General features: G+C 43.8%; 5 protein-coding genes, 2 long non-coding RNA genes and 1 other non-coding gene across 56 annotated transcripts in view; 1 reads left to right on the top strand and 7 right to left on the bottom strand.

The window, feature by feature from the left end:
* DNAJC21 (DnaJ heat shock protein family (Hsp40) member C21) overlaps positions 1-17,355 on the bottom strand; it is a 28,531-nt gene extending 11,176 nt beyond the window's left edge. The window contains exons 1-7 of the mRNA XM_003133880.5: positions 16,885-17,355; positions 8,518-8,611; positions 5,851-5,974; positions 5,131-5,253; positions 3,757-4,061; positions 2,735-2,886; positions 1-83 (exon numbers count right to left, since the gene is read on the bottom strand). The exon at positions 1-83 is cut by the window's left edge and continues 5 nt beyond it. Of these exons, the coding sequence (XP_003133928.3) occupies positions 1-83; positions 2,735-2,886; positions 3,757-4,061; positions 5,131-5,253; positions 5,851-5,974; positions 8,518-8,611; positions 16,885-17,224 (1,221 nt within the window). The 5' untranslated portion in view covers positions 17,225-17,355. The remainder of the gene's footprint in view (positions 84-2,734; positions 2,887-3,756; positions 4,062-5,130; positions 5,254-5,850; positions 5,975-8,517; positions 8,612-16,884) is intronic.
* A 3,009-nt stretch (positions 17,356-20,364) lies between these two features.
* On the bottom strand, positions 20,365-28,711 carry BRIX1 (biogenesis of ribosomes BRX1). The gene is given in 10 exon segments (NM_001244824.1): positions 20,365-20,820; positions 21,065-21,193; positions 22,547-22,648; positions 22,776-22,826; positions 22,990-23,063; positions 23,163-23,212; positions 23,351-23,421; positions 24,707-24,750; positions 26,386-26,497; positions 28,518-28,711. Coding segments are annotated over 10 exon segments (1,077 nt in total). The 5' UTR covers positions 28,692-28,711; the 3' UTR covers positions 20,365-20,550.
* Positions 22,201-22,273, bottom strand: TRNAK-UUU (transfer RNA lysine (anticodon UUU)). The gene has a single exon. It is a non-coding gene; the product is annotated as a tRNA-Lys (tRNA).
* Positions 28,712-28,857: 146 nt separating the features above from the next.
* On the top strand, positions 28,858-46,922 carry RAD1 (RAD1 checkpoint DNA exonuclease). Of its 5 annotated transcripts, none has more exons than XR_308376.4 (8): positions 28,858-28,956; positions 29,413-29,677; positions 30,633-30,741; positions 33,105-33,363; positions 35,456-35,554; positions 35,935-36,161; positions 39,370-39,469; positions 43,590-46,922. XR_308376.4 is itself a non-coding variant. In XM_003133878.5 (7 exons), exons 2-6 carry the CDS (start codon positions 29,483-29,485, stop codon positions 36,116-36,118), a joined length of 846 nt encoding a protein of 281 aa, XP_003133926.1. In that variant the 5' UTR covers positions 28,858-28,956; positions 29,413-29,482; the 3' UTR covers positions 36,119-36,161; positions 39,370-41,150. The 5 variants fall into 5 exon arrangements, 2 of the variants coding, with proteins under 2 accessions (XP_003133926.1, XP_013840189.1); XR_014831158.1 differs by having other exon boundaries at positions 39,370-39,492; XR_002339523.2 differs by lacking the exon at positions 43,590-46,922 and adding an exon at positions 40,738-41,150.
* On the bottom strand, positions 39,951-98,704 carry TTC23L (tetratricopeptide repeat domain 23 like). 16 transcript variants are annotated; one of them, XR_014831151.1, is made up of 15 exons: positions 98,518-98,704; positions 97,435-97,509; positions 92,583-92,769; positions 88,810-88,933; positions 80,944-81,100; positions 79,481-79,606; positions 76,132-76,309; positions 73,480-73,588; positions 63,473-63,574; positions 62,150-62,277; positions 56,373-56,522; positions 55,126-55,264; positions 51,264-51,345; positions 41,330-41,510; positions 39,951-41,158 (listed from the first exon to the last, which is right to left on the bottom strand). XR_014831151.1 is itself a non-coding variant. In XM_085002069.1 (12 exons), the coding sequence occupies exons 2-11, from the start codon at positions 97,500-97,502 to the stop codon at positions 51,271-51,273; spliced, it is 1,302 nt and encodes a 433-aa protein (XP_084858195.1). In that variant the 5' UTR covers positions 97,503-97,509; positions 98,518-98,704; the 3' UTR covers positions 39,951-41,510; positions 51,264-51,270. The 16 variants fall into 16 exon arrangements, 3 of the variants coding, with proteins under 3 accessions (XP_084858195.1, XP_084858196.1, XP_084858197.1); XR_014831150.1 differs by having other exon boundaries at positions 39,951-41,510; positions 55,089-55,264; XR_014831148.1 differs by having other exon boundaries at positions 39,951-41,510.
* Positions 98,705-105,328: 6,624 nt separating this feature from the next.
* On the bottom strand, positions 105,329-274,779 carry RAI14 (retinoic acid induced 14). Of its 30 annotated transcripts, none has more exons than XM_085001481.1 (20): positions 273,566-273,713; positions 272,107-272,346; positions 269,753-269,881; positions 244,917-245,008; positions 167,535-167,665; positions 141,256-141,344; positions 129,387-129,451; positions 124,963-125,020; positions 124,171-124,241; positions 122,158-122,264; positions 121,345-121,523; positions 121,046-121,074; positions 119,676-119,762; positions 118,647-118,733; positions 115,457-115,511; positions 112,749-112,867; positions 110,343-111,878; positions 108,713-108,862; positions 108,083-108,148; positions 105,329-107,133 (listed from the first exon to the last, which is right to left on the bottom strand). In XM_085001481.1, exons 4-20 carry the CDS (start codon positions 244,950-244,952, stop codon positions 107,056-107,058), a joined length of 2,943 nt encoding a protein of 980 aa, XP_084857607.1. In that variant the 5' UTR covers positions 244,953-245,008; positions 269,753-269,881; positions 272,107-272,346; positions 273,566-273,713; the 3' UTR covers positions 105,329-107,055.
* On the bottom strand, positions 211,818-216,363 carry LOC146395497 (uncharacterized). The gene is made up of 2 exons (XR_014831181.1): positions 216,234-216,363; positions 211,818-215,985 (listed from the first exon to the last, which is right to left on the bottom strand). It is a non-coding gene; the product is annotated as an uncharacterized LOC146395497 (long non-coding RNA).
* Positions 218,996-225,126, bottom strand: LOC146395496 (uncharacterized). The gene is made up of 2 exons (XR_014831179.1): positions 222,699-225,126; positions 218,996-221,726 (listed from the first exon to the last, which is right to left on the bottom strand). It is a non-coding gene; the product is annotated as an uncharacterized LOC146395496 (long non-coding RNA).
* Positions 274,780-288,358: the final 13,579 nt, after the last annotated feature.

Raw genomic sequence — 288,358 nt, 5'->3', positions numbered from 1 at the left:
TTCCGCCTTGAAAGACTTATCGCACGCTGGACAGTAAAGGCCATCATAAAGTTCTGCGTCCTCAGCCTCATCGCTATCTTTCCCTATGAGAGAGGAAAGCCTACAGTAAGAATCCTGTTCCATCAGAACATACATCTAACACATGTGAACAAGTTACAGCTCTTGAGCGAGGATGGAAAGTCACACACATATCAGAAACTAAAATTTGTGTATTTCCTCACCAAGAAAAAACAATGTTATCAGGATCTGGCCTTTTAAAAGCAGCACTGAACTATAAGGCAAGCCTTCCAAACAGATCACTTTTCCTTTCAAATTCTTTTCATAGGTCTACTTAGAAGGCAGCTCAAAAAATTCTTAGTCCTGGGTGTGAGCTAAGTTCAGAAGAAAATGGCTCTTTCATAGTTCTACCAGGAAGCAGTTTTTTCAACAAAGGTTTTTTAGTTTACCTCTTGAGCAAGATTTGATGTAACACATTTACAACCGTAAACGACTCATAAACGCTTAAATAAGCTTAGCTTATGACATTCCATCACTATTAGCAAGACAGGTCAGAGTTCCCACTGTGGTGTAGCAGGTTAAGAATCAGAGCAGCAGCATGGGTCCCTGCGAAGGCAAGGGTCTGATCCCCGGCCCGGTGCAGTGCTTTGAAGGATCTGGCATTGCTGCAGCTGTGGCGTACATTGCAAATGTGGCTCAGGTTCGAGCCCTGGCCCAGGAACTTCTATATGCTGCAGGTATAGCCATTAAAAAAAAAGAAAAGAAAAGGCCATAAAAGAGTATATTACATGTAAAGTTTAACATTGTCTTTACAGACTTTTATAAGCTTGAAGCTTTATTACAATGGAGTAATTACTATCAATAAGACTCCAAAATCAAAGTTCAACTGAAAGTCTTTGCACAATCCCATATTCTATCTTTATAAGAAATAAACAGAGTTCCCATCATGGCGCAGCAGAAACGAATCCAATTAGGAACTATGAGGTTGTAGGTTCAATCCCTGGCCTTGCACAGTGGGTTAAGAGTCCAGCGTTACCGTCAGCTGTGGTGTAGCTCATGGACATAGCTTGGATCCCGTGTTGCTGTGGCTGTGGTGTAGGCTGGCAGCTGTAGCTCCATTTGACCCCTAGCCTGGGATCCTCCATATGCCACCAGTGAGGCGCTAAAAAGACAAAAAAAAAAAAAAAAAGAAATAAACAAGTAAAGGAATTGTCATTTCGGATTTACTATGGTATCAAAAAGATCTCAAGGTATTTCTTCTATATTCTACAGTTTGTTTTTTTGTAGGTAATGGTAATGTGATTCTGAAGGACATTCTCACTGAAATCATAAGTGATCAAAACACCTCCAATGTTTAGTATATTTTCCAATTATGTGTACGCTTTCAAAGAATTAATTAAAGCTGGATTTGAAGTAAAAATTTGGATCAAAAAATGTTCCCAGGCATATGCCAAAGCTTCTCAGTCTTAGTTTCTTCATCAGCAAAATGGAGATAATTATATGAGCAAAACCTGTATTTAAGAGATAGTGGGTGAGGATCGAGCAAGATCTTGTAATGGAAGTAGATTATAAATTGTGAAACTACCTACTTATGCCACCTCACATTTATATAGTGCTTTATAACTCTCAAAGCACTTTCACACATAGTACTTCTACTTCATTAAGAAAACCTTTCATTTCCTAATCACTGGGACTAAAGAAAAGCCTGGCATTTTATCATTTGAGCTCTTGGTCTGAAAAACCGCAGCTGTAGACCGGTAAAACTGATTAAACTATGTTTAGATCATTTCATTTCTCCTGGGATAGACAGAGACAGGGACAATCGGGTATGCTGATGGCTACTCTCAACAACGCCCAGTCCTCTCCTTTTCAGGTAGTCACATGCCTGTGCTCGAATAGGGGCAGGGAAAAAAGACCCACCTCAGACACCAAGAAGAGCCCCTCTACAAGTCAGAAATGAGACTATTTATATAGACCAGATAGATTCCTGTGCATCAGCTTCTCTGGAAAGAGTTGCTATTAAAACTTAACCTACTTGCTTAACTGCATTTTTAACAAAATAATCAGTTGCACCTGACAATATGTCCACTGCTCAATATATTTATGCAGCCAAATAGTGTAAAACATGGTCTGAAAAGAGTCTGTTGATAAAACTGCGGCAATTATACTACTTTCACAGACTATCCTTGCTTGGCCAGGCCAAACTGTTTTTCATTTCAATCATCCACCATATTAAAAAACTGGGAGATGACAGACAAAAATCCAGATTTCCAGCCTCTTTTTTTCTTTTTTTTTTTGCCATTTCTTGGGCTCCTCCCATGGCATATGGAGGTTCCCAGGTTAGGGGTCTAATCGGAGCTGTAGCCACCAGCCTACGTCAGAGCCACAGCAACGCGGGATCTGAACCGTGTCTGCAACCTACACCACAGGTCACGGCAACGCTGGATCCTTAACCCACTGAGCAAGGCCAGGGATCGAACCTGCAACCTCATGGTTCCTACTCAGATTCGTTAACCACTGAGCCACGACGGGAACTCCCCAACCTCACTTTAAAAACAAACCAAACAAACATGAAATGGACCACAATTGGCTGGAACAGAGGTATTCTTGAGGTTCCCCCATTCCTTGCTGTCTCACACCTGAGCCCTCTGTGGTACCTGTAAACACCCTGAGTGCACAACCCCTGTGCCCAAGACCATTTACTTCCCAGGGTTTCTTAATGAATGGAAGAAGTTACCGTCCTGTCCATCTCTGAGCTCCCGTTCTTCTGTTTCATCTTCACCTGATCCATCTCCAAACTCCTTTTCATACTGCGCCTCCATCTCCCTGAGTTCCTTCTCCAAATCGGCCACCGTCATCCAGCTCTGCTCTTTGTATTGCTCTGCCAGTCTAGACATACACAGCACAGTCTTTGCATTGGTTTTATTTACTTTGGAGGCTTAAAATCCATCCCTAGAGAGCTTCTTCCTCCCAAATTACCAGTGCTTACAAACTTGAAACCTGTGCTTGTTGTAATGCGCAAAATCTCTTAAATCTGTTTTCTGTTAATCGGTTGATTTTAATTGCTCCACTAGATAATGGGTTTCGAAATACATAACTCTTAGCAACTTATTAAAAGTCCTCAGGCAGTTTTAATTCATTAGTGTTAAGCAAAGTGCTAACTTTCCAAAGATGAGGTAGGGAGAATTTTCAAAAAGTGAATAGTTTTTTAATGAAATGTTATAGTGCTCTGGGCACAATGCTTTCACAGTGACTCAAAACAACAAAACTTTAAAGGCATTAAGACGAACTAAATATTGAGGAGTAAAGTGACAAAGCAGAGTATTGCATGGTGCTTGAAAGCAGGGCCCTGGACTGACTTTTGGGGTCCAATTCCCGCCTCTGGAATTTACTGATCATGTGATCTTGGGCCTCTCTGCCTCATTTCCTCAAAAGAGGGTGAAAACCAGAACTTGCATCATAAAGCTGTTGTGATGAAAGCACTTAGAACAGGGCCTTGTACAGAATAAGAATTCAATTAGCATTAGTTATCACTAAACATTACTAGAGTCTGTAAAGGGTCTCGAGAACCAAGGGATCCTGAAGGAAAACATCCAACTCAAAGGAAACATTTTTTCACAGTAGATGAAAAGACACGGTCCAACGCCAGGATGTAGAGAAGGACGAAGCCAGGATGAGGAAAGCACCACGCCAGGCATCCACTGACGCTTCCTGTGACCCGCACCTACATCTAGACAGGGTCCAGCCAGCACCACATACTTGGCCTGCTTGAGCTTCTGCTGCCGTCTCATGGCCTCGGCCTTCCTCGCCTTCTCTGCGTTCTGTTCTTCCACCAGTTTCCGATGGGCCTGCACTCTTCTATCTCTTTTGCGGATGAAAGCTACCAGCTGACGGACAAGCTCATTCTTCTCTTTCCTCGCTTTGTCTCGAATCTTTTTGTTCTCTTTCTCCATGGCTCGTTTCTCCCAGCGGTTTGAAGCTTGTCGGGTATCATATTCTTCTTTCCAAGCAAAGTTCTTCTGCGTGCAGAAACTCTGCCAGTAAGCGTAGAAAGGATGGACTACCTAGTGACAAAGAAAAGAGGTATAATGCTAGTTTTTTTATTAGGAGTTTTTAAAGCAAGGCCGCCAATATTGCTGATGCAAAGTACCTAACTTCCTTTCTTCATATATATAGCATTACTACTAATCAACAGAAAAGGCAGTCCTTTGAAGCCTTTGCAAAATAAATCATTCTTCAGAATAAATTTGATGAGGAAATTAACAAAGTGGGACCATGATCAATAAACAGGGAAAACTAAAAGGAGGGGATGTGATCCGGAAGAAAAAGAGAGGAAGAGAGAAACAGGATAGGACCAAGGACTAGAACTCATTTTTTCTAAATAAAGAAGTGGGAGTTCCCATTGCGGCTCAGTGGTAACAAACCTAACTAGTATCCGTGAGGATACATGTTCAATCCCTGGCCTCGCTCAGTGGGTTAAGGATCCAGCACTGCCATGCGCTGTGGTGTAGGTCACAGACATGACTCGGATTCTGCGTTGCTGTGGCTGTGGTGTAGGCCGGGGACTACAGCTCTGATTCAACCCCTAGCCTGGGAACCACTATATGTCACAGGTATGGCCCTAAAAAAAAACAATAAAGAAAGAAAGAGGAGTTCCAACTAGGAACCATGAGGTTGTAGGTTCGATCCCTGGCCTTGCTCGGTGGGTTGAGGACCCGGCGTTGCCGTGAGCTGTGGTGAAGGTTGCAGACATGGCTCGGATCTGGCGTTGCTGTGGCTGTGGCATAGGCCAGCAGCAACAGCTCTGATTCGACCCCTGGCCTGGGAACTTCCATGTGCCTCGGAAGCAACCCTAGAAAAGGCAAAAAAAAAAAAAAAAAAAAAGAAAGAAAGAAGTGGGTACAAGGAACTATAGCCAATCTCCTGAGACAGACTGATAAAATATAGAAAAAAGAATTACGTATATGTATGACTGAATCACTTTACTGTACAGGTGAAACTGGTACGACAGTGTAAATCAACTATATTTCAATAACAAAATAATTAAAAAACAAAAAAATTAAAGAAGTGGGGGAATGACACACTGATAAACACTAATTACAAAATGGTGACCAATTTCAAATTTTTCTTTACCGTATCATAGTCACTCTGGGAGTCTCCAAAAGTTGGGAAATCCTCAACATCCTCTTCTAGAGCAGATTCTAGTTCTTCCTTTGCAATCATTTCAAAAACATTACGATACACTGCATAAAAGCCCTAAAAAACAGTAACAGAAACACAAATTCTTCACCTTTTTGTAGTCTAATCACAGAATAAGTTTTTAAAATGTAACATGAACAACTTTAATGTTAAAGAACTAGAATCCCATGGAGTTCCCACTGTGGCTTGGCAGAAACAAATCTGACTAGCATCCGTGAGGACACAGGTTCGATCCCTGGCCTTACTCAGTGGTTTAAGGATCTGGCATTGTCATGAGCTGTGGTGTAGGTCACAGACGAGGCTTGGATCCTGCCTGTGTTGCTGAGGCTGTGGTGCAGGCCAGCAGCTATAGCTCTGATTTGACCCCTAGCCTGGGAACCTCTGTACGCTACGGATGCAGCCCTAAAAAGACCAAAAAAAAAAAAAAAAAAAAAATTAGAATTAGAGACCCAAGCTCTGTCACTGCAAGTACATTTAGATTTCCAATGAAGTCTTCTATGTGCTGGCAGTTTAAATGTGATGGCAATGTTTTTCAGTTTTTCAAAATGAACATTGTTGTATTTTTTACTATAGAATAATTTTAAGAATCCTCTTTGTACCTAAGAGTCTTATTTAAGTGCCTGATAAGAAATTATCAGTGAGTTCATGTCATACCTTTTCATCATCTCCATAACCAGAGTAACAGGTCACAGTGAAGTAGTGAAGCAAATCTAAGCTGTCATCTTGATATTCTCCATCAAGCCCACCTTTAAGCAGAGCCTCTCTATGATTATCATACCTAAACAGAAACGTTAGAAACATCAGTGAAGGCTGGATAAATAAAAATTCAAAAGGAGTCCTGACTCTGAAACAGTCAAAATGTAATTATTGTACATTTTCATGTAGCCAACCCCACAACCAAAATATTTGAATATCAACATAAAAAGACCTAATAATCTTGCACAGAACTGTTTATTAAAACTATGTTGGCAACTCCCAGTAACTTATAGGTGTGATATGGTACCAGCCCATACGAAGAGGGGGATTTAAAATTCAGCCCAGGAATTTCCCTGACTCTCCCAGAAAGGTAGCTGCACTTTCACAGGGAAGAAACTGTGCTAAGTAAGACATAGTGAATATAATCTGGTCCACAGACTAATTACACATTTGGGATCTGGGAACTCACCCACATGTACCAGAATCGCACTCTTCCAATGTCTATGTAAGCAATAGCAGCTTCACACACATACAATTACCCCTCAAGATAACTCCATAAAGTTAGTTATCATCCTCGTTCGATATAACAGGAAACTGAAGCTCGGAAATATTAAATAACTTGTTGTTGACAATCATAAAGCCAATAAGCAGCAGAGCTAGAATTCAAAACAAGTCCTGCACTGGAAGGCCCACGAGTGCAGTACTGCCTCCAGGAGAGTTAAGAGGCAGGAGCTTTAAACAAAAAGATAAGGGAATCCTCAGGACAGGAAAATAACCTCAAATCTAGAGAACAGGCTAGGCCAGAAGGAAGGCAGGAGAAAATTTCAAAATTTCCAGAAGCAGGCAAAAAGCATTTCTAAGGCCAGATTTCCAAATTCCTCAGAAAGAGAAAAATTTAGGATTCTCTGATTTTTATATACAAGACTATTTATTTATTTATTTGTCTTTTTAGGGCTGCACCTGTGGCATATGGAGGTTCCCAGGCTAGGGGTCTAATCAGAGCTGTTGCTGCTGGCCTATGCCAGAGCCACAGCAATACCAGTTCCGAGCTGCATCTGCGACCTACACCACAGCTCATAGCAACATCAGATCCTTAACCCACTAAGCGAGGCCAGGGATTGAACCTGCAAGCTCATGTTTCCTAGTTGGATTTGTTTCCTCTGTGCCACGACTGGGACTCCAATATATACAAGACAACTTAATAAGAGTTTTCTTTACAGCCTCTCTTGATAGCCAGCCGTGCTGTACACTAACGCGGGTGAACTGAACACCCACCTGCTCTTTGGAACAGTAAGATCTTGTACAGCTGTCAGGACTTAATACCGATTCCTTTGTAGGAAAAAGTTCATCGAGAACCTAGAAACGCAGAACTTCAAGTGTCGAAATTTTTGTTTGGAAATGGCATTAAATTATCAGGTCATCATTAGTTAAAGTATCGATCATGGATGTAGAGGTGTCACTCAATTTCTTCACATAAAATAAGCAGTTCTCGGGAAAAGATTATAATTCTTGATGAAACCACTCAATCTGTCTTTTAAGGATAAGACAACATTCTTTTCTAATATCAGTAAATCTGTCAGACATTAAAGAGAACTTATTCAGTGAGTCACTTCAGAAGTATCAAAATTAAAACTAATACTGCCAAACTTTGTTTCGTCCATAAAATCAGAGTTGGAATAATCATCTCGAAGGTTCCTTCCTACCCAAACCCTGCATTTTATATAATAGGTGACTGGCACTTCAGAACACACCCCAAACTGCTTAACATATTAAATTTTTTAAAAAATCTCTCCACTGGAGTTCCCGTCGTGGCACAGTGGTTAACGAATCCGACTAAGAACCATGAGGTTGTGGGTTCGATCCCTGGCCTTGCTCAGTGGATTAAGAATCCGGCATTGCCATGAGCTGTGGTGTAGGTTGCAGACGCGGTCCGGATCTGGCATTGCTGTGGGCTTAGGCCAGCAGCAACAGCTCCGATTCGACCCCTAGCCTGGGAACCTCCATACGCTGTGAGTGCGGCCCTAAAAGGACAAAAGACCAAAAAAAAAAAAAAAAAAAAAAAAAAAAGTCACTGCAAGATTTCTGGTCCCGTATGCTCTTCCAGAACCTTGCCACCTTCATCAACAGGCAGAATCTTATTTCTCTCCCCCTTGAATCTGGGCAGGACACGTGATGTTTCAACTGCTGGAATGTGGCAGAAGTGTCACCACGTGATTTTCGGGGCTGGGCCATAAAGGGTGATGTGCCTCCTGTCTGGCTTTCTCTCAGGATGCTTCTCTTAGAACCCAGCTACCATACTGTGAGGAAGCCCAGTCCACGTGGAGGGGACAGAAATATTTTGGCCAAAAGGTTCCACAAAGGTCTTCTGTAGGAGGCCGCCCCAGCCTCCAGCCAATGAGTGGATGAGCCACCGGGTAATCCCCAACCCGTGCTGCTGTGGCTGTGGTAAGGGCCAGTGGCTACAGCTCCGATGAGACCCATAGCCTGGGAAGTTCCATATGCTGAGGGAGCGGCCCTAGAAATGGCAAAAAGACCAAAAAAAAAAAAAAAAAAAGCAAACAAAAAAAACTCTCCACTGACCACCATTCCCCACAAGATAGATCAGGAGGCCAGCGCCATGCTCACCATGCTCTCTCCTGAGGGTCACTCAACACGTCATACGCTGCCTGGATTAGTTTGAATTGTTCAGCTGCTTCTGCGGCATTATCCAGATTTTTATCTGTTAAAATAAAGGCACAGAAATTCAGTCATCAGAAAGTAGAGGACAGGGAGTTCCCGTTGTGGCCCAGCAGAAAAGAACTGGACTAGTATTCATGAGAATGTGGGTTCGATCCCTGGCCTCGCTCAGTGGGTTAAGGATCCCGCGTTGCTCTAGCTGCGGTGTAGGCCAGCAGCTGCAGCTCTGATTTGACCCCTAGCCTGGGAACATCCATATGCCGTGGGTTCGGCCCTAAAAAGCCAAAAAAAAAAAAAAGTAGAGGACAGAATCTACAAGGGACCTCTTCCATCACAAATGCCATAAATAGATGAGTGTACAAAATGAAGAAAAACAACTAGGGAAAAGTAGAGAAAACAGATGGTAGCAGATAATCAGGACCTGTTACAAGTGTCAACCTGAGTGGACATTTCATGCTTTTCTCTAAATCTCAGTGCTCCACTGAACACTCAATCTGGATATCCACAAACAGAAACCCCGAGTAGTACACATTTTCATTTTAGAAGGAACAAAATATATACATCAAATCAGTTATAGAGAGGCTGTTACTACTTAGTGCTAGATTATGTTTAATCTGTCCTTACTACTGTCCTTAAGGTTATCAACATATAGCAAAATAAAGCTCATAAAGTTTAAAAAATATATCCTGACCACTTACTTTTCCCTCAGCTGTGCCTTCTTAACCAAGGAGTTCAGAAAGCATCTCTGCCTCAGGGCAGCGGCCAGCTTCCAAGATGGCCCCGAAGGACCCGCACCTCCTGGCATTCACACCCTTGTGTTGTCCCCTCCCACGTCACCGGGGTGGGTCTGTGTGACCGAAAGCAGGTGGCAGAAGTAATGATGGGAAAGGACCCTGCTTCCAAGATTAGATTATGAAAGACTGCAGTTTCCATCTTGGGCGTTCACTCTCTTGGATCACCCTGGGAGAAGCTAGCTGCCACAGCATGAGGACACTCTGGTGGCCTATGAGAAGCCCATATGAGGAAGATGGAGCCCTCCAGCCCACAGAAAGTGGGTTTTCCCAGACAGCGATGATTCAAGCTCGTGAGAAACCTTGAGCCAAACCACCCAGCTCCACCATTCTGATTCCAATCCCCAGAGACTGTGAATCCACAGCATGAATTTACTGACTCTTTGTTTTAAGCCCTCAGTTTTGGTAATTTGTTATACAGCCACAGATGACTAATTCACTCAGAAAGCGGGGCTTTTTGATTCTACCATGGAGTACATCAATGTTCTTTAAACTAAAACTCAATACCTGCCTTCTAGGAAAAAAAATATAACAGAAGTCTCAAAACAAGGCCCTCAAGGGCTCCTACCTCTGCTTATCAGTTATTACACAGCCCCAAGCTCTTCAAGCAGACTTCTGCTCAACAAGTGACAGTGACAACACTTTATCAAGTAATTTGCCGTAGCTCTTTTTTGCTAAGATGCTTCACCACAAAAAGCTTTAGATATTATTTTAGAATCATGGTCCCTTGTAATTGAAAAAAGTAAAAAACAAAAACTCCATCACAGGAGCCTAGCGGTCGGAGAAGTAATAGATGCCAGGTCTAGTTCCCCCTCGTCGGAGCAGTCCATCTGAAGAAAACTAAAGGTCATCTCCCAGCCTGCCTCTCCTCTGGACGAATCTCTCATTTCTTACAGCACACCGTAATATCTCTACTGCAAACACTGCAAACGCAGGCAAAGACAGACAGGGACGATCAAGGAGCCATCCATTAATTCCTTAACATTCTACCTTTATCACTCTAATTACATTAGCTTTTAGCAACAATAGCACATTGTCATACTGAATTTATGGCTGACAAAGGTTCAAATATTTTTCACATTGATTACTGACAAGCCAACTGATAACTGTATAACATTTTTTTTAACTCAAATGTAGCACTTACTCCATTCTGTGGCAGACACTAAAGATCATCCAACACCTCTCCCTCCTTTTTCTCTTGCAGCCTTTACTGTGGAGGATGCGTAAGCTAAAATACTTGCTTATTTTTTAGCAGCCTCCCTTGCTACTAGGAATGTGACAAAGTTCTGACCAATGAGATGAAAACAGAAGTCTATCAGTGTATTTCTTTCCTCTCTCTTCTTGTCTTATACGTGCACATTACAGCCATTGGAGACCATCAAGAGATTCACAGTGACATGACTTAGCCACTGAATAATGCCAGCAGGCACCTCCCTCCAAGCCTTCTGTGGTAAGAAAAATAAATTCTTTTTTTTTTTTTTTTCTTTTCTTTTCATGGCTGCATCTGCGGCATGTGGAAGTCTCCAGGCTGGGGGCTGAATTGGAGCCACAGTTGCCGGCCTATGCCACAGCCACAGCAACGCCAGATCTGAGCTGCATCTGCGACCTATGCTGCAGCTTGTGGCAATGCCAGACACTTAACCTACTAAGCAAGCTAGGGATCGAACCTGCATCCTCACGGAGGCTACGTTGGGTTCTTAACTTGCTGAGCCGCAACGGAAACTCCTTTGAGAAAAATAAATTTTTAACTTACTTAAGCTAGGTTTGTGGCCAGGTTTTCTGTTATTTCCAATGAGCATTATCAAATTCCATCTTATTGTGGCCCTGTTGTGAGTGGGTTCTAAATACAGGACACTGAGTATCCTGTTGTAATTACGTATTTTAGATTTTTATTACTGCTCTGTGACAAATATTACTAGCTGCCTGATATCCATTCTCCTCTTCTTAACAAAACCCTGATTTTGTTCACAGTGGTAACCTACCCCATTAAAAAATTCACCTCCCCAGACTTTGCTGATGTTGGAGTCATCAGGTGACCCAGATATAAACACAAGTCTAACTGAGGCCTCCCAAGAGAGGTATTGTTTTTCCTGATGAAAGGGATGGGCCTGGGTGGAACTCACCTTGTGCCCCTAACTCACCCCATGTCCTGCCCAAAGCCAGATTATACTGCCTGCAGGTGGATTATGAGGATTGAGGCAGAGACCGCCAGTTCATCCCCTTCTTCCAGTAACAACCGAATCTTGATTTTATGGGGGCACCTCATTCCTACATAAAGACTCAGTTACCAGTCTCCCTTGAAGCTTGACATGAACATGTGACTAAGTGCTGGTCGATAAAATCTATAGAAGTATTCTTTTAAGACTGTTCCTTGAAAGGCAACCAGCACACACTGCTTTATCCTTTCCTACTCTGCACTCTGCCTGGGATTCCCCAGCTGCCACTTCAGATGATGAGCGAGGCCCCACGTGACAGTTGCTAAGCAGACTTCAAGGACCTCATGGAGGAGACCTGCTACACTGGGGCTCGCCTGCCTCTCTCTGCACCTCCACATGAGAGCAATGAGCTTCTCTGAGGCCTAACTGCTCACAATGGATGCAAAGACTCAAGCCTTACGGTCAGGATGGTGGAGCAGGTCTTTGATGGCTTCATCAAGCAGCTGGAGCTACCAACATGGGCCACCTCTGGATTTCTTGTTACATGAGAAAAATGAAATGACTGCTTGGTTTGACAATGACTGCCAGCCTCCTGTCACACGCAGGCGAACACAATCCTGATACCTGTCGCCTTCAAGGTGATAGTCCAGCTCACGATTTCTACGTCTTCATCCAATTATTTATAACATTTTTGTCAGATAAACAAAAAAGGCACAGTTCAAATCAGAGCAGAATGGCAGAAAAAGCCAGCCACTAAATCTTCTGACATGAGACAAAAAGGTGACTGGGGAAGAAGGTGGGTGGTTCTTCTTCACCTTTTAATCTGTTCTGTACTTTGTTGTCCTGTTTCTTCCCACCCCCTTCTTTCCTCCCTCAAAGAAGTCTGGTGAGAGCTAAAGCTTTTAAACACAAAACCCCTCAATGTACCATCTGAAAGTAAGATCTAACTGCTTACTGAAGCTTCCTTCTTAAATAATATTTTCACTCTGTCATATAGCTTTATATTTCACTTAAATACACCTATAGCTGGTTGACTAGGAGGTTGAACTGAGATCTAAAAGCATGACTGTGCTAAGTTAAAAAGCATCATAAAAATGGAAAGTTCACCTTAATTATTAGCCAAATACAAATGCCACAGGTATTGCAAATCCAGTCATTGAGGTTTAAAAGGTATTCTCACACTATCCTTCGTGATTTTCTTTTGATCCACTCATGCCCTCTTCCACCTTCTCCCCAATGTTTTTACAGTACCTTCAAGAACTCCTGGACCGCCTTTTAAGCACGGCCTTGACTGAGGCCAGGCTCCCTGAGAACACCACTTTCCTGCAGCCCAGCTCTGACACGGCAGGTCTGCTGGTGGAGCTGGCATCCTCCTGGTCCCTGGTCCCCTCCTCACCCCTGAGTACAAACCAGCATTCCTTCGAGATTCAGACCATTTGGCCATCCCTCATTCTTCCCTTCCTTCTCACTGTCTTTTCACCTCCCAACCACTCCCCCTACTGAGAATTTCGGCACATGATTCAGTCTCCACCAGGAGGACTTAGCATCATCCTGGTCACGTCAGTGTCTAGACCTTCTGGTCTCCCTACGTCCAGCCTGGCCTCTCCAATTCATTCTCCCTACTATAGCCAGAAAGACACCTGAAAAACACAAACCAATCTTTTCCCCTGCTTTCAACTCTCCAATGGCTTCCCAATGCACCTGGGTTAAAATCCAATCTACATGATCCAGTTTACCACAGCCTTCAGGACCTGGCCTCTAAAACTATCACATGATCTAGCAATCCCACTCCAGGGCATGTATCAGGACAAAACTTTCATTCAAAAAGATACATGCAAGTCTATGTTCACTGCAGCACTAGTCCCAATAGCCAAGACACAGAAACAACCAAGATGTCCATTAATGGATGAACAGGTTAAGAAGATGTGGTACATATACACATGGAATACCACTCGGCCATAAAAAAAAGAACAAAATGATGCCATCTGCAGCAACATATATTCAACTAGAGAGTCTCATTCTGAGTGAAGAAAGTCAGAAAGAGAAAGACAGGGAGTTCCCATTGTGGCTCAGCAGGTTACGAACCTAACTAGTATCCATGAGGTCCCTGAGGATGTGAGTTCGATCCCTGGCTCTGCTCAGTGGGTTGCAGATCGATCCAGCATTGCCAAGAGCTGTGGTGTAGGTCACAGACATGGCTCAGATTCCGTGTGGCTGTGGCTGTGGTGTAGGTCAGTAGCTGCAGCTCCGATTCATCCCCTAGCTTGGGAACCTCCATATGCTGTGGGTACAGTCCCAAAAAAGCAAAAAAAAAAAAAAAAAAAAAAAAAGTAAGAAAGAGAAAGACAGATACCATATGATATAACTCATATGTGGAATCTAAAATATGGCACAAATGATCCTATCTACAGAAACAAATCATGGACAGGGAGGGCGGACTTGTGGTTGCCAAGGGGGAGGGGGCGAGTGGGGTGGATGGGGAGAGTTTGAGGTTAGTAGATGCAAACTATTACATTTGGAATAGATAAGCAATGGGGTCCTACTGTAGAGCACAGGGAACTATGTCCAATCTCTTGGGCTAGAACATGATGGAAGATGGTATGAGAAAAAGAATGCAAAACACACACACACACACACACACACACACACACATATATATGACCGGGTCACAATGCTGTACAGCAGAAATTGACACAACACTGTAAATCAACAATACTTTAAAAAAAAAAAAGACCTGGCCCCTGCTCACCTAGCTAGGCTCACCTCTTTCCCTTCCTGGACTCTGCCATGATCTCCTTTGCCTCCCACCTCCTATATTCCCTAACTTCCCGCTTTAGGTCTCGACCTAGATGTTACTTCTGCAGGGACACACGTCTATCGCACCCACACAAAAACCCAGTCCAGGATGCTACATGTGCTCATAAGCACCTTGTATTTGCCCTCATACCACCCGTACCTCACTGGATTGAAACTGCCTGTTTTCTTGTATCTCCCAGAGGACAGCAGGGCCAGGGCAGGGACCACTCCCATCTCACTCCACAGCAAGGTGTTCAGGGACCAGTCATCAGGTGAATTACTGAAAGCCTGGTTTTCACAAGGAGGGACCCCACCAGGCAGGAGTGTTGACCCCACTGGAAATTATTTTCAGGTCCTCGATAAAGGAAATAAAGGTAACCTCTTATATAACAGAGAAAACAGGCAGCCTCTCTATCTGAAAGTCTTTGAAGCACAGCCCAGATGTCAACCTTGGAAACATCTAACAACACAGTACCTTGCACAGAGAATGAATTAAACATTTGCTGAGTGACAGACTTAAATTAATGAACCAGCAAGGCAAAGTGTGTCAAAATCATGTGTCTCCTGAGAGAATATTTATCCTTTATATGTATAGCCATCTTCAAACCAAGATATTTAGGATGCTATGAATTCTGATAACATCAAAAAAAAGATACTCACATTTAGTTCCTAACTCGTTTATTTCAAAGTTGTTAACTGATACTTTAGTAACATTTGCATGCTTCCTTTCTACCTTGTATAATTTCCAACTAATCCCCAAATCTGATAATTTTTCTTTCACAACATTTCTTCAACCTGGGTCTTACCCCTCCCACTGACCCCAGGGCCCAGACTGTGCCCAGGGTGGACTCTACCTCTCTGTCTCTGCCCTTCTTAAATCTACTAAGCTGCCTGGAGAGTACCTTCCCAAGGCATCTCAATAAAACCAGTCTCAACTCTCCATTACTGGAAAAGCAAATTTCAGTCCTTAGCCTAAACGTTCAAAGCCCTTTATAATCTAATCTCCAACAACTCCTCAAAACACATTTTAATACTGTCATCAAAATTATATATGCATTTGGCCACAAGCATTAATCCTCTTTCTCACCCAGAGAGTCAAGGAATTCCTAACTTGATTTCTAAAGATAGCCCTTATTACTCTAACAATATGCTCCTACACTATTTTTGGACTTATTAATTTTGGATATAGCTAATGACTTCCTCCTGTAATGAACATTAACTTCTTTACCTCTTCGCTTCCAATATATATCAGATTTTTTTTAGTTCTTCTGCTGGTAATCATTACAACTGTAAGCAACACATCCACACCTTTATTCCCTAACCCATCAACCATACCCACGACCTTCTGACTCTGGGTCCTGAGCCCTTCAGCTCTTCTCTCAACTATATTTTCAGTCTTCCAATAAACACGGCCTCAGTCCCCTGGACCATCTCTTGTCCACCAAAGCGCTCTTTCCCACACTGTTATATTCATTTCTCTCAATCCCATTCCTCTAGGATCTGCTAAAGTCCATGCTCATCTGCCAAGGTAAAGCCTCCCTGCTTCTCAGTACACAGTGAAAATTCCCTCCCCTGAACTCCTGGGGCATTTATTAGTTGTTCTTTTAACTCAACTACCAATTATATAGATGGCACTATTTTGTTTGCACCCATATTTAACTTTTCCTGTGCATAAGGCAAATTTTCCAAGCAAGGCTCTGAGGTCTCCGTTTTAGCATTTCAAGAGACTAAACATGCTTACAGATCAGTGCTAATATGAAAGCCTCCTATGAACCTCAAAAAGCTGAGATAACAAATACTGTCTTAGTCACCCTGTCTAGAAGATAGGATTATTTCACAAAAGTCACAGAAGCCTGGACTACAACCAAATAAAACATCCAAAGAAAGCACACTTCTAAATCAACATGTAAACTTCAACTCTTAAACTTTAGCTCTTAAACTTAAACTTAAAACTCTTAATCTGCAGAACACCCGAAGTGAAGTACAGGCTCACTCGGCCTACCGAGAGGAAGGAAAAAAAAAAAAAAAAAAGTATAGCTATTTAAAGACATTTTACTAGCTGCTTTGTCTTAATTACACTGAAGTAGTTGGGATTCCTTGATGAAGTTAAGGGCAGCCGAGGAGAAGCCTAGGGAAACTCAGGGGACTCCAGCAAGGGTCAAGCCTGAAGCAGGACTGGGTTAACAGCTTGTGACTCCTCGCTCGGAGCCAGCTGCGAAGCGAGGATGCGAGGAGCAGGTGAAGTCGTTAGGATGTTATCTTTCCCCACCAATGGCCAGGCGGGATCCGGGGGCGTCTGGGAGGGATGGGGTGCTCAGGGCTCCAGTGAAGCCTGGGGAAACCGGGGGAGAAGGGCTGCGCAGGCCGAGGGGCAGAGGACGCTCATCACCAGGACTGCGCAGGGGCTACCTGGCCGGGTGCCGGGCGAGGCAAGGATTTCCAGGGCGAGGGGAGTTACAGGGAGGATAGGTCGGGCACAGCCAAGTTCCCCGAGTTACGCCGGGGAGAGGGGTGCGAAAGGTCGCTAAGGTCGAGGCTTTTGCGAGGGGCCGCAGCGGTTGCGGAGTAGTTACCCGGGTGCCATTTCAGGGCCAGCTTCCGATAGGCCTTCTTGAGCTCCTCCTCGCTGGCGTCGCGCCGCACCCCCAGTGCCTCGTAGTGACACTTCATCGCCGGTCCCGGCGCGGGGCTCGGGCCGGGGCCCGGGGCTGGGCCAGGACCCGGGCCGAAGTGGTGGTGTCGGCGCTGGTGGTCTTCTTCGGCGGGAGCCCGGCGCCCGCACCGGGCCAGCCAGCGAGCGCGGCGGCGGCGACGGCGGCGCGGGGCGACGGCGGCGCGCGGCGGCGAAAGGCGGCGCGGGTTGCGGCACGCGGGAGCGCGGAGGGGGCGGCGCCGGCGACCGCGACTCCGCATGGGCGGGGGGCGGGCTCTGCGCCGGAAATAGCCGCGCGGGGAGGGAGGCGGGGCCGTGGGAGAGGAGGAGGGGCCGGGGCGAGGGCCGCGGGAGGAGGGAGGTGGGAGGCGGGGTCGCGGCGGAAGGAGGTGGGGCCATGGGTGGTGTCATTGTGAGGGGAACAGACGTCAGCCAGGGTGAGTGACACTAACTTGGCAGCCGACCTGAGAGCTGAGAGGGGTGGGATAAGATTCTGGAAAACATCTTGTAGTTTCTGAAGATAAAGTCTCTACTTGAGCCCTGCTTTTACAAACGAGGAAACTCAGGCTCGAAGTAGCCAAGTGGTTTGCCGAAGCCTCCCCAGCTAATCAGACAGCATTCGGTTGGATGGAAACCAGGTTTTTTAACTATCTTCGGTTTGAGATCTGTAATATTGTTTATCGTGACCAATATGCATAAGAAGTAACAGTAAATAAGATGACTTAAACTGAAACAATTTAGTTTAATTGTTTTAAAATAACAGTACTGTTTTACCACCAATTTGAATGAAATTGTGTTGGCCCATCCGTCACTCTTTAATCCTAACTTTCTGGCCTCAACATACATTTCCAAGGTTAGTTCGGGTTAAGAATGCAGTTAAGGGATAGTACTTATCCAGTAGGTTTTGGTTGATCTGATACACTGTATTATGTAAGATCTGTATAACTGTTCCAATTTGATATGGTGCCAAAATAGTATCCTGTCATTAAGATGCCTCCATACACCAATATATTTCACTGTACTGTAGAATGTTTACACATATCAGTTGTTAGGTGTAGGTTATATTTGTCAACCTCATGATTAGAGACAAGGGTTGGCTCTGTTGCTGACAAGTATCTATTGTTTAGGGTGGAGGTACCCAGAGTTTAGGAAGGTTGTCCCTTTCTTCCCTAACACCCTGCCTCCTGCACAAAGCACACCAACTCTGAACCTCATTAAGTTTCTAGGCACACCACTGTCCAACCAACTCACTACTCAAAATTCATACACTGGCCTCTTATGTATACTATATGGACTTGGCTTGTAAACTGGTAATAGGTGGGGATTGAGAAATTTGAGGGCAAGAAAAAACAAGATCTTTCGTCATCTGAGAACAGAATTGGACAAAAAGTGAAAAAAGAAAGGATTTCTTCTTCCTCCAACTACATCTGGATTTGCTATCTGAGTCACTGGCCTTTTTCCTCCTGAGTTAAGAGGGATCTATTTTTGCCTATAACTTTTTATCAATTTTTTTTTTTTTTTTTTTTTTACTGCCACACCTAAAGCATATGTAAGTCCCCAGGAGCTGCAGCTGTCAGCCTAGCCACAGCCACAGCAACACGGGATCTGAGCCGTGGCTGCAACCTACACCACAGCTTGTGGCAATGCCAGATCCTTAACCCACTGATTGAGGCCAGGGATCGAATCCACATCCTCGTGGATACTAGCCAGTTTCCTTACTGCTAAGCCACAACATGAACTCCATACTGCATGAAATTTTAAAGACAATTAGACTGGACATAAATACCAGTCTAAAGGAAGATCTTTATTAAACAGGTTGAATTCCACATGAACATGGACCTGAACATGGGATGAGTAATTCACATTCAAATGAGGCATTCATATAAATAACTATTAAAGAGAAATAACTGGGCACAGGAAAATCTCTCTACACGGAAACTAATAAAATCAAGTTGGAGGTTCCACTAAAACTCCTCACATTCAAAAAACATTAACTTTGTGTTTTCAAACTCACAACTTGATACAATTCATGTTTATAACCTATAATTAAGATGTGTTTAAAAATGAATCCTGAATACAACTGTCTTTTCATCCTATATCCCATTGCTTAAATAAATCTTTTTTTCCTCTGCACTTAACCTGCTTTGCTCTGTCACATATAAGTATTTCAAGTCAATCTGACTTGAATTACCTAATTTAAACTTCAAGACAAGTAACCTTACAATTTCAATATAAAGTAGCCTAATTGTATATTCAAGGTCTTTCTTAACAGAAAACTAAGAAAAAATAAAATGGAAAAACTAATCAATCTGCCTACAGATAGATCTAAATAAAGACCAAATTAAACGCAAGTGACAAACTAGAAAAGCTGTCTAGAAAAATCTTACTACATAAAAGAGCTCTTACAAATTCATGACTACCAACAAAAACAAGATTAGTTACAAAAGAAAAGCAATTACCAGGCCCCAAAAACAGTATTCCTTCTTTTTCTTTCAAATTGACAAAGATTATCTCACCATTAGCAAGGGCAGCATTAGGGAACAATCAAAATGTCTTAATGTCCTAACTTTTCACCTGAGTTCTATTTGTAGGAAACCACAAGTACTGCACAGAATAGTATATATAGAAATGTTTGTTGTAAGCACTGGAGAAAGTAAGATAAAACTGAAATATTCAAACATCCAACAATAAGGGACTAATTGGATAGCTGTCAGAGTGTAATACTGTGTAATTACTAATCATGTTGCAAAGACTTGGGAAAATGATTAACATGAAGTAAAAATAAGTGGGGTAAAAAAATACCACATGCATGACCCAACCCCGTCCCTGGCCATTTGCACCTACAATCTTTTTCCCTGATACTAAACTACCTCCAGGGTGGTAAACCCGGTACTCTCTTTGCTTCAAATAAAGTTCTTTCATAAGGGGAGAAATTCAAATGTTCCGGTGCTTTCTAACATGTTTCATTTTTTTTTCCTTTTGCTAATTTGATAAGTAATTTACACCTACTGCTTCTAAATTAAATTTATAATCTACAAAAAACTCAAACACATGTATTAACTCATTTGATTTGCAAAACCTAAGTATTTTTATCATACTCTCTTTGTAGATAAGAAAACAGAACAAGAGGCTGGCTTTTCTGGTGTCTATTGATTTGTGACTCGGGGACTCAAACCAGTAAGATGCTTTCCTTTCTTCCAGTCCACCCCACCAACTCTATCAGCTGAAAAGATGTCCTCAAAGCGCCAAATACTGTTTTACATGTAATAATGACCCAATAAATCTGTTAGAATTTCAAATTTGCTATACTCAAAATTTTAATCCAAGAAAGCAGGGTTAAACTTTAAGAGTGCTAATTTATAACAACACAAAAAAGGTTTTGAAAAGAAAAACAATTAAGTGATGAGTTCTGGTGATATTTTATTTAGAAAAACATAGGACACCCCCCCAGCCACAAAAATCTTAATTTTAACTTTTCTCTTCTAAATGCCACACTAATTAGACATAAGATAACTGGGTAATAAAAATATGTACACATTGAATACAAAATAAATATAAGACTGAAAACAATCAGTTATTCATGGATTCATTTTGCATTCCCACTGCTCATCTTCTGTTTCATTTTTCTTTGCCTTTTGTAAATCCTTTTCTTTCTTGCTTTCAAATCAACTTTTGGCTCTGGTTTTACCCACTGTATTTCTACTGGTTTCTCCTCAGCTGGCGTAACAAAAACATCTGCAGTGGGATCATGAGGAAGAATAGTCTTTGGTTCTTTCTTTCTCAGCTTCTGAACATCTTTCACTTGCTGTTTCTCTTTGTATTTTGCAGCTGTGATGGATCTTATGACACGCCGATGCTAGAAACAAAAAAATATTGAAGGTGCTTTCGAAGTAAAAATAAACGTTTGATATGAGGCAAGAACATTTGCTTAGGAAGAACCCTGTTTCCCTTCACCCTGCCATCATTTTAAAGAGCAGTATTGTGCAAGACAGTATGTTGCAAAAACCAAATTCAGTTTCACAGTTCACAGAACAATAATTACTCGAAAATTATTTGGCCCAAGAGTTCTGAGACACTAATGAACAACAAAAACAGCTTACCATGTTTGGTGACTGGTAATGAGGATTCTCATACAAAGTTGGTCCTCCAAAACTTCCCTGGAAAATCTTTATTAGATTTAAGACAAAACGGGGTCCGATTTCTACAAGAGCAGCATCTTCTTCTATGATCTTCAATAAAAAAGAAACATTTCATTTTGGGTTTGGATACATTACTCCTCAAAAGTATGCTGGCTACATCCTCATTAAAAATGTGCCTAAAAGACTGAAGCGAAACTTGGCAAGTGCCAACTCATCAATATTTCTGACATATATTATTGGTGACAGATAACTGTCATGGGAAAATATGTTTTTTCAGTAGGTTCTTTTAAAATTGAGTCATTTCAATGTAGTGTGTATCTTGCTTCTCACAATGCACGTCTTCTTGAAAAACTGGTTAAATGAATATTTAAAACTGCAACCTCAATAACAAAATGTATTAAAGCACTCTGTGGGGTACTCTTAAAATTCAAATCAACCCCTACATTATTTTTATAAATCTAATTCAAATTATATGTAAAGGTATATAAAAGGACACATGTCAAAATTTATTTTTGAGTGGCTACTGACTGTGGAATTAATTAAGAGGCAGTTCCTGAACTACAAATGTTAATATTGTTGGCTCAGGTATGCCTGTCCTTAAAGGTTAAGGAAGGGATAAGTTTAACTCACACTGCAAGGTACCCAGTACAACAACACATGCAGAAGAAGAGCCCAGTTTACTTCATATGCTGTCTGAAATTGTCCTGCTCTTCTCTTCCACCTCTCTGTGTTTCTGCAGACTTACTATCTTTCCAAACTCCTGCTTTGAAATTTCCAGAATCACCTCTCCTGAATGATTATGATTCACTGTTATGATTCATCTGATAGTTCTCATCAAATGCTTTCTACAGGGGTCATGTTTTTCTAAGTTTTTTTTTTTTTTTTTGTCTTTTTGCCATTTCTTGGGCCACTGCTGTGGCATATGGAGGTTCCCAGGCTGGGAGTCTAATCCGAGCCATAGCCACCAGCCTATACCAGAGCCACAGCAACTTGGAATCCTTAACCCACTGAGCAAGGCCAGGGACCGAACCGGAAACCTTATGGTTCCTAGTAGGATTTGTTAACCACTGAGCCACGATGGGAACTCCAGAAGGAAGCGCCTGAACAGGGACTTGAACCCTGGACCCTCAGATTAAAAGTCTGATGCTCTACCGACTGAGCTATCCAGGCCTCTCTAAGTCTTAACTCCATGCTACCACTGGTAAATTCTAACCTCTTGGGAGAGAAACTTAGTTTACTCAATACATTATAAAACCATATGCCTTATGGGCTGACAGACATGTACTTAAGTTATAAGAGAGTAGGTATTTGCTACGAGTGTGTGGGGAAAAGAAAGCTATTTAAAAGAAAAGAATTTATCATTTGTATTTCCTGTCTATAAAACACTGTATGTATAGATCCTTGTTTATTTCAAAGTATAATTAAAAGTTAGTTAGAGCTAACCTGAAAGTTCCGAAACCATATCCTATTATCCAAAATGGTGAACGTAAACACATGGTCCACAAATGGCTGGCTTTTAGGATGATACCGTGGGGTACTAAAGATCTAGTGGAAAAAAGGACATGTTAGCTCTGCATTGTCCAATGTACCAGGTGTGTTTTAGATAGCTAAGTTAAAAGGAAGACGCTCATTAACAATATTTTACTAAAAAGCTTATAGGAAAGATACTTACCTGAATTAGGAGTTCTTTTAACAAAGCATAATGCGGTAATTCATCAAAAGCCTATAAAAACAAAGTGAACATATTTTTTGATAACAGCAAATCTTGTTTTGTTTAAAATTCGGTTGTGTTTTTAATGTTAACTAAGGTGACTTACACAACTACGTCCACTAAAAAACCATTCAGAGTAAGAAAATTAGACTCATACACTAAATGAGAAACTTACAGGGTCAAAAGACAAGAGAGGCCGAGAACCTTTCAAACAGTTTCCAGTCATCTTTAGTTCAGCTAAGGTATGAACTAGAAAAACAACAACAAAAATTATTATAACTTTGGCACATTCTCCCCAAAGATTATTTTCAATTTTCTCATGCATTTTTTTAAATTGAGTCAACTTACTATTTTGAACAAGGAATTTAGCAGATGGTCCATGGGGTGAATTTGAAAGCCTAAGAAATATAAAAGAAGCCTTTTCAACTAATTAGAATTTAGAATGTAGTAAAAGCTTACTACTGATTCAGTTTAAAAGACACCATGTGCTTTTACTGTTCACACATTCCCAAACCTTATTTAATACATTCTCTTACCACATATAGAGATCTTGTTTTTTCTTAGCTTCAAAATAGATACATTTATTGCAGTTCTTCATTTCACAAACCTAAATGGAACAAAGTATAGAAAAATGAAGTAGATAATAAAAATAATTAAAGCTATTAATGCAATTAATATTTAGATGCCTCCAAAAATACTTTAGCCGGTTAACAGGCTATGAAGGTCTAAATCTAGGTAAATTTATCCACAGGAAGGTACACCAGGTGCTCTGCCCACCTCTTTGGTGAAAGCAGCTACTTCGTTTGGCCTGCATTTTAACTGGTCTCACTTCTGATCACTGGGAACCTCTTCTGACTGCAGTACAGAACTATGTGTACAAACTACGAACACTAAAACAGATGCCCCAGAAGGAAAATACAGTTGTTATAGAACCAAAAACATCCTTTTTATTAGTTACTTTGATTTTTAACTCTTCAGCTTTGTAGTTTTAAGTTCAAGAAATTTAAGGTTTTTTTCTTCCTCATCTGTACTACCATTTCTGTGATTTGGTTCTGTAAAATCACTTAAGGGACTGGTGAAAGGCAGGAGTATACAAAATCTATTTCTCGAATTAGTCTTCAACATCTTGAAGGCTTACAAAGTCACAACTAAGAAGTACACAAAAGCAATAAAGGAATGAAGGCCTGAATTATTTTAATATTCATAAACTAATAATATAGTAATTTTAAATTCCAAACTACTTGAGACTAAAAAAAATTCTTCAGTCCAATGCTTTTGTTTTTTACTGGTCTGCAAATAAACACAACTACACTAAGTTGCTTGTTTTCCAATTGAGCTTCTAATGCTGGCAACCCATAACCTGTTGATTTCTCTGATCTTCACTCAAAATTATACTACTTGTTTAGGGCCTATCTCCCCCATTAGAATCTAAGCTCCATGACAACAGAGGTGTTTTTTTTTTTACACAGTGTTTCCAAAGAATAATGCCAGGATAGAGCAGAGCTTCAAAAACTTGTGCTAAATGAATAACAGAAGCCTTTCAAATAGCTAAAGAGCTAAATATTTTTGAGTTTTTAAAAATCTGATTTAAAATGAAAGTTTAGTCTTCAGCAATACTTTGCCTTCAGGAAATTTCAATATGCTTACTAAGAGAAGACAAATGTTAAGAACGATCAAAAAATAATATATACTGAAGCACTAAACTGTAAGAAACAGACGTAAGTACTATAAAAATTTAGAAGGCAGATCATTAAAGTTAATAAAATTTGAGGTTCTTATACAAAACAACTTAAAAGTCACAATATTTTTTAATGAACTATTTTTAGCATTCCAAAATATTCTGTTCCTAAATACAGTGCTGTTAGAATATTTTAATTATGTTCTAAAATTACCTCGTTAATCACAAATAACTTATCTTTACGGTCCATTTTAGTATCTATAAAAAGAAAAAAGACAAATAAAAGATTTCAAAGCTACTTCAATCAAATCACACATACTTTCTAGGAAATTATATTAAGTATTTTCTTAATCTTCAGTTTAAATGAGTTTATTAATATTCAAAATGATTAGACCTGAAAACACACGACGGATTTAAAAATCTTTTTTTTGGGTGGGCCACACCCATGGCATATGGAAGTTCCCAGGCTAAAACTCTTATTCTTTTTAAGTGTAAAAATAAGTGATTAAAAATAGTCTTCAAGAATTATAAAGCTCTAAGCAGTGTTTCTTGGACTTGTGAACAGGCATACCTCAGAGACACTGCTGGTTCAATTCCAGACTGCTGTAACAAAGAGACTATCCCAATAAAGCAAGTCATGCAAATATTTTGGTTTCCCAGTGCATATAAGTTATGTTTATACTATATTGTAGTCTTTAAGTGTACAATAGCATTACTTCTAAAAATACAATGTATATACCTTAATCTTACACTATTTTATTGCTAAAAAAATGCCAATCATCTCGTGAGCCTCCAGTGAGTTGCAGTAGTAACTTCAAAGATCATTAATCACAGATCGCAATAACAAATATAACAGCAATGAAAGAGTTTGAAATATTGTAAGAATTACTAAAATGTGACAGATAGAAAGTGAGCAAATGCCATTGGAAAAATGGTGCCAACAGACTTGCTCAATGAAGCGCTGCCAAAAACCAATTTGCCAGGAAAAAAAAAAAAAAAAAAAAGAAGAAAGCAAGCAATAAAGCAAAGCACAACAAAAGGTATGCCTGAATTGTATTAATTCCTTTCAAAGACTGGAAAATTCTCACAAACCACAAACTGTGTTTTACAACTTCAGTTTAATTAACACTCATTTAGGAAATAGTATAAATAAAAATTCCCTTATTAGTTTCAGAGATCTGAAGATATAACAACACACCTCACTTTGAAAAACACTAGTCTAAAGAACTACGTTATTACCTAGAATTAAAACCAAAAGCACCTCCCCACAAAGACACAAAAAATTGCTGCATGAGGGCACTGTCACAGTTCTAAACCCCAACCTAGATGCTCTTCAAGTGCCTGTAAGATACCCCATTGCTAAAAAGAATAGCTTGCCATTTAGGAGTAGGCTGAGTCCCAATTTAAATGTGCCTGAAATCCTACTCCAAGCCCATTAAGATTTTAATAACAACCGTTTTTTTAAACACAGAAAGCAGTACATGGCAGTCCTGAATCATTCAGGGCAAACCAGCTCAGGACCTCTGAGAACATTACAATGACGGCATTCCTGGACCTTTAAGAAATGTTTAGCTAGTTAGGATATCTGTTTAAGCAAGTCAAGAGAGTATTTAATGAATTTTTCAAAGAATTTCTAACAAAATAATAATTGGAAAAATTTTGGCACTGAACAGATAAACTTCTGAAAAGTCTTGTTTCTTTATCTGACAAGGCTGAACAAAGTGCGACTTGAAGTGAAAATATATATAAATAGGTGAGTTTATAAATACAACGTTTTCAGGTTTTAGGGGATTGAACTTGGGCCACAGTAGTGAAAGCACTGAGTCCTAACCACTACATCACCATGGAACTCCCCATAAATACAAAATTTTAAAGTCTATGCTATAAAGATACCTGCTTTAGAATGTGGCATCAACATTCTCAAGTCTTGCATTAAATGTCTTGTTCTGAAATTTATTCCTCTGGAAGAAAAGATGAGAATCCGCTCCTTATTTTTCCACTTGCCCTAAAGGAAAAAAAAATTTGAAAAAATTTAAAATTTCACAGTGAATCTATCTCATTTGTTCGTTTAAAGATAAAAGCTTGCAAGTAGCAAGCCAAATAATTCTGACCTTAACCTTTAATTCATTCTCTCAGTGGCATTCACTGACACCAGCTTTTACCCAGATATACTCTTGGCCTTCTTTCTTTTTGTTTTTTTCTTCTTCAATCTCCAATTTGTCCTCCTGCCTCTAAAGATTCTTTCTTAGCCCTCTTTTTAAATTCCTGATCTCTCCAGGACAGAGTTCTCAAAATCATTCCCAGTTTCAACTGTCAACTCTACATAAAGGTAAGGAACTCTTTCTGGCCCTAATACCCAAGAATCTGACTTACCTCAAATTCAACTTCAGAATACCAAACTTTAAAATCTGGTAAATTACCTTGCTATTTATTTTTCTGATGATGTCACCATCACTTCAATCCCCCACACTTTGAATCTTCCACTTTCCTTTATTCTCTCATATCATAAGCACTAGTAAATGCTGTCAACTTCTGTTAGCAACAACTCTTAATCATCTTCTACTGATACTGCCTTCACTCAGATTCTTAAAATCTCACATCATTTCCTCATCTCCTTAATGCTAGTCTTCCCATCCAGGAGCTCCTCCAGTAGATATGGCAGACTAGCACCTGCTTAACTTTTTCTACCTGACTATTGTCCCAAATCAACCTTACACCCTAGCCAACTTGGCTGTATTTTTCAAACTTTCAGCACTTTGTATACTTCAACGTCTTTGATCAGTTTCTCCCTCTCTCTTCCCCTTTCCGCCTCTCCCTTGCATTGCTCCTTCCCCTTTCTGAAAATCAGAATTTTGCTCTTACCTTAGGATCTAGCTCAAAGGCTAAATCAAATCCTTCATAATCCCTAACCTGTTTATTCTAGAGCAATATTTATCTTCTTCATTTAAATAGAATTTTTCATTTATAACGCAACTCATAGATCCTTATCGTATTTTTTTCTAGCTCCTAAAAGAGAACGCTTAACATTTACTGAAAATCTAACAGAAGTCCTGCTTATTTTTCATAAAAAGCAAATCATATTTTCTTCCTTTCAATTTGCAGGTGAGAAAAGAGCTCAAAACGTCCCTGTTAAGAGCAGGGCTACAATTCAAGCTCATCTTTCATTCCTCAAAGCTCACTCCTTTCCCAATGCTTGCCACCCCACCAAACCATTAAGGGTCATTTATCACTCGCTAGCGTGTCAAACAGAGATCTGGCAAAGCTGAAGGTCGACAGAGAAGTTTATGAAACAAATGTTAACTCTAGTCTCCACAATATTTGACCTGGCTTAAGGAGCTCTCAGTCGAATTAAAGTTAGCAGCAACTTGTGCTCACCTTCTTTTGAACAAAAACACATAAGTTCCTAGTTTCCTTCTAAACTGAAGTGGTCACATTCTAGTTTTGCAATCCCAAGGCAGGGGAAACCTAACTTCTCACCGTGCCCGGCACGTTAAAACTTCGTCGAATGCAAGAAAAGCTCACGTTATCTTGTCTAGCTTTCATTACCCCGAGATCAAGCAAGTCAAATTCACAATCCCAAGAAAAGGAACTTTTTAAAGGGCCACATAACAAGCTTTAGGATTCCTAACTAACCATACCTAACTATGTCGGTATATGGAAATATTACTCTAAGGGATACACTCAATAGCGAGGAACAACTTTAAAAGGCAAAACTATTACTCTCCAACAACAACAACAACAATAAGGGGAGTAAATGGAAGACTAAACGCTGGAATTAAGACCCTCAAAGTCGCTTCTCTGTGACCCTCTAAGAGCTCTGAAGCCCACCCAGGTGCTCAGCTCGGCGCCTCCAGGAGGGCAGCCATGTGCCCAAGCTTTAGCTATAAACCTGGTAGCCAGTCCAACCGGAAGGGCTGAAAACGACCTCCAGGAACACCTCAGAAACTCCGAAACCCGCAGAGCCATAATCAAATAGGTAGCCTCAGAGAAGGCGTGTGGAGCCGCGGCCGCAGAGCCCACTCTACCTTGCAAACCGGGCCCGGGATACGATTTCTATCTTCCTCCTCCGCTTCCTCTGCCACCTCGCTTGACTTAGCAGGCGGCTTGGCGTCTTTTTCGCTTCTTTTCAGCTTTTTCGCCGGACCAGCCGGGCCTCCACGCCGTTTCCTCTTGGTTGCCGCCATCTTGCTTCCCGCCATCTTGCTCCCCAGCTTCTCTCTGGGCCTTCCTTCCGGCTGGGCCGCTCGCTCCGCTTTCCCATCTCTATGGTCCCGGGGCTGGGCTCGGCCGTCCTCCAGCTCTATGGTGCCTCTTTCCGGTCTCTGTGGTACCGGACGCCAGACTCTCTAGGCTTTGTCTATCTCTGTGGTGACGGTGCTGACGGGGCTGGCGGGTCTGAAAAAAGTGGCGGGAGCCGCTCCGCTTCCTCCCCGGCTGCCAGGGAGCTGCGTCCCAACCCCAGAGGTGGGTTTGGGCGCTTGGCATATCGAGACTAGTAAACGGGTGCAGTCCCGCGGCGGGTTGGTGCGCCGCGTTGTCTGGGGCTTTTGGAGGATCCGAGGACCACCCCCACCCCTTGTCTGTTAGGGACGAGGTTGGCTGCGTGAGACAGCTCAAAACCGACTCTTTGGTGATACGCAGCCTCATCTTGGCGTGGCGAAGCTGGCCCGAGTAGAATGATGTTGTTGTTGTTGGGTGTTTTCATCGTTCAGTTTTTCATGGTTACTGTCGTCTTACTGAAGACGAAGAAACCGTAGCTTAAAGAGATAATTTCCCCCAAAGTTAGACAGTTAAGCGGCAGAAGTGGGGTTCAATCCCTGGTCGGTTGAGTTCACCGTCCAGGCCTCTTCCACTTGGCTCAGCGCAGGTTGAGATCGCGGGCTTAGCCAGCTTTGACGGGAGTTTGTCTGATCTCATCAGGTGTTCCGCGACCAGCGGGAGCAGGTGTTGGCACCAGGAGCCGCTCTCCGGGCGGAATGCGCAGTGAACCATGCCCCTCCTAACGCAACAGATCCCAGATGAGAGTGATTACAGTTTAGTGGCCAGCCTCGACAACGTGAGGAATCTCTCCACTATCTTGAAGGCTATTCATTTCCGAGAACATGCCACCTGTTTCGCTACTAAAAATGGAATCAAGGTCACAGTGGAAAATGCAAAGTGTGTGCAAGCAAATGCTTTTATTCAGGTATGAAAGTAGTCACCTTTAAGCCTGGGACTTAGTGATATTCTTCACCCCAGACAATGAAGGTCTTAATTGATATCATTTAAGTTAAAGAGCAAAATATCATTACTTGAATTCTTTTTCTCTCCTGGTAACAAATTCTTCTGCAATCTTGTTTAACAGAGATAATGGTTAATAGTAATAATAATGTCTAGAATATATTAAGCTAAACTATAGGCCGGGCACTCTTCTGAGCGTTTTATATGTTTAACTCATTTAATCCTCAGAGAATAGACTTTTGAGGTAGGTTCTGTTATTATTCTCATTTTTACGTATGTGGAAACTGAGACACTGTTAAGTGATTTGTCAGCAGTCCTACAGCTGGCAAGTGGCTGAATTGGGATAAGAACCCAGGACATTTGTTTCCATAGCATATTCCCTTTACCACTACCTCCCTATGATTAAAAAAAAAAAAAAATCCCTTTTATTGGTTATAGTATAATCTACTCTTAAAAGTAATATTTGAATAGTTCAGATAGGATTTCAGATTTAGTTCAGAATTTTTTTGGAACACCTAAGTGCATGGTATGACCTTGGGTATAGAGGGATAAATAAGACATGGTTTCTGTCCTCAAAAGAAGCTGAAGACCAGTATCACTCGTGCATTGTCTGATTGACTAGTGTCTGACAAGTTTATGGGCACACAGAGAAGACAAGGGAGAGTCAGATGGGGGATAGTTTAGCTCCTCGAAGCTAGATGAAGGACCTTTCATAAAGTTTTGCATGGGACCAGAATCATTCTTACACCTAATGAATCACAGTTGAAAAAGTTTAAGAGGTTTTTCTTGGTAATCAAAAATTATTTTCATGGTATTAGCACAATATTGTTATTTTAAAAACATATAAAGTGAAATTCAGAACCTTATATGAGTTATCATTCTTTAATATACATATACATTTTCACTTTTTTTTTCCATAGGCTGGAATATTTCAAGAGTTTACAGTTCAAGAAGAGTCTGTTACTTTTCGAATTAATTTAACCGTCCTTTTAGACTGTTTATCTATTTTTGGATCAAGTCCTGTGCCAGGTGAACTATTTTATTATCATTATAACAACATAAAAACATTATACATAATGGTCAGAAAAATACAGGAGAAGTTATTAGAATATAAGTAATATAAACTTTACTTTAGAAAATTAATAACCAATTCATTTTTCATTTGTTACAATCATGGATTCTGATTTTTCACAATATTAATAGAAAGTATGCTTACAGTTCATTTCATACTTGGAAAAGCATTTACATTCATCTTTTTTTAAATTTTTTTAAATCTTTTTAGGGCCACACCCAAGGCATATGGAGGTTCCCAGGCTAGGGGTCGAATCAGAGCTGTAGCCGCCAGCCTACACCAGAGCCCCAGCAACTTGGGATCTGAGCCACTTCTGCAACCTACACCACAGCTCACAGCAACGCTGGATCCTTAACCCACTGAGCAAGGCTAGGGATCGAATCTGTGTTCTCATGGATACTAGTCAGATTTGTTTCTGCTGAGCCACGACAGGAACTCCACATTCATCTTTTTTTAATTTACAAAGCTTTTAGGATGTTAAATTGGAACTAATCAAAAGAAGATTTTGAACATATCTTAAATGTCTTTTTTTTTCGTTGAAGTATAGTTGACTTAAAATGTTGTGTTAATTTCTGCTATACAGCAAAGTGATTCAGTTACACATACATATACATTCTTTTTTATGTTCTTTTCTGTTATGGTTTATCACAGTTAAATATCTTCAACATTGTGAAATATGTTTTAATTGCTTATTTTTCCTAACTTGTTCAGAATTACGTTAGTGGTAGAAAAAAAGAGAAACCATTTCTCCTGACTCCCAGTTAACTGTGTTTGAAATGTTCTTTTTTTTCTTTAAACCCTGTTTATAAATTGTGTTTCTTTCCTTAAATGCTGCTTTCCTTTAAAATATTTATATATATTTTAGGAATAGTGAATTTGGTTGCTATAGATATAAAAACTACAAGGAATCCCCAGAAGAATGATTTTATTTTGCAGGAAAGGGAAAATTCAGTAATGGTTCTCTAGGAAATATATTTTAATTGTACTGTCCCATTATTATTGGAATTGATTAAAAGTACACATTTTCTAATGCAGTGTTCCCCAACTGGTCTTCCATAAAAGCACCTGCCTTCTCCCATTCCTCACTCTGATTGTCCATCCAGTGAGGGAGAGGAGCTAGCGTGTCCTGTCATGTTCCCGTTCCTCTCTTGTGGTTTGCAGAGGTAAAGCCCTAACCAACTTTAACCCAATTAGATCTTAACATGTAAGGAAATGTAAAGATTATCTCCTAATAAAAAAGGTTGGAAGGATCCTTATCACAGTAAATACTCTGTGTATTATCTGTCATATCAAAGAAATGCATCATTGCGCAAAATGAAACTTTAAGAAAGCCATAGTCTACAGCGTGGACCTGCTGTATAGCACAAGGAACTCTACCCAATATTCTGTGATAATTTATGTGGGAAAAGAATCTGAAAGACAGTGGATATATGTATACATGTATTAACTGAAACATTGCGTTGTAAAGCATAAATTATCACTTTAATTGTAAGTCAATTATACTTCAAAAAAACTTAAAAAAAAAAAAAAGGAAAAAAAAAACACAATAGCATATCCTAGGAGTTCCCATTGTGGCTCAGTGGGTTAAGAATCCGACTGCAGTGGCTTGAGTTGCTGTGGAGGTATAGGTTCGATCCCTGGCCCAGCACCGTAGGTTAAAGGATATGGCTAAGGTCCCTGACCTGGGAACTTCCATATGCTGCAGGAGCAGCCATTAAAAAAAAAAAAAAAAAGAGTAGCATACCCTATTCTACAACAGTTATTACATGAAATACTGGGCCATATAGATCATAGAGATTCTCTTTCCTGAAGTTGTCTATATAATCAACTAGCTATTTCTAAGGTGGTTTTTGGGCAGTGAATCAAAGAGTTACATTTTAGTGTGATTCCCAGTTTTCTTTTTTTTTTTTTTTTTTTTTTTGTCTTTTTGCCTTTTCTAGGACTGCTCCTGTGGCATATGGAGGTTCCCAGGCTAGGGGTCGAATTGGAGCCGTAGCCACCAGCCTACACCAGAGCCACAGCAGTGCGGGATCCGAGCTGCATCTCTGACCTTCGCCACAGGTCACGGCAACACCAGATCGTTTACCCACTGAGCAAGGCCAGGGATCGAACCCGCAACCTCATGGTTCCTAGTCAGATTCGTTAACCACTGCAACCACGACAGGAACTCCAAGATGTGATTCCTTCTTATAAAGAGATGCATACATATGTGCTAGAAACTGGGCAGGATAAAATATTTTTGCGTTTTATGTATCATTTGGGGAGAAGCTGAACCCAGAGCTATAAAACTAAGCCCAAAGTATGATTTATCTCATTGCAGGAACTTTAACTGCACTTCGGATGTGTTACCAAGGTTATGGCTACCCTTTGATGCTATTTCTGGAAGAAGGAGGAGTGGTGACAGTCTGTAAAATCAATACTCAAGAGCCTGAGGAGACTCTGGATTTTGACTTCTGCAGCACCAATGTTATTAATAAAATCATTCTGCAGTCAGAGGGGCTCCGTGAAGCATTTTCTGAATTGGATATGACGAGTGAGGTCCTACAGATCACCATGTCTCCCGATAAGCCTTATTTCAGGTACTTGATTAAGCAGTGTGGTTAATCTCCTTTACACCATCTCCCTACTTACACATTTGCTTAGGTGCAGAACATTTATTATCCAGGATATTGGAATCTTCAGAACTTTAGAGAGCTTTTACTTTTTTTTTTTTTCTCTTTTTCCATCTTTTTAGGGCTGCACCCGCGGCATATGGAAGTTCCCAGGCTAGAGGCCAAATCGTAGCTGCGGGCCTATGCCACAGCCGCCACAACATGGGATCCAAGCCGTGTCTGCAGCCTATACCACAGCTCATAGCAAGGCGGGATCCTTAACCCCTGGAGCAAGGCCAGGGATTGAACATGCGTTCTCATGGGTTCATTACTGCTGAGCCACGACAGGAACTCTGAACCCGCTATTTACAACTTCATAGGTAGTGTTGGTTTCTAAAAGAGTAGCCCAGTCTCCTAGTTCATAAACCACTGGTCTTTCCATTGTTGTACTAGTAACTTGTAGGTAGGTTGCATCATGAGGAAAATTGGACTTAAACTTTTGGAAAAGGTGTTTGTGTTATATAGTATCTCTCTTTCAAGTTAGTATAGGATGAGAAAGGAAGTAGGTTTTTACTCTATTCATTCAGTAAGGATCCATTGATCACTAACTGTGTGCATATTTGCCTTATTAAGCACCACAGGAAGGAACAGCTTAAAGTCAAGATGAAGAGGATATGTGTGAAACAGCTTAGAGAGAAGAACATTACATGCCATTAAGTTCCAAAGTAATGTACATAGATCCTTAGGGAACCATTTCCTGAGTACTTAGGGAGGAATGGTCATGGTGAGCTTCCTCAGAGAGGGCAATTTTCAGCAGCAACACAGTGTCCACAACTATCAAGATGCTTCTCATATTTTTACCCAACAAATTATGAAATGGCAAAACTCTCTGCAGGATTAGAATCAATTTAGAGAGAGAATTTTAGTATTTCTTCCCTTTTGAAATATTTCAGAACATTAAAGAGAAAGGCGTTAAGTACATACAGTAGGAGAGATGTAATTTTTTTTTTTTTTTGTATCTACTTTAGAAAAACTGCAGGCCCTTCTTGTGGGTTAGACAGTTAAAAATTTGACGCAAGATTGGTTAAAATGTTAACCAGAATAGAAATTGATGCAACCCTACTTAAGCAGTGATGTGAATGAAAGTTCCAGGCACTTAAGCAGAGTATTTCAGAAGCTCCCCATCTAAATGATCTCACTCAGCCTGGGCAACTAGATGGATCATGCTATCTTTCATCTCCCATGTGGGAAATTGTTTAGTGGTGGGGAAATGGAAGTTGAAATATTTTTTTCTAGCTATGTTAAACTTAAGGAGCCTATGACACTAGGGAGTAGTTGGACACACACATCCAAGCTCAGGAGATGCATCTCGACAGGAAATTTACATTTGGGAACCATCATCGTGGCTGGGCATGGATGACATAGCTCAAGGAAGGAAGTTGTGTTAGCAGAGAGAAAAGAGGCTCCTGGGGGACCCCAGCCCCTAGGTCTTCTCTTGCTGTGCTCATAGAGAGCTCACTCATGTGTCAGCCCCACAGCAAATGAGCGGTGAGTTTCTGCAGACTAAACATACAAACATTCATTCACAAATTGTCTACACTGCTGATATTATCAAGCATAGAAAACCACAAGACAACCTGAGGGGCAGTCTGAGATACAGAAAAGCCCTAATTGCTTGGTGTGGCCGTCAAAGTAACAGAACCCCAGGCTTGCAGCTGATGTGGATCAGGGCTGTCTGTTGCTCCTCAGCTCACCCCTGGATGTTATTTTTAAGCTAAGGATGAAGAAAAGACAGTATCAGAGTAGACTTAAGGCCATGAAACTGGGACAAACTTGCTGGATACCTTTTGTGACTTTTTCCAAACCCATTTATTAGTTGCCAGCTCTTCCCTACTCCTCTACTCTCCCCTACAGCATCCTACAGGCATCTTGTGTAATTGTTAAGTGTCTTGTCGGCAGGTCTTTACATACCTGTTTCACTCCCAGAGTGAGCTTCTTGAGGAAGTGTTTTCTTATTTGGATCCTAATGTGGCTTTTTGTTGCACCAAGGAATAAATGAGTTTCTCCTTTTCCACTCTAGGTTATCTACTTTTGGGAATGCGGGAAGCTCCCACCTTGACTATCCCAAAGATTCTGATTTGATGGAATCATTTCACTGTAATCAGACTCAGGTCAACAGGTCAGTTTTCGTTTTTTTGTTTTTCTGTTTTTTTTTGTTTTCCTCTTTGTCGGTTCTTAATACAGAGGTTGCCATCGGTGATGAAAGTCGGGTTAAATACCACATTTCTATTAAATAAATTTTTAAAAACTTTCAACGTGTTACTAAAAATGTAGCATTTTAAAAAATAAACAGATTGCTGGGTTTACTTGGGGATTTGGGGTTGTAATAATAGTGGGTGAAATTTTTAAAATGAAGAGAAAGTATTAGCAAATTGGACAAGTATTTGATTTTATTATTTGCTACTTGGTAGTTCTTGGCTAATTTTTGTCTTTTACTTTGGATTATGAACACTGCTTTAAGTGTGTCCAAATAACAGCATTTTATTTGCTCTCCTACAGATACAAAATATCTTTATTGAAACCCTCTACAAAGGCGCTAGTCCTGTCTTGTAAGGTATCTATTCGGACAGATAACCGAGGATTCCTCTCATTGCAGTATATGATTAGAAATGAAGATGGACAGATATGTTTTGTGGAATATTACTGCTGTCCCGACGAAGAAGTTCCTGAATCTGAGTCTTAAGTATGGCAGTTCACTGTGCCATTTATTTATGTACACATTCAGGGTAGGTCATGTTCTTGTTCTGAGTGTAATACTCATGATTTCTTACTGGATCGTCTACGGGGAAGAAGCATGGAAAAGACAGGAGTAAAGTCCCTGTCCCTTAATAACTGCTGTGTATTTGGTGATGTGTTCACGTAATCACAGAATATCCAGTACCAGACTAGCTTGTGGTTCTGCCTTTTGAATTTTGGGGAATCATTATGAGTCAAGATGAACACATTTTATGTTTTACTTTTTAAAGTAGGATAGTCCAAGAGTCTAAAACTTTAAAGTTTGATAAAGCCATATCTGAAATGTTCTAGTGGCATATGGGCATCGCTTACTAATTGGAATTCTGAAGAACCCGTTTTAAAGCAGTGGTTCTCAAAGTGCCACACCTAGGTCACCTGGAAACTTGTCAGCAACTCTGTGGGTGAGCCAGAAAAAAATCTGTAGTTTAAAAAGCTCCCCCACCCCCCAGGAGATTCTGATGCATGCTGAAGTTTTAGAACCACTGTTTTAAAAGATAATTTTTTTTTAAAATAGCAATTTAATTGCATTAAAGTGACTGCCTTATGATTTCTTCACAAATGTTCTGAAACTTAGGCATCACCGAACAAGTCTGAATATATGATTTGTTTTTAAAGTGTACATTTTTGAGGACAACTATGAACAAGATATAAAAGTCTTCAGAGTTACAGATTTTCATCTTGTTCTGAAAGCTGTTTGGTATAGTAAGTACTTATTAGCTACCCTATATTTGCCTATAAGAGTTTCTCAACCAAACCAGGGTGTACAAAACCAGTTATTAAGTGATTTTACACTTTGAGCAGTTGTCAATGAAATAATTTTTGTCATATGTAGATATTATTTAATAAAGTATATTTACTGAAATTATCAAACTTGTTTTCTAGTAGAAAAAACATATAACTAAAATGACGTTTTTGGGAGTTCCTGTTGTGACTTAGTGGAAATGAATCTGATTAGTATCCACGAGGATGCAGGTTCGATCCCTGGCCTTGCTCAGTGGGTTAAGGATCCAGCGTTGCCATGAGCTGTGGTGTAGGTCGCAGATGCGGCTCAGATCCCGCATTGCAGCTACAACTCTGATTCAACCCCAAGCCTGGGAACCTCCGTATGCCTTGGGTGCAGCCCTAAAAAAAATTAATTAATTTAATTCAATTTTAATGAGGTTTCTGAACCACATGACAACAGCGCAGTGTCTCTCAGTGAGCACGTACTTCTGGCCTTTGGAGAGTTATTTCAGCAAAGAACTTCAGGGAAAAGCTCCTGTAGGACATTGTTGGGCACTGTTCCCAGGCCCGAGTATAGTTTGTACAGTCCCAGGTATCTAGCCTGGGATTAAGTACCCGAAAACTAATCATTCTCAAAGCAGTCTCAGGATGCCCAGCGGTTACTAAAGAAGTTGGAATTTTGTGAATAAAGTATAGTATATGTTGAAGAGGGACATGATTGAGTCTGATAAACTTCCAGATATTTTTTTGTCTAGATAAATGCCAAGAACAGAACAAATCTAAAGCATAATTATGAGAATATTTAATCAGTAAACATTTCAAGGACTGCAGTTTTCCTTTAAATTTAAAATAAGGCAGTTGGGAGTTCCCGTCGTGGCGCAGTGGTTAACGAATCCGACTAGGAACCATGAGGTTGCGGGTTCGATCCCTGCCCTTGCTCAGTGGGTTAACGATCTGGCATTGCCGTGAGCTGTGGTGTAGGTTGCAGACGCGGCTTGGATCCAGTGTTGCTGTGGCTCTGGCGTAGGCCGGTGGCTACAGCTCCGATTCAACCCCTAGCCTGGGAACCTCCATATGCCGAGGGAGTGGCCCAAGAAATAGCAACAACAACAACAACAAAGACAAAAAGACAAAAAAAAAAAAAAAGGCAGTTGTTTTTGGTTTTTGTTCATTGGTATGTCTAATGCTTAGAATAGTGCCTAGAATAAATACTGGTTAGATGGAAGAACCTCCATTTTGGGGTTATTGATCACTATGTAATTCCAGTTCTTTAATTCTGAATTTCTTTTGATCAAATGTATTTTTCAAAAGTTGAACCTATGAAGAATTTAAAATATCTATCAATTTAATAAGACGACATTTTTGCACATTTAAGACTGTTATTTTAACTGCACATAACTTTAGTTATTTAGAATTCAGAATGTAACAAATTTAATTCTTTCTAAGTCACCCTAACATTAAGGTGTGATTTAATAAAGAATTTTCTACACATGCGTGTTCTAGTTGATCTAGAAATTTACTAGTTTAACTTTGCTCAAGTTCCTAGGACAGACCACTAGGGGGAGCGCTTTCTCAGGCAGAGCAGGATGCTTTGGTGACTGACAAGTTCAGTTCATGTCGCATTTAGAAGACTATAATCTTATTTTTAAGGTTTACCTTTGCCTTTTTGAAGTTTACCTCATATTCTTTCCAGTAAAAAGTTGTGCTTACTATGAATAGGTAGGTTTTTAATTAGTTTATTCCCTGCTTGATATTGATGTGCTTCCACCTAAAACTGATGAAATGATTCAAAATAATACAAATAAAATGATTTGTTAAGTTCTCTGTTCTAATAAAAATAAGTCTGGTCACACAATCATTTTTATAAGAAGCCACACAATTTTTGGTGCTATCAAGTAGTTACAATTGCTGAAAGGGCAGCATGGGGCCTTTCCTACAGTTTAAGGTGAGGGAGTTTTCAGGACAGTGCAAACTCCCTTCTCCCCTTCCCTGTTTTCACACTGCTGGCCTTGTCCCATCTGAAACAAAGTCTGTGGGGTCCTGTGGAATTGGGGATATTGTATGGCATTTTCTTTTTTCCCAGTTACGTATGAGTAGTGTTTTTATACATGTGTCATGTTACATGCACCTCTGAAGCAGCTGGCAGCTCTAACATGGACTTCCTGCCCCAGCAGTCGACAGCTAGTTCTCTAAACAGAGATGCCACAGGCAGCTGTTAGAAGTGTTTTCTGGCTTCCATATCTCAGTCACCGCCAGAGATTTCGATAATCAGAATAAATGTTTGAAGTAAGTTTTCTTTTTGAAAAAATAGCTCGTTGATCAGTATAATGGTTAATAGTAGTGGCTCTCATTGGTAAAACTGGAAGTACTCAGGGTATATGAATTCAGGTATTCCTCACATGGAAAGGATATAAGATCTAGTAAGGCCTGTGGCTTGACCCTCTAAATGGTCTTACTTCCTGCCATTTTGTCTAGGGACTTCTGGTTGCTCGTTGCTCGTTGCTGACTGGATTAGGAAAATCCCATCTCTGGACTATTGTCAAGTTTGCCTTAAGTGGATCTTCCATGGAATGTGGTGGGTAAACTGCCAAAACAGAAGTAAGGCTTCCCTGAGCTTACAGAACAGTTTGCATAAATTTTTGCATGCTTGCTAATGAACGTTTTGTTAACATTTGTTATGTGGGAGAGTTTGAGCTGAGCTTGATTTTTTTTTTTTCCCCCCAACTCAGTATAGAGATTGGAAGAAAATAGCTAACCCTCATCTACCTCAAAAATTTCAGTGCCCAATAGCTAACTTAAAAGAATGTAGGCGTTCCCACTGTGGCACAGTGGGTTGAGGATACAGCATTGTCTCTGCAGCAGCACAGTTTCAACATAGGTGATAACTTTCTAGTCTGTCAGATATGAGGATATTAAAACCATAACTACTGTTCCTTATTACAACCACTTCATAAAACATTTTAAAATCAAAATCTCAGACAGTGGACAGTTAGCAGCTTTATACTGTCAATAAAGAAAAACTGGAAATGTTAAAAATAATTTCAAAGGAAACAAGGTTATACCATAATATTTTATTTTACAATGCTATGGTTTTGCTGATAGAAGTTTTTTTATAGATGTTAAGACTTTAGGGTCTTACAAAAAGTAAGTAAAATTAAGATTTTAGTGCCACCCAAAATGGAGTCTGAACGGCTACTTCTTTCTGATACTTTGTTTTTATCACAGTGGTTGTGAAAATCCACTTTCTACTGGATATGTGAAAATGGCAGCAACTCTTCTAAGGCTACTTTAATTGATACAGAATATTCTGGGCAAGAACAGCAGTCCCATCTCCGGACAGGGCTAAAATCTGCAGTGACAGATAGGTGACCAGAGCAAGTCAGTGGAACAAAGGTGCCTTCAGCCAGGGCTGCAGCCTGAGACCTGGGTGCTGGGTGCCGAGCTTAGAGCATCCTGGGCATAAGCTGAGGGACAGCGGCAGCTGCCACGAGGAAGCCTGCCAGGCTGTGGACAAGCTGGTGGGTTACCTGGTATATATGTGTTTCTGCCATAGCAGAACACTGCTTACTACTAGACCTTGAGTACTGGCTGATTACTGGGTTTTACAGACTGAGCAAATGACTGAAATGAAAAAATACTTGCTTGAGCAAAGAGCCAAAATGTGTTCTCTAAGCACTGAGTGAGAGAGTGCTGTCAGAGGCACACTTGGATCCGTACAGGCACAGGAGTTTGAGCTCCATTAAACCAGCTCAGGTAACTAAGGAGCTATCCAAGGGGAAAAATGAAAGTCTTTCATGGTATAGACTCGAATCTGATTTCTCCTCTGTCTCTGGATACACACAGGAACATGATTCGAAATTGCCAATTTCCTAGATATACACTTGTTCCGGGCCTCAGGATTTATTTCACAATCTCCGTGAGCTTCCTTTCCTAAAACAAGCCTTTTTCACCCAGTGTGGCAGCGGCAGCGCAGTGGGATGGAAAGAGTAATCATCTGCAGCTCAGGAAGCCTGCTGTGTAATCACCAGGCCGACTCTAATCCGTTTCTCTTGCCCCGGTTTCTTCATGTATAAGAATCAAAATGGCCTTTCTGTCTTGAACATTTTATGACTTCAGTAAACCGAATCAGGCCAGAGTTTCACAAGAGCAAACATTTCCTCGCAAAGCAGTTTCAGTGACTTCAAATGGGTTTTGACTAAAGATACGTACAAATAGTGTACTTAAAATGGTCACCAATAAATTACTTAGGCATTGCAGAGTTTTCCTTTTTTTTTTTTTTTTTTTAAGTCAGAACAGAAAAGAATGAAATTAGAGTTAGAAAAAGGGAAATGAAAGATACAATGGGAATCCCAGTGAAGTGAGAAACAAAGCATGCGTCTGATTTTTCCCCCCAAGTTACAGGATCCTGGTTTCTTAGGGCTCTTGGGTATTTTACCTGTAATGCTGCTGCTAAGTGGACCTTTTTTCCCCCAGAGTCCTTGGTTCTGTTTTTGATCTGCCACTGCTATCAGTGTTGATAAATATATTTTGTGGTCCAGGATTTTTGTTATCAACAAGGGAGGCTTTATTGTTGGTTATCTTGTACAGAGGTTTTCTCTTTACTAATAACAGAAGACCTAGAAGAAAGGAGAAAACCATTTGTGTATTTTTCTTGGTTCTTGCCTTCTCTTCCTCCTTCCAGCACCAATCACTGCCTTATTGAGCTGAACTCAGTCTGAGGCAACTATTTCATCATGTGACCACCCCCACAAAAGACCGACTCTTCTAATAGACTTCAAAAATGTACTGGAGTCTTGGGCTTTCTCCCTAAAGAGCAGGGGACAGTTCCCTTGATTCAGATGGCAAGCCAAGGATATCTAAGATACCTGGATTGCTTTTAATCGCAGATAAAAAAAAATTATCTAGTTTAGGGCCTTTTATATTGTTCATGATTTTCGGGTGATTTCTTCTCCTGAGCAGAGAGATTCTACCCCAGCACTATAAGTGCTAAAAAGAGGATCTGTCATCCCTGTTTCCAGCCAGTATGTTTCCATACTGGGCAGTAGTTAGAAGTAATCCGTTCCAAAAGACTGTGATCCAGAAACCCGATTTCTATTAAGTGTTCTTTAGTTGCCTTCTGTTTAGACCTCAAGCATACAACGTGTGGTTTTCATAGCCCCTGTTTGTCTTAAAAAGCATTTATTCCACAGAAATATGAGATGCAAATTTTTATGAGCAACTTAAGGTTTTTTTATATGCAAGTCCCACTAAAGACTGATTTATTCTGTCTACTACTGGACCATATAAAATATAGAAAGCTAAATGACACTCTAACTTCCTTGTCAGTAAACCAAAAGATAATGTGACTCCAAATGTGAAGAAGAAATAGGCACAAATTGAGTGAATTTCCCAGGGGCCTCATAAAATTAGGGGTGAACAAAGATCTGAGAGGGATCCCTGCTAAGGACACCAACTAGAAATCAGCCTTGGGCCTACCGCTCTCCCACCACAAGGTGGCAGGATTCCCCTTGCCTGAAATCATCAGGTCACTGAAATGACACTGACTTCCATCATGTAGAGATCATCTTTGCATTTAAGTAATTGTATCAGACTGTCTTGTCTATGACTTTATCTGTTTCCAGGAGCTAAACTCTAGTTCACTTTAGGGAATGTTAACCAGCGAAATGTTTTCCACACCAGCTTGGTGGCAGTTTTTCATAGTTTCTAACCCTATCTCATTTTCCTTCATTGCCAGTCGAGTAGCTAGAAGGTAATAAAGTCAAAGCCCAGTTTCATTAAATAGAAAAATAGCTACTATTTATTATAATAATCACTTTACGTACATTATCTCATGTTCACAGCAACACTAACAGATAGGTACTATTCTTATCTCCATCCTACTGATAAGAAAACCAGGATTACATGTAGCCAGAGAGTGGTGGTTCTGGGGTTTGAATCCAGGCTTGTCTGTCCCCAGACTTAGAACTCTTTTCTTCTCTTGTTTGTCTTTTTTAGAGCCACACCTGTGGCATATGGAAGTTCCCAGGCTAGGGGCTGAATCGAAGCTGCAGCTACTGGCCTACACCACAGCCACAGCAATGTGGGATCTGAGCCACATGTGCAGCCTACATCACAGCTCACGGCAATGCTGAATCCTTAATATACTGAGCAAAGCCAGGAATCAAACCCACATCCTCATGGATACTAGTCAGGTTCCTAACCTACTGAGCCAAATAGGAACACCCATACTTGGAGCTCTTAGCCACCATGAATCATAAAGAAAAATTAGTTCATAGGAATGTGTTAAAATTATGTTTCTATGATCAGATAAAATAGTTCATTGGTGAGATAGGCATTGTTCATAAAGAATTTATTATATCCTAAAGTGGGGCCCAAATTCTTTACCAAACTACAAAAATATTTTTGTGCCCTCAGTTCAAGCATGTGCTTTAAAACCAAACCAAACCTAAGATGTTTCCTTTTTGGTTCTAAATAAGGTTTTGTTTGCCAAAATTTAAATCAGCATTTCAAAAAGAATTCAGGTGTATTCAGGTGTATATAAATATGGGGGGGCTTTAAAAAATTAATTTATTCCCAACATGCCAATAGGGAAGTTTAGTATGTAAAAAATTCTGAGAAGTCTTTTGGGAAATGAACCCATGTCACTTTGTTTAATCCAGTTTGGTTTTTTCCCTACACTGATTTCTGCCATGAAGCCTTTCTCCTCCTTCCACCCCTTGGAATCAGCATTCCCGGCAACACCCTTTAGGCACTTCTGCCCTGTACAGCAGCCATGAAGAACCTGCCATTCCTTCCAAGTGCCGCCCTCCATCATGCCTCTGTGCTTCTGCAGAGAGAGTATCTTCTCCACCTGGATGACCTGTTGCTCGCCTTAGAAGAAACAACTCAAATGCAACCCTCTCTGTGAAGCCTTCCCCAGCGTCCCTAGACTGCCTCTCCTTGCTGCTCTTAGCGCCCCGAGATTCCACTACAGAATCTATGTGGCACATTTTCACTATTTTCCATGTTTGTCTCTCACTCTAGATCGTTACCTCCTCAACAGTAATGGCCATGTTTTTTTGATACTATTTTCTTACCACCCGCACCTAGTGAGTTAGAGCTCACTAGATAAATGCGTCGAAGGAATGCTGATGAGGAAGGCGAGGCTCAGCATGTTTAAGGAATTTAAGGGCACAGGGCTCTCTCACCACAGAGTTGGAACTCAGTCACACGGGAGGTGCCTTGACTAAAGTATACTACTCTTTTTTTACTGTACTTAGCAAACTCATGGCGGAAGTTTAGCTGTTCCCCAGCTATAGTGCATGGCAAACAATACTAATAAATCAAGCTCCATCAGACCCAGCCTTTTGCTCTGGAACTTCAAGCATCTCTCCAGGAAACCATTCCCAATGGGCCCGTGAGGTGAAACGCACTTGCTCTCCATGCTGTAACTCCTAATCAGTCCGTTTTTGTGGGCATGGCAGAGTGGCTGTTAGTTGTCCATCTCCCCCACTGCTCTGCTAAAGCCAGGGTACCCTGAGCTGGCTCTCTGTGACTTAGTAGCCTCTGTCCCCCTTCAGGGAGACCTAGGGGTGGGGTGCTCACACTCCTCAATTTTCACTTCCCCATCTGTCCCAATGCCACTAGCTATTCCTAAAATCTTAACTTGGAAAAGCTGCTGCCCCTTGACACCTGGATGTTAGAACAGATTTTGCTCCCTACCCATTCATACACCAAGGTTTGGCCAAATGTTTTCTCCTTTAATTTTTTAGAGGCAGTGTTAGAATATGTACGAATGATAGGAAAAGAATAAGAATGCAGCAGCCTGGAAACAATCTAGCTTACAGAGCATAAATTACATCATTAAGGTCTTGCCTGACTGGTTCGTCTGACACAAAATTTACCGAGCGTATCACCTGTTCTCCCACTTAATGCAGTTCTCTCTGGAAATAATCACCCCAGATCCTCCTTTTTCACCTTACTTTTCTTTGGTGTTTTCTCCCTAGTTCTTCAGCCAAGAAAGGGCCATATTGGTTCACATGACCAAGAAGACAGATCCCTAATAGGTTAATGGGCATTAAGGCACCTTCCCTCTCCCCCCACCCCCATAAAGAGAAAAAGACGGTTTTCCCCGCTCCTCTTGTCTTCTACAGCTTAAGAGACATCAAAAGTTACACCAAAATAACTTCAGCATGCAGCTGTCCTAGAGCTGTCTACAAAGGACAAAGATGAAGTTAATGCTCTGTGCCTCTGTACTTCCTAGTTGAGTCTGAATGACTAGCTAGAACTACAAAAATAGTTAATATTTATTATTTCCCATATACCAGATGGCCATGCTAAGTCCTTCACTCTATCTCTCCATATTACAGGTCCTATTCTAATCCTCATTAGAGAAAACTGAGGCTTAGGATAACTTGTCTTAATGGCACATAGGAAGTAGAGGAGCCTGGGTTCAAACCTGAATCTGTCTGACTCTAAAGTCCATGACCTTGACTACTGTACTCTAACATTTAGGACTGTCCAGTCATGGAAGGGGCCACCCTGACAGGTAACGAGTGAGTTCCTGTTTTGGGGAGGTGTTTCATCAGGCACAGACAAACAGTAATCTTAAAAATCTGCTCTAGCAGTACAGCCTGCTTGGATGTCGGTGATGATTTTCTGCTTGTCTGTATTGGCTTACTCATCATTCCCATCATCATCTCTAATTAGCCCACACTCTGTGTCAGGCATCCTTCTGAGCTTTCTTTACATTCATTTACTCACAACAACCTGATGAAGTAGGTATGTGAGGAAATTGAGAACATGACTCATGACAAGTTAAAGCAGCTAATGAACAGATTATAACTCGGGCATCTGGCTCTAATCCATTCTCTTAGCACCACACTAGACTGTCTCAACATTTGACATGTATTCAATAACCTTTAATTTTTTTTTGTTATTAGATATGTAATACATATTTGTTGTTTTAAAAAGTCATATAACAAATTGAAAGCCCCAGCATTCCATGTCCCAGAGATTACCATTACCCTCATTAATTACATATTTGCATCTATTTATGGGTTATACTATAATACTAAAATCTATTTTTGTGTGTGTTTTTACCTCTAACAGTATATTTGGGCTACTTTTCCATGACTCTTCAAAGCTCTATTTCATGCTTTTGAATGACCATATCATATGGTTATAAACATGGACCTGATTATATGGCCCATTAACATGTACTAGTTTTTCCACTGGTGGACACTGAGTGTTTCCTACTCAAAAAAAGAAAAACCGACATGGAATACATACATATGTGTGTACATATATATGTACATGTGTATAGATATTAAAAAAGAGCTGGGCATATGTGGATATATGTATCAACCACCAGTTCCATCAGCGGGATACTGAGAGCGCTGATCTCCCCATACCTCCCCTGACAGCTGGGTTTATATGACCTGTATTTTTCGTTTCCACAAATACAGTAGGGTGAAAATGGTATTTCATTTTGTGAATGTGTTACTACTGTATGAGAATGGAAATCATCCTGTTTGGTGTTAACTGGACATTTGCATTCCCTCCTCTTTGCACTGTCCCTTCATGTCTTTTGTGACAATGGCAACGACCACTCCCTTGTCTGAAACGTTCTCCTCCTATGAGTTCCTTTCTGGTTTTTTTCCTTACTCTCCTCATTCTCTAAAACCCCTTCCTGAGTCTCCTTCCCAGTTCCTCCTTCTGCATGACCCCTATGTAATACAGTCATCGTAATTACGATAGGGAATGTCATCCTGAGGAGGATGGGGCAGCGGGGACGCGAAAGAGCAGGTCCCCAACTTCTTCATCAGGAGGACAGGAGAGAAGGTCAAAAGGGATGAATCGAGAAACGTGTACATGTGTACGTGGGGAAGACCAGAAACAATGGCTAAAAGTGATGCCTTCTGGGGGGGGGGGAGAAGGAGGTGGGCAGGGACTGTCATTTTGCATTATAATAAGTTTCTATGACTATCTGGTTTCTAAAGTTATATTTTCCTTTGGTAAAATAAAAAATTAACTAGAAGAAGAAAAAACATTTCACAGAAGCTTACTATGTACCATACATTAAGTAAAGCCCTTAAAATAGAGTGCTCTTATCATTTGCATTTCTCTAGATGAAGAAAGGAAGTCTCACTGTAAGTGGGAAAGCTCACATTTGAGCACTCTCTGTTTTGATTCAAAAACACCACACATGTTCTCTCCAAAATAAGTGTAAATGTCCTCCAAAGTTCCTTCCTAAGTTTTCTCACTTCACATACACATAATCCATGAGTTTCTTACCCATTCCTTTAACTTCTGATGTACCTTGAATCTCTGGTCCACACAGCCTATTAGACATTGCCAAGCAGATGTATTGTGGGTACCTCAAATATAAGACATCCAAAACAGAAATTTTCTTCCTCAAACCCCTCAGCCATGCTTCCAGATGACCTCCTCTTGCCAATACTTTGTCATTCAGTGGCACTGCCATTTATCCAATTGCACAAGCTAGAAACTCCAAAGCCACCTTTGACCCCTGCCTCCATTACGGCTCACATCTATTGGTTCAAGGTCTTACCTCCAAATTGTTCTCAACCCATCATCTCCATGCTCCTTCTACCATGGTTTTAGATACTTAAGGTTCTCAACACCTCTCTGTTGGACTATTGTATCTGCCTCATAACTGGTCTCCTGACTTCTGCGATCTCCCAAGGTCTCATCCATCCTTCCCATGGCTGACAGTTAATGTCCTAAAGCCAGGAACTGATCATGTCACATCCTGCTCAAAACTCTTTTTTACCTTCTGTCTACAGAATAAATTCTAAGCTCATTAGCACAGCACATAAAATATTCCACAATCCGACCCCAGTTTATCTTTCCAAGCTCATCTCCAGCATATTCTTACTCATAGACCTTCAACTACAACAACTCAAAGCCACTTGTTTTTCCTCGGAACTCTCAAGTCTCTCTGTGCCATCATGCTGCTGTTTGTGCTCCTTGAAATGCCCTCCTCTGGCTTTTCTACCTGTTGAGATGTTACTTTTCTTTGAAGACTCAGGCCCCTGCCCACAATGCACACACAGTCACTATCCACATTCCAGCCTCACAGTGTATTACTTGTCCTCTCTGTTTACATTTCTGTGAAAGCTTTGCTACAGACTGACTTGGAATCTGGTCATGGGTGTCTATTTTCCTAAAGGAAAACATCTTCGTATTTCTAGAGCTTTGAGGGAGTTTATATGTAAATGATTAAAACTGAAGGCCATTTGTGATTTAGGTAAAAAGTCAGACCAATCTCAGAGTTTACTTCCAAATCTGAGATTTTCCATGCCTTTTCTTTACACTAAATTCTTATTTGAGGCCCTTGCAACAACATCCAACCTTGGAATTAACTCCTATTTCAAGGGGCCAGTTCTGCTTTCACTTCTTTGCAGAGGCTTCAGAAGCCAAGAAATTGGGCTCCTGGCAATGAAAGTCCAGTGAGAGTTGTCACTGCGTTTCCGGAGGGGGGTGGAAAGCACAAGAGCACATCGGAAAACTAGCAGAGTCCAGGACATCTGGGAGTGATTATTCCAGTGAGATGCTCAATCAAAGACAATAATTCCTGCACTGGGGGTTTGGGGGTTTTTTGGGGAAGGGTTGTTTTTTGTTTGTTTGGTGGGTTTTTTTGCGGAGAGGGGGGACATCCAGGCTTTGGCAGCCACTCCTATGGCTTTGCTCAGCAGTTCTTAAGGAATGAGACATGGGCTTGTTTCAGGGAAAGGAAACTAACTCAACTTCTCACTGACTCAACTTCTGCTACAGCAGAGTCCTTCCAAAGACTCTTTTTTTCCCCAACCATATAGTTTGGTAGGTCTAGGTCTCACTGTCATTTACAGAAAGTAGAGTTAGTCTCTAAGAACCAAAAGAAATTCATACTACCTGGGGTCTGAATTGGGTTACACAAGGCCTCTTAATTTAGGAATGAGGAACAGTAAGAGACCTGAGGGAAAAGCAACCTCAAGCTACCGAGGAAATGCATTCACTCCAGCTATTCTGAAGTTTCTCTTTTTAAACACAAGCTGAGTAGACCTTTTGTCCCAGTTTTGAGGAAACATGCATTTCTGGTCTGAAATTAAATCTTTTAGTTTATTATTACCTTCAGAGTACAAAATGTACTTTAGATATGTTCAAAGACTCAAATTCTTAGTCTCAAATGTACAAACATAATGTCATACTGCCTAACAATTACCCCGATTTCCAAATATTCTGACCCATTGCCCTGGAAACAGAAGGCCATGTACTACAGAAGAATGGAGAGAGAAGTGTGTTTTTCTAACATTTACTGAGCACATACTCTGTCAGGCGCTGCCCTATACATGTTATATATGTTATTTTATTTAAAATGTACAACTCTTTAGGAGATATATATATATATATATATTCTGTATTTTAGTGATGGACAAACCGAGGCTCAGAGGTTCAGTGATTTTCCCAAGGTCACATACTTAGTAAGTGTCAGAAGCAGGTTAAGTTGACAGGGCTGACTCCAGTAATATATATTCTTTGCCTATCACTCAGTGTGAAATAGTAATAGGGTGATAGAAGCTTCTTATCAAAACATTCTGACCTATTCTCTACAGCATCTCAGAAAGATAATTCTTATTATTTTACTCTTATGCCAACATTCATTGACTACTTAAGACCTGTCAGGCCCTGATTTAAGTGCTGTATTATTATTTGATCTCATGAGTTTTCAGAAAATCCACTTTTTGATGAATAAATAGAGGCTGAGAGAGGTTAAGTCACTTCGCCTGGGTCAGAGAGTTGAGGATAACAGCCAGATATAAAATCCAGACAGTCTGCCTTCAGAGAGCAAGCTCCATTGCCTACAGAGAGCAGATTCAAATTCCAGCTCTACCTCCCCCTGGGTAATTTAACTTGAACATATTCGTTCTCAGTTTCCCTTGTGTAAAATGAGGCTCTGGAGGTGGACCTGCTGATCAGGTGTCCCCAAATGTATTCTCAAACTCCTTAAAGTCAGAATCCCTATTATATAGTGAAAGGCAGTGCATATTTTGAAATAAGACAGATCTCGGTTCGAGTCTAATCACACTTATCAGCTAGATGATTTTAAATAAGATATTCAAACTTTCTGAGCCTCATTTTCATCACCTGCCCAGGAAAGATAAAAACACCTACACAACAGGGTTATTTATAAATCAGAAATAAATAGTATATGTATTTTACAATGCCAGGGAATTGGAAGGAGTTCTACATTATAGTTGCTATTAATTTTGCCATGGCTACTGACTAAGGAAATATACTTTTAAATACACCAGCAGGCAGGAGGCAAAGCTCCCCATAGACCCTCCTGCTGTGGGCATCACTGAGAGACGCTAGAGAAGTGCTCTCCTGGATAAGGTGAAACAGGAGACAGTCTTCCACTCGGCCTCTTTTAGGTGTGGCTCTGACTGAGGTAGGTGGGGACAAGGACGGGCTAAATGTATTCTCTATGCCCATCTTGTACCCCACCTGCCCAGCCCGGTGAGAAAGTTTCACTTGTGAGCCACCTCCAGTGAAATGCAATCAGGGTCCTAACTCTCACGCCATAATGATGCCTGCCATCTTTGTTAGAGGGCTCTAGGAGGAGGCACGTGGCCTTTAGATCACACATGCTTGAGTCCAAACCTCTAAGACTTAAGTGAATTCAGGCATGTTCCTTTACAGAATAGTAGGCTCCCTTCTGTCAAATGAAAACTAGCATGTAGGGTATTTGTGAGGATTAAAAACTTTATGAATAGGACCCAGCTCAGTTTTACGAGGTCAGTATATATTCAACAAAAGAACACTGTAGCATAAACATTATTCTGAGATGAGCAAACAGCAATGATATGCCAAGAATAAAGAAAGGAGCAGGTCTGTACCAAACACTCTCTTGGCTGAAATACAAAACATTTTTAAAAACAAATCTGCAGAGATTCTTTATTATTAACTTTGGAGACAACAATTTCCCTCTCAAACTTTCCTTATGTTTAGGGACTTTGATTTTACATTCAGCAAGAAAAATAAGTTTAATATATTCACTTACATTGTTATCAGCCATATTGTATCTATTATAAGCTGTTAGCTGAGACACTGTCTTGCAGATTTTGGTTATAAATGCTCAGCATTGAAAGAGATATCAGTACTAAATATTGTTGCAGCAAACCCCTATCACACTGGGTTCTGAGAGAGTACTTGAAATTAACTAGATACAGTAAAGGATTTGGCCAAATCCACAGTATAGGTTGGCATTCTGCCTTACTAGCAAGAATAAGAGAGGTGAATCACCACTAAATGAATAAACCAGGGAGTGACCATCTATCTCTATGTCCACACTGAAGACCTGGTTGATGGCCAGGGTCAGAACTCACCTCTGCCTTAGGGAAAGGAGAGTTTTGTATTTCGGCTTTCACTGTGCTCATTTCCATATATAAGGATTCGAATCATCAGGCACTGTAGCAGAGGTGAGAAACATAAGAGATTAAAAAGAATCAGATCTCAAGCATCTTAATTATAAACCAGACTCAGGAGATCACCCGTGGAACTGAGATGTCACAAGTTTACATTTTAATTCTCTACCAAGGAGGAAGGAGTCTGAATTGAAGGCCCTGTCTCCTTCCGGCTGTATGTGAATCATTCAATCTTGCTGAAGTTTCCACTACCATATGTGGCTGTGGATGACCAAAGTAACAGGGCTGAGAATTGACAGAATGCTTATCTAAAACCGGGCTACAACAGTGGTCTCCATCAGGATTTTCCAAACAGCTTTAACCAAATAGATGGCTATAAATGAAACTAGTGTCCCAAATTTGCATTACATTCTCATGCTGATCACTTCTCACAGTGAAAACTCTTAGGCAGTTTTCTATTTTAAATTTTACCTATCTATCTATCATCTATCTATCTATCTATCTATCTATCTATCTATCTATCTATCTAATGGCCCCACTCACAGCATATGGAAGTTCCCAGGCCAGAGACTGAATCTGAGCAGCAGCCTTGTTGGATCCTTTAACCCACCATGCTGGGCTGGGGATTGAACCCTCAACTCAAGCTGCCGCAGTCAGATTTTTAACCCACTGCACCACAGCAGGAATGCCTCCACTTTAAATTTTATTGCTGATCTCTCTATCTAATCAAAATGGAATTATAGACATGATTTACCCTCTCACCTGAAACAACCCCCCAAAAAGAAAAGGTAGACAAAATATATCTGAAATGATCTTCACGACACTGAACATTAGGCAACGAAGGACAGTGTTCTCTGAGAAAGGGAAAACAAGTGAAATAAACCCCATGATCATCCCAGATTACTGCTTTGAGAGCATCTCCAGGCTGTGATGCAGGGAAGGGGAGCTTCCTGATTTGAGGATATGGAGCTGAGAGTCTCAGAAGACTCTCAAGGCAGAGTAGCAGAGAGGATACGGCTGCACAGAAAAAGAACAAGAATATATATATTTGTGCACCCGCTTCAAGTACAGTTGGCCCTTAGTATGGGAACCTTCAGATACAGAGGGCCAACTATATTATAACATTTATACTAGGGACTGGAGCATCTACAGATTTTGGTTTTGGCAGAGGGCAGGGGAAGGGCGGGGATCCTAGAACCAATCCCCTGGCAGGTACCAAAGGATGACTGTATTCACCGGAGTCCTGACTAACATAAACATGTGCAAAAACTGTCCAAGGCTTGAGAATAAAATCATCTGAAGGTACTGAAGGAAACTGTCCAATACTTATACAGGGCCAGGTAAAGTGTCCAATACTTATACAGGGCCAGGTAAAGTTCCCACCAGCCAAACTGGAAAGCCTCATTGTTGTGGAGCTTTGGGTGGAGGACTCACAGGTACTGAGGCTTTTGCTTCAGTAAGGGAGGATAATTAGCCCTCAACTTAATGTAGCCCTAGTCCCATCTAACATATCTTAAAAGCAAGACCTAAGAGGACCAAACTCTAATTTAACTGAGTTCCAGAACAAAGTTCAAGAATACTGGGAGTTCTCGTCATAGCGCAGCAGAAATGAATCCAGCTAGGAACCATGAGGTTGCAGGTTCGATCCCTGGCCTTGTTCAGTGGGTTAAGGATCCTGCATTGCTGTGAGCTGTGGTATAGGTCGCAGACACGGCTCAGATCTGGGGTTGCTGTAACTCTGGCGTAGGCCAGCAGCTGTAGCTCTGATTAGACCCCTAGCCTGGGAACCTCCATGTGCTGTGGGTGTGGCCCTAAAAAAAAAAAGACAAAAAAGGCAAAAAAAAAAAAAAGTACTTACAGGAATGCAAAAATATCCAATGCCAAATAAGGTAAAATACACAATGTCTGGCATCCAAACAAAGATTACAGAGCATACAAAGAGAAACATGTGATCCATAATCAGAAAAACCTATCAATAAAAAACAATCCAGAACTAACACATGTTAGAATTAACAGAGAAGTATATTAAAATGGTTAATGGAACTTTATTTCATGTATTTAAAGAAGTTAAGTAGGGACATGGAAAATAGTATTTTTTAAGAACTCAAACTTCTGGAAATTGAAAATTACAGTGTCTGATAGGGAAAATACCCTGGATGGGATTAATAACATATTCAACACTGGAAAAGAAAAAATGAGTATACTAACAGCAACAGGAACTAACCATGAAGAAAAATCACAGATTATCTCAATAGGTTCAGAAAAAGAATTTTATAATATCCAACCTCCAATTTTATAAAATCCAACATCCTTTTGTGGTTTCAAAGTAAAACAAAATAAAGCAAAACAAAAAAACAACCTCTCAGCAAACCAGGAGTAGAAGGGAACTTCCTCAACCTGATAAGGGATATCTGTGAAAAAATCTATAGCTAATATCAAACCAAATTATGAAAGACTAAATTCTTTCCCCCTAAAATCAGAAATTAGACAAGGATACCTGTTCTCACCACTTCTATCCAACACTGTACTAGATGTTATAGCCAGTGCCATAAAGCAAGAAAATGAAATAAAATGTATCTGAATTGGAATGGAAGAAGTAAAACTTTATTCACAGATGTCATAATAATGTAGAAAATATGATGGAATTTACAAAACAGCTACTAGAACTAACAAGTGAGTTTAACAAAGTCATGGGATACCAGATTATTATATTTAAAAATCAGCTGGGTTTCTATATACTAGCAACAATCAAACTGAAATTCAAAAATGATACATTTACAATAGTATGAAAAATATTAAATACTTACAGATAAATCTAAGAAAAGATATCCAAGACCTGCACATTGAAAATTACAAAATATTACTGGAAAAAACTAAAGAACTACACAAAGGGCGTGACACAATGTGTTTATGAGTGAGAAGATTCAATATTGTTAAGATGTCATTTCTCCCCAAACTGATCTGTACCATTCAATGCAATTTCAATAAAAATTCCAGTAGGGTTTTTTTTTGTAGAAGTTGATATGGTGATTCTACAATTTCTATGGAAATGTTAAGAACCTAAAATACTCAGAACAATTTTGAAAAACAAAGGACAAATGAGTTCAAGGCTTGTTTTAAAGCCACAATAATCAATACGTTGTGCTACTGGCATAAAGATAAACAAATAGATCAACAGAAGAGAATGGAGTTCAGAAATAATCCCACATACACACACATACACAAACTGATTTTGACAAAGGTGCAAAAATAATTCAGTAGAGGAAGGATTTTTTCCTAATAAAAGTAGTGCTGGAGCAATTGGATAAAAAAACTAGGATCCATTCCTCGTATCATATAGGAAAATTGACCCTAATGAATCATAGACTTAAATGTGAAAATTATCAAAAAAATTAGAAGAAACATAGAAGAAAACTCTGTGTGATTTGGGTTACACAAAGACCTCTAAGATAAAACTCCAAAAGTACACTCCATAAAAGAACAACTGATAAGTTGGGCTTCATTAAATTTTAAAACATCTGCTCTTCAAAAGACATTATTAAGAAAATGAAAAGACAAATTAGAGACTGGCAGGAAATATTTGCAAATCATATATCTTGTAAAAAATTTGTATCTAGAATATATTAAAGAGTTTTAAAAGTCAATGAGAACAAAAAACTAATTTAAAAATGGGCCAAAGATTGAACAGACACTTCTCCAGAGAAGATATACAGATGAAAAATAAGTACGTGAAAAGATGCTCAAGAAAAACACAAATTAAAACCACAGTGAGATTCTACTACGTACCTATTAGGATGGCTAAAATCAAAAGCAGTAACTATACCAAATATCAGTGAAGTGGAGGAACTGTAGTTCTCATACTCTGCTGGTGGGAATATTTTTCTCTGAATCTTCAAAATAAAGTTTTCTTTCTCCTGTTATTTAATATTTTCGTACTTATTTTCTGATTATATTTAGTTAACCTGAAATCAGAAAAAAATATCTTCAGACTTGATGTTTACCAATGTACATGTGTAGATTGTTTTTGACTCTTCCCTCTTGAATATTAGTTGACCTTTACCAACTTTTCCTCTGACATTGAACATATCTGGGTTCTGTGTAGCGATATCATTACCAATCTTACCAAGTCGTTAGCTTGGTCTGTTAGTATATTGACTGGTTGAACAACTGTGGTCACATTTCTTGCTACCTCTTACTACCAGGGAATGACTTCTAGGGTTGTCTCAGCATCCTGGAAGGGGAACCAGTACTTGGGTAAGGATGGCTACACAAAGTGTTCCTTATTTCAACACAATCTTGGGTGCTTCCACAAGATTCTGCTACCGCCATATCAAGATTCCAGGATTAGGGTGTTACTCTCTCAAGACTCTGGTCCAGGCATGGACACAACAAAAGCTTCTCTAGTCCTATTCTCCCTCAGCACATTTAAGAATGAAGAATTTTCAAAAGAGAACACTTCGAAGGAAGGAAGGGAGGGAGAGGGAGAGAGAGAGGAAGGAAGGAACAAAGAGAAAGAGAAAGAAAGAGGAGGGGGGGAGAAAGAAAGAAAGGGAAAGAAAGGAAAAGGAAAGGAAAAGGAAAAGGAACGGAAAGGAAAGGAAAGGAAAGAAAGAAAGAAAGAAAGAGTTCCCGACGTGGCGCAGTGGTTAACGAATCCAACTAGGAACCATGAGGTTTCGGTTTGATCCCTGCCCTTGCTCAGTGGGTTAAGGATTCGGCATTGCCGTGAGCTGTGGTGTAGGTTGCAGACGTGGCTTGGATCCCGCGTTGCTGTGGCTGTGGTGTAGGTCGGCAGCTACAGCTCCAATTGGACCCCTAACCTGGGAACCTCCATATGCCACTGGAGCGGCCCAAGAAATGGCAAAAAGACAAAAAAAAAAAAAAAAAAAAAAAGAAAGAAAGAAAGAAAAAAAGAAAAAAAAAAAAGGAGAGAGGGAGGGAGGAAAGGAAGAAAGGAAGGAGAGAGAGGGAAGGGAAGGAAAAACACACAGACACACATAATTCTCTCTCTCTCCTCATATTGTGCTTATAGACCTAGGAGCAAATGTAACAAAACCAGCCAGTATTCACCTTCCTTAGCAGCTGAATTGCTTTTTTGAGCTCTCCTTTGGCAAAGCGGATGCTGCTCATGTTATAAAACGTTTCAGCCACTTTTTCACGATAGTCCCCATAGTGGATGACTTGAGACTTCAGTGAAGCCTTTAGCAATCTGTAAGCCTCCTAGGGAATAAAAAATACACATATTTTTTAATTAGCCTGGTAGTTCTGAAGGAGCATGCCAGCTGAATTCCATGAACTTTCTGTAGGAGGCCTTCTACTCCACAGTGGTATAACCCACCAGGATCAGTCAGCTGTGACGTGTCACCTAAGTAATATTTCCATAAAGAGTTAAATTCCAAGCTTATAATTAATAATAATAATTAATGCATATGTATAATATTATTTAATCGTTATGACTATCCTATGAGAGAAATTTACTCTTTTTATAGATGAAGGAATGGAAATTAATAAAAGCTAAGGTTTTTGCCTAAGATCACACAGGCTAGAGTTACCAGTATCAAGATTCAAACCAGACAGTGTGAATTCCATAGCCCTTGCTCTTTTTTTTAAACTGCTTTTTAAAAAAAATTTCAAACCTTTAGAAAAACTGAAAGAATAGTAGAATGAATAAACATAATATTTTTGCCTGTATTCACTAATGGCTATCATTTTGCTACATTTGCTTTATTGCATTCTCTCTTTAAAAATTTTATGTATAGGGAGTTCCCATTGTGGCTCAGCAGGTCACAAACCTGACCAGTATCCATGAGGATGAGGGTTCGATTCCTGACTTTGTTCAGTGGGTTAAGGATCCTGCACTGCTGTGGCTGTAGTGTAGGCTGGCAGCTACAGTTCCAATTCCACCCCAAGCGTGGGAATTTCCATATGCAGTAGGTACAGCCCTAAAAGGAAAAAAAAAAAGAGAGAGAGAGAGAGAGAAAGAGAAATTAACAGAACATTGTAAATCAACTATAATAAAAAATTATATGTATATGTATTAGATAACATTATATATATATGAATATATACACATTTTTTGTTGAAAATAAGTTGTACTTCAGATACTTCACCCCAAATACTTTAGCTTGTATCTTCTTAGAACAAGAACATTTCCCCACATAACTACAATAATAATACTATCACTCAAAAATTTTTACATTGATATATTAATATATGCTCCATATTCAAATTTTCCCATTTTCTAATAACATTCTTTATAACTTTAAATAATCTAATGTCCAATCAAGAATCACATATTACAGGAGTTCCTGTCATGGCTCAGTGGTTAACAAATCTGACTAGGAACCATGAGGTTGTGGGTTCAATCCCTGGCCTCACTCAGTGGGTTAAGGATCCAGCATTGCCATGACCTGTGGTGTAGGTCGCAGACACAGCTCGGATCCCATGTTGCTGTGGCTGTGGCGTAGGCCCGCAGCTACAGCTCTAATTAGACCCATAGCCTGGGAAGCTCCATATGCCATGGGTGTGGCCCTAGAAAATACAAAAAGACAAAAAAAAAAAAAAAAAAAAGAATCACATTATTACATTTAGTTTTCGAAATTCTTTAGTCTTCTTTCTTTCTTTTCCTTTGGCCTCACCTACAGTATATGGAAGTTCCCAGGCCAAGGATAGAACCCAAGCCACAGCAGTGATAACACTGAATCCTTAACTACTGGGCTACCAGGGAACTTCTCTTTAGTCTTCTTTATTTTTACTTTTTATTTTTTTGGCTGCACCTGTGGCATGTGGAAGTTCCTAGGTCAGGGATCAAATTCCTGCCAAAGCAGTGACCCAAGCCACTGCAGTGACAATGCCAGAAACTTAACCCACTGAACCACATGAGAACTCCCTCTTTAGTCTTCTTTAGTCTGGAGCAGTTCTCCTTCCCTTTCTTTCGGAATATTAGCACTTTTTTGTTTTCGGCCTCTGCTTGCAGTGGCCTGCTGTGGGATCTCAGTTTCCAGACCAGGTATTGAGTCTGGACCACAGTGGTGAAAGTGCTGAGTCCTAACCACTAGACCACCAGGGAACTCCCCTATATTGGATTTTTTTTTTAGGGCCACACTCGCAGCATGCGGAGGTTCCCAGGCTAGGGGTCAAATCGGGAGCTGTTGCTGCTGGCCTACGCCAGAGCCACAGCAACATGGGATCTGAGCTATGTCTGCGACCTACACCACAGCTCATGGCAATGCTGGATCCTTAACCCATTGAGCAAGGCCAGGGATTGAACCCGAGACCTCATGGGTCCTAGTTGGGTTCATTTCCGCTGCACCACAACAGGAACTCCTGGATTTTTTTTTTTTTTTTTTTTTTTTTAAGTCCAAGCTGGTTGTCTTTCAGCTCAGCTCTCACTCTTAACTACTTACTCTCCAGCATATATGATTTAGAGAAAAATTAAGTATATCTTGGAAGTTATTCATAGAACAACATTGCTTATACTCATTGGATTTCCCAATGTGATTTCTTTAGAGAGAGTGAAGAGGTATAGTTATTGCTGGCATCCTCAAGAATGGCACATCACCCTTCACCTGTATTAACTATGTTGACATTTATAAACAGAACATTTCTTTGGAACTGAGTTTGAACATGTAATCAAAATCCTTCATACGTAGCCTGTCAGAATAAACATAAAAAGGATGTCAATTGTTGCTTTCTAGGAAACACTGCCAATAATTTAGGAATTTCAAGGCTCTATATTATATTTGCATTTTTCAGAATAGGAAAACATGCATGTAAATAGATTATTTTCCTATTTTTTCAGTGTACAAGTTTTTCACCTCCTTGGTTAGGTTTATTGCTAAATATTTCATTCTTTCTGATGCTGTTATACACGGGAGTGTTTTCTTTTTCTTTTCTTTTTTTTGGCTTTTTAGGTCTGCACCCATGGCATATGGAAGTTCCTGGGCTGGGGGCAGGGGGGAGTCAAATCAGAACTGCAACTGTAGGCCTACACCAGAGCCACAGCAATGCCAGATCTGAACTTCATCCGCAACCTACACTGTAGCTTTCAGCAATGGCGGATCCTTAACCCACTGAACAAGGCCCACATCCTCATAGATACTAGTTAGGTTCTTAACCTGATGAGCCACAATGGGAAATTCAATGGGAGTGTTTTCTTAATTTCCTTTTCAGATTGTTCATTGTTAGTATATAGAAATGCAGCTGACGGGAGTTCCTGTTGTAGCGCAGTGGTTAACGAATCCAACTAGGAACCATGAGGTTATAGGTTTGGTCCCTGGCCTTGCTCAGTGGGTTAAGGATCCGGCGTTGCCATGAGCTGTGGTGTAGGTGGCAGATGTGGCTCAGACCCTGCACTGCTGTGGCTCTGGTGTAGGCCGGTGGCTACAGCTCAGATTAGGCCCCTAGCCTGGGAACCTCCATATGCCCGGGAGTGGCTCTGGAAAAGGCAAAAAGACAAAAAAAAAAAATAATAATAATAATAAAATAGGGAGTTCCCGTCGTGGCGCAGTGGTTAACGAATCCGACTAGGAACCATGAGGTTGCGGGTTCGGTCCCTGCCCTTGCTCAGTGGGTTAACGATCCGGCGTTGCCGTGAGCTGTGGTGTAGGTCGCAGACGCGGCTCGGATCCCGCGTTGCTGTGGCTCTGGCGTAGGCCAGTGGCTACAGCTCCGATTCGACCCCTAGCCTGGGAACCTCCATATGCCGCGGGAGCGGCCCAAGAAATAGCAACAATAACAACAACAACAAAAAAGACAAAAGACAAAAAAAAATAAAATAAAAAAAAATAAAATAAAATAAAATAGGAGTTCCCGTCGTGGCGCAGTGGTTAACGAATCCGACTAGGAACCATGAGGTTGTGGGTTCGGTCCCTGGCCTTGCTCAGTGGGTTAACGATCCGGCATTGCCGTGAGCTGTGATGTAGGTTGCAGACGTGGCTTGGATCCCGCGTTGCTGTGGCTGTGGTGTAGGTCGGCAGCTACAGCTCCAATTGGACCCCTAACCTGGGAACCTCCATATGCCACTGGAGCGGCCCAAGAAATGGCAAAAAGACAAAAAATAATAATAATAATAAAAATAAAATAAAATAAAATTCAGCAAAGTAATTCAGCAGTTACTAAGCACCTACTATGTACCAGTTACTGCTTTAGGCACTAGGGACACTGCTGTGAATAAAACAGGCAGAAACCCTTGCCCTCATGGAGCTTGTTTTCTAGGAGCAAAGGTGACCTGTCCACAGTCCTGCCTGTGGTTGAGATGCAGAGCCACCTGGCACTCAGGTGCCTTTGCATCTCTGCTTAGGAGCTTGGTTCACTTGGTTAGAAGCAGAGAGCTCTTAGGCATTGCTACTGGTGTCTTATCACAAAGTCATGATGTTCATTGTATCAGAGCATAACAAGGATAAGCCATGAGATGCTGGCCAAGAACTTTTACATCTTGGAAATTAAAATATTAGATCAATCTTTGGCTTTGCTATCTCAACTTAATCTTCTGAACCAACAGAAAATATCACAACCACTATAAAAAATGTTGCAGGGAGTTCCCGTTGTGGCGCAGTGGTTAACGAATCCGACTAGGAACCATGAGGTTTCGGTTCGATCCCTGCCCTTGCTCAGTGGGTTAACGATCCGGCGTTGCCGTGAGCTGTGGTGTAGGTTGCAGACGCGGCTCAGATCCAGCGTTGTTGTGGCTCTGGCGTAGGCTGGTGGCTGCAGCTCCAATTCGACCCCTATCCTGGGAACCTCCATATGCCACAGGAGTGGCCCAAGAAATAGCAAAAAGACCAAAAAAAAAAAAAAAAAAAAGAAAAAAAAATGTTGCAAACCACTATAAGGTTTTTCTGCCTTTACAAGTGGCAATTAAAATAGGATGAAAGAAAATATCATCATTTATAAAAATGTTCAAATGTAGAAAAGTTTTTTCTTCATTCCTCGAAAAAAAAATTCTTACTTATTATGTGTCTAGAGCCCTACTCTTAAATGGCTTTCACATGACCAATGAGACCATGCTAGGTTCCTGTCTGTTTCTCACAAGCCTGAGGAAGAATAAAGTTGGTCAGATCAGAGTCATGTGGGATCTCATGATGAATAAAGGTCTTCATTGCCTTCATGCTGACTCAACACATAAAGTTCAGGTCCAAAGTTTTTGAGTAAGAGCTTAGACTCAAAAGACTTCCAAGTAAAAAAGCCAGCAATCGAAAGCATGTTCTATGACTTTTGTGTGAAAGCAAAAGTTTAGCTAATAAAGAGCTGAAGACCAGAAACTGAGAAGGAAACAAGGAATCAAGAGAAAAAAGAAACTATCAGTTATATCCAAAGGTGAAAGCCAATTTTGACTTGAAATATTAAATGTACAGGACCAGAGGTCATACATGACCTGGATTTGAAGAACGTCATGTTTCTAGATACAAAAAAAATAATAATTTTTTTTTTTTACTTTTGTCTTTTTAGGGCTATACCTGCAGCATATGGAGATTCCCAGACTAAGGGTCAAATCAGAAATATAGCTGCTGGCCTATACCACAGCCACAGCAAGGAGGGATCCGAACTGTATCTGCAACCTACACCACAGCTCACGACAATGCCGGATCCTTAACCCACTGAGCGAGGCAAAGGATTGAACCCGTGTCCTCAAGGATACTAGTCGGGTTTGTTTATCACTGAGCCATGGCAGGAACTCCAGCAAAATAATTTTTACAACTAATATTGAAAGCTGCACCAGCCCTATTTTTATTTCTGGCTTAACCTGAGCCTTCTCTGCACTCCAGTTTCAGAATTATAAGATGAAAAAGGCTGTTCCTATTCAATAAAAAATCTAGCAATTACATTTATGAGCTGATGATATTTACCAGTTTTTCCCCATTTTGGATAAGCCATTTGCAAAATTCTTCAATGGTGTTCAGTGTTTCATAATCCTCTGGGCCCAATGGTGTTTGATATGCAGTGATACTTTTTAAAAAATATATTTCAACAGCATCTGCAAAAAAAGAAAAACAATTATCTAAGGCAAGCTGCTAGCCTTTACAAGTATCTAATTTCAGCTTTGGCTCAATTAATCAGACATTTTCATGCTTAAAGCCTATGCCCGTCCTCTTTCAAGGACTCATAAAAACCTCAAAAAGTCTGAGATATAATTTGATGGCATCAGATGATGACCTGATTTTTATTCTCTTCATGAAATGCATGGATTTTCTGTAGGAAAAGAAAGCTTATGTCTGAAGAGTCTTATCCTAAGTCCCCAAATAACCACCACATTACACTCCCAAGTACAATGCAAGACCATGTTTTTAGCTAAATTAAAGTCTGATGGAGATTGCTGTTTACTGGGGTTTCTATTCAGTGTACACGTGTGTGGAGAGAGAGAGAGAGAGAGGATGAGTTTTGGTTTTAAAAGAACTTTAAATACACAGTTGTTATTGTTTAAAACTTTACTCTTAATGTTATCTTTTATTCCAAACATAATAGATGTTTATGTAATCAGTCTAGAAAATGCAGAGAAACAAGAAGAAAATAAAAATTATCTCCATACACATCACTTAGGAAAAGCAATGTTAACATCTTTTTTTACCACTGTATTATGGTACAATTTGTGTACCATACACTCTCAAATTGTAATTATACCATCTGATAAAGTTATAGTCAGTTTATAAAGTTTTGTAATCGTGATCAAAATCCAGTTTTAAAGCACGTCCATCACTCCCCAAAATAGCTCTTTAGGGCTGGCTGCAGTCAATTCTGGCTCTCAGCCCCAGTCTCAAGCAATCACTGACCTACTTTCCATCTCCATGCATTTGCATTTTCTAGAAATGTCACATAAATGGATCCATACAATATGTAGTCTTTTCAGGCTAGAATCTTTCACTTAGCATGCTGTTTTTTAGGTTCACCCATGTTATTGCATGAATTAGTACTTCACTCCTTTTTATTGATGAGTAGCATATATAATGTTTTGTTTACACATTCACAAGTTGATGAAAATTTGTGTTTGTGTATATAACCTATAATAATTATCTACATACTTATCAGTTCCAAGTCTCTTCATTCCTTTCTGTGAATTTGAGTTACCATCAGCTGTCATTTTCTTTCAGCCAAAGGGCTTCCTTTAGCATTTTAGGGCGAGACCGCTACCAACAAATCCTGTGTTTATTTATCAGGAAATGTTTTTATCTTACCTTAATTTTTGAAGGACAGTTTTCTTGAATGTACAATTCTTGGCTGAATTTTACTACAGTATTTTGAACATGTTATTCCACTGCCTTCTGGCCTCCATTTATCTAATGAAAAATCAACCATTAATCAAATTGTTCCCCTGTACAGAGTTGTTTTTCCACTGCTGCTTTTAAGATTTTCTCCGCCATTCAGCAATTTGACTATGTGTCTAGTTGTGGTTTTCTTTGTGCTTACCCTACTTGGCATTGAGACTTTTGGATCTGCGGATAACATTTTTACCAAATTTGGGAACTCTTGGAGTTCCCATCATGGCTCAGAAGCTAACAAATCCAACCAGGAACCATGAGGTTGCGGGTTCAATCCCTGGCCTTGTTCAGTGGGTTAAGGATCCGGTGTTGCTATGAGCTGTGGTGTAGGTTGAAGACACGGCTCGGATCCTGTGTTGCCATGGCTCTGGCGTAGGCCGGCAACTACAGCTCTGATTCGACCCCTAGCCTGGGAACCTCCATATGCCGAGGGTGCCGCCCTAGAAAAGGCAACAAGACAAAAAAACAAAACAAAACAAATTTGGGAACTCTGGGGCCATTATTTCTTTAGATGATTTTTTGGCTCATTCTTTCACCTCTCCTTATGGAGCTCCCATTACATGAGTGTTGAGACATCTGCTGTGTTCCCAGAGACATCTTATACTCTGTTCATTTCTTTTCAGTATCTCCTATCTCTGTTCTTTGGATTGGACCTTCTCTAGTGACCTACCTTTGAGCGATCTCTACCTTTTTCTGCCATCTCAGATCTGATGGTGAGACCATTAACACATTTTTCATTCAGTTACCATATCTTAAAACTCCAGAATTTCCATTTTAGCTGGTTTTTTAAAAGTAGTTTTATATTTCTCTATTGAGATTTCCTATTTACTAAGTAATTTTCATAGCAATTTCTTTTAATTCTTCAAACACCTTCCTTTAATTCTCTGAACATATTTATGACAGGTGCTTTGACATCTTTGCTAAATCCAACATCTGGCCCACTCAGAGTCCATTTTTATTGATGATCTTTTTTTGTTTGAGTCACAGATTCCTATATCTTTGTACTCTTGTTTCTTTTTTGTTGACAACTGTACATTTTAGATAATATATAGGAGCAATAACAGATTCTGATACATCTTTGTGGGGTTTTGTTTTTTTTTTTTAAGTAAACTACAAAATCTGTCTTCCGCATGGAGTTTGGAGGCTAATGTCTTTGCTCTGGTGTTATTTGTATGTTTGGTTTTTCATTTTTGCTTTTGATTAATAACTTTTTAGAGCAGTTTTACAGTCACAGCAAAATTGAATGAAAGATAACAGAGATTTCCAATATAACCCTGCCACCAAAATACATACTTTTGATGGTTAATTTTATGTGTCAACTTTACTGGGCTAAGGGATACCAGATAAGCTGGTAGAGCATAATTTCTGGGAGTTCCTGCTGCGATGCAAGGGGATCAGTGGCTTCTTGGGAGCACTGGGATGCAGGTTCAATTCCCAGCCAGCACAGTGGGTTAAGGATCCAGCGTTGCCGCAGCTGCAGCTTAGGTCATGACTGCGGCTCAGATCTGACACCTCTGGCCTGAGAATGCTATATGCTACCAGGCAGCCAAAAAGGGAAAATAAAAGAGAAAAGTAGAATTTATGGTGTGTCTGTGGTGGTACTTCTGGAAGATATTAGCATTTAAATTTATACTGAGTAAAGAAGATTTACTCTTACCAAAAGAGGTAGGAATCATCCAATCCATTGGGGGCCTGAACAGAATCAGAAAAGGGCAAAGGAAGAGTGAATTTTCTCCTCTTGAGCTGAGAAATCCATCTACTCTTGCCCTTTGAGCCTTTGGACCCCAAGACTTATGCCAGTTCCCCCACCACCACCACATGCCCCAGTTCTCAGGCCTTTGGCCTAATACTGGGATTTACACTATCTGCTCCCCCTGGTTCTCAACCTTCAGACTCAGACTAAATTTTGCCACCAGTGCTCCTGGTTCTTTAGCTTGCAGTTGGCAGATTATGGTATTTTTCATCTTCCATAACCACAATTGAGCCAATTTAGCTCCTTTTACGTATCTCTATCTACATACACTGTTATATTTCTCTCAAGAACACTGACTAATACAGACTTTGGTACCAACATGGACTTTCACTGACCAAGGCCAACCTGGTTATGGCCACCACTGAATGCCCAATCTGCCAGCAGAGAGACCAACACTGAGCTCCCACTATGGCACCTTTCCCCAGATTATCAGCCATCTACCTGGTAACAGATTGGTTATTAAACTACTTCCATCATGGAAGGGGCAGATAGCTGCAATAATAGCCACTCTGGATGCAGACTTGCATTTCCTGCATGCAATGCTTCTGCCAAAACTACCATCTGTGAACTTACAGAACTGCCTTTTCCCCATCATGGTATTCTACACAATATTTCTTCGGATCAAGGAATTCACTTCACGGCACAGGAAGGGTGGCAATGCACCCATGCTCAAGGAATTCACCACTTTAGGATGGATACCACCACCCTCAAGCCGCTGGCTTGATAGAACAGTGGAATGCCTTTTGAAGACTCAGTTACAGTGTCAGCTAGGTGGCAATAATTTGCAAGGCTGGGTCGAGCCTCTCCAGAAAGCTGTATATTCTCTGAATCAGATCCAGCATATGGTGTTATTTCTCTAATAGGGAGTTTTCACAGGTCTAGGAATCAAGGGTAGAAATGTGAGTAGCATCTCTCACTAGTACTTCATGACCCACTAGCAAAAGTCTTTCTGTTCCCATAACTTTATGCTCTGCTGGCCTAGAGGGCTTAGTTCCAGAGGAGAAAATGCTTCCACCAGGAAAAACAGCAATGATTCCACTGAACTGGAAGTTAAGACCAACACCCGACCACTTTGGGTTCCTCATGCCTTTGAATCAATAGACAAGGATATCAGACACAACTTAGAGTAGATTTACAAGGAGATCCTGCTGAATAGCATTGAGAACTCATGTTGCAACAGAAGAAAGGGTGGGGGAAAAACTGTAATTGCAATGTATACATGTAAGGATAACCTGACCCCCTTGCTGTACAGTGGGAAAATTAAAAAAAAAAAAAAAGAAAAAAATAGACAAGGAAAGGAGTTATTGTGCTCACTGGGGTGACTGATCCGGACCACTAAGGGGAAATCAAAGTACCTCTCCACAATGGAGACTGGAATACAGGAGATCCCTTAGGGCTTCTTATAGTATCGCTATGCCTTGTGATTAAGGTCAATGGGAAACTACAACATCCCAATCCCGGCCAGATTAGTAAAGACCCAGAACCTTCAGGAATGAAGGTTTGAGTCACCTCACCAGGTAAAGAACTATTACCAGCTGAGGTGCTTGCTAAAGACAAAAGGAATATACAATGAATGGTAGAAAAAGGTAGTTATAAATACCACATATGACCACATAACAGTTACAGAAATGAGGACTGTAATTGTAATGGGTATTTCCTCCTTATTTTGCTGTGGATACATTTGTGTGTGTATATATATATATACACATATTAAGCAAATATCCTTTGTTTTCTTCCCTCTTTTATTCTCTTACGTTATATAAGATGTATTATCTTTATACCAGTATTTAAGTATCATTGATTTTACATCATACTTTCAAGTTATGGGATACCAGAAGACAAGTAAACATCCTAAAAGAACTTTACCTCTTCTTCTGAGGAAGGGGTTAGGGTGTTTGCAATTGTATCTCAGATAGCTGTATCATGTCAGCTGGAATTATGACTCTGTCATTGTCTTTATTTGGGGGTTATGTTTACTATGCACACATATCAAGTTGAAAAAGAGTGGTTACTTTTGTGTCAACTTGACTGGGCTAAGGGATGCCCAAATAGCTAGGAAAACATTATTTCTGGGGTTCCTGTCGTGGTGCAGCGGAAACGAATCCGACTAGGAACCATGAGGTTGCGGGTTCGATCTCTGGCCTCGATCAGTGGGTTAAGGATCCAGCGTTGCCATGAGCTGTGGTGTAGGTCGCAGACACGGCTCAGATCTGGCATTGCTGTGGGTCTGGCGTAGGCCGGCAGCAACAGCTCCAATTAGACCCCTAGGCTGGGAACCTCCATACGCCATGGGTGCAGGCCTAAAAAGACAAAAGACCAAAAAAAAAAAAATTATTTCTGAGTGTGTCTGTGAGGGTGTCTTCAAGAGAGCTTAGCAGCCAGATCAGTCGACTCTGTAAAGGTCTACCCTCACCAATGTGGGAGGGTGTCATCCAGTCTTTTGAGGACCAAATAAAACAGGAACAACCACCAAGGCAGAGGAAGAGTGAATTCTCTGTCTTCTTGAGCTAGGAAATCCACCTTCTGCCCTTGGACATCACATAGTTGTTTTAAATTCCCAGTCTGATAATGCCAGCATACCTGCCATATCTGTGTATGGTTCTAATGCTTGCTCTGTCTCTTCAAATTGGGTTTTAGCCTTTCAGTATGCCTTGTAATTTTTTCTTGCTAGCTGGTCATGATGTATTAGATAAAAGGCTCTAAAAAGGCCTTTAGTAATGTAGTAGTAAGGGGTTGCGGGAAGGGAAACTCTTTAGAGTCCTCTCATGGGGTCCCAGTCTTTTGGTGAGCCCACGCCTCTGGACTGTGAACTTCACAGTCTCCCCATCCCGCAGGTACATAGGATGGAGGAGACTGGAGCTGGGCAATTCCATGTCCCCAGACTGGTTAGGCTCCAAAAGAAAAAAACAAACAAACAACAACAACAAAAAACCCAATAGTTAGGATCTGGTAAAAGTAGTTTCTCTTGAAGACAAACCTTGTTAAGCAGAACGCTCTGGTATATTTTCAAATGGTTACTCCTCCTCACTCCCTTCTGGAAGCAACGGGGGATTTTTCTGCAATATTCACTTTGAGAATGTGGTCAAACTCCTGGAGATAAAACACAAAAGTGTGGGGGCTCCCCTATGACTGAATACCCTTGGAATTTTTAACTCTCAGACTTGCCCACACTGAGCTTCCAGAAGTTTATCAGTTGCAGTTCCGGTTTTCCTACCCCAGTCCTCATCCCTATGAAGATATGTATCTGTTCTGGTAAATTGGGATCCTCTGCATTTGCCTGTCTAATTTCAGGGGCATCAGCTTGCTCTGTGATCTCCCTTCTCCGAAAGATCTAAGAAGAGTTGTTGATTTTTCAGTTTGTCCAAGCTCCTACATACTGGACGAGAAATTGAAAGTCTTTGCTCAGGTTTTAATGTGTATTTTTCTTTCTAGTCTGGAGTCCCAGGGGTGACCCTGTGTCTGCATAGCTTAGTGTTGACCCACTGACTTGGGAAGAGGTTGTGCTCAAGTAGCTCCAGACTCTGGCTTTGTGAGTTATCTGTGTGTTGACTGGGGGGTGCATTTAAAGCTCTACCACATTTCAAGTCTCCTTTGGTTCTTAATTTCCCCTGGACTTTCCAGAGTCCCCTGCATGTATATGTAGTTTTCAGTGGGTCAGGGACATTGGGGAGCTTATCTAGCCCTTCTATGGATCTCTCATTCCCAGGTTCTTCTGGTTAAAATTTCTGACTGGCCTGCAACTGACACCAACCAGTACAGCAACTTCAAGCTAACAAATATCAGGCTTTCCCCAATTCGTTTCCCACTAAGTTAACCACTTTTACCTGATATATCCATAGGTGTTTCCCCCTTGCACTAAAGTGAATCAGCAGTCTCTTCGGCCAGCAAAGCTGCTGGATCTCTTGGCGAGCCCCATGCTGATAAAATTGCTCTTCTCATGGACTGAGCTGGGGCCGTGGATGGATGAGAGCACCCCAGGCAAGAGGGACAGGAAGACACTCTTATCGCCTAAAGCTCAAACAGTTTTTGCAATGTGTTGTTTGCTTTTCTAGTTCCAGTGCCCTGAAATAGTGGTGGTGGTGGTGGTTGTTTTTAATCATGTTATACAGTGTGTGTGTGTGTGTGTGTGTGTGTGTGTGTGTGTGTGTGTGTGTTCGCGCGTGTGTGCGCTGTGGGTGTTAAGAGAATACACAGACCTCTTCACAAAACCATAGCCAGAAGTCTCTGCTTCTGTTTACATTTCGATGCACATTCTGAGGCAGTTTTACTTATTTTGCAGTTCACTTTTCATGTTTACATATATCTAACCATAAAACAATAGTATTTTCTGTGCCCTAAAAATGCAAGTTATTTTTTTCCTTAATGCTGTTTTTAAAAATTAACCTTCTCTCAGAGTTTCCTGGTGCCCTAGTAGCTAAGATTCTGGCATTGTCACTGCTGTGGCTTGGGTTACTGCTGTGGTGCAGGTTCGATCCCTGGCCCAAGAACTTCTGCATGCTGGGAGTGCAACCAAAAAAAATTCACCTTCTCTTTTGTTTATAAAATCTAGCCCGTTTAAACACTACAGAATTCTATCTAGTTAATATACCAAATTTTCCTTCTATTTATTGATAAGAGTTGTTTCCTAATTTTTCATGATTACAAATAATGCCAGTGAACTTCCTTATACATGTTTCCTTTTCAATTTTACTAGATATTGTCAAATTGGCCCCAGAATTTCATATTGATTTACACTATCACTCCCACCAGCTATGAATGAGCAATCTGTTTACCCACCATCTGACAAATACTAGATATTTTCCAATTTTTAAAATTTTCACATAGGATGAATGAAAACTTGATCTCATTGTAGGTCTAAAATACACATAGTTTTAAGATGTGTGACATCCTGCCAAACTGCCCTTCAGGGAGTTTGTAATCAAACTGCTCTCATCAATCCTAAATGTTCTCTTTTTAAAAAATATTGAAAATTTGATAGAATATTGGTATCTCTGTTGTTGTATATTATTTCTTGACTATTGTAGAGTAAATTTTAGCTCTTACATTTAGGATACTGATTTTTTTCTGTCTTTTTTTAGGGCCACACATGCAGCACATGGCAGTTCCCAAACTAGGGGTCGAATTGGAGCTACAGCTGCTGACCTACACCACAGCCACAGCAATGCAGGATCCCAGCCACAACTGCAACCTACACCACAGCTCACAGCAATGCTGGATCCTTAACCCACTGAGCAGAACCAGGGACAGAACCTATGTCCTCATGGATACTAGTTGGTTTGTTACTGCTAAGCCACAATGGGAACTCCTAGGACACCAAATCATTTTGAGTTAATGTTTATATACAATATAAGAGTGTTTTAGGGGTTTTCAAGCATATGGATACCAATTATTCTGATACTATTTGTTGAGAAGACTATCATTTACACACTGAATTGCTTTTGTACCCGTGTCAAAAATTAATTGGCCATTAATTAGATCTATTTCTGAACTCCCCTTGTGATCCAATGATTCTGATCTTTGTCTGTCCCTTCACCAGTAATACTCACTCGATAACTGTTGCCTTATAGGAAATCTTAAAATCAAGAAGTATGATTCTTCCAAGTTTTTAAAAATTGTCTTGGCTTCTTAGTTTCTTTGCTTTTCCACATAAATTTCAGAGTCAGCTTGTCTCTATTTATAAAATTCCTGCTGGGATTCTGACTGTAATTGAGTTAAACCCATAGAGGAATTTGGGAAGAACTGACATATTTACTATACTGAATCCCCCAATCCACGAGCACAGTCTATCTCCACCTATTTAGGTCATCTCTGACATCTTTGATCAGGATTTTGTAGGTTTCAGCACACAGACCCTGTGCATCTCTTGTTAGAGTTATACCTAAGTATTTCCTTTGGGAGAAGAGGGCTATTATAAGTGATATTAAAAAAAACAAAAACAAAAAAACAAAACCTTCGTTTCCAGTTGTACAGTGCTAATATAGAACCATTGACTGGCTTTTGTGTGTTGATCTTGATAAGCTTAAACTCACTTACTAGTTCTAGGAGTTTTATAGATTCCTTGGAATGGTATGTTCCTTGGCCAGTTGTATTATGTACCAAGAGATACATATAGCTTTCTTCTAAGCTATGTGTCTTTTTCTTGCCCATTGCACTAAGGCTTCTGGTACTATGCTGACTAAGAGGAGTAAGTGACAGCTTTCCCTTGTTGTTGATCTTCAGAGGAAAGTATTCAGTCTTTTGTCATTAAACATGATGTTAGCTGTAGGATGTTGTACATGCCTCTTATCAGACTGAGAAAGTTCTCCTTCCATCATAAAAGGATGGTGAATTTTATCACATGCTTCTTCTGCATCAACTGATAAGATTATGGTGCTTTTTTGTCTTTGGGTTGTTAATAGGGTAAAACACACAAATTCAGGTTTGAACCAGCCTGACATTCTCAAGGGAAAAAAACCTCACTTGATCATGGCGTGTTATTCTTTTTTTATATATTGCTATGTATTTTGTTGAAGACTTTTTATATCCATGTGCCGGAAAGGTATTGACTTATAGTTTTTTGTTTTGGTTTTATTTTTTCTTCTAACACCCTTGCCTGATTTTGGTATCAGGGTGATGCTAGCCTCAAAAGATGGGTTGTGAAGTAATCTCTCCTCTTCAATTTTCTGGAAAAGATTATGTAGGATGGGTGTTATTCCTTCTTTAAATGTTAAGCAGAATTACCCAGTGAAATCATCTGGGCTTAGAGATTTCTTTCTCAGAAAGTTAATTATAATTTTTTTTAAATAATTAGGGCCTATTCAGGTTATCTTCTCACATTGGTTGAGTTTGTTTTTTATTTTATTTCTAGCATTTCATGACATGAATAAATTTTAGATTTTTATAATTAAACCTATCAGTCTCTTCTGGTATATCCTTGTGTGCTCAGAGTTCTTCTTTCTTCCAATTTTTAATTTTAGTACATTTTATTCCAATACTGTATTTTATTCTGGTTAATTTATATTTTTTATTTTTAATGTCAAAAACATTAATCCATCTGGAATTTAGTGGGTGCTATGAGGTAAAGATCCAGAGTTTCTTTCTTCCTTTCTTTTTTTTTTTTTTTGGCCTTTTAGGACTGCACTCACAGCATATGGGGGCTCCCAGGCTAGGGGTTGAATCAGAGCTGTAGCCACTGGCCTACACCACAGCCATAGCAACTCCAGATCCTTAACCCACTGAGTGAGGTCAGGGATTGAACCTGTATCCTCATGGATGCTAGTCAGATTTGTTTCTGCTGAGCCACAACAGGAACTCTTTTTTTTTTTTTTTTTTAATTTTATGGCCATATTTGCAACACATGGAAGTTCCCAGGCCAGGGATTAAAACTGAGCCACAGCTGCAACCTAGGCCGCAGTTGCAGCAACACCAGATCCTTTAACCCCCTGTGCTGAGCCAGGGATTAAACCTGAGCTGCCACAGCTGCCCAAGCTGCTGAAGTCAGGTTCTTAAACTACTATGCCATAGCATGAACTCCCAGATTTTCTTAAAAGCTAAAAATGAGTATGCAAGAAAATAATAAAGTGACCTTGAAATCTCCCAACTCTATAATCATAAACTTTTTCTCACTAAAAACAACTTTTACACATTCACAAATAGATTAAATTCCTTAATAACCATGAAGACTGTTTTTAAAAACTCATATAGATGGAGTACAAATGCAGTGAGTGTACACAAGGAACTTTTTTTAAAGGAGCGATATAATTAGAAAACACAGGATAAGAATCTTCAGTGAACATTCATGCTAAAGAAAATAATATTCAAAATATCCAAATAACTTCTAAAAACTAAACAAAAAGTTTATTTACTAACATGGGAAAATACAAAAGTGCCTATATAATCCCTACTCTTTGGGCAGGTGAGTTTTGCTCAGATGCTAAAGGAATAAAGACAATAAACATCAGATGATATTACTGGTTTTGATGTTCCAACTAATTTGGGGAGCTATTACTGTGTCTAAATTCTTGGGTAAATGATTTTGTGCAAAATGGTGTCCAGCCTTATCTTTTCATCACAGGCAGAAAGAGCCAGTTGAAATCTATCCACATTGTTAAATAGACCCTTCGCCAATGTGCTTCCCTCCTGCGACCAGGAGGGAAATCGTGGCATCTGCAAGGCCACCTCTTCTACCTACCCCTGTGTTGGGCTTCTCCAGACATGGCGTAAGCCTTGGCTAGTAAGGTGCTTGCCCGCGCAGCTTGGGGGCTGACTTCAGTAAACAAAGAAACGCAGATAGAATGGGCCTGGAACAGAGAAAATCACGACAAGGTAAGTACCCAAATGACAATGTTTGTGGATTGTATAGTAGCTCCCACAGAATTGCTGGTTGATTGAGAGCTGATATATATCTAAACATGGAGATGGATGAGAGACAACTCTGAGTCTCAACTTTACTACTTCCCAAGCTATGAGTCTTGAGCAAGTCATTTCACCTTCACATGTAGAAGGAATACATAGCTTCCATTGATTAGGGTTTGGCAAAGATTGAGATGGCACATGCAAAGCACTAGACATAGCGCCCATCACATGGTAAGTGCTCAGTAAATGTTAGCTATTATTTTTTTTCTTCTTAGGGCTACACCTGCAGCATATGGAATTTCCCAGACTAGGGGTTAAATCAGAGCAGCTGCCATTCTATACCACAGCTGCAGCAATACAGGATCCGAGCCTCATCTGTGACCTACACCGCAGCTCACAGCAACGCCAGATTCTTAACACACTGAGAAAGGCCAGGGATTGAACCCTCACACTCACAGATACTAGTTGGGTTCTTAACCCACTGAGCTACAGTGGGACCTCCAAATGTTAGCTATTATTATTTTTGTTGGGTTTCATAGCAAAAATAAAATCCTAACTTTAGTTCAGCCTCTCAAAGTTTCAGTATCAAAAAGAGTCTAGTAAGGAAGTTCCCTGGTGGCCTAGCGGTTAAGGAATCTGGAGTTGTCACTGCTGTGGCTCGAGTCACTGCTGTGGTGCAAGTTCCGTCCCTGGCTCTGGAGACCTCCGCATGCTGTGGGTGCAGTCAAAAACAAAAACAGAAAGTCTGGTAAAGCGTGTATCCTAGAACCATACTGCCTGGGTTCCCATCCTAGCTCAGCCATTTACTGTGATGTAAGGGAAGCCACTATTTTCTTTGCATGTAAAACAGGGGTGACGAAAATAGTATTTGTTACAAAGAGTTGTTGTAAAGATTAAATGTATATATGTAAAGTGTTTAGAACATCACTTGGCATTTAGCAAGCACTAAAGAGGTATAGATTTTATTACTATTATTATTGCTCTTTGGGAAGAGAAAGGAGAAAGCATCCAGCCCATACCCACCACCAAGAAAAGAGCCACCTGTACTTCCTATTTCACAGGCCAAACACCATGAGGTGTTTCAAGGAGCTCCCAAGATTATCAGATGCTTTGGAGCTAAGACACAGTGCAGAGTTGTTATGAGTCAAGCTCTGGGGGTCAAATTTTCTGAGTTCAAGTTCCATGAAGTTCCCGTCGTGGCTCAGCAGAAATGAATCTGACTAGCACCCATGAGGTCGCAGGTTCAATCCTTGGCCTCATTCAATGGGTTAAGGATCCGGCATTACCTTGAGCTGTGGTGCAGGTCACAGATGCGGTTCAGATCTGGCATTGCTGTGACTGTGGTGTAGGCCAGCAGCTGTAGCTCAGATTGGATCCCTAGCCTGGGAACTTCCCGTATGCCGTGGGTGTGGCCCTAAAAGGACAGGGAAAAAAAAAATCCTGCCCCCCCACCTGTTTGCTATACCACTTGAGCTATAATTCGTTCTGCTTCAGTTTCTTCATCCTTAAAATAATATTTAAAAAAATAATGGTGCCTACTTCATAGGATTTTTGCATGGATTAAATGAATTAATATATCCTCAAGGGCACATAATGAAAGCATTCTATAAATCTGAACCATTATTTCTGTTGTTGGGAAACACTATTTATTGTTTTATCCATGCTGGTATGACCGCTGCTTTAAGAGAATCCTGGACACAAAAACCAGACTGGCTTTCCCTGCAGGCAGTGGACTCTGCCTTCAGGGCAGCCTTTCCTAACATCGCTCTACTGGGAACTTCCAGATTCTTCTTCAGTATCAGACTGTCTACATACACAGCTACTGTTGGATGGCACTGTGCCTTTTCGGTGACAGAGGAAATCCAGTATTCTGATCTGGTTTTCGCCGTGGGAGACACCTGAATCTTAAGAACGGTTCTCATGTGAGGACGGAAAAGGTGAATTTAATCAGCAGTTTCTAACAGTTTCAAGGAAGTACAGGATACACAAAGCGCTCTACACTGTTTTCATTAGATAGACTCAGCATTCCTTTATATGTTTTATTTTGTTTTCCCCTTGGAATTTGTCAAATTAGCTCCAAGTAAAACACCCTTTTGTTAGTTTAACCTTAGAACTGGAGATACAACCAGCTAGACTAGTTTAAAGGACAAATGACAGCATTTTACATCAAAATATCATAGATTTTCATTGAAAAAGCCCTTTGTGTTTGCTGGGACTTCAGTTCACTTGCCCCCAGGACTCTGTTCCCTGAGGGAGACCCCCTGGCTACCTCTTCTGGCACAGAGGTGAGAGGGAGGGATGGGGAGGGAAAAGCTGCCTTAAATCAGGCCCTGCAGCAGAGGGGCCCACAGAGGAGGTGTTCTCTGTCCAGGTCATTTAGGTTGAGGAAGGTCTCTTGTGCAAATCTGGAGGAAAATCCATCCCATCCCCTGTTCTGAGAAGCCCAAGCCTGGGAACCGGGCCAGGCTCCATCCAACCAACCACCTACCCGCTGCAAGTACTGGATGGCCTGGTCATGGTTCCGCCTCAGCTGCTCGATCTGGGCAATTTCCTCATAAAGACTGACCAGATCTGACGTCCTATCCCCCTTAGCAGCAATAACGTTGCCAATTGCCTTTTCAAAGTATGTCAGAGCTAGGTTTAACCAGCCGTTGGCCAAGGAGGCTCTATAAGAAAAGGGAAACAGATGGAAAGTCACAGAGAGGCCACTTGCTTTGTAGACACAAAAGGAACTGATTCTAAGAACTAAACAATTTGGCCCTCATAGGCCAATCATCTGAGTGGTTGATTCAAAGCCCAGCCCTGCTGTAAACAAAGTCCTATGAGCCTGTATTTTACCCCCCAGATTCCACTGACAAAAACGTACTGTTTTAAAAAGTTCTAAAACTGTACTTAAAACATTTTTATGATCCTGCCATATACATATGTGTGTGTGTGTATATGTACTATGTATATACATATACACACACACACACATACACACACACACATATATATAAAGAACTAAAATGTTCATAGCAGTTATGTTTGGGCAGTTATATTACAATTGACTTTTTCTCTTCATATATTTTCAAATTTTCAAAACAAAATGGATAATGTAATTTTTAATGATAATCAGATAGAATTTAAGATTTATCTTTCCAGAAATAGCAAGACACAAGGAGAAGAACATGGGTAGTTCAAAGCTGGTTCTCACAGTTGTGAGCTTTATGGGCAAACTCCGGGAGCCCACATTTCCTTCCAAATAAAATGAGATTAAAAATACCTAAATTTGGAGCTCCTGTTGTGGCTCAGCAGAAACGAACCTGACTATATGTATGAGGATGCAGGTTGGATCCTTGGGCTCACTCACTGAGTTAAGGATCTGGTGTAGCCATGAGCTGTGGTGTAGGTCACAGAAGTGACTCAGATCCTATGTTGCTGTGGCTGTGGCGTAGGCCAGCAGCTGCAGCTCCAATTTGACCCCTAGCCTGGGAACTTCCATATGCTGCAGGTTCAGCACTAAAAAGACCGAAAAGAAAAAAGGATGCCCCCCCCAAATAATACCTAAATTTCAAGACTGATGTGAATATTGAAAATTATATGTAAAATCACCTAACATATAGTGGATACACAATCAATATTTCTTCCCCCTCACCCCTTGCCCCCATCTTTATATTCCCAAATTGAATTAAAAATATGCACATGTATAAAATTACTTTAGATCAGGCATTCTGCAATAGTTACAATTTATTTTAACCTGGAAGTTTTATCCGTCCTCTAAAGATTAGGGTTTTCAGTCCAAAGAATATATGAGGCCAGTTATCTGATAATTCTTTACACAAAAGTATTTTTTTGATCAATCAGACCATTATATCCCTTGACCATAAGAGCAAAAGTTATAGAATGAAATTGCCTTTCATCAGGAACTCGTAGGGAGATATTAGCCAAGACGTCTGGCCTGAACAATCTGGCCTCGCTTTCCCCACCTTTCCAGTCGGAAGAAGGATTTTCCCTACGGCTATTGGGTCAGTATCAGATGGAGCCCAGTGTTGCAGAGAAGGTGAGCTCTGGACTCAGATGACCCAGTGCTGGCTCTCCCACCCCTTAGTTTTGTCACCTTGAGTTACTTAATTTTTCCCTGGCTTAATTTTCTTACCTGTCAAAAATAAAAATATCTGGGAGTTCCCGTCATGGCACAGGGGAAGCGAATCCGACTAGGAACCATGAGGTTTCAGGTTCCATCCCTGGCCTCGCTCAGTGGCTTAAGGATCCTACATTGCTGTGAGCTGTGGTGTAGGTCGCAGACATGGCTCGGATCTGGCGTTTGCTATGGCTGTGGTATAGGCCAGCGGCAACACTTCTATTAGATTACACCCCTAGCCTGGGAACCCCCATATGCCCTGGGTGCAGCCCTAAAAAGAAAAAAGAAAAAACAAAAAAACAAAAAACCCTGGAGTTCCCATCGTGGCTCAGCATTGCTGAAAGCTGTGACGTAGGTTGCATATGAGGCTCAGATCTGGCATTGCTGGGGCTGTGGTATAGGCCGGCGACTACAGCTCTGATTTGACCCTTAGGCTGGGAACCTCTATATGCTGCAGGCGTGGCCCTAAAAAGACAAGAGAGCAAGAGAGAGGGCGGGAGGGCAGAAGGAAGGAAGGAAGGAAAAGAAAAGAAGGAAGGAAAAGAAAAAAAGAAAAAATACATATGCCTCATAGGCTTGTGATAGAAGACTGAGGAAAATAAATTGTGTAGAGCCCTTAGAACAATGTCTAGGATATAGTTATGCTTGTAAACATTCCAACACTTAGAACAGTGCATGCGCAAAAAAGATACTTAACAGGGTCCAATGGATGATGAAATGTGCACGTTCAACTTTATTCTGAAAGAGGAACAAGGCCATCTTTCACATAAGCACAAAAACCTTAGTCATTGCCCCATGCGACAGCAGTAGATATTCACTGAACACTCATTTACGACCCTGTGGACTTAAGTTGAAAGTCTGATTTAGCTCTGGACATTTGGACATCTCCCCGCTGTTTCCCATTTGACTTCTAGATTCATGGTTGTTTAGAAGAGGCAGGCATGACTCATGTATTTCATTTACTTACCGCTCCATCATCTGCCCTACCATGCCAAGGGCTTACAGTTTTGGAAACAGATTGCTTTCAAGAACGTGAGCCTATCTGAAAAAAATCTAGGGAACAGTCAACTTTTTATTATTCTTTTTTTCTTCTGATAATCTGATGGGCCCACATTCATATTTACATATTCTGATTCTCAGGGGATCCCTAACTCAGCTGTAAAAGAGTTAAGTCTCTTTTTGGCTTGAACAAATTCCATGCAGTTTGTTTCCATATGGAACATAACTTTCCTTAAAAATGCACATGCCATGCATAACTCCAAGAAATCCTCTTCATTAAGTGTTCCTTCCTCATCTTTTAAGTTGTCCTACTTAATGACAAAAGTAGGTGGCAAGTCAGGTGAAAAAAAATGGAATTTTCAAATAAGTATGAGAGGTAGCACAAGGAAGGGCTGAGAGTCCGTAAATTCAGATCAAGTTCAGATCTAGCACTTAAAGCTTGTCACCTTGGATGGTTGATTTAACCTCAGCTCAGTTTCCTTGTCCTCGTTCTAATGAGGTAATAATTGTACCAGCTACTTCAGCGGTGGCCGAGAGGATAAAGTTTAGACCACATTGTCTGCCTTTGGTAACTATGAAATTCTTTTACTATGATTTGAGTCTCTGATTCTTTTGCTCTGAACATTTATCTCTTCTTATATCGAGAATACAGAACAATCACGTAATTCAAGGCCTTATTCATCAAAGCTCAAGCTTCTCTAAGCCCAGATCTTACCTGCCCAAAGCAACTGTTAGGTCTTTCTCTGAGACCTGTAACCCACCGACACCTCCCTTATACGATTCTTTCAGCTCCTTCATGTTTCTCTCTGACTGCTGCAGGTTGAAATAAGCCTCTCTGCCAGTGAAACAGTCAAGGAAAATGCCAGGTACACAAATTCCCCCAGTGGCCAGGAGCAGCAGTTGGTAAGCAAACAAAAGGACCCCTGAGGAAAATGAAACAGTATTTGAAAATAGGCATTCTCCTATGTCCTCTGTTTTCCAGCTGTACACACTATCGAGAAGGGAGCATTCTTTAGAAAAGGAGTGGGGCCCTGGGTGTCCTCTGGTGTTACCCGAATCCAGGGCTAGGATGGGTGGTGTGCGTTTGGAGTGAACGGAAACTGTAAATGACACTAGATTTCCTTGGAGGCATCTACTGCGTGACAACAGTCATTCATTCTTCCCAATGAATTCTATGAGTGGTAAAAGAGAGGAACTAATTCTCTTGAAAGGGACTTTCTGGGTCATTTAGAAAGTCCAAGCAAAGCAGGTTTTTGGCGCGAGGCAAATAGCAGGAAAGAAAATCCCCTTAATTCCCAAATATCCTTCTATTTCCACATTTTCACGAGCCTTCTGCTAAGGGCACAAGAGGATAAGGAAGCGTATCAGATTTTGCAAGGTAAGCATCAGGACCAAAAACGTGGAGAGGGAAGACTGGGGACACAGGGGCTCAAAGAGGGTTTAAGATTATTCATAAAGATGAAATACCCTGAACAACTTTCAAATGGAGATAGTACCAAAAGGCTGTCAGAATGACAAGCTTTCTGAGGACAGGCCCCCCTGGAAATATGGAGAACCATTTATTTTGTCTATTTTGCTTGGCCTCCAGCTTCACAGGCAGTGTTCTCAAGAGCATTTCCGAAAAACTGCAATGATCAAGAGTACATTAAATCAGAAGGTTTAGACTCTATGTTACAATCACCTGGAACTTCTAAAAGTCACCATGAACAGATGCACTCCAGACCTACTAAATCAGATTCTCTAGGGTGCGACCCAAATAGCAGTAATTCTTAAAGCTCCCCAGGGAGTTGCAACGTGCAGCCTCGTCTGACAAACAGTGCTTTAAGTTGCCATCCATTCTCTGTCTTTCTACACCACCACCAACACTACCACCCAGGTCCCCATTGCTCATACTGTCTGGGGGGGGCCCAGTGAAGAGCAGGACAGACTCCAAAACCCTTCAGCTGGCCAGGGGACATATCCCTTGTGAGAAGCTTCCCGTGGCTCCACTCAGAGCTCATATGAACAGAGAGAAACATTTGTACCTTTCTAGATGGAGAGCAGAGGCTCACAGAGGGCCCGGATGTTGGAATGGAGCTCCCAGCCCTGGTTTCATCTCCCACCCTGGGTGAGGTGACCCACCTGGCATGAGTGGCCCCTGGTCCCGATCACCAGACCCCTCTGGGAAGGAAAGGATATTGGCGCTGCAGGAGCCAGGCCACCCCCAGAGTGTAGTAGAGCATGACCAGCGCTTCCAGAATTTCCTCCTTTTCCTTGTCCAAGGCCGTGTTTCCCTTCCAGGTCAGCAGTGTGTTCTTGGCGGACTCAGCATGTTTCTTGGCCTGAGCTGGGAGGCCTGGGGATGTTTGAGGGTGGATGGCAAGAAGAAAAACATTAAAAAGGCATGTTTCAGTCAAAGACAGTCCTGAGGGGCTAGGTGGGCAGGGTGGGGTTCACATGGTCTTTAGTGTGGGTTCCCCACATTGGCAGTGCATTAGAGTGATCTGAAATGCTTGTAAAGAACATAGGTTTCTGAGCCCTACCCCAGACCTACTGACTTGGAACCTCTAGAGGAATGGGGTCCAGGCCTCTGTATTTTGTCCTTTTTTTTTTTGGTCTTTTCTAGGGCCACACCCGCGGCATATGGAGGTTCCCAGGCTAGGAGTCCAATCTGAGCTGTAGCCACCAGCCTACACCAGAGCCACAGCAACACCAGATCCGAGCCACATCTGCAACCTACACCACAGCTCATGGCAATGCTGGATCCTTAACCCACTGAGCGAGGCCAGGGATTGAACCTGCAACCTCATGGTTCCTAGTCAGATTCATTAACCACTGTGCCATGACGGGAACTCCTGGTCCTCTATCTTGAATTGTGCTTCTTATGCAGCCATCCTGGTATCCGGCTACGGGCTGCATTTGGAAATCACTGATGGAGACAGGAGTGGAAGCTGTGTGTCCCATCCGCAGTTCTGCTCGTGCCCGCGACCTTTTCAACCCACAAAGCTCCATCCTCCAGATGTAGAAGGACAACAAAATTACGGAAGCTGCCCCTTTAACAAGCACATGGAGGTAGTCCAGGAAGAACTAGTGTATGCCACAGAGTGCTATGCTTCGAGCTTCCTGGAAAAGGCAGTCTATAAAGGAAAGGACTTATGAATACAGTTACTTCCATGTGGGGATTTTTTCAATCCAAGATGAAGCTGGCCATGCTAACTGGTCACATGCATGCGCACACACATACAGACGCAGGATCTAATTTCTAATTGCAGTGAGGTCCCTAAGAAGACAAAGGGAATGCGAACCCCCTCTAGACAGAACATGGGGCATGTTTCCCCCCATTTTCTAACTAAAGGCTGGGCACTTACTTGAACTGCTATTTGTCCAGTTAACAGAGGGAAACTTGGGCGCATTCCGTTCACTCTCCTCTTTCCGCCTGGCTCATGTCTAGCGATCCCTGATGGGGACGGGGAAAGCCCTGGAGAAGAGGCCAGCCGAGAAGACAGGGTCCTCGGAGTGCCCCTCACCACACGGACGACCACCACGGCTGCGTTCACAGGCAGCTCTCCGCTCTGCAGCCTCTAGGGTCTGGGAAACACTGTCACCCCTGCAAGTGGGCCCCAGCTGCCCTCACGCCCCAGCCCTCAGGTGGCTCTCCCCTGGCCCTCGGGACCCGCTTTCACAGTATGCGGGCAGTCAGCGGCCACAGAAGCGACTGGAAAGGGCTGCATTCGAGGCCTGTAGCCCTCATGTGCTCCAGATGGGCAGGTCCTTCTTGGGGAGTAGCAAAAATGAGAACACAGTTTCTCTGGGAGAGTCCTTAGGTGACCCAGAAGCCAAGAAGTCTCTGTGGGACTCTCAGAGATGCCTGTTCTGTGGATCTCAACTGAAGGGAAGCATGCACTCTCACGTTACCAGAGGACAGTGCTCCTCAAACTGCACGGTGCATCATAAGTGCCCTGCTAAAATGCAGATTCCTGGGCCTCCAGCAGTTATGGGTCACAGGTCACTAAGGTGAGAGCCAAGGATTCAGATTTATAACAACTATCCTAGGTGATACGGATGTAGGCCATCCGAGGACCACACCTGGAGAGACACCGAGTCTTTATACAGGAAGTGGGACTCATCTCCTTCCTGAAGAGCAGAATCTCCATCTCCATCTCTGACGGATGGAGAAGAATGAGAACTGGAGTGAACAGCCTGAGGCCCTAAAGACGGAACAAGCATGTGTGCACACACCCAAGTACATGGTAGGGCGAGGCTGGGAGGTACTGGAGGGTTAGGGAAGGTTGTAAAAAGACCAGTGTGACTGAAGGGAGGTTTAAATGGAAAGACACCTAAGGTATGAATCGAATATGGAAAATGGAGTCTCGGATGCCAAGATGAGGAAGCTAGACTTGATCTGTGAGGTAATAAGGAGTCTTTATAGGTCTTGAGACAGTAGCACCAACAGAAAACTCTGCAGGGACATCAGACCAAGACAGTAAGTAACAAAACTGAGAGTCTTTTTATCAAATAGGCTGTTTTCCACAACCAGCTGGGCCCTTGGGTGTGTGTCAATGAGGAGTGAAGGAACCACACTGAGATGCTTCCCTGGGTTTATAGGAAGGAAAAAGATGAAAGTGGATAAGCTACTGAAAACCACCTCCATATCAGCAAAACACTGCTTCTGGGCTCCTGAATGAGAAACAAATCTGAACGTTGTTCTGAAGCTTTGCCAGTCTGCCCCCTCACCCCACACTCAGCGCAGGGGCCCAGTGCAGGTTGTGATATCCTCAAGAGGAACAGTTTTCCTCTAAAGGCAGCAGCTAATTAATCATACAGTTCCCTCTCTCACTCCTCCATGCTCCCCCTCCCTGCCCACATTGTGATCCTTCTGATGACAAAGCAGACCGGTGACCAATGGGGCCTAAGAAAATGGAACTAGGATCTTGATTTTAAATAGCCCATTCAGGAGTTCCCTCATGGCTCAGCAGGTTAAGGATCTGGCATTGTCACTGCTGTGGCACAGGTCTGATCCCAGCCCAGGAACTTTTGTATGTCATGGGCACAGCCCAAAACACAAATAAATAAATAAGTAAGTAAAGTCAGCCCTAAAGAAAAATAACTTCTGTACCCTTCCCAGAATCCACTCTGGTCTCCAAAGTAACTCTATGATGCCATAGAGTGTGTGTGTGGGGGGGGAATCAAAACCTCCCTTCTTTTTTTTTTTAAAGTTTTTTTCCTACTTTTTTTCTTTTTCTTAGGGCCGCACCTGCTGCATATGGAAGTTTCCAGGCTAGGGGTTGAATTGGAGCTGCAGCTGCTGGCCTACAACATAGCCGCAATGCCAAGATCTGAGCCACATCTGTGACCTATGCTGCAGCTTGTGGCAATGCTGGATCCTTAACCTTCTGAGCAAGGCCAGGGATCAAACCCACATTCTCATGGATACTAGTCAGGTTCTTAACCCGCTGAGCCACAAGAGGAACTCCATTTTTTCTATTTCTGTGAATACGTATAATACTTTCAAGTTCTACCTCCCCGATCCCAACATCTGCTGGAGACCCAGTCATTTTTCTTTACATGCCCTCCCCAGCCAAGGACTTCTCCTGGCAAGCCTTCTCCTGGCATCAACAATGCAGCAACCATAAAAGTAAAGATCAGGGAGTTCTCTTGTGGCTCAGCGGGTTAAGGATCCAGAGTTGTCACTACAGTGATTTGGTTTGCTGTTGTGGCATGGGGTTTGATCCCTGGTCCAGGAACTTCCATATGCCACAGGTGAAGCCAAAAAAAAAAAAAAAAAAAAAAAAGTTAAATCAGGGTGGCAGCACTTTTGGAGCTTGAGATTCAGAAACCACAAGGACATACTGAGAACTAGAAAAGGGGTCCAGAGATTGTCCACCAAATTTGTCAATCACTTTACTTTACTTTGGGATAAGATTCCACCACTGATATTTGTTACTCTGACTCAGAGACTCTGCTCAGAGCTACTCAGTTTTTGGAGGCTACTGATGTCACCTCTGATCGTCACCTAGATTTAAGAAGTTCTCATGGCACAGTGTTTAAGAGAACAGGTCTAGAGCCAGACTTCCAGGTACGGAAGTTGGCTTAGACACTTACTACTTGAGTTATTTAATTTCTCTAGGCTTTGGTATATTTACCTATAAAATGGCAATGAAAATACCTTCCACCTTGTAGGGTTGTTGGAAGGATTAATTAATTAATTTTGTCTTTTTTAGAGCAGTGCCCACAGCACATGGTGGTTCCCAGGCTAGGGGTCTAACAAGAGCTGTTGCTGCCAGCCTAAACCACAGCCACAGCAACGCCAGATCCACGCTGCATCTGCTGACCTACACCACAGCTCGTGGCAACACCGGATCCTTAACCTACTGAGCAAGGCCAGGGATCGAACCCACAACCTCATGGTTCCTAGTCGGATTCGTTTCTGCTGCAACAAGACAGGAACTCCTTGGAAGGATTAATTTAATTAATTGTGAAAAAAGGATTAAATAGTTCCTGGCACATAGGAATGAGTTGAAATAAATATTAGCATTATTGTTATCATCACTACCAGGGTCCATTCCTCTTAAACAGTTTATTATGCTTCTCCTTAGGTACTTTGGACATTTTTCAAAACCCTGTTCAAAGAATCTCTATGAGAGGCTGCATTTTCGATTGCCCACTCACTTCAGAAAGGTACCAGGCTTCCTGCAGATCAGATCACCTGGTTTTTATCATTCCCTGTTGTTCCTCTACCAACTTTTTAATCAACTAGACAGAGAAGGCGTCTAGAGACAGAGAAGGAGGACTTAGGCCTCTTGTTCTTTTTTTAGTAAGAGTTGCAACATTTATTTCAGGTTCTCGCTTTTTTGTTTTTGTTTGTTTGTTTCTTTTTTGCCACACAGGCAGTATGTGGGAATTCCTGGGCCAGGGATTGAACTTAGGCCGCACAGCAGCAACCAGAGCCACAGCAGTACAATGCAAGAGGCTCAACTCACTAGGCCATCAGAGAACTCCCTTACGCTTCTTTTTCTATATTTTGCAACACTTATAGTAGAGTCCCAGGTACTTGGAAGGTTCCCAGTAATAACAAGCTAACAGACTAACTCGCTGCTTCATTAATAACAGGCAAAAGATCAGGAAACTGCTTGTCCACGTTACCGTCTTCTCCTTCCTGAACCCTTGGAAAGAGCGGTCACAAGGTGAATAACCACCCTGTTCTTAGCCTGCCCTTTTCTCAACCACTGAAGCCCTAGGCTCAGGAGGGTTCTCGCCAGGTCAGCTGGTGACAGAGCTCCTCTTCCTGTGTCCCTTACTCTGTTTCAGCAACCAACAGCCTGTTACAGTCTCCTCTTCACGAAGGCCTCGCATCCTCTCTTACGGACTCCTGAACCCCACTGCCTCAACTGCTCCATGTTTTAGAGCCTTCAAAACTCCCTACGTGGCTCCTTCCTCACTGCCTAAAATCTTCCCAGGTTCGCTCCTCTTATAAAGTTATCCTCATGTGGCTTTTCTGCCTTCCCCAGCTACCCTCATCCCTGCCCCATCCCCGTCACTATGCGGCATGAAGTGCATGTAGTGTAGTCCACTGGCCTGGGTCCTCCTCTCACCCCTGGGATCTGGCTTCTGCTCCAACCTTTCTGCAGAAAACACTTCTTTTGAGGTCCTCAGAGACCTCCTGAGGCTGGATAAAGGCCATCTCAGTTTCTTGCAGCCCCATCCCAGGGCAGCGTCAGACACCCTTACCTGCTTGGCCTTCTCTTGGCTTCCAAGGCACTGCACTGAGTCGGTTCTCCTTGATAGATCTTCTCTGAGTCTTTTTTTTTTTTTTCCTTCTTTTTATGGCTATACCTGCAGCATATGGAAGTTCCTAGGCTAGGAGTCAAATCAGAGCTGCAGCTGCAGTTGCAGCCTACACCACAGCCACAGCAATGCCAGATCTGAGCCACGCCTGTGACCTACACCACAGCTTGTGGCAATGCCAGATTCTTAACCCACTGAGTGAGGCCAGGGATGAAACCTGCATGCTCACAGAGACAATGCTGGGTTCTTAACCCCTTGAGACACAAGAACACCTCTGATTGAGTCTTTGATCACTCTACCAAGGTCCTTGATTCCCTTCCATCAATGTGTCCATTCTTTAAGGGTCTGCCTTTCTGTTTCTCCCTCTCCTCTCCTTCCTCTCAGCAGTTTTTGTTTTGTTTTGTTTGTTTGTTTTCTATTTTTGTCTTTTTGCCATTTCTTGGGCTGCTCTCTTTATCTTTTAAGCTAGAAATCCCACCTCTGGGACTCTTCATCAAAAACATCCACCACATCTTCTGCCTACCCACTCTGCTTTTATTTTTATTATATTATATTTTATTTTATTTTTGGTCTCTTGGGGGCTGACTTGTGGCATATCGAAGTTCCCAAGCTAGGGGTCAAAAACCCCACATCCTCAGGGATACCAGTCAGGGTCTTAACCTGCTGAACCACAAAGGGAACTCCCCCTGCTCACTTTTAAGGGATCATCCTGCATGGCACCTCTTCCTGAATCTTACTACCTTCAGCCAGGAACCGAACTTCCTGTATTAAAATCAGTTCCATGGCATCTGCCTTCTGGTGCTTTGGGTCTTAGGTGTCCATGTGTGTAGCTCACCTGCCACACGAGTTCTCTGCAGGCAAAAACTGCCTTCTGCACCTCACAGCTCCCAGAGTCCTCTTCATGGCATTTCATGTATACAAGTGTCTCATTAAATAGGTTTATTGAGGGAAGTCAGCCTTCAGGCTTGACCTCCCACACCCAGTCCCGGAAAAAGCTCCCAGGGAAATGAGGCAGGCAGGTCTGATGGCCGTAAAACATGCATGTGTGTGGCGGGGCGGGAACACTCACAGATGCCTACGTCCTGTCTGCACGGAAGCCTGGCTCATAAATTCCATCCACTTTAAAACAGCTTCAGGATTAATGACAACAAAACTAAGTGGAGTTCAGCAAGCACTTCATCCCTCTTGAAGGTTTGCGATTTTTCAAAGCTTTCGTTGTTTTATTCTAAGGACCACAGACTTTAAGAGACTGGGTAAAGCTTGAAATGAGAGGCCCTGGGCCCTTCTCAAGGAAAGGTCATGATCATAACCCATTCTAAAACAACTCTAGGTTAGGCTTCAGAAAGTCTGGGTTCAAATCTGGGCACTGTTCTACTATGGGAGCACTTCATCAGGAAGTTGTTTTTCTCATCTAGGAAAAACAAAAACAAACGCACAAAAAACCTTCCTTTACAGGAAAACTTTCTTCCCCTCCAACCTACTACCCAACTGGGGTTCTCCAGTCACGTGGCAGGGAGAACTGGGAATTCGGGGAAAGGGGTGGTGTTTCCACCATCTTTTGTGACGGGACCTGTGTATCTATCTTGAGTTAGCCTGGAATCTCCCTGGAAAAGCAAGACTCAAAGTCTACTTGTGTCTGTTCACAGAAAGGGTTGATTTCAGATGAGGGCCCGCCTCCTCTCACAGACCTCCCAGAGTGATCTCTCCAGAGAGAGGGAGGCAGTGTCTGGACTGCCCCAGGTTCAGACAAATGTTCCCCTCAAGCTCTTCTGGTACCTTCCTCTCAGGTTCAGGTTGCCATCACCTCAAGTCTGAACTTTAGAAAACGTTTCCAAAATTGCCTCCCCGAATCTGGGCTCTCTCAGGGGCCAAGGAGTATACTCCTTAGTGCAAAACCAAGTGTCAGAGACGGGTTGGCTGCCAATCCGTGGGTCCGGTGACTCTTCAGCCTTCACCCCATTTGACTTTCATCTGCCATCTGAAACCTCTGATGAAACCACACTGCACTTCCCTTTGAAATCCTTTGTCCTCTCTTGGCTTCCCTGACTTGGCTCCTTCTGCTTCCACTACCCACTCCCAAAGCTCTTGTTCTCCAGTCTTCCGTCCTCTGCCTTCTCTCCCCCCATTACCTTTATGTCTAAGACGCCTGCCACATGGCCTGCCCCATCCGCAGACTCTCGCTCCTCTTGACAAGTTGTGAGGTGGGGACAGGACGGACCTTCCCCCGGTCATCCCCACCCCCACTGTGGTTGTGTGCAGGCTCAGCTGGGGACCAAGTACCTCTCAGTGTCAGGTAGCCATAAGCCAGGCTGGCCAACGCCTGTGCGCATTTCCAGTGTTCTTCCCCAAAAATGATCCGAGAAAGGATGACGCAGCGAATCAGCTCCTTGTTCGCTTGGATGTTCTGCAGACAGCAAACAAGTCATTAGGCTTTTGGGAAAGGAAGACGATTGATCTCCAGCTCACGTCTTGTCCACTGTCGTCGTCATCTCTCCTCCCCTGCTTCCTATCCCTCAGCCAGTCCATCAGGTCCTGTTGGCTCCACATTATTCCGAAGTCCTAAAACTAAGCCCTTCTGACCTGGGTCACCACAACAACCCCTCCTAACTGCCTCCCCTCTTGCCACCCCCACAACAGTCTAGTTGCTGCTTCAGAGCCAGAGTGACTTCTTTCAACCTTTTATTGTCAAAAGCTTTAACAATACACCGAAACGGCGTGGAGCATAGTGACCCAGCCTCAGCAGTCGCTACTCACGGTCATTCGTGTTTCGTGTCTATGGCTCCTCACACGCCCACCCTCTTCCTCTATGATTTGAAGCAAATCAAATATACTAAATCATTTCATATATCCTTAAGTACCTCCAAAAGCTATGGACTTGGAAATCTAACCACAAAATCACGATCACACAAAAATATTAACAAGGATTCCCTACTATCAAATACCTGGTCTCATAAATCTAATAATTAACCTCATAAATCTAACATGTCTTTTGCAGTTTGATTTTCCACACACTGAGATCCGTCTCCAGAGTCTCTTTTTATCCCTGGGTTCCATCTCCATTTCTAATTCTTTTTTATTGCAATTGCTTATTGAAGAAACTAAGTTATGTGGTTTATAGCATTTCCCAAAGATGTAAATGTTGTTGATTGTATCCTTATGGTGTCACTTGCTCCATTCTCCATCCTGCATTTATTTATACTGGTTGTTGGATTTAAGAGCTGGGTTACCTTTAGCTTTTTTTTTTTTTTTTTTTAAGCAAAACTACTTCATGTGTTCTACCATCAGAAGACACCCTAAACTCTGATTGTCTCTTTCTGATAAAGGCTCGACTCTATGAATTAATTAATAAAAGATTATAAAATGCTAATATCCTAATTCTATCATTCATTCCTCCTATGTTAGCTGGAATAACTTTATAAAAAGAAATCACTCATTTACTTCTCGGTTACCCAATAGTACAGTTCATATTAGAAGGACAGCATATAGGATTTACTTTTTCCCTTTATTTCCCAGGTTTCGAAATAATGAGTTCATTCACTAACATCCCCCAGTAGTGACCAAATAGTAGTTGTTTATTATAATCATTACTCTCCTCTAGACATATGAATTTTTAAACATATCCAATGTTCCTGAACACAGTAAATTAATTTCAAACTCCAGGCTTTTATGCCTGCTATTCTCCCAGCTTAGGACACGCTCACACACCGTTCTCCTCTCGTGTCATTTTCATTTGGTTCACCTCAGGCCTTTCTCCCACCTTATCTAAAAGAGCCTCTCACCTCATCACTTGCTATCCTATTACCAATTTACTTTTTTCTTCAGGGCATTTGCCTCTCTGCTATTGCATTAACTATTATTTTTTTGTTTGTCTATTATCTGTCTTCTCAAAGAGAAAATAAGTTCCTCAAGAACAGCTTATTCCTCTGTGCACAGAAGAGGTCCTCGTTCAGTGTTTGCTGAATGAATCATCTCCCTATTGGCAAGGATGAGGATGGGGGGAAAGAGCCCCTGGCCCTGTAGAACTCAGAAGCAGAGCTCACTAAGAAATCACAGAAGTGCATCTTCAAGTCATGAATGTCAGTACCTTTACAAACACAGTTGTCAATTGGCTGCACTGATTGACAGAGTCAGACACTCGTTTCCTGGCAAGGTACAAACAGCACTTCAGGGACGCAAATGCCTGGAGGTTCAGCCCTGGTTCCAATGTTTACTGACTGTGATGTTTGGGGCAAGATCACCCTGAGGTCCAGCTTCCTTCCTCTTTGGAATCTATACCACTTACCTCATGGAGTTACTGTAAGAAAAGTGAGTCAGCATCAAAGCTGTGTGTTACCTGAACGTAACCCTCCCACAGAATAATAACACACAGACCCAGTGGTCCGAGGGCCGCTCCCTCCTGATCCTCGACTCCTTCCTAACCTCACGCGTCACTGCTCCCAGCTTAAAGACACAGAAGCGAACGATGCTGGAGGACCATTTTCCCTCATGCTTTAAAACAATCCACTCAGCCCGAATTTTTGAGAGTTCTCCATGGGCTGACTACACAGGAAATATGAAGTTCTATTCTGAGGAAGAGGCATAATACCATGAAAAATCACTGGAATGGGAGTGCCAAGTCTCGAGTTCCACCCTGGCTCTGGACATTTTGTATTCATCCACCCCCACATTTCCTGCCCTGGGGAAACTGAGACAACCAACAGGGCTCAGCCCAGCTCTTCTGCTGCTGCCGCCACCAATCCCCCCGCCCTTCCGGGCTGAGAGCACTGGGCGGGGCTAGACTTAACTCCTAAATCTAAACCTCTGTCATTATCCCAAGTGGTCAAGGAGGTGCCAAGCCTTAAAAGCCCACACTTGCACTCCAGGGCAGCCGGTACTTGTCTTCCTAGGAGTGACCATTCTAGCCTGGGTGTATGACAGACTAATGGATCCAGCCCAGGATGATTGGCCTTTGCAAGTTTCTGGGTGATTTACAGATATATCCACCCAGGGAGGTACCAGCCTCTACCATATCCCTCTGAGGTGCCTCTCAGCCTTTCCCAAGCCACCTGCAGACTTTTTGTGTCAGGTCAGTTTTTTTTTTTTTTTTTGTCTTTTTAGGGCATATGGAGGTTCCCAGGCTAGGGGTGGAATCGGAGCTACAACTGCCAGCCTACACCACAGCAATGTGGGTTCCGAGCCACCTCTGTGACCTACACCACAGCTCACAGCAACGCTGGATCCTTAACCCACTGAGCGAGGTCAGGGATCGAACCCGTGTCCTCATGGATACTAGTCAGATTCATTTCTGCTGAGCCACAACGGGAACTCCAACTTTTTGTTTCACACATGTACTTTAAGATCATTTTTTCCCTTGGCCAGGAATGGCCAGGAAGTCAGGAGGTCAGTGTATGAGCTCCTCTGGTGATAAGTGCTGCTCTGGGAGCAGGCTGGTGCCTGTGTGTTAATAATGAGGATCACTGTCATGCTCTCTTCAGTTCCTGGATTTTGAACACTTGCTAAACACTTGCTCGGAGCTCCTGGTTCCCAAGTCCTTGCTTTGCCCTTAGAAATGGATACCTGGATTCTCTGACTTCCGCTGTGACCACCCACTTCCAGTTCTTTGGTTTGTTTATGATTCCACTGTAACCACAGGCATCTTCCGGTACCCTTGCCAGGCCTGAGCCTAGACTCTGCCTGGCAACCCTTGTTCTCAGCCTTCTGCCTCACTATTCCTGGCCTTCCTTGTTACCCCAAAGACGATATCCTGAAACCTTTCAGGAGAAATCAAAAAATGTTTTTTAATTAAAGGTAATCACGCAGCAGCAAGAAGAACCAAATGTTAATTTTTAGTTGAAAGCCAGGAGCACAAATGCTCCAAGGAAGCTTGCACAGTGACCCATGTGCAGTCAGAACGGCAGCTGGCTACCTAACTATGCTCTGCTCTGTTTTCTCTCACTTATAAAGAAATAGAACAACTTTTTTCTACTTCACAGGCTTGAATCTGCAATTAGGGAACAGCTTCTCCAGTCATAGACATATTTTTAAATAGGAAACGTAGTGAGTTTTTGTTTTACCATTTTTCCCTTGATCAGCTGAGCTATTTTCTTCTGGGATTGGGCCAGTTTCTCTTTGGGAAGAGACATAGGGCCTATGTCCTTCTCCTTCTTGGCTCTAGCGTTGTCTTCTTCGCTCTCTCCAGACCCACTGGTGGAATACAGCTCATCTGTTCGCTCATGTGCTGGGGTCTTGGTTTGCCGTGACCTGTGGATACCAGAGAGGGACATGGAATCAGGTCTGACCTTTGCATTTCTCAAACCAGGCAGAACTGAAGGGCAGAGCCCTCCCAGCTGGGGGCTAGGGATATGATCCCTAAAGTAAACCTGAAGAGGAGTTCCCATCATGGCTCGGTGGTAACAAACCCAGCTAGAATCCATGAGGACTTGGGGTTGATCCCTGGCCTTGCTCAGTGGGTTAAGGATCTGGCATTGCCATGAGCTTTGGTGTAGATCAAAGACACAGCTCAGATCCTGCATTGCTGTGGTGTAGGCTGGCAGCTATAGCTCCGATTCGACCGCTAGCATGGGAACTTCTATATGCCACAGGTGTGACTCTAAACAAGCAAAAAATAGAATAGAATAGACCTGAAGAATAGAGCTAGATAGTAAGCACATATAACTCACAAAGCCCATAATTAGAATAGCAATGTGGTGGTTCAAATGAAACAGGTTTAGTGGGCCATCCAGCTACGGCAGAGTCACAGCTCTGCTGCTTACCAACCATATGACCCTAAGTGCATGTTAATTTGCTTCTCTGTAAATGAAGTCAGTGTGAATACTAACCTGATGAGGTTATGGGATTAAATCAGATAACACTCATAAACCGCTTAGCGCAGTGCCTGCTTATTAGTAAATGCTATTTTAACATTAGCTATTCTTATTTTATTAGCTCCATGACCTGAGTGTATAAAACTGGAAGCTCTCCAAGATTCTCGATATTCTAAAAGTCTGATCCAAATCAGGGAAAACTACATGTAGTGAAATTAGGAGGGAACTAACATTTTGAGGTCAGAACTTCGCAGGTTCTCTTTTGCATTTCTTAAAAGCTTCAACATAAATAATAACTAATGAGGATGTGGTCCCATCAAGGAGAAGGGAGGGAACCCACATTGAGTCAAGTCTAGATTCATAAGAGAAATGGCCTTCTCAGTTATATTAGCGGGAAGAAAGGGGGTTGAGAAAGGGCTGAGTGGGTTAAAAATCTTCTCCCTCTTCCCCAGCACCCTCTGCCCACCTCTACACCCCAATACGGAACACAATCGGTATGATAAAGATAAGAGTCAAAAGAGATAACCATAGCCTAACTCTACCAGAAAATCAATAAAGTGATCCAGAAGATATAGAATTCTAAGATCTTAAGAGCAACAACAGAAATTGTAATGAATTCTAAGTCCCCCAAAGGAATTCTCTTTGTATTCATACAGCTTTTAAAAGTTCAACGATTACCTAGTTTTTAGAATAAAATTTATTTTCCTTTTCCACTATCGAATTAAGCAATAAATGTTTGCTCTCAAAAAACAATAAAAAGGAAAATTCAGAAGGAAAATAAATGTCAAACTAGGTTTGAAAAAAATGACATGTTAATATCCACCCAGAGTCTTGCTCTAAATAACCTCTATTTATCTAGGCATGTGGGCAAACCAGGTTATGTGGACAGAAGAGCAACATTTCTTCAGGTCCAGGCCAAGGCTCAAGCATGATTGCCTTCTGCCCACAAACAGAAATGTGCTTTCAGAAGACATGCAGACTCGATGGAAAAGCTGGGGAAGGCTGGCAAGGCAATGTGATCGGAAGATAGGTGCTAAACTTGCCTTTTCTTTGCCCGGTGAATTCCATACTCTTCCTTCAAGACTCAGCTTGAATGTCACTTCTGTTGGAAGTCTTACACTGGAGTAGCAGGACAAACACCCTCTACAGGGCTTGCAAAAATTTCCTCCAACTCCTACAAGAGTGTGAATTACTCTATTGTCTCATGGTCTAAATTTGTTTTGCTTCTGAGTCTTCTTTGCGTCTAGCAGGTAAACTCCACCAGGGCTGGGGCTGAGTCTCATTTGTTTCTGGGACCCTGATACTTGGCTCACAGTAAAAACAAATGATGGCTTGTTAAATGATGAACAAATGAATGGGAAAACAAAGTGTAAGATCGTTAGGATGCCTAAAAAAGAGGGAAACTGTGTCAAGAAATCACAACTCAAGAAAATGCACAGGAGGACTTCCCGTCATGGTGCAGAGGAAACAAAACTGACTAGGAACCGTGAGGTTGCAGGTTCGATCCTTGGCCTTGCTCAGTGGGTTAAGGATCTGAGCTTGCTGTGAGCTGTGGTGCCTGGATCCCACGTAGCTGTGGCTGTGGTGTAGGCCGGCAGCTATAGCTCTGCTTAGACCCCTGGCCTGGGAAGCTCCATGTGCCACAGGTGTGGCCCTAAAAAGAAAAGAAAACTCACAGAAAGAGAACTTAATTCCTTGGCAGAAGGTTTTCTTAGGCTGCATATTTCATAGACCTGGGGCAATCTATTGAGGTCACTGAGGACATTGCTGATTTTGGATATTAAAAATCATAAGCCCTAAATGCTTTACTTATTTATTTTTGCTTTTTATGGCCACACCTGTGGCATAAGGAAGTTCCTGGTCTAGGGGTTGTATCAGAGCTGCAGCTAGCAACCTATGCCATAGCCACAGCAACACCAGATCCGAGCTGCGTCTGTGACCTGCACCACACCTTGTGACAACATGGGATCCTTAATCTACTGAGCAAGGCCAAGGATCATACCCACATCCTCTCATGGATACTAATAGGGTTCTTAATCTATTGAGCCACAATGGGAACTCCAAGCCCTAAATATTTAAAATTCAGCCTTGGATGAAAATAATCTAAGAACAAAGGCAATGGTCTTCAATAGTAGGGCCTCAAAGGAAGAAGAAACATTGAAGTCTTGACAAATGACTTGCGACTGTGAAGCCCTGAACTAGCTTTGAACATCTTGCTATGAAAGGTAAGAAAGATGCCTGGAGGAGTTCCCTTGTGGCACAGTGGGTTAAGGATCTGGCATTGTCACTGTAGCAGCTCAGGTTGTGGCTATGGCATGGGTTTGGTCCTTGGCCTGGGAAGTTCCACATGCTGTGGGTGCAGCCAAAAAATAATAATAATAATAACAAGATGCCTGGAGAATACTGCCCGATTGGATAGCTAGAATAGTCAGAATAAGATTAGGCTGGTTAAATCTGCCAGGATTTAATTGGCTCTATATGTTGCCACCATAAATATGAATTCTGACTAGTAAAATGAAATATGGATTATCTGATTATTTCTAAGATATTCTACTGAGCACTCTACATCTTTAACTTCAATTTTTAAATGTATATAACCCTTAACCTTAAGATATTTTATGAGATGGTATAGCATTATGTTAATAGGTTAACAACTGGCCACATGTGGGGCCATTTTGCACATGAAATGTCACTGATCTGAGTTGAGCTGTGCTGCAGGTATAAAATACACACTGAATTTCAAAGACTTAATGGGAAGAAAAAATATAAAATACTTCATTAATTATTTTATATAATATTTTAGATATACTGAGATAAATACAGTATTAAAGTTAAATTTATCTGTTTTTATTTTTTTAATATAGCTACTAGTAAAATTTTTAATATGACATGTGCGACTCATTTGTGGCTTTCATTGTATTTCTACTCATAGCATGAATACAGAGCAACAGTTCTTTTTTTTAATGACTTTTATTTTTTTCCGTTATAGCTGGTTTACAGTGTTCTGTCAATTTTCTACTGTACAGCCAAGTGACCCAGTCACACATACATGTATACATTCTTTTTCTCACATTATCCTCCACCATACTCCATCAAAAGTGACTAGACACAGTTCCCAGTACTACCCAGCAGGATCTCATTGCTTATCCCTTCCAAATGCAATAGTTTGCATCTATTAGAGAGCAAGAGTTCTCAACCAAGGGTGATATTGTCCCCAGGGGACATCTGGCAATGTCTGGAGATTTTTTTTTTTTTTCTTTTTAGGGCCGCACCCACAGCATATGGAAGCTCTCAGGCTAGGGGTCAAATTGGAGCTGCAACTGCCTGCCTACGCCACAGCCACAGCAAAGCTGGATCCTAGCCACATCTGCTACCTATGCTACAGCCTGCGGTAATACTGGATCCTTAACTCACTGAGCAAGGCCAGGGATAGAACCAAATGCTAGCATGTCAGATTTTTAACCCGCTGAGCCACAACAGGAACTCCCTTTATTGTCTCTTTATTTTGTGAAACAATTTTTTTTTTTTTTTGTCTTTTGTCTTTTGTCTTTTTAAGGCCACAACCACAGCATATGGAGGTTCCCAGGTTAGGGTCTAAGAGGAGCTAGCTGCCAGTCTACACCACAGCCACAGCAACGTCAGATCCGAGACACATCTGCGATCTATACCACAGTTCATGGCAATGCCAGAGCCTTAACCCACTGAGCAAGGCTAGGGATCGAACCCGCATTCTCATGGATACTAGTCGGGTTCATTAACCACTGAACCATGATGGGAACTCCTTGTGAAACAATTTTAATTTGCTTATTAGCTTTGTTATATCTCATTCTCCATGACTTTACCCATCTTGTTATAATTAACTGATCTTTATATAAAAATTGAAATTTCCCTTATGTTAGGAAAAAACATTTGTTTTTCATCTTGCATAGGTCACAAAAGTACAAATGGCTATTATGGCATAACCATTATTAGAACACAGAAGCTCAATCTTCTCTTCCATATACTATGCATACAAAGCTTCTCACTAAGGTTTGCCATAAGTGGAGGGCTCAGCATTTCAGGACAGTGAGTGACTGTGACGCTAAGGTCCTGTGGTACTTACAGATGGAAGCAGAAATCCCAGTCGGTGTCACTGCTGACAGTTGGGATGCGGATGGGACTGGCTCGCATCTTATTCCTAACAAGAATCACATGTGAGGTCAGCGTTGGATGAAAACATTTAAAAGTCTGCTCTATTTTCCCTTTCTTGGATGCTGTTAGCCTTAAACTGAAACTTCCCATGTATATCCCATCCTAAGTCCACAAATAGATTATACCCACAACACTCACGTATGGAAACCTTGGAAAGCAGAAATTAAAGACATCTGCCAAATTAAATCCCTAATTAAATTTCTTCCATCTAATTTTCACTCCACCTTACCTCCAAAATCCCTGGCCCTTTATACCCCAGGACATTTACAGCTCCTGAATCATCAGAACTATGATCTTCTAAAGTCAGGTATTATTTTTGCTGATAACCAGCTCTCACTACTAACAGTGTGCTTATTAATCCTTCTCTGTATCCTTAGGGCATTCTATTTAGTAGATGATCCTAATTAAGGAACTAAAACACATGTGTCTATTTTGGTTGCTCTCATTAGCTAATGGGGGAAATGGTGGAAACCCATAGCAAAAAATTTCATTTATAATTATTTGCTAAATTCACTCCTCATGGCTATCCCTGCCGCTTAAATCAAATCCAAATTGAGTTATATACCAAACTTCAATACCCACCAAGTCGCTCCTCACCTCACCTTGCACAATGTCACTCACTCTCACCTGAGCCCAGAGTAGCTCTCTGACTCCGGCTTCACAACACCCACAATCTAAAGACCAGAAGGGAGGATTAACTTGTTTTTCTAATCTCTACTTTCAAAACTGTGGCCAGGGCGAGGGGTTTGGACTTCTCAACCTCCTAAATTCTGTTCCTATGAAGTTTCACATGGCCCTGAATTCTAACACCAAACCATGACCCCTCTCTCAAGTGCAAACCGCTTCTTTTCGGCAGTAGCCTCGCCTTAACTTCGTAAACCTCTACGCCACATTCTGAGCACCGTCCGAGCTTCCCCTGGCTTTTTCTTGTGAGCGGTGCCATGACAGCAGAGACTCTGGCCTGAAAAGCCAGCGAGGGGGTCGCACGGCGTACCTGGCCGAGGGCAGAGGAGCCACGGCCCGGAGCTAGCCTTCCCGGCTCCCTCAGCCCGGCAGGTCGGCTTCCTCGGGCGGCTTCAGCGTCCTGACCTCGGCGGGCCTCGTTAAAGGCACCGCAGGGTCGCCTTGCGGAAGCCAGACGCTCAGATTCCTCGGCCCCTGGAGCCTGCCGCCCTGGTTCTGGCTCCCGAGATAATGGGGTTGCTATGGGAACGGAACGCTCCCGGCGGCGCCTAGAGCATCGGCGCCTGTAGCCATAGCGACGCGGGGCACTTCCGGTCAGGCGGAATCCCAGGCGGCTGCAGCCAACCGCAGCTGCCACGGCACCCTCCGCTTTCCGGTCCCAGCAGGCGAGACTAGGGTGACCTTAGGCTCAACCCACCCTTCCCTCGGCTGAGGCTGAACCGTCCACTATTGTTTTTCTCTAAGGGACTTTACCTCTTGGAGATAAGACGCGGAAGAGGAGATAAATCCCACGGAAGGATGGAAAGGGTGTCGGGCTCTATGATTTATTTAAGGCTGCTACATGACATGCCGGACTGTATTCGGCGACACCCTGTGACCCCCGCGGGCCTCTCCACGGGCCCTGCACCCTCGCAGTTCCCCTAGGTGTTGGGGCTTTCCGGGCCCTGGAGGAAAGGCTCAGATTGAACTATTGACAGTGCTGGCACTGTGTTGCTTTTGCATGGATAGGGAAGTGGCCTGCAGGAAGTGAGTAGCTTAAGAAATGGATCACTAGCTCTGCTAATGATCAGCAGTTCAGAGAATATTTTTGAGGGTAGAAAACACATTTGGCAAACACCACATAGCCCGAAGATATGCACCATGTATTCTTATCCCACCCATCTTCAGTGGCATGAAATACATACAGTGGTAACAACTCAGATCTGACAGGTGCAGGGCATTTGTGGTCAATACCCAAAGGACCCGCACTGGCTCCAACAACCTTGTAAAACACAAGAATACTGTCATGAACCCCACAATGAATTAGGAGCCTGTGACAAGTCAAGTTGGAACTGGTATGTCCTCATTTTCAAAAAAACAAAAAAGCTGGGTAGAGAGAGAAGGAAAATATTTACCAAGAACTTGACCCGTGGTGTTTACATTTAGTGTTTGTTCTTTCCAGTTCTGAGGTTGAATTTTAATTGCTATTGATCCAAAATTGCCAAGATAACCTTTCTGGAGTTGGGTTGGAGGAGCTACTTTAAGGAGTTTGCTTTAATGTTTCTTAAGTAAAACCTGGATGGCATATTAAGGTTTGAATCTACCCTTAAGTCCTGAGCTAAAATTTTGGAAGAAGCTCACCTCCTTTACTCTGTTTCCTAAAGAACCCTTAGCACAAACAATGATGAGAGCATTGAGCCTGGCTTCAAAGATGTCAGGGTTCTGGTTTGGACTGTGTGCCCTGGGGCAAGTCACAGCCGGGGGAACTCAGTTTTGTTGCCTGTACATTGAGAGTACTTATACCACTGGCTTTCTAAAACCCCTTCCAGAATTCTGTGAGGGTAAACAACAGATTTTTGTGATTCTGTGAACAATTTAACATGTATGGGGATGAAAAGGTTTCCTTTTCTCTTATTTCCCTTACACTTGTTACAAGTTGGTCTTCATTGAATTGAAAACTTTAAATGTTCTGTCAGCTAGGAAACGGCTATGGTTGTTTCTAAGTGTGTTCCATGTAACTTCTCTTTCCTGATCACTTGCTTTGCAATCCTTGTGACGTGAAGTGGTACCAGAGCAGGCACTAAATTCCCATTGCTACAGCTGACACTCTGGTTCCACCTTCATTTAATTAGCTCTGACCAGAAGCAAGTTGCCCTCATTTGTAAAATTAGAAATCAAGTGAAAAGACTTAGACTGCTAAACCTCTGTGCCATTTTTTTCCCCTCTCCTTGCCTTTTAACCTTGGCTGCAAATGTAAACTTAGAGTGTTGCAGGAGCGGTTGTGTCCTGGGACTTGCAGGAGTCCCTAGGATGGGCCACCAAGTGAGGCTTCCAGGCTTCACTCAGCAAAGAATTCTAGAGAGCCACAGTAAAGAGCAAGCAAGTTTCTTTAGAGGAATACATACTCCTTAGGCAGAATGCGGACCATCTCAGAAAGGGAGAGCGACCCCACAGCATGGAGTCCTGGAGTCCTAGGTTTTTATGGGTTAATTTCCTTTTTTTTTTTTTTTTTTTTTTTTTTTTGCTTTTTTAGGGCCACACCCATGACATATGGACGTTCCCAGGCTAGGGGTCGAACTGGAGCTGTAGCTACTGGCCTACGCCACAGTCACAGCAACACAGGATTCGAGCTGCAACCTACACCACAGCTCACAGCAACACTGGATCCTTAATCTGTTACGGCAGCTGCCCAGCAGCCCTGCGCCGCAGCGTATCAGCTCTGGTGACAGCCCTGTGGCTGTAGTGTACCAGCTCTAGCGACAGCCCTTTGGCTTTAGTGTACCAGCTCCGGCACCCCTGTGGCTGCAGTGTATCAGCTCTTTCACCTGGCGAGAACCCAAGCGAGCACTCGGAGAGTTGGAGAACTCAGACTTATTACACCTTATTACACCGGCAAACTCAGAGGAGATCGCTCTCCGGCGTCTGAGCCCCGAAGAAGGGCTTCACAAGGCTTTTATGGGCTACCTCTGCCGGGTCCATGCTTGGCTGGTTGGACCAGAGCGACGTCAGGCAAGGCAGTAGATGCAGAAACAAGTTTACAGAAGCAGATGTGTGGGGGAGGGGTGGTTGGGACAGTTGGCTCGACTTTCCTTAGTCATCATGGCCGGGCTCTCCTTTCTACATTTTTATTGGGACATTTTCTCCTACAAATCCACTGAGTGAGGCCAGGGAGCGAGCTCGAATCCTCATGGATACTAGTCAGATTTGTAACCTACTGAGCCACAGCGGGAACTCCCTGGATTAAATTATTTCATAGGCTAACCAGTGGGAGGAATAGTCTTGCTATTTCAGCGTAGGGTGGGGATATTCCAGGAATCGGGCCACTGCCCACTTTTTGGCCTTTTATGGTTCTTCTTGAACTGCCATGGCCTAAGGTGGAGTGATTTTTAGTATTCCAATGAAGGTATAAGGAGCTAAAGGTCAATGAACAGACTATTCTCAAAGCCACCTTGGTTTCAGCCGGTTCCAGCCCCTGGTCATCACATCCCAACAACTGCTCCCCTTCTTCATTGTACAGTGTTTGCGTCCCGCCCCTTTCCCTCCAGTCTTAGTAGAAGGTGTGCTTTTGTTCTGTTCAGGAACTCTGGAATGGAATGCTAGTAATCTGGGGACGGTGCGTTCACAGCGTGTTCACACACACTCCCTCCATCGATCCTGTGGTGAGCATTGCTGTTGCAGAAATGCCACAGAGGAAGCAGGTCTAGAGGGTGTTTCTAGACTCCTCTGACCCCCCAGTCGAGTGTGATTATCCTCAAATTATTCCAAACCCAGGAACTGCGAAACCCAACAAGGAAATCCAAATAAACACACTCTTGAACTGTGTAATTTCTTAAAACACATCTTCCAGCCTCTCAAGGCTGGGCGAGATGCCTTCCTTCTGAATTCCCGCAGCATCCTTGGCTAGGATTCGACCCCTAGCCTGGGAACTTCTTATTGTGACACAGACTCTTGGCACTCCATTTACTTGTGAGTTTCTCCATGCACCTGTCCATCCACCCAAGGCCAAATACCTATTGAACACCTACTACGTGCCCGATGCTCTTCATTCTAAGCATTAGGGAAGCAATGGCAAAGTGACAAATATTTTACTCTCCTGGAGTTTCTATCCTACCAGGTGAAGAAAAAGATAGGGCTGCTAGTAAATGATACGACAGCTCTGTAAATTAGAAAAAGGCAGGTGGCTTAGAGAATAAGTAGCGACTCCTGTGTGAATTAGATAAAAAGCCTCTTCCTCCAGCCAGACTCAGGCCAGTGCTAAGGGGTCTGGTGGTTCAGTAAGGATCCAGTGCTGTGGCTGCTGTGGTGTGGGTTTGATCCCTGGGCTAGGAACTTTTGAATGCCATGGGCTCAGCCAAAAACACCAATAAAAGAAAGAAAACATCTGGAGGTGACACATAAGTAATATTTACTACCCACCTCCTTTGCTAAAAGTGTGCATTATTTGGCTGTGTCCTGCTCCTCTCTCTCCCCTTCACATCCTCTGTTATCAATCTGATACACAAGTCAAAGTTCTTAAAATACTGTTTCTTCCCTTTCTGGGGACTTGGTTTATAGCGACCATGCAGAAATGTCTCTTTTCTCCCCTTCCACCCATCTCCATCTCTTGGGGATTTACTCAAGGGAGCCTTTCCATTTGCTGCAACCCATGTCAATTGCTCCCACAACCAGCACCTAGAGCCCACTTCCAGCGATCCTCAGAGTTGAGCTCTTGTCCTTTGATTCACAAATATGCCACACGCTCCCCGAATGTTTAACAGTTCTCTGCCCTGAGCAGGTGAACAGAGATTGCTCCTGGGACTGCCTTAGTCTGTTGCTTTTTTCCAGCTCACTCTTTCCTGGAAGTCTCTCTTAACCTTGCTCAGAAAGCATCACCCCCATCTTTGCTGGATGGTGTTTCTACTGCCATCAGCACCCAGCATCCTGCAGTTAGGCCACATTGTGAATGGCTGTGTGTCAGCATGTTCTGAGTGCATCTTCCCCATAGGGCATATGATGTGTTTATCTTAAGAAGGGGTGGGTTTAATTATTAAAGTCTTTGGAGTCTGTCTGAAAGTTTATGTAAGAAAAACAAATTGATGACTCTTATGAAACCAATGTGAAGAAAAAGCCCGTTCTTTCTCACTTACTGTAATGATCCGTGCACTATTCTACTTTTTTCCTCTGCATTCCTGTATCACGTGATGGAAGCTAATGTGAAAATGGGCAATTTGAAAATTATCCAAACAATCCTCACACATATGCATAAACACATTCGTACATAGGATAGTCATCATTTTCAGGGATGTAAAATACTGGGGGCAGATTAAATGTCCATCAACAAGGAGCTAGTTTAATAAAATGTAGCACAACCAAACTGTGGAATACAATGCAGCAGTTAAAAAGGATGAGATGTGTGTGCTGACAAGAAACAATTTCCTAGATATTTTAACTGGAAAGAGTATGGTCAAGAAGAGTGTATACAGTTTCTGTATTTAGGAGGAAAGTAAAGAGTTCCTGCTGTGGTGCAGCAGAAACGAATCTGACTAGTAACCATGAGGTTGCAGGTTCGATCCTTGGCCTTGCTCAGAGGGTTAAGGATCTGGCATTTCCATGAGGTGGGGTGTAGGTTGCAGATGCAGCTTGGATCCTGCATTGCTGTGGCTATGCTTTGGGATGGCAGCTGTAGCTCGGTTTCGACCTCTAGTCTGGGAACCTCCATATGCCATGGGTGAGGCCCTTAAAAGCACACACACACGAAGAGAGTAAAAGATATGCCTACATGTACTTACAGGCATCAAATGTCTTAGGTCACTCAAGAAACAGCTGTTGCTTCTGGGGAGGTAAACTAAGAATCAGGAATAGGAGAGATTTATTTTCAGTTTATCCTTTACCCTACAATTATACTCTGTAATATCTAATCATCACAGTATGAGGTTTTTTTTTTTTTTTTTTTGGCTGCACATGCAGCATGTGGAAGTTCTCAGAGAAGAGATCAAACCAGCACAACAGCAATCCAGGCTGCTGCTGTCACAAACCAGATCCTTAACCCACTGAGCCACAAGGGAACTCTGAAAGTTTTTTTTATATCCTGACATTGGCATATGAGGCAGTTCTTTCCATCTAAGAAGACTGCTTTGGATTTATCCAGGTTAAGTGCTCATTTGAGTGTCACCAAGAAATCATCTGATCTGAATGGCTGGAGTTTTCCTTTTGGGGTGCATGCACTCGATAATTTAAAACAGTAATCACCTCATGCACCATTTGCATTATTTTCATTGATTTCTTTTGTCCTTTTTCCCCTGGGGTTGTGATGACTAAAGCTTCAAATAAGTGTATATGGTATGTAGTGGCCACGGGAGCTGAAGCAGAGGCAGTAGAATGGTGTTGTGAGTGAAGGGAAATGGCTTTAATGAAGGGAGATGGTTGTTACGTTGTTATGAAGAATAATGTGAGCTGCTGAAAGAGCTGTACCCATTTCACTGTCAATCTGCTGTTTTAATTATGATTTCCCTGCAAGAATTCACCCTACTGGAGTTTTTTCAGGAACAAATTATCCTTGTAATGTGATGGAGAATGGGTTTGATTTTTTAAAAACCATGTGTACGTATTTCCCAAAAAAGGAAAAAAAAATTTAATGTAAGCTTTTAAATCTTTTTTTTTTTTTTAAAGACTATCAATTGAGAGGCAATTTTTGTTTGTTTGGGCCACACCTGCGGCAAATGAAAGCAAGTTCCCAGGCTAGGAGGTGAATCAGAGCTGCAGCTGCTGGCCTAGCCACAGCCACAGCCACTCGGGATCCAAGCCGCATCTGTGACCTACACCGTAGCTTGCGGCAATACTGGACCCTTAACCCATTGAGTGAGGCCAGCAATCAAACCCACATCCTCACAAACACTATGTTGGGTGTTTAACCCACTGAACCACAATGGGAACTCCTGAGAGGCAATTTTGAATCAGCCCGGAAGTGGTTGATGCTTGGGACAAAGTTCAAGGTGACCCCAGGAGCTAGAGAACGGAAATGACATCACACAGTGTGTGAGGGACTGTGAACACCGGCTGAGGATAATGCAGGTTATAAAAACCACTGCCCTGAAATGCTACCGAGCTGATCTTCAGAAGCCACACAGGCATGCATGCAGAGGCGCCCACATCAACAACAGAGATGCAAAACGAAACAGATGTTTATTTTCTGCAATACTTTCTGTAAATTACAAAGGCAAAATGCTAAACTACAGCATATAACTTTTCAATATTTAACCAGAGTACTTGTAATAAATATGCAATCCTGAAACAAGATCAAAGGCTACACTTTGTCAGGGGTCCTACGAAACGTCTCAAGTTTTACACTCTGCAGCATTTCTGTGTTGGGGCAGGAGGGGGGGGTGGTTGTGTGTTTTCTTAAGTGCTGTGACAGAAAGCCCTTTCACATTCTTCTTTGGAGCATTTTCGAAATTGCCGAACTATAAACAGCTTCAGAGAAAGTAACACCAAGCTCAAAAGCCATTTCTGCTTCCCTGTTGTTGGTCCTCGTCCAATACAGATGACCACGTCACCCGATGCTGCCAGGTGGCCTGGGAGCCCAGGCAGCCCCGTCAGAGCCAGCCTACACTTGCCGTTCCCGACTTTAGGGATTTCTGTATTCCGCGGACGTCCCTCCATAAGACAGAGGCCGTAAAGGAAGCTCCGAGCAAGTGAGAAACATTTTTAACCAGAAATGTTGTCTCCCCAGACCTCACCTGGGCACCATAATGTTTGCCAGGATTTTTTTTTTCCTTTCAAAGTTGAAAAACGGGTACTAAGTGTCCTTCCAGAGATAACCTACACATGCTGGTAGAGTGGGGGCACTCAAAAATCATCAGCTGGTAAAAGCGCTGTGCTACCGTTCTGAGAACACGATCGCAGAAAGTCTAGGGGCAGCTCATAATGAGTTTGGAGCAGAAAACCACCTTTTGTTATGGCTGAAACCGCTGAGGAAAAGGTTATATTTTTTTTAAAAAGTCTTAAGCATGATTACCTAAAAAGTATTTTGTTAATACAGTCTAATGTAAGTTTCACTTATTTAGGGACTTAGATAGGAAAACATCTGGAAGAGCCGATAAAAATATTGTAGAGAAAAAAAAAAAAAAACAAAACACTTAAAAAAATTGAGGTTAAAAACTAGGAGGCATTTCTTTTGGCTGTAAACATGCAGTTTACTGTCCCTTGTTGAAACACAAATGTTTGGATTTCCTGAGCTTCTTGGATAACGAACAGCAGGAGGCCAGTTTGCATAGAAAATTTGCAGTAGGTCAGCGATTTACTTAAAAAGAACTTTTAAGGACAATTTGCTTTTGTTTTTCAGCTTCATATTTAAGTTCGTAGCGCTCAGCAGACTCCAAGATGGAGGTGCAGGGTGATGAGAAATACAAGGCAGATGAGGGGAAAAAAGGTGGAACCAGAGTTTTTAAATCCACAGGCTCAAAGCACGCACGGCATCGCTAGTGCCTTACGAATTTGGTTAAAAACTGAGTCATGTTTGGGGATGGGACCCAAAAGCAGCAAGAGCCCTGCTGTGCTGCACGGCACAGCCCCTCGGTCATGGGAGGGACCCAGGAGGATGCCGGCCCCCAGCACAGGGACAGGGCTCCTGGGCGTGGCTGATCCCCGCTCTGGAATCTGAAGGGCTTGACAGTGCCTTTCACCTCTGCTGCTCTGGAGTCTCTAAGCTGTTGGGAGTACAGGCTTCTCCTGGGACCCGTCCTCAGAAAGAAGCCTTTGGGGAAGGGAAGAAGCTCTATCATGTGGGTCACAGTGACCCCACCAAGGAGAACAAGGGCAGTGGTTGCCAACAACTCCAGGTCTAACACAAGGGTGGACCACAAGGGCCCAGCGTCCTGCCAAGGAATCGGCTTTACTTCTTCTGGGACTGGTTCTTACACATGGTAAGGATTTGCTTCAGTACTTTTTGGACATCTTCATCCATCTGGCCCTAGGAAATCCCAACGAGAGACACACATTAGAATGACGTATGACATCATGGCTTGGATGTAAATTCCACAGGATACCAGGGAAGGGGGGAAGGAGGTGAACAAAGGGGCTTCGGCCCCACAGGTGCTTCATGATGCAAAAATAGGGGGTTCCCTGGTGGCCTAGAGGTTTGGATGCCGCGCTTGCACCACTACAACCTGGGTTCAATCCCTGGTATGGGAACTGAGACCTCACATCAAGTGGCTGTTGCCAAAACAAACAAACAAACAATAACAAAAAACAGAACATGCAGAAAAATGATAGATGGTAGAGGGGAGGCTGAAAGCTGAAAAACTAAACCACTTGTTAGAAAAATAAATGTCAAAAAGGTTTCAAACAAAACCACACTCATTAGAACCTAACTCCTGACTCTGTGTCACCCAGGGAATGAGACAGTGGTTGGGTCATCGGCTTTCACCCCCTGATCTTCCAAGGAAATGTTAGCCCTGCCCCGTTCCCACATCTCTAGGAGGAAGAGAGTCAAAGAGAGAGCCCCAGTCTTTTTCTTCCAGAGGAGGATGAGGCTGGGTCTCCCACCAGAATCCTTGGCAAAGAGCTCCTGGGGTCTTGGGTTGCAAAGGTGAGCCCAGCCAGCCAGGGCACCAACAGTCATGGGAGTGACATGGTGCCCGCAGCTCTGAGAATATCATCCTGCCTGGAACAAAACACCTAGGCTCCCTCTCCCGATGCGGGGTGGGGTGGGGGGGGACAGCCATACCCTCCCCTCAGTTCTCAACAAAGGTTAACAGGCACAGGGCTCCGGACACAAAAGCCAGAGCAAAGCACAAGGCATTTTAAAGCTTTCCAGTGAAAAGCTGTCTCCTCGAATTCTCATTTGTTCTCCTGGTTTCGTGATGGACATTTGGGCAACACTTGCTGTGGTACCTCGTTAGGATCCCCAGACACCGTACCTGCACGGCATACAGAAGATGCATCCTGTAAACTGATATCACTTCCTGGTGCTGCTTCTTGCATTCCTAGAAAGAGACAATTTGGCAATGTTCAAGAGCTCAGGAGACTTTTAAAAAACCTCAAAAAGGAGTTCCTGTTGTGGTGCAGTGGAAATGAATCCGACTGGGAACCATGGGGTGGCAGGTTCGATCCCTGGCCTTGCTCAGTGGGTTAAGGATCTGGCGTTGCCGTGAGCTGTGGTGTAGGTTGCAGACTCGGCTCGGATCTGGGATCTGGCATTGCTGTGGCTGATGTGACCCCTAGCCTGGGAACAACCATATGCCTTGGGTGCAGCCCTAAAGCCAAAAAAAGAAAAGAAAAAAGAAAAAACAGGGAGAAGGTAAAGAGCAAACAGGAGAGAAGCCTCCTTCTTTCCCACCAACACATCGATACCTCGTACCCATCTCCCTGCACGTCAGGCCTGGGAAAACCACCAGCTCCCACCCTGGTCTTCACCAAAGCAGCCTTTAGTCAATGACCCTCCGAAGCACAGCGCTCCTCCAGGCTGGGCATCTCTGGGCTCACTCCCACCTGCCCAAGTGCATCTGCCAGCCACCCCCGACACCCCTAGCCCCACTGGGCCCACTCACAGCCAGCTGGTTCTGCAGTTGTTTGACCTGCTGCTGCAGCACCTCCAGCTGCTGGCTCTGCCGCTTGGACGAGCTGGCGGAGTAGGAGAGCTGCGAGAGGCTGTTCAGGGCCTCTTTCAGCTTGATGACTTCCTTCGACATCTCGTTTATCTAGCGAGAAAGGAAAGTTCGATCAGTAGCGAGAACATGTCCGCGGAGGCCACCCGCCAGCTATTTCTCAGTGGGGAACCCTGCCTGTACTGGTCTCTGGAAGTGGAGCGATCCCTTTTTATTTTTTACAAGTCAACCCATCAAAGGAAACAGAGAAAACCAGATAAAAATCAGGCAAACCAACAAAGCCCCCTAAGGCCATCCCCTGCAGACAAGAGCCCCGGGGATTATAGACTGTATTTGGGGGCATGAAGGTAACAAAAGCCGTGACCTTGATTTTCTTCTTTTCACCTTTAAAAGGAGTACGGTTGGAAAAGCAAGCCAGGAACAGGACTTCAGGCGGTCTTCATGTGGAGACAGCTGTGCCTGATTCGCTATTGCTGATGTGGGCAAGCAGGAGTAAGTCTGGGGAACCCTGATATTGCCAACAGGTCGCCTTGTCGTGAAGACAACCCCCTACCTCCTCTCAGGCCCCTGCCCCTTCAGCTTTGGAAGTTCTTTTTGAAACATGCATTACGGCAAAGGAATAAGAGATAAATAATTCTGTAATGAGTATCATTCAGAACATGTGACCCAGGAGCCTGGGGGTGCAGAGCAGATCCAGGCACACAACCGTCCTACCCTCCCCCTTTGCTCTCCTCCTTCCCCCAGGCCTGGCCCACTGCCAATCGCCTGATCCCCACATTCCTTCCTTCCTCTCCTGTACACTCTGGAAAACGAGGGCCAGGGAGGGTTTTTATACTGACTCGGGCAAAAGCTCATGCCGTTTAGGGAAGCCCTAGCCAGCCTGGGAGTATTTGGGTTTCCATATGACAGAGGAATCTGTCTGGATTCTAAGAGTGGAAGTTCAAAACGTTGCAGGTGCTTTGCAATCAGTGGGTTCACTTCTGATCCCTGACACTTGGCGGTGCTTCTGTAAAATCATTTTTCAAGGGAAAAGGTGTACCACACATATAAAAATGCTTCAGTATAATGGGAGTAGTAGAAGAGAGTGGCTTTTTTTTTTTTTTTTTAAAGAAATGTCAGAGTTCCCGTCGTGGCGCAGAGGTTTAACGAATCCGACTAGGAACCACGAGGTTTCGGGTTCAGTCCCTGGCCTTGCTCAGTGGGTTAAGGATCCGGCGTTGCCGTGAGCTGTGGTGTAGGTTGCAGACGCGGCTCGGATCCCGCGTTGCTGTGGCTCTGGCGTAGGCCGGTGGCTACAGCCCTGATTCAACCCCTAGCCTGGGAACCTCCATATGCCGCAGGAGCGGCCCTAGAAAAGGCAAAAAGACAAAAAAAAAAAAAAAAAAAAAAAAGAAACGCCCAACCTGCTATTCCTAATGTGGTTTTGGGAACAGACGGACTCATATGTGGAGCCTCTGAGCATTCTCGACAGGTCAGTGCCAACAAATAGTAAACATGTTAACAATAGCAAACGAAGGCTGAAGGTCCCAGGGTTTATCAGCTAGAAATTCAACAGCGCTAGGGTCTCACCAACCTTCTTGTCTTTATCCTCGTCCATTTTTGAAGAGCTCTCGGAATGCCTCTTCATTTCCGCAAGCTCCTCCTGAGCGTGCTGGAATTTTTGCCCAAGTTCACTGACTTCTTGCTCTTTGGATTTCAAAAGAGCCTGCACGTTTTCCTTGTCCTTCTTCATCTGCGAGACCTCACTTTTCAGCTGGGCCACCTCCGAATGGGCCTTCTCTTTCTCTTTCACCGAGTCCTTTAACTTTGAGGTCAACACGCTCACTTCACTCTCCCAAGACGACTGGAGCTTCTCGTAGGCGGACCGGGGTACCATGGCGTCAATCACAGCGGCCTTCTCTTCCAGGAGCTGCTTCTCCAGCTTCGCCACGTCACCTTCCTTGCTGGCCAGGTGCTCTTGGAGGCTGCTTATTTTCCCCTCCATCTCTTTGGCGGCAGTGCGAAGCGCGGTCACCACTTGCAAGTGCTCTGTGATGGAGACAGAGTTCTCTTTCTGGGCGTCCACCAGCTGTTTGAGCTGGGTCAGCTCGGTGAGCACTTTGGCATACTGCGACTTCATCTCGGACAGGGCCTCCTCCGCCTTGGCTCCGGACAGGCGGGTCTCGTGCATCAGCTTCTCGTGCTCTGCTTTATGGATGTATTCAGCTGTGACCTCTTCCAGCGACTTCCTCTTCCGATAGTCCTCCAGCTCGGCCTGGGCTTCTTTGTACAGCTGGGACAGCTCGCTCACCTGCTTGTTGAGCTCGTCGATCATCCTGTTCATGGCTTCTCTCATGTCCCCAGCTTCGTCGCCTGCCTCTGGGCTCGTCTGGCTTTTCAGCGTATCTTTCAACTTGGCGATCTCTTCTTGGGCCTCTTGGTACTTCTCAAACAAAAAAGCCTTCTCCTTGTTCATGTTCTCAATAACCGAGCAATATGAACTTTTCATTTCCTCCACCTCTTCCGCAGGCGGCTTCATCGCCACCCCCTTCTCCCTCTCGACAAGCTTCTCCTCTAACTCTCGCACTTTCTCCTGGTGGCGCTCGCTTTCCTCCAGCGCACACCGGAGATCCCGCTTTAGGACTTCGATTTCTTTCTCCGGGATCCTTCGCTCCCGGAGATGGGAGTAGGAGTCCACGCTTTCCAGCGAGACCAGACCCAGCTTCATCTGCTTCTGCACACTCAGGACTTCTTTCATGGCTTCCTCGTACTTGCTCTGGGTTTCTTTCAGTTTCTGGCTGAGGTCGGAGCCATTCTCTGAGATCTCCGCGTTGTTTACGCACACCGGTTCTGTCCTTCGGGCCTGGAGCTCGGCCTCCAGCTGCCTCCTCTCTGCCTCCGAGTTCTCCAGTCTCTTCTGCAGGTCTTGTAAAACCTCCTGCAGCTGCTGGATCCTGACATCGCCATCGAGAGAGGACTGACTCGAGGGATGTGGTAAGACGGATGGAGATGATTTGGAGTCTGGGGGAGAGGTTTCCCTCGGTTTGCCCAGGGATGGGGTCAAGTCAGTGTGGGTGGAGTGGTAGGAGTCGAAGCTCAGGTCTGCTTCCGCCTCCCTGGGTGCTTTGGCCTGGGGAAAAGGCAAGAGGGAAAGGGCACCCAAAGGTGTGGTTAGGTGAGCAAGCGGCTGGAAGGAGAGGGCAAATTTGAACCTTATGTACACAAGGGCAGCGGGATGATTTTACACACGTCCTCTTGCCCCATGAAAAAAATATGGTCCCGGACATGAGAGCCGGATGAATGACACTAAGCTGGTTCTGGGTTCTATCAGGATAGATTATGTGTGCCACTTTAGAAACATGAGATTTGTTTCGGGGGTAAAGACTCTGGCTCAAGTTTTTCCTTTGTTTCTTATATTATTGTAGTTGTCAAGAGAGACGATGGGCTCAGGACAGCTACATCTTACCAAGTTCTTAAATCTGCTAAATGATCAACTTTACCAAATGAATGGCTAATCATATATATGTGTGAACATATATATATGTGTTGTCATATTATATATAAATCATTACGTATATAATTATATATACAATTTACCAATTTAGCCATTGACCAGAAGAGAGGCGATGAATTCCTCTCTCAAGTAACAAATGATTTGAAACTATATAAAATGCTTAAGGCTAATTATGTTGTAAAAAGAAGAGGGAGTTCCCATTGGGGCTGGTATCCATGAGGATGCGGGTTCAATCCCTGGCCTCTCTCACAGCCTGTGGCTGTGGCTGGCAGCTGCAGTTCCGATTCGACCCCAGCCTGGGAACCTCCACATGTCGCAAGTGAGGACCTAAAAAGCAAAAATAAATAAATAAATAAAAATAAAAACAAAACAAATAAAAAAGAAGAAACTAATGTAGATGTATAAAACAAAATACTACCTGACTCACCCTGAAAAACCCAATAGTTCGACCCTATAGAGTAGACTGGGAGCAATCTATTTTCCTACCTGTAATTTATCTTGTAATTCCTTATTGTGTAGAGTAAGAGAAGCCACTTTTGCTTGCAACAGGACAAGAAGTTCTTGTTGGTCAGCCTCAGAACTTATATCCAATAAGCTATCCGCACCTTGGAAAAGAGAAAGACAATTTAAAATAATACGTAAAAAAAAAAAACCTGAACTGTTATTTCTCTGACCTCTAACACCCACACATTCTACCCAATCTGGTTCTTCCTTGTCCAGACAATGAAGGAAAGTCCCTTCCAGCTGGACAGATGAATTCTCAAGTACCAGGGTAACCTTACTCAGGTATCCCCAGTGTAATAGTAGATGCCAGGATGCAAATAAACTCATCGGAGACCTGATGGACTTGGCCACGCACTTTCGGTTCACTTGGATTAAGTGTCTGCAACCTGGTTGTTTTCTTTTCCTCCATGCCTAAAACAGTCCATTCTATGAATCCTCATAGAAAGATCTCTGGAACCTGGGTCACTTCTTATTACTACCTCCATCACTCTAGTTCCAACTTGATCACCATACCTGGTAACTCTGCAAACAGCTTCTGAACAAATCTCTCCTCTGTCTCTCCCTTTTCCAGCGCAAATGTAGCCTCTACCAACAACCCTATCAGACTAATCTTCCTAAAACACACTTTGATAGGGTCAACCCTTTGGTTCAAGAGCTTTAATTACTCTCCCTCTAAAAATAATCTCCAAATTCCTTTATCTGGATTAAGGCCTCCAGGATCTGGCTCCTATCTATTTTTTTTTTTTTTTTTCAGGGTTATGACTCATGATGTCTTTCTCCACTATCCCACTTTCAAAGTTTCCATCACGCACTCTGTGTGCTCAACACAAGGCTGCTTCTTTAATCTTCTTTATCCATATGACTACCCTTATAGCATCTCTTTGACTAGATACCTCTGAAGCATCCTTTAAGACCCATGTCAAACTCTGCCTCTTCCTTAAAGCATTTGCTGAGCACCCCAGCATGAAGCAGCTGTCTCTGAATCCCACAGTAAACACTGTTGGTAAACCACAACTGTTAGACATTCTCCTGCTCATCATGCTGAAATAACATCTAAAGCTGTGCAACTCAAAGTTCTCACTGAGACAAGACAAGAAACGTGCTTCAGAATGTATTTCACAGCACTGCTTCCCATCCAGAAAGTCTTTTCCTATGGAAAAAAAAATTCCAGGTGGATGAACGAAACAGTGTGCTTGGCTCTATGACTTTCTGGTACAAAATCCTCATTTATTTTATTTTTATTATTTTTAGATATTTATTTTTTTGTTTTTTATTTTATTTATTTACTTTTTTTGGCTGCACTTGTGGCATGTGGAAATTCCAGGGCCAGGGATCGAACCCGCACCACAGTTGCAGCCTGTGCCACAGCTGTAGCAATGCCAGATCCTTAATCCACTGCACCACAAGGGAACTTCCTCCTCATTTATTTTAGACTGGCCACAGTTTAGAGACCACACTATGAATAGCACTGTTGTGATTTTTACTGCTATTCAAAAATTTTCACAGCCATTTAATGCAAGGATGAAAACTCTGACCTTAATTTAGAAGGATACACAAGTGATATTTCTTCATAGAATGTCTTACTTATGATGTCTGGTGCCTAAACCACAGATTTATGAGTGTTCTTGACAAAGAATCTGGCCAGCTTGGAAGGAAACAGAAGACTGGGAGCATGAGGGTAATTCTAAGCAACAAAAATTACTTCTAAGACTGGATGGATGGCTTTTAAAGTATCCAATATAATAGCTGCTCTGTTACAGTAACATTGTTCTCTGCCGGGACTATTTCTCAATATTTCTAAATTCTGAAAGTTAAGGGATCCAAACACATATGAAATGCATAGTAGACTAAGGAACTACATGCAGGGGGAAAAAGGGGGCCTTTGAAATAATCTCCTCTACATTTAAAATTGATTCTGAAGGTAGCATACTACATTCTTAGAGGGTAAAGTCACTGGATAGACTCAATACAACAACTCAAACCCTATCTTGGTGAAGACAATATGATCATGTGGGATTTCATCAACACTCTTTGCACGTATCTTTTTAAAATCCAAAGTAGAAAAGTTAGATTGTGGCAGCCATGCCCCGGCTCAGTTGATTCTCCCACCAGAAAATAACCTGCTGCTCAGTTGCAGGAAGGGCCACTGGCTGACACCTGAAGCCTATGGACCTCAGCTCAGAGCAATGTTTTAAATAAAATGCATGAAATAGAATGTGCAGGCGAGAGTGACTGGAGAGCCTCTTTTGTAACACACCAAATAACAAGATCTGGAAGTAGGCCTAGTAACTGTCAAGATTTCCAGTAGAGATACTGTAAATGATGTTTCAAGATATTTGTCCTAAGAGTAAGGGGATATGATATCATCTGTGAACTTTCTTGGTGTCAAAGTCACAGGTCTGCTAATACCACCAGGGCTCGTTGTTTGTATTCATCACTGAAGGGAGTGCCAATGTTTAGCTGGGGACAGATGTTATTTTTTTTTCCACACCCAAGCCCAGGGACTCCTTAAATCCAGGTGAAAACCTCCCAAGTAGGGAATCAGCCCAGGCTGTACTGGGGTCATTACTGTGGCACCCCAGATTCTCCAACCTGCCTACACGGGTACCTCTGCTTGGCCCTTGCTCTCTTAAAGGGACATGAAACAGAAACTAGTCAAAGGAATAAATACAGACGCCCCTTCATCTTACCCGTGGTACTGTCACTTAGTCTGTCTTTGTTTTCCCGTATAGAGCTGATCTCAGCCTGTTGGAACACAAACATGACTGAAAACATTCCTGAATGTATATTCAGAAAAAGAATACACTCCACAAAAGAATCAAGCAAATTTTCCTCCGTGAGTTTACACAAGTTGGTGTTACCCTACTAGAAAAACAGAAAATCTCAAGGAAAGATATTTTAAAATGTAAGTGAATGAAAGGTGACTTCAGTATTTCCTGAAGTATAATTTTTAAAACACTCAGAAGTTTCCAGAGGATACATTCTCAAAATATTTTTTAGAAATTGCATTCAGAAAGTATAGTACAAATATTTTTTAAGATTATAATAATTGTATGCAATAGCTAATTGAATGGGCTATGTGCTGAAACTTTATCTTTTTAATTTTTTTTTTTTTTTGCCTTTTCTAGGGCCGCGCCCGTGGCATACGGAGGTTCCCAGGCTAGGGGTCTAGGTGGAGCTGTAGCCACCGGCCTACACCAAAGCCACAGCAACGTGGGATCCGAGCCATGTCTGCGACCTACAACACAGCTCATGGCCATGCCGGATCCTTAACCCACTGAGCAAGGCCAGGGATCGAACCGACAACCTCATGGTCCCTCGTCAGATTCGTTAACCACTGAGCCATGACGGACACTCCTGTGCTGAAATTTTAGATGGTAAATACTACTTTCATAACAAAGTCAAATAGAAATTTGAATTATCTGAGTAATACATTGGTTAAAATACATTAGAAGTACTTTTTAGCAATACCATTTTTTTTATTTTATTACTCAAATGAATTTATCACATCTGTAGTTGTATAATGATCGTAACAATCTGATTTCACAGGATTTCCATCCCACAGCCCAAGCCCATATCATTTTATAAGTTAACTACAAACATATTATTAATATTTCTAAGAGAAATGGCAGTAAATAAGACTGGTCAAGAAAAATAAAGGTAATTTTATAAGGAATAAAATGCTTATGGCTGTGGATTGACAGTCCTCTAAAGACTTCCTCTAAACCTAGGTCTCAATACCTGTCTGTTCATATACTGGAAACACTCTTTTAACTTCAAAGCCAGAGAGAGTCTCATTCCAAAACAAAATACAGCCACCTGCCAGAATTACTATGGTTCATCTCAATGAGCCATAAACTATGTTAAGAGAGAGAGTTTTCCAGGCAAGGAGCCTTTTGTAATGGCTCCAGTGCTAAATATAAAATGGCTCACTTTAGGCAAGTGCTTATCATTCCAAAAGCTGTATTTTCACTTAAAAATATATGCTTATTTGAATTTTTCAACTCTATGAAGGTACAACAAAGAACAGCCTTTGAAAGCTTATAATTTGAGGAGTTTTGACAGATACACATCCACGGAACTACCACTGTCATCAAGAGGCAGAATATTCCCGTTACCTTTCAAAGTTTCCTCAGGCCTCATCATAGCCAATCTGTGCCCAGCCCATTCCCAGACCACCTCTACTCTCCTTTTTATGTTTTCTAGAATTCCTATCAACGGGAAGTCACGGGGAATGAATTTCCGTGAACCTGGCTTCTTTCGTTCACCATGATGGTTTTCAGATTCATCTATGATGCTCCTGGGCCAACACCATATTCTCTTTTATGGCTGAGTAATATTCCATTATATGGCTGTAACTCCATTATATGCATATATCTCATTATCTTTATCCATTCACTTCTTAGAGGATATTTGGATTGTTTCTAGTTTGAGGCTATTTAAATACATTTGCCATAAAAATTTGTATGTAAGATTTTTTGAGATTATACATTTTAATTTCTCTTGGGTAGATGTCTCTGAGTGAATGACTAGATCATGTTAGGTGTATGTTCAATTTTTAAAGAAACTGTCAAACAGTTTTCCAAAGTAGCTGTATCATTTTACACTCTACCAACAGAGTATGAGAGTTCTAATTCCTCCACATCATCAACAATTGATATATTTAATCATTTTATACTTTAGCCATTCTAAATGGTGTCCTTTTAAAAATCTTTTTGTGATTTTTTTTTTAAAGAAGTAAAAGTCTTTTTATAATCTATTTCTGAAAAACACAATTTGTAATATTACTCTTTGGCATACACTGCCTCCTTTGAGCCATAATCATATTAGAAGTATTACGGTGGTAATTATAAACATAAGTTCCTCTCCTTGCCTTGCATATTAATCAAATCTAGTTAAAGCAAGGCAAATTATAGGTTGAAAGAATCTTTTTTCAAATAAATGTGCATCTAAGTTGAAAGAAAATTTATTTTTAGTATGTTTTAGATGGGGAAATAAATATACAATTATGCCATTGCAATTTCACTTTAACAATGATAAATTTTAGTTTTTTTCCAAGTATAATTTCCTAGTGATTATCAAGTAAATAGATATTAAACTGAAATATTCTCCCATTCCTTAAAACACCAAAACCACAAATTTGGAGATTCGGGTGGAATATGACTTAATGACTTTTCCAAAAAATTTCTAAAATAAATTCAAATTACTTTTTTTTTTTTTTTTTTTTGTCTTTTGTCTTTTTGTCTTTTTTGTTGTTGTTGTTGTTGCTATTTCTTGGGCTGCTCCCGTGGCATATGGAGTTTCCCAGGCTAGGGGTCTAATCGGAGCTGTAGCCACCGGCCTACGCCAGAGCCACAGCAACGCGGGATCCGAGCCGTGTCTGCAACCTACACCACAGCTCACGGCAACGCCGGATCGTTAACCCACTGAGCAAGGGCAGGGACCGAACCCGCAACCTCATGGTTCCTAGTCGGATTCGTTAACCACTGCGCCACGACGGGAACTCCTCAAATTACTTTTATAGTCAGGAAAAATTTGATTAAAAATATAATTACTTCTGAGTAAAACATCAGAGAATAACCAACATTTCCTTCTTTTTGATTGGTATTATATCCTCTCGCAATTTGGTAAGGTGACTGGCTATTAGGTAAGTTCTTATCTTTGTCCCTTTTTTAATGAAGAAAATTACATATTAGTTAATGAATATAATTTAGGAATTCTATTCTTTTTGTACAGAATCCCTGCCAGGGAAAATAATCAAGGGGTGCTTCATGATGAAAACTGAGAAGTGTATTCTGTTTTGCCAGGGGTTGTATAACTTAGTCAAGTCTATTATGTATCTTAAAATTCAACAATAAGTCGGACACAGAAGAGAAATACCTTGAAGGGTGGTTCAGCAAAAAATACTGATTCCTTTCCTGAAAGTGGTGTTGAAGTTATTGATCTTGGGGAAGACACATCACTCAACTAAAAACAAAAAATGAAAACCGTCATTAAAGAATCCTTCTCTAGAGTCTTTTCTTCTTCACTGCCAAAGAATTAGCCTATTTACCCAAAGCAAATAAATCTAACAGTCATTATCCTTAGTTTCAATTAATTCACGGGTAACATATTTTCAGTGTAATTCAGCTACCTCAAATACTTTTTGAAAGTTTGCAGAGTAGTACTAACTAAGGAACTTTGCACCTATATTCACCAAAATTAACTTTAAAATTCTCTACAATTTCTATTGCGGATTGAGATTATTATTAATGATATGCTAACATATGTAAAATTACTTACTGAACAAGATTATTCTCTCAAATATCTGATGTGGATTATTCTTTTTATGGCCTATGATTCTTTTAATAACAAACTCTGGCCTTTTATTTTATTTCTTTTACCATTTCATAGATAGCCAAGCTTCTTCTATTCAGTAATCACTATAAGCTCAGAAATGAAAGCTGCCTTTACTATTAGTCAACCTTGAATGTAATTAGAAAGGCAGACGTTTATTAACACTGTTTAATAAACCAATTAAACTTCATTTGCAATTAATGTCTCAGCAGCAATGCATTCTCCTGCACTTTACTAGAGCTGTTAATGTGAGCTCTAAAAACAGACTGAGCTTATGACCTTAAGGTAAAAGTTTGTCATAGATTTTGAGCATTTTGAGGCTTTTAAAAAAATACTGTTCAATTCTTCAGTTTTGAAATAAGTAAGAATCAACATTATTTCCATACTCATAATCAAAATTCTTCATACCCCCATTTGTAATTTAAAAGCACTAAAAAAATTTTTAAAAAAACACTTTAAATGTGCATTTAAAGGTCAATTTTAAAACCGTTCTTTTGGGCCTAAACACAAAAGGACAAAATTATAGCTTTGTTTTTATATGTTTTCTCATTGTCAGTTGGCTTTTATTTTTACCTGGGTAGGACTGATAGGAGGTGGTGGAGCTTTGCGTTTTTTTGGAGTTCCACTTCTCTCTGAGCTTATTTTAGAGACTTGATCATGCTGAAAGTTATCATAGTCCAATGAATGGAGGGGGGTTAGTTAGGTTAGTAAAGTCTGAGCAAATAGTTTCATCAAACAAATGAGAAAAACCTCAACAGTTCATGCATTTCTTACTTTATCAAGATCTGAAATCTGCTATCAACATAAAAACAAGTAATATGCATGCTCCAAGTTTTCTTCTAGCAGCCCATGCTTTGATAGCAAGAAAATAATAATAATAATAAAAAAAAAAAACAACACAAGACAAAACCAGATTAAGTTGGTGGGGAGAACTGGAAAAGTAGAGGGTGAGGAGTTGTTTCCCATGATTCAGACCCAGAATACATTCATAGTCTAGCTCCCGTCTTAATGCAAACCAGTGGTATTTTCCTGACATTTTCATTACTCCCATTCTTTTTCTTAAAGAATGTATAGTGAGCCCCTCATATCCATAGGTTTCACATCCACAGATTCGACCATCTGCATATCCCAGAACCGAGTTGACAGACAGTCAACTTTACCACATTATTTGAAATAAGGGACTTGATCATATGCAGATTCTGGTATCCCCTGCAGATACCAAGGAATGATTGTAAATATGGGAGAAAAAGGAAATCTCAGCTCTGAAGGTTATAGAGAAATGATTAACACAATTAGTAAAAATAAACTCAGTATCGAGTATTTGCTATTTATGATAATTTTTTCAAGAATCTTGGTGTAAAAATTAATAAAACAGCCAAATACACATCTCATTAATAAACAATAGTGACTATGGTTTTAGGAAAAATCCAAAATAACAGGGCAAATTTCTCAATTTCTATCTGCATAACGCCAATGACATTTCAGAAAAGCTCTAATTAAAAGGAAAATGCTAAATCTCTTTATTTTCATTAAATATCTAACATGGCTAAGGACAGAGTCCAATAGTTCATGTGCTATTTATTACAAGCAGATAAACTACTGCCATTTCTTCTCAGAGTTAAAAATCACATCAAACATTTTCATACCAGTAGGAAATATTAGTACATTCCAGAAAAAGAAATATACAAGTAGCAACTTTACAGTTACATGCTTTGGAAACAGGGTAAATCATCAAGAAAACATTTTCCACCTTGCAAGTCATTGATTCCAAAAACAGTTTACTCCTTAAGTAGTTTTAACACACTCTTTATCCCTTTTCTAATGGACCACTGAGTAGTTTAATCAGAACATTTTCAAATTCCCACAATAACAACCAAACAAAAACAAAAGCAAAAAAACAAACAAACAACAAAAAAAACTTCTCCCCCCCCAAAGATAAATACCTGCTTTGGCTTTGTTGGTGTCTTTAAATCTAGAGAGGAAAAAGTGGGGGGAAAAAAAAAACTCTAAGAACCATAATGACTCATATCCACTTTGGATGGGAAGATCTGAACACGCACACGCGCACACACACACACACACACACACACACACACACAACATACACAATACTCAACACTTTGTTTTTCTTCTAGAATATATTTAAAAGAATAATAATATACATTACATAAATTCCTTTACCCCCTTGGGGAAAACAGAGTGGATACATTTCAAACAACACTGGCTATTTTCTTTCACATACCAGCATCCTGAGAGATTTTTGATAATAGAAGGCTTTGAATTCCTGCGTTTTCTGAGAGTTTGGAATAATGTAAGGCATTGTGTCCAAGAGAATCTACAAGGCTTAGGTCTGCACCCTTTGTAATTAAGGCTTCCACGATGTTAGAGCTGCCAATCTCACAGGCCAGCATGAGAGCAGTTCTAAAGAAGAAGGAGACGACACAGTAATACTAACAAAATGTGAAAACTTTGTGCCAGGGAATCATTTCATTTGCCTTAAAAATAAAGAAAAGACGATTAAGTGCAGCTAAACCTGAACCATACTTAATCTTCTAGGAAATTCAAAATGCAATGCTAGCAAAATAAAATTGGGTAGTTATTTTATAAAACTTCAGACTAAGTCAAAACACAAAACAATACCAGTCAAATGATATAGACATAGTCTTCTGAACATGATGGAATTTAATACGATGGGCACATCTTGTCTTCCTTTCAAATCAAATATTTTAAAGAACTTCAAACATTTTTTAAGACTGTTTTTAAAATGCAACTAATATGTTTCCTTTTATCTTGCATGAAAAGTCAAAGGCAATGGTCTATTCATTTTTGCATTGAATAACCTCATCACAGACACAGTCAGCAGTGATGCTCCCAGAGGTCTGGGGAGAATATTTTTTAAGTCAAAACAGATTCATAATTATCCCAAAAGGCAGAAAACAGTAAAGAAGTGAAAGCTGCTTGAAAACAAATGATCCAAAAATACAGCTGTGATATTTTGGAAGCATCTCAGAACATGGCTATCATTGAAATCACATCATTTCTCACTCTAGGGTACCTTCCGTTTTTGTCCCTGGAATTTACATCTGCTCCATGATCCAGGAGAAAGCGACAGACCTCACTGTGGCCGTTCTGTACTGCAAGAAGCAGTGGTATGTTCCCATCCTAGGAGACAAATTCGGATTAAGGAGTTAACTAAGACATCAAAAGCCAGAACTGCAAAGGTCCCTACTCCTTTTACACTTTATTCCTGACTTGCCCTGCTGCTCTGATATTTCACTGCCCAAGATAGTCTGTGCCCCCCCGGAGCCCGGCATCACATGTCGATAGAGCAGCCCTTCTCATGGAATTTCAGCCTCTTGGTGCTTGATCCCTCGACTCTCACTCAGTCTGGTGGTGACGCGAGAGGCAGTGGGACACACGCATAGGCTCAAGGCAAGGACATCGTGTTTACTGAGAAGTGGTTCTCCATGGTCCTGGAGAAAGGAAGAATTGTCTCCACATGCCATGAACAAGCCCACTGCTCTCTAAGCAGTTTCTTCCGAGTGAACTACATGCAACCTAGTATTCTGCCACTCCATCGCTGTCTTCTCAGAAAGCATCCCCTCTCATAATCTTACTATGTATCAGAGCATGACATGAATTAAGAGTTCATTTGTCTATTATTGACACATGACGAAATAAAGAGATCGACGCAAAGAATGCCTTGGTTACGACATTATAACAATGAGCAATTCCTTTAGGAAAAAAACCTAGATCCTGGACTCATATAAACTATGTAAGATGGTCTAGGAATCTCAATATTGCAGGATAAAATGAATGAAGACAAGACAAGAATTTGTAGGAGACAATTTCCATAACCTTAGGATGAAGGGGAGCCTGACTCAAATCGTGCAAACCATAAAGAGAACCTTTTGTTCTGCTCTTTCCTTGAACATACTCCACAAATGGGGTCGACAGTGATCTTAAGGTCAAGTAGGCAAAGTAAGAATATATCCAATTACTTCATGTTTCTTTACTTTCTTTCTTTTTGTTTTGGCCGCCCCACAGTCTATGGCATCCTTAACCCACTGTGCCTGGCCAGGGATCGAACCTGCATCCCAGCTCTCCAGAGATGCTGCCCATCCTGTTGGGAACGTCTATCCAATTATTTTAAAATGGGGAGTTTTAAGAATACAGTTGCTGCTTAAAAATTAAGTGTGCACTCAAAGTAGAACTTCAGAATTTCTAAAAAATCATCTGTGAGGTCATAGTACCTTCTGGTTATAAAGTACAGAGATTCAGGGAGTGTGGATTTACTTACAGATCCTAAATGCTCACTTCACAATACCCCACCAGATATAATATATACATAGCCAAGTCCCATGCTACAGCATGTAATTTAACCCTGTAATTGGGAGCCACAGGCATGTCAATTTATACTTAAAACAGCAAGGTCGAAATAGGCTAGAAGTGGTCTTTAAAACTGGGAAACTCTTTGCAGGAGTACCCAAGGTGATACACAGGGTACAGAAAGAAAATAACAGAACTTCTACTGAGACTTATTTTTTATTCATAAAAATCAAGAAATTTGGAGTTCCTACAGTGGTGCAGTGGGTTAAGAATACGACTGCAGTGGCTCTGGTCACTGCACAGGAGCGAGTTCGATCCTAGGGCCCAGTGCATGGGGCTAAAAGGAGGGGCATTGCCACAGATGCGGTGCAGGTTGCCGTTGTGGCTCAGATTCAATCCCTGGCCTGGGAACTTCCATGCCATATGCTGTGGGTGTGGCATACATTTTGTTTTTTTAAAATCAAGAAATAGTTAGTAATATTTAATATTGATGGCAGACCACATGTCTATCCTTAGAAACAAATATAAGAAGTGCACACTGCAAGATGTTCTACTGACAGTTTAGGGACCAATGGGGATAATTCTTAAATCTGTTCTGCATAAGAGGACCTAAGTCAGAAAGCAATAGATTTTTGCCAAACACATGGGTCTCGAAGGTCTTCATGACTCCGGCAAGGAGCCCATGGTGCTCTAGAAACCAGTGTCCATCTCCACCTCTAGTGGGTCACCCAGTACTCACCAAATCCTTGAGGTTTATGGGGCTTTTGTGCTCACAAAGAACCTGCACAGCTTGAAGGCAGCCCTGCGCCGCTGAGGGAAGAAAGACACAGAAAGCAGAGCCGATCACAAAGCTACTCTCACACCCAGGGGCATCAAACACTTCCAGGAAGGAAAGGTCACCTTCTCTCCAGTTTGCACGGGTTACTTGGTTGCATTGAAGAGAAATGACGTCAGGATGGTTAAGGAAGCGGTGTTTGAAATCTGTTTAATTTCAGTGCCCTCCAGACCTACAGCCAGTGCCTGCCAGTTGCCTTTAGGCAAACATTTGGTTTAGCTTTTCCTAGGACTTGGCTTTTCTACAACCAGCACTAGAAGAATTTGTAAATCGAATCCTCCCACAGTTCAATATCCATGTTTTGTCACTTTAAGCTGTGTGGCAGGCGGTAAAATCCAATGGTGATAAATAAAATGGATGAATGTTCCTTTGGATCCCCCAAGTAAAAAAATCTGTATCACACATCACCTGAAACCTTCAGAGGCTCATGAATCTCTCTTAAACAAGAACTTCACATCAATTAAAATACAATAACCATGACAATTTCTACTCATTATTTGATAGGTGACTGATGAATTCTAGATGTATGCCTCAGGTCAACTCTGCACATTTCGCAAACTAAGGAAAACAGGAATCATGTCTGGGAATAACAGGAAACCACATCAGGAATAATATGGTAGCAGTAATGGCTTAAATAAGGAAAATGAAAACTTAGTGTTTCTTAGGGCAGAAGACAAATAAGAGAGTGAGAATTACCTGCATAATGTAAAGCTGTTTTCCCAGAGCTGTCGACACTTTCGGCTGGGCATTTAGACTATAAGACAAAAGTCAATAAATACACATAATATACACTTCTATTCAGTCCATTCTTTTCCTGCAAGGTGAGATGTGACTCATTAGGAAGAGCATAACCATGAAGAAGTCCCAGTTGCTGTGCTCTAGGGTCTTGTGGAGGCAGAGGCATCACCAAGGAAACATGACACGGGGGACCCATCACCTCTTTGCTGCTTTGACTGGCCCCCTCTCTTACATCGACTCTGTCACCAAGAGACCATCCCCTCCAGCTGACAAACATGCTTGAGGAGCTCTCCATCTGGATCCCACCTTTCCCCCTGTCCTGCCCCAATTCTCTACCCCCTTCTCCAAACCAACATTCTGCCCCCCACAAGCTGCTATGCATTCCTGGACTCACTGTAGTTGGGTGTCTGCCCTCAAAACTCCATGGAGATGGCCTGATCCTTGTCACCTTCAATGTTGCCAATGACAGACATTTTTGTCCTCCTCTTACCAACCTCTCACCTGCAATCCACTCCCTCTTCTCCAAAAGCTCCCTCCCATCACTGCTGGAATCCTGCCTGGCACATCCCATCCTGGGTGTTCTTCATGCTGCTCTGGCCACCCCTTTCCCTTTAGGCAAACACGCACCCTAGGGCTCCCTCGTGTGCATTCTCTAAGCTCTCTTCCTCAGTAATCTCATCCACACCCACAGCTCAAAATCCCATCTAGAATCCAGCGACTCCCAAATATATATCTTTTTTTTTTTTCTTTTCCTGTCTTTTTGGGCCACACCCGTGGCACATGAGGTTCCCAGGCTAAGGGTCAAATCAGAGCTACAGCTGCCAGCCTACGCCACAGCCACAGCAATGCGGGATCCGAGCCACGGCTGTGATCTACATCACAGCTCACAGCAACATCGGATCCCTGACCCACTGAGTGAGATCAGGGATTGAACCCACAACCTCATGGATACTCGTCGGGTTCGTTAACTACTGAGCCACACTGGGAACTCCTGAAATGTATATCTTGACGAAACAACAATACTACTGTGTAAGTATTAGCTTTATGTGCCAGGCACTGTTCAAAGAATTGTTTTTAAAGCTCCTAACAACCCTAGGTAGATACTAGTATTACCTCCATTTACAGACGAGGAAACTGAGGCACCAAAAAGCTGGTAATTTGCCCAGGTCACAGTAAGAGGCAGAGCCAGGATTCAAAGCCAGACAGCCTGGGCTGTCCATATCTCTACACAGCATTTGTACGCCCATGGCTGGGTGCCCCTGAAACTCTAACCAGGAATATTGTGCCTCAATGGAGTGGAATAAAATAAATACTTAATTTTAACTTACAAAAAGAACAAACAAACAAACAAACAAACAGAGATGCAGATGGCATCTCTGAGCCCCAGGCTTGACAACCCTCTGCCTGTTCCACATTTTCCCCTGGCGTCTCACGAGCACCTCAAATGCAGCACGACCAAAAGTTCTGGCTTCCCCTCCCCGAGGCTTCCCCGCCTCTGTCAACAGCACCATCATCGGTCCAGCCTCGGAGCCAGTGCGTCACCTGTGATTTCTTCTCCTCTTCCTCCTCCCACATCTAATCCACCACCACATCCTGTTCATTCTTTCTCCAGAACACACCCTCACGTATGGTCTGCTCTTTCTCTATTAGCACTTTGTGGTCTGAGGCGGCACCTGCTCACCTAGTGGAGCTCCAGTTTGCTTTCTCCTTCTAAACTGTGAATGTCGCTCTTACTGCAAAGCCCTCCAGGGTTCTACGCTGTACTTGGATGAAGCACTGTCTGCCCATCATGACACACAAAAGGCCACACCCTGGGCCCCTCTTTCTCCTCATTCCCTTCGCCTCAGGCCTGCTCACTGCCTTTCGTTTCTCCCTGGCTCATTTAGGGCCGCACTCCGGCATATGGAGGTTCCCAGGCTAGGAGTCGAATCAGAGCTGTAGCCGCCAGTCACAGCCACACCAGATCTGAGCTGCCTCTGCGACCTACACCACAGCTCATGGCAACACTGGATCCTTAACCCACTAAGCAAGGCCAGGGATCGAACCTGTGTCACCTCAGTTCTGTACTTGCTGTCCTATGTGCCTGGAATGTTCCCCCTTTGGCTCTCTGCACCAGTGAGATTTCAGCTTAAAAATTGCCTCTTCAGAGTTCCTGTTGTGGCTCAGCAGTGATGAACCCTAGGAGTATCCATGAGGACACAGGTTCGATCCTTGGCCTCGCTAAATGGGTTAAGAATCTGGGGTTGCTACAGGGCGCAGATGCAGCTTGGACCTGGTGTTGCTGTGGCTGTGGTGTAGGCTGGCAGCTGTAGCTCTGATGTGACCCCTAGCCTAGGAACTTCCATATGCCATGGGTGCAGCCCTAAAAAGCAAAAAAAAAAAAAAAAAAAAAAAAAAAGCAAAAAATCACCTCCCCCCCACACCTCCCCTTCCCTGAACAACCCCCCACTCCCACCTCCCAGTACTCTGTTAGTTTTCTTTTTGGTGTTGTGCAATTTGTCATGTATATGTGTGCCTTTGTTTATTAGATGGCAAGCTCGGGCAGGATAGGGGCTACTCTGTCTGTAAGTAAATACTCACTGCTTAACACAGTGCATGGCGCCCAGGGAACACTCGTCGGGGAAGCAGTGGGCTACTGGGGAGGGAGAGAGCCCATCTGAATGTGAAGAGTCTCACAAGGCTCTCTCTGCATTCACAGCCTCAAGGAGGGAGACCTTTGAGATGGTGGCCACTGGAGAAGGGAAGCCTCTCCAGCAGACAGAGAGTCAGAGCAAAGGGCCAGAGGGAAGAGTCAGTGCAGAAGATGCAGGGGTGAAGGGCGGTCCCATCAGAGGGCATGGAGCAGCCAAACGAGAAGTGAAGAAGTGACCAGAGGGGTATGGGACCCAAGGAGAGCAGCCCATTACGAGAACATCAAAGCCTCAGGTTTTAACAACTCTCCAGAAAGAACGGCATTCAGACAGTTTGCAGAGAACAGGCAACGTGAGAGGGAAATGTCTGTCTACCCTTCAGTGGTGAGCAGAATGGAGATTGGGTTACGACTTGCCATGCTTTGGCCTAATTTTAGAACAGCACAAGGAACTGTTTAAAGGCTTCAAAGATTCCAGAGCAAAACCAATCCATTTGCATAACCAGATATAAAATTACATTAGAGGCTAGAATATCTGGTCCTTGTGGATTTCCAGCTTGTCAAGTTCATTCTTCCTTCAAATCAGAGCCAGATGCAAAGTCTGGATAGCTACACCAGGTTGGGAATGGCGATTTAAAATACAAGTAAGTTTTTTTAAAAAATGAAGGTAAGACCAAAGGTGTGGCGGCAGGGCCCTCAGGAAAGTCCATGATGTTCATTTATCCAGAGAGTGCCCAGACCCAGAGGAGGCAGAAAAGAAAAGTTCTATTGCAATTGTCTTTAGAGAGAAGCCTCATAATAAAAATCATCATCACAGATGTTGATCTCTGTTTCTTGAATTTCACTTCAAAGACCTGCTAAGGTTAAGCATTCCTAGCACAGGCGGTAGCTTGCATCATGTAATGCAAGACAAGAAGCTGTGTGATCAACGGAGCAGGACAAGCTGAAGAATGTGCCCACATTTCTGCATCAGAATTGCAAAGGCAAATTAAAGCAAGATGCTGGGTCCCAAAGAGGGCTTGGGAAGGCCAGGACAGCAGCTTAAGGGAACAGACAGTACTCCAAACACATCTTGTTGCACTGTGCTGTTCCTGAAAACGGGCAGCTTGCATTTTGACTGGCAACAGCTGGAAGTTACTGTACACGCTGCTCTTGGGATTTCGGGAAACACTCATCTCTGAAGGTAGATGGAAGGTGTCACCCTAAGTGATGGGTGTAAGCTTCCTGGCAGGATTATCAAACCAGGGAGATGACCTAAAATTATAAAGAAGAATAAAACCAAGAACTTGAACAAAAGCTGAGAACCCAAAGCTCCTCAAGTTACATACAAGGAAATGGTGGTTGAAACTTTGCCTCTCAAGAGGAGCTGCATTCTACTAGTAAGTGAGAGAGAAAATAATTACTAGGATATGCGAGATCCTGTGTTGGAAGGATTTCCAACAGCATGGAAATAATTTTCTTAAATTGACTATTTAAATGGTACAAATCCTTCGGGTAGGGGGGAAAAAAAAAGGTGGATAAAGGGGTGAAGGGGCTGGATCCCAGGAAGATACTCCAAATTTTTATTAGGATCCTTTTCTCTCTGAGTACAGTTGCTACAGAAGTGATCTTCTTGGCTACCTGATTTTAATAATGAAGCTTCTTAGGAAACCGAGGTTCAGGGATAACCTGTCTGTGTTTGTCCTTTCACACCTAAGATTACTTTCCAATTTGAAAAATGACACATTCATAATTTTCAGTTGTCCCATTTTACCTGAAGGAGCTTCTTGACGCATTCATGGTGGCTGTTCTTGGCTGCGAGGTGCAGAGCACTGTGTCCTAAATGGATTAAAGAAAAAAAAAATTGGAAGAAAACGACCGCACATTTAAAATCTCTTATCTCCATAATGAAGACAACTATGAGGAAATAAATTGTGCTCCAACAAAGACGGAATTGTTGCTCTTGGGAGTTAAGGCCTCCACTTCTTATCTGCAAAGTTCAGTGACAAAACTGGGGAGGACACAGACCCTCCTGCCCCCTGGGTAGCATTCAGGGTCCACACCAGCTGCCATTCTCCTGGGTACAATTGAGCTCTGGGCTAGCACCTTGCGGAGACTCAGGATGCAGCTGGAAAGTTCTGCTTTCAGGTGTCAGCAGGGGTGGTGAATGCCCCACGTCCACAATGTCACAGCAGGACACAACTGCCACAACTGCCTTGGGCCTCAGAAGCCAGCAGAGGCAGCCAGCAAGCCAGCCGACAGCACACCCCACACCCACGTGAAACCCCACTTTGATTCCGTGTTTCTCTCTCCTCCACATGTGCTCCAGCTCTGTATGCAAATTACATGGAGTTCTCAGATACTCAAAGTCCTTAGGCAGAAGAAGGATAAAGGTTATAAAAACAACCCACTAGCAAAGCAGCATCTTTTCACATTCCTTTCACAGAACGTGACACCTTCTGACTTTTCTGCGGTCAGATGACATTAAGAAATTCTAATGCTGGAGTTCCCGTCATGGCACAGTGGTTAACGAATCTGACTAGGAACCATGAGGTTGCGGGTTCGATCCCTGACCTTGCTCAGTGAGTTAAGGATCCGGCGTTGCCGTGAGCTGTGGTGTAGGTCGCAGACAAGGCTCGGATCCTGCGTTGCTGTGGCCCTGGCATAGGCTGGCAGCTACAGCTCCAGTTAGACCCCTAGCCTGGGAACCTCCATACGCCGCGGGAGCGGCCCAAGAAATGGCAAAAAGACAAAAAAAAAAAAAAAAAAAGAAAGAAAGAAAGAAAGAAAGAAATTCTAATGCTACACCCAGCTCCCCCCAACCCCTGCCCTGACCTAATGGGCTGTGGAATTTCTATGGAAGATGGGCTTAGGGGCAGCCTGGGTGTGGCTACTAGACCAGCAGGCTCCCACCCTAGGGCTCTGACAATTGCTCTTTGCTTGGCTTGGCTCCCCTTCCTCTGGGATCTGCCCTCTCACCTCCCTCAGATGCCACTGAAATGCCACCTTCTGGATGAGCCCTTTCCTGACCTCGGCGCTCAAAATTCCAACTCCTCCCCCACCCTCTTTCTTCCTACTCCCTGCTCCATTTCTTTGTCCTTCGTAGCACCCAGAACCTTCCAACACTCCTTTCCTGCCTCGATCTTCTCCCACTCCCCCGACTCTTAGGGAGTTAACTGTTCTTTCCCCCTCAGAATATAAGCTCTGCAACCCAAGTGCCTCTAGCACTGCTGGTACACAGTAGGCTCTCGATACAGAAGTGTTAATTTGAATTAGATGTATGTTCATTACAAATGTCTGGGAGAGGGGTTTGGAGGGAAGGAACCAAAGTTACCACTGTGAGCCAACCCAGTGATACCTAGGAAACTCTTAAACCCTGCAGTTTGCAAACTGTTTGACCCAAGATACCTACGATATAACACCTGTAAGCAACCCACGCTCTTTTTTTATTTTTAATGACTTTTATTTTTACCATTATAGTTGGTTTACAGTGTTCTGTTTCTACTGTACAGCAAAGTGATCCAGTCACACACACACACACATATATATACATTCTTTTTCTCACATTATCCTCTATCACGTTCCATCGCAAGTGACTAGATAGAGTTCCCTGTGCTACAGAGCAGGATCTCATTGCTTATCCACTCCAAGTGCTAGAGTTTGCGTCTACTAACCCCAGACTCCCAGTCCATCCTACTGCCTCCCTCTCTCCCTTGGCAACCACAAGTCTGTTCTTCAAGTCCACAAGTTTCTGTTCTGTGGAAAGGTTCATTTGCCGTATATTAAGATTCCAGATATGTGATATCATGTGGTATTTGCCTTTCTTTTTCTGACTTACTTAACTTAGTATGAATCTCTAGTTCCATCCATGTTGCTGCAAATGGCGTTATTTTGTTCTTTTTATGGCCGAGTAGTATTCCATGTGTATATATACCACATCTTCTTAATCCATTCATCTGTCAAGGGACATTTGGGTTGTTTCCATGTCTTGGGTATTGTGAATAGTGCTGCAATGAACATAGGGGTGCATGTGTCTTTTTTAGGGAAAGTTTTGTCCGGATATATGCCTAAAAGTGGGATTGCTGGGTCACATGGAAGTTCTATATTTAGTCTTCTGAGGTACCTCCATACTGTTTTCCATAGTGGTTGTAACCCATACTTTCAAACAGGCTTGAAGCATGTTTCTCAGCCTCAGTGCTACTGACACTTGAAAGTATGGTAGGTGGGTCATCCTGTGCACTGCAAGATACTGGGACAACCAGAAGTGTCTCCAGACATTGCTAAATATTCCCTGGGTGGGTGGGAATCACCCCAGTTGAGAAGTACTGGCTTAGAGGAACATATTTCTTTTATATGTGGTTCAGTCTCCAAATACCATTTCTCTTTTCTGAATTAGTCTTTGTGATATAACACTGACTGGAAATCCACTAATTATTTGAGAATCATATGGCTAGGAAAGAGTATATTTAAAATTGGAGGGTTTTCCCCCTATGTTGTTGGTGGGAATAAAAGCTGGTGCTTTGGAGAACAGTATGGAGGTTCCTTAAAAAGCTAAATATAGAACTATCATCCCACTCCCAGGCACATATCCAGAGAAAATCATAATTTGAAAAGATACATGCACCTCAATGTTTGCAGCACTATTTACAATAGCCAAGACTTGGAAGCAACCTAAATGTCCATCAATAGAGAATTGGATAAAGAAGACATAGTATATACAGGCAATGTAATATCACTCAGCCATAAAAAAGGATGAAATAATGCCATTTTCAGCAACATGGATGGACCTAGAAATTATCATCCTAAGTGAAGTCATGCAGAGAAGGACAAATATGAAATCACTAATATATGGAACCTAATAAAAAAATGATACAAAAGAACTTACAGAAATAGACTCAAAGACTTTGAAACCAAAGAGGAAATGGGGCAGGGGTAAATTAGGAAGTTGGGATTAACATACTTGCATTACCATATATAAAATAGATAAGTAATGAGGACACTGTATAGTACAGGGAAATCTATTCAGTAGTGTGATATATTCTACATGGGAAAAGAATCTGAAAAGGAATGGATATATGTATAACTGATTTACTTTGTTGTTCACCTGAAACTAATAAACTTTGTAAGTCAACTATACGCCAATTAAGTTTTTTTTTTAAAAAGAAAGAACCAAGTTATATGAGAAAAAGTAAAGTAAAAGGGTTTTAGGACCACAGTGAGCTGCACAAAATCATGGGTGAGGTCAAAAGCTCAGATTCCTTCTTTTCTGAGACCAGCTGCCCAGAGATTTTAAGGGTCTGTGTGAAGGCAGCTCTTTGATGGGGGTAGAACACTGAGAGGAGGGAATCCCGTGACCCCCTCCCCAAATGGAGGAGGATGAGGAAGATCAGGAAAGGAGGGAAAGAGACCCTTGGGAGGAGGAAGACAAAGCCCTTCTCTTCCCCTTGCTCCCCTGCTTTCAGGAGGTCTAACACACAATCAGTGAGCTCACTCGCAGGATGCATTAAAGAGGCTTTGGTGGGTTAGCCTGCCCTCAGCCATCATTTTTTACCAGTGCTTTAAGGACAAGCACATTCTGTGTTTTAAATAAATGCCTTACAGCTGAACTTTTGGAAGCCATCCTGATTGTAAGTAGACTGTTTATGCCGTGCATGCGATGCATTAACTTTTGTCTGTCCTGTGGACAAAAGCTATTCTACACAAACAGCACCCATTGGAAAAAGGCACGGTTCTCCAAAGACAAGAGGGGAGGGAGATTTATACAACTCGTCACAGAATAAATAAATAGCAGGCTTTCATTTTCACTCCGAGTGTTCTAGTCATATCTGGAAATAAGTGCTGTGTTTCTAGAGAAACAAAATTCTTTTATTCCTTGGCCCTATGATGTGTCTTCCTAACCAGGAGCACAAAAGCATTTTTCACTTAAAACTGTCTCAAAATTCAAATGATGCAAAATCCCCTGGAGTGAGATGTCTCTCACGGCTACTATTAAAATAAAATTCTCTCTCCAAAGGCAGAATGTTCTGGAGAGAATATATTATAGCAGGGACAGAACCTCAAGGTAACAAACCAGTGCATAAGTCTGGCCCCCTTCAGCTGTGGATCTGTCTGAAATGTCAGGAAGCAATTTCCCTACAGGAAAATAGCAGGGCGACCCTAATTCAAGTGCATTTCAGCAGAATTTTGCCTGTAAGTAAAAAGAGCACTGCTATTTATAAGTCAAACGTTGTGGGCTATTCCAGGTGGTTTAAGAATCCTGTTACTGAGTCTAAGAAGAATGGCCCAGCCACTGTGGCCATGGAACACCTTCCCCCAAACTCCCTCTGATAGTCACCATCTATGCAGTGGTGTGAGATCTCTACAGAAACGGAGAATTAACTTAGACAGTGGAGGGGTTACTGAGGGGCATGTGGGCATACTCTTTAAGTGCAGGGTACTTGGTTTTAAATCAATGAAGTCCTAAGACACAACAAAGCTAACAGACACCAAAAAGCTGAAGTTTGAGAAATCATAGTTTCAGATGATTAAGAGGCATTTAGAAAAATAAAGGGGAAGTTCCCGTCGTGGCGCAGTGGTTAATGAATCTGACTAGGAGCCATGAGGTTGCGGGTTCAGTCCCTGCCCTTGCTCAGTGGGTTAACGATCCAGCGTTGCCGTGAGCTGTGGTGTAGGTTGCAGACGCGGCTCGAATCCCGCGTTGCTGTGGCTCTGGCGTAGGCCGGTGGCTACAGCTCCGATTCAACCCCTAGCCTGGGAACCTCCATATGCAGCGGGAGTGGCCCAAAGAAATAGCAAAAAAGACAAAAAAAATAAAAATAAAAATAAAGGGAATTAAATGATAATCAACTAGATAAAGTTTAAAATAGCCACTTAAAAACCAGAGTTTCAGAATGATGAATAGAAACATAAAAGCATCAATTCATTTGGTTTTTATTCACAATTTTAAATATGTTTAAACAACACTGTTCTTAGAAATCCTTACCTTTATAGCAAGTTTTTAATCACTGGAGCACAACTCTATTCACCTAGTTATAGTCCCAGGGGAGAGAAGACCAGAGAATAAAGGTTTTTTTTTTTTCGGTCTTTTCTAGGGTCGCATATGGAGGTTCCCAGGCTAGGGGTCTAATTGGAGCTGTAGCCACCGGCCTACACCACAGCCACAGCAACGCGGGATCCAAGCCACATCTGCGACCTACACCATAGCTCACGTAACCCACTGAGCGAGGCCAGGGATGGAACCCGAAACCTCAGGGTTCCTAGTTGGATTCGTTAACCACTGAGCTACAACGGGAACTCCATAAAACAGGTATCTGTAAAAATTTTTATTTATTCGTCTTTTTCCAACTGAAGCATAGTTCATTTACAATATTGTGTTAGTTTCTGGTGTACAGCAAAACGGTTCAGATTATATTTGAGGTCGAAAAAGGTATTTCTAATAACCATTCATACTATTCAATGGAGTTTTGAAATCATCCTGTAATGTACAAAAATAAATTTGCATAGTATTTTATATACAAGCAAAAGTTTTTTTTTTTTTTTCGTGTGTGTGTGTCATTTGAAATATTTTCATGGCCAGTGATGCCAGTCACTGTATACGGCTGGCCCCTCTGACATCCCAAACACACATGTGAACAATAAGAACTAAAAATCATACGATCATTTTTTGGTTTTACTTCAAATGAAAATACAAAATACACTCAATGGGCTATCTTTGCAATTTACATTTTAAGTGTCCCACCCACTAAAGGACCTGAGTTTTAAGATGACTATGACCTTCCAGGTCCTCAGGTGGTGTCCTATTTGAGCGGGATTAGGGGCATAATGAAATGGAGGGCCACCCAGAAATGCAAACACAAGCTAAACCCATACCTGAAACCCTACAAAAGAGTAAGGTTCTCAAGTTTCCCTTCCTGAGACCTCTGTGCATTATGATATTTCCATACCCCAGGCCTCACTCTGGGCAAAGAGATCAGAGAAAATTTAAGGTATGGAGTGTGACTGAAATTGCACATCATCCTTCAATCTCTGTTCCCACTCCTTCTACAGCAAAAGCTTCTATAGTTTTGGTGTTTTTTTTTTTTTTTTTTTTCATTTAAAATCTTCTATAGTTTGTTTGTTCGTCTTTTGTATTTTTAGGGCCACACCCACGACATATGGAGGTTCCCAGGCTAGGGGTCGAATTGGAGCTGTAGCCGCCAGCCTACGCCAGAGCCACAGCAACGAGGGATCCGAGCTGCGTCTGCAACCTACACCACAGCTCACGGCAACGCCAGATCCTTAAGGCACTGAGCGAGGCCAGGGATCAAACCCGAAACCTCATGGGCAACCTCATGGTTCCTAGCTGGATTCGTTTCCACTGCACCAAGATGGGAACTCCCTAAAACCTTTTACAGTTTTAACTAGACAAACTGCTGCCCAGAATTCCTAGCTTCCCTTAAGCCAGGTATGGCTCCAGATGATTCTGCATCCAGTGGGATCTGAATGTGTCCTCTGGTCCTGGGCTTCTTGCCCTTCCACCCACTGCTGGGATGCAGCCTCAGGCAGAGCCATCCTGGGCCATCAGAACCAAGGTAACATCCTGGATGGTGGAGCAACCAAGTCTGCGTCCCTCTGTGTGGAGCTGAGCTGCCGCACCAATCTGGGACTTTCGAAGAAGAGAGAGAAAAAGCCTATCTTAATTAGCCACTGGGTCACATTGTTTCAAATGAATATACTTGCCAATAATGGGAGCCTGGAAGCTAAGGCTTCAAAAAAGCACAGATAGGAGTTCCACCGAGGCACAGCAGGGTAAGGATCCGGCATTGTCACCACAGCCTCTTGGGTTCCTGGCTGTGGTGTGGGTTTGATCCCTGGCCTGGGAACTTCCACATGTCACAGGCATGGCTAAATACAAACAAACAAAAAACAAAAAAGCACTGATAACAGACGAATCAGAAGTTCCTTTGTGGTGCAGCCAGTTAAGGATCCTGCACTGCTGCAGCTGTGGCAGATGCAGGTTCGATCCCTGGCCTGGGAATTTCTACATGCCTCAAGAGTGGCCAAAAACAAATGAAAAAATAGAAGATTTTTTAAAAATTTTTTCCAATGTTCTGTCTATGCTTCTGTTTAAGAATGTATCTCATTCTTCTGGGTGTTAACTACAGGCATCGAAAGACAAAAACATACCTTGGAAAACCTCGGAATCTGGGAGAAGTGATTTTAAAGAAGCAGAGAGAAATACCACTTCTTACGTATGAGAAGAATAAGCACAAACAAAGCAATGAAAGGAGCTGGATAAATAACCTAGGTCCTGTTCAAAGACAGCGCTATGAGCTTAGGTGCAGACTCCCAGCTGAAGGCTACATATACGCCTATGGCTTACTGGGCAAACGGGCAATAAGGAATAAGGACACCCCCCCCAAACCAAAAACATGAGTCATGAGCTTCCCCCAATGTGAGGAGTTTTCAGATTTGTACCGTGAGAACAGGTGGCTTGGTGATATTCAAAGCTTCTGTTGTTTGTTTTTTAAATATGTGAAACCTTTCAAAGCCTCATGTCTGAAAGAGAATGAAGGTGGTGTGGGCGATGAAGCAATAATCTAACACAGAAGCCTAAGGCAGCGAGCCTTCCCCGTGGGTTGGGCGCTACTAAGAGGGTCACACATGTCATCTCACCTAAGCCTCAGAAGCCACCTCACATGATGACTGAAATGCTGTATTGTTCCTATAGCCACGGCCTTACCCTTTTGTTCCTAAGATTGTAAAGCATTTATGAAAATTCTCTCATCAGACTTCCAAGCATCTGGTGTAGAAGGATAGCGGTTAAAGAAGGAAGAGATGGAGTTCCCGCCATGGTGCATGGGGTTAAGAATTCAGCTGCAGTGGCTTGGGTTGCTACGGAGGTGTGGGTTCAGTCCCTGGCCCCACACAGTGGGTTAAAGGATCTGGTGTTGCTGTGGCTGCAGCTCGGGATTCAATCTCTGGCCTGGGAACTTCCATATCTTGCAGGTGCAGCCATAAAACAAAACAAAAAAAAGAAAGAAAGAAAAGAAAAGAAATAGATGCCAAGAATGCTTTGCTTCAAATCCAATAACCAGTTTAAAAACTATCCTAGGCTTTATGGATAAAAGGGATTAAAAAAAGGTCAGTGTAATAATATATTTTGAAAGCAGTTTTTTGTTCCCTTCAGCCACTCTTCAGGGCAGTTAGTAAGTTTATGGTAACAGATTTTTGTGCAAGTTCTTGGTGCGTGTTGGGATTGAGGAGGACTCTATCTCAGAAGTAATGTGGCAATTCTTAAGGCAAGTTTACTGAAAAGACAATCCCTGTAACAGCCGAGCCATTTAATTCACCCATTCCTCCAGTGTTTGGGGCTACAAAAGACCACTAACGCATGGTGACAAATGCCCTTGTCCGTCCTGTGGATTGCGACACACACTCTTCAGAGGGAGAGATGGGAGGAGGTGAGATAACCAACAGGAAGGACGTGAGCCGTAAAGGCCATCACGTGTATCTTGTTTTGTGGTGACAGAGAAAAGGCTGAGAAGTGCTGCTCTAGATAACACAACAGACCTGCCATGCACACTTACCCCTGCAGCTTTTCCTGCATTCTCTTTGCAGGCTTTCAAGAAATCGCGAGAAGTCAGTGTCTCACTCAGACCAAAGCCAAGCAATAAGCCCGGGACCAGAGTGCTGACGTCCTTGCTAAAGATGTCAGGTGAGAGAGAAGTGACTGGCAGATGTGGGATATTTGCAACTCATGGAATGTTTGGACCGTGGTCCGGGGCGACAAAGTGCTGTGGATTCCACCAATTTTGATTAGAGGTGGAAAAAAAAAAAAAGGAGTGTTTCCACTGACCAGCCCAGAAGGAGTCCAGAATGGGTCTGCAGCATCCCCTCCAGTGTGGCCTATTGGAGGGCACCATCATTTCAGTCCACAAAGAAGCAGGCACTGCGTGGGGGTGTCTAGGACTCGGTGCCTGACTCGCCAGGTTCTCAGAAACTGAATTGGGGCTGGGGTAGCAAATCCCACATGATGTTAGATGGCCACTGAAAACAATATATATTTTTTTAGCCACACCCACGGCACATGGAAGTTCCTGGGCAAGGGACTGAACCCACGCCACAGCAGCAATCTGAGCTTCTGCAGTAACAAGTGCCAGATTCTTAACCTGCCATGCCACAAGGGAACTCTTAAAACTCTCTTAAGAGCTTTCAGTGCAGGAATTTTTTTAAAGGCAGAATGTAGAGTTCATTATGTACTGTGATCTCAGCTATGTACAAATGTGCCAGAAAAATCTGGTAAGAAAAATAGCACAACAGTACAATTGTTTTCTTCTTGATAGGAGCAGAAGCACTGGTTATCTTCATGACAGCTGTCTGCATTTCCCAAATTTTCTACAATGAGCGTGTATTAAAGAAACCTTTTCCCCTTTAATCAAAACATGGGGGAGAGACATTTGGTTACGATGTTACGAAATACATTATGAAATAACTAGACTCCTGTCTAATCTTTCTTAACATCAAATACAGCGAAACAAGACTGTGTAACAGCTCCAATTGAGTCACTCTAACAAATTCTTTGAGATTATGATTTTCTTAGAGAGAAAGTCTATCTACTTAGGAGGACGTATATTCTCATCACGGGGACTTTACCAATCATACTCTGTGTAGGTAGTATGACTTCAGAAGCAGTAACAATAAACTTTAAAAACAAAATAACTGGGTCCTGGGATTAAAGGCGACTGTAATTAGCAACATAAATTAGTATTTCCCTCAAGGGAGTCACTTAAGGAAACCATTCAATCTTCCACTGGCATTGCCATTTCTCAAAATATTTTTTTGGAGCTTTCTGTGACTTGGGAAAATCATTCTGTTACGTCAATCACTCCCTATTTTTGACCAAAAATGGTTTTTCCAGTTTGACACCTCATTTACCTGACTTGACTTCAAGTGGCTCTTGGCCTGTCCTAAAAAAAAAAACAAATCTATTCTCAAAAATAAAGAGTCCCAAATGCTGCGATTTTTTTTTATTTCGAGAGCCATAGACTTTTTGAAAATAATGTGGAAACGCAAGTTTTCCAACCATATTTTGAGTAATAATTGTATCTTCGCAATTACCTACCTGATTGACCAAACTGCCTCCAAGATGATGAGGTGTCAGTGGTAGTTTTTGGGGGGGGCGGGGGCACATGGAAAGGGATCCATTATGGATTAGTGAAAAGCCTAAATAAAGACTACAGAATAGACTGATTTCCTATTTCAGCAAAAACTAACAAAACCCTATTACAAGACAAAGGTTTTCAAGTACAAAAAAGAACTGAAAAGCTAGCAGTAGCTGCTTCGGTCTTTTGGTGTGGTCAACAGGGACAGAATCCCAGACTGGGGACCCCAGGGGCTCCCTTCTGTAGAACAACGTTCAAAGGTAAGACTATGCTTCCTTTTCTCACTATGTGCCTTGATCATCATTTAGCAACACCGGCTTCACGTTAGAATCACTTGGGAGCTTTACAAAAATTGCCATTTGGCTGGAAATGTTCAGATGATGGAGTCTGAATTTCAGAGGATAGAGCTGGAGTGTGTGTGTGTGTGTGCGCGCGCGCGCGCTATTTTTTTTCTTTCTTCCCCTTTTCCCTGATGGAGTCTGAATTTCAGAGGATAGAGCTGGAGTGTGTGTGTGTGTGTGTGTGTGTGTGTGTGCTATTTTTTTCTTTCTTCCCCTTTCCCCTGATGGAGTCTGAATTTCAGAGGATAGAGCTGGAGTGTGTGTGTGTGTGTGTGTGTGTGTGCGCGCTATTTTTTTCTTTCTTCCCCTTTCCCCCTGTCCCCTTTTGCTCCCCTCCTGGCAGCTGGTCCATATGAAGATCATGGCTTCTGTCCAGACAGCTCATCTCAGCTAGTTGATGAAAAGAGTGCCTACAGGATTCACTCTATTCATTACTTCATATCATGATTCATGGAACAAAAATTAGGAAGGGCTGTATGGACCATACACACACACACACACACACACACACATATATATATATATATATATTTTTTTTTTTTTCCAGCCATGGCATGAGTGGCTTCATGTGGGATCTCAGCTCCCAGACCAGGGATTGGATTGAACCCAGGTAGTGAAAGGACTGAGTCCTACCACCAGACACCAAGGAACTCTCATACATATAAGTTTAGAAAATGATTTTTTTTTTTAATCTTTTTAGGGCCACACCCACGGCATATGGAAATCCCTGGGCTAGGGGTCAAATCAGAGCGGTAGCTGCCAGCCTACACCACAGCAACGCGGGATCCGAGCCACGTCTGCAACCCACACCACAGCTCATGGTAACGCCAGATCCTTAACCCACTGAGCAAGGCCAGGGATGGAACCCATGTCCCTCATGGATACTAGCCAGGTTCGTTACCATTGAGCCACACCAGAACTCCAAAAATAAAGTTTTTTAATGACGGATCAGAAGCACAAAGTTTCTAGTTGATAAACCACATATAAGATGAAAACCCCTATAAAGGCACAAATAATGAAACCATGTCAGAACCTAGCCATTGGAGGAGACTTTCAGCTTATCTGTAGACCATAAAATTCCCACCATGAACATGTAATTAACCTTTAAGATACCCACCCTCCTGCTGGCCTGCCAACTTTAAAGATAAAAACTACATACCGGCAGTGTCTTGGGCTGTCACATCCACGCCATGTGTAACCATGACCCTGAGACATTCCACGTGTCCTTTCGTAGCAGCAAGATGAAAGCTGGAAAAGAGGCAACACAATCGCCTTAAGATTTCCATTCTTCAGAGCTCCTCTCCAATGATGGTTTTTTGTTGGATTTTTTTTTTTTTTTTAACCTCTTGGTATATGCCTTCTCTCATTTGAGCTCCACAACCACCTAGTGAGTAGGTATCGTTATCAAGCTCATTTCAAAGATGAGGAAATGGACGCTCAAAGCCATCTGATAATTTACCCACTGACACTTTTTACTAAGTAAGAGACTAGAAGCTAGATCTTGGGTCTTTCACCTTAAAGACCAGGCTTGAAAAAAAGTAAGATTCAACTATACTCCTTGTCTCTTTAGGGAACAACAGCCAAAGAGTCCCAACTGGATTCAATTCCTAAAATAGGTAATTCATCACTTTTTCCTGTGTTGTCTAGGGCTTCACCAAAGCCATACTTTTTAAGTAATCCATTCTATAAAGAAAAACTTGTCTAAGTCAAACGATGTTCAAGGTTCTTGGATAGCAGCAAGGTCAAGTTCATTGTTGTGTTCTAGATAAATAACAATCGGTGTACAAAACTTTTGTTAAGTAGCTAATGTGTGCCAACTACGCACTTTCATACATTATCTTACCATCTACTTTAATACAGTATCTCTCTTCATTCTCATGAAAGCCTTTTGAGGGGAGTCCTAACACAGCCTCCATTAGATGGCAGGTGTCTACACTTAGTCAGGTGCAAACAGCATTGACGAAAGCCCACAACTGGGCTCCACTACTCAATGCCACTTGGGAGTACGACCTGCACTCAGCATGTTTAGACTTGCCATTAGAAAAGGATAACATCCTAATGCCACACCCATCATCCTCAAAGATGCCAAGGGTCCAGGGCACTTCTGCAGGCGGAAGAAAAGCACAGTTCCCCTGGGCATTCAGGCCCAGAGGCTGAGAAGGCAAAAACCATGGGAAGATCTCCACCCTGGAGGTCTTCCCTCTTCTCAGCCTCCTTTCTAGAGAAGGGGGTTAATGAGCCTCATAGTCTCCTCCTGCCTCAGTTCTGTTTTAGGGAGTTACCTTCTCAGGATACTTGCTGTGCAGCACCTTAGTATCTGTACCTCTGAATTAATAACTAGGCATATTTTTTCACAGGACAGGACTTGTCACAGGGGCCCAGGGTCATACCCAACTAGCAAATCCAAGGGCTTGACCAATGTGAACCCAAGTCAGCTTGACCCCACACCTCTGCTCCAGAGAACAAGGCTGAGTGAAGGTGGGCAGGTCAGCAAATGCAGATACATCAGGTCTGGTGGCTAATCGGCCATTCATCGGCTGTGTACGTGGGGAAGTCAGTCTAACCTCTCTGAGCTTACATCTCCTCCACTGTAAAGTGTGGGGATTGAATCAGATGATATCTGCTGTTCCCTCTAGCACTAACACTCTCTCATTTTAATCTACCCGGCTCTGGTCACAGCAACTATTTCTGCATTTGAGCAGCAATTTCTGCGTAATGCTTCTTTACAGTCAAAACCCACATTGTAGGTGATTACACATTACAGTGAAACTTTGATCATATGGAATGACTTGGGAATGTGCTGGTGACCTGTGTAAATGGAATTCCTGATTAAATCCAGCTTCTCCAAAAGACCCTCCCTAAAAGGCAGTACAATGTTATCTCTGTTTTCAGCATGGCTGGGGTAACTTAACTTGACAGTAAGTAAAGTTCATCTTTAAGCAGTGAACCCTTTGATCGTAGTGGAAGGTTTCTAAACTCAGGTTTCCCCAGCCTTATGAACAGGATATGTTAACGTAATTTAATTGCTCTTGGGGACAGGAAATCACCACCTCAATTACTGAACTCTGCTCTCCAATCTATTAATCTGCATGTCCCAGATTATTAAACCCTAATATTTATTGACATTCATTTTCTTTTCTTTTTTTTTTTTCTTTCTCTTTAGGGCCAGCACATGGAAGCTCCCAGGCTAGGAGTCAAATCGGAGCACAGCTACCAGCCTAGACCACAGCCACAGCGGATCCGAGTCACGAGTCACATCTGCAACCTACACTGCAGCTTGGGGCAACACTGGATTCTTCACCCATTGAGCAAGGCCAGGGATCAAACCCGCATCCTCACAAACACTATGTCAACTCTGTAACCCACTGAGCCACAACGGGAACTCCCTATCTTCTTGTCTTAGTGTCTATGCATTTGCTTCTAAGCTGTTCACTCAGCATTTCCTATGACTAGGGGAGCACTCAATCAAAATGATCTGGACAAGGGGGCAGCCATAGCCCAGGCTAAAGATAAAAGTACCAGGATTAGTAATTAGCACATGAACACACATTATGCACACACACAAACCCACCACACAACATACAAGTGTGTACAGATATAGAACTTTTGACTGAAGTTTAACATAAGAGAGTTACACCTATTATAGTTGGAGCACCTGCTAAAATTTAACGGGTGGAGCAGGCCCCTCTTATGTTCATACTGAAGAAACAGAACATGGCTGGAGACCCCAAATCCCTCCTCGTACCTCCTGCTGGCACCCCAGAAACTCTCCGTGTGCCTCTTCTAGTTACTAACCTCTCTTTATGAGGTTAGTTCTGTTTTTTCTACTCTGAGTCTTCTCGGATTACCTCTGGATTGCATACTGTAATCACAGGGGATCAATGCTGCAGACACAGGTGACAATATAACATCACTGTAGGCCACTACTGCACCTGATAAATGTGGCCTAATGAACTCGACGAGCTGGTCTATGGATATGGGAGTTGTGGGGTTTCAGGATCATTATTTGGAAAGTCAGTGATCATGACAAGGCCAGAGAAGTGAGGCGTTAGGGAGTCAGACTCAATATCCAATCCAATCTGATGAAAGAAACTTTCTTACATGTTGCTTTTTAAAACGAAGTCTCCCTGGTGTATTGCACAGGGAACTCTACCCGATATTCCGTGATCATCTAGGTGGGAAAAGAACATAAAAGAGAACGGATGTGTGTACATGTTTAACCGAATCTCTCTGTTGTACAGAAATGATCACAATCGTGTAAACCAACAGCACTTCAATACCACTTTAAAAAATGAAAAAATAAAATAAAATGAATCCCCGGGCTCAGCGTATAGCAACCCATCTTTCATGTCTACTTTATTGAGGGATCCAGTTCATTAAGGTTTCAATGCATATGTTTTAAATAAATTGTGTGTGTGTTTTCATGAATGAGACATTGTTTTGCCCTCTCTCTTTACTTTAGATCAGGAAGTGACTTTTTCTTTTATTCTGGGAAATCTCCAACTACGCTCTTGCCAAACATTGTGTCCTAGGAAAAGACAGTGAGAGTCTTTTCCCAATTCACAATTTTATCCTCATATATTTTACCTAAAATTTCAGCACTCACTACTCTTATAGATAAAATGAACAAGTACAAATATAAATAATTAGAAACAGCCAACTCTATAAGGAGAGCTGGTCCTTTTATATTACAAAATCTAATATCAATATTTTAGCTAGTAAAATCATTCTTAGTTGATGTGACTCAACCAAACATACCATATTTTGCAGTGTTTCGGAAAGAAGAGTCAGTTCCAGGGGTTTGTTGCAGTCTGATGTCACTTATAACTGCTGTTCTACCTTCTAAAACACACTGGGCATTGGGATAAGCATAAAAAAGCAGGACATTGAGAAGAGTTGATCATTTTATCCAGAAGTTTCTGGTTCATCTTTCCAGACAGACAAAGAACTCCACTATGTATCATCGCTCCTTCTCTCCAAGCACACATTTCCAGGAAACAGGAAGGAGCAAAGCCAAGAAACAGGATATATAGGTCTGCTCTCAGGGAATACCACTCCCTAATGCTGTGCATCATCTGTCTGCCCCTCCAGGTTTGCCCTTCATCTTGACCCTTTGGGTCTATTATCCTGGAGGCAGGCTTCTCTAGTGCACTGCATCCAATGGGCTGCCTCGTCCTTTGGCTTCTGGTTGGGATCGACCAATAGGAGGCACTTACAAGAGACGGGAGATGAGAAGGAAGAGTTCAGGGCCCCTCTACCCCCTCCCTGCAGGGCCGCACACTGGCAGCAGCTGCCTTCCTCTCCTTCCTCTGTGGAGTTCACAGCCCTGGGGCCCAGGTCTTCCAAAGTGACAGCTGCAGCTCTTTCTGAATGTTCTTCTCGCCTCTTCAGGTGTGGGTGGTGACGGTGGTGGTGAAATACATTTCCACTCTTACCAGCCAGGGCTGCTTTCCCAGCCTTGCTGGTTTCATCTGACCACAGGTTTGTAAACAGTTCTCTTCTTAAACGTGCATCAATTTTCCTATTTGAGGGTGCTACCCATTTCCTGCCGGGACCTTGAATGACCCGAGTGTTGGGTATTTTGTGTGCGGTGAGCATCCACAGGATGGACGATTAGGCTTTAGGCTCCTGTGGATATTATGTGATTAAATATTTATAAGGGCAAAGTCAGCCTTAAAAATGGTTTTTTTTTTTTTTTTTGGTGGGTTTTTTTTGTTTGTTTGGTTGGGTTTTTTTTGGCTTTTTAGGGCCACATATGCGGCATACAGAGAAGTTCCCAGGCTACAGGTGGAATCGGAGTTGCAGCTGCCGGCCTACGCCACAGCCACAGCAACAAGGGATCCAAGCCGCATCTGCGACCTACACCACAGCTCACGGCAACGCCGGATCGTTAACCCACTGAGCAAGGCCAGGGATCGAACCCGCAACCTCATGGTTTCTAGTCGAATTCGTTCACCACTGCGCCACGATGGGAAAGACGAGAACACAAGTAGAAAAGATCATCGACAACCGGAGCTGTAAAGGAGGAACCACAAGGAGTCAGGTAGGAGGCGCGGAGACGTGGTAGAGTGAAGACCCAGACTCCAGGTAGGCAGCCCACAAACAGGAGGACAATTACAACTGCAAAGATAGTCTCCAAGAAGGGAGGGGTCCAAGCCCAGAGGTCCTGCACCAGGAAGATGGGGCCCCAAAATATCTGGCTTTGAAGGCCAGCAGGCTTACTGTCAGAAGGAGCAGAGGGCTGTGGATGTGCACAAAATCTCACATGCTCTGGGATCCAGGGCAGAAGAAGTAATTTGAAAGAAGCCTGGGTCAGGCCCACCTGCTGATCTTGGAGAGTCTCCCAGAGAGGCAGGAGACGACTGGAGCTCACCCTGGGGACATAGACAATGATGACAGCCATTTATGCCCACATGTATGTGGGCATTTCATCTATGACAAAAGAGGCAAGAATACATGATGGAGAAAGGACAGCCTCTTTAACAAATGGTGTTGGGAAAACTGGATGGCTACCTGCAAAAGAAGCCCTCTAGGCTACTTTGTCACATCATATACAAAAATAAACTCAAAGTGGATTCAAGATTTAAAGGTAAGACCTGAAAATAGAAAACTTCTAGAAGAAAATTTAGGCAATATGCTCTTTGATGACAATCTTAGTAATATTTTTTTGATTACGTCTCTTAAGGCAAGAGAAACAAAAAGCAAAAATAATCATATGGGACCTAATCAAACTAAAAAACTTTTGTACAGGAAAGAGAACTATAAGCAAAACAGAACAAAACAAAAAGGCCAGCTACTGAATGAAAGAAGATATTTGCAAAAAACAAATCTGAGAAGGGGTTAATACCCCAAATATACAAAGAACTCATACAATTCAATGTTTAAAAAAAAAAAAAAAAGACTAAAAAATAGGCAGAGGATCTAGACAGGCATTTTTCCAAAGGAAGACATAGAGATAGCTAACAGACACATGAAAAGATGCTCAATATCACTCGTCGAGGAAATGGAAATCAAAACCACAGTAAGATACAATTGTCAGAACAGCTATTAGCAAAAAGACAACCAATCTCAAGTGCTGACAAAGGTATGGGGCAAAGGGAACTCTAGTACAGTATTGGTGGGACTACAGTTGGTGCAGCCTCTATGGAAAACAGTACAGAGAGTCATCAAAAAATGAAAAATACAGGCCTTCCCAACGTGGCACAGCGGAAACGAATCCAACTAGGAATCATGAGGTTTCAGGTTTGATCCCTGGTCTTGCTCAGTGGGTCAAGGATCCGGCATTGCTGTGTGTGGTATGGGTCGCAGACGTGGCTTGGATCTGGTGTTGCTGTGGCTGTGGCACAGGCCAGCAGCTGTAGCTCTGATTAGACGTCTAGCCTGGGAATCTCCATATGCCTCAAGTATGGCCCTAAAAAGCACACAAAAAATAGAACTACTATACGATCTAGCAATTCCACTCCTGGGTACTCATCTGAAGAAAATGAAAACACTCCTTTAAAGATAAATATACTTCTATGTTCATTACAGTATCTTTTTTAAGCTAAAAACAAAACCAAAACAAAAAGCAACCAAGGACAACATCTCAAGGTCACAGATCTTATTAATCTATAAATTCACCCTCTCTAACCCTTCCCCCACACAACTGGATTATCATTTATATTTTTCATCTCGAAATTTTTCTATACATGTATTTAAAAGATAAGCACTTTACAAAGTAGAAATAATGCAGTGAAATCCTTTGTATCCTATACCAAGTCTAACTTCAATGTGAATCTTATTTCATCTATATTCTTATGAGCCATTTTTGTTTTGAAGCAAATCTCATTTCATTCATAAATATTTCTATATTTCTCAAATACAATAGCTCTTTACAAAAATATAATACTATTATCACACCTGAAACATTTATTTATTTTTGTCTTTTTAGGGCCACACCTGAGGCATATGGAGGTTCCCAGGCTAGGGGTCCAATCGGAGCTGTAGCTGCCGGCCTACACCACAGCCACAGCAATGCCAGATATGAGCCACGTCTGAGACCTACACCACAGCTCACGGCAATGCCGGATCCTTAACCCACTGAGCGAGGCCAGGGATCAAACCCGCATCCTCATGGATGCTAGCTGGATTGTTTCCACTTCACCAGGACAGGAACTCCGCACCTGATGGTTAACGATAATTCTTGAGTAATGCCAAACTTTTAAGCACTGGTGTTCACATTTCCAACGGCTTCATAAAGGTAATCATTTTAAAATTATTTGTGTAAATCAAAATCCAAAAAAAAAAAAAAAAAAAAAAGTCAACATACTGTAACTAGGTCTAGAGGCTTGGTTTCATACAGGTTCAGTTTTTGGGAAGGCTACTTCCAAAGTGATGTCGTGTATAGTTACTGGAGACATACAGTATCAGTTGGCTCATTTTCTGTGACCTGAGCAAGCGCTGACAGTCGCCGTTTGGATTATCCTTTGATTTGGGGTTTGTAAAATGGTGGCAGCCTAATCTATTATTTCCTTTTTATTTATTTGTTGGAATTCTTCCGGAGGGGGAAAAAAAATCCCCTCAATGACAATTTAGTTTTCTTGAAATACAGGACATACTGGAAAAAGAAATATTTGACCTTTTACTTCAATGAAAGTTTTCAGATGAACCAGTTGGTGCCCAGACATCCTAAGGAGACCAATGTGGGGGCAGGATTAATGCAGGTAAGTTATATATATGTACATTGAGTATGTGATACTCAACCTGTTCTCTAGGGTTTTGTTTTCGGTTTTTATAACTTAAGTATTTTCACCATGGTACATCCCAGTGTTTAATACAATAAATGCACGTCATACCCACTGCCATAAAAAAGCATCTCAACTCTGCATGAAATTGAATTGACTATTTAAGATAGTTGGGCATTTTTGGCTAACATGCTTTGAAGAAGAATGTGTCAAATCACTTTAATTATACAGAATATGATGTGTGACTTCAAAAGAGTTTTCAGATATAGTGTGAGGCCAAAGGAGGAGCCAGTTTAAAAGGTTTAAGATACACTGTCCCAAGGATAAGAAAAACAACTGACAAGCGCCAGTACTCAGTCTAGAATGCCCCATGATGCAAAAAAGAAAGGCTATGATTCAGAGTTTTTGTTTGTTTTTGGCCGTGCCCATGGCACGTAGAAGTTCCCAGGCCAGCGATGGAACCCGTGCCACAGCAGTGACCAAAGCCATAGCAGGGACGGTGCTGGATCCTTAACCAGCTAAGGTACCAGGGAACTCTTGTCATTCAGATTTTAAACTTCAGATCTGATCTTGAAAAAAGAACCAATACTCCATCCACAACACATATGGGCACACACAAATATCATACGACTGTTCTAAAACTGGGAAAACTTTTCTTTCCTTTTTGCTTTTGAGGGCCACACGCCAGGCATATGGAGGTTCCCAGACTATGAGTCAAATTGGAGCCGTAGCCGCTGGCCTACGCCACAGCCACAGCCACGCCACAGCCACAGCCACAGCAATGCGGGATCTGAGCCATGTCTGCAACCTACACCACAGCTCGCGGCTTAACCCACTGAGAGAGGCCAGGGATCCAACCTGCGTCCTCATGGATACTGTCAAGTTCGTTTCCACTGAGCCACATCAGGAACCCCTAAAACTGGGAAAACTTAAAAGTTCTATGGGCATATCCAGAGAAATAACAAGGGTTCTTCAGCAATGAATTAGAAAGAAAAGAAGGTCTAGTAAAATCCTCAATGCCTTATACTATATTCTATACTTTCTCTTACTGTATTTAAAATGTATTTTACAATATACATTACATATACTATTGTATACCATGTTCTATCATAAAAAAAAATCTGTGGGCTAGATTTAGAAAAGCAAAATATAAAATAAGAAAGAATAACTATCAAGACATAGTTATTTTGGTATCTATTGAACATTTTGATTAAATACTCTGATACCCTTGAAGTATTCTTTTATTTAATCATATATCCTTGCTATAGAATTTTAGTCAGAAAATCATTATCGGAGTTCCCGTCGTGGCTCAGTGGTTAACGAATCCGACTAGGAACCATGGTTCCGACCATGAGGTTGCGGGTTCGATCCCTGGCCTTGCTCAGTGGGTTAAGGATCCGGCATTGCCGTGAGCTGTGGTGTAGGTTGCAGACTCGGCTGGGATCTTGCGTTGCTGTGGCTCTGGCGTAGGCCAGTGTCTACAGCTCCGATTTGACCCCTTGCCTGGGAATCTCCATGTGCTGCGGGAGCGGCCCAAGAAATGGCAAAAAGACAAAAAAAAAAAAAAAAAAGAAAGAAAATCATTATCTATTCTGGGACAAAATATATATAGTCTGAGTTTGCTAAATCAATCATCACATTAAGGAAAACCCACATGGTCAGTGTACTGATTTAGGTCTGTTTTGTTTTTAAGAAAGCTGTACAGGAGTTCCCATTGTGATTCAGCAGTAACAAACCCAAATAGTATCCATGAGGATGCAGGTTTGATCCCTGGCCTCACTCAGTAGCTTAACAATCGGCATTACTGTGAGCTGTAGGTATAGGTTGCAGATGTTGCTAGGATCTGGCATGGCTATGGCTGTGGCCGTGGCCATGGCTGGCAGCTGTAGCTCTGGTTCAACCCCTAGCCTGGGAACCTCCAAATGCTGCAGGTTAGGCCCTAAAAAGAAAGAAAAAAAAAAAAAAAAAAGCAATCAAGCTGTACAAATGCGGAAGAAATAAAGCACAAATATTACAATGAGACGACTCTGTCAGCAGGTTCCTAACAGCCCAGCTCCATCTGAGCTCCATACCACGTATGCATTCAATCTAGTTACCTTACACGTGAACCCAACCAACAACCAGCAAAAAGAACAGCATCATTTTGTCAATTCTCCTTTAGCTGCTGGAGAAGAAAGCCTTGTCATCCCTCTCTCATATCCCCAGCCCTGTGCCTAGAAGAAGCTCTTAATCATGAGTGGAGTAAACGCCCTTGCACAGAAAGGCAAGGTGGGAACATTACACGATCGTGTGTTGCATCTGGATATCCAGTCATTTTACAGCTTTAACATCAGAAAATCTGGTCCTTATTCCAAATGGCCACGATTTTTAACAATTAAACAAAACTTCCAAGCTTACAGCTTTACTAAAGCGTAGAGGAGGGACAGGCATGGGCAGTCCAATGATAAAGTGTAACACAAAGCAGGATACTGGAGAGGCGAGACACAATCTTTAAGGGCTCAGACTAACTGGGTGTGAATCTGCACTTTGCTGCTTATCAGTAATGCGTGATCCTGGGCAAGAGCTCTCTGTATCTCAGTTTCCGCATCTATAAAATGGGCTGTGAGGAATAAATGGGGTATACGTTAAAGTACGTAGCAAAACATCAAGCATGAAGTAAACACCCAAGAAAATGTCACCAGTCACTACAGCCGCATCCACACAAGGCAAGGCAGAGTCTGGGACACGCTGCTTAATAAAAGGATTTGTCTCAATGTTCAGAAAAGACAGGCTAGCAGAGATTAGGTGGGAACCACCACTGTGGAAGCAATGAAAGAAAGAGAGAGAGAGGAGGGAGAGGGGAAGGAGTGGGATGGACAGGGAGTTTGGGGTTGGTGGACGCAACTATTACATTTAGACTAGAAAAGCAATGAGGGCCTACTGAACAGCACAGGGAATTACATCCAATCTCTTGGGACAGAGCATGATGGGAGATGGTATGAGGAAAGGAATGTATACATAGGGATGATTGGGTCACTCTGCTGTACAGTAGAAATGAGCACAACACTGTAAATCAACTACACTTTATTAAAAAAAGAAAAAAGAGTAGAAATGAGCACAACACTGTAAATCAACTACACTTTAATTTAAAAAAAGAAAAAAGAGGAAGAACGCCAGAAAAAGAGAGTTGTAGACAGTTGCAGACAGAAAAAAAAAAAAAAAAAAAAAAAATCCAAGACCAGCCTTGTCTAATGCTCACACTTGAGCTGCTAACATTTTGGCACCTTCCACAGAAGTGATAATCCCCAAAGCAGAGTTTGGCAGCAACAAGTCATTAGCATTTAGGCTCTGAATGTGAACGAGCAGCAGAGCCAACTTTTAATAAAATACTCAAGTGGAAAGTTGGGTAAGGTTGGGTGGGAAACTGCAATGAGTCACTGACAGAACCTGGATTTGGAAATGACAGTGAGTAGGTTTCCTTTCTCGTGCAGTGACTGGTAAACGCGGGCATCCTCAGCGTGGCAGTCCAGGTGCCTGGTGGGAGCTGGTCTGGACTGCAGGTGGGCATCTAGGTCTATGCTTATATATTTTCATAAACTACTCCAGCTATAGATACACATATTAATTCACTCCTATATGTACTATGATATGAGGGTGTTTATGTGCCAGACACTGTTCTAAGTATTGAGAAACACATGGTGAATAAAAGAAAATCCTCATGGATCTCGGCTTTTGGTAGGAAGACTCAAGATAAACCAGCAGTTCTCAACTAGGGGTGATTCTGCCCCCACCCAGGGGACATTTGGCAACATCTGGAGACACTTTTGATTATTCACAGAGGAGGGGTAGATAGATTCTCCTGGGATCTAAAGTGTAAAGACCAGAGATGCTGCTAAACATCCCAGGATGCACAGAACATCTCCCCACAACACACGGTTCCCTGACTAGTCTAATCCGTCAATAACTCAACATGACAAAATGTCAACAGTTCCCAGGTTGAGAAATTTTGTGATGACCATTTAAACAAATGCATGCTGAGCTATAATTCTTTTTTCTTTCTTTCTTTCTTTTTTTTTTTTTCTTTTTGGTTTTAAGGCCACACTCAAGGCATATGGAGGTTCCCAGGCTAGGGGTCGAATCGGAGCTGTAGCCACCAGCCTACGCCAGAGCCACAGCAACGCGGGATCCGAGCTGCATCTGCAACCTACACCACAGCTCACGGCAATGCCGGATCCTTAACCCACTGAGCGAGGCCAGGGATCGAACCCACAGCCTCGTGGTCCCTAGTCGGATTCATTAACCACTGAGCCACGACGCGAACTCCAGAGCTATAATTCAATTAAAACAAATTAAAGACTGAAGAAACATGAGCAGATTCCAATCTTTTCATTGAAATATATTTTACGGCATGTGACTTCATTTTAAAATGTACAATGTAGTTGTTTTGAGTATAAAACAAAGCAGTGCCACCAACATCACTATCTAATTCCAGAACATTTTCATCAACCTAAAAAAAAAAAAAATCCTCATACCCATTAGCGTTCACTCCTCAAGCCCATGCTCCAACCCCTTACCCCCACCTCTGGCAATCGCTAATCTGCTTTCTGTGTCTATGGATTTGCCTATTCTGGACATGTCATCAGGATGGAATCATATAATACGCAGTCTTTTGCACTTGGCTTCTTTTCTTTGGCATGTTTTCAGGATTCATCCATGTTGTAGCACAAAGCAGTACTTCATTCCTTCCACTGGATGCATAAAGCACATTTTATTTATCCATTCATCGGTTATGGACATTTGGATCGTTTCTACTTTTTGGTTATGATGAATAATGCTGCTAAAACATTTTGGGTTCAAGTGTTTGTGTGAACATCTGTTTTCAGTTTAATGGGTATGGACCCAGGAATGGAATTGCTGAGCCACATGGTAACCGTGTTAAAGTCTTCAAGGAAATGCTAGACTATGTCTTAAAGCTGCTGCACCAAGGGACACCCCCAGCAACAACATGAAGGATCGAATTTGTCCACATCCTAGCCAAGCCTTGTTCTCGCCTGGCAAATTTTAACTTCAGAGATGAGAATTTTAATTACACCTAAATGGCCCACAGAAGAAACATTTAAGGCTTTCTTAATGAACCCTTGGGGGGAGCTACTTCAGCTTAATTATCAGCTGAAATTTCCCCTTAGAGGAATATGAGTGAATGCAAACCAAAGTCTGAACATCCTTCAGCTTTGTCTCTGCAGGTTTTTACTCCTCATTAAAAAGGGTGGCCTCTCCTTTTAAAGACAAGAAGTGTCACTCCAGAGGCTACGGGCCATGTATTTTATGAGGGACTCTCTGGCTTATCTCTTCATTTAAACAGGTCAAGAATTCAGTGGAGAAGGGAGGGGTATAAAAGCCTTTATCTACCCTTTTGCCCTAGGGACAGGGACACTGGGCACGGCTCAGGGAGACAGCAGGGTGGCCGTCCTGATTCTCGTGCAGCCAAAGTGACAGCACTTCAATAGCCTATGTCCTGGATACTCAGAATGGTCCATGGACCAGGAGTTCATGAGAGATGCAGCTCTCAGCCCCCAGCTCACACCACTGACTCAAAAGCTGAGGTTTACATTCAGTTTCCCAGCTGACTCATGAGCACATGGCTTTGGGGAAGCACTGCTCTAGAGGGAGGACGAGGTAGGACCCTCACACCTTCATCTTTACCAAGGCACCTACAGTTTCAAAGTTCTTTTGAAAGCATGATCCCCTTGGCCTTGAAAGCAAGCTTGTGCATGTGTTCCACCCAGAGGGAATCTGTGCTATTTTAAGTTTCATTATAATAGGAAATGTCTAGCTTTGCTTACAAAACTCAGCTGGGTCCTTCCACAGAGGGGTAACTAAGAGGCACAAAGGGAGCGGCCTGAAGATTTACATCCTGTTCCTTTGATCCCTTTGCTGCCTACTGATATATGGAATTTCTCTGCTTTTGTCACTTGGAAAGTTCCCAAGGTTTCTGGGCTTAAGAGTTTTGTGGCTCCCGATTGATCTCTCGCTCCCAACCCCGCCCTTCTTCTTCTTCCTCCCTCCCTCCCCTCCACACCCCCCTCCCTCCTTCTCTTCCGCTGACCCCCACCCCCAAGAGAAGACCAAGAAGACCCTGAGGACCCCAGGACAGCAGTTGGGTGGTAGCCTGAAGGCGCAGAGGGAAGAACCAGCAGAAAGAGACAGGACAGCCCAGCCGGGCCTGCTGTTTTGTTGCTGTGTCACCGTAGCTGAGGTACTTCCTTCAGTTCCCTCACCTCTTAAGCCATGTTGGGCCGTCGAAAAAAACATCAGCATCAATAGTAAGAGCATCTGATCTATGGAAACACAAGGCCCTAGTGCCGACTTATCTCATTACATCCCCCGACCAGCCTCTGGGAGGGGTAATTACCATCATCCCCATTTTACAGAGGAGGAAACTGAGGCACAGAGAAGCCGAGGAAGCTTGCCCAAAGTCAGGACTAATAAGGACAAGGGCTTGGATCCTGACCTAGGCATTCTGCCTGCAAAAGGCTCTTCATCATCAAGCTGAGAAGCCGCACTAGTTGTTCAATCACTGCAAACTGGGAAACATCACATAATAAAGCTTAGTGGATGCGCCGCTCTTTAAGAAACAAAGTTTATTCTGTTTTTTTTTTTTTTTTTTTAACATTTTTGTTATTTTGTTTTGTTTTGTTTTTTGGTCTTTTTAGGGCTGCACCCACGGCATATGGAGGTTCCCAGGCTAGGAGTTGAGGAATCAGAGCTGCATTTGCCAGCCTACACCACAGCCACAGCCAGATCCGAGCCACATCTGTAACCTACATCATAGCTCATGGCAAATGCCTGATCCTTAACCCACTGAGTGAGACCAGAGATTGAACCCACATCCTCATGGATACTAGTTGGGTTCATTACCGCAGAGCCACAAAGGGAACTCCTAAGAAACAAAGTTTAAACTTAAAAAAAAGGGAAGTATTGGCCCAAAAGTAAATACACGCTTCTCACTGGGGCAGATCAGGGTTGCCAGTGGTCTCAAATGGAGAATGCAGTTCAAGCACCCCTTCAACAGGGGTTTCATTTCCACAAAACCACTCAGCAAGCTGTGCAAGGACAAGGCAGAGATATTTCTCAAGGGTCTTACCCCGAAGGGGATTTGAACTGTTGCTATTCAAGCCCATGATGGCTGGCCAGGCAAGTTCTATCAGAGTAATAACAAGCACAGCTCTTCTGGTTTCTGACTGCTAGGTGAAATATACATTTGGAGAAAATACAAACTCACGAGGCTCTTTTTAGAAGACTTGGGATGTTCTTTAGGCATATTCGTTCATAGGTGATTTCACTCCAACCAAACTTTTCCTGGCGCCCTTCACGAGCACCCCAACTCCTGATCCCAAAAGAGCTGGTCAGCCCTGCGAAGTTGGGAACACAGCAGGTGGGCCACCGCCATCAACCTCCAATCCCTTCCACTGCTTCTGCAACCAATCTTCACTCTTCAAATGAGGCAAACCTCAAATAAATAACCACACACCAAACCCTACCAGCATGAGACACACCCAGAATTCCAGAGTATTAGAAGGTTCCAGAAGGATTAAACTGGCCCTACAACTTCATTTCACAGATGAAGACACTGAGGCTGAGAGAAGTTAGGAAATGTGTAAAAAATGAGGACGTGGAGTTCCTGCCGTGGCGCAGCGGAAACATCTGACTAACATCTGTGAGGATGCAGGTTCGATGCCTGGCCTCACTAAGTGGGTTAAGGATCCGGCGTTGCCATGGGCTGTGGTGTAGGTCACAGACGCAGCAGCTCGGATCTGATATTGCTGTGGCCGTGGGGTAGGGCGGTGGCTACAGCTCTGACTTGACCCTGAGCCTGGGAACCTCCATATATCACGAGTGTGGCCCTAAAAAGAAAAAAAAAAAAAAAAAAAAGATGAGGACTTGACTGCTCTGCCCTGATTCTAAGAGCCGTTCCCCCCTGCTAAAACCATATCTCCCTTTTTTCCTTTTCAAGCCCTTTATTTCCAAGAGAGGGGTCACCACGGTCCAGGAGATTCAAATACCTCTTGATAACAACCAGCTCTTCCTAATCCTTTGAGAGCTTCAGCATTTCCCAAACACCTAAAATCGCCTACGCTTCAACTGCATTCCTTTCGTAAGACATCTTTCTGGAGGGGGAAGAACACTATTAAATCATAATAAAACAAATCAGGGAACTTAAGTATCTTAGAATTAGGATTTAATCTGAAATCCTTCCTTTGGCACTGCAGGCTCTACATGAGGAGGTCCTGGCTCCCCCCAATGACCCCACCTTCTGGCTCTCTCCCCATCACTGGGGCCCATCAAGCACCTCTGGGCACTTGCCTTGCTGTTCCCTCCACTAGGAGAGCCGTTCCAGAAAAGTGTGTGGCCTGGCACCTCATTCCATCCAGGAATCTGCTAAATGAAAGGCTCTGCTCAAAGAGGCCTTTCTTTCCCAGGTTTATTCAAAGGGGCCCCTGGCTGCCGCTTTTTCCTCAGCCCTCCTGATGCATTACCGAGGTACCTGGTGACTGTCTGTCCGCCCCGTAAGCCTGTATCGTCCATGCCTTCCATGAGGGCAGGGACTTTGTCTTGCCTACTGCAACTGTCCTAGCACAGAGAAGTGACTGGTTTTTTTTGGTGGGGGGGGAATAATATAAATCTTTAGTTTTGATTTTGTTATTTTCATCTGAAGTGTCTGAGTCTACTGTAACTAAGGCACATCTGTAAACTGGCACGACCATGTTTTTCTCAGGCTGTGATATAGGTACTTGAGAGAGAAGCTGGGTCCTCCATGGTGTCATCATAAGCTGGATTTTGCTTCCCAACATCATGTCATCTAGTGGTTTTCAAAGTGTGGGCCCCCCCCCCAGACATGCAGCATCCCTGGGAGCTTGTGAGAAATGCAGATTCTTAGGATCCTGCCCAGATTCAGGGGAAGAGCCCAGCAATCTGTGTTTTAACAAGTTCCCCCCTCCCCCCGCCCCACCGAGGTAATTCTGATGCATGTTCAATTTTTAGGACCACTGGCAAAGTAGGAAGAAGCAGGAACCAAAAGTCAGGACTCTTGGGGTTTGGTCTCAATCCTGCCATCCCTAAGAATGGGACAATCAAGTCACCCACAGTCACCAGGCACAGTTTATTCAGCTGGTCGCTGAAGTCTTTTTCAGCTCTACAAGTCTGATTCCAACTGCACCTATGAGTGGTCTTATGGCCTTTATTTGTTCCAACATCTACATTCTAATGAGGTCACTGAGCTCAAATGAGGCTTCGCCACACAAGGAATATTTCTGTGGGACAATCCTTAATACTAATAGTCTCGGATGCCCTTTGCAGATTATAATCTGAGGGTAGGGAATGCATCCCTGTCTCACAGCTTCTCGTCAAAAAAGCCTTGAAAAATGAAATTCTCCTCTACCAGTAGGGATCAGCTACGGGCCCAATCGCCTCAGGCAGGGAAGTGCCGGACCTGCCAGGCTGTCAATTATTTCAAAGGCAGCTGCAGCAGGGACACTGATCCCTGCCTGATTAGGAACTGAGAAATGGAAACATGTAGCCTTCTCCTACTCAGTGTTTCAGAGAGCTGTCATAAAAGGTGACTGACATAAAAGAAAGGCTGTAAAAACAGCATTACTGTCCTTCAAGTGCCCACGATGTGTGAATGGAATCAGCCGTGCTGTTTCTGGGGACAAAGATCTCCTGGGGACAGGCGAGAGGAGGTGCTGAGATGAAAGATCACAGAGTCAGAACTAAGAACCCCATGACTCTTAAGCGGGAGCTCTTTTTCTTCGCTATGATTCAGTTTCACAAATGCAGTCTGCAAACAGCATTTGGGCAGTACGAAAGCTCCTTTTGGGCAAAAGATTTGTCCTTATATTTACAACAGACACCCCCATCCCCCAGACTCTGGTACGTAGAGCCTCAAACGAATGATGTGTACCAATCCCCAAATCTTCCTGACCCACACTTTTCTCGAACTACTCCAGGATGACGGAGAGCATCCGATGAGAAATAGCTGAGGGAAATGGACGTGGTCTTTAAAAGGGGTGACACGGGAGTTCCCGTAGTGGCGCAGTGGTTGGAGAATCGACTAGGAACCATGAGGTTGAGGGTTTGGTCCCTGCCCTTGCTCAGTGGGTTAAGGGTCTGGCGTTGCCGTGAGCTGTGGTGTAGGTTGCAGACGCGGCTCGGATCCCGTGTTGCTGTGGCTCTGGCATAGGCCCGCGGGTACAGCTCCGATTGGACCCCTAGCCTGGGAACCTCCATATGCCACGGAAGTGGCCCAAGAAATGGCAAAAAGACCAAAAAAAAGGGGGGGGGTGAGAGAACAAATTATCTGTTGAATGAAGGACACAATGAAAGCCCTTAGCCCAGAGGTGGGCACTCAATATTAACACGATTAATAACAATCTTTGTCTTATTTACTGGGTAAGATTGAGCTCTACGCCTGACAGTCTAAAAACAGGGAGAAGATAAATACACAGGTAAGTAACCAAGACCCATCACATCTGAGATGGTTTAAGAGAGGCAGTGGTTAACAGCAAGCTCAGCTACTTTGGAAAGTAGTTAAAGAGCTTCATGAAAGAGACAGCAAACATTTAAGACAGGCCTTGAATGACACCTAAGACTCAGTAGCATGGGCAGTTGGGGGGGGTGGCCTTTTTTTTTTTTTTTTTTTAAGGGCTGTACCCAAGACATATGGATATTCCCAGGCTAGGAGGGTTCAATTCGGAGTTGCAGTTGCAGCCTACACGACAGCCACAGAAACACTGGATCCAAGCCACATCTGTAACCTATGCTACAGCTGAAGGAGGCCAGGGATCAAACCTGCATTCTCATGGATATTAGTTTTGGGTTCCTAACCTGCTGAGCCACAACAGGAACAAATGGGGGGGGGGGCACATTTTGGAAGGTGTGAATTTCAGGGACACAGGTGAAGAAGCAGGAGTGTTTCCAAAGGGCCCACACAAGTTGAGCGACCTCATGGGCCTCACCCCTGGAACCGTCCGGTGGTGGCCAGCATGAGAACCTCCCGCCCTAGGTGCTCTCTGCCCTCCTGGACTGAGAGGAGGTCACTGTGCAAGTGAGCTGACAGCCACACCATCTGCCCCTGTTCCGCCCTTGCTCACAGCCAACTCCATTTCCCAGGCTCTCCTGACCTCTGCAAACAGGGCAGGTCAGGAGGCCCGGGAGGAGCGGCAAAGCCAGACCGCTGCAACCCTGGGCAACAATGAGCCATGCGAGTGTCTAAAATCCTTCCTTCTCAATCTACTTAATCCAGCTTTGCAAACAGGTTTTAAATGAAAAGCCTGTGATCCCACCAATATTTTAATCAGTGTCGTTCTTAATCCCTAAATCCATTCTCATCAATTTGTATGACGTCCCTGGTTACAAATATTCCTTCTAAAGAACAGTTAATTTTATTTCCATGCACAAGCTCATGTGTACGTGTGTGTGTGCATGTGCATGCGTATGCTGGAAAAAAATCCCCCCGGGCTTCCTGGTGGGAGCCCACCTGGACCCATCACGGGGCAAAAACGTGTTGGGCAGCTTTGGCCTCAGAACCTGGGGTTTCAGTGCGGAGTGCCTAGCGCTGTGGTTCTCAGTTTGGGCTGATCATTCGAGCCACCCTGGAACAACCCCATGCCCAGACTGCAGCTCACACCAACTACACAGGTATCTCTGAGGGGGACGCCCTGCACTTTTCAAAGCTGTCCAGGTGATTCTAGTAGGAGTCAGGTGGAGAGCCACTGATGTAGTGTCAAGTGGGCCCGTGACCTTGAACTGCCAGGATAAGCTCAGAAGGAAGGGGAGGAAACCATGACCACGGTGGATAACCTCCATCCACGCCGTTACCAGCACCTCCTCGGTCCTCCGCTTCCCCTGCCCCCACCCACATCCTCTAACCCATTCTCTCGTGCCTTCCAGCACAGCTCAGGCAGGAAGCCGTCCTTCGCTATCATGGTGCTCCGCCACCTCATCCCATCTTGAACCCCTTCCAGTTAGTATTTTATGATTTAGCACGTGGTGATGCCCCGGCACGTCCACTGGTCTTGTCCTCTCGGTCAGATGCTCTGCATCTTACAGACAGGACCACAGTTTCTCCTCCTTTTATATGTGCTTATGGCAGATTTGGGGACATTTTAAGCAAAAAAGTTTGGAACATTGCAGTACCTCCCAACTAAAAGCAAACGCTTGGGGGGACATTTGCACGGTTGGGACAGATGTTCCGTCACCTTCAAAAATTGGCTTGACCAAAAGCAGAGTAGAGATGCTATGCAGCCATCACAGCCTCTGTTCATCCTGCTGCCAAATATTAACAGGATTTAATATTAGACAGGACACAGGGTGACTCTGCCTGGAAGGCGATTTTGCTGGGAAGGAGGCTACAGTGACACATAAAGTACACAGTAGTTTCAGGAGAATGAATTTGGCAGCCGTGTGTGAGAGGAGCTGGAGGAAGGTGACCAGGTGGTAAGGTCTTGATTTCCAAGGCTGAAGTGCTCTGTCCCTATTCTGAGAAAACAGGAAGAGGCAAAGCGTAGTAAGTAAGTCACTGGCCAGAGAAGCCCTTTCTCATCCTGAGCTGCAGAATTCATGGATGGCCCCCCTCCCCTATTTTATAGGGACGTTCCACCGAGTCATCTAAAAACACTCGTGCAAGTTCTTGTTTCCGAAGCCAAAAAAAGATCAGGTTTCTGAAACGTGGGCTCTGGATGCAGACAACATACGTATCTATCTCTCTACACACATGCCTGGGTGGTATTTCTTTAAAACGACAGTCCCAGCAGTGATTTTATTTAGTCTGGTTGTTCCTAAAGCAAACACACATAGCTTTAATTGAGTGCACATCCAAATGTGGGGCAAACCATCTTGAAACAATTAGACTGTGCTATGGGGAGAGGTCTTAAGGCAACAGCACCCTCCCACTGCCTCACCTCCACCGTGGAAAGAGAACAGATGGGCCAAGGGAAGCCACGCCGGACTCCATAAACACAGCCCGCAGCTGCAACTCGTGGCCCTGCTCTATTTTCTTCTCTTCTGACCTGACGCACCGCTCTTCTTGCACTCTTTCCGAAATGAATTCCAGCCATCCACTTGCTTTTGCTTTTCGAAAACCTCTCTTTGATCAGTGTTTTAGAGGAAGGGCATTTTCAGACAAGGTTTCTTATCTCTCCCTAAAGGAAATGTTCCAGGAAGAAACTGAAAAGTCTGAGGAATTGACCACACCACCCATCTGGTTATTGACCTTGGGTTATGGGGCTTCTGGAGAATGTCTGCCAAGAGGGCGCCCTCATTCTTGGGACCTTCGGGGTCGTCTGGCTCTCTGGGTAGCGAAGGCTGAGTGTTTCTCTACTGCAAGGGCACTGGAAGCTGGGAGAGGCAAGCGCCAGGTTGTGATGTTCACCAGGACAGCTTTTTTCCTCCTGGACATCTAGTGAATTCACCCCAACAGCTCTCTGTGAGCTATCACCAAAGACAGTGGGTTTCTCCGTAAGCGCCATGCTGCAAGGTCACTTCCACCAGTACCAGCCAAATGCCTCTTCTGTGCCTGAACAGTGGGAGAGACCAAGCCAGCCACCCAAATCACACAATATCCGTCCTCAGGGAGCTTCTGTGTGTTGCAAGAGATTCAAGTCATGCAGAAAACAAAGATCTTCTTAAAGCTTGGTGTCTGCTGTTGTAACAACATCAAGCTCTAAATCAAGATTCTAGTATTTCAAAGAGAAGAAAAATCCAAAGACTGAGCACATCAGGGAGGAAGGCATTCTGAACCAGAGAACCTGGGGCAAACATATGGATGGGCTTCCGTGCAGGGAGGGCAGGGGGCAGACAGCGCCACCTCCTCTGGAAGGAAGTACGAGAGAACAGGGAGCTGAGGTCGGGCAGGGCCACCAGGAGGTCCTGGAAAGCCAAGATCAGGATGCTAGGCTGTCGGACAGTAAGAACACTTTGTGCATTATCAGGCAAAATGACGAAATGGGTTATCCCAAACACTCTTAGAAAAGCGCTTCCAAACCAATTCTGATATGGAGGTGTATATACATCAAATGGTAAAGTTCCTGTTGTGGCTCAGTGGGTTACGAACCCAACTAGTATTCATGAGCATGTGGTTTTTATTTTTTTGGGAGGGGAGGCCCACACCCGCGGCATGTGGAGGTTCCCAGGCTAGGGCTGCATCGGAGCTGTAGCTGCTGGCCTACACCACAGCCACAGCAACACCAAATCTGAGCTGTGTCTGTGACCCACACACTTCAGCTCATGGCAGCACTGGATCCTTAACCCACTGAGTAAGGCCAGGGCTCAAACCTGCATTCTCATGGATGCTAGTCAGATTCGTTTCTGCTGAACCACAACGGGAACTCCAGGATGCAAGTTTGATCCCTAGCCTCACTCAGTGGGTTAAGGAACCGGTATTGCTGTGAGCTGGGTGAAGGTCGCAGACGTGGCTTGGATCCCATGTTGCTGTGGCTGTGGCATAGGCCTGCAGCTGCAGCTGCAGTTCTGATTCGACCCCTGGCCTGGAATGCATATGCCACAGATGCAGCCATAGAAATAAAAATAAATAAAAAGATAAATAAATCAAAGGGTAAACCTTCACGAGCAGACAGAGAATGAGGCAAGTCCTGTCAAGGATCTAACTTTCAGTTGTGTGATCTAGTCATACCCTTTGGAAACACGTGCAAAACATTCGATAACCCATCCACCATTAAACACTGGCCTTGCAAGCCCCACGGGGCTGGGTGAAGCCCAGAGCTCCAGCAGGACGGATGCACCGCATTGGTCTGTCATCAATTCAGGATGGCTGCTAGGACAGTTCTCAGTTCACCTGCTACCACACCAATGCATTTGGGAAGAACAGAACCAAGAACACTGGAGTCTCCGGAGCTTGAAGGAGACACAGGTACACTCAGGCAGGAAGGCACAGATTAGACTAACCCGAACCCAGGAGTGCAGGCTTCCAGCAGCGGGAAGCCTGAAGCCAAGGGAAGAGCCCTGCTTGGGGCTCCCTGTGACAGCAGAACGCCTGGCCCCCCAGAATCACATGGTACCAGAGGGAAGGAGAGATGGTTTCCCACCCCACCGCCCCCGCCTTGTTCTCAATACCAAGACTATTAGATGTGAATGAAAATGTGAAGCCAGATAGACTTAATTCCACGGTGCCTTTGAAAACTACATTCTTATGGTTATCAGTTAATAGTTTTAATCATCAAAAGGAATAGCTCGAGCAGAGAAGTGAAATGTTGGCAGATGATGACTTGAAAAAATAATGACCTCTTCTCTTCTTTTTCTGTAGAGTTCCTCAAGCTTTCTCCTTAAGTGTCACTGAAGGCAAAGGTGGGTTGTAAGTGCAAAGATACAGATGATAGAATTGGTTCTAGAGTTAATTCAGGGAGAGCTGTATCATGTGGGCCTTAGTTTTAGCATCTTCCAAATGGAGGTGTTGTTTTTGTGGTTTTTTTTTTTTTTTTTTTAATAACCGCTGTGGGCACTTCTATAGCTGAACGTGAATAGAATGAATACTGACTCATGCTACAATGAGGACCAACCTTGAAAACATTATGCTAAGTGAAAGAAGTCAGAGACAAAGGGCTCTGTATGCATGATTCTATTTATAGGAAATAGCCAGAACAGGCAAATTCATAGAGACAGAAAGCAGATCAGTGGTTGCCAGGGCGAGAGGAAGGGGAGGTTGAGGAATGTCACTCTTTAATGGGTATGGGTTTCTTTTGGGGTGAGGGAAAAAAATTGGGGGACGAGATGATGACAGTGGTTGCACGGACGTAATGCCACTGAAATGTATATTTTAAAATAGTTAAAGTGGTCAATGTTATGATATGTATTTTTATACTGAAAAAGAGAGAGAGAGAAGACAAAAGAGTCTGGCCAGCTACTCTATAATAATAAATGTCTTAAAAGAAATGGCACAAGTTGATTAAGGTGGTCACGATTGTGGTGAAGCTGCTAATCCAAACTTTTCCATCTTTTTAAAGTGAGCCTTGTCTTGGATGAAACTATCCCAAACAGTTCTGTCCCCTTCCTCCGGAGTAGCTATAAAAGGTTGTCTTGTACAGACACCTTGCAAAGCCAGAATGAGAGGGGGAAGAGCCAGGAAAGCTGTATCATTGTACAAATAATACCAAAGCACCATGCCTGCCACCAAACACCTCAAGACAGGCCTGGGGTGTGACCTCTGCCACAGTGGCTCAGGCAGCACTGGCATCATGGGAAGAGGTTAACTGACACATCCAACAAACATTTATTGACTATCCACTACAAAGAGAGCCGATGGCTAGATGATATAATTACAGCAGCAAACTACAAGGTCAGAGGACCGTCTATCAAGGAAATTACAATCTAGAGTCCAAGAGAGATAAGAACAAAAAGTCACCTAACTGTTGAGCTGGCAAGTGACACAACAAAATATCAGCCAACACCCAAAGCCCCCTACTCTTGGGCGTCCTGAGAACTGAGTCAGAGCTCGCAGGGATATGGCCCTGTGCCTACACCTGAGAGACAGGCCTCTGCCAAGGAGGAGGTCAAACCCAGACTGTGGGGTGGTGCTCAGCCTGGGGTGACTGGCAGAGAGGACAAGCCCAGCTCCCAGAGGACAAGGTTCTGCCGTGAACAAGAATGCTCTCCTCTTCCCTTTGTCTACCAACTAGCCTGGTCCCTACAGAAAGCTCAGCCTCATAAGCCATCCTGAAGCTCCCAAAACAGCAGGGTGGGTGCCTATGCTATGGGATCCAATAGGTGCTGAGAAGAGGGGTTAAATGGACAATACCTGCTAAAATGTAACAATCTTCAGACAGTGTGCCTTGTATGCTTGATACCTATCCTTCAATCTAGAGTCAATCTAGGTGTTTTGTTTTTTTTTTGTCTTTAGAGCCACACCCGCGGCCCATGGAGGTTCCCAGGCTAGGGGTCGAATTAGAGCCGTACCTGCTGGCCTACACCACAGCCATTCCAACAAGGGATCCAAGCCGTGTCTGCAACCTACACCACAGCTCACGGCAACGCCAGATCCTTAACCCACTGAGCAAGGCCAGGGATCAAACCTGCAACCTCATGGTTCCTAGTCAGATTCATTTATGCTGAGCCATGATGGGAACTCCAAGAATCAACCTAGTTTCCAGATAATGGTTCTCTCTGGTTGAACCCCCATGGGATACATTAAAAAATACTGATTCCTGGGCCTCTCCCTAAACCAAAAGATTCAAAATATCTGAGGTGGGCACCAATTTTTTTAAAAAAGCACCCCAGGAGATTCTAGGGCTGGAACTGCCAGGATTGAGCTGCCAGGACTGAGCACTACTAACCTAGGTCAAGAAGGGAAGAGACTTGGCTCTATCAAGGGCCTACTGTGGGCTTGATGCTGTGCAGTGATGTAGGAACAGTACCTATAGCTATGGGTGCCCTGCCCTCACCCTCTCAGACATTCTGGCCATGAGTGTCATGGCCCATAGGAGCAACACTCAACCTTGGAGGGACAGGGGATCAGGAGTAGATACCCCAGTTTCCTTACCCCTTCAGCGGGATTAACTCTGAGGCATAGTCTAAACCTGGGGTAAGCAAGCTAGTTCTGTAAGCAAACTAGTTAGGATGTTTAGGCTTTGTGGGCCCTATTGTCCTTGCTTTACTATTCAAATCTGCCTTTGCAGCACAGAAGCAGCCACGGACAAGGCTGAAGGAATGCCTATGGCTGCATTCCAATAAAACTTTATTTACAAAGACAGACAGTGGGCCGTAGCTGGCCACCCCCTGCCCTAAGTCTGGGCAGATTCCCAGACGTTCTCAGTGGGAATGAGTCTCAATTGCCCAGAGCAGTAACCTGTCGATAACATGCTTTTTAGGCTAAGGTCCCTACACGCTCATTGTCCCAGACACTCCTACTGTGTGTGCTCCAGGGGAGCATGGGCTGTAAATATTATCTTGCATTCAAATCCCCACCTCACGGCCTGCTTCTGAGGGCAGCCAACCAATGTCAGTTTCTTGTTCTGTTCTCCTAACTACCCTAGTGGATGAATGCTATCATCTCCACTGTATAGTGAAGAAATTGGGGTTCAAGGACTGCACAGCTCCTAAGTGATGGAGTCCAGATGAAAAGTCTATAAAGTCAATAATCTATAATATGACCAGAGAAAGGATGGATGCATACAAATAAACAAGCAAATACACACCCCACACACAGACAGACAGACAGACATAGAAATACTTAGATATACAGTTTTAATTATGGTGGGCAAGAGCACAGCTTATGGCAAGTCATAAGCAAAACTCATTATTTATGTATTTACAGATCCATGTGAAGGAAGGGGTTTTAAAAGGAATAATATACATAATAAGGTTTAAAGGTTATGAAAAAAATCATTTTCTCTTTTATGCTGTTTCTAATCGGGGAAAGAATTCGTTTCCCACCTATCAATTAAGTGGTTGCAAGCTGGGTGAGATCTTTGGTTCCACCTGGGAACAAGTGCAGCCATTCAAGGTAAAGCCCAAATGAGTAATCTGGAACTTGAAGAGAAAGGAACTAGACTAAAATATCCTCCTACATACTCCAAGGTAGGGGGTTGGGGTGCGGGGGGGGGGGGCATCAATTGCCCAAAAGTCCCCCATAGATGCACTTGCAAAGCTCCCCTAGGGATCCTGAGAATTCCAGGGAACATGGTGAGAACCCAGAAGGGGCAGTTAAAAGACAATTGCTTTAGCTTACGCGGTCTTGCCCTCGCTGTCATGCTTGGTGGCGCTGGCCCCCTTCTTGCCCAGCAGTGAGGCCACCTTCTCCGCGTCTCCGTGCTCCACAGCCTGCAGCAGCCGGTCATCATTCTTGTTCCACTCGTTAGTCTGTGGAGCAAAGAGAGACGCAGAGCTAGTGAGTGACCGTGACCATGGCCACGCTGCCAGCAGGACCTTGGTCCTCCTGCTCCCCAGCCTCCCGTGGCTCAAATCAGCACCTGCCCCCAAATGGGCAACTTGAAAAAATACCTTTCCCTTCACCATGGAGACACCCAGAAAGACTGGTTTCCCAAAAGAAAACATCCACAGTTTGATGAAATAGCAGCCAGACACCAAGCTCTGAAATAAAGCAATGTCTTTCAGCTAAAACGGGGCAGACAACTCAACTTAAAAAGACCAAGAGGCCAGTTTACACATTAGCTTATGTCCAGCTGGTTCCTCGGAACACTGACCTTCGACCTGGTCTGCAGCTCACTGGGCTCATGGTGTTACAGAACCAACTAGCCACCAGCCCAAGGTTACCTGAGGGTGTAGGCACGCACGCTTCTCCACCTGCTTTTGTTAGCACTCGGTCAGGTCTGTTTACTGGACTCAGAGTTTTGAGTTGGCTGCTGATTTTAAGTAGCTGTCTAGGCTTCGCGCTCAATGGAGTATCACCAGAAACAAAACTTCCTCCTCCACAAGCTATCACACATCAAACAGCCCTGAGCAAAGCGTCAGCCCCCAGGAGCCTCAGCCCCGACAAAATAATTCTGCGAAACGCTGTAACAATAAAGCCTTCAGATGCATGACAACTAGGTTTCTATTCCTGTGAAAGAAAGAAAGGGTCTCAATATGACAGCAAAAAGAACCTTGAGTACTGAGAAGTGTCCAATGTGAAAAGGCAGTAGTGAGCCATTGAAGACTTTAGAGCAGAGGAGAGAATAAACTCAGTGATGCAAGAGTCATTGGGAGGTGTATAGGGCATGTGGGATTCACGGACGGAGAAAGGATCCTGGGACACATCCAAGCCCCTGGGAAATTCTGCAGGCCCAGCCTGCCCTCCAGACACCCCCACACCCTACCTCTTGCTAAGTGTCCTTTCTGGCCCCTCCAGCTGTGTATATCATTACCCTGAAAGAGAATGTTCTCCCCTTCTCAGCACTATCTACGGACAGGTCTCTAGGGTGGGCCTATGCTTCCTTGTGCCGAAGAATCTCCAGGCAATTCATGTGAAAGGCTTTGCCATGGACCACTTGCATGGTGATCCATGGAAGACACAGAGAAGATGCTGAAGAGTTAAATGCTAACAAGAGGGAACCATTTACAGGACTATACACTCTTCCATGGGCCCAGAAGTGTGCTCATATTTGTCTGCACTGATAGAACTGGGAAATCCAATAAAGACAGTGCCCTCTCAGAGAGCAAGGGAGGGTCTACCAGATGTCCCCAGCACTCCCCCTCCAACCCTGGCCTCCAGGCAGGACTTTTAGAGAAAGCCACAGGCTATGGTGGAGTAAAACAAGTGCAACTAACGTTCAAGTCAGCAATTTGGTTCTCTGAGAGGCTCAGGGCTGGACCCTGCCCATTTCTCAGGACTCTCTCCTTCCCCCACGGCCTTCACTGAGTCCAAGAAGGAGGTGGGTTTGAATGGAAATCAGAAGTCTGTCCTCTAGGCTGTAGGAAGCCCAGAACTCTAGATGGACACCTACATGCCATGGATCTCAAGTCACACAAAAAACCTCTGTGCCTCAGTTGCCCAAGGCTTTGGACTAGAGGACCACTGTGATTCCTCTAAAGCTTAAAAGGTTTAATCTATACAATGCCCAAGACCAAACTCTGCTGGGAATTATTCTAGAACAGTCCTGTCTGCAGTAATGGAAATGTTCTATATCTTCATTGTCCCAAATGGCAGCTACCGGGCCTGTGATTCTCAACCAGGGGTGACCCTGCCTCTCAGGGGACATGTGGCGACCTCTACAGGCAGGTTTTTTTTTTTTTTTTTTTTTTTTTGTCTTTTTGTTGTTGTTGTTGTTGTTGCTATTTCTTGGGCCGCTCCCGCGGCATTTGGAGGTTCCCAGGCTAAGGGTTGAATCGGAGCTGTAGCCACCGGCCTACGCCAGAGACACAGCAACGCGGGATCCGAGCCGCGTCTGCAACCTACACCACAGCTCACGGCAACGCCGGATCGTTAACTCACTGAGCAAGGGCAGGGACCGAACCCGCTACCTCATGGTTCCTAGTCGGATTCGTTAACCACTGTGCCACGACGGGAACTCCTACAGGCAGTTTTGATTGTCACGACTAGGGAGGGCTACAGCAACCAGGCTGCTAAATACCCTACAGTGCACAGGACAGCCCTCTCCCCCCAGCATGGAATCATCTGGCCCCAAATACCAATCTTGAATTAGCCACATGTGGCTCGTGAGCACTGGAAATGTGATCAGTGTGACTGAGGAACCACATTCTTCCTGTTAATTTCAGACTTCAAGGGCTACTCACCAGTGGCTATCATACAGAGCAGTGCAGCGTTACATGAAGGGTCTCTAAATAAATATTTTTTAACAAAGAAAGAACGTGTCTGGGCCCATTCATTCACGCTTCTCCCACAGCAATCAGCTTCCGCACAAAGAAGACATTAGGTTTTATCTTCAGTTACAAACCAGACCTCCTACCGAAGGGGAACTTTTTTTTTTGTCTTTTTTTTTTTTTTTGTCATTTCTTGGGCCACTCCCACAGCATATGGAGGTTCCCAGGCTAGGGGTCCAATTGGGGCTGTAGCCACCGGCCTACACCACAGCCACAGCAATGTGGGATCCAAGCCGCGTCTGCAACCTACCCCACAGCTCACGGCAACGCCGGATCCTTAATCCACTGAGCAAGGCCCGGGATCGAACCCACAACCTCACAGTTCCTAGTTGGATTCGTTAACCACTGAGCCACGACAGGAACTCCTGGAAGGGGAACTTAATAAATATACTGCCCAAGGAACAAGCATTTGTTAGAGGAACAGCAAGCTTTACTGAACAAGATGGACCAAGCACCAAGAAACAGACTGCAGCTTATATCCCCCAGACTACATTTTACAAGCCAAAACAAAACAAAAAGTTTACTGAAGCCATTGAGGACCCTTTATTCCCACCTACATTATCCAAATGCTGCAGTATTAGTGTCGTCTTTTACGATCCTTCCCTAACTTAAACTGAGCAAATTAAAACTGGATTGGGAAGATCAAAAGGATATTACATCTCAGAGGACGTGAGTGAAAATGCTTAAGCAACGAAAGCCCACATGAAAGGATTTTCCTTCTCAGTGCCTCTAAGGCACTCAGATCTTGGGTAGAGAAAAATCTGATCGCAGGGGCTCCCTAAAATTAGTTACACATGGATCCTTAGGGAGTTCAGTTTCCGTAGGACATAGCAAGAAAGAGTCCCCATCCAGTACTCATTGGAAGGCAAGGTCAATGGCATATCCCTGGAGGTCTAAAATTCTCTTTTACCTCTGTTGTCAAACCCAAGTCTGTGCACCAGTGCCCAGTTAGGCCAAACGAACCAAGACATCGGAGTCTGGAGCAGAGGAAGGTTTATTGCAGAGCCAAGCAAGGAAACCAGGTAGCTCATGCTCAAAAGACCCAAACTCCCCCAGGGCTTTCAGAGGAGAGTTTTTGTTTGTTTGTTTGTGTTTTTTTTGCTTTTTAGGGCTGCACCTGCAGCATATAGAGGTTCCCAGGCTAGGGGTCAAACTGGAGCTGCTGTGCCTAGGCCACAGCCACAGTAAAGCTGGATCCAAGACACATCTGCAAATTACACCACAGCTCACAGCAACGCTAGATCCTTAACCCACTGGGTGAGGCCAGGGATCAAACCTGAAACCTCAGGGATCCTAGTCGGAATTCATTTCTGCTGTGCCACAATGGAAACTCCGCCTTCAGAGGAGAGTTTTTAAAGGCAGTTTTTGTTTTTTATTAGGGCCGCACCTGTGGCATATGGAGGTTCCCAGGCTAGGGGTCGAATTGGAGCTGTAGCTGCCAGCCTATGCCAGAGCCACAGCAACGCGGGATCCGAGCCGTGTCTGCGACCTACACCACAGCTTCACGGCAATGCCGGATCATTAACCCACTGAGCAAGGCCAGGGATCGAACCTGAAACCTCATGGTTTCTAGTCGGATTCGTTAACCACTGAGCCACGACGGGAACTCTGAAAGGCAGTTTTTGGAGTGAGGGTGGTAGGGGTTGTGGCTTCCTTCTGATTGGCTGGTGGTGAGGTAACACGGTGGTGTTCCAGGAATCCTCTACCTTCTGGTTCAGACCAGTCTGGCCTCTCAGAAAGTAGTCACCACCCTCCACCTGCGGTGGGGTGGGATCCTAGTTCCTGCAGAACAACTCAAAGGTACAGATCAGACTGTGTGTACATTGCTTCAGGAGGAACTAGGACTCTGTTTTATCGCCAAACTACTGTTTCTTGACTGCTTTTCCTCTGCTCTGTGCCCCTTCACTTCCCTGATTAGTAACTGCTTCAGTCTGCTCTTTGAAACTCAGGGAAGATCTAAGAGGCTGAAGCCTTTTTTCCTACACACAAGAAATGGGGGACACAGCAAGGCTTTTATACGTGGGAGCACCCTGCAGGGTCCTGCCATTTTTCAATCCCCTCTTTCCTGGGATGCTCCTCAATCCTGAGGGAAATAGGAATGGGACAAGAAAGGGAAGAAAGTTCTGCATAAAGAGGTTAATCAGAAACGTGGCAGAGGAACTGGGTTTTAGCAGGACTCAGTTTTATAGTCTCTCCTCAGTGTAAGCCACGAGTTATTTTTCTCTTAGAGAAGAAGCAGCCAAAAGAACATGGCTGCCCACATGCAAAAATTTAGTTAATAGGAGTTCCCATTGTGGCTCAGTGGTTAACGAATCCGACTAGGAACCATGAGGTTGTGGGTTCGATCCCGGGCCTTGCTCAGTGGGTTAGGGATCCAGCGTTGCCGTGAGCTGTGGTGTAGGTTGCAGACGCAGCTCGGATCCCTGCATCACTGTGGTGTAGGCCGGTGGCTACAGCTCCGATTCGACCCCTAGCCTGGGAATCTCCATATGCCGTGGGAGCAGCCCAAGAAATGGTAAAAAGATAAAAAAACACCAACCCCCCCCCAAAAAAAACATATTTAGTTAATAAATGAAATGTACTTAATTAAATGTATTAACCCCAAAATTTGTCCATGGAGACAGTCCCTTTCTCTTCTTCAATATAACTATTCTATCCAGTGCTATGTTCTATACCGGAAATGCCATGGCCAGTCACAAAATGGGACAAAATATGTGTTTAGTAAACACTTTTCATGTCATTGCTCTTGGGAATCCAGAAGAAAATGCCTCTCTCCCCAGCTCCATCCTTCTGCTGAATGGTACCAAATTGAAATCAAGCAACAAAAGGAACCTTCACAAGTTATCTTGGCCAATCTACTGTCCAAAGATAGGGCTGGTCAGTTAAATAGATCACGATATTGTGCTATAATAAGAAATATATATTTGGTTTTTGTCTGGCACAAAAGCATCTAAAGCCCCTGGAATTTCCTGAATGACAGGGCCCAGAGAAGCATCTTTTGTTATTCATAATCAGCCCCTTTCAACCACACTGAGTTTATGTAAATGAGGAGATGACAGATGGCCAGAATCCCCTATGGACTCTGGACAGGGACTAGTTATCAGAGGAATTAACCAGGTGATTAGAATAGGAACTCTCAGCTCCACTCCTCAACTTTAGGGCTGGGGGTTGAGTCAGTCACCAATGGCCAATGATTTCATGAATCACGCCTCTGTCATGGAAGGGGCCTAAAAATTCCTAAGGCACAGGGTTCCAAGAGAACTTCCAGGCTGGTGAAACACATCGAGGTGCTGGGAGGGTGGTGGTGCTGGAGATACACATACACACACCAGACCCTGCCCTATGCGTTTCTTCCATTTGGCTGTTCCTGACTTGTACCCTTTATAATAAACTGAGGATAGTAAACGAAGTGCCTTCTTGAGTTCTGTGGGCTGTTCGAGCAAATTATCAAACCTGATGAGGGGGTGTGGGAACCCTTGGACTTTACAGCTGGTCAATCATAAATAAGTTGGCCCGGGACTTCAAATTGGCATCTCAAGCGGGGGCAATCTTTGGGACTGAGACCTTAACCTGTGCTCTGATGCCAGCTACAGGTAGTAGTGTCAGAATGGAACTGAATCGCTGGACATCCAATTTTTGTTGGGAAAGTTAGAGAACTGGTTGTTGATACGAAGGACTCCGCCCCGGCTCCAAAATCTGGTGCTCTAAGCAGATAGGTTAGAGAAGCCCCAGAAAAAGAGACCAGGAATGGCTTTCTTGACATAAGCAAACCCATTTTGGCCTAAGCCACTGAGGCTGGCCACAATGCCTGCCCTTGAACAGGTCTCACTAATTACCTATCTCGAGGGAACAGTGCATTGAAGAATAGAGACAAGGCACTCAAATAGCAGTGCAGTGATAGAGCAGAGTCCTGGTCCCTCCACCAGGGGTATACATAATAATACAATCTCTGGGTTTTACAGAAACTAAGACCCCCTACCCAGGCGGCAGGTAGAATGGTGACGCTGACCCTCCTGGCTTCAACCAACTAAAGCTGGGACCCTATCAACCTTTGACCCAGACTCTACTGAATTCTCCTCTGCTCAAGCCCCTTCATGACCATGCATGTACCTTCAGCTTAAAACTTCCCCAACTTTACTGTTGGGGAGGCCCTGCTTTGGGAAAGATCCAGGGGTCTCCTTACGTGCTGCAATAAATACTTCTTTGACTTGGTCGAATCTATTGGCTCAACACCCACCAAGATGAGAATTCAGTTTTGGGATAAGTGTCCGAAGAGTTTGGGGTTTAGCAGTAGATCACAGGAGGGGTAAAGTGTGACATTTTTGCCGTAATATTCCAAAGTAATCCACTCAGATGCCGGCATCGAGGAAGGCTTCCTGAGACCACCATCGTGTCAATATCCCCTCTCGCTGCTTCCCACGGAAGCCCCTACTCTCGGGGCAGGCTCAGCTCTGCCTCCACACTGGGCACCTTGCCCCTTAGGACAGTGTTTCTAACCTATACGTGGGTTAAGCCCATATCACAAAAAAATAGAAAAAAAAAGTTTTAACCATCAAATGCAATGATGTTTAATAAGATTAAATGTTCTATGAAATTTCAGTTTATGTGTATACTGGGGGGGGGTGATATAAAATGTGTTTCTTGGAGCTCTCGTTGTGGTTAACGAATCTGACTAGGAACCATGAGGTTGCGGGTTCGATCCCTGGCCTTGCTCAGTGGGTTAAGGATCCAGGGTTGCCGTGAGCTGTGGCGTGGGTCGAAGACGCAGCTCGGATGCCGAGTTACTGTGGCTCTGGCATAGGCCCGTGGCTACAGCTCCCATTTGACCCCTAGCCTGGGAACCTCCATATGCCGAGGGAGTGACCCTAGAAAAGACAAAAAGAAAAATAAATAAATAAATAAAAATAAATAGAATGTGTTTCTTACTGGGAACCACAATTAAGACATGATGGGCGCCCTGCTTCAGAAAACCATCATCTCATCCCCTGCTAAAGCCCAGCTACCACCTTTCCTGGTGGCCTCTCTGGGCTTCTCTGCTCCCTCAGTTCCCAAGGGAGCCACCCACGCATCTCCACTGAAGCCCACAGTCTAGACTGGATGAAAAACATCCTGTCCTGGCTTTTGTTCACCAGCTCAGTGTGTGCTCTGTCTCCCTGTCTTCGGCTCCCTCGAGGCACCGACTGCCTTTCTTTCTTACTCTCGTGGTGCCGAGGAAATGCTCAGCATCTGATTTTAGCAGGAGCTTCTTCTTCTTGATTAGCCTGAATCTGACTTAGCAAATATTTCTTTTCATTTCTAAAACTCTTTCATCCTTTTGCAAACAACTACTTAATCATGTTTCAGGGTTTTTTTTTTTGTTTTTTTTTTTTTTTTTTTTTTTCTTAAGAGCCTAAACAAATCCAGCTCCCTCAACTTTCCTACTCCATTAACTTCTTTCTCAGGCTAATTTTGCAAGATTTTAATCATGGGTACACTTTCTTCCAATCTCTTCCCCACCAAGGATTCATGCATTTTCCATTCATCTGGTGAACCCAGTGTCTCTCAGCCAGGGGACCACCTGGGAACTAGTTAAATATGTAGACTCCCAGGCCCCAACCTGGAGAGTCCCAGCCCAGTGATCTGGGGTGGGGGGTGGGGAGAGAGCAGTGGACCCACCCAGGTTCAACGAGTGCTGTGATTCTCACTGAACGTTTGAGGACAACTGGAACCTATGTTAAGAATCAGCAGAGTTTACTTGAAAGGATTTTCTTCCACCACGAGGTGTGTTATTAAGGGCAAGGATAGGCGTTCCCATCGTGGCACAGTGGAAATGAATCTGACTAGGAAACATGCGGTTGCAGGTTCGATCCCTGGCCTCGCTCAGTGGGTTAAGGATCTTGCCCACAAAGGGCCTGGCACATAATAGACACCCAAAATGGTGATGACGGTCAGGCTTGAATTAGGTGAGCCAGCACAGCTGGCTCCTTTTCTTGGTTCATGCTCTGTGAGTCTTTACAATTTAGGACTGATGGCCCGCTACCCTTTAATGCAGATAATGCATTAAATCTGCAAATTTTCTATGATGCGCCTTAAACAAAAATCACATTTTAAAGGGCTCTAGAGAAAACATTCACAGACATGAAATTAACTATTTTAGGGCCTATGGCTCACTTCTCGGAGACTGTTTAAACAGACGCTATTTCAACAGAGCAACTGGGCCACATTTGCAAGTTCAGGAAGCCATATGTTATGCTCTGGAGACATGTGTAATGTGTCAGCTCTGAAGGGCAGCATGTGGGAAACACAGATCTTACCTTCAATGTGGGCTCCAAACATTCCTGCTAATATATCACAAGTGGGATTTCCAAGGGTTGGCCTGTAAGTGTCCTATTCATCAAATCATTTCCAAATGACGCTCTCTTGCTTAAGAGCTTCCCTCCCCTTGCAGCTTGGCCTTCTGAAAGACCCGCCAGCCTCCTGCGAGGGTAGCAGACACTGTGTCAACCGTGTGATGAACGCTGGGGCTTTGGCAACTGGCAACGTCTGCCCTTGGCCAGACGTGGCATCATCTTCTTTTATTTTCGTTTAATCACTGGGAACTGAAAAACCAGTAGAAACTGAGTAGTCACAGGCATCTGGCTAGTGGGCAGGTCTGAGTTTTGGGATACACCAACCAAACCAAAATCATCCAGTGGCACAGGGCGATGCAGGAAGAGAAAGAGTTTCTTTGACTTTTAGGAAAGATGCTAAAACTCTAAGGATCAAAAATCCGCACGGCTTCTGTTGGATGGAGCTTGAGGAGCCATCTGGAGGCGTCTATTTGAGAGATTATCTTTGGAAACACTGCATTTCTCTCTCTAGTTTACGGAGAGTAGACTGTTTTGCCAAAATCATCAGTTAGGCTAGGATGGAAGTTAGACAAAGTCGACCGTGTTTTCACCACTGGGAAGGTTTCAGGTTTGTACCATCCAGGAAAAAAAAAAAAAAACAGCACATACCTCATATTTTAAGACAGAGGCCAAAAAACCAGAAAATTTCAAGGCCAGATGACATTTTTTTTTGCCCCTGTTGACTGCACCAGCCAGTACTTATCAGGTTCCTACCTACTAGGTACAAAGTAACATTAAAAATTCTATAGATAGGACATTCACGTATCTGTTCATTCACTCTTGACGTACATACTTAGTGCCTCTGCATGAGTGGCATGGTCTTTACTGACTTTTCTATACGGGTTCAGAGGTAAAGCAGAACGATATGAGAAATACGCCAAGACAAGAAGCCATCAGAGTGGCAAAGGGGGTGAAACAGGGAATCCACACAATAAAAAGGAGGAACAAATCTCAGCTCGGAGGCAAGGAAGGCTTTTCGGCTGGATAATGAAGTAGACCTTGCCATGAGTAACGTGTACATTAATGGAGAGAAGACGCAACAATTGAAAAACCTAGATGTACTTAGTAGAGAGTGTAAATAGTGAATTGATTCAAGGGAGGCCTTCCAAGGCTGTTGTCTTGAGCGTCCACAGAAAACCTAGGAAATTACCCATATACCAGGACTCACTAAATCTCACAATTCTGTTTTGAACAAGCCCAGCAGTTTCATAAAGAGCTTTTCTACATCATGCCAGTCATTTCAGACCAACAAGGAAGCTCATCCAAAAATGTGCTCCCTTCTCCTTTCATTTTCATGTCAGATTATTCACACATGGAGGTTACAGGGTCTCTGCCAATTACCCCCAAATCTGTCAGCCTCCCCTTAATGAACTGTGTCAGTGATGGCCAAGGTCTTTTCCACAGAAACACTGAATGCCGTGTCATGGACAGAATACATAATTATAAGCACCTCCATCCAGAGACAGCTGGTGCCCCTGCCTGACCCACTGCACAAACTACCCTTCCCACTGCTGCCTGCCCCCCCCACTCACTGCTAGTCACCAAGACCAGGCTACTTCCCCTGGCCAGGGTCTCCCATGTTTCTCTTCTACAGTATTTGGCAACTACAATTAATTAGTATTTCTAAAGTATCTTTAAAAGTCTGTCAACCTCTCACTGAACTGGGAGTTCCAGGGCATGGCCAGCGGCCAGCATCTGTCTTGTTCATCATAAAGCCTTGGCCCCTGGCCCACTGCCTGCCAGATGGTAGAGGCTCAGTTCAGAGCTGCATTGAACAGCTCTGTTTTTCTTCCTTCCACCTTGGAAGCCAGTTCTTGATTAACCCCTTCTCCACTGATGCATTTGTCTCAGTCTCCAAGGGCACAGAAAGGCTCCATGATCCTATCAAATTCCTTTCTTTGACTACACGGACCAGTGTTCAAACTTTATATTCCAAAACCATGTCACAGGAGGTAAAACCAGCCTCCAGATAAGTCTGGAAATGGGTAAAGCTGGCTTGACCTTTCAGGGAGAAAAGTGATTCCATCCAATTCAGTTGGGCCCAAGCACTCAACTATTTTATTTACATACATCAACCAGGTATATATGATATAAAAGTGTATCAGGTACTATGCAAAGTCCTAGAGAGCAAAAGATGGAGATGACATAATGTTGACCCCGAAGGAGTTTACATACTTCTGGGGACAAAAGTACACCAAATAGCTGCTTACATTATCATCTGTCAGTGCTCAGCCAGCTCTGTGAAACTGAGTCCTCTAAAAGCCCAGAAAAGATACTATCAAAAGTAACTAAAAATGTATAGTTTTACTGAACTATACTATGGCTCCTACGTAATATTACATAAATATAATCATGTAAATGCTATAGAACATTATATAAATGTAGCAATACTACCTAATAATATTAATACCAATACAACTTAATATTAACAATAAGCCCACCATGGAGTCCCTGTCGTGGCTCAGTGGAAATGAACTTGAGTAGCATCCATGAGGACACGGGATCAATCCCCAGCCTCACTCAGTGGGTTAAGGATCTGGTGTTGCTGTGAGGTGTGGTGTAGGTCGCAGATGCTGGCTCGGATCTGGCATTGCTGTGGCTGTGGCATAGGCTGGCCACAGCTACAGCTGGCTACAGCTTCAATTAGACCCCTAGCCTGGGAACCTCCATATGCCACGGGTGCGGCCCCAACAAGACAAAGCAAAACAAAACACCCATAAGCCCACAAGTAGGTACCACATCACTTCACAGATGAGGAAACTGAGGCACAGAGAGGTTAGGAAACTCTTGGTAAAGTTATTCTCGGTTCTCACAAGAGAAGAAAGTTAAAGCAGGTCAATTTAAAATGAAGGCACTTTTTAGGATGAGCAGGGTTAAGCGTGTTTATAGACTGAGACAAGTACAGGTATGAGGGGTGGGACACAGATGTGAGGATTCGACCCAGGCGGAAGGCTGATCTCTGTCAACTAGAGTCTAGCTCTGCCTCTGAGAAAGAAGGAGGACGAGAAGGGCGAGGAGAGACACAGTGGGAGAGAGGACATCAGTTCATGTTTTATGGCTTCTGTTTCCTTCAGGAAGCAGGCGGTAAAGTGGGCAGGGCCAGTGGGGGGCTAAGGAGCCTGAAAAATGTTCCCAGTAGCCAGCCTTCCCAATAGCTCCTGGGGGAAGTAGGAAAGGAAACCCACTTGGAATGAGTAACGGGGTTTTCAAGCAGCCCTGAAGGTCCAGCTGAGAGCAGGAATTATAACTCCATAAAGAAGGCATTTAGTGGTGTCGGGTGATTTTTCACTAGAAGCGTTAGGTAGGATGGGAGCAAGGGGTGGGTAGCTTGATCCAGGACTGGAGACTGGAAAGACAGGGAGAGCAGAGATGCCAAGGTCAAGAGGACAGGAGATGCCAGCAGGTGGGTGTTTGGAATGACTGCGGCATCAGGGATGGATGACAGCAAAGTCAAGGGCAGAGTCCTATAGACCACAGGCAGGGTGTCTGATGAGTCATTTAGATGAATGTTAAGAGTTCCCAAAATGCTGGCAGAAAGGCAAAGTAGGAGCTAACAGCCAGAGAGCCCCCAAAGATGGTGAAGAGAGTGAGCTGAGGGTGGGCCAGCATAACCAAAAAGTGACTGTCAACAGAGCAAGGAGTGGGGAGGGTGCATGGTCCGTGGGTCGAGCCTTATAAAGAAATGGCTTTTGGCTGGGAGTGTGGGATGGAGATCCTATAAAAATGGACTGTGATGATCACTGTACAACTACAAATGTAATAAATGCATTAATTAAAAAGAAAGAAAGAAGTGGCTTCCCACCACTGACTGAGTTTCTACCGTGTGCTGTGCCTGTCGAGCTGCCCTCAGGAACAGATTCCATTTACGTCGCTCTAAGAACCAACATTGGCTTTCGAAGGGCGTCCCTACAAAACTCACGCCCCCACCACCACCCGAACCCCAGAATGTGATCTTACGTTGGAAAGAGGGTCTTTGCACCTGTAACCCAGTTAAGAGGAGGTTTTTCTGGATGAGGGTGGGGCCCAAGTCCAGCGACTGGTGGAGGAAACGGGAAGGAGGCTGTGTGCTGACAGATGCAGAGGCTGGAGTCTCGCTGCTGTTAACCGAGGAAGGCTGGCAACCAGCAGAAGCTCGAAGAGGTGAGGAAAGATTCTTCCCTAGAGCCTTTGCAGGGAGTAGGGCCCTGCTGCCACCTTCATTTGGGGCTTTAAGCCTCTGGACCTGCGAGACAACACATTTCTGTTGTTTTAAACCACTCGGTTTATGGCCGTTCAGTACGGCCGCTCTAGGAAATTAATACACCATCGTCGTTTTACTGATGAGGAAACCAACTGATGAGAAAATACAAGTATCTTGCCCAAAGTTACAAGGCCAGTAAGTGGAAGAATCAGGATTCGAACCCCAGACCTTCGTACCTTTTCCACCGCACAGTCCTGCCCCTCACACATGATCAAGGCAGGAAGGAAGAGGAAGACCAGGCAAGAAGGCAGCCGGCAGCGGCATTTACCACGTGAGGTAGAAGAACAGACTGCAGTCTGGGGGAACTGAGACTGGAAACTCTGAGCTCTAAGTCCCATCTATTCATTCATTCATTCATTTTGCTTTTTAGGGCTGCACCTGCGGCATATGGAAGTTCCTGGGCTGGGGGTCAAATCAGAGCTGCAGCTGCCAGCCTATACCACAGCCACAGCCGCAGCCACAACAACGCGGGATCCAAGCTGCATCCATGACCTACACCACAGCTCACGACAACACCGGATCCTTGACCCCCTGAGCGAGGCCAGGGATCAAACCCACATCCTCACAGACACTTGTGGGGTTAGTTATCACTGAGCCACAAGGGGAACTCCCTCTTAGCAGGAACCACACCTAAAGCAAACTCAATGTGATATATGGAATTTATAGTCATCCAAAAGCATTTAAAGTGTTATTTACAAGCATGTTCACAGTTAAGTCCTCTGAGTAGTAAGCTCTTACATATATTTATGTATCATATATAAATGAGATTTGATTTACTCAAAGAAATGCTCCCTGCCTAAAGGGAGAGACATGTAACAATGAGTATCCAAAGGTCTGAGCAAGGCTTTTCTTGCACACAGACAGGACACTTGGGGACGTAACTGGCTATAATCCAAGCGCATGCCACAAGAATTTTTGGCATGTATTCGAGCCTAATAGGCAGCTACAACCCCTGAGCTCTGCTCTTTACCCAAGGGGCACAATATAGATTTCATATGAAGTATCCAGATGGAATGATTTCATCCACAAAGTCTTCAGCCAAATGCTTGAGTGTACTTTAAGTGTCCAAATGGTCAGAGCAGGGGATCAGGGTGGTCTCTTGACCAGGCATTATGCCCTAGATAGGTGTTAACTGATTACCAAGGGACAAAATGACAGCTAAAGAAATCTACAAGCAATGGAAACAGTCTTTGAAGTTACAAATTCTTTTTTTTTTCTTTTTGTCTTTTTGCCTTTTCTAGGGCCGCTCCCACAGCATATGGAGGTTCCCAGGCCAGGGGTGGAATCGGAGCCATAGCCACCGGCCTACGCCAGAGCCACAGCAACTCGGGATCCAAGCTGCATCTGCGACCTACACCACAGCTCACGGCTCAACCCACTGAGCAAGGCCAGGAACAGAACCCGCAACCTTATAGTTCCTAGTCAGATTCGTTAGCCACTGCGCCACGACAGGAACTCCTGAAGTTACAAATTCTCTAAGAGATCAGCCTGCTCTGCATTTTCTGCTGCCCCACCCCCTTCCCTTCACCCCATCCCCATCCCCCATATATGCTCTCCCTTTTGGAACTGGTCAGTTCAACAGGTGTAAGCTGGAATCTTCAATGGGGGTAGGTGGCGATCCCAGGACCAGGACATTGCCAATGACTCCCTTTCTTGACTGGGGACTAAGAGAACATCTGAGGACCCAAAGTTTAGGGTGGGAGGCCAAGGCAACCCCCCTAACCCTAGCCATGTGTATGTAAGTCATAAGTGACTACAGTGAGTCAAATAATGCCCCCCATTCATGTCCATCTAGAACCTCAGACTGTGACTTTAACTGAAAACGGGATTTTGAGGGAGTTCCCATTGTGGCTCGGTGGGTTAGGAGCCTGACTAGTATCCACAAGGATGCAGGTTCAATCCCTGGCCTCATTCAGTGCATTAAGGATCTGGCGTTGCCGTGAGCTGCGGTGTAGGTCACAGATGTGGCTGGGATCCCATGTTGCTGTGGCTGTGGTGTACACCAGCAGCTACAGCTCCAATTCCACCCCTAGCCTGGGAACTTTGATATGCTGTGGGTGCAGCCTCCCACCCAAAAAAAAAGAAGAAAGAAAAATAGGATTCTGACATAAACATGGGCCCCAAATCCAATGACTGGTATCCTTACAAGAAGTGAGGACAGAGACATGGGGAAGAAGGCGATGTGAGGATGGAGGCAGAGGCTAAAGTGATGTGTCTCCCAGCAGAGGACCGCCAAACACTGCCAGTGGTCAGTGGATGTTAGGAGAGGGCCATGGTCCAGTCTCTCCATCACAACCCCGGGATGGAACCGACCCTGCCTATGCCTTGATTTTGGACTTCTGGCTTCCTGAACTGTCAGAGAATAAACTTCTGTTGTTTTAAGCCCCCCAGTGTGTGGCAGCCCGAGGAATCTAAGAAGATGACACACGGAAAGAGCGCTGCTCAACCAGCACAGAATGGCCTGCCAAGGACTCCATCCCCACTGACAGTGGGTCTGCAGCAACTGTCCCAGGAGGACCCATGGATGACACTGATTTGGTTCCTGTTTGTTCACAGTCACCAAGTTGTGGACACAAGAATGGTGAGCCTGCAGTCAGGTGACCGTGTGAAGCATCTACCTCAAGCCTGCTGGGACTGCCACATTTTTAAAAACCCACGTCTCTTAAGTTTTCCAAAATTTTTAGAGGAAAAAACACATCATGATTAAAACAGAAAATAACGGGGGAGTTCCCATTGTGGCACAGCGGTAACAAACCCGACTAGTATCCATGAGGATGTGGATTCGATCCCTGGCCCTACTCAGTGGGTTAAGGATCTGGTGTTGCCATGAGCTGTGGTGTAGGTCGCAGACTCAGCTCAGATCCCGCATTGCTGTAGCTGTGGTGTAGGCCAGCAGCTGTAGCTCCAATTAGACCCCTAGCCTGGGAACCTCCATATGCCACAGGAGAGCCCCCCCCCAAAAAAAATTAAAAAGGCAATCAGGATGCACCCCCCACCCCTCCACCCCCCCAGAGAGAAAATGACCTGAATCCAATCACTCCCCCTCCTTTCGATGAGGCCCTTGTCTTGATTCCTAGGCCTTGGTTAGTGGGAAGTTCACCTGTGATATTGTGATTTATAATGAGAAATATGTATCTGATTTCCACCCCTGTTTCTGTTACAGAGCTCCTAAAGTCCTTGGAATTTTCTAAGTAGTGAAAGCACACACACACAAAAAAAAGTGTCTTTCGCTATATTAATGAGGTGACTTTTGGACCACAGCTAAGGATGGGGGCTGGGTGCCAGGAGAAACAACCCTGAGATTAGAGAGCTGGAACTTTCAGTTCCACCTCCCTGACCTCAGGGGAGGGGGAAAGGGCTGGAAGTTTAATCACCTGCCAAGGGCAAATGGTTTCACCAGGCATGCCTATATAAAGAGGCCTCCACAAGCCCTGAAAGGGTAGGGTTGGAGAGCCCCCAGGTTAGTGAACATGCGTATATGCAGAGAGGGCATGCACGCTCCAGGCCTGTACCCCATACCTTACCCTATGTGTGCCTTCCATCTGGCTGATTCTAAGTTACATCCTTTTATAAGAAACCAGAAATCTAGGAAATAGAATGTCTCTGAGTTCTATGAGCTGCTCCAGCAAGATCATCAAACCCAAAGCGGAGGTCACAGGAACCTCTGATTCATGGTCAGGTGGTCAAAAGTACAGGTGACGACTGGGACTTGGGAATGGCATCTCAAGTGGGGTCAGGCTGGTGGGACAGAGTCCTTAATCTGCGGAATCTGTTATCTCCGGGTAGATTCTGTCAAAACTGGGTGGAACAACAGGACACCCTGCTGGCGTCGGAGGACTGCTGGAAAGGGTGTGGAAAACCCCATATTTTATACATGGTACTAGAATCATATTACCAGTCAGGCCAGAGACCCTGGCTCTTCTCTCCCTCCACCTCTCCGGCGAACTGCTTCTACAGTTTCCCTTGCATTGACTTCTTTTCCATCCTACAGTCAAGGCCTTTTTCTTGGGGTGGGAGGTGGTGAAGGGGAGGCTGCACCCACGGCACACAGAAGCTCCAAGACCAAGGATTGAACCTGCACACAGCAGTGACCTGAGCCACAGCTGTGACGATGCCAGATCCTCAACCCACAGAGCCACCAGGCAACTCTATCAATGCCTTTAATTTATCCAGTTCAGTTCAACAAACACCTTTCTGGTTCCTGCTTTTGCCAGGCATCATGCTGGACACTTTAGATGGGCCCTCTTTGCCAAGTTCCTGGGCACACTGTCAGGTACAGACACTCAGAGAACCAGGGGGTTCTGACACTGCTGGCTGTTTATCTGGGACACTCCAATTGCCCTTAACTGGCCTCTCTACTGCCAGTCCAGTCCCTCACCCACCCCCGGTCCTCCCTTCTTCCAGGCCAACTTCTCTGATGGTTACATGTTTTTGCCTACCGCTCCTACCCACTTCTTTATACACAATGTCCATGGCTGCCAAAACCAACAAGGGACCCCATAAGCTAAAGCGCCCATCCAAATACACATACCCATTTCTGAATCCAGTTTCAGACTGTCAGTTCCACTTTGCCCAGCTCTCCCTCTGGCCTCTGCCACCCCCCCAGAGAGAAAATGACCTGAATCCAATCACTCCCCCTCCTTCGGATGAGGCCCTTGTCTTGATTCCTAGGCCTTGGTTAGTGGGAAGTTCACCTGTGATATTGTGATTTATAATGAGAAATATGTATCTGATTTCCACCCCTGTTTCTGTTACAGAGCTCCTAAAGTCCTTGGAATTTTCTAAGGACTCTCTGCTCTCGCCGAGCTCTTGGGCTCCAGAATCCAAGTTATTCTTTCCCCTTCTATATGAAACCACTCAAGTAATTTTCCTCTCTTATTTTTATCTTACCATCTCTTTCTGCCAAGGAGGCACAGAGCTGCTCCCTGCCTTCCTTGGAATGAAGTTTCACACCAGCATTCAAAGTATATGGTTTTCCCATTTCATGTCTTACAGAGAGAGACGATACAGCGTAGGCTAAGAGCTTGGATTCCGGGTTCCTGGGTCCAAACTCTGGCTCTGCCACTTACAAAACTGTGTGGCCTGGAAAAGTCTTTTAACTCCCTCTGTCTCACCTTCTAGTTTATAAATGAGGAAACTAAAGGCACACTGAAAAATACTTGACTCCCCAAGCAGATTGTACCTGATGGCGGAAAGCTTTGTATTCTTCCATAGTGCCCCTTCTGGCAGTTAACCAGATATTTTTTAATGAATCAATACACTAAAATAAACCTTCTCCAGTTTGGAGGGAACATTCCAGTGCTCCAACTCATAGCTACCATTCCAAATTTCTATCTAGCCTGCAACTGGGTTTGGAAGCCTCAAAAGCCAGAAAGTGACTTAAATAATCAAAACCCTACACACACATAAGCATGTGGTCTCATGTTATCAGAGGTTAATTTTAAACCGTCTGGACATTTTAATATATTGGAGGCAAGAGATACCACTGATTTATTTATACTGAAATTCCTGTAGTTCTCAAGAAAGGGCATATCTGTTATAGCCTTTCTACACTCCAATAATAGCCAACCCCAAATAAACTCCAATATCCACCCACAGGGGAAAAATCTGGCTCCAAGAAATGATTTCTCCCTGACGTCTAAAGGCAGAGAGCAGTGTTTTAAGAGCACAAGACGAGGCGCCGTGATATTCATCATGCATTCGCTCTTGCTGAGGCTTCCAGACAGCTCTCCTGCTCCACTGGCTCCCTCGCCCCTCAAGACCAAAGGCCCCCCCAAAGGGAAGCCTGACAAGACCTAACCCTAAACTGCATGTTTTTTAACAAGAGCTACAAGCCAAAACCAAGGACACTGACAGCTACCGAGGACCCTGGAAAACTCATGGAGGTTCCCATCTGCAAAGCCTCATTCATTATCCTTTTAGAGCCCACAAGGGAGTCCCAGGAAAAAGGGCTTATCTTCAAGTTTTATGATTCAGCTAAGATGCCAAGTGCCAAGTAAACAGACCAAGATCACCAAAAGAGGGAAAATCACCAGAAGATGATGTTGTTACTACAGACACTGAGGAAGTGGCCAGCCCTCACAATTCTCCCAAGACACTCTCTCGCCTTCACCGCAACTATTCAAACGTTATTATCTTGACATTTGCATCTTGATGCCAGAATCACCAAACGAGGGGAAACAGTTATGCAATACTGGAAGTCTCGTGTATGGTCTTGGGTCCTAATTGAGATGTCAGGAACCTGCGGTTTGAACATACACATTGGAAATGCAGGCGTCGACGGATAAAACATTGACATCAAAAATAAACAACACGGATGCTCTTGAAATTCTGAAGGTCCATTTTCCGAGGCATGTTACACGCAATTTATTATCACTCACGGTCCACGTCTACTGAAAGTCACTTGGTATTCATCTGCTGGGGTCCCATAGATCGGTAAGTTCAAGGGCAGGGGCTGCAGCTTTTACACCTGTATCCCAGGAACCTGGCGCCAGGATGACATATAGCAGTGATGAATAAATGCTGCTCAAGTGAATGAATATTTGCATGAGTAAAAGACTCCAGCTAAGCACTGAGCTTTTTAAAAGACAATAATGTGGCTACTAAAAATACTGAGGAAGCAGCAAGCTCTCACAATTCTCCTAAGACAATCTTTTGTCGTCACTCCTATTATGTAAATGTTAACATTTTTGACATTTTCCCTGCTCTGCCTGGCATCAACGGACTCCCTTTTATTTATGCTAATAACTCCAAACTCCTCACACTATCAGACCACCAATTTCATGCCCTGTTATTGGAACTGACATAGTGCTTTAAAGCATGGACCCAGGAGTTCCTGCCGTGGCACAATGGGTTAAGGTTCTGGTGTGCTCTCTGCGAGAGCACAGATTTGATCCCTGCCCAAGTACAGTGGGTTAAGGATCTGGCGTAACTCGCACTTGCAGCTTGGGTTCGATCTCTGGCCCAGGAATTTCCATGTGCTGGGGGGTAGGGGAGAGGCAAACAAACAAACAAAAAAACAAACAGAAGCCAGACTAGCTGGGGTCACAGACCAGTTCTGGCACCGCGACCTTGGCCAAGTTCCTGAACTCCAGTGTGCCTCGATTGTAAAATAAATAAAATAAGAGTCACTTCTACCAGAGCGTAGTTATGAGAATTAAGTGAATCAAATATTTGCAAGACATTCGGAACAGGGTCTGGCGCAGAGTAAGCATTCGGTTCGTGTCAGCTAATGCGGTTCTTAGTCACACTCCTAAGGGAATGCCCTGTTAGTTGGAACAGTTCTCCTCCTCTAGGATTACTGGCTGGTGTTCACATGCACATTACATTCCCATGGCCAATCCCGGATTGATAGCTGGCTAAAGCACAGATGAGATCCTCTGCAGATGGTCCCCAAGGCTCGAAGCTCCAGCTGCAACTCTCAGCTAAGTTCCTAAAGTGGTCTGGACCTCAGGAAAATTCATCAATGTCTTAAAATACCTTGAAGGAGTTATCGGAGGCCCATTACAATGAACTGCAGAAGCCAGAATTAAGGGAAAACTAGGGAGTTCCCATTGTGGCTCGGCAGTAACAAACCCTACTGGTATCCGTGAAGGTTTGATCCTGGCCTTGCTCAGTGGATTATGACTCTGGTGTTGCCATGAGCTGTGGTGTACGCTGCAGACACAGCTCGGGACTGGGGTGGCTGTGGCGTGGGCCAGAAGCTGCAGCTCCAATCCCACCCCTAGCCTGGGAACCTCCATAAGGTGCAGGTGCAGCCCTAAAAAAATTTAAAAAATAAAAAAAATAACTTAGGGGAAAACTTGTTCCTGCACAGGAAACTATAGAAAGATGATACCCATAAGCCATAAATGTCAGGGAATTTCTTGGAGTTTTAGGTCAGATGGGACAAGTCTGAAGAAAGGCCACCTAGACCCATGAGGACAACAAGCTGCCCTCTTGCCTGCCAGGAAGATGCCTAGAAGAGACCCCAACAAACTCCATTCACGGTGCCTAATTCAGAGGGAGAAAGTGTGATAGGGTGACCACGCAGTGTCACCACAAAGTGCACCACAGGCCAACAGGACACTTAAAAAACATGGGAGGCCACCAGTGCAGGCACACGTGGCCAGTGCTGAAGGCAGACAACCGCGCTCAGCCCAGAAGGGGGCGCTGCCTGAGTGGATTCCAGGCTGCCCCTGACACTGAACCCTGGCACTGACCAGAGCTTCTTCACGCAGTCGCCTCAGATTCATTCACTCCTCAGGCTGCTGGGCTTCTGAAACCGCCAAGAGCAGAATGACATCTGGAGATTCTCTTTCTACTTGTTTTTCAGATCAAACTATATGAACAGGAATCCTATAACATCCGTTAGGACCCCTCTCTTCCCTCAATTCTAGAGGATCAGAGCCCTCCTTCTAGAGCTAATAGCTGCCGGAAACTGCACAGGTCCCAGGAACAGCTCCAGCAAGCCCCAAAGAGGTGAATTTCTTTGAGAAATCAGAGCACATTTGTTCCTGTGAGAAAGAATTACTCTCTAAGAAACCGGAGAGGTTTTCTAATGTGCGCTTTTAACTAAAATCAGGAGAAAAACATGTCTACGAAGCTGCTCCACAGAACAATCTGGAATCAAAGATGACAGCATGGAGATGCCAAATTTACAATGTGTTGGAAACAGTGAAGTGTAGACTGAGGAGTCTAGGAAATTTAAAGTAAAAGACACATTGAGTTTTGAAAGGACAAGAAAAAAGACAATACAAAGGAGAGGAAGAAAGAGGTGAAAAATGGATCAAGGCAATATATGATATAGAAATCTAAGCAAAATTAAGACAAAAAAATTAATTTAAAAAAAGTTGGGGAGTTCCTGTTGTGGCTCAGCAGTTAACAAACCCAACTAGTATCCAGTAAGGATGCGGGTTTGATCCCTGGTCTCGCTCATTGGGTTAAGGATCCCACTGTGGCTGTGGTGTAGGCAGCAGCTACAGCTCTGATTCACCCCCTAAGTTGGAAACATCCATATGCCACGGATGCAGCCCCCCAAAAAAAGAGCTCTTAAAAATAAATTTAAAAGAAGGTTGGAGCTCCCTGGTGGCTCAGTGGGTTATGGATCTGGGATCTGGCGCTGTCACTGCTGTGGTTCAGGTCACTGCTGAGGAATAGGCTTGAACCCTGGCCTGAGAACTTTTGCATGCCATGGGAGTGAGAAAAAGAAAAAAACCTAAGCTAAAGAAAAGCTTTTCTATAAATTTAAGTGACTCTCAAAGTTATAGCTAGAATTAGTGAGAGGAGAGTAGGCGGAAAGAGACCACCAGTATCTTGAAACACATTTTGTTGAAATTTTTAATTTAAAGGATGAAGAAAAACCATTCCATACAACACTGTAAAATCAACTATACTTTTTTTTGGGGGGGGGGTCTTTTTTGTCTTTTTACAGCTGCACCGTGGCATATGGAGATTCCCAGGCTAGGGCTCAAATCAGAGCTGCCAGCCTACACTTTAGCCACAGCAATGCCAGATCCGAGCCACATCTGTGACCTACAACACAGTGCATGGCAACGCCGGATCCTTAACCCACTTAGCGAGGCCAGGGATCGAACCCACAACCTCATGGTTCTTAGTTGGATTCATTTCCGCTGTGCCATGATGGGAACTCCTAAATCAACTATACTTTAACATAGCTCGATAGGTAGGTAGGTAGAAAGAAAAAAAACGCTCCTGGTGTCCCAAGTAGAAAACAGGTTATTTTCAAAGTCTCCCCAAATCAGGCTGGCTCAGATTTCTCAAAAACTCTAAACACCAGGCGGCAGTGGCCATCACCAGTTTTTCAAGAGGAACCAGGCATCACACCGCAGGTCTGACAAACAGTCCTTCTGCTGTGCGGAAAACAGAAACTCATTCTCAGATACCCAGAGCGGCAGGGCACCCTTACAAATGCTCAGAGTTTTCAAAGCCATGGTCCACGTGGGCAAGAAATGAACCGAAATAAGAAACCCCAAATCTAGAAGATTTAATTAACATAAATGTTGTGTAGCAAAAGGAAGAAAACTGCTACTGTGGCTATAAAACAATGCAGATGTCAATCATCTTTGAACTTGAAAGCGAGGTTGCAATGTTGATTGCCATCACTCAACAGCAAACCTTTGGACTGGACAAAGTTCAAGACACCATCTTTTCCTCCAATATACTCTTTACCTAAATAGCTGCTGGAAGATGGTGATCTTCTTGGAAGGAACAGATATTCATTCAGGTAACCGCATGATTCCCCACAGTGCTTCTAAAAACCAAACCCAGAGTTCCCATCATGGCTCAGTGGTTAACAAATACGACTAGTATCCATGAGGACTTGAGTTCGATCCCTGGCCTCACTCAGTGGGTTAAGGATCTGGGGTTGCCGTGAGCTGCGGTGTAGGTCGCAGACGAGGTGCAGATTCCAAGTTGCTGTGGCTGTGGCGTAGGCTGGCAGCTACAGCTCCAATTTGACCCCTGGCCTGGGTATCTTCATATGCCTCGGGTGCAGCCCTTAAAAGACAGAAAAGACCAAATAAATAAGTAAATAAATAAAATAAAAAAACAAACCTTTCTCCAGATCTGCCTCCAAAATTTTATGCTAATTAGTACTACTTTCCTTGTCAAAAATCTTTCAAGCCCAGCTTAAATGCCACCACTTTTACCCCCAGCACATCCTGCACTAGTATTAGAATTACGTGTGTGCCTCTCTTACCTCTGAATTGTGCTATTTAGAATCCTGACCATACCAATTATAGTACTAAGACATAGATAGAGAGGATTCTATGGGTTTACTTTAGATAATAAAGTAAAATACGGTGACCATTAAAGACCATTCTTACAAAGTTTTCTTGTAACACCAATGAATTTCTGTGCCTTTTCTGTCATCTCAATGTATTCAAACCCACACTGGAGAGTCTTTTATGAAAATGCTGTCATTTCACCTGAATTTCAATCTACTTAATCCAAAGCCTTTCCAAGGTGTGTCCATACAATGGCACATTAGGCCAGTTTTGCATCCAAAATACCTGCCTTTTTCTCAGATATCAATATACTTATACTCCAGCTCTGCACCTCCTCTCACCTGCAGAAAAGGTTAAAAATCACCTTCTTCAGAGAGTTGCTTTGAGGGCTAAATAGGATATTGCCTCAAAACACACAGTAGATGTGCTTTGCACATATTAAGTGCTGAGCAAATGTCTGCTGTTGTCACGACCATCTGTATCATGTACCATGTACGGTGCTGGGCTTGGGGGGGGTCCGCAGGAAATCGGACCCAGAGCCGGGTTCCTAACCCACAGAGCTTACAGGCTGATGCCCAAGGAGACCTGCATCAAGAGATGCAGACCTGTGATGCAACACTCCTCTGCATGCTAAAGCCCCATTCTAATTTATTAAGCCCTAGGCACTGAAATAAACCCAGTGGAATTAATTTCCCTGAAACACTCCAGTGATTCCAATAAATTACACAACAGTCACGATAGAAGACAAATAGCATTTGGAGGCTCTTTCTACGAGTTAAGAGTGTTCACATTTTCCTGTCTTCAAAATGAAAGCTACAACATAATTTTTAAAGTTACTTGTACAATTTATATTGTAAGAAAGGCATTTTTCCAAATCACCATATGCCTTCATGAATGCCAAATAATATTTAGGACATTGAGTTGTTGAAATATAAGCCAGATCATGGAATGAAGTAATCGTTATCAGGCCAAGAAAGAGAAAAAAAATGTTAGTCCATTTTTTTCTGAAGCCTTAAAGTTCTGAAATTATAAGAACTATATAAATTCTTCAGTAATGAAGGGTGTAGGCCACGTAAAAGATAAAAAGAGCTGATACAAGCGCATATTTTAGTTTCTCATTAAGCTAAGAGTACAATTCCTTTAAAAACATTTGAATACATGTAAGCAAGATTCACTGCAGAAAAGTTAAACTAGAGAATTTAAAAGAATTTATACTCACTTTGAATTCTATCATTCAAGAATAATAAACCTGTTAAATCTTTATACCTGTTCCTTATTCTTTTTTAATACATAAAACAAATATTTTGTTCTATGACCTGCTTTTCTTACCAGGGTAATATAAATTGAACACTTTCCCATATCCATAGCAAACTACAGCAAAAGTTTTGTACCACCAAAATGGTAATGACTGCCTAGGTTGTTACCAGGTTTTCTTTTTTTTGATCCTTTTAGGGCTGCACCCGAGGCACATGGAGGTTCCCAGGCTAGGGGTCCAATTGGAGCTGTTGCCGCCGGCCTACGCCACAGCCACAGCCACACCTTATCCTTAACCCACTCATCGAGGCCAGGGATCAAACCCGCATCCTCATGGATGCTAGTCGGGTTCGCTAACTGCCGAGCCACGATGGGAACTCCCTGTCACCAGGTTTTCATGGCTATAAACAGCTCTGCCTTGAACATCTTTGAACACTCATATCTCTATAGTATGTGTGATTTCAAGAGTAAATGAAATAAGGCACAAATCCTGCTGGAATTTTCCTGGCCTGCCAGTCAATGGCCCAATTCTTTTTAACCCTTCAGACCATCCATGACATCACTCGACATTAAGTGCTTCACCTTCCACCAAAATGTCTTTGACACCTAAGCGTCTATGATAAAATTTATTTTTTTTTGTCTTTTTGTCTTTTTAGGGCCACACCTGCAGCATATGCAGGTTCCTAGGCTAGGGGTCGAATCAGAGCTACAGTCTTGGGCTGGTACCACAAGCCACAGCAATGCCAGATCTGAGCCACGTCTGTGACCTACACCACAGCCCACAGCAACACCAGATCCTTTGCCCACTGAGGCCAGGGATCGAACCCACGCCTCATGGATATTAGTCGGGTTTGTTAACCACTGAGTCATGATGGGAACTACCTATGATAAAATCTCAATAGGATTTTCTCTATTGTCTTAGCATGAGAGACAAAGCCCACTTCTGAGGACAAAAAAAACACTAAATGATCCATCTTCAAGAACAACTGGGGTTGTATACTTCTTCCAGAAGTTACTAAAAGGTAACAGAGGCAGCCCATTAATCCCAGCTTCCCAGTCTCTATCAGAACTAGGCGGGAGGGGAGGGCAGCACTCATGCTTCCAGACACCCCAGCTGCCCAGCTCCCTCCCCATCCCCAACAACTGGTGGGGTATCAAGAAAATCATGTAGATGGAGTTCCTGTCGTGACACAGTGGTTAACGAATCTGACTAGGAACCATGAGGTTTCAGGTTCGATCCCTGGCCTTGCTCAGTGGGTTAAGGATCTGGCATTGCCATGAGCTGTGGTGTAGGTTGCAGACTCAGCTCGGATCCTGTGTTGCTGTGGCTGTGGCATAAGCCGGCAGCTACAGCTCCGATTAGACCCCTAGCCTGGGAACCCCTATATGCCTCAGGTGCAGCCCTAGAAAAGATGAAAAGACAAAAAAAAAAAATGAAAATCATGTAGAGATAGGGGATGCCTTCCAGAAGGAAAAACCAACATCCCTTTCACCGGCCATCCATCTACCGAAGGAGTGGATTAGCTGATTGCCCTGCATCCTGAGGGAGGGAAGAACAGAGAAGGGAAAGGCAAGGGGGGCAGATGGAAGCAGAACCAGGGAAGCAGCCGACATACCCAGAGTTTGGAGAGGCAAGGACCAGTGAGTTTCTCAGGGCTCAAATGGATGCCACATTATATAAGCAAGGCTCAAGCCTTACTGGAGCCATCTTGCTGGTACCCTGACGGAGAGAGGCTACTACAGGGCACTGAAACCTGGGGCATGCTCTAGGGCAGCTGTTGGCCAGAGAAACAGCCTTGACCATCAAGAAGGCTACAACAGCTGCACTGAGTAAGTACAGAGATGTTCACCCCCCCCCCATGCCCTGTGCCTCTTCTCTGTCCCCAGTCCGGGCAGGGGCAGGCGAGGGATTGGGGGCTGGACCCCAATGAGCAGAGGGAAAGGGGAGAATACCCCAGACTCCCTCCCTCATTTCCAGTGCTTTGAGATGATTTAAATTGTTTGAGATGGATTGTTTTCAAACTGGTTTCTTCTCTGGAAGTTTATGGAGGGTGCACTCCGGGAAGGGACAGGAAAGGGAGATGCAAGGGGCATGACTGATGGCAATGGCTGGAGGGAACTAGACCCTTTTGGCGTTAGACCTCATGGACTTGAGAGAGGTCAATAGATCAGTTACAGCTCAAGCCCAGGAAGATGCACATATTCAGCAGGGGCACCGCAGCACTGACCCAGGCCTGGGTTCAGATGCTGGCTTGGCCCATGCATTCATTCATTTGTTGGTTCATTTATTCAGCAGGTATTGCCTGCGCACCTCTGGCGCACTGGACAGAGCTGCGAACAAGACCCACCAAGGCCCTGCACTGTGGGAAGTGAGATTCTGGGAGCATGTGCGGTTCCAGGGAACTCTTTCAACTTCCTTGGGCCTTGGATTTATCAGAGAATCTTGTTCTATTCCACCTGCCTCCTTGATGCATTTCTGAGAATTCTGGAAATTAAGTACGATGAAACAATCTTTTTTTTCTCCCTTAAATTTTAGCAACACACACACACACACACACACACACACACACACACACACACACACACACTTTTGACAATTAAACTGAGATGAAGAGCTGGTGTTTCAAGAAACCCAGGCACAAGGCCCATGGGGCCTTTTAAACACAGAGAAGTGACAGCACACAGCACAGCAGAGGGCGGGTGGCTACAGGAAGAAGCCAGGAATGACTTGTGTGGATCAATTCTAGCCTCATTATCATTGTTTCTAGATATGGGGACGGGGTGGGGGGTGGGGGGAATCCTCTAAGTACCGAAAAATCTATATGAACAATTTTAAATTACAACAGCAGGATAAATACTTTGCAAAATTAATGGTAAACACTAGTACTTTCCTAAAGTCAGAGAAACTCAGGACTGTCTTAGTAAAATTCACCCTAGTAATTCGACACACACTACAAATTAATGAGACAAATTGATCTGGGTGCTTGGAGAGAGTCAGGCCCCTCCTGGGCACTGGTCTATGGGCGGCAGCTCAGCATCACTGCAGAGCAGGAGAGAACTCAGCACATGGCCAAATGCCACCTTCCTGCAGCAGGGCAGCTCCAGAGCTGCACCTTCGGCCCCAGGCTCGGGCAATCTGGAGAGCTGGGCTGCTGCTTTTTCTTACTCAGTCATCTGCAGGGGCCACTTCCACCCGGGGCCTGTGATTCACTCCTTGCCAGAAACAGCGGGAGGGTGAAGCAGTGCTTTCCCCATCCTCAACCTTCAGCCCCACCTGCACCCTGGCCCTGTCTGGGCTTCAGGAAGGTCAGATCACCCGTCATTTGGTTAATCTTCAACTTTTCTGCCTTGAAGCCAGGCAAACTTCACCCAGCTGATGCCATCCCAGTGCTGTGAACTGTCTTTTCTCAAAACAGGAGCCGAGATGACCGCATTTTTACAAAGAAAGGCTGCGAGATTATCAGCGACTTGACTAGTCATTTCCTTAAATTCTTTTTTTCTGCAAACTATTCACAAGATGCCATGTGCTATTTCCTTTTTTTCTTTTTCTTCTTTTTGGTCTTGCAAAAGGGAAGCAGGCAGCTGAGTGCCAACAAACTAGAAAATGGAAAAGCAATCTGTAAGATAACTTTGCCAACAGCTTCCACGTACCGGGTTAGAAAATGCAAAAAGCCCCTACAGGTCAGAAGTACCAAGGCTACTTACTCTTGCTCATCCCAAAACAAATTAAGTACACATACAAATATGCAAATGAACATCTTACAGAAGAGTTTTCTAGAGCATGTAACTGCAAATTAACTTACCATTCACTTAAACTATAAAATAAACCCCCAAGACATTACTTTCTTTAAGTAAAGACAGTATCTTTGTCTTAGGCGAAGATAAATTATGAAGTTTAAATACATGTTGGGGAGTACACTTTCGAAATTCACATTACACATTTTAATCTGTTTATCTTAAGGCTTTAAAAACAAAATATAACCTCATAACAGAAAATTACAGACCCCCAAGAAAAACATCCACACCCATAATTTGATACTCTGCTAAAAATGAAGTTAAACATTCAGCTTCATCTCCTTTCAATTTTCCTAAGTATCTCCTTTCTAGCATAACTGATTTTTGTCCTGCTTTCTTTTATTCTAATGTATCAAAAGCCAACCTTATAGGGCAATACATTGCTATTTTATAGGATACAGGAAATCCCGTAAATTATTTTGAAAAACTTAATTAACCAAACATTCCTTTGTTGCCGAATATTTAGGTTATTTTCAGGAAAGTGACATAAAAGAACACAGCCAGAAACATATCTATGCGTACAGCTTTCAAAATAATCTTAGATAAAACTGCTTTCTGTAAATTAGGACACCGGCAGAGTACGATGGCGCTGGGTATCATCAATGTAGAAAATGTTTACAATGACAGAACAATGAGCGAAATGGTATTTTTAAGAGGAAATATTTAAATAGATCCAAGAGTAGAGAAAATAATTTATACTCCTCCTCCGTGACTATCAGCTGGGGTCTGTCTCGTTTTACTTACATTCCCATTTTAAATACCTCCCTCACCAGATCATCTGAAGTTGTCCCAGACCACAGAGCCCAGCTTCCATAAATATTTCAGTATATGTCTCCAACTGATAAAAACTCCTTTTTTTTTTTGGAACACTAGCATGCCACCACATCAAGTCTTAGAAAAAAAAAAAAAATCACACTAATGCTTTAATACATCAAATATCCAGACAAAATCCAAATTCTCCCTATCATCTCATACATTTTTCTTGGTTTGTTGAGACGCGGTTACAAATAAGGTCCTGACGTTGTAAATGGTGGCTCCATCTCTTCAGACTCTTCACCAGTAGGTTCCCCTCCCTTCCAAGCCCCCCTTTTTCTTTAATGTACTTGTTGAAGAAATGAGGTCGACTGTGCCACAGCGTCTGTACTGACTGCATCTCACAATGACATTTAGCACATGTTCCCCTGTCCCCTTATTGTCTGTCAATGGGCAGGAGGATCTCAAGTCTTGATCAGATTCAAGTTCAACATTTTGGCCACAATAAATACGTCACAGAAGGTGCTATGCACTGCCTTCGGAAGGCACCAAAATGTCTGGTGGCCTCTTTTTCGAAGTTAAATGGAGTTTGGGGTTTTTAACTTATTATAAAATACTTAAAATATTTTATTTTCTTTAATTCGAGGAAAAAAGAATATAAAGAATCCCCATGTACCTATCACCCAGCTTTAACAAATACCGCTTTCCTCTCCCTCGTTCTGTTTCCTCTCCCACGCTTTTATTTACTCCCTCCCTTCCCAACCTAGACTACCTGGAAGCAAATCTCAGACATCATATAATCTCATCTCTCAGCTATTTCAGTGTATATCTCTAACTGAAAGTGATTTAATTAAAAAAAAAAAAGACACTTTAACACCTAAGACTTTTAACAATAATTCCTTCCTCTCAAAGATCTGGTCCGTATTCACATGTCCTCCATTGTATTACAACACATTTTTGGCATTTGATTTTAATTTCAGCATTTGATTATTGGTGAGTGAGAACACTTCTGCTGTGTTAAGTTGCTGGCTATGAACTACCTGCTGGTATTGCTTATTTGGAACCAAGTTGACAGGTTGACAATAATAAAGACTGATGACCATTTTTTGCTAGAAGTATTTTCCCAGTCTGTAAGTTGCCAACTAAACGGGAGGTGGAGTGAGGCAGTCTGCCCTTATGTCCATTTACTACCCAGGGAACTTAAAACTTTTTCTTTTTTTTTTTTTTTTTTGGTCTTTTGTCTTTTTAGGGCCACACCCATGGCGTAAGGAGGTTCCCAGGCTAGGGGTCCAATCGGAGCTGTAGCTGCTGGTCTACGCCACAGCAATGCCAGATCGGAGCCACATCTGCAACCTACACCACAGCTCATGGCAACGCCGGATCCTTAACCCACTGAGCCAAGCCAGGGATGGAACCTGTGTCCTCACGGATACTAGTTGGGTTTGTTAACCACTGAGCCATGTCAGGAACTCCTAAACTTTCTAATTTAAGTATATCTTGGGACACTTCTAATGCTCCTAAGCTCAGAATTGCCCCCCCCACCTTCCTTCAAAGATATAGTGAGTATTCAATATCTTTTTCTAGCATCTCTCAGGAATCTGCATTGTGAAATACATTCAGGTCACAGACTTAGAAAGCTATTTAAGTTATATAAAGCTTAAAATTTATCTCCATGACCCCTACATCACAGACCCTGAAAGAAAAATGGAGGCTTTATAACAGAGGTATATTTCTTTTTTCGTCTTTTTGCCATTTCTTGGGCTGCTACCGTGGCATATGGAGGTTCCCAGGCTAGGGGTCAAATCGGAGCTGTAGTCGCCGGCCTACACCAGAGTCACAGCAACTCGGGATCTGAGCCACGTCTGCAACCTACACCACAGCTCATGGCAACGCCAGATCCTTAACCCACTGAGCAAGGCCAGGGATCAAACCCCCAACTTCATGGTTCCTAGTCGGATTCGTTAACCACTGCGCCACAACGGGAACTCCAACAGAGGTATATTTCTAAATGATTTGAATCCTTTGGTAAACTACCCATAGATTTATTTCTACTTGCTCCCAAAGAAAACTTCCAATCCCTTCTAGGGCAAGGGGTGTCCTGTGACCTGGTTTTAAAGCACTCTTAACTAATTAGGGTGTTAATTAGTTCTCTGCCAGAATGAAAGGCTGGGATGAATTTAAATCACAATGAAATTGGTGGTAGTGGGATTTAATGATTTCTTCTTTAACAGTTACCAACACATTTAAAATAGACCCAGGCCCTTTTAAAAGGAGAGCATTTATGCTTCACACGTTTGGTTGCCTAGGAGACCCCACCTCTCCTTCTACCAAAGCCAGTCTCAAAAAAGCGGCCTCACTTAATAGATGGCTCCTTTTCTAAGCCTCAATCGAATGGACAGTAGGAGTACAGAAGAAAAGTAAAACTCAAATATTCTCTCAACTATAGCTTGCTTTCTTTTTTTTTTTTTTTTTTTTTTTTTGAAAGCAGGAATTCCCACGGTAGCAAAGTAGGGTTATCTACAAAGTTCCATAGAATATTAAACTACCAGTCTCACCAGTTTCCTCTACTCTGCTTAAGACACCAATCACCAGTTTCCTCTACTCTGCTTAAGACACCAAGGACCAAAAAAAAAAAAAAAAAACAAAAGAAAGAAAAGAGTGTAGACCAAGTGATTTATAAAACAAGTGTAGCAAGAGTGTTGAAATTCTGAAGTATTGTGTCAGTACCAGCCCACAGGCAACATCACACTTGATGTCTGTATCATCAACCGAAGTTGAGGGGTAATGAGTCCATCGTGATTGAATGTGTGGTTAACACATGCATTCATGCATTAAATCAAGAGGTCAGATGATGGATGTTGACTAAACATAAATGTGGGTATCATTTTAATATGTATGTAAATCAAATCATTATGCTGGGTACCTTCAACTGAACATGGCTGTATGTCAATTATATCTCAATAAAGCTGGAAGGGAAAGTAAGTATGGTTGAAAGGATCAAATGAAGTCAATACATGGCCAAAGCACATCATTGCTTATGATACTCTTTGAGGAGTTCCCTAGAGGCCTAGCCATTAAGGACTCAGTGTTGTCACTGCTGTGGCTCAAGAACTGATCCCTGGCCTGAGAACTTCTGCATACCGAAGGGTACGGGGTGGCAGGGGAAAAAAAAAAAAAACCTATTTGAAAGTTAGCTTTTATTAAATCAACCTCTGAAATCTCAATTTTCTGCTAAGGTGAACTAGGTTACTACTTTTTTTTTCTTTTTGTCTTTTTAGGGCCACACCCTTGGCACATAGAGGGTCCCAGCCTAGGTGTCAAATAGGAGCAGCAGCTGCCGGCCTACACCGGAGCCAAGCAATGCTGGATCTAAGACGCGTCTGCAACCTACACCACGGCTCATGGCAATGCCAGATCCTCAACCCACTGATGGAGGCCAGGGATCAAACCCTCATTGTCACGGATCCTAGTGGGGTTCCTTACCACTGAGCCACAATGGGAACTCCCTAGGTTGCTACTTCTGCATTATCACCAGGTGATGGGTAACCGGACATGTCAACTTGCTAGGCTCCAGTGCCCAGCTGCTTGGTCAACACCAGTCTAGATGTTGCTGTGAAGGTATTTTTTTAAGCGCTGTGACCAACATTTTTAAAGGTATTTTTAAATGCTGTGATTAACATTTAAATCAGTGGATTTTGTGTGAGGATCCAGGAAGCCTCATCCAAACAGCTGAAGATCATAAAAGACTGAGATTCTCCTGCAAAAGGAACTCTGCCTTCTGACTGGCTTCAGACGTGGTACTGCAATAGCAGTGGGTCTCTGGCCTGAGCTGCAGATTTCAGACTTGCCAGTCTCACAACTCTGTGAGCCCATTCCTTAGTATTTCTAGATAGAGACCAACAGATATGCACGTACACACACATTTACACATTTATATCCACACACACAGAGAGAGCTTTCAGTTCTGGTTCTTTGAAAAACCCTGATTAATACATGCCATCACCACTTCATTGTGGTCAAAACTCTGCCTTTAATATATATTTACAAAGCGTTGATGTGGCTGTGGTGTAGGCCGGCAGCTGGAGCTCTACCATTGTGCTACAAAACTGGAATTAAGTTTATATTTATCAGGTTGGTTCCACAGTATACAAGCATGGCCTTGCAAATTTTCACGAAAATCAGAGGGCATGTTAGTTCGTTAGGGCTGCTATAACAACAAAATGCCATAGACTAGCGAGGCTTAACCAACAGAAATGTATCTTCTCACAATTTTGGAGGCTGGGAAGCCAGAGATGCAGGTGCTGGCAGGTCTGCTTTCCGCTGAGGTCTCTCTTGTTGGCCGGCAGGTGGCTGCCTTCCTGCAGTGTCCTCATGCAGGCTTTCCTCTAGGTGTGACCTCATTGCTGTCCCTTGTGGGTCCACATATATTTGACAGGGGTCAGACTGGGTTAGGGCCCCCCATGCCTTCACTTTTAACTCAATCACCTCCTTAAATGCCTATCTCACACTACAGTCACATTCGGAAGTTCTTTTTTTTGAGGCCACACTAGCAACATATGGAGGTTCCCAGGCTAGGGGTCAAATCAGAGCTGTAGCGGAGCTGCAGCTGCTGGCCTACACCAGAGCCACAGCAACGTCAGATCCGAGGCATGTCTGTGACCTACACCACAGCTCACCACAATGCTGGATCCTTAACCCACTGATCGAGGCCAGGGATTGAACCTGTGTCCTCATGGATACTAGTCAGATTAGTTTCTTCTGCGCCACAATGGGAACTCCACATTCTGAAGTTCTAAGGCTCCGACATACAATGGGGTGGTGGGCACAGTTCAGCCCTTAACAGAGTGCCTATCTGAAAAAAAAAAAAAATCTGATTTAACACTAGGCTACACAGCATATATAGAACTCACTTTGAGGGGAAAGTAACTAAGGGATAGCTTTTCTTTGGCTCAGTCAAGAGTGTCCAATCAAGAAAAACATGCAAAGGAGTTGCCACTGTGGTGCATTGGAATTGGTGGTGTCGCTGCATCACCAGGATGCAGGTTCGATCCCCAGCCCAGCACAGTGGGTTAATGGATCTGGCGTTGCAACTGTTCCTCAGATCTGAACCCTGGACCTGGGCAACTCCATATGCCTCGGGGCAGCCAAAAATTTTAGAAAAGGAAAGCACGCAAATATATTTTGACACTGGTTGGCAGAGGAAATAAAGAGATGATTTTATATAAGAGCCCCAAGTCCAAGGCCTCAAGGCAGACACTCTGAATTTTAGGCACTGATTTTCCACACGGACAGTATCTTGCACCTTGCTCAGGTGTAGAAAGTGGAAAGGGCTTAGTCATTTGAGCCTGACTCGTGGGCAAGGCTCCCCACAGGCTAGACAGTAATCATAAAATCAGTTACCAAACCTTCTTAAGCCTGGGGCCAGGCATGATGTGTTAGGCACGATGTGTAATCTTTGTAAATATATATTAAAGGCAGAGTTTTGACCGCAAGCTGGGCTCAATCCAACAGGCAATAACTGCAGGCATCAATGGAGACTGAAGGCCTTAGAGAAGAGAGAGGAAGAAAAAAATGGCAGTAGGACGTGAAAGAAGAAAAGAGGTAAGGAAGGGGGTGGAAATATCACATGATATCACTTATATCTGGAATCTAATATATGGCACACATGAACCTTTCCACAGAAAAGAAACTCATGGACTTGGAGAGTAGACTTGTGGTTGCCAAGGGGGAGAGGGAGGGAGTGGGATGGATGGGGCACTTGGGATTAATAGATGCAGACTATTGCCTTTGGAATAGACTAGCAATGAGATCCTGCTGTGTAGCACTGGGAACTCTGTCTAGTCACTTATGATGGAGCATGACAATGGGAGAAAACAGAATGTGTACATGTATGTGTAACTGGGTCGCCATGCTGTAGAGTAGGAAAAAAAATGTATTGGGGAAATGATAATTTAAAAAATTAGGGAGTTCCCGTCGTGGCGCAGTGGTTAACGAATCCGACTAGGAACCATGAGGTTTCGGGTTCGATCCCTGCCCTTGCTCAGTGGGTCAAGGTTCCGGCGTTGCCGTGAGCTGTGGTGTAGGTCGCAGACGTGGCTCGGATCCTGCGTTGCTATGGCTCTGGCGTAGGCTGACAGCTGCAGCTCCGATTCGACCCCTAGCCTGGGAACCTCCATATGCCGCCGGAGAGGCCCAAGAAATGGCAAAAAGACAAAAAATAAAATAAAATAAAATAAAAAAAGGTGGAAGGAAGAAAAGAGGAAGAGGGCAAGAAATGGGAGGGAAATGCCTGGGGAGGCAGGGCTTGTCCCGCTTCTCTCAGTAGCACTGGACCACGTCATGGTCCCACCTCTGATTAGTAGGAAAAAAATGCCAGAACTTCACACGTGAAGAGCACGTGTACACTTCCAAAGACCCCACCTGTTACCCCTTGTGTACCCCCACAGAACCCAGAGAGACCTCATAGAGCTATGACAGAAAAAATGCTACCTGTCATATCAGTAAACAAAGGATGTTTCGGCCATCAAGCCATGACAGAGCCCCCCCAACCCCAAACACAGTGAACCCTGAGGGAACTCAGGATGGAGACAAAAGGGCTGCCTACTGCCAAGCCTTCAGCCACTGCAGCCACCCTGAGGGGACTCAGGCGGGAAAGCACAGGATGGTGGCCCTGGATAGCTGAGGTGCACATCAAAGGAAGGACTGCAATGGGCCCAGAGTCTTGCACCTGCCCATACATAGAAAATTTCTCAATTCATTACCTTGAGATAATCTGTTTTTCTTTAATTAACCATGATCTTTTGATATCAGACCACCTGGTTTTGGTCAAAAAATCTCCTGTAAATCCTGGCTCCTCACTTACCTCTTCAGAGCAATTTCTTGGAGCTGAGAGGCTGTCTCCTGGGCTGGAGGAGCTCAGAAGAGCCATTGAATAAAACAGGATTCTCAGCTTATAGGTTGTGTTTTTTTTTTTTTTTTTTTTTCAGTCGACATAACTATTATTTTTATTTGACAAATTTTTAAAAATCTGAGACTGAGTCAGCTTTGACTTGCAGAGTCTGGAAGCAATGGGACATTTTATAGACTAACTCTACTCCATAGAAATGATAAACACCTACAACTTTTTTCACCCCCTCATCCCTGCCCTTCAACTTTCCTGTTTGTACATAATCAAACTATGAAATTTCTACGTATTTTTTAAAGTCTGTGTTTACTCTTTCTCTACAAGATTTCTTTTTGGCTTCATAATCCTGAGAGCTTAGTTTGTTTAGATTTAAGGATATCTCACTTGCAAATAAGTTCTGAGAGGAAAGGGAGAGATGAATGATTGTTTACTGGAAAAAACGAGAGTGATAATATCCAAAAGAACACTTATCCCTGGGTAGAGAGTCAACCCTTCTCCTCCAGAGGTGCCTTCCAAATATTACACCTTTTCTAGAACAATCTAAATGAGTTTAAAGTAAATCTCAGGGGGGAAAAAAAGTTGATGACCTATAATCAATGGAGACAAGGTAGGGCAGAGATAACTCCGCTCTTGTCAGGAAATAAGTAAGGTTATGGCAGTAGGAGAAGAAAAGGGTCACTCTCTGGTTTCCCAGGTGTGTCTTACGCTTTCAAGTTCAGGTACCAACACGTCGTTGACAACTGGATATTTCAGCAGCTTTTAGATGAAAACCCAGGCTCCGGTTCGATGCTAGAAGGTAATCCCCGTCCTGGGACAGAGTTCAAAGTCCTACACGCCAGGCCCTTATGTTCAGGTCTCAGCTCTTGAAAGTGCACCTGCTGGCGTGCTATTGTAGTAACACAAGGAAAACCAGTGCTAGAACTTTCTGGGAGCTCCTCCACCTGGAAATTTATAAACTGGTCATCTCCTGTGGCAGATTACATTTTTCAAAAATGGCACTGCAAGGGGTTCCCACTGTGGTGCAGTGGAAACGAATCCGACTAGGAACCATGAGGTCACGGGTTCAATCCATGGCCTCACTCAGTGGGTTAAGGATCCAGCATTGCCGTGAACTGTGGTATAGGCTGCAGACGCGGCTCAGATCTGGCGTTGCTGTGGCTGTGGCATAGGCCAGCAGCAACAGCTCTGATTCGACCCCTAGCCTGGGAACCTCCATATGCTGCGAGTACAGCCCTAAAAGGACAAAAGACCAAAAAAAAAAAGGCACTGCAAGATTTCTGGTCCCATATGCTCTTCCAAAACCTTGCCACCTTCATCAACAGGCAGAGTCTTATTTCTCTCCCCCTTGAATCTGGGCAGGACACGTGATGTTTCAGCTGCTGGAATGTGGCAGAAGTGTCACCACGTGACTTTCGGGGCTGGGCCATAAAGGGTGATGTGCCTCCTGTCTGGCTTTCTCTCAGGATGCTTCTCTTAGAACCCAGCTACCATACTGTGAGGAAGCCCAGTCCACGTGGAGGGGACAGAAATATTTTGGCCAAAAGTTTCCACCAAGGTCTTCTGTAGGAGGCAGCCCCAGCCTCCAGCCAACGAGTGGATGAGCCACCGGGTAATCCCCACCCCCAGCCCTTGAGTCTTTCCAGCCAAGTCCCACATCATGGATCAGAGAAATGAGCCGCCCCGTGTACCCTGTCCAGAGAATTATGAGTGTCGTAAGTGTTGTTTTACGCTGCTAAATGTAGTGTCATTTGTTAAACAGCTCTAGTAACTGGAATGAACATTAATACCCAGGGGCGGAAAAAATTAAGTGATTAATTTGATTTCAGACATGTCTGGCTTTGGGTCTGTCTTGTACGTAGGAGAGAGTGGGCAGGAAGCAGAAACACAAACATTTTAAGTGCCACCTTCCCTGTGCCAGGCACCGGGTCACGTATGCGAAAAGGTTAAAACTTGAATGCCTCCAAAACTGGAAGGGAGGAGCTCCAAACTGGGTTTGGAAAACTCCTCCACAACCCTGTGAGATTTCAGTGTGATCTCCATCGAATGACAAGGAAGCTGAGGCACAGAAATGTTGAGTACCTTTTGTAGGATCACAAAGGCAGTGATAGAGTTGACGTTTGATCCCATATCTGTCTGACTCAAAAACACACCATCTTTTTCACTCTCCCAGTAGAGCCCAAACCGGGGGTGTTGGTCCCTGGGTTGAGACTGGAGGGCTCAACTGGTGACAAGGAACAAGTTCCATTAATCCATGAACACTAGGCACTATATGGAACATGCCCTCTTACCCCCCATCACACACACGCTTTTCAAGTATAGCAAATTCCATAATTATTACAATTTAAATTCATTTCACACATTATGGGTCTTGGTTTCCATGGATTTTGGTATTGACTGTATCTTCTCAACTAATGGATAACAGAACAACTATTAGACGTTAACAGTCAATATACTTTCTCTTTCCTTTTTTTTTTCCCCCCCCAGGGCCGCACACACTAGTGGCCTAGGGAAGTTCTGAGGCCAGGGGTCAAATTGGAGCTATAGCTGCCAGCCTACACCACAGTCACAGCAACACCAGATCCCAACCGTGTCTACAACCTACACCACAGCTCACCGCAACGCTGGATCCTTAACCCACTGAGCAAGGCCAGGAATTGACCCAGCATCAAGGATACTAGTCGGATTGGTTTCCACTGCACTATAATGGGAACTCCCTCAATACACTTTCTATACACGTACCAGAACAGGTTTTTAATGCTTAAAAATGCTGGGAGCCACAAACCATACACTTCCATGTGTGGAATTAACATTCATGCCAGGTGAGTTGGACAAGTGGGTTATCAAAGGAAAATGCAGAGGTGGGAATGACCACCATTCCATCAATGTTGGTGACCAAGGCATCATTCTTAAATAGTGGGCACTGAGAGGAGAGGAGAGGAGAGGAGAGGAGAGGAGAGGAGAGGAGAGGAGAGGAGAGGAGAGGAGAGGGTCCCCCCCCCCCGGGGTCCCCCCCCCGCCCCCCCCCCACAATTCATTAACTTGCTAATTGTCCTTCCCGTCTTCAGCTAATGATGATGTATGCACCTTCTCACTTTCCACACCCAAGCCAGTGACAGGGGTGGCGAGCAGAGAAGAATGGACCTTTCTTGGTCCCGCCTTGTCTCTGTCCTCCAGGACAGCCTACTGAGCAAGTATGCTGCTCCCCTTAGGGCTGGGAGCGGGTGGTGGTGATAGATGGGGAACAACTGTATTGCCAGTCAGGGAAGGTGGAGCAAGTTCACTGCCTCCCTGAGAAATAGGGGCCCCGCTCCACTCACATCAGTGCTCAAGAGGCAAGAATGCGGGTACTTGATGCGCCTTAGAAAGCCTTCTTTCAGGAAAGACAGACAACTTCACCAGAATCCTTTGCTGTCACATTCACAGGGGATGCTGAGTAAAATGCACGGGGCCACCTCTAGCCTGTGAGAACCGGGCAGGCCTGGGGCGGGTGGGAAGCACTTTCTTCCCAGGGCTCTTTTCTTTAGCTGCAGTAATCGGCATTCAGACCCTCCAGAAGGCCTGGCTTTGGGAGGCAAGTCCTACCATGTGATCACCCCCAGGCTACTCTCCACTGCCCTAAGCTCTTAAATCACTGCATTCCACACGGATTTCTTTCTTCCCCAAATGGGGGAGATAAAGGAGGGGAATTACAATATCTAAGGAAGTTGGGGCCAAAACAACTAAGAAATTCCAATTCATGAAACCACGTTTTATTAAAACTGTTGATTTTTTTTTTTGGAAAACTATCTGCTGCCTATTTCCCAAAACCTGTGATTTTCTCTTTGTGAGCAGTTTAGCCCTGGTTAAATGCAGAAAGAAGAAAATGAGAAATGTGCTGTCAAAAATCCTGAGTCTTAACTTTAGGTATGTGAACAATTTAAAGATTTTGTTGTGTGTGTGGTCACTCTTCAAAATCAACAGTCTTAAAATGAACTACCAACTGACCACTGTTTAATTCATAAATCAAAGCCAGGTATGCCTTTCATCCTAAGTGCACAACTACGATCCATTAAACACACACACCTACAAACACACACAGTGTACCACTTTAAAATTCACATCTTGGCCACCAGCAGCCAGAAGACATTTCTCCCAACCAGAGAGATGAAGCTTTAGCTCCAAGAGTCCTTCGTTCTCTACTAGAGCCTCACCAACCTCCCAACTTTAGCGGAAGGCAGAAGAGGAAGACAGTATCGCAGACAGATATCTGGTCTACCTAGGCTCTCTCCCTCTCCTTCTAAGAAAAAGAACCTAGAAAACAAGAGGAGGGAGTGGAAGGACAGAAGACGTGGGAGGGAAGATATTTTAAGAAATGAACCCCAGATTCATAATTAGCTTCCCACATGACAAAAGCCACGGACCTTTCTGACTTTACAATGTTTATTTTCTGAATGGAGGCAGAGCTGCTGACCCAGGAGGTACTGGTCCCGCTGTGGAACTGGTCACAGCCAGAGAGCTTCTGCTTCACCTGGATTATCATGTCCACATTCCCACTTATCCCAAAGGATGTGAGCACTTGACTCCGTCCATATATATCCGGTAAAGCCTGTGCCTTTCCCATAATACAGAATATTTGTCTATGTGCCTCATCCTCTGCCACAAACAATTCCAGATGTGTACTATCAGGCATTTCCAGGGTCAGAGTACTTTACAGATTACAAATCCCTAGAGAACAGGAAATATGGCTGTTTTTCTTGTACTGTACTGCAACTACCCAAATATTGCATACAAAGACATACATCTTTGCCAGGAAGTTCTCTCTTTTTTTTTTTTTTCCTCATTTCCTTCAAAGTGTCTGGCTTTGTAATAATTCTGGGAAGGCAGATAATAACAGCCTTAATTTATCACTGAGGTAACTGTGATTCATTCATCCATTTATTCAGTCATTCAACAGAGATTGATGGAGGACCTCTTACACGCCAGGCTGGGGATCCAGCAGTGAACTAGCCAGAGCCTACGTCCTCATAGGGCTGCTGCTCTGGGGTAAGAAACAGGTCCAAAAGAAGGTGATCACAGATAAGCAGGTAACGCGGGTGATAAATGTTTAAAAAGTGGAAATGGGAGTTCCCGTCGTGACACAGTGGTTAACGAATCCGACTAGGAACCATGAAGTTGCAGGTTTGATCCCTGGCCTTGCTCAGTGGGTTAAGGATCTGGCGTTGCCATGAGCTGTGGTGTAGGTCGCAGACGCGGCTCGAATCCCGCATTGCTGTGGCTCTGGTGTAGGCCGGTGGCTACAGCTCCAATTAGACCCATAGCCTGGGAACCTCCATATGCTGCAGAAGTGGCTCCAGAAAAGGCAAAATGACAAAAAAAAAAAAAGGTGGAAATGAGGATAGGAAGTGACAGGAAGGTGTGATCTGAGGGGAGGTGGAAAGAGCTCTCTAGGTGACACTGGAGCAGAGACCCGAAGGACAGTACCCTTGAGGAGGCCTGGGGAGAAGTCTTCCAGGCTGGGAGCAGCAAGTGAAAGGCTGGGGCAGAGAGGGTGGGCTCAGGAGCCCAGAGCAGAATAAACAAGAGGGTGGCTGCTAGAAAGGACTGCTTTTCTGGAGTGGGATGGGAAGCCACCTAAAGAACTCTGAGCACAGAGGTGACAAAAAGGATCATTGGAGACCAATTTGGTTAAGACACCAGGTAGCAGCAGTCAGCATGATGAGAGGCAGACAATTTTCAGATCTGTTTTTGAAGATGCAGCTACTGTGCTTTGCTGAGACAGAGATGACGACATTTACATTAGATAGTCCTGCAGTCAGATCCCCGGCCCTGCCACCTCCTGGGAAAAGTTTGAACTTCTCTGAGTCTCAGCTGCTTCTGTAAAATAGGCATAATATCACCTTCACTGCAAAGGTAGAAACATGATATATAATCAACTAGTGCAATAGCAGGTGCTTTCAAAAATCCTTTTATCTTTGGCTAACCCAATATCCCCCAAGCCCCAACAAAACAACATTCCTGTAGGGGGATGTCAGGAGAATTTTCAGAGCTCACCTTTTCTTTGATAGAGGGGGTGACTTTCATTACATGTGTGTTGTTTTCAAGGTTGGTTTATTGCAGTTCTAATCTTAATAGAATCAGCAAACACCATCCATGCCCCTTATCCGAGAGGTGAACAGAAATAGTCAATGAAAAACAGAATCCTAAGGCTAAGAATTTCTGACAATGCCAGGAAGGTATGTGGACATGGCATTGCTAACTGCATATTAAACACTCCTGGCTCCTGTACTCAACAAAAGAGGGTTAATTATTATTATATGTTACTAGATTTTTAAAGCGAGGAGCTCTTGCCTCCTTTCCTGTCCAATAATTAGTTGGGCCAATATTTCTTACTTATGGCAACATATGATCACAATTCTATGACTTTGACTTCAGGAAAGAGTGAAACCACTTAGCCCTGAAAATCAAATAGAAAATCATTCTTTGGGCTTCCTGGCTGGAATGTTCACTAGAAAGTACATAAACTTAATTTTGGTTCCCTCCACTTTCCTATTCCAGTGAACTCAATGCCACGTTTACACGACTGCCTTGCTAAAAATCCGCAACTATTTTACAAATCTCACTTGTGTTTAATGTGACTTTCAAAGCTATCCTAAAGAACACAGGGCAGGGAGTGGGATGGACTGAAAGTCTGGAGTTAGTAGATGCAAACCATTACACTTAGAATGGATAAGCAATGAGGTCCTACTGTGTAGCACAGGGAACTATCCAATCTCTTGGGACAGCGCAGCATGGAAGACAGTATAAGAAAAGAAGTGTGTGTGTGTGTGTGTGTGTGTGTGTGTGTGTGCGCGCGCGCGCACGCGTGAATGACTGGCTCAATTTGCTGTACAGCAGAAATCGGTACAACATTGTCAATCAACTATAATTTAAAAAGTTTTTAAGAATCACAGGTTGAGGAACAGAAACCATCAAGGAGAGGAGGATTTATTAATGGACGCTTAAAAGTGATAAAGAGGAAGTTCCCTGCGGTACAGCAGGTTAAGGACTTGGCGTTGCTGCAGCTGTGGTGCAGGTTTGACCCCTGGCCCAGGAACTTCCACATGCTTTGTTCACAGTCCAAAAAAAAGAGAGAGAGAGAAATCTGGTAATGGAGTCTTTACAGTTGAACCTTAAAAATCTATCTGAAGGATTTAGAATTTTTGTTTATTTATTTATAATTACTCAATGGATTTTATTACATTTACAGTTGTCATCTGAAGGATTTTAACACAGCTGTTGTTATTATTGGGCTACACCCAAGGCAAACAAAAGTTCCCAGACTTAGGATCAAACCTGAGCCACAGCGGTGACAACGCCAAATCCTTAACTACCAGGCCACCAGGGAACTCCCAACACAGTTTTAACAGAACTAAAAACTCATTATTCAAACAAGAAAATAAAATTCAAATAGAGCATCTTCACATCTCACTGGAGGTACTCAGAATGTTTGTTAAATTTACCATAAATTTCATCTGGCGAAGACTGTACCTTCCTCTGAACTTTTAAAGCCTACTTTTTTTTTTTTTTTTTTAATATATATCACTCACTCACTCTTTCTTCCTCTACATGTAAAGTTCCTGTCCTCCCATGAAAAGTGCAGGTTCCCCAAAGGCAGCAAGAACCATGCCTCCCCTTTTATTTTTTTTTGGTCTTTCTAGGGCCACACCTGCAGCATACGGAGGTTCCCAGGGTAGGGGTCCAATTGGAGCTATAGCTGCCAGCCTACACCACAGCCACAGCCACGCCAGATCCTTAACCCACTGAGTGAGGCCAGGGGTTGAACCCACGTCCTTATGGATACTAGCTGGGTTCGTTAACTGCTGGGCCACAACAGGAACTCCCAGGCCTCCCATTTTATGTAGCGATCCAGGACTTTGCATCTGGCAGGTACTAAATGAGCACTTTTCTATATTATGTGGTTCCCCCTATAAAGCTGCATTTCCCCAAGGCTATTTTGTCTTCAAGATGAACACCCAGGGGTATAAAGAATATTACCATGTGGCCTACCCCCCCAACACACACACCCAGCCCCTTTCTTAGGCATTTACAGTGTACATTCACAGCTTCAAGGTACACCAAGCAGGCCTGTAATAAAGACACCTAGTTATTTTCCTAACAGGACATTTTCCAAACTTATCTGACACAAGGATATTTTTCTCACTTATAACACCTATTAAAGTTTAGCAGGGCCACCTGGGGCAGCTGTCCTAAAGTATCTGCAACGACATCCCGTATATAACCAAGGGCTCAGTAAATAACATATGCAGGACATTTGACAGTTTACACGGCACTTGCATGTAAACTGCTGAGGACTGACCTCCTTCTATAGATAGACTTGTAAAATGGCAAATCAGAAAGAAGGGAAGCTCTGTCTTCACTCCCTCCAATCCCCTCTACTTCTCACCTGTGTACCTTCCTTCACGCACCTGTCAACTGAAAACTTTTCTTTGAGACCCTGAGTCACTAAGGATACAGCTGTCACTCAACTTATTTCTCCCATCAAGGACCTTGCTCCTGCCTCTTGGAACTCGGAGGGTCCTTAAATATAAACTCCAAATTGTTCCCTTAACCCTTTTGGGATGGGGGGGAGGGGGAAAGGCAGGTTTTAGTTTCAGGAAATCCATTGCAGAGACACACAGCAATTAGGTGATTTGGTAAGTAAGGTGATTTTAGCTTAGAGTGTTGCAAGACATGTTTCCTTGAAAACTCCATCTTGTCCTTCTTTACTTTATCCCATCTTCTTGTCTTACTTTATCCCATCTTCCTTCTTGGAAAAACAGTCACAGTGCTGGTAAATGACTTAAGCTTAAGAGCAAAGACCTAAAGGCATAAGTGACTTAAGCTTAAGAACTGTTATGTGCCTAGAGGTCAGAGTAAGAGCTTAACCCTTTACCACCTAAGTGGCTTTCTAAATAGTAAAAGAACTTATATAATAGTAAACAAACCCTGTATCCTCCACCCATAGCCACTCCTCACTTGATCTCATCTAAAGAGCACAATAAAAGCAGTGTGGTTTCTTGAGGCAGTGCTCTTGGTCCCTGAGACCTGGAGTCCCCCGGCTCCCACCTTTACTTAAGATAAATGTCTCTGTGTCTTGTTTTATGTTAACTATTTTTCCTTAGGTTCTTCAGCCCCATCCTGCTGAGCTGGCCCCGGCATTAGAGGAAACTCAAAAGGTCCAAATTTATAGATACATCGGTCAGGATTAGGTTCGGCTGTGGAGGAAAGGAAAGCCAAAATAACAGTGGCTTAAACAAGATAGAAGTCTCTTTATATGAACAGAGGCTGAGAGGAAGTCAGTCCAGAGCGGACAAGACAGCCCCACAGACAGTTGAGACTAGGGCTCTCTCTCTCTGTTCCTTCAACTTAATACAAGGCTACCATCTTTAAGGTCATGGGGCCCAAAATGGCAGCAAGAATGCTAGCCATCGAGTCCTCATCCCAGGCAGGAAAACAAAAGATGGTGATGCTTGAAGAGGCAAAAAAAGCATGGAGCTTTCAGTAGCAGAGTGATCAGATGCCTTATGGAGACTTTGCCTAGTTCTTCACGTCAACGTCTCATGGACCATATCTGGTCACAGAGCCAAACCAGCCCAAAGAAGCCTGGGAAATGTGGTCTTTGAGCTGAGCACACCGAATCCCAAATTTAAAAAATGAACGTCTATTACTAAGAAGGAAGAAGAAAGTGGATCTTGGGAAATCTAGAAATCTCTGCCAAGAAGAAGGAATAAGACAGTCTTCTTACCTTAGGATATTGGTCAGAGGCCATTTAATTCAGTATTTTTTCAAGTTCATTGACAAGAATCATGTGCATGGGGTGAGTGGTGGAGGGTGAGAGAGAAGCTCCTCATTGACAGAGAGAGGCTCTGGAGTTCCTGCTGTGGTGCAAAGGGATCGGCGGCATCTCTGCAGCACCAGGACCCTTTGATCCCAGGCACAGTGGGTTAAAGGATCTGGCGTTGCTGCAGCTACAGCAAAGGTTGCAACTGTGGCTTCAATCTGATCCCTGGCCTGGAAAATCCCTATGCCACAGGATGGCCAACAAAGAAAGAAAGAAAAGAAAATGATATACAGATTCCCAGGCTCCACCCAGACCTACTGAACCAGAATCTCCAGGGAAAGGACCCAGGGATCCCTGTTTTTAACAAGCACCTTGGGTGATTCTTTTCATCAGCAAGTTTGAGAAACACTGAAATCTAATCTTCCATCCACTTGGCAGTCTCGGCAAGTTCCTGAGCCTTGGGGCCCCAGAGGCAGTCTGTCCAAGCTCAAGCAGCAACAGACAAGGACGTTCTTCCTCATCCTGACACGGTTTCCCTCCGAGAGCCCAGCCCACAGGGACGACGAGACCAAGGGGGCCTCAGCGTTAAGGAATGATACCAAAGCAATGAGGCAACCAAGTGCTTTAGCCAACCAGCTCCATCACACAAACAAATAGGATTGGTGAAGAAAAAAATCCACAGACCCAAAATGGCACCACCTGTGCTACCAAACCTAGACTGAATATCTAACAGCAATTCTGACCTTCATCAGACATGTAATCTTAATCAACCAGTCTGGAATTTTCTGATCAGCATCAATGAGGTAACGTGGACCACCTGGTCCTTCCATCAGCCCCTGCCCCAGAGGAAGACAAGTCATTTGCATAAGAGTCACCACTGCCCGTGCCTTCTCTCTCCCAAGATGATGATGTCCTGGCCTGAAAAACCACCCTCTCTTCCTTTGGCTAACAGGTCCCATGCCCCTTCTTCCTATAAAAACCTTCCATTTTGGACAATCCCTCCAAATGCACTTTTGGCTGGATGGGACGCCCCCCATTCATGAATCACCTTAAAAAAGCCTATTAGATCTTCAAATGCCCTGGGTTGAATTATGATTCTTAACATGATCAGACAAAATCAGCCCATTTCCTTATAGAAAGCTTTAGAACAACTGTTTTCTAATGTTGTCAGTGGCACCTCACCCACTGGGATGCAAGTCTGACAAGCGGCAGAGTCCCTCAGGCTCTGGGGTGCCCTGTGGCGTGTCAGGGAGAATCCAGTTAGGTTGTATGATGTTGGCTGAAGGCCTTTAGCCTATGGGTGGAGGGGTTTCTCTTTGAGGATTAAGGTAAAGCTACGGATCAGAGTTCCCGCAACAGGATCGTCGCCGTCTCTGCAGCACCAAGACGCAGGTTCACTCCCTGGCCTGGCACGGCAGGTTAAGAGATCCAGCAATGCCACAGCTGTGGCACTGGTCACGACTGTGGCTCCAATCTGATCCCTGGCCCAGGAACCCCATGTGCTGTGGGGTGGCCAATAAAGGGAGGGGGGGAGTAAGTTACAGATCAAAGGTTTAACGCACTCTGTAACACTTAGAAGTCAACTGCTTCTGACTTTGTACTCCTGTATCCTGTCCAGTAACACTTATTTCCTTCAAATTAATGTACAGAGGACCATGTATTCTACCATCCTAGCAGTTCTGGAACTAAGGGGCCCCCAAGGACAAACTTGCTGTGATGAACCAACCCTGGAACTGATAAGAGCATTCTCATTTCATTTGCCATCTAGCCTGGGCTAATGACGAAAAAATCTGCTGAGGTGGAAGGACCCAAATGATACCAGAAACTGCTTCTATCTGCCATGACCTTTCCACAGAGGGAAATTTTTGTTTTTTTTGTCTTTTTTTTTTTTTTTTTTTTGGTCTTTTTAGGGCCGAACCCACAGCATACGGAGGTTCCCAGGCCAGGGATCTAATTGGAGCTGTTGCTGCCAGACTATGCCAGAGCCACAGCAACACCAGATCCGAGCCGCATCTGCAACCTACACCCCCCCACCCCCAGCTCATGGCAACGCCAGATCTTTAATCCACTGAGCAAGGCCAGGGATCAAACTCACAACCTCATGGTTCCTAGTCAGATTTGTTTCCATTGCACCATGACAGGAACTCCTCTTTTTCTCTTTATAGCTGCACCTGCGGCATGTGGAAGTTCCCAGGGCTAGGGGTCGAATCAAAGCCACGGCTGCCAGCCTATGCCACAGCAACATGAGATCCGAACCGCATCCACAACCTACACCATAGCGCATGACAATGCCAGATCCTAAACCCACTGAACGAGACCAGGGATCAAACTGGCATCCTCAGGGACACCATGTTAGGTTCTTAACCTGCTGAGCCACAATGGGAACTCCTGACGTTTCTTTGAGCGAAGAATTATACCTTCAGAATGAATAGAAGAATGAAACAAACATTTTTTTAAAGGAAAATTCTTTTTCATATATTGGTGTTATAGATTGAATCATGTTCTCCAGAAAAAAAAATAAATTTAAGTCCTAACTTTCAGAACCTCAAAATGTGACCATATTTAGACATATGGTCTTTCCAGAGGGGTAAATAAGTTAAACTGGGGTCAACAGGAGTGAACCCTAATCCACTGGACTGGTGTCCTTACAAAAAGGGAAAATTTGAACAGAGACAGACACCTGGAGGGCATACGGAGGACTGGACTTAATCTACAAGCCAAAGAATGCAAAAGATTGCCTGCAAACCACCACAAAGAAGCGAGGAAGACAAGTTTCAGAGGGACCATAACCTTGATTTCAGACCTCCAGCCTCCAGAACCATGAGACAATAAATTTTTGTTGTTCTAAGTCACTCTTTATGGTACTTTTGTTATGGTAGCCCTAGCAAACGAATGCAACTGGTTAGTGAGAATGTATGTTTTCACGAAGGTCAAATTCAAGGTCCCTGATCTAAGACTGAAGCAATCTGCCTGCACAGCTCAGTGTGAAAGCAGAACAAAGAAACTGCAAAAGTCCACTGGAAAAAAATTTAAATTGCATTTTTTTCTCTCACTGTATTTTTATTTTTTATATTTTGATTTTTTCTATTATAGTTGGTTTACAGTGTTCTGTTACTTTTCTACTGTATAGCAGGGTGACCCAGTCACACATACATGTATATATTCTTTTTCCTCCCATTATCATGCTCCATCATAAGTAACTAGACATAGCCCTCAGTGCTATACAGCAGGATCTCATTACTTATCTATTCCAAAGGCAATAGTTTGCATCTATTAACCCCAAATTCCCAATCCGTCCCACTCCCTCCCCCTCCCCCTTGGCACAATAGCCAAGACATGGAAACAACCTAAATGTCCATCGACAGATTAATGGATTAAGATGTGGTATATATACACAATGGAATACTACTCAGCCATAGAAAGAACAAAATAATGCCATTTGCAACAACATGAATGGAACCAGACTCTCATTCTAAGTGAAGTCAAATGAGAAAGACAAATACCATATGATATCACTTATATCTGGAATCTAATATATGGCACAAATGAACCTTTCCACAGAAAAGAAAATCACAGACATTAAATTGCATTTAAACATAGGTTCTGGAGTTCCCATCGTGGCTCAGTGGCTAACTAATCTGACTAGGAACCATGAGGTTGCGGGTTCGATCCCTGGCCTTGCTCAGTGGCTTAAGGATCTGGCGTTGCCATGAGCTGTGGTGTAGGTTGCAGACACAGTTTGGATCCCACGTTGCTGTGGCTGCGGCGTAGGCTGGCAGCAACAGCTCCAATCAGACCCCTAGTCTGGGAACCTCCATATGCCATGGGTGCAGCTCTAGAAAAGGCAAAAAGAAAAAAACAAAACAAAACCAAAAAAACACGTAGGTTTTAAATTGCATTTGCTTTCTCCAGGACGTTTTGAAAGCCAGGTTTTTCTGCTTCTTAACATGGCGGGGGGAAATGAAGATGGGAAGCATTCATTCTGATGCCTCTCTGATCAGGAACATCCAGAAAACCACTTTCCTGCTGCATGACTGTTTGCTCTCCTGGATCAGCGGTTTTAAACACTTTCTGCTCAGGACATTCACCCAGCCCAGGCTCCTCTCCAGAGATTCCGATTCAATTGGTTTGCGGTTAAGGAGAAGAAACAGTTTGGGTTGTTTTTTTTTTTTTTTTGTAAGCTCCCCAAGTAATTTTAATGTACAGTAGGAGTTAAGAGCTGCACCAGATTACATGGGTGAAGCTTTTTTTTTTTTTTTGGCAAACACTGGCAGGGGGCTTCAAAATTTGGTAATAATAGGAACCCATCCTGTGTGAAACTGACATTAAGTAGCCACAGACTTTCTAAAGCTGACTTCAGAAAAATCAAATTTCCGTCTAAATAACTGTTCCATCATGATTTGATTAGCAATGTTTTAACTAAATGGCTCCAGGCAGACTCTCAGACATCCAATTTTATCTGCGGCGTAACAGTCTTTCATATTCAAATCCCACCCTCCATAGTTTTAACAGAAAATAAAATTTTATCTTAGTTTTATTGTTGCTGCTGTTGTTATTGTTAAGCTACTACTGATATTCCCACTATTGCAAATTGGCAAAATATCTAAATATCTAAATCCAAAGCTGCCCACCATCTGTGAAATATGTTCTGAATAAATTTAAGAAAAGTTTTTTTTGGTCTTGTTTGGATGAAGAATGCAAGGTAATTAGTTAACAACTGTTTAACAGCTGGTATGTTTATTCGATCAATCAGGACTCTGCAGACTTCTTAAAAATATTTAAATTGCTTTCTACTTAGCTGTTTTATTACTTTAAATGTGCTTCTAAAGAGTACAGTAAATTATATCTTTAAGTATATCTAGATAAAACTCAGGAGGAGATTAGCTTTTATACTACCTAATTTCTTGACCAGATAACCTTTCCTTACTCCACTTGAGAAATAAAACAAATTCATAAATACAGCAGACCTATAAAGAGTCTTTCTCTTCCTTTCTCTTTCTCTTCCTACCTCAATTATTTTCTTCTTTCACTTTTTCAAAGCTTTGATTTTCCCCTTGGAGAGGTCAGAGACAGAGATTTCCTGTCTACAGCTCTGCTCTGTGCTTAAGGAAATGTGGAAAAAAAAAGACCTGCATATTTCAAAAGAAGGTCATTATAATCTCTCTATATAATAGGATCACATTCTTTCCCTTCTGTTTGTTCTTAATTAGTAGCGATTACAAGAAATGCCATGGGTAAGAGTAAGAAGAAGGTACATTCTGACGAGGTTCTGCGAGAGACCTGAACACACTTCAATTAAGAGGTATATCCCTTTCTTCCAGAAGCCCGTGGGACCTTGCACCACTCCAGTAAAAAATAAATGTACTGCATTCCGACTCTCTTACAGAAGCAATTACCAGCGGATGAAGAGATGAATGCGAGCACAGGGGGTTGGAAAGAGACCTGAACAGGAAATACAGAACTTTAAAGCTTAATGAGACTTTTGAGAGCATCTTATTTTACCCATGTGGAAAGCCAAGCGGGTGAACGGACTTGCAGGAGCCTCACGCATGGAACTGGCAGAGTTGAGATCAGGAAACAGAGCCCGCAGTTCTGTCCACAAAATTGGCTGCCAAGTCCTGACGCCATTCACAAGAAACAGTAAAACACTGAGCCAACCTCTTTGCCTCTCTGGCCTCAAGTTTTGCATATTTATCATCTCTTAATATGCTATAATTGGGGAGGGGGGCAGTGAGAGCTGGAAGTGTTGAGTTACTGCCTCTTGTTAAGATGATGAAAAGCTTTCCTGGAGTGGAAAGAGGATATGTCTCATGACACGTAACTCGCAGCACCCAAGTTCAAGGTCAAAGAACCATGTGTTGCATATCCAGAGGGGCACAAGCATTACCCCTGCACCCATAAGATGGAGCAGATAACCTGGCGTTTCTGCTGTAATAAGAACCATGGACAAAGCGTGCACTACACAGATCTAAAAAGCCTGAGGTACCTCAGGCTTGATACAACAGGCAAAACACCAACACAAATGATGTTCTTTTGTTTTTCTTTCTTTTCAGGGGTGCACCTGCTGCATATGGAGCTTCCCAGGCTAGGTGCCGAATCGGAGCTATAGCTGCCGGTCTATGCCACAGCCACGACAACATGGGATCCAAGCCGAGTCTGTGACCTACACCCACAGCTCTCGGCAATACCAGATCCTTAACCCACTGAGGGAGACCATGGATCAGACCCGAGTCCTCATGGATACCAGTCGGGTTCTTAAGCTACTGAGCCACAATGGGAACTCCGAGAATGATGCTCTGAAATGAAAAAAATTTCCTCCACAAGCTCAAAACTCCATGGCTCAAGTGTCTTTAAAATGTCAACCTAGGGGAGTTCCCTTCACGGCTCAGTGGTTAACAAACCGACTAGGATCCATGAGGATGCGGGTTCCATCCCTGGCCTCACTCAGTGGGTTAAGAATCTGGCATTGCCGTGAGCTGTGGTGCAGGTCACAGACACGGCTAGGATCCTGTGTTGCTGTTGCTGGGGCTGTGGTGTAGGCCAGTAGCTACAGCTCCGATTCGACCCCTAGCCTGGGAACCTCCACATGCCTCGGGTGTGGCCCTAAAAAGACACAAATGAATAAATAAGGTAAATAAAATGTCGACATAAGTGTCTAAGTATCAGCCTCAAACCCATTACTCAGCCAGAGATATTCTGAGTAAGGACCCCCCAAATATGACAAAGCTGTATAAAGGTAGAAAATAATCTTTGCATGATACTGTATTTACATTTCCATATAAGAAATTTTCACTGTGCTCAGTTTAAAAAGCAACTTTCAATATGGGAAGATACAAGAGTTCCATAGGTCATTCAAAGCCAAGGCTGCCAAAGTGGGCGACTCGCCATTTCAAGGAAAAGGATGAATTATGTGAAGGTCAAGTCCCTTTTTAAAAGTATATTAGGAGGCATTAGAAAAACAAGGAAGTGGTTATAAATCTGAATTCCAAGACTGGTAACTCCCTTGTATGGACAGAGGAAAAAAACGCTGGGACAGAACAATTACATTCCTCTGCTAACAGGACACTTAACAGAAAAACATACAAAGGCCAAAATCACAGTATTTAAAAAATGCATTTCATGGAGATGCTCCATATTGAAATCAGTGGGGCTAAACCAGCAGCCACAGCTCAAATTCCTCTTAAGTTCAGGGAGCAAATGGTAGGCTATCACTTTTTCAAACACAGAGGTTCTTAGCGCACATCAAAAGCAAAAAAGGAGAAGGGCTATAAACTGGTCTCACGAAGACGAATTTAACAGGCTTCCCACACATGAAGACAGAGCTGGTTGTGCTAATGTAAAGAAATGACTTGGGGGACCACAGTTTTATCATTTTACTTGTCCTACAGGTGTGTGGCTTGCTTTTTCAATTTTGCTATTTCTTGCTAGTGTCATCAGACACTAATGTCATTAGCACTATTAGAGCACTGTTCAAGAGAAACATACTGCAAGCCACATTTTATATTTCCCGATAACCACCTTTAAAATATAAACAGACAAAATCCATGTTTCATACAACCCAATATAACCAAAATAGTATCATAGCATTTCAACATGAAACCAACATGAAAAATATCAAAGGGATATTTTACATTCTTATATTTATTTTTTCTTTCATACTAAGTCTTCAACATCCTATACATGTATAGCACATCTCAATTCTGATGCTTCATTTTTTTTTTCTTTTCAGGGCTGCACCTGTAGCATACGGAAGTTCCCAGGCTAGGGGTCGAAACGGAGCTGCAGCTGCCCGTCTACACCACAGCCACAAACAATAAGGCCAGATCTGAGCCACATCTGCAACCTACACCCACAACTCACAGTAACACCGGATCCTTAACCTTCTGACAGAGGCCAGGGATCAAACCCGCATCCCCATGGATACTAGTCAAATTCATAACACACTGAGCCATAATGGGAACTCTCTCTGATTCCACATTTTTATCGGAAATACTTGGTGTACATTTAGATGTCACGAACTTTACACTCAGACAAGTCAATTCACATACTGAAGTTGTTCCAAACTGAAAAGTTCCCAGAATCGGAATTGAGCAATCATTTTAAAATTCAAATTCCATCCCTTAGTTGCTCTAGCTACATTTCATGTGACTACAGGAGGGGACAACACAGGTCTCAAAGAAATATCCCTATCCCACCCTCACAGGAGTCTTTTCTCTTTCCAACTTCCTATGGCGTATAAAAGCCAGGCCATCAACAAAACTTGAGGTCAATCCATAGGGAGATAAAAACAATTCCTTCATTACCTAAAAACTTCATGAAATTCAGCTTACGGAATATGGAAATATAAGAAATATACTTTTTAAAAAATACATTTGATGGGAGTTCCCATCGTGGAACAGCAGAAACAAATCCAACTAGGAACCATAAGGATGTGGGTTCGATCCTTGGCCACACTCAGTGGGTTAAGGATCTGGTGTTGCTGTGGCTGTGGTGTAGGCTGGCAGCTACAGCTCCAATTCGACCCCTAGCCTGGGGAGCTCCATATGCTGCAGGCGTGGCCCTAAAAAGCAATTTTTAAAAATGTGATAATATACTTGATAAAAGGCAAGACATGGAAGCAACCTAAGGGTCCATTAACAGATGAATAAAGATGTGGTATATACATATATGCAATGGAATATTACTCAGCCACAAAAAAAGAATGAAATGCCATTTGCAGCAACATGGATGGACCTAGAGATTATCATACTAAGCGAAGTAAACCAGAGACAAATTTATGGTATCACTTATATGTGGAATCTAAAAAAAGGATACAAATAAACTTATTTAGAAACATAAATAGACTACTCACAGACATAGAAAGCAAACTTAAGGTTGCCAAAGGGTGGGGTGGGGAAGAGAGGGATAAATTAGGAGATTAGGATTAAAATATACATATTACTAGACATTAAAAAACAGATTTAAAAAACTAGGTCCTACTGTACAGCACAGGGAACTATATTGAATATCTTGTAATAACCTATAATGGAAGAGAATGTAAAAAAAAGACTATACTTGTGTGTGTATGTGTAACTAAATCACTTTACTGTGTATCTAAAACTACAACATTGTAAATCAACTGTATTTTGATAAAAATTTTTAAAAACAGATTTGGGGAGTTCCCGTTGTGGCGCAGCAGAAACAAACCCGACTAAGAACCATGAGGTTGCGGGTTTGATCCCCAGACTCGCTCAGTGGGTTAAGGATCCTGTGTTGCTGTGGCTGTGGCTAGGCCAGTAGCTACAACTCCAATTAGACCCCTAGCCTGGGAATTTCTATATGCCTCAGATGCAGCCCTGAAAAGACCAAAAAAAAAAAAAAAAAAAAAAATTTGGGAAGTTCCCGCAGTGGCACAGCAGGTTAAAGATCTGGCTCTGTCTCTACAGTGGCTTGGGTCACTGCTTCAGCATGGGTTGGCTCCCAGCCCATAGCAGTGAGTTAAGGATATGGCCTTGCCACAGCTGTGGCAAAGGTTGCAACTGCAACTTGGATTCAATCCCTAGCCCAGGAACTTCTATATGCTGTGGAAGCAGGGGGAAAAAAAAAAAAAAAAAAAAGATTTGATGGATGATTTTATTACTGGGGATAGAATTAGAAAGTATTTGGAAAAGGGATTTGGATATCTTGAGCATTTTGATCTTATTTATTATTTAATCTTCACAATGTTTTCTCACATTCCCATTTTACGGAATAGGAAACAGAGGCTCAGAGAGGTTAGAGATAGTGAGTGGAGCACACAGAACCTGGGCTTCACTAATGAATGAAATGAACTCTTAGGAGGTAACTTTCTGGAGTCTATACACAAAACACCAGCCAACCAGTCCAGAAATTAGGGATACAGATCCCCTGCAGAGTTTAGGAAAGACAGGACAAAGCACGCTGATGGAGGTATTCCTGTATATACAGCTTTCCATTTCTCTGCCATGAAACTATAAATCTTTCACTTTTAGTGGTGATGCAATGTTCTCTCTCGTAGGACAAAGAAGCTCCCGGGATGAGTCCTAAAAACTATCAGTTGCAAAAGTTTTCCAGGTGGCTGTCAGGTACAGTGAGGGTTGACAGTTACTAAATCAGATTGGACCTCAAATTTTAGTTTGCATCAGAATTGCGTGGGATGGAGGCTTGGCTGGGCTCCACTCCCAGAATTTCTAGTTAGGTAGGCCAAGAATTTGCATCTCTAACAAGTTCCCCAGGAATGCTGATGAGCTTAGGCCTTGCACTCGGAGGATGACTGAACCATAAGAAATGCACTTAAAACAAGGTAAATTAAAGAACCACCACAAATTCTCTTAAGAACCTTCTGGGAGTTCCCGTCATGGCGCAGTGGTTAACGAATCCCACTAGGAACCACGAGGTTGCGGGTTCGATCCCTGCCCTTGCTCAGTGGGTTAATGATCCAGTGTTGCCATGAGCTGTGGTGTAGGTTGCAGATCCAGCTTGGATCCAGCATTGCTGTGGCTCTGGCGTAGGCCGGCAGCTACAGCTCCAATTCGACCCCTAGCCGGGGAACTTCCATATGCCGCGGGAGCAGCCCAATAAATAGCAAAAAGACCAAAAAAAAAAAAAAAAAAAGAGAGAGAGAGCCTAGGAGCTAATGGGTGGACTCTGGGATGCACTGGATGCCACACGTTGGAACTGCCTCCTACTTTCAGCTCAGAAGATGCAAACATGGGAGTTCCCGTCGTGGCGCAGCAGAAACGAATCCGACTAGGGACCATGAGGTTTTGGGTTTGATCCCTGGTCTCACTCAGTGGGTTAAGGATCTGGCATTGCTGTGGCTGTGGTGCAGGCCGGCAGCTGTAGCTGCGATTGGACCCCTAGCCTGGGAACCTCCATATGCCTCGGGTGTGGCCCTAAAAACCAAAAAAAAAAAAAAAAAAAAAAGAAGAAGAAGAAGATGATGCAAACATGCAGACGAGGCCCAAGGCTGCTCTACCCAGAAGATACTAAAGCTTAAACCTCAGGGACCCCTCACTTGTATGGGTCCTTTCCAAGGCCTGGCAATATGCTCACTGAGTACATACATATATATTTGGGGGTTTTGTTTTTGTAAAATTTGTAAAGCAAAATCTTTTGGTATTTCTTAAAAAGGAGGAATCCCCTATATTTTTGTGTAACCCGCAGGCTCCACCCAACTTGGATCTGTCCTTGGAGGCCTCTTATCCTATCCATATCTTCCAGAATTTTTTTTCTAGGAATAGAAAAACATTAAAAAATTTAAAACATCACAAATATGTTTAAGAACTTGCTTTTATCCCTTAATAACAGCATGTGAAATAGCTTTCATTAACAGATTTCTGCAACATGTCTAATGACTTTGTAATATGTACCCCAAAAAATACACTCAGCCAAATTTTATTATAATACTTAAGTGGTTTATAGTATTTACATATTTGAGAGTATTACCATGGTGAATATCCTTACAGCTAAATATTTTTGTCTGTCCTTACTTCCTAAGTATCCCTCTAAGTGCTGATATGTCATATGCATTTGCTTTTCATCTGTTGCAATTAAAATGTAAAATAATTTTGTGACTTGAACCTCTCTTCGCTTAATTATCAAATGCACATTCTCAGTTGCTGCATAATTTTTTAAGCTTAGTATTTTTTGGTTTTTTTATTTAAATGACCGAACCAGCAGCATACAGAGGTTCCCAGGCCAGGGACTGAAACCAAGCCTCAACTGTGACCTACACTGGATCCTTTAACCCACTGTGCCAGCCAGGGATTGAACATTCACCTCCCCTGCAAACCCGAGCCACACCACTGCAGTCGGATCCTTAACCCACTGTGCCACAGCAGGAACTCCTAATAGCTTAGTTGTTTGTTTGTTTTTGGCTTTTTAGGGCCTCACCTGTGGCATATGGAGGTTCCCAGGCGAGGGGTTGAATCAGAGCTGCAGCTGCCAGCCTACACCACAGCCATAGCAACACCAGATCTGAGCCGAGTCTGCGACCTACACCACAGCTCATGGCAATGCCGGATCCTTAACCTGCTGAGTGAGGCCAGGGATCGAACCTGCATCCTCATGGTTCCTAGTCGGATTCGTTACTGCTGCCCCACGATGGGAACTTCCTAACTTAGTATTTTTAAGAACTCTGGAACATTCCTCTCTGTGGATGTCACATAATTTAATTGCCCACTCCTCCAAAATACGAGTTATTCACCATTTCTTATTAATAGAAATCATACAACAAAAAACTCCATGTCTCAGATTCTGTCGACTTAAGAAATATGTACAACATAAAAGTTGAGAGTTAAGTTTTATTTGGGGCAAAACGAGGACTAGAGCCCAGGAGGGAGCATTTCAGACTGAAATGCTGCCCTAAAGAGGTAGGGGGAAATGTCAGTGTATGTGTGATTTTGGTGAAGGGGGAGGTACATGCAACCAGGCACACAGTTTACAGAGGTTTGCTGCTGGTCTCATGAAGGTTACGACTGGTCACAAGGAGCAGACATCACCATGAAGGATTCTAGTACTTTTCTAGATACCAGGAGATGCAAGAATTGGGCTCATAAAATCTTCTCCTAAAAACACCGAACTATCTGAAGACCTGCTCTGCCAGTTTTCCCCGAGCTCAGAGGGCCTCACTCCTGGTCTCCACCCTGAGCTCCTTTCGGAGCTGCTGCGGCTCACGATTCCGTCCGTGTGGAGGCAGATGGCAAGTGCCCATCTCCAGCCTGCCATTCTTTCCTCCACATACCTTCCTTTAAGGCCAAAAAGACAGATGTGTGTCTCTCTTGAGAGGTTACCTGACTATTCTGGAGAATTCTTCCCCAGCAAGAAGCAAGTTGTTCAGACTCTTTTGAACAAACTTTGGCTCAATGACTCACAAATGTATAAAAAATGGAATAACAATGTTATAGCCTCCTTTAAATGAAGTTGGAACAGCTGCCCTATCAAAACTAGGATCTAAGCACTGTTTTGTTTCTGGTACTGAGGGGCTGTGTTTTTTTTTTTTTTTTTTTTTTTGTCTTTTTGCTTTTCTAGGGCCGCTCCCACGGCATATGGACGTTCCCAGGCTAGGGGTCCAATTGGAGCTGTAGCCACCGGCCTATGCCACAGCAACAGCAACATGGGATCCGAGCCGAGTCTGCAACCTACACCACAGCTCACGGCAACGCTGGATCCTTAACCCACTGAGCAAGGCCAGGGATCAAACCAGCATCCTCAGGGTTCCTAGTCGGATTCGTTAACCACTGCACCACGATGGGAACTCCTCGTTTTTCTTGTCTTTTCAGGGCTGCACCCACAACACATGGAAGTTCCCAGGCTAGAGGTTGAATCCGAGCTGTAGCCACAGCAACACAGGATCAGAGCCAAGTCCCACCTACACCGCAGCTCACAGCAACGCCGGATTCACAGCAACGCCTGATCAAGGCCAGGGATCAAACCCAAGTCCTCGTGGACACTAGTCAAGTTCATTAGCGCTGAGCCATAACGGGAACTCCCTGAGTGGCTGTGTTCTTAGTAACATTCAGGCTCTCTCGTGACTAAAGAGGCACAGATGCTAGTCAGTAAACTGGGTCTAAATTTAGATAATTTTTACCCATGGGACACAAACAAGTGAATTAGGCTCCATCAGGTCCAAGTGCATGACTGGTCTTGCTGGTGTAGTTCTTCAACCACTTCAGCAAATAAGCTGCAGACAGCAAATAATTTCTCAGCCTACGTACAAAACCAGCACCCAGGTGGACTGTCCCTAACAAGCCGGGCCCTCTGATGACACTTGTTAACATCACTTAACACAACTGGAAGTGGCCAAGAGGACGTTCAGGCCATCTTAGGGGAAACCCACCCAGGAAACTCCTCTGCCCTTGGGTTTCCATCCACAACATGGGGAAAGCACTAAATACTGGGCAAAGAGGAGCCAGAGGAATGAGAGGGTGACAGTGACCTGTCAGAGTTTCTGACATTCATTTCACTCCTCACACTGCCTCCTGAAGCAGGGAGCTGGGTTGGTTGCCTGCAGACAAATCAGGACAATGATCTTTTTTTTTTTTTTGGTCTTTTTGCCTTTTCTAGGGCTGCTCTCGTGGCATATGGAGGTTTCCAGGCTAGGGGTCGAGTCGGAGCTGTAGCCACCTGCCTACGCCAGAGCCACAGCAATGCAGGATCCAAACTGTGTCTGCAACCTACACCACAGCTCATGGCAACGCCAGATCCTTAACCCACTGAGCAAGGCCAGGGATCGAACCCGCAACCTCATGGTTCCTAGTCAGATTCGTCAACCACTGAGCCACGACGGGAACTCCCAGGGACAATGATCTTGTCTTGCCCGCTGGAACTCAGGCTGCCTCCTGTTATCTAACTCCACTGGTTCACTGTGGCGGAAGGGTGGAGGTGGCTTTCCAAATACACTGGAAAAGGCAGGAATCTATGGTACCAGAGTCTTGGGACTGTGGGACTTACTCACCCAGCGCTCACCAGAACTTACCAAACAACCCATCTTCCAGCTATGCACAGGGCACAGCTGATGCCCTAAGACCCGTCCCAGCACCATAACCACCACTCAGGGGACAACTGTGTCTCAGTCACAAGCACAGCCAGGCCCAGTCTACATCTTACCCATTGTTATTTTAGAAACAGAACACAGCCCACACATTCCTCAAGTCTCAGGTCCCACTTTGCATTTAGGTCCTCTTTAGACCGCCCATCCTTCCAGAAAACAGGTCTAACTGCTTTGCTTTCCATATTCCCCACCCCCCCTCCCCCGCCCCTGCCTTATCTCTGGCACGAAGGCTTGCAAAGCAATCAGCATGAATCTGGCTAGTGGGCTTCACCGAAACACATTCTGGTCATGGTTTATCCTTAATTATTATTTTTGGTCAGCTACCACTGAACAATGGAAAGAAGAATTTGAAATCCAATTCCAGACTTTTCCCTGGCTGGCTGCAATCATTTTGTATCTGACAGCAAACACTTGTGCACAGCAGCAATCACAGACGCTGTGCCGAAGGCGTGGCTTCTGGAGCCAGAGTCCCCAGGCACCAGCCCTGGTTCCTGCTTTGCCCGGGTGATTCGGACAAGTGTTATGCTGAACTGCATGCTATCAGAAGTCCTATGTTCAAGTCCTAACCCCCAGTGCCTTATTTAGAAATAGGGTGGCAGCAGATGTGAGTAGTTACAATGAAGTCATTCTGAAGAAAGGTAGGTCCCTAATCCAATAATACGTGTCCTTGTAAAAAGGGGAAATTCAGACAGCGATCCACGCACGAGAATGCCTTTCGAAGAAGGTGGCAGAGATCTGGGTGATGCAGTGTATGAGCCAAGGAAATGGCCAGAAAACCACCTGAAGTGGGAGTGGGGCTAGAACAGACTTTACCCTCAGAGCCCTCCAAACTGCTGCCAGCTCCATCTCAGACTCCCAACCTCCAGAATGCGAAGCAATGAACTTCTGTTAAGCCACTCCACGTATACCACTTTGTTACAGCCATGAAAGCAAATTCACACCGAAAGTTACTATGTCATAGTGTTCTCATCTGTAAAATGGGTCTAAAAATGGTACTCCCCTAACAGAGGAGTTAGAGGAGTAAACACATTACAGTCTGTTGTTTAGATGAATCTCTGGCACAGAAGTGCATCTGAATGTTAATATTTTCCAAAGGTTTTTTTGTTTTTTGTTTTGTGTTTGTTGTGCCATACCCACAGCATGGGGAAGTTCTGGGCCTGGATATCAAACCCGAGCTGCTAAAGTGGCAATGCTGGATCCTTAACCCACTGAGCCACCAGAGAACTCCACTGTTCTTTTTTGGGGGGAGGGGGTCGTGCCCACAACATGTGGAAGTTCCAGGTGCCAGGGATCCAATCCTTGCCGTGGCAGCAACTTGCTGCAGTGACAACACTGCATCCTTAACCCACAAGGGAACTCCTCTACACATTTTTTTTTTTTTAATCAAGGAGATTCTTTTTTTTTTTTTTAAACTTCTGAAGTTTCCTAATGTCTCTTCCCACCAAGCTGCTAGTAAAAGGCAAGCGTGATAACAGCCCACGCCAGATTTCTCAGGAGATGAGGGGCGCTGGCGCTTGGCTCGCACGCCCAGGGTGGGGTGTGGCCTTTGTGTAGCAACAGGAATTGCGGTTTCCTCCTTGCTCTTCATCCCACACCCACTCAAGGCACCACATCCTTTCCCTCCCAGGGCAGCCACCACCCGAGCCTTGGCCCTGGGCCTGGCCCTCTTCCCTAGTGGGTCACACAAAACCCCCAGATTATCCTAATGTCCAAAATGCCATCAGCTTCAAGCCTCACTCTTCAGTTCTACCTACACCCCCTGCCCCCTGCTTTCCATGCTGTGCAGAAGCCCCTCCCTCCCACGCAACCTGACTACTCTGTACACCTCCCTCTTCCCTGAGTCTCCTCCTACCACCTCTGCTCTTGACGTTCCGTCGCCAGTACCAGTTTCCCTCCATTAATCCTAACTGCCCAATCAAGGAAGTCCAGTCCCAAGCTCATCTTTGCAATGCAGCCCTCTCTAAACTCCTATGTTCTTGTCCCCTGGACTCCTGGTTTTGTTTTGAATGCCACAAGCCTTGTACTGCTGGAACTGGCTCATGCATGTCCATCATAGTCAACTGGTAAACTTTGAACCCATTCATGAATCACACACCACTGAAGATCTACAAATGCCAGGTACTGGGTGAGGCATCAGGGTAACAGGTCTCATTAGCTACCATTTCTTGAGGATTTACCATGTGCCAGATATTACCCTAATCCTTGCAATGATGCTGGAAGGGAGGTGCTGGTATCACTCTGGTTTACAAACAAGAAAACCGCAGATGAGAGATTACATAACTTACCCGGTATCACACAGATAGTAAGGGATAAAACTGGGCCAAGACGGAAGAACGGAGATGAGAAATAATATAATGGACCAGCTGTAACCAGACCTCCAAAAATGTGGATTACGGCATTGCCCATTTGGAAGGAGGTCAATAATTATCACATACAGGCATATGTCAGAGATAATGTGGGTTCAGTTCCAGACTACTGCAATAAAATATGGCAATAAAGTGAGTCAAGAATTTTTAGTTTCCCAGTACATATAAAAGTCTGTTTACACAGTACTGTGGCCTTATAATAGCATTATGTCTTGGAAAACAAGGTACGTAACTTAAAATTATAAAGCAAAAAACAATTACAATAGCATCATAAAAGATCACTGATCACAAATCATGACAATGACTATAGCAATAATGAAAATGTCTGCAATAACTGAGAATTAGCAAAATGTGACAGAGACACGAAGTGAGCAAATGCTTTTGGAAAAGCGGTGCCAATAGACTTGCTGGATGCGGGGTTGTCAGCAATCTTCAATTTGTAAAAAATGCGGTATCTGGAAAGTACAATAAAATGAACTATGCCTGTAAATGATACAGACAACATATGGCAATGCCATATACATAACAGCTACTGCTATCTTCCAAATGGGCAATGCCTAAATTCACATTCTTTGAGGTCTGGTTACATATCCATATCTAAAGATTAGTGACTTAACTATTAAATTAGTGACTTAGATCAAATAGGCACGTCGGAAGAGAAAGGAATAAATTAGGAATTTGGGATTAATAGACACGCTACTATGCATAAAATAGATAAGCAACAAGGACCTACTGTAGAACACAGGGGAACTACATTCAATATTTTTAATAACCTATAAGGGAAAAGAATCTGAAAAAATACACACATACACATATATATATGTGAATCACTGTGCTGTATACCTGAAACAACACTATAAATCAACTATATTTCAATACTAAAAAATAGGCATGCCTACTAAGTTTGTGCATAACTCAGTGTGATTATGTTAAGAGTCAGAATTTGATGCAAAAACCAGAGCAACAGATTTATAGAAAATGAAACTGAACAAACTTAACAAAGAAAATAAAATTTAACTGGGATAATACAGTGTCCTGCATTTGGGTTCAAATACCCAACAGGGCAAGCACACAAAGAGAAAGACAGGGCTTGGCAAGCAATAGCGGTAGGAAATAACCCGCAGTAAATCAAGTACAAATGAAGAGGTCAATGTGGGTTTTAAAAAATTAATACATTATCAGGTTACAGTAATAAAGCTATATATCTAGGAAGTGGAAGTGCCACAATTTTAAATTCTTTTGCAACAAATCTAACATTTTGCTCAGAATTCTAAGCCCCAATTTTCAAGCAAGTCAAACTGGCATATATGTTCAAATGCAATTAACTGATAGAATTTAGAATCCTCATATTTCACAGTTGTATGAATTGCATGTTGACTGAATGAATGCATGCACTCGGTGTGACCTAAAACTAAATTGATAATGTGTAATCGGTGACATCATTCCCAAATTTTCCTGTGAAGGTGTGGGATCAGATTGTGACAGTTCCCATCTGTGTAAGCAATCCCAAAGTGATGACGGCAAGCAGTGTACTTAGCACGCATCCTGTAGATCATACATCTCATTAAATAGGTCACCCAGTGTATTACTGGACGCAAAGGAAAAGCCTGATGGACACCCTCATGTCATCAGCTGACAACACTCAGCAGTTTTCATTTCGAACATGGACAAGGCACTTAACATCACCTGAACAACCTGTTCCAACAGACGTCCACTGACAGACAGAAAAGAAACAATGGGCAAATGGCAGCCAAGATTCACATCTGGGGCAAAAGTAATCAAAACAAAGAACATCTGGCACACCTCACCGTGGAAACTGCCTTGGTTTGTCGCCGAGGGCATCCATTTCCCAGGGCTGCCACCCTAAAGTGCCACTCACTGGGAGCCTTAAATAACAAGCTTATTGTCTTGTAGCTCTGGAAGCTAGAAGCTCAAGAGCCAGGTGTTGGCAGGGTTGGTTCCCTCTGAGGCTGTGAGGGTACACTGGTTTCACACCTCTGTCCTCACTCCTAGTGCTCTGAAGGCAACCTTGGGTGTTTCCTTGGCTTACAGGTGCATCACCCTGGTCTCTGCCTTCACCTTCACTGGCCTTATCTCTGTCTACTCACGTGGTCTCCCCTGTGTGGGTCTGTGTCCACGTTTCCCCTTATCGTACTGGATTAGTGGTCACCCTAATGGCCTCCTTCTAACTTGATTATAAAGACCCCATTTCCAATAAGGGCACATTCTGAGGTACTAGGGGGGTTAGGACTGCAATGTCTTTTGGGGGACAGGTAGCAATTCAACTTGATTGAGTCAATTTTCTCCAGTAGCCATTCCTCTTGCCTCCTGAGGTTTAGCTGGTTTGGAGGCTGCCGTCTAGCAAAAGTGTTTTCCTGCCTCCCTTGCAGCTAGGGAGGGGCAGGTGACTCAGCTCCTTGTCAGTCCCATGGGAGGGCAAGGATTCATGTATGTTCAGGATCACATCCTTTCATAAGGAAGATGCGTGAGGTTCAGTCTCCTCCTTTCTGGTTCCTTAAGACTCAAAGGCAGAACACCCAAGGAATACCCTAGACCAGCACTGTCCAAAGGAATCGTAATACAAAACTCAAATCACTGTAAAGTTTCTAGTAGCCACGTTAAAAAATTTAAAAAGAAGAGGTGAGATGAATTCTAAGTTTCTTTAGTCCATTATGCCCAGAACAGTAGCATTTCAATGTATAATTATTTAAAAAAAAATTATTACTGGAGTTCCTGTCGTGGCTCAGTGGTTAGTGAATCTGACTAGGAACCATGAGGTTGCGGGTTCGACCCCTGGCCTTGCTCAGTGGGTTAAGGATCCGGCGTTGCTGTGAGCTGTGGTGTAGGTCACAGACACAGCTCAGATCCTGCATTGCTGTGGCGGTGGCGTAGGCCAGTAGCTATAGCTCTGATTCAGGCCCTAACCTGAGAACCTCTGTATGCCTCGGGTGTGGCCCTAAAAACCAAAAAAAAAAAAATAACACCACCAAAACAAACAAACAAAAAAGTATTACTAAGGCATTTTACAGTCTTTGGTACTAAGTCTTTGAAATCTAGTGTGCATTTCACACTTAAGGGACATCTCAATCCGGACTGGCCACATTTCAAATGCTCCAGGGCCCCATATGGCATCAAGCTACTGCCATGCCCAACACAGCTCAGAAGGGCAGCAGCAGGACATGAGAGAAGAACCAGAGTCCCTGGATGAATCCATGGAGCAGACCTGTATCCTGCTGGCTCTGGAGTGCTCAAATTGTTAAGAAAACGACTTCTGTCTCATTTGATTTCAGGGTATTTTGTTACCACAGCTTACCCTGTATCATAATAAATAATGTCCTTTGGGATCTCACAGAAGGATGCTGTTGCTTCTCAGTTATGAAACAACCCTTCAAAGAATGGACATTGACTCCCATGGGGTGGGGAGGGAACCCTCCAAAAACGCAGTCCAAGTTTGAAAAATTACCACAGAAACATTCTCAGCGTTGAGAAATATATTTCAAAATAAACCCATCCCGGGAGACCACGTGGTTCCTCAGACTTTTTGTTCTTTTCCCACATCATAAATCTCAACACCTCCCAGTCACTTAGCCCACTGGACAGCCCAGGAGGAAGGAGGGGGAGAGAGACCACATCACTCAGCCCCCTGAGAAAATAAAACATGAAACCCTTTCAGGCAGTGCTTCCCGAAAGTGAAAATATTGTCACATGATAACAACTAATAATTGGATAATCAAGTTGATCAGAACCTGCTGACTTTCCCTGTTTAAAAAGAGGTGGGGAGTTCCCATTGTGGTTCAGTGGTTAATGCACCCAACTAGCATCCATGAGGATTTGGGTTTGATCCCTGTCCTCGCTCAGTGGGATAAGGATCCAGTGTTGCCATGAGCTGTGGTGTAGGTTGTAGATGTGGCTCGGACCAGGCATTGCTGTGGCTGTGGCATAGGCCGGCAGCTACAGCTCCAATTCAACCCCTAGGCTGAGAACCTCCATATGCCACTGGTGCAGCCTTCAAAATAGACAAAAAGACAACATAAAATAAAAAGAGGTAGGGAGAAAGACAAATAGCACATGATATCACTTGTATGTGGAATATAATTTAAAATGATACAAAAGAATCTATTTATAAAACAGAAACAAACTCACAGATTTTAAAACTAAGGTTACTGTTACCATCGGAGAAACTGTTGGGGGGAGGGAGGAATTGGAAGGGTGGGAATTACATACACTACAGTATAAAATAGATGATTAATAAGAACCTACAGTATAGCATAGGAAAAATCTACTCAATAGTTTGTAATAACCTATATGGGAAAAAAAAGAATGTGTATATGTATAAGCGATTCACCTTGCTGTACACCTGAAATTACTACAACATTGTAAGTCAACTATATTCCAATAAGATTAAAAAAAAAAAAAGGTGGTTGGGACTCAAAAGGACAGTCAAGGCCAGTCACTAAAGTCACCTTTATTGACACTGACCTTTGATTCATACGGACACCTATTGCCATAGAAATGAAAACCACCACGTCTTACAGCAAAGATCTGTGGATAGAAACTCACCTGCAAATCTCCGCAGAATGAATCCAGGAGTAATTCCTACGTCACTCCAAAGGAGAAGTTAAATACAAGAATTCGTCGAACGGGGAGTTCCTGTCGTGGCGCAGTCATTAACAAATCTGACTAGGAACCATGAGGTTGCGGCTTTGGTCCCTGGCCTTGCTCAGTGGGTTAAGGATCCAGCGTTGCCATGAGCTGTGGTGTAGGCTGCAGACACGGCTCGGATCCCACATTGCTGTGGCTCTGGCGTAGGCTGGTGGCTACAGCTCGGATTAGACCTCTAGCCTGGGAACCACCATATGCCATGGGAGCAGCCCAAGAAATGGCAAAAAAAAAAAAAAAAAGAATTCACCAAACGGAAAATATCAAGGTCAAAAACAGTTCAGAATGATTCAGTAATGAATTTCAAATAAAGAGCTCAAAAGTCATAACCTAGATGATGTGCTGCTCGGGTAGATGATTAGATGATCCAATTTCCCCAAGTTTAGGGGGCCAGACTCTGAGTTCCATATTGGTCTCCAACTGCAGGTGGAATGGTATCAGGTTTAACCAAGAATGCCTAGAATCACGGTCTCAGGTAACAACAATAAAGCTGTGGTCGCATGAGCCAGCAAGGGGACTCCACTGAGAATCAGAATTAGTTTCCTGAACTGCAGCAGAAGAGTAGAAAGAAGTAGCATCTCTTCGCTCTTGCTTTAAAAGCTCAGTGAAGGGCATGTGCCTCTCAGGAAGCAACCCAAGATTTTCCCAGCGCCCCCCCAACGCCTGCCTGGGGGAATGACACTGAGATTGGTGAGCTTTGGCACTGTGGATAGCGCTGATGAAGTCATTCTGCAGGTCTGCACGCTTCGGGCAACAGAGCAGAGTTCACTTCGTGCAGTTTGACGCTCTGGAACTTAGGCAGGTGAATGCCCGTGTCAATGAGCACTTAGAGCTGTTGCCAGTACCAGCTCTGGCATCAAGAAACACCGGGGTTCAGATCTCTCTGCCATTTATCAAATGGGCAACAGTGGCCAAGTTACTTAACTTCCCTCAACCTTAACTTCTCCCTCTGTAAACTGCTATTATAGCAGTGGTCTTTACTGGATCCGGTTTTGTAAGCAATCCAAGGAAAGCATTTGCTGTGTCGCCTGGCACGCAGTAAGCATTCAATCAATGCAAACTCTTCTAACTTCTGTCATAGTAGGTCAGTGATCAATACGTGTTTACTCTTGTGATTCGTGTTATGTGTCAGGCACTGACACCCACCAAAAAACTGGGATGCTCTAGTCTCACCCTATTAGACATGAACATAGCCCAAAAGATGAATAAATTGCGGAGCTAAAATCTATGAGCGCACATGTCGGGCTTGGGGGAGGGAGTGATATGCCAGGGCTTCGGAGAAGCTGCTCTAGGATAGAAAAGGACTGGAGGTACGTATGCCTGAGGCTGAAGTGTGAGCCCCCCTCACTCGACACACACCCTGCAAAATTGAATAGTTGAAGTCTTGAGTACCTCAGAATATGCCCTGATCCGGAGATAAGGTCTTTTTAGTTTTGCTTTTTAGGGCTGTACCTACAGCATATGGAGGTTCCCAGGCTAGGGGTCCAATCGGAGCTGCAGCTGCTGGCCTACACCACAGCCACAGCAATGCGGGATCCTGAGCCACCTCTGCGACCTACACCACAGCTCACTGCAACGCCAGATCCCTGACCCACTGAGCGAGGCCCAGGACTGAGCCTGCATCCTCATGGACCCTAGTCGGATTCACTTCTGCTGCGCCACAATGGGAACTCATGAGATAAGGTTTTTACCTGGGTAATCAAGTTAAAATGAGGTCATTAGAGTGGAAAAAAAAAAAAAAAAAAGAGTAATTTGAAGGGAGACACACGCAGAGATCAGCATGTGAAGATGAAGGCAGGGGTCAGGGTGACACACCTTAAACCCAATGACTGCCAGGAAACCACCAGACAAAGCATGGACCAGATTCACCTCCACGAGCGAGCAGCCCTGCCAACACCTGGTCTCCAACTTCTAGTCACAGAACTGAGAAGAGACCTTGCTATTGTTTCAGCCTCTCCATGTGTGTTGACAGCAGCCCTAGGAAACTAATACAAGGTGAAACCAGGCAGCAAGAAGATTCCATACTTAAGACAGGGTGACAAGACCTGGAAAGTATGTAGCATGACACAAACCTGAGCAAATCCTTTGCAGAAGTTTATAAGAATCTCATCCCTCCACCCTCAAAGGTCATTTCTGATGTATTTTAAAATCAGGTCTACGGAAAAGAAAAAGAGGTTTAGCTTTACAACAGATTTGGCCAAAACTCCTCTGTCAAAAGAGGCTTGGATTTTAAATCCTTCCCCCCCTTTTTTTTTCCTGCATGTGTGGTAGAGGAGGGAGGCTTGGGCATCTATAAAAACTCACCTGGTTTTTTTTTTTTTTTTTTGGTCTTTTGTCTTTTTAGGGCCACACTTGCAGCATATGGAGGTTCCCAGGCTAGGGATCAAATCGGAGCTGTAGCCGCCAGCCTACACCACAGCCACAGCAATACAGGATCTGAGCTGGTCTGCGATCTATACCACAGCTCACAGCAACACCAGCTCCTTAACCCACTGAGTGAGGCCAGGGATGGAACCCGAATCCTCATGGATACTAGTCGGGTTCATTAACCGCTGAGCCCCGACGGGAACTCCTGTAAAAACGTATTATAAATGACTAAAAACACCTGGGTAGAGATGTCGATTATTGACCTTCATGAGAGCTGTTCTCTCAATAGGCAACAAATTCAAACTCCTGTCTAGCAGGATGTGTCTGTGCCTCAAGATTCACGGGGTGTGTGCATTCTTTGGCTGAAAGCTGCAATCATTAGTAGCTGCTCCATAAAGAAATACATCAATTTAATCTCTCACGGAGCCAGCCATTTTGAACTAGCTGCCCCTTTTTTTCTTCTTTCAAATGGAATGTCCACTGCTTCCCTATCACAATGGAAAACATAATTGGGAACAAATCTTTCATAAAAGTAAACACACACCCACAAAGTAAACTCTGAGAGCCTCCATCACAGGAGAGAGGCAGTTTGAAAGGTTTTGTTACAATGATCTGTCAGCCCTCTTTCCCATCCTTCAACCTCCACCCATTTCACTCAAGGCACTAAAAATTGGCATTTACAAAGAAATTCCAGAAGCCTGAGCATTTTATTAGCAAAGGGAAATCCCAACCTTCTTGGCCTCCTTCCTCATGATGACAGCTCATTTTTCCATGTGGAACCGCGCGCTAGTTGCTGCAAATATTTAAAGAGGTAAAGAAGCTACTTTCAAACTGCAGTCATAAGAGAAATAAATAATGACGATTTAGAACTCTGGGCTTGCTCCATAAGCACAAAAAGTCGAGGACATCCATTTTTAACACTGGAATGAGTGATTTATAGTGTTCTTATTAAAAGACACAGGGAGCCATGCCATGGGCATTCTCCTGGACTCTCATATGACGGGCGGTTTTTGGACAGCGAGCCTCCCCTGTCTGTTTCTTCCTCCTCTCCTAACCACCATCCCCAAATCCTACCCATCCCCAAGGCCTGGAAGCAGCTTCCCTTCCCTAAAGCTCCCTCCAACCTCCCCATTTCCAGTGATTCACCCCTCTTTGAAAACCTGCAGCATGTATCAGCCCCACAATTTCCTAACCGGTTATAACATCCTGGAGAGCCTTTCATATCTACATTCTACACGATTCGTGTTTTGCCGCAATTCTTTTCTGCACGTAGGTGTTCTCCTCCCAAGTTTACGAGGGTCTTCAAGACAAGGAGCATCCTTCATGCTTTTCCTGTACCCTTTCCAATATCTAACCCAAGTTTAAGAATGGCCAAAGTAAAGTGAGAAAGGAGTTCCCGTCGTGGCTCAGTGGTTAACGAATCCGACTAGGAACCATGAGGTTGTGGGTTCCATCCCTGGCCTTGCTCAGTGGGTTAAGGATCCGGTGTTGCCGTGAGCTGTGGTGTAGGTTGCAGACGCGGCTCGGATCCCACGTTGCTGTGGCTCTGGTGTAGGCCGGCGACTACAGCTCCAATTGGACCCCTAGCCTGGGAACCTCCATATGTCTCGGAAGCAGCCCAAGCAATGGCAAAAAGACAAAAAAAAAAAAAAAAAAAAAAAAAAAAAAAAGGTAAAGTGAGAAAAGGGAACTGAAAAATGTCATCAACATTAGGACATGCTTTCAGCTCCCTAACTTTCTTTGCTCTCAGTGGGTCACCTGCAGGCTCCCCACATACGTTTAGGGATGAAAGCAATTAGACAAGGACAGTATCTAACCACAACCCAGAGCACTGAGCTCATTCCCCAAGGACACACAGATAAGCCCACCCTTGACTCGGGAGCAGTCTGAGTCAAGCGTTCCAGACAGGACACTCCTCAGTTGAAATCTGATGGTCCTGGAGCAGCCCGAGGACCTTAAGGCCATCCATGGGGGGCTCCTTTGGGCCACCCTCATCCTTTCTCACTCCCGGGTTTTGTTCCCATTGGCCACAAAATGATCTGGTTGCAGACCTCCCAGACACAGGCTGGCTGAAATGTGATCACGCCAGCAGGTCACCTGCCTTCTCTTTATGAAAGCACGAACGTGATCTGCTGTCCCTCTTCTTCCTACCCGCCCTCCAGAAACACAAAGAACTCTTTCTTTCCCCTCCTCCTTTCAGCCTCACACAAAGGCATGAGGGCTGAGGGTTTAGGGCTGTTCTTTGAGAGACACCACTTACTTCGGGTAAAGAAGATTATAAGTTTGGCTCATTTAACAGAATATAAACAGTTTAACACTTGGGTTTCTTGTAACAAGAGATATGTGTAGATGCATACACACGTACCAAAAATGCAAACCCCAGAGGCACAGAGCGAAAGCCAACCTCCCCCCGCAACCACCTCCCTGCCCCAGCTCTTAATGTTCCTCCTCAGAGGCAGCAACTGTTAGCTGATTATTCTGCCCTTCGGACCATACACACTTTTCAACATACTTCTTTATCATGGATTTCCTTTAAAAAAAAAAATTATTGACTTTCTACTTTTAACTAGCCATTAAATTAGCAATTTTTAAATAATTTTCAATTGTAAAAATATTTGGGAGTTCCCTTCATGGCACAGTGGCTAACACACCCAACTCCCAACTAGGATCCACGAGGATGCAGTTCGATCCCTGACCTTGCTCAGTGGGTTAAGGATCCGGCGTTGCCAGGAGCTGTGGTGTAGGCTGGCAGCTATAGCTCCGATTCGACTCCTAGCCTGGGAACCTCCATATGCTGCAGGTGTGGCCCCAAAAAGTAGTAAATAAGTAAATAAATATTCAAGTCAGTAACATATTTCACACATGAAATAAAAATCATCTGCATCAACAAAACAAAAAATATTACTTTGCAGTTGCCCTATTGCACTTCTTTTCTCTTTTTGGCTGCCCTACTGCATGTGGAGTCCCAAGGCCAGGGAGCAGATCAGAGTCGCAATTGCAACCTACGCCTCAGCTGTGGCAATGCCGGATCCGTTAACCCACGGTGCCAGGCTGGGGAAGGAACCTGCATCTTGGTGCTGCCCGTTGCGGCACTGAAGCTACTCCCCTATTTTACATTTTACACAGAAATAAACACTCCCAGTGGTCACGCAGAACAACAGAATTGTAAGAACTCAAGTTGTTTCTTCCTTGTTGGAATCACCCTGGGATCATCTTCATCTCAAATCCACTGCTTAAAGGGAGAAACAGGTGTTGTCAGAGGGAGAGAAGGCCCTAAGTGCCCAGGCCTGAGCTCTGAGGACCACTCATGATGCCCAAGCAGGGGTTCGCCATCCTCCCAAAGGAAGCCTGGAGCGAGTCTGCACCTGTCTGCCCACCACAAAGCTGAAGTCCTCTGAAGTGTATCATGGGTTTCTGAGTAAGAGAGGAATAAATATTTACCAAGCATCCCGAGTGCCAGGCCGAAGGTGTGCGCCTTACAGGGTGAGGAAACTGGGGCTTCAGAGAAGGAAAGAGATTTGCCCGAGGCTACACACCGAGGTCCAAAATCGCTTTTCCAAGCTACTGCCTGGACGGCTGTTTCATAAAATCAAGCCTCCATCCTTCATTTGCTCCTTCAGGACACATGGGCCCTGGGAGCAGGCGACTCGGGCACGAGAACTGGTTGTCCACCTTGAAGCACGAGGAACCCAGGCAGGGACCTGGAGCTCCCTTTTCTTCATCTGGAAAATGAGCCCAACAATAAAACCTACCACATAAGGGTTGTGGCAAGATTAAATGAAGTTCAAGTAACGAGCGTGGCGTGGCGCCTGACGTATGGTAAATAGGTCTTACTGGTGAGCTCTTATGCTTCTTTGGCTGGCGAACAAGCTGGGCTCTGAGATGGTTTTCTTTTCTGCTTTTATCCCCTCCATCTAGCAGTACAGTGGTGCAGCGTTGGGAATCACTTGGGGATGGATGTGGGGAGCCACCCAACCCTGGCTGGCCCCATCGTACCAATTTCTTCTCCTCCTCTCCCCCAACTTCCTCCTCTAACATTTCTTCCCTTTGCACGAACTCCCAAAACCAGCCTTTCTGCTGCCAATTCCTGAAAGCTTTGAATAGTGTTACTACTGGGATTTTTTTTCTATCTCATGGAAATATTTGTTTTTATTTAACAACTGGATTCCAGGAGTTCCCATTATGGCTTAGCAGTAATGAACCCGACTAGGACCCATGAGGATGTGTGTTCCTTTGATCCCTGGCATCGCTCAGTGGGTTAAGGATCTGGTGTAGGTGAGCTGTGGTGTAAGCTGCAGACATGACTCAGATCCCACATTGCTGTGGCTGTGGCGTAGGCTGGCAGCTGTAGCTCTGATTCAACCCCTAGCCTGGGAACTTCATTATGCCACAGGTGCAGCCCAAAAAACACCTAGATTCCAACAACACCTTTCCTACTTAGCCACCAATTTGAAACTTTTAAACCAAAAGTGTACGTTCCCATCACTTCTCCTGCCCATATTCATATATCACAGACCTTTAAACTGATTACATTTTGCTAAAAGAAACTTGACCTGTACTCCCTTAGAATGGAAAGCATATTTGCTACCCTCTTCACACAGAGTACAAACCCGCCTCTGCTCAACTGGGCAACATTTTCCATTTAATTGCGCTTTCTTTCTTAACTGAAAGTCAAATGAGGTCTGCAGGCTGTAGCATCCTTGTGAGGCAGAATGCTAACGCAGGCAGTCAGTGCAGGAGCCTGGGCTTCGATGCCTTCTTTGATATGGCCGTTGATTAACATTTGTGGCTTAAGGGCTCCAGGGAGTAACATCCCCACAGGCCTTGTTTATTTTAGGGAGTGTACCTACGCCCAGATGCACATTAATCCCTAACCCCCTGTGACTCAGTTTACAGGAAGAAAAGGGCAAAGAAACTATGAGACTTACTGGAGATTTCCACCCGAGACCCCTAAGGGACAGGACTGATATAGGTAACTGGGCAAAGCCAGTGGGAGAAAACCACATCTTTCCGGGCCCCACATTGGTAAACCCCATCTTTAAGGGATAAAAACCCTTATAGGACAATAGAGAGGGGGGACTCTTCTTCCCCCACCCAGCTGTCCTGGGAGCTATTTGCTTTTTGGTAATAAAGACAGTGCTTGTTGGAGTTCCCATTGTGGCAAAGTGGAAACGAATCTGGCTAGGAACCATGAGGTTGTGGGTTCAATCCCTGGCCTTGCTCAGTGGGTTAAGGATCTGGTGTTGCGTGAGCTGTGGTATAGGTCACAGACGTGGCTCAGATACTGCATTGCTGTGGCTGTGGTGTAGGCTGGAAGCTTTAGCTTCAATTTGACCCCTAGCCTGGGAACCTCCATATGCTGTGGGTTCGGCCTGCTACCTGTGTGTTCTCGAAGTTCATTCTTCGGCTCCATGAACAAGAACCCAGATTCCTATCACATCTTTGCAGCATATCCTGGGCCTGCAAACGAGGAGGTTGCAGTGGCTTTCTTGGGACAGTGGTAGAGGTAAGGGGTTAAGGAAGTCAGAAGGCCAAGGCTCTCACTCTGGCTAAAGGCTAGCAGGATGACTTAGGCCAGGTCACTTTACAATCTCTGAATTTTGGCTCACTTACCTAAAGAATGAGAAGGTAGGGCCCACTTTTTCCTAAAAAAAAAAAAGCATTTCTAGCTTTAACTTCCTCTCAGCAAGACAAGATTCTGCAGTCATTCCACAAGCATCTCCTCTGGTCTGGGCCTTATCAGGGCAGTAAGTTACATGTCCTGACGCAGCCTCGGGAGATAAGCTTCAGCCAAAAGGACAGAGGGAGGGGGGTGGGTGGGGGGGGGTGTGTGTGTCTTGTGTTGCCATAAAAGACGCAGCTTCCACTTATTACAAAAATGTGGTTGTGTCACGCTGTCATATTATTCACAGCAAAGCAATAAGATCCAGGTTCACCTTGAATTACCTAATGTTAAATGACAGCCAGGCAAGCCCATTAGAAGGGTGACATATCTGGGCTTCCATTTAATACCCTTCCATGAATATCTCCCATTCAACAATTCTGCTCCAAGCATCCAGAATGCAGCTAGCACAGGCATGTAATCTCAGCAGGGTTCACAAGGTGACCTTCTGTTACCACAACATGATGCATAATCCTGCTGCTGTTATTTTTCTCCATTTTTCTCTTCTGGGAGACTCTGTTTCATAATTCTGACATCATAACTGGTTCCTCAAATCCTGTCTATTATAATGAACAACAAATGAGGAAGAACCCCAGGAATTCCAGTACATGCAGCAATAGATATTGCTGTTTTATCACAAAAGCTTTAACAGAATTTAACATTTTCTAAACGTCAAAGACAACTGTGCTAACACAAAATTCCTTAGCCATTCTCATGAGACAAGGTCCCTCTAAAAATGACACTCTGCCTCAGACCTGGAGGATATTAGAAATGCTGAGATAGGAGTTACCATCGTGGCACAGCGGAAACGAATCTGACTAGGAACCCTGAGGTTGCAGGTTCGACCCCTGGCCTCCGCTCAGTGGGTTAAGGATCTGGCGTTGCCGTGAGCTGTGGTGTAGGTCACAGACACAGCTCAGATCTGGCGTTGCTGTGGCTGTGGTGTAGGCCTGCAGCTACAGCTCTGATTCATCCCCTAGCCTGGGAACCTCCATATGCTATGGGTGCAGCCCTAAAAAGACAAAAAAAAAAAAAAAAAAAAAGAAGAAGAAATGCTGAGATATTTTTGCTGATTTTTTTTTGTTAAGATGCTTCATTTGACTGTTCCCTTCAAGGCACAGATGCTAGGAGTTTAAAAAAAAAAAAAAAAGTCACCTTTGGAAGCCATAAACACCAACAGCAAAGAACCTAAAGCACACCTTTCACAAAAGCCACCCTGAGCTGGGGCTCGGGGAGCTTCTGGTTTCTGTAGTTAATTAACCCAGGACCTTATCAAGGTGGGAGGGAGGTTCCCGCGGCCCTAGGAACGTGCAGAGAACAGCCAGACGCGAGTCATGGATACTTACGTCACTCTTCCTGAACTTCGCTTTCAGGCTCTTCATGTTGAGCCCATTCAGCCTTCCCACGCTCTAGAAGATCTAGAAGATTCCTTCAGCACCTAAGCAGAGAATGAAAGGAAATTACCTAGGTTTCCAAACGAACACCTCCTGCTTAGACTTGGAGCCTCGGGCACAACTGGGGCTGAGTTAGGATGGTCAAGGGCTGTGAAGGATCAAGAATATGTTATTCCCAGAGTTCCCATCATGGCGCAGCGGAAACAAATCCAACTAGGAACCATGAGGGTGTGGGTTCGATCCCTGGCCTCGCTCAGTGGGTTAAGGATCTGGCCTTGCCGTGAGCTGTGGTGTAGGTCACAGACGCGGCTCGATCTGGCATTGCTGTGGTGTAGGCCGGCAGCCGTAGCTCTGATTAGACCCCAGCCTGGGAACCTCCATGTGCTGTGAGTGCGGCCCTAAAAATATGTTATTTCCGTTCATGATACTCCCCAGACCCTTCAAATTCACCAAAACTTTACATTTTATCCCACCTTCCCAAACATTAAAAGTAGAATAAGCTGAAGTAACTGCTGAACTGTCACCATACAAGATGCAATATCCCTGCATGAACTCACGCCTCTCCACACATTATAGTTACAGCCTTCACCTCCTCTTGAAGGGCCAGCATAGGGAACCATGATAAGGAAAACAGGTCAGACGCCAGATGCCATTCATTCCCTATTTATTTTTCTCAGGATACTTTCTCCCCCCTCCCACCCCCCCACCCCCAAAGATGCACAAGGCGGATGAGCGAAAAAATGCAAGAAACAACAAAGCCTCCCTCATCAAATACCTCATTCCTTAGGTATTTCACTCGAAACAGTGAAAGACTCCCCCAGCTTCTCGTGGGACCCAGCCATTCTGAGCTGGAGCTGGAAAAGTCTTTAAGAAACCACCTCCCTTGGGAGGGCTCTGTGGTCCCTTGAGAAAGCGAAGGTGACTGTTTTGAACGTCCATATACAGGTACTTTTTTTCAGGGAAGAAATTTCCTATTTTCATCAGCGTCTGCGCGAGGGTTGTCATCCTTCTAAAGTTAAGACTATTGATCTAGTCGAAGCCCTTTATTTTCCAGAGGTAGAGATGGAGCCTCAGAGAAGTGAAGAAACCTGTTTGCATTTGCAAAACCTCTGCAGGAAAAAAGAGTCAGAACCAGGCCCCAAGGTCTGCCTGATGGTTGAATGTCTTTTCCACCGTCCTACAGCTTGAAAACCATAACCCCGAAGTAAAAACGCTATGCAAAAATATGGTACAAACTTGATCATTTCCACCTTTAAACTTGGAAAAGGTACCAAGTGTGGATCTCCTGCATTTAGGTCAACAAGGCCAAAAAAAAAAAAAAAATCTACGTTCAAGTTCCATCACATGGTAAGTGCTCAAGAACTGTCACTTCAAGCCTTACAGAAGTGAGCATAAGGGACAGTCACAGACCCGTCCATGCAAGAGCTAAGGAAGAGTGGTCAGATAGTCACCACAATTGACCATTATTTTTCATAAGCCTTCTGAGGTCGGCTTGTTCCTCCATCATTCGTCTCAACCTGATCTGAGGAGACAGAGCCAGGGAGAAATATAAACTGAAGGGCTGGACTCATCCCTTCCCAGGCCTCTGTCACCGCCTCCAGAAGCTGTCCGGTGACCCCTGGCTTCCGATTTGTTTACCTTCATTATTACTGCTGCCATTAAGCAGGGCCCTTGGATGAATTGGTACAAAAACCCATCATCATAAAGCACATCAGCGGTCAGTGACATTACCCTGGAGGCCACACCATTACTGCGGCCTCCCTGTGGTCCCTTTCAATCTTCCCAGCCTCTGCAGGAGTGACAGAATGCGTGTTGCCTTGGAAACCACACACACTGTAATTACACCTTGTTAATTGCCACATACTTAACCACAGAGAAGGCTGGGCTGGTACCCAAACGGCAAAGTGCAAACTCCGAGCCACTGTTTCTCGAAGTTGGCCCCTCCTTAATCTGAATCCAAAAGACCTGGGCACAGTTTGCTAAATGCAAAAATCCTAGGTCACAGCCTATGGAGACTGAATCTTGGGAGCAGGGCCCAGGATCCCCCTTGGTTGAGCTTTTGGCATACAAGTTTGAGAACCTAGAAATGCATTACATGCAACAGGCAACATCCTTGTCCAAGTTGCACTCGTTTATAAAACAGCTCTTTTTCACATCAAAACATTCCTCATTTGATGACTCCAAGGAGGAAAAATGACAATCGGATGTTCCCAACATGTCATTGCCTCATGGTTCTCCCCCAAGTGATGCTAGAAAATGGAAACCATCCTGCGAGTTTGGTTCCTTCCACCCTCTGATGAAGTGTTAATAACCAAAAAGAGAGGCCAAATCCATGCAGTAGGAAAGGTAGAAACAAGAGACTCAGGCTTGGATCACCCCAAACCGTGTAGCCCACCAAGGGGGAACCACCCAAAGTGTCCCTTCAGTCAAGAACGTGACATCTTAGGCAAAGGTGGTTGCAATTTTTGTTTGAGGTCCTGGGGGGGGGGTTGTGGGTGTGGTGCTAGTTTTGTGGTGTGTTTGTCTTTGGCATTCTTTCTCCCCACCCCAACCCACTCCCACCCAGCCTGGCAGTGAGAAGTATGCAAACTCTCATTTTAAAAGGATTAAGTAAATATAGCAACTAATTCCAAAACTTCCCAGAGGGAGGTATTAGCTGTGAAGTGAATGTCTTCCTGGGGCTCTGGGTGTGTGAAAGCTGGGTGGTCCGTGCATCTAACTCCAGGATGATAGGGGGTCAAGGGTGAAGACATTCTGGAAACCCACGGAAGAGTCACTTCAGAGAACTGTAGCTGGGGGTAATTAAAATTAGTAATAGCTCACTGCTTTCCCAGTATTCGTAAAAGGACACAACCCTTGGGAGTCCTGACTAGTGAAAAGTCACCTGCCTCTGAAATGATGCTGGGCTCCCCGCCTCAGTACCTCCTCCTCCCCAAGAGGACCGTGAGGCCATCAGAGACTTGCCTTCCTTGGGCCAGCGGGAATCCTACAGCTCCAATTCCCAAATCCAAAGCCCAGGGCTGCATAAAGTGACATCTATCCACTTATCGAGGCTACGCTAACAGCAATCCTTGGAAAAGTCACTTAATCAAGATGCTTGGTTCAAAAGAGCTGCAGTGAAAGCTGAATTAACTGTACCAGCAGTCTAATTTGGATGGCAGAAAAAGAGGAGGAACGGTTTCACAGAGATGAGAAACGGCATTTGAATGTAATTCTCGCACTTCAAGTGGAATAAAGCATATCTACCCACTGGACAGAAATGTCATGTCAGTCAGTTTACTTCCTGCTCAATCCAAAATAAGTCACTGAAACAGAGCTGCCATCACTGGTCACCAGTCATTGTGTGACTCCATCAGTGAGGAAGGAACAGGGCAGAGAGATGCATGGGCTTGTTGTCCTCTCCTCTGCAAGACTAGATCCAAACACGGTTGATTTAGTAATCCATGCTCTCTTTAAAAATGACGCAACTCTCAAAGCTTAACATGAGCTACCCTTATCTAATTCTATCCTGAATCCAAAAACCTTGATATTAGCCCAGAAGCTTTATTATGAACTAATAAGTTAGACTTCTTTGAGTATTAAAAATAACTTATAACAGGAGTTCCCATCATGGCGCAGGGGAAATAAATCCAACTAGGAACCATGAGGTTGCAGGTTCGATCCCTGGCCTCACTCAGCGGGTTAAGGATCTGGCGTTGCCATGAACTGTGGTGCAGGTTGCAGACGCGGCGTAGATCCTGCATTGCTGTGGCTGTGGTGCAGGCTAGCAGCTGCAGCTCCAATTGGACCCCTAGCCTGAGAACGTCCATATGCCGTGGGTGCGGCCCTAAAAAAAAGACAAAAGACAAAAAAAAAACAAAAAAAAAAAACTTATAATGGATACAGAGTTTCCTTTGGCAAGGTTCTAAATTTATTGTCATGATGGCTGCGCCACCCGTGAACATACCAAAAATCATTCAACTGTACGCTTCACATGGGCAGAGTGAACAGGATGGGACTTAAGACTTATTTTTCTTAATAGGCTAATCATCTCCATTACCTTCTTCAATCCTAAGAAAACTAGGAAAATTCCAGGTTAGAAACCTCTGGGCTGACTGAAAAAGAACTCAGAAGGAACAAAAGCTAATAAGCCATGCCCTTAGCACTAAAATGTGATTTCTCCTAAATTCTCTTTATTTAGCGATTTCTCTACCACGAGCCCCCCCTGGCTGAGAGGGTTAGAAAAAAAGTCCCTGTCTTCTGTCTTCAAACCACTCCTTCTCCCACCTACCCCCACCACTCCCCACATACCACCCAAAGATTATTTCATAAGACAATATTGCCAATTCCATCAGAGCATAAGGCTCCTCTTGGAGCCCTAGCCAGGTAATCAGAGGTGAGGCTCAGAAACCTGTCATTTTATTTTATTTTTTTTAACTCACGAGGTGATTTGGATGCTCAACTAGATGGAAAACCACTGTTCTCGACTCAGTCATACCATCCCTGACACCTTCATGAAAAATCACCTGGAGATATAAGTAGATTATGACAGATCAATACTTTCAAGCATTGACTGAATCTTTCAAAATCTTGTGGGGGGTGAGCAAGGAGCCCTCGATGCTACAACCTAAGAGAGAAAAGACCAGGTTGCCCATGGCCACTAAGAAACAATATTAGCCTGCAGCTGTATGTGTGTACGTTTGCCTGAGTGACAAGAAGACACTAGCATCCAAGATGCCATACCCCAGGATTCAAGGGCAGTGGTTTCAAATAATTCCCTCTGCATCACTGCAGCCTGAGAGGAGCAGAGTAAATGACAAGGTCCTCCCTCTAATCCTTCCATCCTCGGCGACCCCAGAACACGAATGCACACGCCAGACAGACGTCAGGATTTTTTCTTCCAAGTCAAAAGAACATCGGACTTAAAACCAAAAGCACTTGGAGAAGACATGCAACAAAGGTTCAAAACGAAAATTAAAACACTTCTCTCCTCGTCAGCATCTCTCTTTTCTCCCTCGAGCACTTGTTTCCCCAGCCAATCATCTCTGGCCAACAAACATGGACTTTTAACCCAAAGCTGTATAAACACTCAATGCTCTCAATCTGGCAAAACAGATCCCTGCTGTGAAAGGTCTCTCCAGACCAGCCTTCCTGATAAAGATGTCCCGGCCAACACAGTGCGCTGTGCCAGCCCAAGGGCTCCTCAGAAAGGGCTGTGCCTATGACGAGGTCACTGTCTCTGGAATAAAGAATATAAAATGGGAAGCAGAGGCCAGGGAGCACCATTGCCCTCGCTCAACTTACTTTATCCACAGCAGGTCTGGTCTTTTAAACACAAGACATTTAGCTTGTGGGGACTCTTGAGCAGACACTACAGAGGATTCAGAACTGACCAAGAGTACCAGCAGAGGAGTTCCTGTTGTGGCTCAGCAGTAACAAACCCCACTAGTATCCATGAGGATGCAGGTTCCATCCCTGGCCTCATTTAGTGGGTTAAGAATCCGGCATTGCCACAAGCTGTAGTGCAGGTCGCAGATGCAGCTCGGATCCCACGTTGCTGTGACCAAGGCAAAGGCTGGCAGCTACAGATCCGATTAGACCCCTAGCCTGGGAACTTCCGCATGCCATGGGTGTAGCCCTAAGAAGCAAAAAAAAAAAAAGGAACCATGAGAATGGCACAAAATCCTCTATTATTAAGGGTCAACTACTGGAGGAATTCCAAGAGTGGAAATCCTTGAGGACTGGAAAAAATCAGAGATGTCTTCACCACTGGGGCAGGGGTCTGAGTGGCTCTAAAGGATCTCAGGATTGGGGCCAGCCGATGAGGAAAGGGCACCTTGTCAGGCTTTTCCCACCAGCTGGGCACACCCACCCAAGTTTCCCAGGCCTGGGCCAGACACTGGTCTGATCTCTGCCAGGAGTCCTAGAAGCTTCTCTCCGAAGGTTGAGTGGGTGTGGTGGGAATCAATGCATAGTTCTCTCTGAAGAAAGATCCTCCCCCAGTCCCCACACGCCCTGACCCTTTGAGACCTTGGACGTGAGGGAGGGGTTCAAGCGTCTCCATACCAGTTTTGGGGAAATTTGAAAATGTACATCTCAGGCTGTTTACTTTGGAATGGAAGATTTTTCAAGGTAGAATTTTCATTTTGCTTATCCCTCGGGTGCCGGCCAATGGCACAAAAATCAGTAAATATTGCTGTTCCCCTTGTGGCTCAGAGCGTTAAAAACCCAACATATAGTGTCCGTGAGGATGCAGGTTCAATCTCTGGCCTTGCTCAGTGGGTTAAGGATCTGGAGTTGCTGCAAGCTGCAGTGTAGCTCAAAGATGGGGCTCAGATCTGGCACTGCTGTGGCTGTGACCTGCAGCGGCGGCTTTGATTCCCTAGCCTGGGAACTTCCATATGCCACAGGTGTGGCCCTAAAAAGAAAAAAGCCAAAAATCAGGAAATGTTTCCTAAAGGAACGTGTAGGACAAAGATACAGGTTAGGGCCTAAATAGTCTTTAGACTTCACCTTTGACCTCAGCAAGGTTCTCTTCGGCCCCAAATGGACTGGGTGAGCTGCACGGGGATTTGAGTACAGGCAGCATGCTCAGGTTTCACAGGTACTTGAAAGCACTAAGAAGTTTTTTTTTTAAAAAAAAAAAAAACCCAAACCATCAACTCAGGTGCCCTTAACAATCTTATGAGGCTGCCCCTCCTCTTTCCCTCCTGCCTCCCTCTCCCCTCAGGACTGTGCCCCTTCTGCAGCCTCTCCCAACCACACGCTGAGCTTAGCCATGGGAGCTGACCCTTCCAATAATGGAATGTAAGAGTCAACAGCCCACAAGGACCACCAGCTAGAACCCTGGGGGCAGGTGCTTAGGAGAGAGATTTTATCGGCCTGATACCAGCAGGCCAGAGACTCCCCTCTACATGCCAACCTGTTATTTTGCATGAGATTCTGCCGCTTCTGGTCAAGGAGCTTCTCAACAAGGAAAAGACGGGCCAGGTCTTTACCTCTAATTTCAGTGGGACTCTCTCCAGAGTCCACACTCAGATAAGTTCAAGTTCACGATGGCAGAGAGAACAGAGGAACGAACAAGCACTACAGGTGAAGGTGGAAGCACAAAGATACAACAGACCCATCTTTGCAAAGTAAGCAGCCAGTCCAAGATGCACAACTTCAAAGGCTTTAGCTGCAAACTGGGAACAGGACTCTTGAGCCCTCGCTCACACCCAAGGTCTTGAAGGGTCAGAGCACAGGGAGAATGGGGAGGATTTTCCTCTGCAGAGAACCAGGCAATGATTCCCTCCACATCGAATCAGCCTCATGAGAAGGGTCTTAGGACCACTTGGAGGATTGGACAGGTGTCTGATCCTTACCTGGAAAAATCTAAAAAGGTACAGAGAAGGTGGCCTATGCGGTGGAGACGGGAAAGGAGAAGCAGTGGTGCAGGCTGTGATCAGCCTGAATGCTGAGTTTATCTGAGCAGAGATGTACGTTTCCTGTAGACCAGACAGAGACGCTTCACAGGGGAGGGCAGGAAGCTGTCTTGGACCCCATCCCTCGGAGCAGGCTGCAGGGGGGGAGTGGGCGCTAGAAAGCGGGGGATTCCCAGAGAAGCAACAAAGCAGAGGTGAGTCCATCACCTCCATCAGGGACTCAGAGGGGTCCCCAGCCATGGTCTAGCCATGGAACAAGGAAAGGGAAGGATCTCCAGAGGCCTCCTGCACCGGTTTGCTAGGGCTGCCAGGACAAAGCATCACCATCTGGCTGCTTTGGCAACAGAAATTTACATCCTCATGGTTCTGGAGGAGAGACGACCAAGATCAGGCTAAGAGCAGGGTTGATTTTGATCTTTATCCTGAGGCCTCTCTCCCCGGCCGCAGATGGCTGTCCTCTCCCTTTGTTTGCACGTGGTCTTCCTCTGTATGCTTCTGTGTCCTGATGTCTTCTTATAAGGATACCATATACCCTTATTTACCTTAACTTCATCCTCAAAGGCCCTACTGACAAATACAGTCATATTCTGAGGACTGGGGCTAAGACTTCAACATACGAATTTTAGGAGGACAAAGTCCAGCCCAGAACACCCCCCAAAGGAGCCCAAGAGTGAGAATGAGATCAAAACATCTGTCAGGCCCAGAGAGCACTGCTCCACATCTCACCGTTCGTATGAACTTTCTTGTTCCTATTATGTGTCATCTCCCCGATCCTACCACCAGTTTCACCAACACAACCCTGGGGGAAGGACACAAACCAAGACAGAAGAAGATGGTGGGATAGCAGGAGAAAAGTGGGGAAAGAGAGAAAAGGAAAGATATTTTAAATCAAATTTAAAATTTCTATTTTTATTTGAAATCGGACATCCCAAGAACTAAATTTAAGAGTGTTTAGGGAGTTCCCATCATGGCACAGTGGAGAAAACCCGACTAGGAACCATGAGGTTGTGGGTTTGAGCCCTGGCCTCGTTCAGTGAGTTAAGGATCTGGCGTTGCTGTGAGCTGGAGCGTAGGCCGGCAGCTGCAGCTCCAATTAGACCCCTAGCCTGGGAAGCAGCAATTGAAATTGACTATAGAATTTTTTTGAGGGGGAGGTCTTTTTAGGGCCACACCTACGGCATATGGAGGTTCCCAGGCTAGGGGTCCAATTGGAGCTGTGGCTGCTGGCCTATACCACAGCTACAGCAATGTGGGATCCGAGCCGCATCTGCAACCTACACCACAGCTCACAGCAACGCCGGATCCTTAACCCACTGAGCGAAGCCAGGAACTGAACCCGAGTCCTCATGGATGCTAGTCGGGTTCGTTAACCACTGAGCCACGGCGGGAACTCCTAGAATTTTTTTTAAAGCTAAGAATAATTGCAAGTTATAGGTTTCATCCAGAGGCAAGACAGACTGACATCACTGCATAAATTTTAAAGAGTCAGTGGGACACAAACCAAAGCTGCTTTATGATTGCATCTTAGGTGCCTTATTTATTCAACAAACCAGATAAATGTAAAAAAGGCAGGAGTAAACAAACATGCAAATTACATCATGGGCTGGACGCTTTCATCTATGTCATCTCTCTCATGCATTAACTAAGGTGCAGGTTTGTTAAAAGACTGCCCAGATAATAAAGAAGGGGGGAACCTACAGAAGAGGGAAAAAGATGTAAGCAACAGTTTTATTCTGGCAATGAATCCTTTCTAAAATACGCTTAATATATCAAATCCTCCCACCCCTTAAAAACAACTACATTCTTTTAAAATCATAAATGCCACCAAACATTGTATCATAATAATCATGCAGTAAAACTCCTAAGAATCTCAATCTCCCTATGTTCACAACTTGCCTTTATCTAGGGGATGACATTTCTTTTGAGAAACAAATACATCATTCTTCTTTAAAAATGAAAACCGTGGAGTTCCCATCGTGGCGCAGTGGTTAACGAATCCGACTAGGAACCATGAGGTTGCAGGTTCGGTCCCTGCCCTTGCTCAGTGGGTTAGAGATCCGGCGTTGCCGTGAGCTGTGGTGTAGGTTGCAGACGCGGCTCGGATCCTGCGTTGCTGTGTCTCTGGCGTAGGCCAGTGGCTACAGCTCCGATTAGACCCCTAGCCTGGGAACCTCCATATGCCGCGGGAGCGGCCCAAAGAAATAGCAAAAAAAAAAAAAAGACAAAAAAAAAAAAAAAAAAAAAAAATGAAAACCGCCATCAACCAGGACCGACCTTGGTCCACGAATTGGTCACAGCCACCAGCACTGATATGAAACTGGCGGCGGCTCTGGTAATGCTCCTACCTGGGCTGTCAACTTTGCTACTCATGTGCTCTGATAAACCTACCAAAGAAAAGCCCCAAGGTTACTTCACGCCCTAAATCCATCCAATTTGAAAAGCAGGGGCTGAAGCAAAACAAGCTACCTCTGGAATAGAAAAATCACTCTAGGACTAAGAAACGCCATGTGGTTCTCCCTCACATTGAGGGTATTTTTAAGATGATCTCTTAAAATGCTGCTCTGGCATGTGTTTCCAAATCTTTGATGCCACTGTCAACAGCTTCCTCTAAACATACCACCATGTTCATCTCTCAAGCAAAAAGCTGCCCTGCACATACCTAGCAATCAACCCCAACCGGCAAGGCGTATGTATGTGCTCGGGGTCTTACTGTCTTCGTCTCAAGTCTATTCTTTGGCTTTCCTTCCTCTTAAAATCCAAAAGAATCCACCAAGTTTAAAACAACAGGGCCAACCCTCAAATGTTACTGATGAAAATTTAAAATGCGGAAAGCAAAAAAGTCACCGTGGCAAGCCACTGGGTAGTTTCTTAAGAAGTTAAATATAAATTTACCATTCAATCTGGCAATTCCACTCTTGCACATCTTGCCAGGAGAAATGAAAACACAAGGACACAGAAAGAGGTGTACATGAATGTTTACAGCAGCAGGATTCATAATCATGAAAAAGTGGGAACTACTGCAATATCCATCAACTAGGTAAACAGAACGCGGCATTTCCATACAGGAGACTACATGCTACTGAGCAGTAAAAAGGAAGTTAATACTGACACACTCGGCAACCCGCATGCGGTGCAAGACCATCGTGCTGAGGCCCAGACACAGAGACCACACACTGCAAGATGCCATGTGTAGGACATGTCTGGAACAAGCAAAATCACAGACAGGAAGTAGATTAGCAGTTGTCTAGCGCTGGGAATGATAACAGAAAGGGACTGCGAATGAGCATGAGAGCTCTTTGTGGGGAGAAGGAGATGTTTTACAACTCAATTGCGGGAGTTCCTGCTGTGGCACAACAGGACTGGCGACGTCTCGGCAGCGGCACCAGGACACAGGCTTGATCCTCAGCCTGGCACAGTGGGGCCTGGCACAGTGGGTAAAGGATCCGGCATTGCCACGGGTATACCTTAGATATAATCCTTGGCCTGGGAACTCCATGTGCCACAGGGTGCCCAAAAAAGGAAAAAAAAAATTCAGTTGTGATGATGATTCTACAACTTCATAAATTTACATAAAACTATTGGAACAATATCGCATACTTAAATGGGCAAATTTTGTGGAATGTAAACCATACCTTGATGAAGATGCTTTTAAAAAGATCAAGGAGGTCCATATGCAAAGTTGTTAGGTAATGAGAAACATCTTTAGAGTAAGAGGGTAGCTCCCTTGATGGCTTTATTCAATTCTTGGCTTTACTCTAGAAAGATGAAATCACCAACTGCTGGCTTACTGTGATGTCACTGGTTCTTTGACTTGGTTTTAAATGGGGTACCGTGGACTCTCCACATTCTGGAATGGAGGACATGTCACTTACGACGACCACAATGGTTCTGGTGGATCTTTACCCAGTCATCCAGGGCCTCGAATACTTTTCTGAACAAGGGATAATAAATACATTAATCACCTGGATTCTGTGAACTGTGATGCCCGAGGAGCAGGAGTGAGGATGGAGAGCATAGGAATTATTTCTGCTACCCCCAGCTACTTGGATGTCATTCGAACATGATGAATTCAAATCACCTGTTTTCATCTCCAGCCCAACAGAGAAGGGGCACCTGCTCACCCGAAGGCCCGTCTCTGCATTTTTCTCTCACATAACATGCCACCGGGCACACTGCTGACCTGGATGCTCAGTGCCCGGCCTCCTCTGACACCTGCATTCCTCTTCTTCTAGAAAACTGTCCCCCTACCTCCTCTTCCCCCCCACCACTCCAACCAGGGTATGTCTGACACTGTAGCCATTTGGAGAGATGGGACTGAGTCTTTAGCAAAGCTAGTCAGAGACACTCCCTGGGCTTTTGGGGGCTGGGGGAGGGGAGAAACAGGGTGAAAGGAATGAGGGTGTAGAAAAGGAAGGGAGTGGAAGAGGGAGAGGAAGGGAAGGGAAGACCTTCCTCTCGGGTGGGTGGAGAGGTGGAAAATGTGAGCCTGGCAGCTGCCCAAGACCCAGTCCTAGCCCAGTGCAGAGCCACTTTTGGGGAGGGAACCAGGGATGACCCTGAATCCAGAGATCCCAGAGGCCGACATCCTTTTAGCACAGGATTTGGTGTCCTAAGAGCCAAGGCACTTCTTCCTCCTACTCTAAGCTAGGGCAGGCTGAGTTTCCATCGCTTGCAATCTGCAAGTACTGACAAATCCTTGGTTGCCTTCTCACCTAGTCAATCGGGCTCAGGCTGTCACCGCAGATGCCACAGTAAAAGAGGGGCCTAGAACCTAAGCCGCACTGCTGAAGCTTGCATTTCTCTCCAATCTGCTCATTTCTGAAGTCACAAGCGAAATGCACTCTATGAACCTATAAAAGTGAAATACACACCCTCTAGAGCTGGGCTGAATACCAGGGGGTGACCAGCAAAGTCCCCTTCGAACCCACAGGTTAGGGGCGGGGGCGCATATCTATCATTCAGTTTGGCTATTAGCTGCTCCCTGCTCTGTTCTGCCCCAGGCAGTACACGCTCGCCCAGCACCACCTCCAAGCTCGCTTTTATTCACCATGAAAGACCCGGCCAGCAAGCACCACCTTCTGGGCTATTTCCATTCTGAAAGTATACACGGCCCTTTGGCTCTCCTACCAGGAGCCAGCCAACAAGGAAAACAACCAGCCGTAACTGGAAATGAAGAGCATTAGACTTTTCAAAGCCCTCAAAAAATAACAGCTGGGTCCTGGAGAGCCTCTGTGCTGCTGTTAAGGAAAACTTGGGGGTGGGTGGGGACCAGGAGAGAGGGGCAGACAGTGGGGGAAGCCACCCTGGAGTAGGGGGTGGAATGCTGGGGTACAGCTGGACCAGAAGACTTCAGGGCCCGAGGACAATTCTTGGAGCTGTTAATTCCTGACTATCACTGAACATACATGACTTGCAAACACGCTCTCATTCACCCTAAACTTATTTGACATGAGCCACCTGGAGGCGAAGCCCAACACAGTGGCTCAGTCATCAAGGCCACACTCCCCAAGGGCTATGCCAGCCTGGATTTGCCACACCACTGTCCTGGCAACGCTAATGGAAAAGCCTTTCAGATCCTTTCCCTTTAGAAGCCCCAGACGAACCCTCCTGCACTGCTGGTGGGAATGTAAACTGGTACAGCCACTATGGAGAACAGTTTGGAGATACCTTAGAAATCTATACATAGAACTGCCATATGACCCTGCAATCCCACTCTTGGGCATCTATCCGGACAAAGCTCTGCTTAAAAGAGACACATGCACCCGCATGTTCATTGCAGCACTATTCACAATAGCCAGGACATGGAAACAACCCAAATGTCCATCCACAGATGATTGGATTCGGAAGAGGTGGTATATATACACAATGGAATACTACTCAGCCATAAAAAAGGATGACATCATGCCATTTGCAGCAACATGGATGGAACTAGAGAATCTCATCCTGAGTGAAATGAGCCAGAAAGACAAAGACAAATACCATATGATATCACTTATAACTGGAATCTAATATCCAGCACAAATGAACATCTCCTCAGAAAAGAAAATCATGGACTTGGAGAAGAGACTTGTGGTTGCCTGAAGGGAGGGGGAGGGAGTGGGAGGGATCGGGAGCTTGGGCTTATCAGACACAACCTAAAATAGATTTACAAGGAGATCCTGCTGAATAGCATTGAGAACTATGTCTAGATACTCATGTTGCAACAGAAGAAAGGGTGGGGGAAAAAACTGTAACTGCAATGTATACATGTAAGGATAACCTGACCCCCTTGCTGTACAGTGGGAAAAAAAAAAAAAAAAAAAAAAAAAAAGCCCCAGACGGCTCCACGCTTATGCTATGTGAGGGAGTCCAGAACTGCCCGCCCAGTGAACACAAACTCCTGATGACTGAATTTGATATCCTGACCCTCCCATCTTTCAATTTTCAACCATGTTCTGTGTTTAGGGATAAGGAGAAACCAGCATTAACATAAAGGATGGGGAGGAGTTCCTGTTGTGGCTCAGCAGGATAAAGACTCCGACTGGTATCCATGAGGATGCGGGTTCAATCCCTGGCCTTGCTCAGTGGGTTAAAGGATCCAGTGTTGCTACGAGTTGCGGTGTTGGTTACAGACACAGCTTGGATCCGGAGTTGCTGTCGCTGTGCCAGCTGCGGCTCTGATTTGACCCCTACCCAGGGAACTGCCATATGCCATGAGTGTGACCCTAAAAGGCAAAGACAAAAACAAACCATGAAGGATGGGGAATGCTTCTATCAGCCATATGAAGATTTCAAACACACGCCCTCCCACCCCATGCCCCACACATATCCACAAACTCACATACCTTGCACCTGATCCTACAAGGGTTTACAGAGTAAAAATACCATGGCCACTTAAGAACTTGTAATTTAAGAGGAAAGAGAAACTAATGCTGTTTTACTAATCTACACTGAAAATCAACTACGGGCCAAATATACAGGTGATGTAAAAATATGGACCAATATGGACAATCCCTGCCTAGAAGAAAGAAAAAAAAAAAAGGTCCAAAGTTTCTTTTTGGCACAGTGGGTCCAGCATTGTCACTGTTGTGGCTCTGATTGCTACTGTGGCACAGGTTCGATCCCTGGCCCAAGAACTTCCGCATGTTGCAGGTGCAGCCAAAATCAAAAGGTCTACTTAGAGTGGCACCTGCATGAAAGCAGAGAGATACAGATTTATAAACCAAGAGCACAAACGTCCATTACACCATGTGTAATCAGTTTGCGATAAAGTTACTGAGCCACCATCCTTCTCTAAGGAAATGCTCAAAGCTAAGGGCAAAATCCCAGATAACTGGATAAAGACACAGAGAAGCTGAATCAAACATGCATCTCTTGAGGGCGTCCTAGGTGTCAGGCGGTTCTAGGGGTACAGGACCTTCAAAATGACTTATTACTTAGACCAGTGCTGTCCAATGCTGTAGTCATTAGCCACAGGTGGCCACTGAGCACCTGAAATGTGACTCATGCAAACCAACATGCACTGTACGTGGAAAATACACAACGGACTTCAAAGACTTACTATGAAAAAAGAATGTCAACTATATTATTGATTGAATACATGTCGACAGTATTTTAGATAGATTAGATAAAATAGATTATTAAAATTCATTTCATTTGCTCCATCTTCCATTTTGTGCCTACTAGAAACTTAGATGACTTACGGTGGCTTGTATTTGTGGCTCCTTTATATTCTATTAAGACAGAGGTGATTTAGATTTTTCCCTTCGGAGACTGATGACAGCACACAATTAGCAATAACAGCATCTTATTATTACTTACACGGCAGGCACAAAATAGAGCAAATAATGTGTACGTTACCATGTTTAACATTCGCTTTCTATCAAATCATAAAGCTTAGATCTAGGAAATCCTGCAAGTTGATAATATAACGGTTGAAAGTTAGTTTAAAAGATTCACCCTGCCACATAAAGAAGGAACGTTTCTGTTTCACTCAAGACACTACGTAAACGTCTATGGAAACTATTACTCTATTATATATGGTTCAGAAAACGTCTGTTTTTCTCTGTCAACAGTTGTACAAGTTTCTAAAGGACTCAACAGGGAATTACCTTCCCCATCACCTCATTCAAACTATCACCATCTTCACTTTAACTCTATGCCGAGATTATGACTGAACTAGGACAACTCGTCTTGTGGGACCGAAGAATTTGTTAACACAATTGGGAATGGGATTGGTCACAACTGAAGGAAATATGTCTTTACATTGTGCACATCACCCAGTGACATAAAGAAAGACTAATGATGGAGTAACACAGGGAAACCTGGCTCTGAACGACGCAGAAGAGTCATAGCAGACGTGTTTCAATGACATATGGAAAGCAACCTCTCTTTACTCCTAAAGATTCTAATGGCAGGTACCATCATACTGGCCAATCTATCAGCAGTTCTCTAAAGGTAGGTTGACACAGAACATAGCCACAACGGGAACTCCCAGGGTTGTTAAGTAGTCACAAACCCAACTAGCATCCATAAGAACACAGGTTTGATACCTGGCCCTACTCAGTGAGTAAAGGATCCAGCACTGCTGTGAGTCATGGTATAGGTCACAGATGCGGCTCAGATCTAGCATTGCTATGGCTGTGGCATAGGCTACAACTGCACAATTCAGCCCCTAGCCTGGGAACTTCCATATGCCTCACATGTCGCCCTAAACAGCAAAAAAAAAAAAAAAAAAAAAAAAAAAAAACATAAGCCATAGTAATAATAGCCACTATAGCTACCACTACTTACTTTGCAAAATTTTATGTTCCTTTGTAAAAATTTTTTTACTATTTGATTATAAATGAATATTATCTCAGTCAGTGCTCCTACCACTTCAAAATTAGATGCTATTGTTTTTATTCCCGTTTTCCAGACTGTGAAATTGTAGTTTACATGGCCAAAGTGACACAATTTATAAATGGAGGAGGCTGAACTCAAGTTCAGCTCCCAAGTCCCAAATACAACACTAGTTTTTTTTTGTTTGCTTTTCTTAATAACAAGAACAAAAAAGGCCTGGCCAACAGACCAATCTTCTTACAACTTAAAAAATTAGCTGCCTTTAAAGATGGAACAGTCCTCAGATCGACTCCTGGCACATACAGAGGAAGTCTGCATGAACCAATTTGAAAAGGGCATTCCTTCTGGCTGTGTGCCCGCACAACATTCCGGGGGAGGGTGGTTCTTTCAGTATTTTTACTCCTTTGTCCATTTAACATGTGCAGCATATACATAATGAAGAAAATCTAATGAACTACCAGTCAAAAGCAGAAAAAAATCCTCTTCCATATAGCTTTGCTAAAGATACCAAGTCAATAACAGAAAATGTCAAGATAATTACAGACAAGTGAAGTGGCTATTTTTATACTTAGCTGAGCTGGCAAACTACAGACTGGGGTGGAGGTTTCCAAGGTTGGGCCACAATATGGAAAAGCAGAACTTCTAGATACTTAGATGCTTCCCCATCATTAGGCCATTTCTACTCCTTAGGAAATTACTCTGGAGTTCCCGTTGTGGCTCAGCAGAAATGAATCTGACTAGTATCCATAAGGACCCAGGTTCAATCCCTGGCCTCGAGCAGTGGGTTAAGGAGCCAGCATTACCATGAGCTGTGGTGTAGGTCCCAGACGTAGCTCAGATATGGCACTGCTGTGTCTGTGGTGTAGGCTGGCAGCTGTAGCTCCGATTGGACCCCTAGCCTGGGAACCTCTATATGCCGTGGGTGCAGCCTTAAAAAGACAAAAAAAAAAAAAAAAGAAAAGAAAAAAAAAGAAATTATTCTAATGTGGTATATAATACCTCCGTCAAGCTATAAAAAAAAAAAAAAAAAATGAAATACTATGTCAGGGCAACTAAAAGTACCTATATCATAATAAAAACATATCCTAAAACAATCACCATCCAGACAGGAATGGGGGCAGGGATGCAGGTGAAATTTGTTCTGGAAGCCACACACAGAAGCACCCACTGCCAGCAGGCTGCCACCTCGGCCTGAATCAGATACCACCAGGATAGGGTGAGCTGCTATTCTTTGTTTCTTTTGCCACCGTGGATATAAACACACCCTTTCAAAGCAATGAGAATCAAACGCCGCTTTGTTCTAAGGGGTAAGCATTTAAAGTAATCTGGGGTTGTTTTAAAGGAGAAGAAGAAAAGCAAGCTTGTTGCCAAACAAGGCACAAACAGTAACAGAGCCATCAACAGATTGGCCAGGCGACAGGCCGGGACAGGAGTCATTCTGAGGAAATCGCTTTCTAGCTTTGAGAGAGTTTGGAGGAAAAGCAATAGAAAAAGGCAACAGACAGCACACCCGACATGGTCTAAAGTTGTGTAGCATAGAAGGAACCTCACTGCCAAGGAGCTGATCAAGATTGCTGACTAGATGGATACATAAGGCGAGTGGCAGAAATGAGTTTTTCCTTAAAACAAAGAACCCCAACAACTCCTAGGAGATCCTGGATGGTATAAAGATATTGGGTAATATCTATGCCTGTTATTTTCAAGTTTCTTCCAATTTAAATAAAGCTCACAGGACAGACATGTGGAACGTTTTTCCTCAAAAGAGAAAAATGGTACAGCCCACACCCCCTCCAAAAAAAAAATCAATAATTGTCTTTTTCTTTTCAGGGCCACGCCTGCGGCATATGGAAGTTTCTAGGCTAGGGGGTCAAATCAGAGCTACAGCTGCCAGCCTACACCACAGCCATAGCCACACTGGATCTGAGCTGTGTCTGTGACCTACATCACAGCTCATGGCAACCCCAGATCCTTAACCCACTGAGAGAGGCCAGGAATTGAACCCACATCCTCACAGACAGTATCAGCTCCTTAACTTGCTGAGCTACAACGGGAACTCAAGGATTTTTTTTTTTTTTTTTTAAACAAAGATTCAAGAAGGTTCTGGGCGCATTTGAAGCAACTTGCATCCGTGATGAATGTGGATTAGGTCCAAAATGAGATTCACTTGGGGAGAGAATAATAGGCTACTCACCACCCAGCCCTGCGTGAGGCCTTCTCGACATGGTACAATGTAGGGCCTCAGAGTGCATATGTTTGTGGCCCTTGAACAACAAAGGTTTGAACTGTGCAAGTCCACTTATATGCAGATATTTTTCAATAGATAATGGAAATTTTTTTGGAGATTTGCAACAATTTGAAAAAATCTCGCCAATGAACAGTGTAGCCTAGAAACATAACAAATTTTAAAGAGTATGTCATGAGTGCATAAAATATATTTAGATACTAGTCTATCCTTACATAAGGTAAATGATATTTAATATAAAATTAATGTGTTAACATTTTCTGTTTTGCAACATTGCTTTCAAAGAATTATATTACCGTATAGTAGGAAAGCCAAGAATTATATTACCATATAGTAGGCCTCTCACAAATGGAGAAACGGGAGTTCCCATCATGGCTCAGTGGTAATGAACCCGACTAGGACCCATGAGGATGTGGTTATGATCCCTGACCTCACTCAATAGGTTAAGGATCTGGCGTTGCCACGAGCTATGATGTAGGTGGCAGACGAGGCTTGGATCCTGCGTTGCTGTGGCTGTGGTGGAGGCCAGCAGCTGTAGCTCCAATTTGACCCCTAGCCCAGGAACTTCAATATTCCACGGGTGGGGCCCTAAAAAGCATAAATAAATAAATAAATTAATGGAGAAACTGCCTACTGGCCTATTATCACACTAAGTGGTTTTTAAAAATGTAACAATGGGAGTTCCCGTCGTGGCTCAGTGGTTAACGAATCCGACTAGGAACCATGAGGTTGCAGGTTCAATCTCTGGCCTTGCTCAGTGGGTTAAGGATCTGGCGTTGCTGTGAACCGTGGTGTGGGTCACAGACGTGGCTCCGATCCCACGTTGCTGTGGCTCTGGCGTAGGCTGGCAGCTACAGCTCCAATTGGACCCCTAGCCTGGGAGCCTCCAAATGCTGCAGTTGCAGCCCAAAAAAGCAAAAAAAAAAAAAAAAAATTAAAAATGTAACAATGTTTCCAGTACATTGGATGAATATGACCGTAATACTATGCCAGAAAAATTTTATAAAGATTCATTCAATACTCACAGGCTAGGCTATGATGAAACAATCACACTGCTGTGTCTTCGTTATTGTGACTCATTATACCTATAAATATGAATTTTTTTCACATCTTTTCCGTTTCTGATGTCTAGTGTTAGTAATACTATAACAGCTACAGTATTTTGAATCACAAGACAACAGTGATGCAGCAACTGACAGACAATTCATCTCAGAGGCAAGATAAACCTAGAGTATCAATACATACAGCACGGTACTATAAATGTATTTTCTTTTCCTTACACTAGTTTCTTAACATTCTTTTTTCTAACTTATTTCGTTGTAAGACTACAATATATAATACATATAACATTTAAAATGTGCAAATCAACTATTTATATTATCAGTGAGGCTTCCAGCCAACAGCAGGCTTATAGTAAAGTTCTGCAGGAGTCAAAAGTTATACATAGATTTTTTAGCTTCATGGTAGGGGGCGTCTCCCTAACCCCATAAGGAGCTTAGCCAAGGAAGAAAGAAAATACAACCCACAGTCCACGAACCTTCTGGCTCACACGTTCCCACACCCTCTGGGGTGGCTTGAAGAGGCCACTGTGAACAGGCTGCTTCTCCCAACAGGGAAAGGACTATAGGTCAAAATCATCTACTCCCTTTCATTTTTGCAGAGTGATCAATCACCAACAGGTCAACTCATGGGAGGAGACGGTCAAGTTATGTGAGCATTCTTGTCAAATTAAGAGGCTCAGCTGAAAAAGCTTGGCAGATTTGTTTGTGGGGGTCTCACGCAGCAGGATGCTAAGGGCCTTTTCACACCTTCCTGTGGCTGCTCAATGTCACAGGCCTCACCAGGGACTCCCCACCGGCCTCCAATACAGCTTGTCCTGGTCTATACCTCTTCTTCATTGATAACCATTCTAATGAGCTACATGGGAGACTCCCAAGGTCACTGTCTGCATCCAAAAGAAACAGCAAAGGACATGTAGAGCCCTGGGCCAAGAGCAGCCAAAATTATTGTTCATATCTGGCTCTGCCCCTCACTAACTGCGTCACTTTCCGAGGGGGTCATTTCTCTTCTCTAGACTCAATCTCAGCTGTAAAATGAGCTATCCCCACCACCCCAGTTCAACCTTGTGCTCCAGTGGAATAAAAGTGTGTTAGCCTTGGGGAAAACTCTAGGCTCCATCAAGGCAGGCACTGCTGTTGCTCCATGCATCTTCCATATATCACTCAATGATCCCACTGCCATGCACACAAGGACTCTGACACTGAAGAGATGATGGCCCACAACTCCAGAAGCTGCCAGCCTAGGAGCAAGGCGACTGGTGCAGAGAAGGTACTCGATTCAATTAAACCACTTTGTGGAAAGAGCCTGCACCAGTCGCCCTCTGTCACAGGCAGGTCCACATCCCTTTTGGCCCAGGTCCAGCACTAGATCAAGAAATACTGTCCCTGGGGTAAGGACCTCCAGACTCGTGCTTAGAACTCACCACATCTCTGAGAAGTAGTCATACTACAGGTTCACTTTTCATTACTCTAAACAGCATCTTGCTGCATCCAATAGAAACAGTCCTTAAAAATGGTCAGTGGTATGCAGACTGGTTGGTATAGCAACTAGTGACTGGTTTTCTGATTGAGGGTATAAAACCCACAATTATTACTTTTCACTCACATAGGAGAGAGGTCATCAGGTCTGGGGAACAGGAGCACATGAGAGAAGACAGATCTCCTGCCATTGTACTCTTGATCCTTATGAGATAAAAGGCAAACAGGTCCAGTGCAACAAGATTTTCTAGATACATTCAGTAGATCTTGAGTTAAGCTGGGCATTCCAAAGAGGTTCATAAATGTGCTTTTAACTCAGTGAGCTCTGTGAACTTCTTGAAATTGATAAAGATTACAAATGTATAGCATCATTGCATAACAGTGAATTTCACCCTAGGAAAAATGGTCCAACAACGGTATCTGATTTGCAAAAGTGTCCATCTGTGACTCAAAAAAAGTTGTTTTTCTTTTTTTTTTTTTGGCTTCTTAGGGCTGCTCTGGGGCATATAGAAGTTCCCAGGCTAGGGGCTGAATTGGAGCTGTAGCTGCCAGCCTACACTACAGCCACAGCAACACAAGACCTTAACCCACCGAGCGAGGCCAGGATCGAACCCACATCCTCATGGATACTAGTTAGGTTTGTTACCAGGAACTCCTCAAAAATATTTAACAACCAGAGCTCCCGTCATGGCTCAGTGGGTTGAGAACCTGACATAGTTTCCATAAGGACGAAGGTTCAATCCCTGGCCTTGCTCAGTGGGTTAAGGATCCAATGGTGCCGCAAGCTGTGACACAGGTCATAGAGGCAGCCGGGATCTGGTGCTGCTGTGCCAGAGTACAGCCGCTTCAGCTTCGATTTGACCCCTCGCCCAGGAACGTCCATATGCCTCGGGTGCTGCTTTAAAAAGAAAAAATGTTGAGAATCCCTGCTAGATGGCCTGGCTCTTGGAGAACACTTGACTCTGGGCTGCCCTACAGCAAAAGAAGCTGCTCAGCCTTTTATTCCCCATCAGTGAGCTCTGCCAGAGCTTTCTTTTCTGGCTGGGTTTCTGTCACTTCAGCTAGCCAAAGCAACCAGACAGATGCAGTGAAAGGGAAAAGCAGGAGACACTGCAGTGGCTCTTAATTGTAGAGTCATTTAGCTCTTTAAAAAGAAGGCATTCTGGATTAAGCAAACTCAATTCATCTAGAAAGCAAAGGAAAAAAAACCCTAGAAGGCCAATACTGCTCTTACCAACTGCAGTACCTCCCAGGGATAAGAAAAGCTGAACTGAGGTGTAAACAAGTAATGTAATAATTGTGAGGAAAACGGATACAATACAGGATGAATTGCTTGTGTTAGGTTACTTGATCAACTTTGGGGGGGGTCACTAAATATCAATTTAAGAAAAATGAAAATAAGAGACTGTGTATTTTCTTCCACCGCACAATAAACTTCTTGGACTACCCCCAACTTCTCACACCTGGATTCTGTTCATCTAGAGCAGGGATGAAATGTCATGAACCCCCAAAGGCCCCTTCCCTAGGGGTCATGGATTTAAGGCAAGACACTACATTTCCAGTGAACACCAACTACCAAAAGAACTAGACTTTCCTGGGACCCATTAGGTACTGTAGTTGGTAAGAGTGGGTGAAGCAGTGTGTCTTTTTTTTTTTTTTTTTTTTTTTTTTTTGGCTCTTTTAGGGCGTACCTGAAGCATGTGGAGGCTTCCAGGCTAGGGGTTGAATAGGAGCTACAGCTGCCAACCTATGCCACAGCCACATGGGATCCAAGCTGCATCTGCAAGTCACACCTCAGCTCACGGCAACACTGGATCCTTAACCCACTGAGGCCACAGATCGAACCAGCATCCTATGGACACTAGTTGGGTTCGTTACCACTGAGCCACAACGGGAACTCTTGAAGCACTGTGTCTTGACCCATCACACAAAACCAGGTGGTGAAGCAGTCAAGACACACAGCAAAGGAAGCTGCTTGGCCTTTTACTCCCCATCAGTGAACTCTGCCAGAGCTGTTGACCCAACTGGTAAGACTGGTGAAGCAGTCAAGACACACTGACTGCTCCAAAGGGTGGACAGGGCAGAAAGACGGTTCTTAACTATAGGTTAGAAAACCAAGGGTTAGAGAGGTCATGTGACTTGCCTGAGGGGAAAGGAAAACTACAACTTCTGAACTTCAACCTGCATTTTGCTAACTATCTCCACTCCTCTGCCTTTTGATTATGTTTAAATTCTCCTCTGGGAGTTCCCAGCGTGGCTCAGTGGTTAACGAATCCAACTAGGAACCATGAGGTGGCGGGTTCCATCCCTGGCCTCACTCAGCGGGTTAAGGATCTGGTGTTGCCGTGAGCTGTGGTGTAGGTGGCAGACCCAACTCCAACCTGGCATTGCTGTGGCTCTGGTGTAGGCTGGCGGCTACAGCTCCGATTAGACCCCTAGCCTGGGAACCTCCACATGTCACAGGTGCGGCCCTAGAAAATATAAAAAAGACCAAAAAAAAAAAAAAATTCTCCTCTGGGCTAGAGAAGTTTAGTATTAGTATCTGATGACCACCATGAAGGGCTTATATGACCCGGGATGGGGGTGGGGGTGAGTAGTTCAATGTTAACCACCAACTATGTGACAGACACTCTGCTGGACACCGAATAGAAAAGGGAAGAGTGAGTCATACTTCATTCAAAGAGAAAAATGTCTTGTTTGAAAACACAGGGTTAAGTCTGCAAAGTTACTTATTAAAATATTGACTAAATTTACTGAGACCCATTAGTGAGTCTAATGTTAAAGGCTAGAACAGTCTGTTCACTGTAGATGGCTGGAGTTGGGAAACTGACATTTGATTAAAAAAATCTTTCATTAAACCACCTGCGCTGTTCAGCTCACAGTTAGCAATAAAGAAATCTGGAGTTCCCGTCGTGGCTCAGTGGTTAATGAATCTGACTAGGAACCACGAGGTTGTGGGTTCAATCCCTGGCCTCGATCAGTGGGTTAAGGATCTGGCATTGCCGTGAGCTGTGGTGTGCATCACAGATGCGGCTCGGATCTGGCGTTGCTGTGCCTGTGGTGTAGGCCTGCAGTTGTATCTCTGATTCGACCCCTAGCCTGGGAACCTCCATATGGCATGGGTGTGGCCCTAAAAAAAAAAAAAAGAAAGAAATCTAAATCATTCAGCATCTTAAGGATTTTTTTTTTTTAAAAAGGATACCATCTGTATCATACACCTACATAAATAGTTAATGGAGGTAACAGTCTAGACTCCTTTTCCCTATCACCCACTTAAAATACACCCAAGAGGCCTTGGATATATTTAGCTTTGTTCTGTCAAGTCCTATACCCATCATTTCTCCTACATAGAGAAAATTCAGCTGACTTCTAGCAAAATAACACACAGTACTGACACCAAATGTTTCCGATACCCTAAGTGATGAATTTTAGAGTATGACTTGAAGTATTTCTGGGTATACTACTATATATATTGGTTGCTCCTGCTCTTCAGATTGAGATCACCATCCCCCCAACCACACACACACACAGACACACCCCTCATGATAAATGCACAAAGTCACAACAATGATGAGTAAACCCTCTGCAGCAATTTAGAGAAATACACTTTCTGTTCTTAGAAATTCAGTGGTTGGCATTAATCAAGACCACTGCCAGTCTATTTGGATCCTATCTGAAATGGAGAGTGAGCATCACTTGGTTCTGCACCTTCCCCATTCAAAATGTTGGAAAGCTAAGATACCAAGTAAGAGAGATGGGTGTGCTTCTGAACATCACGTTACTTACATTTTCCTCTGAATTCAGGCTCTGGCAAACATTGGCAGAAAAGCTGAAGACACAAGTGCCTTGTGGGGTAGATGGCACAGATTTAGAGTGCTTTGTTTATCAGAACGTGGGTTTTTATCCTGATGGAACCTGTAAACAGGGCATGGGGGGCACTCAATTACAGCTTGGGGAACAGCCAGCACCATTGAGGATATCCCATCTGTGCTACAAGAGACATTCTAAGTAGAAAATCACAACAGAAAGCATGAAATTCACGCATCCAATGCAACATGAGTAGTTACTATGGGTCAACACTGTTCTAGACATTAGGGATCCAACAGTAAACAAGAGACAAAACCCCCGTCTTCGATGGTGCGTATATTCTAGTAGGAACAGACTAATGATATAAATGAAGCTATAAATGTCTATCGAGTTAGAAGGTGATAGACAAGTGCCATGGAGGAAAATAAAGGAGAAAAGAGGAGCAGGCCACACCAGCAGAGGGTGGCTGGGGATGGTGGGCAGAGAAGGTGATGTCTGATTAAGGAGCTGAAGGGTTAAGGGGCTCAGCCCTGGAGACATCTCGGGGGAAGAGCCGTCCAAACAGCGGAAACAGTAAATGCACAACGGCTCTGAGGCAGGAGTATGCCTGGCAAGTTGAATGAATAACGAGGAAGCCAATGTGTTTAAACGCCTTCAACTGCTTCCAGATTAAGGGGTTACAATTGGGGGCAAAATGTCATGAACACAGCCATGTTTTCTCACACACTTAGAGCGGGAACATGCCTTTGAAAATGCTTACTCAAGCCCCTTATTCTTTCCAAGCTGGAAGAAATAAAGAAGAGAAGGCTGAGTGAGTAATCCAAGGCAGTTATGCTGCCAGCTAACCGGCCAAGAGAAAGCTTCAGCGCCAGTTATCTCAAACTCATCACCACACTTTTATCTCATGCTCCAACTTTACAAGAGATACTCTTATTTTTTTAATTGGGAAAAAAATGAAAGAATCCATCTAATATAATCTTAGAGCTAAAAATTGATCAATTTCACTTTTCATTCAACAAATAACCGAGAGAGACCCTACGCACACCCTTTTTGGTGAGGAATGAAAGAATAAATGCATCATTACTTAAGAGTGCCACTGCTCAGCAATCAATTGCACAACTGTGGAACAGAGAAACGACTGCAGGAGACACATCTCAGATGTTGACTGCAGCACTGTTACAGTTTTTTTTTGTTTTTTGTTTTTTTTTTTTTTTTTAAGTGTAAAAAGATCAACTATCCTCAGCAGAAAAGGTATGAACCGTGAAAACCTGGAAATACTCTAATTTTCTCTTGGAAGGAATGAGTATGCTATAGTTTACTCATACATAGAATTCTCACTAGCAGCTAAAGAAGATCTACATGTACCTCAAACACATACACATAATGACAAACTTAAAAATGCAAGTCATCTGGATGTAGAATTCTGCCACTTAGGTAAAATGTTAAATACACAAGCTAGCAGACGCTTTTTTTGTGGCTATGTAATACAGAAGGACCAAAACATGTTCTGGATACTTTGTATACGCACCTCCCATTAAAGATTACCTGAGGATGGAAACAGAGGCAGAGGGATGGATAAACTATTTCAATTGCAGTTTATTTTCAGTTGGGGGGGGAATATGAAGCAAATATGGAAAGATTAGCAACTTAAACATGAGAATGGAAAAAGTGGAAGTCTTACTATGTTCTCCTTATGTGTGTTTGAAATATTTGAGGGAAAAAAAAGAAAGGATAAAAGGAAGGGCGAGAGGGACAAACAGACAAAGCTCTTCCATCACATTCCAGTAACTCCAAGGTCAAGTCTCCCTAACTTCCAAAGCTCAGTATCTTCACCTTTAGAACATGAGTGACACTAGGTGTGCCTGCCTCAAAGAGGCCATGGAAGTGACAGTCCAGAGACAGAACCATTGTCAGATACACTACTAGCAGACGGGGGGCACTACATCATGCTCCCATTCAATCAATCTCCAGGAACCAGCATCCATTCTTTTCATTCAATTTCACAGATAACAGCAACAAGATCTTTCAACAGGGTTATAACTCCCACCACCCCACCAAAAGAAAGCCATAGAACAAATTTAAGGCATGCAAATGATACCGTAAATTCATTAATGAAGCACCTCAATGAATGGATACAGCTCAAAATGGGACCACCTGTCCCAATTGAAGTTGTGCAGGCACTGGTCAAAAATTACAACAACTGGATAAATTTCCTCACATAAAATCTATTGCCTTACAAGTCCAACGGGGGGGGGGGGAATATGACACTGGTTAAGCATCACTAAGAAACATGATGAGACTACACCCATCAGTAATAAAATTCCCAGCCACACCTGTAAACAGGACTCTTCAGGCTGGGGTCAGAGCAATCAAAATGCAGCCTCCCTGTGATGTACTCTTCTCCAACTTTGTTCAAACCTTAGAGGTGAGACTCTAATGGCTAAGATGAGCTTCTGTCTTACTGATCCATAAAGGCAATTCCTCCCTCTGCCAGGCCCTGCAGGTCTTGAGATCACATTCTCCAGAGAACTGGCAATGGTCCCATCATCCCAGGGCGCTTAGTAGTCTCCTCCCTTGGAAGGAAAACAAAGACCAAACTAAATCACCTGTGACCCTGCGGCCAAAGGAACCCGCGAGGTCCAGGTGAGCGGCCTTGAGTCCGCAGATTTGCCCCAGTCGTTGGAAACAAAGTTTCCCTGAGCTGGGCTCCTTGGAGAAGCGCAAGCTTGGCTATACAGCCCAGGTGCTGCGAGGTCACTTGCAACGTCTCCACTTTACCGTGGGCTCCGTCTGCCTGGATGGAGTCTGTCTGCAGCCTCTCCCGGCTCTGAGCCTACCCCTTTTCACAAAAGCGGGGTACGAGGTCCAAACGCAAAGGAAAGCGTCAGCTAGGGGTTAGCAGATGAACTCTGCAAACTGCAGAAACTAAACAACAGACACAAAAACCTGCCCAAGCCAGCATTGAAGAGAGGGTGGGTTAGGGAGGGTACCCACCCTGCAGAGCAGAGGGTGGAGTGGATGGCGGGCGGGAGCCCTTCTCTCGGCTCCACATCCTCCCTCCTCCCCAAGTCCCAGCTACTCGGAGTCGGCCCGAACTCCAGCATCTTTCCTCCCAGCCCTTCTCGGAGCTGCGCTAGGGAAAAGGACAAGAAGAACCGGGAGCGGGGGTCAGTCCCGCGCCCGGAGCGGCGTCGCCTGCACCCTTGCACCAGCTGAGGGCTCCTGAAGTCAGAAAAGGAACAATAGCGGACCCTCGGCCGCCCCAGCCCGCCGAGTCTCCCGCTCGCGCCTTCCTCCCCACCTCCTCCAAGTTCAGCGCGGAGGCGCGTCGAGTCCAGAAGCGGGGACCCGGGGGAGCCAGGCGCCGGACCGGCCAGGCAGGTGGGACAGGGAGCTGACTGGGCGCAGCCAGAACGCCCTGCCGGGGGCTGGTCATTCATTCCCACCGCGCTCCCTCCGCAACCACCCTTGCCCCAGCCGGCCTACGAGTCGCGGGGGCCGGTAGGAGAGGACCCCTCTCCCAACTTGGCTCGTCCTCCCTCTCTACTCTGACCCCCCACCATCCTCCTCTTCCTCTGTTTCTCAATCTGTCCTCGGCAGACAGTTGGCGGCCGGCGGGGACAAGAGAGCGGTGACGGGACCCTCGCAGCCACCCCGCCAAGCCCCTCTGCCCGGCGCGCCGTCCGCGCCTCCTCGCCGCCTCCCTCATCCGAGTCCCAGACACAAAGGCGGGGACCGTAGCCGAGGACCCCGCTCCCGGGAGCTTCCCAACTCTCAGCGCCGCGAACTCACCCCATCGAGACGGCGGCGGCTCCCGGGCCCCGCTGGCTGCGCCACCCCGCCCGCCGCTTCCCCAGGAAAACGCGGCCGCCGGGCTCGCTTCCTGCTCGGCTTCCTGCGCCTCGGTCCCTCCTCCTCCTCCCCCGCTGCGGGGGTCAGTGGGCGCCGCGGCTCCCGGGCTGGGCCGGCGGGGCGGGGGCAGCGGCAGCACCACCACGTGGCCGCCCGGCGCCGGCCCCCGCCGACCCGGATCCCGCGGGAGCGGGGAGGGAGGTGCTAACCATTCCCCTCCCCTTCCCCCCCGCGCGGCCCCAAATTCCGCGAGTCAGGTGATCCGGCCCCGCGCTCCGGCCGGGACCTGCTGGAGGTGCTCCCGCCCGGCGGCCGCCCCCTCCTCAGGCCCGCGCGCCGTGGCGTCCGCGGCTTGCTTTCAGTTTTCCCCAGATCGTGGGACCCTCCCCCGTGGATCTGTTTGAGCCTCATCACCTGAAGTTAATGGAAACCACCGGGTTTAAGACGGATGAGATCCTGAATAGTCTTCCTTTCTGGCTAATGTCCAAAGTCGTTTGTGGTCGTGGGGGTGTTTTAAAGTCACTCATCCGAGCTCCTTTAAGTTGGTTGTTTTCTCCAAAATTCTTGAACAGAAAGTAAACTAGAATACGCTCATATTCTCTGGACTGAACCAGTTGGTTGGAGTGACTGTTCCAAACACTCCTCAGGTGGCAGGAGAAGACTCCCAGCGTTGTGTTGCCCAGGCGCTGGGAAGGAGAAACCGACAGCCTGAACTGAGCGACACCTCTGGGAATGCCCGCCCTGAGAGGTCTGGGATGCAAAGGGGGCTGGCCACACACACACACACCTCCAGAGTTTCTTCTTTACACACACACACACACACACACATACACACACACGCCCCTCGAGAGTTTCTTTACACACACACATCCCTCGAGAGTTTCTTCTTTCCCCAGCTGCTGAGCCTGGCGTTTGAATGGTGACAGACTCCTCCTTTAATTCCAGGGATTGCAAACCTCTCTACCTCTCACTTAATTTGGATCAGCTTTGCCACTCATTGGTCAAGCTAACCAGCTATGGCTTAAAAAGTCTTTTTTCTCCAAAACCCCTGTGCTTTCCCTGTTAACTCTACATCCTTTGCTGAGGGCAGACAGCTTTCTTGAATAAATAAGCAGTATGAGACCTTTTCTGGTGAGATCCACTCTAAATCAATTGAACTTCTTTAAAAAAGCAATTCCAACAAAAATGAAATTCTCCTTGCCAGAGGTCAATTTACAATGTCTCGGCCAGATCTTTAGGACTTGGAGACAGACGTTATCTGTACCCCCTCATCACCCACCCACCACCAAGCCAAGGGGACAGCCTGTCTTAGCTTTAACAGGTGACTTAGCAGAGAGCAGAAGGTGTGTGACTAGTTGCATGGCCTTCCCTTTCTAAATCATAGGTCAGAGGTTCTTTAAAGAAGTGATGAACAGTCGATTTAAAGCAAGATGTACACTCTTCCTTTCATCTCTCTCAAATAAAATCACCCTCTAAAAGACATGTGAACTGGTAAACTTCTTTTTGGTTTAATGCTGGCAGTGTCCACAATACAGATTTTCACTGCGGTTCACATGAATGGTGTACTGTGGGATATTTATTGGGGAACAATACTGCCACGTGCAAGTTTCTGTTCCCCTTTTAGCAGGACAGTTTCCTTCCAGCCGGAGCAACTGGAAAGGTGGGTGTTGGAGTGTGGTAGGCACTATGATGCCTTAGAAAGTTAACCTGTGCATCTAATATAGTTGAAGGAGTTAAAATATCAAACAGTAATTGTGCCAGGCAGGGTCATTAGCCTTTCATTCATAGAAACCCTGTCTGCTGCTGCTGCAGCTGCTGCCTTTTTTTTTTTTTTTTTTTTTTTTTTCCTCTTTTACATAGCTAGGCCCTGTCCCAGCCACCTGCCTAGGAGCCTACCTGCCTCTGTCAGCCCTGTCTCTCCCATAGGTGGCTTCTGTATTCTCCTGAATCTGTAGTCCCACTTTCTACATCAGCAAATCCAACTCTGGGCGAGAGATGGTTATTTAAGAGATCTTGTGGTTAATCCAATGTTCCAAGACCCTTTTCTAAATCCCCCCCACCGCTGAAAGCCAAACTACATACCTCAGACCACAACCGAAGTTCTGCCACTTGCTGGGAGATTGATGGTCAAGTAGGGGATTGATATTGTCTTCTCATTGTTTTACTTTGTTTTTTGCCCAGACCTTTCAGAAAATGCTAATTGAGGTCACCCTTTGTTGGAGACCTGACCCAGTGAAAGGGTTTGAGAGGTGGCAGCAAGGAAACTGAGCATCTAAACCACATGAAGTTAGCAAAGCCTTTTGGGGATGAACAGCACGTTGAATTTCAATAGGAGAATAACCCCCACATCAAAATAACCCACACACCAAAGTATGATGTGTTGTATTAGGAGCAATAAGAGCAAGGGAACCAGTTTGACTAACTTGACCTTTGAACTTCACCAGGTGTTTGGATCTCTCCTGACCGACTTTCCCAGTCAGTGAAAGAGAACATTGGATTACAGTGGCTTCTAACATCCTAAAACCATTCTCTTAGTTTGAAGAGCCTTCACAAGCAATATTGACCCCATTATAGCACAGCATCTGTTCTAGCAGGTTAGTCTTGTACCCACAAGATTGAAAACTCCTAGGAGAGTTGCCATCCAGGATTTAGCAGGAGACGTAAGTGACGCTCATTGAGTGGTTGGGCTCAGGTTTCATTTTTGGAATTACATACTATCACATCCCTTCTTTCTTGCTCCATCTCTGGAAAATATCAGTTCTCTCCAGATTAGAAACTTCTTACGTTTGAGGAGCCCCAAAGCTCAGATGCATTGGAATAAAAAGTAGCTGTCCCTAAAGGAGGAAATAGAGATGGCCAAAAAGTACTAGAGCCAAAAAGTACCCCTCTCCTTTATTTGGTGTTTGGTCAGGATCTGACTGCACTTCTGGGACTAGTTAGAGGCAGCATGATTTGGAGGAACGTGGTGATATTGGACCCAATCCAGGGAACAGAACAAAAACACAATCAGAAGGTTGAAGGCAGATCATCTATGGGGAAAAGCCCAAATATTCGTACAAGAACCACCTTTTGTGTTTTCTTGGCCGTGTTTCCAAATAGGAAGAAACTACGACATGGGAGAAATTAATAAAATAACTTCGGCATTGCATTTCATAATTTAATGAGACCACAGTAATAAAGTCGTCTGAAAACACTGATCAGCCCATGGTTTTTCCACGTACTAGGAAGCCAACAGAAATTTCTCCAAGGGTAGGTTTCTACCCTTTCCTTCTACGTGAACTTGGGCTCCTTCTTGGGAGGTCAGGCTAAGATGCTTGGTAAAAACACATTCCAAAGCCCTGCATCAGGGCTCTGCTTGTAGGAGTCAGGCAGAGAAGCTACAGCTGAACCTTGACACTACAGGCCTGAGAGTGTCTTAAGGCTGCCTGGCCCAACATGTCATATGAAGGATAGGAAGAGTCTGTAGAACTGTGCTGTCCAGTATGCAAGCCATTAGCCTCATGAGAGCACCTGAAATGTCACTAGTCCACACTGAGATGTGCAGTAAATCCAAAATGCGTACCAAATTTCAAAGAAAAATATCTCGCAAATAATTTTTCTGTTAATTATATGTTGAAATGCTGATTTTCTGGATATATTAGGTTTTATATTCCTGACACTCATTTCATTTGATTCTTTTTATTTTTAAAAATGTGGCTAACTAGCAAATTAAAAATTAAAATGCCTTACATTGTACTTCTATTGGATTGCACTGCTGTGGGGGCTAATATTAGCAGCTAGCACACATTTAGCATCTAGTGTATACCAAGCACTCTTTAAGGGACATATACATGAACTACTGTGGCCGTATACTTTATTATCCAATCTGGGACACTTCTGAGAGTGAAGTAGGGCAGGCAAATACTAAACCAGCCAGGATACTAGGACAAATGCCATAAACTGGGGCTGTCCTGAGCAAACGGAGATGTCATGTCACCTTAGTCTCAGGTCAACTTAATCCTTACATCAAACCTGTAAGTACCATTATTATCCCCTTTGGGCATATGAGGGAACTGGGGAACAGAGAGATTAAGTAACTAGCCTAAAGTCACACAGCTGGGAAGTGGCAGTGGAGGGATTCAAACTAGGGTAGTTTGGCTCTAGGGCCTTCACCCCTAACTGCTATGGACCACTATCTGCTTAAGAGCTAATACGGATGGAACATTTAGTAGATGCCATTTTTCTTAATGCTCACAGCAACTTGCACAGTCTTATTCTGTTTTTACAGTCAGAAACCGAGTTTTAAATAGATCCAGCAACTTGTCCAAATCCTAGAACTAGAAAGAGTGGAGCCAAGAATCAGGGTTTGGGATGTCCACCTCCCAAGTGATCTTCTTAACCACCACTTCTTCTTGTTTTCACACCACCTTTGCTTATCAACAGCTCTCATATTTTTCTCCTTATTTCTCCCAGTTCTGGCAGAGGACTTAGAGAAGCCACGACCAGAACCCCAGTGTCATCACCTTGAAACAGGCAATAAATGTTTCAGTCTTGTTGGCCTCTCCTTTTTCAGAAGGAGCATTTTAAGATAATCCAAAGACCCATCCATGATGACATGTTGTTCTGCTATGCATGTCAGAAATTCCTGGAGTTCCCATTGTGGCTTAGGGGAAACAAATCTGACTAGTATCCATGGGGATGAGGTTCGATCCCTGGCCTCACTCAGTGGGTTAAGGATCCAGCGTCACTGCAAAGCTGTGGCGTTGGTCACAGATGCAGCTAGGATCTGGCATTGCTGTGGCTGTGGCGTAGGCCAGCAGCTACAGCTTGGATTAGACCCCCAGCCTGGGAACCTCCATATGCCACGGGTGCGGCCCTAAAAAGACAAAAAAGCAAGCAAGATAGAAAAGAAAAGAAATTCCAGAAAATATCTGCCAATGAAAGGGTATGGGGGGGAGGTCATTTTGAGAAGTTCAGAAACATCAGGAAGGTAACTGATTATCAAAAGACTAAGAGCAGGGGGCTTTCACAAAGCTCTACAGTCAGAAGCAATAACATGGCATGTCATTCCACGAATGTGCCAGGTGTGGCTTTTCTGGCTTCCTCTGCAGTGGGTCAAAATCTTGGCAGCCCCTTAGAATCAGCTGCTTTTAAAAATCACCAAATGGGAGTTACCATTGTGGCTCAGCAGGGCATGAACCTGACTAGCATCCATGGGGATGCAGGTTTGATCCCTGGCCTCACTCAGTGAGTTAAGGATCCAGCATTGCTATGGCTGTGGCTGTGTCAGGCAGCTGCAGCTTTGATTCAACCCCTAGCCTGGGAACTTCCATATGCTATGGGTGTGGCCCTAAAAAGAAGAAGAAAAAAAAATCACCAATTACTTTGGCCCCAAGCACTAAAAACAAAACAAACAAACAAATAAACAAAATCACCAACTACTTTGGCCCATCCCCTAGAATACTGGTTGAAGAGGCCTGATGTGGGGCCCAGCCATTGATATTTTACACTCTCTCCCTTGACTACCATCAAGTGGAGCCACAGCTTTCTTGGCTGTTCCAGCCATGCCTGGAGCACCTGGTTCTGGATTCAGCATTTCGAGCAGTGAGATTAGGTGAAGAAGGTGTCGTCGTTCTGCAATGGGCCTTACGAAACTGATGCTCCAGAATGATTTCTCTCTTTCTTCCTTCCTTCTCTTTCTTTCTCTCCCTCGTTCCTTCCTTCCTACTTTCTCTCTCTCTTTCCTTCCTTCCTTCTTTCTCTCTCTCTTTTTTTCTTTTTCTTTTTTGTCTTTTTGCCTTTTCTAGGGCCGCTCCCGTGGCATATGGAGGTTCCCAGGCTAGGGGTCTAATTGGAGCTGTAGCCACTGGCCCACGCCACAGCCACAGAAACATGGGATCCAATGTCTCTTGGTTTCAGTTTCTTCTTCTGCAAAATGGGAGTAATATTATTACCTGCCTCTTGAGTTGTTTGGGAGATTAAATAATTAATACAAATGAAGTATGTACAATAGGCTCTGGCACAGAGTAAGAATGAAATAGGTAATATCAATAAGTATTACTAATACAGAAAAACATGAGAGATTTGTAAAATATGGGGGAAATAAAATAGTAATATATATCAATTCAACTGTTTTTAAAAAGTTCATAGGGGAGTTCCCGTCGTTGCGCAGTGGTTAACGAATCCGAGTAGGAACCATGAGCTTGCGGGTTCAATCCCTGCCCTTGCTCAGTGGGTTAAGGATCCGCCGTTGCCGTGAGCTGTGGTGTGGGTCGCAGACGCAGCTCGGATCCTGTGTTGCTGTGGCTCTGGCGTAGGCTGGCAGCTACAGCTCCAATTCAGCCTCTAGCCTGGGAACCTCCATATGCCGCGGGAATGGCCCAAGAAATGGCAAAAAGATTAAAAAAAAAAATGTTCATAGGATATAGTCTAAATATTTCTAGGGTACAGTTTGCTAAGTCTTTATGGAAACTTTATCAACTGATATATAAGGTACAACATTGAATCCACATAGAAAGAAGAAATATGACATGTCCTTGACCTGCAAGGAGCTTCCCACCTATTTGGAGAGATGACCTTAGACATCCATGGAAAAAGAGTCACCCAAAGAAGACAGCAGGTGCCTTCATGTTGCTTTCTTTTTCTTTAGCACTATTCTGTGCCTTTGCCAAGCCATGTTGCCAGGCGAGCCATGCCCTTGAAAACGCGAGGCATACTATTCTGCTGAAATATTATGAAACAGTGTGCTATGGGAACCAAAATATAAGTCAACTCATCTCCACCCACAGGAATTCCAATTCTAAGGTGCAGCATGGGTTGAGGCTGATGATACTATGCAGCTCCTCTGCTAGCAACTGATGCCATGATTGAAACATCAAGAGCATTGGAATCAGCTGCCTGTTACAGGGATAACGATGTCTGTTATAATATAGCTTATCCAAACAGGGGCTTGCTTTTCTCATATTCTGATAAGTTGCTTGGTTTAGGCCAGTGGCTCAAGGTTGTCAGTCTGAGGTCTTTGTGATACTCTAGATTTCTTCCTCATCATTAGAACAGCTTACCTACCTACAGCATCAGTTCTGAATCCCAGGAAGGCAGAAGGGGAAGAGTGGACAGCCAGTGTGGTCTGCCCCTCTTAGGGACATTTTCTGAAAGCCCCACCCAACGTCTTAATTCTATTGGTCAAAACTGTATTACATGGCTGCCTCCCTCTGAAAGGAAGGAAAGGAAATTAAGGGGGGAGCAGTTGCTGGGTATACCAAGTAAGATTGGAGTTCTGCTATTACGAAAATTGGGAGAATGGATATTGGGTTGCTGTTGCTGTAAAACAAACAACCTGAAAACTTAGTGGCTTAAAAGAGGAACAATATATTCTATAGTTTCTCATGGTCCTATGGGTTAACCAGGTGGTTATTCTGTCTCCCGTGGTATATGCCGAGCTTCTAAAACGGCCACATGATCTGAAATGGCCTCCCTTCTCAAGTCAGAAGTGAGTGTTGGTCTCTAGTTGGAGTTCAGCTGGGATTGTTGGCTGGGATGTTGGTTCTTCTTCATGCGCTTTCTTGGGCTTCCTCATAGACTAGTGGCTGGCCTCCAAGAAGGAATATTCCAAGAAGATGCACTTCCTTGAGCAGGTGCTGATCAATCCTCCACTTATACCATGCCTGCCATGGTCCCATTAGCCAAAGCTAATGGCATGGCCACGTCCAAAGTCAAAGTGGGAAGCAATTATACAAAGGCATGAGTGCCATGGTTTGGAGACCAGCGAAGCACCACTCCACCATGGGGAAGCATCTATCTCTCTCTACCAAAGCCTCTTTTTTTTTTTTTCTTTTGATAATATGTTAAAATTTATCAGTGCTTATTTTGCAGCAAATATAGAGCAATATTTCGCAAGCGTTAACTCTGAGAATTCTCCCAACAATCTTATGGGGTAGATGCTCTTATTATTTCCATTTAGAGGAAATAGATCAGGGATGCTTAAGTTGCTCGAGGTCACCTAACAAGAAAACACTAGGACTAGAACTTGAACTCAAACTGAATATTCAGCTTGGATGGGGGTTTGTGAGCGCATTCTGGTTCCAGGAAGATGGGATCTAGTGAGAGGGGATCTAATAAGATGGCCATTTAAAAAAGATTTTCCCCGTGTTTTTAATGACACCATTCTCTTTCCTCCCCCTCCTGCAGCAGGTGCAGAGAGAAAAGTGAGACACCCCTGCCCATCAGTGTCGAGGCAGAGAGACTCTATTGAAAGGGTGCTCACTTCTTTCATGGCGGGTGCTTGAATGCCCGCTGGGCCCCTCTTCCCCAAGTGCACAGAGCTGGGAGGCAGGGGTGAAGAGGAACATGAACCAGTTAGAGCTGAGCTGGTACCCTTGCCCCTGGGAAAATCTGCTGAAGAGATTTGAACATCCAGGAGATTTTATTAAGGAATCCTTGGAGGAAAATATACAAATACCTGCTGCAGCTCAATATATATATATTAAAAAAATAAACCCCAAAAGCAAAACAACCCAATAAAAAAATGGATGGAAGATCTCAATAGATTTTCTCCAAAGAAAACGTACAGACGGCCAAAAAAAAAAAAAAAAAGATGCTAACATTGCTAATTATTAGAGAAACTTAAATCAAAACTACCATGAGGTGCCACATTATACCAACCAAAATGGCCATCATCAATAAGTCTATAAACAATAAATGCTGATGAGGTTGTGGAGAAAAGAGAACCCTCTTATGCTGTTGGTGGGAAAGTAAATTGGTACAACCACTGTGGAAAATAGTATGGTTCCTCAAAAAAAACTAATCATAAAACTACCATGTGAGCCAGCAATCCCACTCCAGGGCATCTATTCTGAGAAAATCACAATTCAAAAAGACACACAACCCCAACGTTCGTTGCAGCATTATTTATGATAGCCAAGACGTGGAAGCAACATAAATATCCATTAAGAGAGGAATGGATAAAGAAGATGTGGTATAAATATACAATGGAATATTACTCAGCCATAAAAAATGAAACAATGCCATTTGCAACAAGATGGATGGACCTAGGGATTATCATACTAAGTGAAGTTAGTCAGACAGGGAGAGATAAACATCATATGGTATCACTTACATGTGGAATCTATAAAAAGAAAGGATCAAATGAACTTATTTTCAGGACAAAAACAGACTCACAGACTGAAAAACTTAAGGTTACCAAAGGGGACAGGTGGGGGGAGGAAGGGATGGACCAGGGGCTCGGGATTGGCATATGCACACGGAAGTATATGGAATGACTGGCCAATGGGGACTGGCTGTATAGCACAGAGACCTCTACCCACTATTCTGTAGGATCTGAAAGAGAATGGATGTGTGTACATGTATAACTGAATTACTTTCTTGTACATAAGAAGTTATCACAACCTTGTAAATCAACTGTACTTCAATACAACTCTTATAAGTGAAAAAAAAGGGGGAAAGGGCATCCTTAGAGAAGGTTTCTGAAAGGGAGACAAAATGAAATATACTGACCTTATAGCTGGATAAGTGTGTCAGAACTGAATCACAACATGCTAGAAACACTTCAGTTGATGGAAAACACAGGGAATATGCCATTGCGGTTTCTGTTGAAAAATGCATTTCTCCAAGTGTAGCCTCTGCACTAGTCTGTCCACAAAAATACTGACTCAGGCTCTCCATGGGGTGGATCAGAAAATCTGCATGTTTAAGGAGCACCCCAAGGGACTTACACACAACATATTTGCAAATTACTGGGTTAAAAAAGTTCTTTTAAGAAGATGGTTTTTAAATGGTGCTTTTCAAACTTCAATGTGCATCTCAATCGCCTAGGATCTCTTTAAAAAGCTCCTGATTCAGCGACTCTGAAGAAGGGCTTGATATTTTGCATTTGGGACAGGTTCCCAGCCCTGATGCACATCTAAAGAACTATGCCCCACACCACGTAGCCACCCATTAAAGCCTTGGAGGAAAAACAACAACAACAACCCTTTGGGGTTGTAAATTAGAGAAGCAGAAAAACACAATGGGAGTGGAGGTGGGGTGCCCGCTGCATATCCACCATTGAGACAGAATGTCACTGCCCTTTCCAAAGGGACAGGTCACTGATAAAAGACAGACATGGTAGCAAAAGAGGGAGCATAGAGATGTCCAGGGTGGGCTCCCCCGGTCAAGGCGAGACTGACGGGTAGATGAACAGGGAATAATTAGGAAGATGCTTTTCTGATGAAACTGGCCTGAGGAGCTCAGACCATCTTTAAAGAGCTTGAAGAAACTCAAAAGAGTGCGACAGAGCAAAGTCAATGGAACTGAATGACCTCAAATATTTTAGATGGGCTGAACTCCTAATGTGCAAAAATATGCAATTTGTACTTGAGTTTGTTTTTCTTTTTCGATCCTTGCTTTTTGCTGTGATTTTTTTGTTGTTTATAAGCAGAAGGAGGAGGAGTTCCTGTTGTGACACAGTGGTTAAGGAACCTGACTAGGAACCATGAGGTTGCAAGTTTGATCCCTGGCCTTGCTCAGTGGATTAAGGATCCAGAGTTGCTGTGAGCTGTGGTGTAGGTTGCAGACGAGGCTCGGATCCCGCGTTGCTGTGGCTGTGGTGTAGGCCAGCAGCTGCAGCTCTGATTCAACCCCTGGCCTGGGAACTTCCATAGGCCGTGGGTAAGGCTGTAAAAAGAAAAAGAAAAGAAAGGTAAGGTAATAATTACTATCCTATTTTGCAGATGAATCACTAAGTTGCCAAAGGGTTTTAGAGATCTAAGGAGCAGACTCAAAGCTAGAACCCCAGTTTTCTGAGGCCTAGTCCTTGCATCTGTTTGCTACACTACAATTTTTCTATGGATATTGGAATCTCAGATGCACAAAGGAAAGAAGGCGCTCTGTTCCATGAAACTGAAGCAAGAGCGCATTGCTTCAAGCATAACTGAAGAAAGCTTAAGCATTTGAAGAAGCCCCAGCTTACAGAGCCTAGGAATGGACTTTGGCCTCCAGCAACATGGCTTATTGGAAATTCTGAAAAGAAAAAAAAAAAAAATTCCTGCAAACACATAGAAACACCAGGTAATATACAACAAACATTTAGTTAATAAAAACACAGTTAAACTTTTAAGAACATCACATTCACAGGCAGCAAGAAGAAAAAAGGTTGAAACCAGGAGTTCCCATTGTGACACAGCAGCAACGAATCTGACTAGGAACCATGAGGTTGCAGGTTGGATCCCTGGCCTCGCTCAGTGGGTTAAGGATCTGGCATTGCCGTGAGCTGTGGTGTAGGTTGCAGACTCGGCTTGGATCCTGCGTTGCTGTGGCTGTGGTGTATGCTGGCAGCTACAGCTCGGATTAGACCCCTAGCCAGGGAACCTCCATATGCCGAAAGTGCAGCCCTAAAAAGACAAAAGACCAAAGACAAAAGGAAAAAGAAAAAAGGTTGAAACCAGAGTGGTCCGAATACCTTGCAGCATAGGTGCATCCACTGACCTGGGGAACTTGGTTCTCTGTGGGGGAGATTAAAGGCCTGATGGGATGAGAACTGAGATCCTGGAAGAAGCTAGGGGTCTCATACATCTATACTCTCAAGCAAAAAGCTGAAATAGGGAAAAAAAATCTATATCTATATCCATATCATCTGGCAAAAGGAAGCCAAAAGGAAATGTGTTTATTTCTGTCTTGGTCAAAGGCATGAAAAATGAAGACTAAAAAAGATCTTTCCTGAGAATTTATAATCCTGAGTCTGACATCATGGACGTTTTGTGTTTCTTCTACTTGCATCGTCCAGGAAATTCCAGGTAGAAAAATTATTTCATTTTATTTATTTATTTATTTATTTTTGTCTTTTTGCCATTTCTTGGGCTGCTCCCGAGGCATATGGGAGGTTCCCAGGCTAGGGGTCTAATCCGAGCTGTAGCTGCCAGCCTACCCAGAGCCACAGCAATGCGGGATCCGAGCCGCGTCTGCGACATACACCACAGCTCACGGCAATGCTGGATCATTAACCCATTGAGCAAGGGCAGGGATCGAACCCGCAACCTCATGGTTCCCAGTCACATTCATTAACCACTGCGCCACGATGGGAACTCCCAGAAAAACTATTTTAAAAGTACATCTAGGAGTTTCCATTGTGACTCAGTGTGTTCAGAACCCAAGGTTGTCTCTATGAGGATCTAGGTTGGATCCCTGGCCTCACTCAGTTGGTTAAAGTTCTGGCATTGCTGTAAGGTGCGGCATAGGCCAAAGATGCAGCTCAGATCTGGTGTTGCTGTGGCTGTAGCATAGGCAGCAACTCCAGCTCCAAATTGACCTCCAGCCTAGGAACTTCCATATGCCACAGGTGCAGCCCTAAAAGAAAAAAAAATTAGCTATGAGGATGCGGGTTCAATATCTGGCCTCACTCGGTGGGTTAAGGATCTGGTCTTGCTTCAAGCTGCACTTGGATCCTGCCTTGCTGTGGCTGTGGCATAGGGTGGCAGCTGTAGCTCAGATACGACCCCTAATCTGGGAGCCTCCATATGTCACAGGTGTGGCCCTTAAAAAAAAAAAAGTATTCATTCCTTACGTTAGATGACACTGTGCTTATTTCTAGATTCTACGCATCCATTTTGCTCACCCGTCTTTGTTGTTTTGCTTTTGAAAAAAAAAACCCCAGTTGCACAAGTGCGCACACACACACACACGCACACACGCACACACATATACAGCGTTGCGTTGGGGAGGTTCTGCCAAAGGAGGTTTTGTGAAAAGCAGGATGTTGTTTAGGGCAGTCATAGTAATCCATTATTGATTTGAACAGGGGTGAGGAGTTTCAGGTGTTTTTTTTTTTTAATTTTTTTCTTTTTTTTATGCCTTTTCCTGGGCCGCTCCTGCGGCATATGGAGGTTCCCAGGCTAGGGGTCCAGTCAGAGCTGTAGCCCCCGGCCTACACCCCAGCTCCCAGCAATGCTGGATCTTTAACCTGCTGAGCAAGGGCAGGGATCGAACCCATAACCTCTTGGTTCCTAGTTAGATTCATTAACCACTGCGCCACGACGGGAACTCCCAGGTATTTTTAATGTACCTGCTAAGAGTCCACATTATGGACAGAACTGTGTCTCCCCTAAATTCATATGTTGAAGCCCTAACCCCCTAGCTCCTCAAAATGTGACTGTTTTGGAGAGAGAGACTTTAAAGGGGTCATTAAGTTGAAATAGAGCCACTGGGGTGAGCCCTAGTCCACGTTGACTGGTGTGCCTGTAGGAGAAGGAGATGAGGACACACAGAGGAAGAGCAAGAGTGTGTGTGCACTCAGGGACAGCCATGTGAGGAAGCAGGAAGATGGTGACTCTGCATGCTAAGGAGAGGGGCCTCCAGAGGATGCGGGTTCGATCCCTGGCCTCCCTCATTGGGTTAAGGATCAGGCCTTGCCTCAAGCTGCACTTGATCCGGCGTTGCTGTGGGATTTGCTAAACCAATCTTGCCAACACCTTGAATCTGGACTTCTAGCCTCCAGGACTACAGGAAAACAAATTTCTGTTGTTTAAGTCACCCAGTCTGTAGAATTTTGTTATGACAGCCCTGGCAAACCATGACAACTCACTTTTCCCTTTTCAGTCCATGCCTTCCCTCCATTGGCAAGCCTCATCCACAGGCTCTGCTTTTTGTCACTGGACATGAAGCTTTCACTTTTCTGGGTCAAAATTCATCTTCTGAGTAAGTGACTTACAGTGTCTGACTTCTCCTGGGCGCTCATGGACGGCTCTGAGCCAGCAACTGGTTCAGTTCTGGGCCCGAGTGAGATCATTAAAGAACATCTTCCTCCTCTCTTTCCAGAGAATTCCTCCTTGTGCTCTTTTTCTCACCCAGGACTCCCAAAGAGCAAAAGATAGATTTTCCCCAGCTATGCCCTGACCCCTGATCCCCACACCATCCATACCCCAGATGCTCACTTTGTTGGCTCCAGGGCTTGCACTGATTTCTAGAAGTGAGATGAATAAGATGTTGAAAGCCCAGGCCAGACAGTTCCCCACCCCAGATATGGAAACTCTGGGAGGCAAATATTTCTTATGCTCTGCACCAGAGGCATGCTACAGTCTGTGAAGGAATGCAGAGACTCCCACTGCAGCTGGATATGGGAAGAGCATTCTTAGCCTTGAGAGTTATAGACACATGTAAAGCAATTCAAAGAGTTCTAAATTCCTGAGTGTTGTTTTGATATTATTTGCTAGATTATTTCAATCTCAGTAGAGTTTTAAATGTTAAAATTAGTAACATAGCTGATAGAATATTGCAGCTTATCTCAAATGCCAGTGGTTTTTTTCTTTTTTTTTAAAGAAAAAAGAAAACAATGGTACTTGGAGCTGGTGGTTTCTCAGGATCCCTCAGGGGCTGGAACTCAGGAAAGGAGCCCCTCATTCTTGCTTTAATTCCTATGGATCCAGTTCTACTTGGGATTTGTACCCATGAGCCTGATCCTAATCCATTACTTTTCTTCTTAACTCAAGTACTTAGAGAATAATTATAGATAATTATAAAGTTCCCACAAATATTGTGTACCTGTTCCTGTCAGGGGCTCATACATCCTCATCTTGATTAATTGAGATGTGACCATAAGTCTTCCTTTGGGCAATAAAATGTGAGAGGAAGTGTATGTGTCACTTCCAGGTAGAAATGTCAAAATCCTGTGTGTGATTCAGTGCGGTCTTCTCTCCCCCGCCCCATTTAGGGGAGATGTAGCAGGAGAGTGGAGTTGGGCTTCCATCAGCCTGCAGTTCCAAAGTG

Source organism: Sus scrofa, chromosome 16 (assembly GCF_054392235.1).
Source record: "Sus scrofa isolate SSC_HxYL_T2T_F1_AM1 chromosome 16, Sscrofa_HxYL_maternal_Yorkshire_Landrace_v2.0, whole genome shotgun sequence".
Classification (NCBI taxonomy): Eukaryota; Metazoa; Chordata; class Mammalia; order Artiodactyla; family Suidae; genus Sus; species Sus scrofa.
Note: the sequence above shows the minus strand (reverse complement) of the source record. Positions and strands in the feature narration are given on the sequence as shown.

Excerpts from the sequence above, each read along its gene's own strand:
- TTC23L (XM_085002069.1), bottom strand. The coding sequence starts at position 97,502 with ATGCGAGCCAGTCCCATCCGCATCCCAACTGTCAGCAGTGACACCGAC. Across the intron at positions 88,934-92,582 it reads AGCTGATCAAGGGAAAAATG|AACATCCAAGCGAACAAGGA; the intron begins GTAAAACAAAAA and ends TGCTGTCTGCAG. Across the intron at positions 51,346-56,372 it reads CAATTCAGCTGCTAAGGAAG|TGCCTGATGATTCGAATCCT; the intron begins GTGAATACTGGC and ends CCTCTGCTACAG.
- RAD1 (XM_003133878.5), top strand. The coding sequence starts at position 29,483 with ATGCCCCTCCTAACGCAACAGATCCCAGATGAGAGTGATTACAGTTTA. Across the intron at positions 30,742-33,104 it reads TGGATCAAGTCCTGTGCCAG|GAACTTTAACTGCACTTCGG; the intron begins GTGAACTATTTT and ends ATCTCATTGCAG. Across the intron at positions 35,555-35,934 it reads AATCAGACTCAGGTCAACAG|ATACAAAATATCTTTATTGA; the intron begins GTCAGTTTTCGT and ends GCTCTCCTACAG.
- RAI14 (XM_085001474.1), bottom strand. The coding sequence starts at position 167,860 with ATGTTTTCTTTTGGGAAACCAGTCTTTCTGGGTGTCTCCATGGTGAAG. Across the intron at positions 167,666-167,806 it reads TCTCCATGGTGAAGGGAAAG|ACTAACGAGTGGAACAAGAA; the intron begins GTATTTTTTCAA and ends TTTGCTCCACAG. Across the intron at positions 121,524-122,157 it reads TCCAGGGACAAAAACGGAAG|AACTGCTCTCATGCTGGCCT; the intron begins GTACCCTAGAGT and ends CTTCTTCTTTAG.